The following is a 288,358-nucleotide window of genomic DNA, read 5'->3' on the forward strand; positions in this document are numbered from 1 at the left end:
AAATTTGTTCGCAAAGTAAGAATATGCTGATCAGCTAATCACCACACCCAATGTTCAGAATTTGCAAATATTCATGTTTGTTCATATTTTTATAAAACACATGATTGGCATGCTTCCCCCTCCCTGCAAAAAGGCAGAGCCAAAGTTACAGTATGCTGCTTTGTATGAACTGACATGATTATAGAAGCCATTACAGTTGTTCTTACAGAACTACTACATTGCAAAACATTCTTCTTCCTTCATTTTTTTCTTTCTCTTCTTTTTCTCCTTCTACTTCTTCTCAGGTGATACAGTTTTCAAAATTAAAATAGAATAGAATAGACTAGGACCATGTTCTCAGAATGGATCATTGTGAAAACATCTGCCATTGAAGCAGCTGCAGAAAGCCCTAGCTGAAAGCTGGTATTACTGCTCACGATGGCACTGATTCTGGTGATGATTTTGGGGACTGATGATGATTTGGAGCCCCTTAAAGATATCTTAGAGAATAATTTGTTAACTAAGGAATGGGAACCAAAATATTATTCAAGTAGTTCAAAAGAGGGTATTTAATGCAGACATGTTGAAAGCGTAAATGACCACTTTGAGGTTTGCTCAAGAGTAGTTCAAAAGTTCCTAATAACCAGGGTACTGGCTGTAGATCAGATTTGTCTTGAAATGCCGCAGGCTGTGGACACTGGTGGACCATTGTTGGGTGTCTTCAATGTCCCACAATGTTTGTATTGGTGCCCTTGAATTGCAGATGGGGTGCTGTCCCCCAATTTCAGTTAACAGTGTGGCAGATGTTATCTAACCTTCAAGGACTCACACTTCTCAGCATTCTTAAAAGACAAATAACAGGCTACTGGAAACAAGAATCAATTTTTGTTAGACTTGCCCTGGTTCCTGTTTTGACTAGCCTTTTCTAGTCAGACAGATAATAAATAAGTTATGGGCATATGCTAATCCTGTCTGTTTTAAAGTAGGGATTGCCACCTAGCTTTCCAGGATATTCTATTAGTTACTAAAGATGAAAGAATATAGAGTGAGGGATGTTTCTATTACAAAAAGAAACATCCCTCAAATATGTATTGTATTCTTTAAGTCAAGAGTACAAAGGACTTAGACAAGAGATCAGTCCCCAAAAAGGATGAACATTTTCCATTTTCCTGTTTGTGATATTAATGAGCAGGATATGAGGCTATTGCTGAGTTTTGGAGAGTTACTGGTCATGTTGAGGTGGCATATCTGCAGATAATGTTGGCAGTCTAATTTCAACAGACCGTGATCTCTGATGTAATAGTGACTGGTATCACCTTTTGTGAGGCTTCCGCAGTAATTATTTTCCGTTTTCCTCAGAGCTTCAACAACACAGTGCTATGATAAAGGCAGAGTAAAAAATATTGTAGTATTAATGAGAACCCAGGTTTTGTTACTTACTTATCTAGTAGAAAGAATGCCAACTGAATGTTTGGAATATCTCAAGTCGCAGAGCTCTCTCCATCGAGTGAATGCCCATCCAAGGTTCACTCTTGTTTTACTGATTTTTTAAAATAATTTTCCCTCTTCTCTTTCATAGCCTCTTCCGTCAACTGGACTCTTGCTCTGCCCAGTAGAGTTTCCATAGTTTTTATTTCAACTTCATTAACAACACAGTGTTTTTACATTACAAATTACTCCAGTTATTCCATCGTCCCCTGTTTCAGCTACCTGGGGATAGCTACCAAGAGCTACCGGGGAAGACAAAAGCACTATCCTCTTTGGATGGGCATTAGCCGATGCATTTCCTTTTTGCTGTAAATTAAGCCGAAATCGTACCTGGTGGCAGACAGAATTGTATGGTGTAACCAAGGCTTATAGGGAACCATTCTATTTGTAGATGGTGTCATTATTCTATAGTCATTACATTGTGCAATCAAAATTGACCTAATAATGATAAGTTGAAGCGAAAAGCACGCTATTGACACCACAAAAAAAGGGGGGAAAAAGGGAAAGGCTGTGAAAGGCAGTTAAGGGAAGATAGAAGCAGCCTGGGAGGGGGGATGCATGAGAAAAGACAATATCATACATCAGGTCTAACACTGTTCTCAGTCATCAGTGGGGATAGAAAAAAAATCACTCTGACATCACCGAGCTAATGTCCTGCAGTCTCTTCCATCAGTAGCACCCGAAATGTGCCTCTCCTGTCTGCTCTATAAACCTTTCATGAAGAGGGAGGGAGAGAATGTGGCTAAGAGAAAAGGGAGAGAGAGGAACTGCCAAAAAGATAGATAAATCAAATGTGGAGAGAACTGAGGGAGAGACAAAAGAGACTTTGAAAATAAAGATAAAGGAGAGGTGAAGGAGGGTGAAATAAAGAAAGGGCCTAAAGGGACTGAGGCATAAAAAAAAATTGGGATAGGACATGGAATGGATGCATTCCAAAGGATGTAAAGAAAATGAAAAGAGAAAATAAGTGTAAGAGCTAAAGACAGGTAGCAGGTGGGTCACTGTGTTGCATCTCTGTCTTAAACTATGTATCTTTCATATTATGGAGCTGGCTACATTGATCATATCATCTCTGAACCTCAACCAAACGAAGCTGAACCTTTACTTTGAAATCCAGTTGATTTTTTGGTTTGTTTGTTAATTTTGAATGCTATCACTCAAGTTATATCGGTAAGCAGTTGCTGTCGCGGTTGCAACCAGCAACATTGGTATTCTGTATTTTGAATTGCTGGCAGCACGGCAACTCCACCGCCGTGGCTCACATCATCCTCCAATCCTATCAGCCTGTATACCAAATGCTGCTGCTTTCAACTACAATCTCATCATGCAGCTAAGAAAGCAGATTGTAGTTTAAAATACAGGAAATGGATAGCCCGGATAGCCTTTTCCGATTATATAGTAAGTTTTTCTTACTTTGTCAGCAGTCCCAGACCAGCTAATCTGACTTTGGAGCTGATGTTGCTTCAATACTGTTTCTCTTAATTGTATGTTCTCTGCCTGCCTAAAATCAAACAGAATTATCAACTCATTAGACTCTGTTTCCATCTTATGTCTGACATTGCCTCCAGAGAATGAGTTAAAAGAGAAAATAAAAGAACAGAACTAACCCATGTTGTCGGGCGATATTGAGAAGTCATGCAGTTTAGGCAAAATTAATTTGTTAATCAAGGGGGTCATTTCAATTTCAAAACTATTATTCAGCAGCCCAAACACTCAAGAGAAGCCATCTAGTGAAGGATTCAGAGATGATGGGGTATTTATCCCATATAGTCCCAGCATCTATTCTGGAAGGATTTGTGTATGTTTTAGGTTGAAGACCATCTAATTTTGCACCCCACACCCCAAATCTCAGTATGTATTGCAGTGCTGTTGTACTGAATTAAAGTTAGATAAAGTTGTTCATGTTATTCTTTATGTAAATCAGAGTGCTTTGTAAAACGGGACAGATGAGTAAAAGGGTTGCTGAGGACTGCGCAGTCCACTTATAAATATGCAGAATAGTTTCCTTTGTAGCCAGCATGAAAATCATGATCCCTATTATGTATCAGCTAGTAGCTTACTCAGTTTTATCCAGTTCAAGTGTGATCTCACTAGGTGGCCCAGGCAGTCACAGATCAGTTTGCCCTATTTCTGCTGAGCTTGGCCACACTACACAATTTCCCCATCAACACCACCCTTTCCAAGGTTTTGCTTTTGTTTGTTCTGTTTGCCTTAGTAGGCTTGGTTTTGCAGAGGGGACATTATTAGCTGTACTGATAATAGCTTTGATTGAGGTAGTAATGTAAAATTCTTCATCTGAATGTGGATGGGTTATTTATAGGTTTTGTTTCCTCTGACAGCTGCCAGACCATTTTGTTACAGTTGGTCTCTTTTTAAGGGATTCATATGAAAGTGTTATTATTGCAGTTGTTCTGGTAAATGTTACGCCCCGTGAAAACACAGGAAAAAAACCTAACTCTATTATCTATCCACCGCAAGATAGGTGTAGAAAAACAGTCTTTACTTATCTGAACAGGTTTGGTACACAGGTAGGCAGTCAGTACAGGCAAACAAATCCGGCAGGGATGAGGCAAAAACGAGGTTGGGCAAAAAGTGGCAGAGATCACAAACACCAAGAACATGAAACATAAGGAAAACGCTTGAACGCTAGACATGGAGGTACTAAGATGAACTGGCACAGAGGCAGGGGAACCAGGGTTCAATACATTAGGGAGTTTTGGGTGATTAGACACATGTGGATTCAATCAGGGGATGGGCTAACACACAAAGGCAGGAAGTTAAGTGATCTGAAACAAGAGGAGAGGTAAGAAACATAAAATAAAACAGGAAAAACTGAAATTATAAAAATAAAGAAACTCAACAAGGGAACAGGACGAGACATGACAAATACAGACGCTGCACAGAAAAAGGAAGGGAAGACCACAAAGACAGGAAGTGAAACAAATATGGGACACAAGAGGAGGGCACTTCAAAATAAAACCAGAAACCAACTCTACCAAAACAGGGATCATGACAATAAATAGGCCTAACTTGTAATCATATTGTCATGCTCTGCTTTTCAAACGACTGTCCCTTGTATACATACAAAAGTGCATCATCAAATAGTTGGTTTTTTTACGTGGAAGACAGACACAAGTAGCAACAAAAGATGCACTGCTGCATTGTTTTGTTTACATTTTTCGCTTTCAAAATCAATAAAATATAAATGTATAGTTTAAGTGTGAGAATATTATGTTTCAGGATAGAAAAATTCAGTTCCTTCAAAATAATTTTTTTTGAGATGACATAAATATTTAATTTAGAACCCATATTAAGTTTTAGAAATACAAATATTGCCCATGACCCTGTTGCCTAGCAGAGGTATTTAGTTATTTTGGACAATCATTTTGTAAAGCAAAGGACGTTGTACTTCAACAGTTTAAATGGCAATCGTGAACTGTGAAACTGAATGACAGACCTGTTAAGTTAAAAGTTGCTTTTATTTGGGAGGGCCAACAGAGCGGTATTTTATTTTTGCTTTTGATAAATTGATTAGATTAGAAACCAGAGTTTTGGACAAATGAGACCACTGCTTCGGTAATACCGTGAAACAACACAAAGTCCATGCTGCACAGACTATAAATAAGAAGCATATCTCATCTGTTTCAAAATTGTACAAAGCCCCCTGGCACATACCTCCCCAATACCTTCCAGAGAGGCAGCAAAAAAAGATAAAAATGACACTCCTTTTAAATCCCCTATGGATAAATGCTTGGTTAAGTGTTCTTTCACCCAGTATATTGTTGCCTGGTAAAGAAGATTTGTTTGATATAGAAAACCATTTATACTGTATACTAGTGAGAATGGGTAGCCTACTTACAAGTATCAATTTATTTTGATCAAGTTACAGCCCCCGCCTGTTTTGTAGACAGAGGACAAAAAGGACATGACACAATTGTGTTGCGCTCTATTGAGCACCGCAGGCCTGCAGCATTTCTGTCACATATAATAACGTGATTTAGGCAATGCAGTTGCAAAAAGACGTGAAATAGTTCCTTTTCTTAGCATTTCTGGCCACATACCTATTTGTTTTATCCATGCACTTTTCCAATTCCACTGACTTGATGTGTTATTTTAGGTGGTATCTCAATAGACAGCTCATGATGTTGATAATTCAGTCAGTATGTAAACAATAAACCTTAAATTGAATTAAGTAAAATGTTTTAAAGAAATATGACCAATCCATTTGACTCAACAAGTATTTCACAACACAATAAATACAAAAATACAGTTATTTAAACTAGTCAGTTTTGACAGTATGCAGTATCATTTACGTTTTCTCAAGTGTTGTATTATGGTCTTTATTAACGTTGGGATTCTGCACACAGAGCTTTGAATGTTATATGAAAATACAACAGTCATATAAATATTATATTTTGATGATAAAAAAATGTTTTGTGACGGTTTGAGTGTTGTGACGTTAAAACTGTAACTAAATTAGCTGAAGTGGAAGATTTTGATATGTACTTGCAGGTGAATTATTATATTATACTGGATATGTTAACAGACCAGCAAGCAGACGGTATGTGCCAGGGGGCTTTGTACAATTTTGAAACAGATGAGATATGCTTCTTATTTATAGTCTGTGCAGCATGGACTTTGTGTTGTTTCACGGTATTACCGAAGCAGTGGTCTCATTTGTCCAAAACTCTGGTTTCTAATCAATTTATCAAAAGCAAAAATAAAATACCGCTCTGTTGGCCCTCCCAAATAAAAGCAACTTTTAACTTAACAGGTCTGTCATTCAGTTTCACAGTTCACGATTGCCATTTAAACTGTTGAAGTACAACGTCCTTTGCTTTACAAAATGATTGTCCAAAATAACTAAATACCTCTGCTAGGCAACAGGGTCATGGGCAATATTTGTATTTCTAAAACTTAATATGGGTTCTAAATTAAATATTTATGTCATCTCAAAAAATTTATTTTGAAGGAACTGAATTTTTCTATCCTGAAACATAATATTCTCACACTTAAACTATACATTTATATTTTTTTGCTACTTGTGTCTGTCTTCCACGTAAAAAAAACAACTATTTGATGATGCACTTTTGTATGTATACAAGGGACAGTCGTTTGAAAAGCAGAGCATGACAATATGATTACAAGTTAGGCCTATTTATTGTCATGATCCCTGTTTTGGTAGAGTTGGTTTCTGGTTTTATTTTGAAGTGCCCTCCTCTTGTGTCCCATATTTGTTTCACTTCCTGTCTTTGTGGTCTTCCCTTCCTTTTTCTGTGCAGCGTCTGTATTTGTCATGTCTCGTCCTGTTCCCTTGTTGAGTTTCTTTATTTTTATAATTTCAGTTTTTCCTGTTTTATTTTATGTTTCTTACCTCTCCTCTTGTTTCAGATCACTTAACTTCCTGCCTTTGTGTGTTAGCCCATCCCCTGATTGAATCCACATGTGTCTAATCACCCAAAACTCCCTAATGTATTGAACCCTGGTTCCCCTGCCTCTGTGCCAGTTCATCTTAGTACCTCCATGTCTAGCGTTCAAGCGTTTTCCTTATGTTTCATGTTCTTGGTGTTTGTGATCTCTGCCACTTTTTGCCCAACCTCGGTTTTGCCTCATCCCTGCCGGATTTGTTTGCCTGTACTGACTGCCTACCTGTGTACCAAACCTGTTCAGATAAGTAAAGACTGTTTTTCTACACCTATCTTGCGGTAGATAGATAATAGAGTTAGGTTTTTTTCCTGTGTTTTCACGGGGCGTAACATTTACCAGAACAACTGCAATAATAACACTTTCATATGAATCCCTTAAAAAGAGACCAGCTTTCAGCTAGGGCTTTCTGCAGCTGCTTCAATGGCAGATGTTTTCACAATGATCCATTCTGAGAACATGGTCCTAGTCTATTCTATTCTATTTTAATTTTGAAAACTGTATCACCTGAGAAGAAGTAGAAGGAGAAAAAGAAGAGAAAGAAAAAATGAAGGAAGAAGAATGTTTTGCAATGTAGTAGTTCTGTAAGAACAACTGTAATGGCTTCTATAATCATGTCAGTTCATACAAAGCAGCATACTGTAACTTTGGCTCTGCCTTTTTGCAGGGAGGGGGAAGCATGCCAATAAAGTGCCAATCATGTGTTTTATAAAAATATGAACAAACATGAATATTTGCAAATTCTGAACATTGGGTGTGGTGATTAGCTGATCAGTACTACTCTGATAAATGAATGGATGTGTGTGTGAGGAATATGTGTATGTTTAAATCATTTAAAAATCAAACCAAACCAATAATACAAGGTGTGGAGCCTAACAGAATGCGTACACTCAAATGGTTAAGGCCTGGTTGACCATATCAAACAAAAAAAAATAAAAAATCTTGGACCCCTGAGGCCCCTGTATTTTCCACAACATTCGTGTAGCCTGATCTTTATCTGCAGAATAGACATGCAAAAAAGAAACTGCACAGCATTCAAATGCTGATTTAGAATTAAAATGTCAAGGTGATGAATGAAGCTTTTGACAATTCAGAACAGCCCTAATACAATTATGAAACAAATTAGCTCTAAATGAAAGTCTGTTGGATGTCCTCACTGGATGTCCACACTCTAACCCTCATTTATTGGACATGTCCCACTTATGGATGTATGTCCAATAATAACGCACAGTGACAAAATTGGTTGGTGCACACATGTCTTGAATCTGACGGTAATTTTGCATGTGGACTTATTTTGAGCGCAAAGTAAGAAGATTTCTACTTATATATTAGTGAATGAGGCCAAATGATAGGATGACTGGCTTGGGTAAAGTCTGACGTTGGTTGAGGCCTTAACAGTTGCCACCGAATTAGGTTGACAAACCTCCCTGAATGCAGACTACCGTAAAAGAGGACAGGTTAGTCACTGCAGGCAGAAATGGAGTGTTTGCAATATTCTAGCTAACAAAGGGGAAGCTTATAGGGTTTTAAGAAAGATAGACTATTAAGCCTTAATGTACTCACCAGCAAGAGAGGATCGGAGCTGGAACAAATGTGCACTGGAACCACACCTTGGCTAATATAATCAAACCAATGACAATTCAGAACAGCCCTAATACAATTATGAAACAAATTAGCTCAAATTAAAGTCTGTTGGATGTCCTCACTGGATGTCCACACTCTAACCCTCATTTATTGGACATGTCCCACTTATGGATGTATGTCCAATAATAACGCACAGTGACAAAATTGGTTATACTAGACAGTATTTGTGGTAAAACATTAATATTCACAATGAATACTGGATGGATTCTTCGTAATACCCCAGACAGAGACATGTAGTGTGTTGATGGAGGATGTCTTTCTATTCTCAAATTTTGTAAATCCACAAAGATATGCTGCAACATATCACCACAGCAACATATTAAAAATATTTCAATAATATATTATTGCCCTTAAATTCTGCAGTGGGGGCTCAGCTCTGATCCTCATGTTAGTAAAAACATTTTTGTCATATAGTTAGAGGAGAAATTTTCACTTTTGACACATTTTTGCATTCAAAAGTGAGATTATATTCTTTGACCAGCTTCCCTCAATCACTTTCAGCAGTTACTCCTTGGTTAGGTGTATCAATAAAAACCTGTTTTGAACCTCTTATTATTCCCTATATCTTTGATTAACAGCTATGATAGCAATAGCCAGACAGGGTTAATTTAGAAAATCAACTAATTAATCAGCGGAATTCGTGGGTAGAGGGTGGGAGCTGTTGTCTATAGATGAGGCCTTTGCTGTACATTTGGCTGGAAAAGAAAATCCCTATGGCAGCACACTGGAGAATGGCATGATGGAGCAGATGGCTACCCCTTTACTCTCTTCACTGGTGCTTGCCAGACAGACGATGCTACAGGTGTGACAAGATGTCCAAGTTGGATTAAGGCCCAGTCCCAGGTGTTCCCCTCTCACTTTCCCCTCCGTCTTTCTCTGCTGTTCTCTCCTAATACAACCTCTTTCCCCCTTCACATCCTACCTCATATTGTGTTCCCTTCCTTGCTTTCAATTTTGTGTCCCCTTGCTTACCTACCTCAAGCCAAAGATCAGTTGGCTACAATCACAAGCCAGGTGAGGGAAAGTCAACTGCAGCCAAAGAGAAAGCTAACATGTCTGTTAGCTTCAGGGGCCTGTCCAGGTGGCTGCTCCAGCGGGCAACAGCCAGTTGCTGAAAGGAAGCTTGGCAAATAACAAGGATATGATGTGTCTGTGATGCTTTTCCAAGCCAAGCCGAAAAGCTGCTCAAAAGCAAGGGTGTTGTGCCAGTAAAACACTAGAAGTGAAAATATTTAGTGGATAAATCTATTTCTTATTTGTATTTCCTGTCAAAACTACACCTACAAATCGATGTGCCAAAGGAACTTTGTCTCAGTTATAAGTGTAATGATACAACACTTTAAACCCCTAAACAACCCAAAATTGTTATATTTTATATTTTGTAACAAAATACAGGGAACATACAGACTCAAGATTAAAGGAAATGTAATTCAATTGCAGTGACATCTTGAAGGTTTTCAGGCTATATTGTGTGCAGAACACTGTCCCATAAAATATCAAGGGGCCCATTTTCATGCTGGTGCAAATCAACCGCAGTGACCTTGCACCGGGAAGTATCAATTTCATTGGCTGAAAGCAGATTTTTCTTGAGCCAGCACCCACTTGGTGATTTTACGATACTGCTCATATCAACACAAGCAAAGGATAGTTGAACATTGCTTTTTAGGGGAATTAATGCAGCTGATTTGATGTCGATGATTGATGCCAGCTAGTTCATCTGACAAATATCATTCTCACCAAACATGTGGTGCTTACACTTAATTCAGCCTCCACTATGATCCTTTTGCCATTGTTAGCGCATGTGATTTCACTGGCATAAAAAAGGCCCTTAGGTGAAGAGGTTTTACAGGTTTTGCAGTCCTAATAGATAAATACACAAAGAATACTCCACACTCATTCCTGACAAATTTTAGTTCAGCCATATATCTCAGACGAAGCAAGGGATTACCTACTCCACATTAGTTTTAGGGTCAAGAGAAGCTGGCAGGAAGGAACCAAAATGTTTGTAAATCCACTTTTCATTTGGGATCCTCAGGGAACTTCAAGTGTTTGAAAATTATATTTGTTTATGGTATTAACACTTTTGAGGTAATGGTGCGAAAAAGCTCTCTGCATATTCCTTCAAGTGAAAAATATGGAACACTCTCTTTTCAGGCTAAGAGTTTTCTTAGCAGTGTAATATTAGACTTAATACCATAAATAAAGACCAGATAATTTATACAGAAAACAGTCTTGCCCCTTCTCTGAGTAGTAACAAACTCAAGTGATTTTAAATATAAGTCGACTGACCACTTATACAGCCAGCAAAGCCTGAAATATGTGAATTAACACCATGGTCACTCTTAACACACAGCAGGGGTTGAAACCCTGCTAGCTCTTTAAAGGTACTGACTAGTAGAGCTGCAGATAACCCCAGGGCAGCTAGAGCTAATAAGGTTGGACAACATAACAGTAGTTGGTCCTTAATGAAGCCCAGAGCCTAAGCAGGGATTTATGTTGGAACATAAGCAGCTATGGTTGTGCACTAAAAGGGTTTTTCTGGTAGCTGTCAACACATTTAAAGTACTGGCAGTATTTATTTGGTTTAAATTGACTGGTGAATTGAGACTGGTGTTTGACTGGTGTTCATGTTCTAAAGTGGTGCAGTATGCAGAAAGTACAGTATCATTATTTCCAAAAAATTCTCTGACATCTCATTGATTTTCTTGAACCACTGAGAGAATAACTTTTAGTTAGCGTATACTTTTGGGTTTAGAGTGCCTTGATGGTGTTGGCCAATGACATGGTCACAACAGGCTAAGAGGAGTAGGAGGAGTCCGGCCCTAGGGGTCCAAAAGTATAGCTACAAATGATTGGGTACAGATGCCATACTAAGCTGGCTGTATCCAGCTACATTAGGGTCCCCAAGAGGGTGGTTTTTTGTGGACTGTAAAGGCTGTGTTTTTGTTGCTCACCTCCTAAAAGTGATATTATAATTGGTGAGTGTCATCTACATACTGTGGAAAGAGCAGCTTTTAACAACCAATTGTTTGTTTATGTACCATGAAAAAGTATTTACTGACTGAGCATATGGATGCGTTTGCTGTAGTTTCCTTTAGCACCAATAACCATATGGTAGGTATGTCATGCTTCTTGGTGAATACATGGGCTGCTGTCTAGGTAAATTCGGAACAGCAAGACCTTGAACAGATCTTAACACATAAAAGCAAAGTAGAGCAACCACTTGTGGTGTGGGGCAATGTGTAAGCAGCCAATAGGCCCGCACACAAACAATTCCCCTCAAGCTTTGATAATACTCGTGCTTGGTGCCGTAGCGCAAGCCTCTGCAGATGGTGTGCGAGATCTGAGGTTGAACGAAAGCATTAATATTCTATGCGCAGCATTATTCTCCAAAACGCCGGACGGCTTACAAACTAAATGAGCTGTGAGGAATCAAAAAGACAACGATTGTAACTCTTGGATATGCCAGTAGGTGTAAAGGGCAAAACCCCATAAACTAACCTAACAAACAAAACAAATCAAGCTGCTATGTGGCTGGCGTAAATGGCTGTATTGATCAAATTCAAGCGTATCTGATCCATCAGATGCACGAGGGGGACAATTGAAAGATGAAGCTGAAATACATCCAGTCTATTTCATGCTTTGCATCAAGCAGGGCAAGACAATTAGCAAAACATGTTATGCCCATTTATGTGTATATATGTTTCATTTAATTACTACGCAACAAAAGTAATTTCATCACACAGATGGCATTATAATGGATATCAGTAAAATGACAATACATCTTATCAACAACTGTGAATTTAATCAACCTGAGTTGGAAAAAAAACAGAAGTCCAAGAATGACACAAAGTTCAACAACTGTGAAGCAAAGAAAAACTCAGCTCTCCGCACTGGCTGGTCATCTCTGGTACAAGACATGACCTCTATACAGTATATATATAAATAATGCTCCCTACGTAGATAAAAAATATATTTTTCTAAGCCAACGGAAACACTAGCATTCTTGGTTTGATTATAAACTGATTAAAACATAGTTATCAATATTGTATTTCATTGCTGCCAATTAATCTCCCTAAATGTTACACACTCTTCCTTTAAGGCACAAACAACTTTCTAAAATAACGGCAAAAAAGTATTTTCACATTGTTGTGTTAAAAGATAAAGCATGTTCTTTTTTTTAACTTTGTTTAAATAATAAAAAAAAATCATGTTTTTATAATCGAACCCCTTGTGTAACTCTGTGTGTACTAGGCTCCATCAAAAGCTCTATTTCCACATCTCCAATCATAACAAATGAGAATTGAGCATAGCTACAACACAGGTAGGAGGTGACGGGGCTCTCAACCGAACACCTTGCTGCTGACTGTTAGCAGATAGCAGTAAAAGTGTACAGATCTGAGGGCCCTAACTTTAAATGAAAGGTTACACAATTTAATGAGGAGCACCCAGCTATGCTAGAAAGAACTGGAACACCTTGGATCCAGAATACGCTGTGACACAGTATGTTAAAAGGTTAAGGCAAGTGTGAAAGGAGCAAAGTGCTGCAATACTGTAACTACATCTGGGACCTTTATCTCATCATCTCCCTTTATATCTCACCCGGCAAGTATCAAATACACTACTCAACTCAATATATATATATGTGTGTGTGTGTGTGTGTAGTCCCTAATGAAAACCTATACTATATGAAGTCAACTCTACCTTTTAATTAATGCTAGATGGAATGCATGGTATATGTATTTCAAAGTCTGCAGGCATCTCTTAATACAGGAGTGGACTACAGGGAATGCATCCTCAAACAAGAGGGACCCTTTAGTATTTGTCAGTTTGTTGAGGAAATGATCAGGAAAATCTGCAAATTATGAATAAGAAAATATTGGAATGATTTATGCAACATTAAAGTGTCTTCACAAATGTGTTTTAGCTAAAGATTATATTTTTCATAATTCACAATATCAAAGTTTTATGAATTACATTTTATTACTATTGCAACTAAGCAGTATTGCGAGATAGAGACTCATGTAGTTCCAGGTCCTTAAGGTTTTGACCATTCGATGTTTGACATTAGTGCATACATGCCGCAATCTGAATTTGAAAAGTACAGTATACAAAACAGTTAAAACAAGTAGCAAGCTTTATTGTTTGCACTCAAGTAATATTTTGTAAAGGCTTGGATTTAAAAAAAAATAAAAAAATCTCAAGGTCCATTGCTGGTTCTTTGTGAAGGGTTTTGCAGCTTGCCATAAAGGCATATTCATAGACCTGACATCAGTGTGTGTATTCTTGGGCAATCAATCCTGTACTCGTCATATGGACGTATGACTTTTATTTATTTTTTACACACATACATAGACACAGATATAAGATGCTGATAACAAACCAGGTATATACTATATATATATATATATATATAATCTTTTTTTTTGCAAATGGACACAATAACTCCTACAATTACAGGACCTCCTGAAAATGAAGAAATCTACCAATGTTTTGTCTTGTCTGTTCTTCAGAAATGTCACACAGCGTGATTTCAAGATTTATTTCTCACAGCTCTTCACTTCAATTTGGGCAGATTGGATGCAATGGTTCCACTGAGCAAACAGCAGATAGTATTTGACATTTATTCAGGGGCATTGCAGTGTGAAGGTTATCGGTGGAATTTTTTAGGCTTGTGCCATATCTGATGTCTTTCTCTCTAGTAAGCCTTGCATTTGAGTTGAAAGGGATGATTTCTCTTGTAGTTAGATATCAGCTTCTTTCTGTTTCACTGGACTGGCAAATGGCTTCTCAGTGACATTACAGTCATGTGATGATTTACATTTACAAGCTTCAGCTTGGTTAGGTGTGGATTAACGTTACCTTGATTTCTGTAGATGAGTAAAACCATCACAGCTCATGCATAATGCATTTCTTTCGTAGCATTGATGTCAAAATTGTAATTTAATTGATATTTAAACTTGATTCTTTTTTGCCATTTGTGGACAGCAGAAACAAGTTTAAAACATAAGAATTAGAACATAACATAAAAGGATATCTTCATAATGAACATCCGTCACTGCTGGCAGAAAAATTAGGCTTGGGTTATTTTGGGAGAGGCTGTGATGAATGCATGTGCAGTAGTATAATTGGAGCTTAATTCAGGGAAAAAGGACATGTGGATGGCTGAGGTGTGTCTTTAAATCAATATCTAGGAGCATTCTTCCAGACCTTATGCCACTCATAACTAAGTGTAGTAAGGGGAGCATTGGCTAACAAAAGATTAAGACAGTGAAAAACAGAGATTACATGATATAGACAGAATATTAATATATATATATATTATAATTATAATATTATAATTATTGGAGAAGTTTCATGGGAAACAATGTTGTCAGAGATTGGATTCTTCATCATGAACGACACCTTAAATTGCTAATTATGCGTTAAATAATTAAAAAATATGGAAAAGGGGATGCTGCACACATAATAATATGTCAATTAAGAAAAACTGGCATGGAGTTGTGGTCAAAACAACAGCAAGAAAATCAAGTCAGCATGCAGTTATCAGCCTCTCTTTTCTATTTTTCTCTTTGTGCTGTCTTGACCCAGAAATATAACCCCCATATTTATATGCACATGTAGTCACATAAGCACAAGCATTATAGAGAAACCCCACATCAAGTTTCCTTGAAAGTGTTTGATGAGCACAGCAGCATATCAGCCGTGCATAAAGGCTTTCATCAGTAATGAATGCAACACAGCAGCAGATCCAGGTCTCCTACCACTTCCTCACATCTTTTACACTGTATTTCGTCCATCCTCTCCCCACCACTGACTCCTACTGAACTGAGGATTATTAGGCTGATCTTTTTTTTCATCTTTGTGTTCATGCTTGGTGACCTCCAGCCACAATCAGAAGCTGACTTAATGTCATTTATTTGTCAAGCTTTTGTGTCAGTCTGCTGAATTTTCTTTCAACGTTTTCTGTTTCCAAGATGTAAAATTAAGAGTTTATGAATAGCAAACAGAATATCACAATGACTTGTACGATAATACAGTAAACAGGTAAATATCATTATAAGTATAGCCAGAAATGCTTTGGTATAAAGACTTAAAGTCTGACTACACATATGAGCCCTATAAAGTGATCTACGCTTCACAGTCAGTTGGAATCAGAGTGGACATTAGAGTTCAAATAAAGTAATTTGAACTAAGAGCATTCGTGGATAAAGTTTGTACCGAAAACATCTTAATTATGGAACAGTTGGGGTTATTGCATGAATGAAGCTTATACAGCAATTATTACTGTCAGTCTGACAAGCATTAGTTAAACTTTTTTATTCTAAGGTTAAACTGTAATTGACACCCCAGAGTAATGCTACACTGTTGGCGCTACACTATTAGCAGGGGAGCAAAACTCCACCCAGTGTTATGCCATGCTCATTAACCCATGGTAACACTGTAAAACCACCACTCCCAATACGGGCATGGAAATTAACTCACTCATTAGAGCTTACTCATTAGTAGTGGCAAGACCAAAGGACTATGATGTCAAACAAAACACCCACATAAAGTTGAAATGTAGCTCAATGTTAAATAAAGGAATGTTTTAGTGCATGTATGTATTAAAGTTGAAGAAATTGAAAACAAATTCTGCAAGGTATGGTTCATCACCTTTCAGCCCTTAAATATTTGTGAAACAGAAGAGAGGTCCTTTATTCCTCCAGTTGTTCTATGGCTTACTGTGCTTTAGAAGAATGTTCTAATGTGGAAAAGTGTGAAAGAAAATGGCTAATTACAGTGTGTTCTTAACTTAATCTGTATTGGAGATGTGCTTTATGTTAGCTACAGTACAAAATAAGTCATCTAGCAGACACACATCACTGTCACTAGATCTGGTGCTCCTACTTTTTAAAAGATTAAAATATGTTACCCTGATAAAATATTCATTATTTACAAAAACAAACATCTAATCACATTGTAAGATACTTTTTTTCAATATATTGAAATATAACCTTCAAAACTGATACTGGAATTTGACAAAGTTTCTTTGACTCTATGATATGATAGTTGCCTCAGGGCAGAGGTCAATTTTCATTTGGTAGAGCAACGTTTTGATTTTCCTTGGGGCCAAGTTTCTCCTGGGGTTGAATCAAGGGACAGTAAACGTAAAACTGACACAAAATATCTCCTACAATGTATCTTTTGACAGTAAAATATCAGTTAACAGTCTGAAGAAACTCTGATGAAATATATCCTTTCCATTTTCTTTCTTTTGAAAGAAAGAAATACTTTTTGCTATCACCATATGACAACCAGCTGGTTTAGACAATGCCAAGGCTATCGCTTTTCCCTTACATTGCTTGCCACTTTAACGTCAAGTGCGAATTAGACAATAAAAACCAGGTGGTTGAAGTAACCGCCAAGGATAATTTTTTTTCAAAAAGGTGCAGTTTGATGCAACCTGGCCATGATTTTTATACCTGGAAAAGTCACCCTTTTTTGCATTAATAATATAAAATAAAACAACTTTCAACAAAGTATGCTACAAGGGATGAAGGAGTCCTATTTCTCTCCCAACTGAACAAAAATCTTAATTTAACCTTTTTAAACAAATAATTTACTCTTGAAGGAATTTTTTGTAGATGGACTATGTGTACCCATAGGACACGTGCTTCAGTGAACTTAATTCTTAAAATCCTTTAATACCAGAACTTTCACTTTACGCACCACTTTCACTTTACGCACCACTTTCCCCTTACATGTTCATGTTACACATTACATTATTTTAAATGTGTGTTTATGTAGACATAATTTACCATTGCTGTTGTAACATTGCATCGCTTACCATCACAGGTTTGTTTAAGTTAGCAATAAGTTATAGTTCACATTAAAGAGCATGAGTAGGTTGAAGCAAAAGCACAACCATGAGCTAATTTCAGTTAACAGTTATGTTGGAGGTTTGAACATTGTTTAATTGTTGGTCCCTCTGTATTTACTTACCATTTGAGGGCTCTGTCCGTGCTTATAGAACTAGGGTTACAATAATGTAACATTAGTTCTTCCTTTAAATATTACCATGGATTTCCGAACATTAAGGGTAATACATTATCAAGAATTTTACTCATTGATGTTTCAGCTCTATTAAAACTATTGTGCAGAGTGATAATGACATGAAATAAACGCTCATCTTTAGAGCTGACAAGGAAAAGTGGCAAAAGGGGACAAAGAGAAGGCAAACCTTCCTATCATCAGTTACCATGGTGAGCTGAGAACCCAGCTTTTTGTGCCTCAAAGCAGCCCATTAGTATGGCAGAAGAGAGTGCGGCATTGCTTTTGTCCACACTCCATTTTCAACCCTTTACACTGACATGACATTTCAAAAAGTCTTGCATGGTCTGTTTGCCTGTAGGTCAGATTAAGGTACAGAGTTACTCAGATTCTGAACAAGGTGAATTTGAGTATTAAACGAAGAGTGAATATAAATGCATGTTCCCGTGTGTTTTTGTGTGTGTGTGGGGGGGGATGCGCTGACAAAATCTGTCGGCATTCAGATGGACAAACAGACATATAAACACCAGGCAGAATACACAAAGACGTTTCTGTGGTATTTCCCACTACAGTAGGTGTCTCCAGGACCACATTTTGCCTTAAATATACACACACACGGACTCACAAGGTGAAAACAATACAAGCGTCGTTTCAGGTTTAAATACACTTGATCATATGAATCATAATGCTTATTCTGCTATATTATTATTTATTATTATGCACATGCTTTTAAGGTGTCCTGTGCATGAACATGCACTAATTATTTCCTGTGCGCATGATTCCAATGCAAAATATCCTCATATAACAGTTTGTTTATGTTATGTGAAGTTGTTTTGTTATTTGTTTTGTGCAATAAGTGCTCCGCGCAATACCCTATGGTGATTAGGCAACAAAGGCACTTGGTTAGGTTTAGGAAGAGATTGTGATTTGACTCAAAATAAATGCATTTGAAATATTTGGTTAAGTTTAGGAAAAAAAACCCATCTTGGTTAGTTTTAGGAAAAGATTGTGGTTTGGGTTAAAATAACTAAGGAAGTTGCGTTACTGAAGTACAGAAGATACGTACCAAATAATTAAACTTTTGGGTTAAAATAACCATGGAAGTTGCATTTCTTAAGTACGGAGGTCATGTGACAAAAAGGTTTCATAGTAGACAGGAACAGCAGACTCCTGGGTGAAAGCCTGTTGATTTTTAGGCCCATCCATCCTCCCCAATTCCCTTTGTACGCCGACTTGGCCCCTCTTTACACACCGTCAACTCTCTTGGCTCATGACTATGTGGATTACATATGAATTGATTACGGTGGTTAAAACATTTTATAGTGCATTACTTTTCATAGGCATAGCTACAAATACTAGTGTATAAGAACAGCCTGTCCAATGGAGTGTAATGTACTGCATGGGTCAACCAGAACAAATTTACCTTCAAATTTACCACCTGAAGGTGCATGTATGGAGGTGGGCCCTATTATTAAGAGACTCACATAGACCAGTTTTTTGGCTATTTTAGGGGGTGACAGTGAATATTTAGAGGGAGATAGCGTGTCAACTTTATATGACACAAATAAGTTGGGTACCTCATCTGAAAGCTGGGAACATGAAGATTTGAGATGCAGCTCAGCAGTGTGTGTCAAGTGTTTCTAGTCGTAAATAAGAAGTAAATAATAATTAATTAAATAATGATTAATTCATTATTTCAAAACATTGTGAAAGTGTAAAAGGGCTAAGAACACTATGTTGTATTTATATGATAGCCATTATTCATAAAAAAATGTATCAGCTACTCTATATAATATCAGGGTACCTTTCCCCAATGCTTTGTGAAATGGAAAAATTTGCTAATTAGTTAGGAAAAGTTAAAACAAAGCATTTCAAAAAGCTCCCTGGTAATAGAGTATTTCTCAACTTCCCTACACAGTCAAAGCACGCCTAGTATTTCTCCATCTCCTCTTAATCCCCTTGTCCACCTTAAAATGGAACATGTCTTTTGCTCCACTGTTTGTGTCAAGTACCATTCTGGCATTTCTGAAACGGGCTGCATTTTTCTTGTGTCTAACACCATCATGATGGTGTACTTAAAGATTCTCATCTCCAACCGGCAAAACTTGCAGTGAGCTGTTGTCATCTCTAAGAATGGATTCAATCCTCTTCTTTACACTTTTCTCATCCTCCCAATTCTAATAATATTTTCTGTCAGGTCTACATCATTTTCTGCTTATTTTGCATCAAGATATCTAGGAAGCTATTGTCTGTCCTCTTATCTTTCAAACCTGCATACTTATTGTGATTCCTTGTCTCTTGATCCTTTGACTACATTTCTGCTTCACTGACACTTTATCTTTTCCTTTTGTTTTGCGCTGCTCTTCTTATACAAGTTTACTCTGCTCCTGTCTCGTCTTAAATAACCTCTGAGCTGAGTGCTTGTGCTTTTGCTCACTCTCACAATTCTCTGTATGTGTTTGCCCAAGCTTTGCCCTGTGCTGTCACTGTGTGTATGACTTACACCACCATTACGCTGCCAATCTCGCGTACTGAGACTTTAAATACATAATACTCCCAAACCAATGCTTTCCACAACAACAAGTTGTTCTGAAAGTAGGCCTCAAAATTAAACCTGCATTATCATTTTTAACTGCATTAACAGATTTTGATTTATTGTTACCAAATCAGCAGCGGTGGGTATGCAAACCCCGCTGAATTGAAAAGGCACTACATACAATGGATTTTTTTTTTTTTCCTACAGAAATGCGTCTTTAAGGACCTCTAATATTGATTTGTAGTATTTTTGGCCTAGATATAGATTTATATTATGGATTATTTCTCACTATTGTCGTGTTTCCAGTTTGTACTGGTTCATTTCTTGATTATGTGGATGTGTTTGTCTCAGACCTCCTCAGACTTTTGTATCACCTGTCCCAGTCTGTATAAACACCAGTGGCAGATGACTGGGGCTGTATTTCATCCTTTTTGTCATGCCTGGCATCTTTGCGATCTTCACTAGAATGTAAATGTTCAGTGGGTCTGAACAATGTCTGGTTGCACAGCATGAATTTGTGATGACTAGCCCACCGGCTGGTCAGTGAGATTCAAGTGGTTACTGAAAAATTATAAAGAACGAAGTTAGGTTTGTGGGGAATGTGAACCTTGTAAACAAGAGATAAGCAGGCTAACATGATAACTTGTGAAATCAGTGGACAATATTTCCAGACATCCCCCTATATTGGCTCAGCTCAACTCTACCGTCTGGGTTGATTTAAGATTAATTTATAGCCCTGGGCAGTATGTCTATGCAGGGAAAAGCATAATATAGTTTCTGTTTTTGTTGATTGTTTCTCCTGCAATGACTTTTCAAACTATCCATCCATTCATTCACTGAACCACGTATCCTGTTCAGGGTCATGGGGGTTTAAGCCTTTCTAGTATGCAATGGGTGAAATGCGGGTTACACACTGCATATGTCAAAAGTCTTGCACAAGGGTAACACAGAGACAAATGCACTCGTACCTGCAGACAATTTAAACTAACTTACATGTCTCTGGGCTGCAGGGGGAAACCCATGCAGACACTTGGAGAACATGCAAACTCATGTGAAAAAAAAAAATTAAATACAGGTCCTGAGCTACCATGCCACCCAGAACTGTATTGCATTAATAGGGATGATATTTGTAGGAAATGTTATTCCAAACAATGAGATATCATTAAATGGTCAGGGTTTCTGGAATTTATTATGTGCAGTTTCTTTACAATAAAGTCCATGTGCAGTGGCATAACAATAATGCATAGGCTTCTGGTGAAAACATTAGGACATATACAGAAAAACTGTGTGCACACCTTAGATTATAAAAAATATATATTTGTCTCAACAGTACTGCTGGCTTCAGTTAAACAGCCTTTATCACATCTGTGGTCTATTGAATGCCTACTCGTCAGTGAATCCACTTAATTACATGTTAATAGTTAACCTAATTTGGTTATTTTTCATGCACAAGTTTCCGGCCTCTGAAATTATGTTATATATCCAGTCAACAATCTGATAATGCTTTTGTATTACATTTACACATAGGTCCGTTAGGTTGCCTGTAGGCCCTGAACAGTGAAGCTAGTTAACAGGGCAAATAGGTTCAACTGAATGCAGCTGCGTTAACCTTGGTGTGGCTCTTTCACTGGCTTTTTTTGAAAGGCTTCAAAAAGCCAGTCAGAGTCGTCCTTGAGAAGAGACATAGCCTTAAGATCCTCTTTAAAAAATTGTGCTGTTAAAAATAAAGCTAAAAAAAAACATGGTGCATAAAGTGGCTATGCATTTAACCACAGGAAATAATGCCTTTGCTCAGCTTCTTGCATTTTCTAAGCCAAACACTTCTGCCAGTTTCACAGGTATCAAATAGCAGGCCTAGGAAGAAACAAGCAGATTAAAATAAAGACACAGTAAAGTGTAATAAAGTAAAACTTTATTTCTGTACCTTAAGTCACCCTTATACACCTTCCCTCCACAGTAACTGTAATACAGCTTTACAACATTAAATATAGCAGCACTGTGAAAAAATATTGACCTTACAAATTTGCATTTAGCAAATTGATGAAATTGAATAAGGTTAGATTGCTTTGGAATATGTAGTGGTAATCAAAATAAAAATATGACATATGAAATGTCTTCTTTCATTAGTTTGATATGCAAGCTGGCAACAAAGTAATCATCAAATGTGAAAAGGTTTATCTTGTCTGTTACAAATTCACATGCAACTAAGCTTTGCCACCTAACTTTGTACCGACATTCATTGTCTCCAGAAGATGAATCTTTGGTGATCCCCTTAAAAATTTCAGTGTACCACAATAAGGTAGACCTTTTGGATTTTAAGTGAAATATCAACCATTGTTGGACTGACTGCAAATACAATTTTGCACAGATAGTTGATGTCCCCAGAGAACGAAATACGTTTTGTGTTTCAAAAGATTTTTGAAGGCACGGAGTAAATAATGTTGTCCTGGTGAATGGAGCACAGAATCAGGATATGCTCATGAGAGTTGTTGTATTTATTTAAGGTAATGACATTAGATATTTTGTTTTATAATTTTGTGGTTATTTTGCTCTAAAGTCCAATTTGAAGCATTCATTTATTCACATGTATTTTCATCGCCCACAGGCATTTTTCTCAGATTTGTTTTGTTGTTGTTTTCTTTTTTACATTCCTTTTGTTGCTTGTTTTATACCATTTATCATTATTATTTAGTGAACAGAATACTGCAAGGACATGAAGGGCACCAGGTACAGTGTTTTGTCAAGGCTGTATCAATTAATACCAGGATGAATAGTCTGCATGGATACAAATTTTCACAGTATCAGAGTCATAACTGAGTTATACACACACCTCCATCGTGTCTGTATAGCAATCTATTGTGTGCTCTTTTGTCAATGTCCACAGCAAATCACTATACAGCATAATTCTCTACTGGAGAATAAGAAATACAAATATATCCATTCACCTACTGCTTATTCACAAAAATGATAACATGTCACATCATAACCATATGACAGGGATACATAGATAAAAAGAAGCATTAACTGTGTTGAGGGAGGAAAGAAAAAACTATGGAGAATAGGAAGTTGTCACAGTATGGCTCTATGCCCTCTGACTTTTTGGGAATACTGGACTGTGTTGCATCTTTATAAGATGATCAGTTCTCAAGGGAATTTTGTGTTTTGGGTATTTTATTATGTGTTTTCTTGTTACATGTTATTCATTCATGTTTAGTGTTTGTTTTATTTTGATACTCACCCCCTCTTTTGTTGCAGACAACTTCACTTCCTGTCTGTTGGGGATTCGCCCTAGTTGTTTTCACCTATCCCTCATTAGCCCTACTGTCACCTGTCTCTTGTTATCACCCACCTTTCCATGTGTATTGCTCCCTTTTCCTCGTACCAGTTTGCCATTGTTCTTTGTTATCAAGGATTCCAGCCCTTGTTTTCGGTTCCAATTTTTCCAGTGTGTTGCGCTCCTGGTTTATTTACCTGTTTATTTTACCTTGATTTTTCCCTTAAACAGCGAAAATCCATGGAAGCCTGCAAGGCAAAAAAGCACAGAGTCTCCAGGGAAGAAGCAAAGTTAGTAACATACATTAATGGGACATGACTGCAAACTTTATTAACTTATTTGGACTGAAAGTTTATTTCTAGAAGAAATCATTGAACTCTTCTTGCTGCCTTAATCAGTTCATCAGCGTTTGGGTCCAATCCTGAAACTCCTGCCTTGTGACAAGAGTTTGATGGAAGAAAAGAAAGGAGAGATCATAAATAAGACACTCTTAATCTTAATACAGTACATTTTAATTGGTTAAAATTTTAGAAAGGTAAAACGCATAGGAGGAAAATGAGCTCTAAGTACATCACTAAGGAAATGCTTGGTCATTATTACATATGACTGCATTCACGGAGTGGAGGTGCAATTATAAAAATAAAAGGCATATTATAACTCATACTCTGAAACCCATAACAGCTCAAGCAATAAGACATTTGGAAACAATTTCAATTCATTTATCCAGAAAAGCTAATTAGACTCTACCAGCACATTGGTGGTATGAATATAAATGCACTAATCTGGAATAAATAGAAAAATAATAAGTTCAAAAGCAGCTCCACCTCACTAAATGTTCAATAATGCACAATGATATGAATTGCTATTCTTTTCAGATAATTTCTTTTCATTTTATCCAAGAAAGTACGACAAATATATGTGGAAGGTAGGCAGGAAAAGGCTAGTTTGACTTCATAAATAATGCACAAGTATCTTAATGTTTCACTCTTTTAAATATTCAATCATACTTTTTAGATGCTTGTTCAGTGTGCATGTGCACATGATTGTTGACTTGTTTATGCAGTTTTGGAAACCAAAACTGGCGAGGGAGTTCAAGTATCTCGGGATCTTATTCACGAGTGAGGGTAAAATGGAACGGGAGATGGACAGGCGGTTTGGTGCAGCGTCAGCAGTGATGCGGGCGTTGTACCGGACCGTTGTGGTGAAGAAGGAGCTGAGCCGTAAGGCAAAACTCTCGATTTACCAGTCCATCTACGTTCCAACCCTCACCTATGGTCATGAGCTTTGGGTAGTGACCGAAAGAATGAGATCGCGAATACAAACGGCCAAAATGAGCTTCCTTCGTAGGGTGGCTGGGCTCAGCCTTAGAGATAGGGTGAGGAGCTCAGACATCCGGAGGGAGCTCGGAGTAGAGCTGCTGCTCCTTCGCGTCGAAAGGGGCCAGCTGAGGTGGTTCGGGCATCTGATCAGGATGCCTCCTCGATGCCTCCCTTTAGAGGTTTTCCAGGCACGTCCAACTGGTAAGAGACCCAGAACACGCTGGAGAGATTATATATCTCGTATGGCCTGGGAACGCCTCGGGGTTCCCCAGGAGGAGCTGGAAAGTGTTGCTGGGGAGAAGGACGTCTGGAGGACCCTCCTTAGCTTGCTGCCCCCGCGACCCGGCCCCGGATAAGCGGAAGGAAATGGATGGATGGTTAAAATGGACAGTGAAATCTAAATGCCTAATCATAGACCTGAGTCTCTATTCTCTAACTCTATTAATCTCTATAAATTATGAATACTATTTTATGCAATTACCATCTTTTAAATAAGCAGAAGGCCTGGCGTTATAGCGTTATTTTGTTCGTTGTGAGCGCGATGAGAAAAACATGATTCCTTCATGATCTCATCTTTACCTTTTAATTTACTCACTGTCATTCAGCGTTTTGAAAGACCTCCTCCATACTCCTAATAGTTTCCCCTTGGGGCTAAGATGCTTTGTGAATAACTTTTATCTCTATCAGGATCTTGTCTCCACTCTAATGGGAAATTCTTAGAAAGTGTCACAATTCTAAGATCAACTTGCAAGCACAATCTGGATAAGGTTTGAGCCAGGTTGAATACAGTGATTAAGAAAAATACTGCATCCATGGGTGAAGTTTGGACAGGCTTCAAAAATGGTCATCATCTCCTCAATCTTTTTTTAAGGCAGTATACACTTTCCTTACTGAGGGACTAATGAGGTGGGAGGAGACTGCAGCCAGTCGAGTCTTTTGACTAAGCTGTTTCTATCCCTGAGGTCAAGAAACACAGCATGTCTAGATAGTACAGTAATATAATAGTAATTTACAGAGCTCCATAATTGCATGTGAGAGCATGACAGTCTGTGGTCCAGAGAGATTCATGTACATTTATTTAGAAATTCTTGCTCCTCAGAGGATGATTCATGCCAATTTAAGTAGTACCTTGAATAGTTCCTCTTGCATCACCATGTGGTTGACATGTGTGCAGACATGCATGCCCCCCTCAGGATGAGGGATGATGAAATAACTTTGGTGGTTCATTTATTTTGTTTTCTAGCATATTTACCAGGTCCACAATTCAGAACAACTGTTTTTTTAAGTTACATTTTTCTCCAATTAGCACTTCCCATACTACCCATAGCACATTTAATTGTTTGCTATATATAACAAAAAAAAAGATCAAAGTTATTATCTATGAAAATAATGTATGTGACTTTGGGAAATTGCCAAAAGTGAATATAGTGAAAAACTCAGAAAGCAAATGAGTACCTCAGTCAGACATTTAGCACTGTGATCTTATGACTTCTCTCACAGGCTGTGCAGAGGCTGAGCTTTAGAACGGTTTCTATATAAGCCCTGTTGGCATCTTTACAGCCTTTATCCTGATTTGGACGGACACTTTTCCCTGTGACAGTTTCATTGAAATAATGACTATGGCCAGTAATTTCATCGTCTCCTTGAATTTTTCCAACAATTGGGCATTTGTGAAGACAGGGTTTGAATAAGGACATAAAGATAAATGGGATTGATGGTGGGCAAGAAAATGGACAGCGAAAAAATGTCATTTATCATGAAAACTCAACAAAAACACTATTTGCTGCTTGAAAGCAGTGAAGCACCAGAGTAATCAACCCAGTCTCCCGTCATTTTCATCCCATGCTGGGTGACCTTAAAACTTTTAGAGATGTGTAGTGAAATAATGAGACATGCAGTTGAGTGCATAGGGTGAAGGCGCAACAGACAAGTCAGTGAAGCAGTTACGAGTAGTAACAAGGAGAGTGCTGAATGAGGGGAAAAAAGAAGAAAAATCTAAATGACCACTGGCACATGACTGAGCACAATCAAACAACAAAGTATAGTATGTATAGATGCTGGACTGTACAATAGTCAGCCAGTGATAACTAAGGTATAAAGAGTCAGAGGAGCTGTCCCAAACTATTTTACATGACAGTTTTTGTCATTTATAATCATAGACTGAGGTAAGATGAAATGGTCAAGTAAAGGTTGACACTATTTTTGAGTATTTTTAATGAAACAACCAACATAATTTCTGTCTCATATCGTTCCAACATCAATTGTTTTTCGCATTAAGAATTAATTGAAAGAGGTGTGATTGCTTGATCCAAAAAAAAGAGAAATAGGTATTCTTATTTGTAATGGGCCTTAAATGGACAGTGAAATCTAAAGGCCTAATCATAGACTTGAGTCTCTATTCCTACCTGCTGAAATTATGAATACTATTTTATGCAATTACCATCTTTTAAATAAGCTGAAGGCCTTCTTTTAAAAATAGCCTACAAAAAGTTTTAAAACACAGGCCTTCTTGAGCAGTAGCCTATTTACATGCTGAAAGTTGTTATATATATTTGCTTACGTTTATTTAGCATGCTGGTTATTTTAGTACTCTATTTAAACATTTCTGGGATCAGTTTCATCAGTTTCTGTTATCGCTGGCCAGTCTATATAAGTAGCTTTGATGGTCGGTATGTAAATCTATATATACTATATACCAGTGATTTCGACACTCTAAGACACACTCTTGATTGTGACAGTTTCGTTGCTTTAACGATTATGGCCAGTAATTGACTTGTTTCCTTGAATTTTTCCAACAATTGGGCATTTGTGAAGTCAATGGAAGAATGACTATGTCAAGATAAATGGGATTGATGGTGGACAATCAAATGGATAGCGAGATCGAATAAAATGTCAGTTATCAAGAAAACGTAACAGATTTGCAGCTTGAAAGCAGGGAAGCACCAGAGTAATCAACCCAGTCTGGATTCATTTTTTTGCTGAATGATCTTAAAACTTCAATTTTTAGAGACGTGTCGTGAAATATGAGACATGCATTTGATTGCATAGGATGAAGGGGCAACAAACAAGTAAGTGAAGCAGTTTCAAGTAGTAAGAAGAAGAGCGCTGAATTGCGGAAAACAAGTTATGGAAGGAAAAATCTAAATGACCACTGACACATTACATTGCACAACCAAACAACAAAGTATAGTATGTATTAAAGCTGGGCTAAACAACAGTCAGCCAGGGATAACTAAAGTATACAGAGAGGAAAGCTGCCACAAACTATATATATATATATATATATATATATATATATATATATATATATATATATATAGTTTGTGGCAGTTTGTGGCATATATATATAAGCATGATGGGGGCCTTGAGTTGAACATAACATGGCATCGCATGAGCTAGGCAAAGCAGATGCAACTTTTCCTCCTTTTCCCTCGCATTGTGATGAATACAAAAAGCAGCCAGCTATAATCCTCAACCTGAATAAAGGAGGAATTTGGTCGGAGGGTACACCCACTGTGGTCACCACAATGCAGCAAGCAACTAGGGTGCACTAACAGGGCCTGCTGAGACTGCTGAGGTAAATGCAAGCACCAAAGTTCAATGATCAACAATGCCTGCAGAGAAGATTGCTCCAGAGGTTCAAAGGGACCCTTCACCAAAACCTTGACACTATCTGTAGTTCCCACTACTGGGACTATGCATGCATCAATGGGTGCCGCCTCCTGACGCCCTTCAAATAAAGCTTTAGGCTTGTAGTTGGTAATCTGTTTGATACCTCTCCAGACACAAGCAGTCACTTGCTGAGAGCCTGCGTTTGACTCCCTATACCTGTTCTTGTCCCCACTCCTAAATGCCTGTTTCTTTTGCAACCTTAGCTGTCTGAGTTTAGCTGTGAACCAGGTTTGTCGTTTTAAACTGTTTTAAACTGAAGCTGATGTATGATGTCACAGCCCCTGTGTACTCATCAAGACTGTTGGTAGCATTCCTGAAATCATCCCAGTCTGTGAAGTCTAAGAACGCCCGAAGATCCTCCATAACTTCACTGCCATTGCTTTGATTTTCTCATAGCAGGCTTACAGGCCATTTATTTCTGGCTGTGTGCAGGAATCAGGTGGACCACAAAGTAGTCAGAGTGTCTCTGTCGACTGTGAGGGACAGTGTGATTGGCCAGGCTTAGTGTGCTTTAACAGTGTTTTCGTCGCTGGTTGAGCATTTAATAAGCTGTCTGTATTTGGGGAGTTCATGGTTGAGGTTACCTTTGTTAAAGTGGCCAAGGACAATAATTAAAGAGTCTGGGTTGAGTAGAAGAGTTAGTAGTTGATGATAAAATATTCCAGATATGCAGAACAGTGCTTCAGAATTTCTGTAAAGTCATTACACCAGCCCCTGTTGGAATAAAAACAGATTCCTCCACCTTTCGATTTGCCGGGGAGCTCCATGACTGGATCTGTTCTGAACAGCTGGAAGTCAGCCAGCTGGAGCTGGTGTTGGTTGGGTTTAGGAGTCTAAAAGCTTGAGGAAGGTGCTCTGAAGTCTGTCTGGTGGCTGATACCCTTATATAGTTTGCCAGTAGGCAGCAGGGTGAACAGACCATGGCTGGGTTGGGTATTGTCCCTTAATATCCTTTGAGCTCTAAGCAGGCACCTTTTCTCACCAATATCACTGGATGGTGGGGACCTCAATGGAGTCGCTCTTGATCTCTGTCTCGCTCTCATCACTGCGAAGCATCACATTGAAACAGCGGAAGTGATTCCACCACTGCTGTCTTGGGCAGTGCTTGGCAGGCATTGCAGGCTGGTAGGCTGAACACTGCACTCTGCATGGTCTTGCTGAGGCATTCAAAGCAGGCTCTGTGAAGATTTGTCCCGGCGATGAGGCGAGGATAAGACGAGCATTGTCAAAACCCTAGAAGAGGTGACTCCTTCAGGAGGCCGGCAGTGAGTTGGCAAATCACTGAAGAGTAAGGATTTTCGGGCAGCAATTTGTACTGCCTAATTTCTGTGCAGTCTGCACTCACTTTTTTTTTTTTTTTTAACAAATGCATGCTTGAGATTTGTGGAGAGTATTACTCATAGAGATAAGTAGAGAGCACAGCCTTTATCTTGATCTGCAGATTTCTTTCCTCTGATTGGAAATGGCTCTACAACTTACCTCTTATGGCAGCCATGTTTTAAAATGACGTTTTTACAGATGGAGGGCACTCCAAGCAAAGATAGAAAAAAATGTTTTCCTCCTTCTACACCAGTCTGCAGGTAGACATCAAATGAATGAGCTCCCTTAAAATATTGCCTTCAGTCTCAATCTCTCCTTTTCTATTGGAGGTGCATGTCATTAGGGACAAATTAAATCTTGATTTTCAAAATGTATGAATTTAATATTCAGAAAGTCCAGAATAATTATGCTGCCGCAGTCAACGAAAGGAAATTATTTCATACTGTTTGCATAGTGTCAAGGTTGCTGCTTCATAAACTCTAGATTGGACACCCAGAGCATCTGTTGGAAAAGTGGTTTGGTTACTGCAATCACCACCCTAAAAGGATATGTGTGAAAATCTGTGTCTTCCTTGCTTTAACATTATTTTTATTTTTAAGGAAAGGAAACTTTTTTGGGGTTCAGTGATCCCTAAAAATGTCATTCATCTTCATATTTTGTCAGACTGAAATTTAAATGGCTCAATTCTGTGTGTATATGCTATGACAACAAATATAGGATGAAACTTATTTTTGATGTTCACTTTTCAGGTTTGCATGTTGTATGGTATATGTAAATATCTCTGTTCAAACTGCCAGAATATAAACTTATACATAAAAAAATGTGTTTGTTGAATATAAGTCATTGCATATTACTTTTCCCATAAAATGTCATAGCATAGTATGCCAAAAGAATATTAGAAAGCATAATTGTGTATTACATCATAAAGAATCATTTTATAGTATGTCCCAAAATATGTCACAGTTTAGTATGCCATAAAAGTATTAATATAGTATGTCCTAAAAATCTGGAAGTACAGAATTTAATTAAAAAAGTTGTGGAACATGATTAAGTTCATTATAATAAGTCACATAAATGCCATGAATCGTCTAAATTAAACTTGTTTGAACTATGTTTGAAAGCTGAGAAATGTCATAGCATATTATGCAAAAAGTCATGGAAAAGCCATAGTATAGTACATCGAAAGAAGTCATGGTTAAGGTTTGTGAATTGTTTTTTAAATCATTGTTTAGTTCCTCAAAAAAGTCTTAAACATCATAGTATAGCATGTGAAAGAAAGTCATAAAATAATTCATAGTATAGTTTGACAAAAAACCTCATAAAAACAGTTATATCATAGGAATAATCTTATACATTGTCAAAAATGTAAGAAAAATAAAAAAAGTAAAAATAGCATAAAAAATATCATAGTATAATATGTCATAAAAATATAGTAGATGATGTCATAAGAAAGTTCACAGTATAGTAAAAAAAAGCAATTAAAATGTATTGTAAGGGTGTGAGTCAAAAAATTTCATAATAAGTCACATGATAATTTGTCTGAAAAAGTCACAAGGAAGTCTTAGCATAATATGTTGAAAAAAGTCATAAAAGTAATGGTAAAGTATGTCATAGAAATTCATGAAAAATGTAAAATCCAAAAAGTCATGCTAGAGTATGTCACAACGTTTTGCATGAGAATCAAACTATAAAACGTAGAAAAAATGATATTGTTGTATTTGAAAAAGTGTACAATACATCATAGTAAGGAATGTTTTAAAAAGTATATACAAATTCTTAGTATGGGTTATCAACTACAGTACATCAAAAATAATCATAGTAAAATTTGTTGAAAAACCTATTAAAAAATCTTAGCTTAATATATCAAGAGACCCTCAATAAGTCATAGTACGGTTTGTCAAAAAAAGTCATTATATTATGTTGAATAAAATCATAGAAACAAGCATGGTATAATTTGTAGAAAAAAATCATGAAGAAGTCATAGTATAGTATGTCCAAAAAGTCTAAAAGAAATCATAATAACCACATGGTATGGTTTGTCATAAAAAAAATAATAATAAAAAAAGTCTAAGAAGTCATATCATGGTTGGTTGATTAAATAATGTAATTGTATAGTTTGACAAAAAAGAAAAAGTATAGTATGTCCAAAAAAGTATTGAATAAGTCAAAGTATAGTACGATGAAAAAAGTCTGCAAAAAAATCATAGTATAGTAGGTCAAAAAATCATAAATACAGTAAGTCATAGTTTTTTTTGTTGGAAAACGTAATAAAAAAAGTTGTAGTATAGTATGTTGTAAAAAGTCATAAACAAGTAATTGTATAATTGTTAGTATAGGATACAAGAAAGTTAAATGAATCAACAGTGCTAATTATTTTCCCGCCCTTTTATTGGATGTTTCTATTTATCGGTTGTCTCAGTAACCCTCCCTTCACCCACACCTCACCCCTCATCAACCTTTCTTACAATTTTAAATATGAATTTATGGGAGTGTCATTTACCACAGATAATGGAAACATATTTACCAGATACTACTCCAATCTCCTGCAGATCAAACAAAAGTAATGTGCATTGCTGGTGTCCCCCGGATATACAGAGTTAGTTAAAGATATCCCAGGACAAACCCACTATCTATACTCTTAAGATATTTTGAGTAATGGTAGATCCATTCATACCAATCTAATAGAATAGTGGAAATACTTTCTGCCTTTCACAATATAAAGCAACATTAGACAAACTGATAAACCAACTGGTACTCTTTTCCATCTCTATCTCTGTCGATCCATCAGCTTCTTTTCCTGATAAACATACAGATAAGCATCAGTTTAGCTAGCGCAGCAGGCATGATTATTATAAAAATAATAATAATAATAATACTAATAATAATTAGTATTATTATTGTTATTAAGTAATAAGTCCTCACATCTCATGCCAGGAGTCAAAACTGTGAAAATGAAGCCTACTCTGCCCAGAACTTGAGTTTTACCCTCTGCCCCAAAGTGTTTTACTTTGTTCTGGGTCCTTGGAAACTAGTTTGCCTGCAGGGGATGCTCTTTATAGTGGCAATAGATCAATCATCCCTCCATTAGATGTTAAAACCGTTAAAACCGTTAAAACCCAGCACCCCACCCATAATGCGGTCTCAGTGCAGGATTTTACTTATAACATGAGATTGCAAACAAAAAACCTTTTAAATCTTCATTCAGTCAGTATGGGAAGCCCAGCAGCATGGCTCTAAGTGACAGGTTCTGTACCAGGATAGTACAGATAAAGGAAAGTAATCAGGAGATAGAATAGTAGCAAAAATAGTGCAAAAAAAAAGAAACATCATTACGGAAGACATATTCTACAGGAGTGTGGAATTACCTAAGATCTTGTAAGTGTTGATGCCTGACCTTTGGGAATACAGTTTCAGACCAACAAAAACAGGAAAAGCCGTATTTATTGTCCCAATCTAGCTGGGATGTAAAGGCGAATGTCAAAAATTGTGAGTCAACCCAATAACCATAAGCTTACAGCATTTTTTTTAATTATCAACAGAAAGGTGTACTGCCTTAAAGGGAAACTTTGACAATTTTCAATTGCCTTTGTGTTGTTGCCATGTGGATGGTGTGTGCAAATGAACACTAGTGCTCGGGGTACCTTCGAGCACCAGTTACACAGAGCGAATCTGGACATTTTTCATTTGAACATACTATCTGCATTGCAACAATACAAAGCGGGTTGAAAATCGTCAAATTCAAGTTTAAGTGTGTACATTACTTCTAAAAATGGGTGGGGATATTTCCCTTAAACAAAGCATCAGGTGAGGTTTCACAGACTCTTACACAAGCAGTTCTGTCTTGATGGAGTGTACCAGATTTCTTTCTCTCACATTAAGGTTTCTATTTTCTTTCAAAGCAACCTGTGAAAAATGACAGTTTAGTCCACTGAACTAACTAACTATGGATGTGTGTGAATGCTCGTGTAGTGCTGATTGGTCAGTGTGTTTGTTTCGTAATTTATTGTTTTTGCTTTGTTTTAGATAATACTAGAAACTCATACCTGTTTCTGCGTTTTAACTGGATATTGTCTATAGGGCCACTATCTTGTAATGTAAGTTCTCTTGCTCTTTAGGCCAGGTTTCTCTTGATAAAGAGACTTTAGTAACAACAGGGCTCTTATTCGTTATATAAAAGAAATGTTCTGTTGATCTGGGATGTTCAGAGAGTTGGGGGTAAGAAGATGTAGAACATGACTGAAGGAGAGGGAAAGAAAAAATTGAGAGACACAGGTTAAGTACAACTTATATAATACAAAAAAATCTTTACAAAAATAGTATAAATATCATATAAAAAAATCGATTTTCTCAACTGAGAGTGCTGTGACTCAAAATACTCCAGGTGTGAAGTCATAAGGAACGTTTGTGAAAAAAAATTTTAATTGCGCAATACCAACACTATGAAGTGAAAAAAAAATATATATATATATATTAATACATATTGTGGCATATAGTGTTGCCAGATTGAGAGCAGTGTTAAACTGGTATGTCTCGGAATGACCTCTCTCCTTTGGGCCGCCTTGTGTGTGTGTGTGTGTGTGTGTGTGTGTGTGTGTGTGTGTGTGTGTGTGTGTGTGTGTGTGTGTGTGTGTGTGTGTGTGTGTGTGTGTGTGTGTGTGTGTGTGTGTGTGCGTACATGCATGAGTGCGTGTGGGATGGAGACTCTGAAGCCGTGGTAAAGAATGTTCCGGTCAGTTAATTGATGCTGTGACAGGGAACATGTCAGAATAGTGTCATCTGTCTGAGACAGCTAATTAGATCACACTGTAGGGCTTTTTCCTCCCCCCCTCTCTCTCTCTCACAATTCTCAGGGTAATTTTCCTCTTGCCTGCTTTATAGCAACACCAGCCATGAAACAGATAAGACAGCAAAACAATTATGAATATATTTGCATTCTGCTTTTAATTAGAACTTTTGTAATTGCGGGAGCTAACCTATTTTGTAGTGACAATTTCAAAAGTTAAATCAGTTTGAACAAGCATGAAAGTGGAAGGGGAGAAACAGCCGTGCCTGAATAAATAAATTAAATATAGCCACTTGAGTTTTAATTATAAAAGGCATCACCATGTGTCGTTGCTTGAAATGAAGGTTGTTGAGAGATTGTTGCGATAACAAGCCAGTACCACATTCAGGCAGTTTTGCTCTCCCCTGACAGTTCTTGACAGTCTTAAAGGACCACTGTGTAATATATGCATGTGTGGGTCTGTGCCTGTGTGTCTATGTGTAGATGGTTGTCTGCTGGTCCGTGTTTCAGTCCCTTCTTAGGAAGGGATGTCACATGTTGTCAGTTGTGCAGGAACACTTAAAGCTCTAGAGAGTCAAAGATCATAACAATAGCACTATGTTCATGGATAGAGATCACCAATATGCTGAAATACACACACATCTGTGGTCATATAAAGGAAACGTCACATCAAGACAGGCATCAGACACACAAGAGGTTTGGCAGAGTTGTGCTGTACCAGAATACCATGCATAATTCACTAACCTATCGATCGGAGGCATTTGGTTCTGCAAGCTGTTTGGCATAGCATGCCCCTTGGCTATTTAGGGCATGGACAATGTTCCCAAAAATAACTGCATAGATTTTTGATTGGTGTAACATACAATGATCAACCCAAAAGCTGTGCTGAGGTCTAAAAGAAGTAAGAAGGCACATTTACCACGGTCGAAATACAACAGAAGGTCATCTGAGGCTTTGAGGAGAGCAGATTCTGTCCTGTGAGGAGCAATGAAGCCTGATTGGAATTTCTCCATGTTGCTGCTATTGTCAAGATAAGACAGAAGCTGTGTGTAGACTTATGTCTCCAGTGCTTTGGACAAGACTAGGATATTGAAGATGGAATGGGAACATTTTACTCCTGATATGTCAAGGTTAGGCTAAGAGGTTGCACTAATGCATGTTCAAAACAGGACAGATCAGTTCAATTTGCAAAACTGCTATTCATAATAAGGGAAATTGTTAGCCCTAAAGTGTCCAATACTTCATTTAAAAGGATGTAGGAACAATGTCCAAGGGGCAGGTGGTGGACTTTGTGTGAAAAATGATGTCCAAAATGTACGTAAACTTAGGTTTAGGCAAGAAAATGGACAATGGGCGGCTGTGGCACATGAGGTAGAGCGCTTGTCCCATAACCACAAGGTTGGTGGTTCAAACCTCTCTACCGGCAACATGCCGAGGTGTCCTTGAGCAAGACACCTAACCCCAAGTTGCTCCCCGGGCGCTTCATTGCAGCCCACTGCTCCTCCGGGATGGGTTAAATGCAGAGAAATAATTTCCCCATTGTGGGACTAATAAAGGCTTAATTATTATTATTATTATTAGGTTAAGGCAACAAAACCACTTAGTTGAACGCAGCACTTAACAACAACACTTTTAGACATGTGGTCTAGAACACCGGTCTTGTGGCTTAACATACTGTATTTCTTTGACTCATTCACCTCCCCAAACACCCACCATAAGTAGTCTTTCTAAATATTTAATACCACAGTACTAGCTCTGAACGTTGCATAGTCACTTGGATGCATTTTATTCTTGAATTCACCATGAAATAGGATCCTAATAGACTTTCCATTGGCATTGTTTTTATGTTGAGCAGCATGAAATCTGAGGTCAGAGGGGCAGGAGAGTCCAAGAGGTTTCTAATAATTGATTTTAACAAATCATCAAAAATGCCAAATTAAACATTCCCACCAAAAGAGACAAATTACATAACAATAACAGTTTTATAATTAAGAATACTTAACAAAATCTGAAAGCAAATCAAATTACACATAAAAGCACCCAAAAATGTGTGTTCTTATAACACCCTTGAGAGTATCAATGATTTGAATCTGGTAGTAAGAGGGCAGACTTTTACTTCTATCAAATGGTAAGACATATTGATCTTAACACAAGTGCACTTAAGGAAAATTGGGGGATGGAGTTTGGCGAAGAGATTGATAATGAGACTTTGGAGGAAAGAATTGAAAGTGTGCATAGATGTACAACTAACTCCAGACACATCCATCCATCCATCTTTCGTAACCGCTTATCCAGTTAAGGGTCGCGGGGGTGCTGGAGCCGATCCCAGCTGTCAATGGGCGAAGGCAGGGTACACCCTCGACAGGTCGCCAGCCTATCACAGGGCAGACATATATAGACAGACAACCACTCACGCTCACATTCACATTCACACCTACGGGCAATTTCAGAGATCAATCAACCTAAGGTACATGTCTTTGGACTGTGGGAGGAAGCCGGAGAACCCGGAGAGAACCCACGCTGACACGGGGAGAACATGTAAACTCCACACAGAAGGTTGTCCAGCCCGGGAATTGAACCCGGCTGTGAGGCGACAGTGCTAACCACTACACCACCGTGCAGCCCACTCCAGACACAATCTTACACTATTCAAAACATCGGATATACTGCTCCAAAGAGAGATTACACAAGATTTTTCCGATTGTGTCCCCCCTCTGTAATAGCAGTATAGAGATAGAAGGGACAATGACACATTCTCTTTGGAGTTGTTTACTTATTGGAAGAGTGTATTTGAATGTTTCTGTAAAGACTTTGAGAAAGACTGTGGAATCCAAACACACTATCCACTTCCTTAGATACCATGAGTGTGTAACTTATAGGAAACAAATATCATCAGGCCACTTCATGTAATTTGAGTAGCTATAGAAATCATAAAAGATAACAGCCTCAAAATTATTAAGGTATTTACAAATTTGAGACTATGTAAGGAAAAATATGACTAATGTTTAAAATGTGTGTTCCCACTACACCCCTGAGAGTATCAGTGACTTTAATCCACATAGTAAGTGGGCAGTCTCTTACTTCTATCAAATTGTTAGACATATTGATGTTAGCACAAGTGCACTTAAGCAGAATTGGGAGGCCCAGTCGGACGAAGAGCTTGATAATGAGAGTGTAACCTGTAAAAAAAAAAATCTCCTCAGGCCATTTCATTTTGTATGGTTGTTGCAAGAAAATTTGTTTTACTTATGTGGAAGTCAGACAGTGTACCAACATAAGATATATGGAGAACAAGACTATTTGTCAGAATTTGGAACCCTGTACTTGAGTTCTTCAAGGGTAATGGACTGAAGTGGACTGACGGTGTGAATGTTTACCTGCTTTTGTGTGTGTCTTTTATTTTACTAGTATTGTTGATTTTTGGGTGTTTGTTTCTCTGTATTTTTTAAGATAATCATGTCTGAGGTGCTCAAATATTACACTGTGTTTTTTATTACATTAAAAATGAAGGTTTAAAAAAATGTACACTTACATTTTAGTTTGTCTCTGGATGATGCATCTCCTCAACACCCAAGTAAACAACCCTTTGTCAAGACCTTGGTTCGGACGTTCAGGTGGGAAAACGCCCTTATGAGAGGGACCTTATGTGAAGTCACGTGAAGAAGTCTGCACCGCATGCTGGCTAGAATTCATGAGCCCAGTTTGTTTGGGTAAGCTCTACAGGCGGACTGAGCCCAAGTGACATGTCTTGTCCATTGATGTCAATGTTGACGCACGCAAGAGCAAAAGTGACGGCAACACAATGAAATAAGTGTTCCCAAGCCCCCATTTGGGTGTGACGGCTGCACCCCTGACATAGTTGAACTTTTGGTATGCTGCAGGGCATACCCCATGTCATGTGAGGAGTAACCTTTTTTGTAAATATCAGTCTATTGGAAATATTTGGAGAAGTTAATCTTTTTAGTGCAGGACTACCCAGAGCTTTACCCTATGTCCCATGGACTGTTTTACTTGCTTCACCCTTGCGTCACAACATCCGGTTCAAAGGTCTGCTAAATTGACACAGACAAATTGAACAGTATATCTACTGTGCTGGGAATCCTTTTGTCTTTGTTTTAACATGGTTTATTTTGGTCAGTTAGGCTTAGTGCTACTATTACTACTATAAACTCAACTTCATCATCATCGTCATCGAAGCGCAACACCCCCACACACTTTTGAATAAAAAGGTGAAAGCAGCACAGCTTTCGGCCCCTATATGGTCTGCGGACACGACCAGACCTGTGGCTTACAGTGGGAATGGGACAAGAGTCAAAATCAGAATTTCCACAATTGAATAGATGGTTCAAATCAGATCTGGTCAACTTGGCCTGATGATGAACTGTGTCATTTGTTCCCACTTTGATTATTATTCTTCTGATGGAGGACGGGAGTGATCTCAGTAAACCCTGGATCTTTTTTTGAATGTCAGGTGGCACTGGGGAAATGCATATTTCTAGTTATAAAATCACAGATAATCAGTGTTGAGGGGGAGAAAAAAGGCCAATGGGAATGTGGACTGGGCTCTATCATGACAAAACAGAGCATGCCCAGTATCCACAGTCACCGGCCAAGGGTGGCTCTATAAAAGTTGTTTTCTATAACTCGCTGTTTTCTATTGATTGTCACAGTTAATGTTGTCCTGTGGTATTAAAAATACAGTTGAAAGAACATGAATATAACCTGGTTACTCTTTGTGTGTTCTTGTATAAGTCTGTTTCCCTCATACCACACACATACTCCTGTCATTAAAATGATAAAGGATAAAACTTCTATATGTTTTCAAATAAAAACACCTACAGTTAATCTCACCTACAAAGACGATTCGCTAAACCATCTGAATTGAAATTATTCAACATTCAGTCTCTCCATCGATCCCTTTTAAACTAAAATGTGACTTTCCACACAAGTTGGTGATCCTCTTTAATCTCTTATGGATGCTTCAGCAATCCCTTCTTTAGTGTGAGGCCACTGAGGAGGGAATCAGCCTGAGCAACGGGAGGAGTTGCTTAGGCTACCCCGGAGAGTGACGCCAGGGGGGAGGCACGTGTAGACATCAATATGTGGGGGAAGGGGAATGAAAGGAAGTGATTATGTTTAGTGTCTAATGGATCTTGAATGGATTGTAATCAAAGACTGATCCCTTTTCATCAAACTACCTCCACTCTCTCAGGGGCAATTTGAAAAAGGGATGTTCTTCACACTTTCATGCAAATGAGAGATTGAATTGCTCTGGATTGTTTCTTTGGGTTTAATCATCTTGGGTTCATGTTACTTGATGGGTGCCGTACATGTAAAGAAGTGGCTGGGCTTGCTCAAGTAATTCAAATGGAAGAACATTGTAAGCACCATATGACGCAGGTGCTCAGAGGCAATGTTGATTTCTTGTTGTTTTTTTATGAATGAAGGGCTACATTTATATACCGCATTAAAATCGTCGTGACATTTTTTTCGTCTTACCAGATACTTAAATGAACATTTCCTCATTATGTTAAAAGAAAATGTAATCCATCCTGCATTACATTTAAAACTTATTTGCTGTTGCAAAGTAACAGAATCTTCAGAAAATAGGGTTGCATTGTAAAGTACCTTGGTCTGTCAGACACATTTTTTACTGGATTAGCACAAAAAAGAAACTGTGATTTTCTTTTTTTGGTAATGTATTTTATCTCATTATATATTAAAATGACATAGGGTATACTGTGTAGGGAGATATTACCTTACTGATGATGGTTGCACAGCTGGAACTCTTTTGTTGCCTTAGATTTTGCACATACAATGTGATTTACTGTCCAAACTGTTTGGGTGCCCACTTTCCACTGTCACTGCTTCCTCCCGCAATGAAGTGGGATTCATGAAAGTGGGGATGTTCAAAAGAGGAATACATTGAACCTTATTATTTTTTGCATCACAAATGACAAATTTACTGTTTGAAAACACATGCATGATAAACCTGCAATCATAGTCTGTACAGAGAAAGCTCAATATTACAGCTTGCAGTGAAAATTAAAAAAATTAAAAAAAAAAATTTGTTTCATCTATGTTATCTTTCTTTCTATATGAATAAAACTAAGGGAATATATTACTTTCCTCTTCTCCTTGACAATGAGCCAAGTAGCACTTTGAAGTATCAAATGAGAGATGAAGAAAGAAGAATCTCTCTGGCGAAAAAGGAAACACTAGAAGATTGTGAAGGTTGATTTCATGGTTATATAATGGCTCCTACATTCAACATATTTACTAAGTTCAACTAGAAAAAACAAATAAAACTTGGCATTACACTCCATATAGCAGCTTCGTCTGATAACCAAGGTGGGCATAACAGCATTGTTGTGGCGATGCAGTTTCAGTGCAGTCTGCTTTATCAGATAATTTACTCTATGCAATCATGACTACATTTCCAATATGTCCATCTGATTAAGGTTTCCACTAATGATCCTTTTTCTCTACTCAAGCCTCTGCTCTCCTCGCTACTCCGAGCAGAATTAAGGGACTTAAGATGTCATTTATGATGCCAGACCCAATCAATTTCTAAGGGTCATGTAGGACGGGACATGAAATGAGATGCCCCTGCATTAAGTAGTAACAGGGTCCGATGTCTTCAAGAGTCACAGGAGCATGCACACACACACACACAGGGGAACGGTTTACCTACACTGGTGAATTTATTAAATATAAACAACACAACCAAGGCTTTTGCCACTCTGCTAACAGCTCAGGACTTGAGGCTCAGAGAGCATATATACTGTAATCACTAGGACAGAGACTCCAGCCTCACTGCAGGGGAGATAAATAGACAAGATTACTAATTAGCAATTTACCTGCAGCTGTGACTGCAGCACTCTGCCTCCACTGATGTCTTCCATCCAGACAGATACAAAAACCACACCCGGCTGCCACAGTATTATCTCTCAATGAGTAAAACCATTAGTGGCAGACAGTCTATTTCAAGTCTGTTTGTTGGGGAGGAAGGGAGAGGCAGAGGTGTCCATGCATAAAGGGTGGCCATTATGTGACTATAATTATGGACTAATATGAGTACAGATTGAGGCTCAAAACATTATCTTTTGGATTTCTACAAAAAAATAAGAATAGATGGCTACACTGAAATTGGGGATGCAGTAGATTGCTGAGTGGAGTGTCCATCATGTTGTTGGGATGAGAATCAATACTGAGATGAGATGAATTCTCAGAATAACCTTTTTTCCCGGTTTTACCATATGTGATGAGTTAAACAAAGTGTGTTTACCATAAAACATCATAGATATAATTTTGAATGCAGATGCTGAATCAGAGAAGATAACATCTTCAAGCCAAAGAAGGATCACTTCAGTAGCACAGTAGGCCATGTGGGAGGAGATGGTATATTCTATTCCCCTCAAACTACATCCTTGAAGTGCGTCTTAGATTGCCTTCTGATATTGTTACATTAGATCAGAGTATCAAACCTCAAGACTTTCTTTTTATCCAGGCTCTTGCCAGTTACTGTGAAACGCCCTTTTGATGCCTTAGAGCCACTGAAGATGCTTTATACTGTACGTTTGTGCACATGTGGCAGGGCAGCAGGTGGTGAAGTGTGGAGGGAAATCTTCCTTCAACCAGAGGGCCTGGGTTTTAGCCTAAGCAATGACATGCGTTCATGCTGCTGAAGTGCCCTTGAACACTGAATCTCTAGCAGCCTCCCCAGTGCACACCTCTAGCTGACCAAGCAGCCTGACCTGCCTGTAGACAAGGGCAAGCAAAAAGAGAATTTCCATAAGGGGATCAATAGAGTATTGTCTAATTATTACACACCAAGATCTTTGCCCTGCTACTTGTTACCATGGGGACAAGGAAAATATCTAGTCTGACAGCATTTTCTGTTCAAACAGGGTTGTGCAGCAAAGGAAATTCCTCAGTGCATTATTTACTGTACATCTGGGCACTTGACCACACTCAAGCTAATATACTGTATTTGGCAGCAAGACTACAAAAACTCTGAAAAGGCTACACAGACAGATACACAAATGAAAACAAGGAAAAGCATGTTTTGTTGATCTCCAAGAGACATAAATAGACCATGTTTATCTTTTTTATCTTGAGGGGAGATAGCCAAGAAGTTCTCATCCCAACTTGTCACATACTTATGTTTTGTCAGGAGCCCTTGCAGTTATTGTCTAATGTATTGGGTAGCTCAACTATGACTCTATTCAAATTTTGAAAGTTTAGGGTATATAATGGATGCAAAATAGTATCCTAGTATATGATGTTATTCCCATTTTCAGTGATGTCTCATAAATTGTTGCAGACATTTTTGGGATTGTATCATTTGGTATACAGATTTGATGCCAAAGTCTGTAATTTTGACCACTTGAGAATTAATAAAAATGGTCAAAAATCCCTCCAAAATACCACATTAGAACACAAAGACCTTTAAGAACAATATATAAAAAAACAAGCTGTGACTTGGTATCAAAACTTTAAATGTATTCTTTGGTGATTGGCCATAAATCCTCTTTTATACAGTGACGTCAAGTTTAAAATAATGGTATCACTATGTGACATGGCTACAATTGGGACTAACATCAACACATGAACACAGCTGGACCCAATTGGGCTCACTTGATCCACAGGAGTCACCACTCATACCCAATTTATGCAAATCCAAATTCCAAAACATAGCATGATTTAGCCTCCTTCCCAACAAACTAGCATAACAGGGTTGGTACCAATGGATGGACAATCCTGCAGGTCTCAGAGGGTGAAACCATTTTCAATGCATGTGGTAAAATGTACGACACATATATATGCTCTATGATCTTAAACCTTTACAATCATAATTGGGTTTGTACATTTTTGACAGCAGAAACAAGATGTAAACACAAATGAACATAATCAACATTGATCATGTTTCTGGCCACCTTGTTTGTGTAAGTTCAATATTCAATCTCTTTTTAGCAGAGTTTTTGGTCTCGACCCAATTCTGAGAAAGAAATATCTGACTTAAGGTACACTATGTTCAACAGCTAGCTGCTTACTTTGTCTGTCTGCCATTTGATTCAGGGCTGATACTATACAGTGGGTATATCAGTTGTTGTTTTTGTTGTTGTTTTGTTGAAAACACCTGTCTGCTGTGGCTCAATTCAGTGTTTTTTAAACTATTAACTATAGCTTTTGTTGCCCTACTTTTTTTTTTGTCATTGTTCCCAAGATATATCAAAGCATTCTTGACAGTAACATGGAGTGGAATACAATTCTAATTGTTATAATTGGAGAATACTACACTGACCCATCAACATTCCCTGCACTATATGTATCTGGCTCTTGAGGAAGCAGACCAGTGGCAAACGCCTCTGGCGATAGGAGTTATTGATGCAAGATTAACTGTAGCTTCGGCGTGTAAAGTGAGTTTCTAATGGGTAACTCAACTGCATCACCTGAGGCCATGTTGAAAATATCAAGGGAATGTCAGGGGGTGAAGATGAGAGTGAGAAAGAGTGACACTTATTGTTATATCTGAATATATCCAAACTGTCCTCATGCCCTTAGGCTCACAGTTTCTCATGAGAGGACAACGAAACGACACTGATGAGGGCAGTGCATGCATGCCTGTTCCTTTGTCTAATTGTCTTCCTACAGTAAATACATCCCTGAAGGGTTGTCTTGATTTTGATACATCTAGGGTTGTCTCAGTCACTGATGCTCTGACTGGCAATCACAAAACTCTTGCTGGAAGAAAAAATTAGTACTTTGGGAAATGGTACACATTTGGAGATTTGTTTCATTTTTACAAGCCTCTTACACTCTTACTTAGTTTTATTTTCTTCTCCTCACCATGCACCTCTCTGCCGCCACCTTATCTTGCTTACAGTCTTTCTTTCCTTTCTACCTTCCTTCCAAATGCAGGCTCTTTTCTCAAGATGATCCAAAACGTTTCTAATTATGATCCTCTCCCACAGGAATAACTGGTTGCCAGGGGCTGGTAGAGTTCACTGAACCTACAAAGTGTACAGCTGTTATTTTTGACTTGTGTCCAAAAACAAAATTGGAGCTACAGTAGAAGGTGGGTGTGAATTCTTTCTGCAGAGGCTACTTCTTTGGTTTCTGCCTTTAAGATGTTTAATCTGATGACAGGCAGAAACAATAATCAACAAGATCATTTTAATTAGGTTTTAAGTGAGACATATTCAGATTAATGCAAAGAAACAGAAGGAGAGCATATACACACTAACACTAATACACACACGTACACACAAAAACACCTACACAAACACACACACACACACTCCAGAAATAATTAATACCAGAAATATTGTAAAAGTATTTCCAGTTGTGGTAAATCCAGGTACAATATTACAATATGTTTCAGAAAAACAACACAAACGCAAGATGAGATGCAAAAAAAAGGGTCCTGGAAATTTTGCTTGCAATATCACATTTAACAACCCGTTTTGAGTTTTAGAAGCAGCAGTTGTTAGTCATAAAAAGACTGGGAATTATCCAGCATTATTACATTCCAGCAAAATTCTTTTGAAAATTTGTTTTTAACTCTTCTGTTGGACAAATCCAGAACATGGAGGCTGTTATTTGCATACTTTACACACTGGGGTAATTTACAAACCACTAAGAACACACTTAGAAAACTGGATCTGCTCTGTTTCTTAACTGTGTTGTTTTCCAGCTTCAGGTGTTAGTGTTGTCCCAACATTGTTTCACAGTAAAACAACTGTTTCTGTCAATAGCCCCTTGTAAGAAAGACAGGGGGTATGTTTGTACAAAATATTTAATCCAGGTCACTTTATTTTTGTGCAGCTTGCAACATAAAATCCCTGTCATGTGGAGTAAAATGATCAACAATCGATAATCAAAATAATCAGGTTCAGAGAAGAGTAGACTACAGACACAATATTAGACTTTGGTGGGATACAACAGCATGGCTGAGGTGATATCATAAGTCTATTTCTGACTGTGCCAAAAGCTTAACGGGAAACGAGACGATTGCTCCTGCAATCTGGGTGCCATATCAATTTTATATCCCAAAATTGAAAGGGTTTCCACAGGGTAAGAAGTGACGGTTGCAGCTCTACGGTAGTCTTGTCACATCAGGTGATGGATTTATTCACCATCCAGGGCTTAAAGCACACATGTAACAGAGCAGTAACAATCACACGTAGTCTTAATGTATTTCGCTTTTTATGTTATTCATGTGTGAGCCATTCATCTACCTGAAAGTTTTTTTTGTTAATGATTATAAGTCGTCCCTCCTATTCAATTTTTCATTTCAGTTAGTGGCTTCAATCAGGGAAACTGACCTCCTGGCACAATAAAATGGTACCTTAATGCATTATTTTATAGCCACAGAGCATAGAAGCCAGATAATCTAAACTGATGTGCAACCTAAGCCAGAGGACCAAAATGCATGTGAAAAAGAGCCAAATATTCTTTATTTCTGATGGAACTGTCAAAATATTATATTTTTAAATATCCAGGATCCAAGTGGGTTTTAAAATAGAATCAGGATGACAAAACTATGAAATGTAAAAGATCATACATGGCACATGTCCAGTTACCACAACACATCTGCACCCACTGGACACAGAAAACAACAATTTTAATTTTGTTTTGTTTCATTTACAAAATGAAGTGTCTACTCCAGGGCACACATGCTTTAAAAGCAGATCAAAAGTTGTCTTGTGGAGGTTTTCCCTAAGGCAAACTTATTTACTCCTCTAATACTGATGGCTATGGTGTTGTATGTCCGAGTATATCAATACCTAAGCAATCAATATTTAAGGAGTGTTTCAGTCTTCTCTTGGCTTTAACTACAGCAGAAGCAACATTGACCCAACTGCTAAGGTGACAAACCCAACGTTGTCCTGTAGAAACCACTATTATTGACTGGCTTAAACTGACAATATATCAAAATATGAAAAGAAAACATACTAAGGCAACATTATTTCAGCAGGGGGATGACATGTTAATAATTTATTAAATGCCCTGTATTGCTGAGATACTTATCTTCAATTCATTTGAGGATAGAAATGGTATGAAAACCCTATTTCATTTTTCGAAGCTGCACACCTGACAGCTATGACCTCTTCACAAAGCTCACATTGCTCATGTTGCAATATAACCTTTATGAGATGCCACTTTTCTTCTTCGTATTATCACTATGACTGATGTTGACTGCTCACATCCATTCACTGTCATTCATTTCATGCAACCCTAAGATCCTTGATGCTGCCAGTGAAAACACCTTTTCCATGTGTTTGTGCAAACTTGGTAGTTCTGCACTGCTGTGTCCTCAGCCACCTCTCTTTGGAAGTGTTTTAGGCATGTCTGTATGAGAGGAGAACTCGGGGTAAAGCAAGGGCACGCTAAAGGGATTACACCTCCCAACTGGCAAGAAAGCACCTTGGGATCCCCAAGTGTAGTTGCAGAGAAGTTGCTTGTGAAAGGCAAGTAAAGGTTACCTGGCCGCCACCAGAAACCTGACCTGATGTGGCTGATACATGAATGGATAGATGGACCAATGTGACCACCTAGTAAGTATAACTATTTAAACGTTCTCTCTTTGGGCTGTGGCTCAGTAGGGAGCAGGGTCGTCCTCCAATCAGAGGATCGGCGGTTCGATCCCTGGCTCCAGCGGTCCATGTCGATGTGTCCTTGGGAAAGACACTTAACCCTGAGTTGCTCCCGAAGGCTGTGCCATCGGTGTATGAATGGGTGTGAATGATTAGAGAGATCCTGATGGGCAGGTGGCACCTTGCATGGTAGCCCCTGTCATCAGTGTATGAATGGGTGTGAATGGGTGAATGATTAGTAATGTAAAAGGGCTTTGAGTGGTCGGAAGACTAGAAAAGCGCTATACAAGTACAGTCCATTTACCATTTACCATCTTACAGTATTATCAGTGCCTTATTACAATACCAGCTGTATTGTTGAAGGTACAATATCTAATCCAAATGTAAGCAACATTATTCCACTCCGAACATTAAAAACCTGAGAATTATAAACTAAATGCAGAGAAATACATGATTGAATTTGATTTTGCGCTGCTGGTTTCAGACACCAAACTGTTCCAGTTATTCTAACATGAATGCAGGATAAGTTACACCTACATGTTACAAACAGGGTATTAAAGAAAAGGTGATTCTGTGTTCAATACTTTTAGTTTCAGTCAGTACAGAATGTTCACCTGATATAATTGAACCAGTCTTAGGCAAATCACATAATTGCTGCACCAGAAATTTGAAATATCTTTCTCTGTTGTTTGCTGTAGGCAATGACACACAGTCATTTCAGTGATATTGCCACACTTTTCTCTAATGCTCGTGGGATTGTGCTAAAATATTCATTCCACTGAACAATCAGCTTAAAAATAGATACATTATACAACAGATGATGCTGTTTGGATGAACTTTGAAAGATAAGTAACAGGGGAATTGGTATCTTCTTCAAAGTTTTCAGTGATCGATCATTTGACAGTTCACGTGATAAATATATATAAAAAGAAGCATATTTAGAAGCAAGTGATTAATACTTAATGTTAGTGCATATATTAAGGTGAGAAACACTAGTCTGATGGTTGCTTTAAGGAGGATTCAGCGATTATGTGTTGTTGTTCAAAGAAATAATCTTAAAATAATGATTCTCTCAATGACTGATGCTTGAACCCGATTAATGGATGACAAAACTTGCAGTACCATACCCTTTTTTAGCACTCTCTTCAAAGAATGTAAAGGGTTGGTAGACCAACAGTAGTTGGAGAGCGAGAGGAGCATGAAAGACATAAGGAGAGATGTTTTTTCTACCTTCACTGTACATAGAAGAGATAAAGAGTGATACAGAATCCAGAAAGCTCAAGTATGCATTATGGAAATACATAGTTTTCTCAGGATAGCAAAGTGTTTTTTTTTCAACTATGCAGGCTGTTCTCATACAGCGTTGGTAGCTTTACCTATGAAATTAATTCTTAATTCTGTTATTCGTAGATATCCCACAAAAATTAACTGGTATGTAATCCACCTAAACAATAACCAGGAAGTAAAGAGACTGGAAAAACCCACACAGGGCTGGGGGACGGGAAGGACAGGCGGTGGATGAGTCCAACAACATCTGGTCTCTCACTTAGGAGAACGCTATTTGTGCAACGAGTGAAATGAAAAGTCAACTTTAAATATGTCACGTAATTTGTGTACTTAAGTAACGCCATCTCCGTAGTTAATTTAACCCAAACCACAATCTTTTCCTAAAGCTTACTAAGTAGTAAGTAGTAATAAAGTAGTAGTAATAGTAAACAATGCGACTGTATTTCATGTTTCTTCTTTGTTTGATTTGTTTTTGAATATTCCATTTCAATTAAGCTACAGTGCATACTGTCATTACTAGCAGCACGTCCTGATAAAACACATCAGGGTCTCATAGAGCAAAAGAACAAGATATTTCGTCTGGAATGACCAAGTGAAATACAACGTTTAAACTCAAGTATCAGATACTCATCTCTATGATGGGGATTTAGAAATCCTATTCTTCTAACATAAACCCTGATTCTATACAAGTCCTGGGTCATGTATGTGTTGGCCCAGTTGCATTGAGATGAACACCAGTTTATTCCAGTTCTTCTATTTTGTCTGAAATATGTATTTAACTGCATATGATTACCTACATACATAAAGATGCCGACATCATTTCACCTTGTTCAAGGGCAAGACCTTATTTCACAGGGTACCGTTGAAAAATGTGTTGGATACTGAACACACACACCACCTGAGCTTTTGGTTTTTTTCTGCATCCTACATCCTTTTTTTTTGTCAGGGGGTGGGTGGAGGTATGGGTATGAGAGGGTCTGTGCTGACCCTGACAGCAAAAAAAACAGCCTTTAATAACAGACATCTAACTCTGCGGGGAGTTTCTGTTTGATTTCATTGCTTGAGGCAAAGCTGTCTGAATATTACCCAAACTCCCCCTGTGCCATGACGGGAAGCTCCATCTCACTGTCTTCATTCTTCATATTTTTATTGGCAGCAGGAGAACTGGGGTTGTGACGAAGTATGGGTGTGTACGCCTGTGTGCTCGTGTTGCGTGACTTGAAAGAGATAAGGCAGAGAAAGATGATGCACTGCTGGTAAGGGTGTGTGTGTGTGTGTGTGTGTGTGTGTGTGTGTGTGTGTGTGTGTGTGTGTGTGTGTGTGTGTGTGTGTGTGTGTGTGTGTGTGTGTGTGTGTATTGTGAGTCCCCATGTGTGTGCAACTGGTAGGAAGCCTTTCTCACTACGAAACTGGCTGAGTGGTCAGAATATTAACATCTCTTTAGCTGTCCTTTGACCGCAAAGGTCAGGCTGTGAAAACTCTGTCCCTGGCCAGAACAGTAGAAACATCGTAGAGATCTGAGCATAGCAGGATGGCCAGCCAACCTTTGTAACAACACTGCTAATTTGTAGCAAACTCCCCAGCTTCAATCCCCTCATCAATCAAGGCTGCAGCCCTGCAGATAGAAACACAAGCACTCAGAGATCCTATGCCCTCTCGTTCAATACTCATGGCATTATTTCACTGGTATTTTATTTACGCCCACTAAAAGCTGTACGTCCCAGACCCTAGGGGATCACAATGTCCATGTAGCTATAATTCTACCATCTTGAAGGAGTCTCTAGCATGGTGTTTTGCCAGAGAACCATTCAGAAACTCTGGCACAATTAAACATATTTTAATGGCTGTGTATGTGTGTGTGTGTGTGTGTGTGTGTGTGTGTGTGTGTGTGTGTGTGTGTGTGTGTGTGTGTGTGTGTGTGTGTGTGTGTGTGTGTGTGTGTGTGTAGGAGAGTTGTTAAGGGGCCCTTTATGATAGATCAATAGCACTATGATGTACAGAAATGCAGGACTGCATTTGTGTTAGTGTAAATGTGTGTGTGTGTGTGTGTGTGTGTGTGTGTGTGTGTGTGTGTGTGTGTGTGTGTGTGTGTGTGTGTGTGTGTGTGTGTGTGTGTGTGTGTGTGTGTGTTGTGTGTGTGTGTGTGTGTGTGTGTGTGTGTATGCAATCATCTTCCTTTCACATAGAAAACTTTGGCGTCATCACACATTCACCAACAGGGGACTCCTTAGCCAACAGGGGACATTTTGACCAACAGTCCCCTTTTGGTCATGCTTTAAATCATGATAAACACTCTGGTGAATAATTAAAATAAGCAAAGGGGGGGGAATTGCAAGTGTGTGAGTGTTTAAGTCCAGCTCAGTACTGCTCCTGCTGGCTGGAGCAGTGACTTCATCTACACAGTGTGTATTGTCGAGAGCATTTATATTACACGCAATTTAGATTTGACTAGAAGGTCCCCTCTACTGTAAAGACTGACAGAACCAACATTAACATGCAAATATGGATGAAAATGGAACAAATTAGCAAAGCAAATTAACTTTTAAAAAAGAAAAAAACAATAAATCTGTTTCTTGCATCTGACCTCACTATATTCATGAATGAGTTTAAGTTAATTCCCTGAACATGCCAGAATAGCCACAAAGTGTAGTGGACGCATGATTACAAACCTGCCTGAGATTGGGAAATGTTTTTTTTCTCCTGACTCCAATAAAGTAATTAACAGCAAATACAAAATGTGATATAATCCACAGGATGAAGGGAGCCAACTTTAAAATGTATACTTCGCAATTTCAGTCTTAAAAGATAAAATAAATTCCATAAGAATTAAATTAATGCACTATTGTGATCAATCTTTAAAATCTAACTTAAAGAATATGTTTTATAAAATTAAAGAATAGATAAAGTAAATGTGGCTAATAATGCAGTCCCTGATCTCAGTGCAATCAGCCAAGTTACTTCTGACTTGCATTATTTATTTCAATTTAAGTGGCCACGATTAGTTTCGTACAATTTGTAGTACATTTTTTGTTTTGTTTTGTTTTTTTCAGAATAAACAGAAAGAGAAGCCACACTTAGTTTGAGTAGCATGATAGTCCACTGCTGGTAATGTAGGAATGTTTGTGTGTGAATGATTGTGTTGAGTGTAGTTTAAGTGTTTCCCTCTCTACTAGTGATTGATGAACTGGTATTTTTCAAGACAAAATAATTACCAGTAATTACTAATGACCGCATACTGTAGCAGTTACACAGCATACTGTAAAAAAGAGGTGCTAGCAAGATTTTAAACAGAGCACATTAAATAGTTGTGTAAAACAGCTGGAAGGCGTAATCATCTCCATGTCTCTGTGATGACTCGGTGCTAGTCTTATACGACAGGATAAACATGATGCTGCAGGATGTTGTTTAGAGGCTGCTTTCCCAGGCACTTTCCCATGAATACCAACTGGTTGGAGTGATTCCCTGAAGACCTCTGGATGTGTCTGATGTAGTTGTTTAATAATCTAAGAGCATTATACAACAGAAGAACGTTAAGGAGATAAAGCACCTGCGTTTGTTATCACTACAAGACAGAACATCACTTAGCCAGGGGAATACCAATGAAGTGGAGGCACTGAAAGCTACATTCATCTTTTTTCTTGTGGTGATACCAAGACCTTATACATATTGAGACTGTGAAAAGTCTGCTCCCTTCGTTCTCTTTCTTTTTCATCAGCTTCTGTTCTCCCAATATTATCAGGGGGTTTTTCAGTGTTAAAAAATTTAATTTCAGGCCAGTAAATGTTAAATCAGTAATGTTATTGTACTGTGTTGCTCAACCCCTTAATGTGGTGATTGTCTGTATGATAGTTTTTTGCAGTAACATTTGTGGTGTTGATGCAGATTGTTACACTAGTTCTATAAGCCCAGGTGGAGCCTTCTACTAGACTCTATAGGTAATACTCTCCTCCAAATACAAGCATGCATAGCATAGCTGACCAATCAGGAGGTATCTCCCTTAATACGAGCTGATGTCCTGCACATCATCTACAGACGAAGCCGGAGTTTCAGCAAGGATGACCAGAGGCAGGAGGGGGGAATTCAACGGTGTCAATCTCGAGATCCCGCTCACTCTCATTGCAGCGGTGAATCGCATTTAAGAATCCCATCGAAGCATCACATCACATGATCCCACTGCTGTTTGCGTTGAGCCGGGCTGGCTGGTGGCTGGCGTACAACGCTATCTGTGTGGTTTAAAGCAGCAGTTTTTGCTGATTTTCAAACACTGCTGTCTACCCAAATTTGTATTTGGGAAGGCACGACCTGATTGGCCAGCTAATCTTGTTCAAAATATACAGATAAGCAGCTTATATAACATAATTAAAATTACTAATTACATGATATTTTTATCAGTAAAATTTGAATTGTGTGTTTTTATGTAAATAACCACTAGATGACTATATCAAAGTAAAATGATAACATTTCGAGTTTGCATTGACTTCAGGCTGTTGAAATGATTTTTCAGTGTCTCGAACCTTGTATACCAGCTGCTAACAAAACCAAACAACGAAATTATCTATAGGCTAATATGGCTAAGCGACGATCGACACTTGGTATTGCCGTAAAAAAAAGGGTATGGTCATCTCTAAAAGTTATATTGCCGCTTTCTTTCTGCTGATCCAATCTGTGACTCTAAACCGTGAAAGGATCTGAACAGTGAGTTTCTTGATCCATTGTACCTCTAGTATGATCATAGCCTGTGATTGAGCTCTCACAAGTGGCTGCAGGGCAAAGCTGTTCAGTAGTAGATGACATTCAATTTAGTTTGATGTCTTCATCTGTGTGCTCGAGTGTATTCAAAATGCCACTGGTGAGTAGAGGGGGAGAAGGTGGCAGTTTGCTGTGAGAGAATGGGTTATCCCTTGGTTTATCTCGTTTTTTTACTCTTTATAAGTAGCTTGCCCCAACTGCAAAAGGAACATGCCAGCACATAGCATATAATGCTCTACATTAGCAACCTAGTGCAGTTGTGTTTCTCGTCAACCGATAAATGTGTGCAAAATATTCTGCTACTTTTACTAGCGCTGATTTGGTCAACTAAGTCCTTAGAAAATAACACAGGACTTTAAACTGGTTGCTTGAACGTTTAGGTATTTATTCCAAGTCTCTGCTATGCTGGGCAGTTAAAAGACACTTAATGTAATTTGCCTTTGGCTGTTTCCTAAAAAAGGCTCCCTTTGGCTAGAGGGGTTGGTGTGACTCAAACAGTATAATTATAATGAGAGTTAAAGCAATACATTTAAACAAGCTAAAAGCTACATATGAGTGATAGAGCAGCTCTTGAGTATGTTTATGCATCTGGAATTATGTTACACAGACCTATTATATTCAATGTTCCTATGGAATTGTTTTTGTAAAGCTGCTAATTGTTGCTTTACAAATGCCTTAAAAATGTAATTTGATACATTAATTAAAAAAAGCAAAGCAATACTGCATATTGTATTTTGTCCCCAGTCCACAATTAAATGCTTCTTTTGGTTTTTGTGTTTTGTTTTTGACCAACTATCAGCTACTATAAATACATTTAATTCTAGGTTCTGTTCAAAGATCCTTCTTGTCCTTTTTACAATAAAAGTTTGAACCACGTACATTTCTACCAAACTTACTTAACTACTAGTCCAATTTACAGTTGAAACAATCCTCTCTCTCTACAGTAAACTGGATTCCCTTTTGTTACAACTGTTCTGACCCTAGTTTATGTATGCGGGGCTCAACCACAAATAATGCCTTCATTCATTTTTCTCTCCCTACTTTTCTGAACTGCTCATGATCAGACCCACTGTTGGTTGTCTGTCTGAGGTTGTCTGCTCTAATGAGAGCCTAGAATCAAGCTGCACACATACAAGGTATCAAAAGCCATTTGGTACTGCAAGATGGTTAACCCGAAGTTAGCGATCAGTTTCCAACCAGCAAAGCAATGATGGTTTCAGTTAGCTGCATGATACTGATGTCAAATGCCAGTACAAAAGAGGCTCGCACTGAAATATTAAAATGCATGCGCCAAAGTGTATGAGTGTAAGAAAAAAAGCGTGAATTTTACAGAGAGCACTAAGCCATATGGGTAATAAATACATGATATATAATACACAAAAACATACTATTAAAGATAAATCCCTTTGTTCCCTTTGACTTGATCTATTAAGAATAACTGAATAAAATGGGACATCTTTTGTACTTTTATGCAACAAAGTTTTTGCTTTTCACATTCACAACACACGATCATACATGAACTGTAGTTGAGCATAATCTCAGATAAATTGATTCTGCCGGGAGCAAAAAATCCCTCTCCCTGTCTGTCTGACAAAGCAGACCATTTTACCTCAACATTTAGAACATTTTTTTTATAAATAGCCAGTTTTATTAAAGGTGGACTACAAAAGACACAAAAGCAGGAGCCATGTCAATGCAAGATGCATACAAAGAAAACAAAATAATTGTTACCGGTCCTCATTAAATTAAATAGACCAAGCTTTGTTTTTAAACTTTGACCAAGTTTAGAGGTTCTAATTGACAGTCTATTATAAGAAACAAAATAACAGAAAGAAATTGGGTTTTGTTCTCTTTCTTTTTCATCAGCTTCTGTTCTCCCAATATTATCAGGGTTTCTTTTCAGTGTTAAAAAATGTAATTTCAGGCCAGTAAATGTTAAATCAGTAATGTTATTGTACTGTGTTGCTCAACCCCTTAATGTGGTGATTGTCTGTATGATAGTTTTTTGCAGTAACATTTGTGGTGTTGATGCAGATTGTTACACTAGTTCTATAAGCCCAGGTGGAGCCTTCTACTAGACTCTATAGGTAATACTCTCCTCCAAATGCAAGCATGCATAGCATAGCTGACCAATCAGGAGGTATCTCCCTTAATACAAGCTGATGTCACTGAACAAATTGTGTCACCATCACAATGATGAAGCCATGACAGCACATACACTGAATGATTTAATCCATACAATATAGACCTAGGTCTGGAAACAGAAACAGAAATGTCCATCTTCCTCTAAATGCATTCTCCCTCCCACACATCATTCAACACATGCATTCCTTTCTGTTTAAGCACTGGGTCTTCCTTTTTAATTGAAAAGGAAATGAGTGAGTGTGCCATTGAAATGAGAATAATTGACATACTTGTGAAGAGCAGGCATAAACCTTTAATTCAATAACATGGCAGATTATTGAGGGCTTAAATTCCACCTTGGCTTGGAGTGCTCCCAGTGGGGAATGGATCCACTTGACCTGGAAACATGTTGATGAGAGAAAAGAGCAGTGGCTAATAATGCCAAAGTAAGCCCCATGAGTAGTTAAAAAGGCACGCCAAATCATAAGTATCAGATTTTATACATACAATTTCCTGTGCAAGAATAAAACTCTCTACGGAACACTTTACTATCTCACAGGAGGGCTCATGCCATCTTGATCGTGTCAGTGATTATTTTTGGCCTGTGCTGATGATTGATACTCAAATCCAAACCAAGGTAAACAAGTGCGTTGCCTTCCATTCAGGGCTAGTGGTGCAAGTGGCATTTGGATCGGGACATGCATGATTATTGAGAATAATAGAACAATGTGTGATCACCATGAAATCAGAATTTAATAAATGTAAAGGAAATATTTGTTTTTAGCTTTGTTCATGCAGACATTTTTAGTCTTAGTTTTATGTTTCTGAGATCGATGTCTGGTTTCTCTTGCTGTATCTGACAAACTCACTTGGCATCATCATTACTAGGGCAAATAAGCAGCAGCAACATCACTCTTTACTATGAAACAGATTCATCGGAAAAGTTTCCTGATAAAACTTTGATGAATGTTTTCAGTGCATAAAAGCTCATGTCAAAGGAAGTGAGTTTTCCTATACTGTGTGGATCATCTTTTATGGTCTGTCCCTTTTATTACTGTTCCCCGAGTGAATTTTTTTCCTATCCATAGTTACTGACTGAAATTACTGATGAACATTGGCAGAATCAAATAAATGACCTTTACAAGTAACACCAATCACATCTGGAGAGGGCTTAACACAAAACCTTTCACATAGCAATTATCTCCGAGGCCCTCCAACACCATTCCTAGGTCACACACACTGCAGATGTGGAATTAGGGTGCAGATGACCTCCATGTTTTTTGTGTGTAATGACTGTACACTGAAGTCAATTTTGTCTAGGCCAGTGAGCAATTTTACATTCTCCTCTGTCAAAATATATATATATTTTTTTCACCACAAACACACAGGAATAATAAGGGTTTTAACTGTAAGTCACTTATACGACAAAGTTTAACAACTGTTATGTGCCACGGTTTTAAAGCCAAAACATGCCAAAATCCCTTCTTCCAGCTTCTCATTCCTTGTCTGCCACACTGACAGTTTTCATATACCATTTCAGAAAGTCACACAAAGACCCCACTGTCACAATAAGATAAGTGTGTGTGTGAGTGTGTGTTTTTGTGATTGTGACAGCGAGAGAGGCATTTGTCCTTGCGTCTGTCGTCTATAGGGGCCTGAGCAAACACAGATAAAGTCACATGTGAAGGGTTCTCAAAAGCATCACCTTCCTGCCACACTGTAAAAAGAAGTGGACAGGTGTAAATGTTAACAGTAATGTGGCATGTTCACACCTAATTACATTGACTTTAGCTCCCATAAAGTGTTTCTTATTATACTAAATAATTCATACCACTTTTTCAGTGTGATCTGTATTGTAAAAAATAATCAAACAAGACTCTAGAAAAGCTTGACACACAACAAAATGTCAGGAGCTAGAAAATGTTGAAAGAGTTTATCAGGCTTCCACAATGACCCACTCAAGGCTCCATCTGGCCAACTGCTCGCACACATGATTGATACAACTTAATACATTGATGCTTCTTGATAATTGATCATTTCATCTTGATGATTTTCATATAAATAAATGTCTGTTAAGTCCCTATCTATTGACGAAGGTGGTAACACATTTGTGATGAAGCCTATGGCCCACTGATTAAAGTATTGCAGTACTAAAATTCCAGAGGGACGAGTTCCATTATATTTAGTAACCATTATGTCAGATATCCACTGATAATACACACTCTCGCCAAATAAAAGAACAGCAAGTAATTTTAAATGATGGGGTTTAAGATTCAGTGCAGAATGTAATTCAAGAATGCAAGACAGAGGTATAAGATCCAGATTAGTAACAACAAATTCAAGAAATGTCCTTTTCTGTTTTTAGTAAAGGGTCAATCAAATAAAGAATACATTATAAATGTGCATAATGGTCAGGTTGTGGTCTGAGTTTTAAAGCATTTTTATTTTGTATTAATAATGGTTAAGTGTTTTTTGGGCCAGACTGTCATGAATCTCAGCTCTGGCTTTGTCTAGTTTGCCAAAATCACCACACAGCCTAGAGCTGTTCCTAGGGGCTTGGCTAGAGCCCAGTGCAGACTGTCATGCAACACAATGTAGGCAGTGTTTTTTAGGGTGAGGGCAGCAGGGCAGCCATGTTTCTTTTTTTCCTCTGGATGGTGAGGGCAATGGGGTGCTTGTTTTTCTCAGCAGTGTGTGAGGGGAGAGATGTGGAGAATCAGCACAGTGACAGATAAGAAAATGAAGAAATATGATTGAAACTGATACATTAAAGCTAAATATCTTTAAAAAGGGATACTATAGGGTATCAACTAACAATCATTTCCATTATCAATTAATCCTTTGATCATTTATGATCACATAAGACAAAGAACCAATTCTTTACAACTGATCAGCTCAAACCTCTGTGTTTGGATGTTTGTCTGAAAATGGATTTAAAGGTCTAGTGAGTAGGATTGAATCTAGCTGTGAGATTGCAGATTACAACCAACTGAAACTTTCCCCCTATGCCAAAACGTGTAGGAGGTGGTCAACGTAAAAACACAAACACGCAAATGGCCCTTTGTAGAGCCAGTGTGTGGTTTGTAGAAACATGAAGAGGACCTGCTCTGTATGCAGATAAATATATAAGAGTAGATAAAGGTCTCATTCTAAGATAACTCAAACACAACAGTTCTTATTTTCAGGTGAATATACATGAAAGAAAAGTAACTTAATAACATCATATTTTATTTCTGCCAATAGATCCCCCTAAATGCTACATGCGTTTCCTTAAAACGCTGACTCAATAATTTAATAAATTGCATATTATTGTTCTGTAAATCCACATATAAAATAAAAAGACTTACTGTTTTGGCTCTACGGACACCAAAAACCAACTGAACAGTGAATTGAAACTCAGAAATAGTGGTAGAGGACAGCTCCCCCTCAAAGGAAAGCTCAGGGGATTCTTTAACCAGACTCCTGTGCTGAAGATGCCGAGCCCCTAAAAAAAACATGTACGGTAATTCTCTGGCCCTCGCTTTAAACTACACTTGGGATGCTCTGAACATAGCCGGGGCTCTCACAGACAGGATGCAGCCACCATTGGGAGAGGTTGATTCACTGTGGAAGGAGACAGATGTTTGTGCTATTAAAGATTCAAAAGGTATTTGTGTATGAGTGGATGGGTCAGGGAAATGCAGAAATATGTGTAAAGTTACCAGTAGCTCTATGTGTCTATATGTACATCTATGATTAGTGTCTGTGTGGTGGCGGTGGCTTTTGTTATCTCGTACACAAATATACAAAGGGAGAAAAAGAGATTTCATACTCTCTCTACTGGAGAACCTGCTGCCTATTGAGAAGCAGAAGGTGATGATTCAAAAACTGCAGAAGGACACAAGGTCAGAAGAGTGTCTTACGATAATAAGGCTTTACAGACATCCAAGGCTTTACTGAAAGCTTTTGTAGGTGACCTGTGCAGAAAGATAAAAGATCCTTTGATAAAAGTGCACCTAAAGATCTTTCTTGTCAATGGTGATGTGCACAACCCTTGTGGATGGAGTGTTTAAAACAAACTGCTTTGGAAAAAGTACTTCAAGCCTCCTTTCCTTAACTGGAGGATACAGAAGCCCTGCGAAAGCATTCTCTATCCTGTCCCTACAAAAACTGTGGCCATATCAGCATTGAGGTGAGGGATGCTTGGTTGAGCATAGATTCCAGTTAGGATAAGGCCCCCTGTCCATATCTGAAGCCCCTCTTGTCATTTCCTCTTGACACTTGTTATCTGACGCCGCACCGCAGTCCAACAACTCTCAACTCCCAGTGCTCGCACCTTGCACAGCAGTCAAGACAGAATTCATCGCAGGTTTAATGGCAGGCTGGTTATTCACGCAAAGAATATGGTAGACATTTGAACAAAACTGTGAAATACCTCCTGATGTTTCTCCTCTCAATTGCTCCATTCTCAAATTGAATATTACATATGTATATTTAATGCAATGCTATAGAAAGAGCCTCTGGCATAAATGTGAAATGATTTGAATCCAGAAGAGACTCGATTTACGCTTATTGTTTCATGAAAAATAAATATTGTGTACAGGCTAATGCAAAGCAGAATTTAATTAAAAGTCAAAGATTACATATGTACATCGCTATATTCAGGTGGACAACTGTCAGCTATAGAAACAGGCAGATTTAATCACTAAGATGAACGGCTTTGTTTGTTGTGTGATATGTATAACTTTTTTCTTCTTTCATCATTTTGTTGTTGATAATATACTAAACGTGTCGGTAAAATATCCTTCATTTCTGGTGAGCTGGACGATCATAAACAAACCTGAGTTGTGTTTAATGAAAGGACAGTTGTTTTTTTGTGACAGCCTGGGACATGATACAAAGTTACTTATTTGCATTACTATGTTAAATCGAAGAGGTTGTGCTTTTGACCGACAAACTCCACTGCTACAGTATTTTCTGGTGTTTTACAATCCCATGTGGGCTGGGCAGTTGTATGTGGGCATCTTACAATGAATATCATATTTCATTTACAAAAAAAAACTAGAGACATGCATAGTTAATAAGAATCAAGTTTTGAATCTCAGCAAAGTGATACAATTTTTTTTAATCACCAAATATCATTGGAAATGAAGAGGCTGATGTGGTCTGTGTGTATATATCTTATTTACTGTATGTTACCCAGCAGTAAACGGGCCTTAACACTAAATGACACCAGCTATTTACCGCAGCAGACGGAGTTCTGAAGATCCCTGTAGGGGGAAAAAAAAGGGGATTGAAGCCTTCAAGAAGACATGTGACCTACTTGGTGTAACCTTCCTTTGTTCAAGTTTGGTCTCAGAGCCAGCTGTGACATGTCTGCTGCTGTCAGCTGGAATCATGGGATGTAGGGCAGACGGGCAAAGAGGAGACAGTCTGCATATACGTGTGTGCTTCTCCAGCTTGTCTGAGTGGGTGAAGATGGCAGCTTTAAGTGCTGCATGTTTGTGCGCAGCCTGGCCTTCTGGGAACACACTGACCATATGCACAGTAATGTTGGCAGACGAGCGGTGTTAACGGCAGGAGAAAGGCCATTCAACTCTGGTCACTTGGTCTGGCGAGGCTCCTCTGGTCTGACAGCACCTGGAGACAGTAAGTACAGCACACACGTCAACCACGGAGTGTACAGTAATGAGAATACATGGTGTTATACTAACTCTCATTTCCTCCACCGGAATGTTTTTGTTCACATGGGATTTGATTAAAGTTGAACTCCTCTACATTTTCTCTTACACTTGTAGTGTCAATTAGAACCACACAGAGACAGATCCCTCTCGTGTGATTTTACTATCTAACATACAGTAGTATTTGCTCATATGCATGGTTGATGGTTTGAAAAAATAAATCCAGTCCTCCAAAGCATCAAAAACCAATGTAAACACAGAACATTTAAATCCCCATATGACTAAGAAAATAGAGCCTTTAGGGACTTAGCACAGAAATGCACTGTAAGCTAAGAGCATTATGTTATATCAGTCCTCTGTAAATTGCTTTTGTGCATTGAAAATATTCATCAATTCTATGTCAGGACGTGTTTTTTGCCGCCCCACGAGTCTCTCTCCAATCACTGGCGGAGTGTTCTACAGTAATACTATGTTCCTTATCTGTCATGACTTTTCAAGATACTAGAAGTGGTACAGTAAATGAGCCTGGTTTCTTCTCTCTAGCAAGACAAAGCTTTGTGCTTTAATTGGAGTTCCATTTATGAGGAATAAAGCAACTGGCAGTCACTATGCCTTTATTCATTTCAGGCAATGTATGTGGATTTTATTTCACAAAGAGCTTAATTTTCCCTGCTCTGGCCGTCAGTTCTAAATAATACTTAAATGGGGATTTGACAAGACTGCAGTGAAGCTAGATGACAGAATGGCTGGCTTAAAAAGTAATTTGAAACAATAACTCTGGAAGCAAGCGAAACCAGAAAGCAAGTTTGATGAAGAACAATGAAAATCAATGTGCACTTAAAACTCTGACAAAGTCTATATTATGAATGATTTTAATTTACTCTGAAAGGACTGGTTGCTATATAAAACAACCAAACATTGTTCATGTTTAGACAAGACCTAAGCAATAATTTGAAAGTTGTTTGAAATGTTACATAAATAACTGAAAATAGCTGTTCCTCAGCCAACGTTATCTATTATTCATGAATATTTTTAGAAAAAGACCATTTATTATGAAAAAGATGATAAAGTATGTCCTTGTTGGATTACCATCCATTTTAAATTGTGTTGCTGTAACAAATATGTTACATTCATAATGAAAATGATTACATGTAGTGTAAAAGTGGACATTTGTTGTGACAAACCCATAGAGAGTTTCAACTTGACCACCATTTCCCCTTAGTACGGAGCTCTCAACATCCCTGTTTTCAGCAAAGAGGTCCTACAAATTAAATGACAAAATATGTTGTTCTTTCTGTGTAGAACAGTTGTTCAACTGTGTTGCCCTATAAGCAGGACAACACGTTGTCTGTACCTCTGTACCAAGTCATTGTTATAAATAATTTCATTTTTATGATTTGACAACACCATGGTAGTTCTAACCTTAATCCTGATTAAGGTTAGAATTACTAGGGAATCTGTTGTTTATGGGAAGTTGCTGAGACAACTGATGCTGTTGTTATTCCTGGGACAGTGTCTTTATAGCAGCTGGCAGATGTTTCCAGTAAAATAGATCTGATAAACAAACGGTTTGTGATATGCCCAGCACCTAGCGGCAAACAGAGCTAGCACCTTGCTGAACATAGTGGCGTGGGCACAAACAAAGCTAGAGTTAAAAGGAGAATGAATATTAGACTTACAACCATCAGCTCGCCTGAAATTTTGACTTCTTTTGAGTCTGCTGGATGTGCACAAATGTGCTACATCAGCTTTGATACAGTAAGTGATGATATGCCAGTGTTGTGTCTACAGCTTTCTGCCCTGCCCACAAGTAGCAAATAAAGAGATCAAATAAATCAATGGTGAGTATGTTGCTTACTATATTCCATGTTCTTTACTGCAGAGGTCAAAAGTCCAGCAACACTTTTAGTCTATAGAACAACACTTGTAGTATATAGAATAACAAACTATTGTAAGAGCAACGCGCTTTGGCTTGAGGCCTGAAGCTGTTGCTAGAGCTTTGACCTCCTAAGACTTTTTCCCCTCTATGCACCTCGAAAGTAGATGAAGTTGGGCCAGACACCCCCATTTTGCCTCCATGTTATTTACAGCAGTCAGTGGGCTCAGCTATCAGTAACCATGGCATACATTTACTTGACCCCCACATGTTACCCACTCTCCCCCTACATAACATATACTTGGGAGTCTTAACATCTAGTCAATATTTATGTTATTTGTATACACAATTTGATATTGATTGGACATAAACTTCATCTTTAATCGTCTTCTATTAGAATTCATACATGTTTGTAGCTTTCCACCTGCCTTCTATACTTCTCTTTGCCAAATATGTGCAAAATAATATATATATATATTCATAACGTCAACACACTGAGTCATCCTTAATGACATAATACACCTGGGAAACAATTGAAAAATAAATATATCTTATTTTCTGACTTTTTTAAAATGGCTACAAAGTGAACATTTATCGTATTGATTCTCGAAATGAAACGCACCCGCCAATCTCTGCATCTTGGTGCTGCAGATAAGGTCTCAGGGGTCACGGTGGTCGGAGATGCCCGTAGTAGTTTGAGTCTTGAGATGAACTGTAAGTTACTGCGCTTTCAAACGAGGGGGAGACTGGCTGTTCCCAGAGCAAAGCCAGAGCTGACTCAGACACTCTAACCCCTCTGCCCCAAATCACACAGCAGTGTTATCTGCCAGAGGATACATCATCACGGAAACACATCAAAGAGTGATGTGAGCCGGTCTGCTCACATGCATGCCGACAACGTGGGCCTTGTACGCACACAAACACATTCAGCGAATCACTCCTAATTGCACATGAATACTCTGCAGGATGACTAATAATGAAAGAGTAATTAGGCCTCTCTATCAGTGGCTTTGAACCAGACGTAGCTCTGACTTTAATGCAGCAACGCCGCTTTCAGGCATCTGCAGGCTAACCACGTGTTGGTTTGTTTGACCTGACTGTTGGACCTCAGGGAGGATCAGTGGGCTTCCTGCCCACCTGATGTCAGTACCTTCCCTCCCTCCTTTTGGTCTTGTTTTTCAACTCCCCATTTACATCACAACCTTCCTGCTCCTATTAGTGGTGTAGCCATGTGTAACATTGGTTGGGATATATTCCCATGCCTGGGCTGGAGTCCAGAACCGACCTGCACTCCTGAATGGGGCTTTGTTTGTGTATATATGTGTGTGTGTGTGTGTGTGTGTGTGTGTGTGTGTGTGTGTGTGTGTGGCTATTACTTGCTCAGCTTGATGCCATACTCGTGTTGAGTGTAATCCCTGGTAATAATGCTGTTGTGGGAATTTAAACACGTGTTGCGACAACCCCCCCCCTCTCAGTCTGTCTATCCAAAATGAGAGTCCAGTTTGTTCCACATCTTGTTGACATCAAACTGCAGGCGAGCTTGACATGCACATACATATTAATGCAGTCATGAAGTCATTTATTCACTAGCTGATTTACATTGCAGAGCAGAGAGGTCCTAAATCAAAGGGATTTCAAAACACTTTACCAGATTTGCAAATTTGATGAGACAAGCTGTTTATTTCTCTCGCGTGTTGTAGCTTTTGGCCCTAAACTTCATTTTACTCTTAATTCCTTCATTAGGCAAATATGACAGTGGCTCCTTCTACACTAATGCAATTTGCTAAACATGTCTATAAGAAATTAAACCTTGTATGTTTGCATGTGAGCGCATGCATTAAGTATAGCCTCTCTAGGCAGCAACAAATTTCATAAGTATGTCAGCAGGCAGACACAAAAGCGATATTTAGCTCTCCATATTAATCTTTTTCTTGGCCCTGACTCACTAAAACGTTATCTCCTTGTCTGGTTGTCTCTCGAGGGAGGACTGCGCATGTGGCAGAGCCCGACGGAGCAGAGTCGCTGGGACAGATTCAGGATTTGTATGCGACGGTAGGCACCTTTAGGAGGAGTGTGTCTGGTCTGTCTGACGCTCAGTGATTCTCGACGGGGAATGGAGCAGAAGCTCGCCCAGTTGGAGGAAAAGACTTATGAGCTTTATTGATCAAAGGCTCATATAGAGAGATGGGGGGGGGTGTCTCCCTCTGCATAGAACAGAGATGTTATTGACATTGGGACTGCAACACGTGAGGTAACTGAAGAATTGATTCAAAAGCAAAGCTCAGTGGAGTTTTTTGTTAATATTTAATAAAAATGTAATGTGTTTGGTTTTTAAAAGTCTGGACATCAGAGACACATCTCTAGCTCCTCCAAATCCTCTGAAGGCAGATTAAGGCATCGATACCAGCTGTTGTCAGGGCTGCTAGGTGATCATTTCACTTCCACATCACTGGAAAAGATGCATGCTCCGGTGCACACTACACGTAAAGATCATATGATCTTCTTCTATGTTTATTAGATATATGGAAGTAAAACAGTAGGCTACTTTATATAAAACAAAATAATAAAAAAAAAAAATATATATATATATATATATAAAAGTATTTTCTTAAATTGTTTGCAAGTGTGTTTGGAAATTGTGTACAATAGTTCAAACTGTGTCACAGGGGGATTATATCAGATCATTGTGTTACCGAGGCAACATTAAGTGATTTGTGTGGAACCAAACATAAACAGAAAGTAGCCTCGTATTGAACTCAGCTGGAAGGTTTTATAAACGGAACTGTGAATTGGAATCTTGAAAAATACCATTGGGGAAAGCACTGAACTCCGGGGCCAGTAGGTGACAACTGTTATTTTCTTTTTTTGTTGTGTCCTTTTTTTTATTAAATAGATCTAGTCTGCAAATGCTGTGACCCGGAAAACAGATGTACGTGATTGGGCAGACAAGGTTTGAAGTCATGGAGGTGACTGTAGCTGCTGTTTAGCCGGAGAGGCTGCTCCAGAGAAGCACCGTGTTCCCATTTCTCTGCCAACATCCTGTGCGAGTGTGCTCCAGGTGATTTGTTCAGCCTGTGGCTTGCCTAGCTACATGCTCATCAAGCCTGTGACAAAGTTCAATAAGCCAAACTCCCCGCACCATTTACTTGTCTACTGGAGCTTCACCACACAACAGTTACTGCCCCTGCTGTCAGACATTAATCTCGCCATTCCTGTTAAAAACGGACTCGACACACATCAAGTGCATGAGTGAGCACAGATGTTAATGCCAGAGCTCTATTATGAAGATACTCAGTTGTCTTATCTTATTTGGGAGCTTGCTGCTGTGGGTTGGGGAAAGTAAACTGGGGTTGATTGGTTGTTGGCAGTTAACCACAGAACCCGGTCTGGCAGCAGTCAGCACATGCCGGTTGACTCCCCCGTGATGTATCCACACATGGAGAGCTGCTTGTTTTGTTAAGCTGTGGACTGTGGAGTTATGTTAACACAAATGTGTGTGAGGATGGAGTTAATCCTCATCAACAGGTAGATTTTTCACGAAATGTCTCAGATGACGCAGGTCAGATAAATATTTTTGCATGATCAATGAACTCAGACATGATGCCCTGACTGAGATGGTGAAATGCAGTGTCAAGGCTGTGGCCAAAAAAAAGAAAAAGGAAAAAAATTGTTCTAGACAAGTCAGACTTGGATGTCAGGTAACAAGGACTTCTTTCAGTACAAAAAGATTCAATAGCATACAACAAAAATGTTGTTTTTACACAGCAGCACAAGTTCTTTTTTTATTTTTTATTTCAGGAGCATGTCGATTTCTTTATGACATGTTCCCGAGGTGTTTATGCCATTATATACTCGTTAAATACAGTGCTTATTATTATTAATGGTAAAGACTAAAATAATACACATCGTTTTTAAGTGGCCAGCAATTGCGTCTGTGGAGCCAAATACTGAAGTGTTTCATTTGGGTCAGATAATGTCTTATTTAAATAATATTTATATATTATTTTTATGTAATTTAGTTGAATTCATATTGTACTCATTCTCAAAAGTTCTTGTATGGCTACCTGTTTCAAGAAAGCATTAAACACTGGTGATGAAAAGGACTTCCAGCCCCATGTTGATGGATGATAATGAGAGATTAGATTTATATGTGATGTTCAGGTTGTCCCGACGTTGCCAGATACCTGTACAATCCTGATGAATGTGTTTGTGACAGCAGCGTTGACTTCCCTCCCTGAAGCCATCACTGTTCCTTGGCACACTTGTAACCAGAGACTGTGCTGTTTGAGGCTGAATCTTCGGTGTTGTCGCACGCAAGGACCGACGCCAAGCTGGCACAGGAACCACAGAAAAACAACAACAACATAGGAGTCATCTCCTCTTCCAGCCTGCATGCCCCCTTTCCAAAGTATGCAAGTGGGTGACTACATTTGAAGTTTTGATTGTCCATCTAGTTTTCCTCACACACACTAGTTTGTCTGCATTTAAGAACTATTGTACCACTAGTTGTACTATCTTTCTGCTACGTCTTTCAAATTTGTTTAGAAATCCCTGCCAGTGGTATCATCTTTTGATTTGAAATAAAGTTTTTTTAGCCTTCAATGGGTCAGAAATGTACTAAAAACTGTCCTATGTTTTTGGTGAATGAGTCACACAATTGTAGTTTTACCAATGTTACAATCTCTGACCACTCTTTTGAATAAAACTCAAGATGCTTAAGTCCAGTATTTGACTCAGGTGGGTTTTACAGCCTCTAATAGAACACCATTGTTTTATTTTTTTCCCCCACTCCCCCACAGTTTAACTTGTTCTTTTTGTAGAGAGAATGAATCAAGTATTCACCTATGGGATTGTTGTGATACATTTTTTAAATGACAAACAACTTTGGTATTTAATAGCAGACTTCATTTAAGAGCACATTTTAACACCCCCTGGTGATGTGTTGCAAGTGTTAACAGTGCATTAATAACTGTCGCAGCCCTCAATAAATTATGTGTGTGTGTGTTTTAGCATTGGCTTATTTGCATCTACGGTACACAATGTGCCTGTTTTTCCTTCCGTCTTGCATAAGCCGATGTGTATTTGGTAGCACGCTCCTGTGTTTGAAACAAGGACAGCAGTTAGCGGAGGTGCAACGCCTTCTCTCTCATTAGACTTACTAAACAGGATAATGATTCCCCTGAGAATCTGTCTCCATCGCTCTGCTTGCCCTGCCACTCTCTGCACTATCATCACCATGGTGATCAAAGCCAGATGTGCTCACTTCTGTTGCCGCCAACAAAATACAACTGTACCGCTTTTACAGTTGTCACTCTGCTCGGTGCCACAGCCCTCAGGGAATTTACTATGCACCGCAACAGCCCTAAAAAGACATCACAGTTCCTCTCTTGGACTGTCACGCATATTCTCTCACTGAAATAAGCTAAATCTGACCGATGAAAGTCAGCTATAAATGTTTTTTTTAATTTTTTTTTTATACACAGCTATAATCACCGAACACAAACAGCGTTCTATTTTTATTTGAGATCATTTTACAATTAAAGAACCAGCTTCAGGATTGATTTTTTCAAAACATATTTCTCTTCCCCTTCTCTCGTCATTTTTAAACATTCCCCACTGGTGTTATTTCAACATGTAGCCTATCTATATTCTACTTATTGGGACTGACAGGATGTGTTTTTTATTGGAAACCTCTTCAGTAATGTTCAACATGTTTGCTCCCTCCACTGGGCTGATGTTGTTAACCTCATCTAGATTACTTCTGACTTTAGTTGTTCAACTCCTTTCCTAATCTTAGTCCTCTTTTGAGCTCATGCTGGGTGGAAGTTTGTCTCCACTGCAATCCAAACTTCTTAAACTATCAAGAAACCATCCAATAAAGATTAGTTGCCGCTGACAAAAACAAAAGCCAACCAATCTTTACAAATTTGAAGTGAATGAACATGCAGAAAGTTAATACAGCAGGATACCACTCAGTTGTTTGAAGAGAGAACAAATCTGTGCACTGGGACTGATAGCAAGATATTCAATATCTGTTGTGATATTTTGCATGATTGCCAAATATGTGCAATTTGTTTGAAAAGCGGCAAGGGATGAGTATTCTGTCTTCAATGCTTTTAACAACAAAAAAACATCAACAAAACATCTCTGTGAGACAGAACAAAGACAAAGAACTGAAAGAGGGCCAAAATGTACAACAGTGTAATGCAAGAGTGATCAAAGAAATACAGACGAGACAAACAAAAAGAAAACACCTGCAGGGAAAGATGGAGGGAGCCCCGGTGAATAACAGAGGGCTGCACACGGCTGCATGATAAACCTGTAGAATAATAAAGAAGGTGGGATAAATCCATAGATTTAAGTGATGATTTAAGTGTTCGACCACAAACACTGCATTAGCACTTTGCACAGACATGGACATTTCGTCAGTCAGGCTTGATCTATTAACAGGAAAGAACAATGAGAGCCCGATTTGTCCCTGGGTGACCCTATTAGGGTGTCGGTTTACCACCATAACCGTCTCATCCTGGATCTGAGCCCAGCAACAAGGTGACTCTGCTTGAGCTGTGCAATGATTAGTCAGGTTCTGCCTCGGAGTCATGCTCTGTGATTCAGCTTCACAGTTAAGACGAGGAAAAGATAAATAAAAATACAGCCGTTTGATTGTGAGAGACAGAAAAGAGACAGCACACGCTAAAGACACAAACTCTATTTCTGAGCACTTCAATTTATTTGAAGTGGGGAGCAAAAAGTTTCGGGAACAGCTGAAAGATTTCTGCATTGATGAACAGAGCAATTAGGAACATTTTTCACTTAGAGCCAAAACGTACAGACAGTGGGGTTTGGAAATATGGAAAATGAGGCTCACGTGCTAGACTATTTCTTTACAGGGAGCGGTTGCCAGGCAAAGAACAGATATTCCAGGAAGAAACAGAGAGACACATGACCTCTCTTAAAATTGTAGTTTTTTTAGTTGTCTGTCTCAGGCGTGTCTGATGGAACAGACGGCTCACGTTTCACTCGCTTAACCGCAAGAATCCTTTTAGGTCTGAAGCGAGGGCCAAATACCCGGTGGCAATCGGGGCATTAGTTAGCTTTTAAAAGATCTTTTAGTGTCTATAGCGAGTGACTGATAATTGTCTTATGATTTTAGAGATTCCCCAAGATTTTGCTACCAAGGTTCAAGGGGGTCTGAAGTGTCAATCAAAGGGTCTTGAACCCCCTGAGACCCTTCACATTTTAAACACTGGCCTTAAGTCTATGTGCTATCAACAATGTAAGAACATCATACTTTCTGGAATTGCAAAGACCTGTTTCCAGTGACCGTGATCCAGGCAGCGCTTACGCTTCCACCAAATTGTATTTGACAAGGTAAATTAGAAGCGTTCAACATCTTAAGTAGGAAACAGGGATGGGTGCTACATTGCTCCTAATCACCCGCTATAACTGTGACTGACACCATCAGCAGTATATTACACTATGATTCTGCCAGACAACGGAAAGTGATTTTTGCACCATAAAATTCACCAGCATGATGTGTACAGAGTTCACTCTTTGAAAAGATAGTGACAAATCTGTTGAACTGATTTGTACTTTCCTCCTTTCTCGACAAACCCTCACACACATTTTTAACTTCTCCTCCAATCAAAGAAGCCCAGATTGCAATCTGCCACACAATATGTTTTGCTCCTCTTTATTAGGCCCATAGATAAACCTCATGGCTGGAACACAGGCCTGTGAGTAATGAAGGCTCCCTCACCATAACAAGATCCTACCCTCCTTATGTTCTCCTTCTCCTCTCAATTTGTAGTGTCTATGAGTTTAGCTGGTCATTTCCCTGCTCTCCTTCCAAAGAAACAGGCCTGCACAGATGCTGTGACAACATTTAATCATTTTTTAGCTCTTGAAAGCATGGAGGCAATTAAAGAGAATGTATTGCCAATATGCATGCAGCTCCAGGCTCCTACTCCTGATGTGAACAAAATGTACTTCTGTCTATTTAACATTAGATATTCTTAACTGACACAGACACACACATGACTCCTTATGTAGTTGAACATTATTGTAAATGACAGTACAGTGCGCATTTCTGCAAAAAGGTGAGATGGATTAAATGCTTAATCATTCATTCTGAATTCTGGTGTGTTGTTAATGTACTTGGTAAGCAGAAGCATGTTTACAGCACATTAATTAACATGGCACATCCTCAGAAACGATATGTCAGGCAAAGGAGAACACACATAAAATCCAAGATCAAAATTTACATTCAGGAAACTGAAAAAAACAAAAAAGAACTTCAGCGACACAGAGGCTGGTAAGGTAATCCTCCGTGGCATTGGAAAGAAAAAGAAAAAAACAAATGAACTGTCTTCTGAAGCAGAGGCAGCAGCTTTTACAAAAAGCTGACGTATCGAAGCTGGTGACTGTCCTCGCAGAGAACCATGAAAACCCTTAAAAGAAAGTAGTTTGATTGTAATACTGTTCAACAAAAAGCACACTGCGGCCAGCTGGAGCTGAATGAAGGCCACTGGAGGAGCAACAACAACTCCATCGCTGAGTGCACCACCGGGCAGGTGTTTCTCTCTGGCTCCGTTCCAGATGGGGCCAGTTGTGTCTCTCCCAGTGGTGAAGATATTCAACCATCTGACAGGCTACAGCAAGCGAACCTTGACAGATAGTGGGTTAACTGGTGGGCAGATCTCTCTGTCTCTCTCCCCCTGTAACTCTCAATTCTGTCTACAGCATACCCTCATTATATGGGGCCTTTTGGACTACAGCATATCCACCGTTGATTAATGTGCACTGATTGGTGTTTTAGAGGAACATATGTTCAGCACAATGTCTTTTTTATGATTTGGTTTGTTCATAAACGCGAGGGATAAAAGTTCACACATTCTCTTTACAAGCTTTGAGTCAGGTGGGACTTTTATCTAGACAATGTACAGATGCGGAGAAAATACGATTATATTATGTGAACAACAACGCTCTCTAATCACGAGAAAACTGAGCTCATTATCTAGCAAACTTTGCACTGAGTAACAACAACAAAATAACTTCTACAGGGACACTGCACACGTCATTTCACACTGTATGTTGTTCAAGGAAGGTGCTGTATGTTAGAAGAGCGCAATTATCTAAATATAGAAAAATCAGAAAATAGGTAGAAGAGAGACAGAGATAAAAAAAAAAAAGGTCATTCACAGGCTGTTACTAGCAACCACATCTTTTAAAAAGAGACGTGTAGTAACACGTACAGTTCTCTCTCTGCAGCATATCCTCCTATGATGATGAAATGATGAAATCTAAATGAAACTGACCCTCACAGCTAAGTAGATGCAAAAAGAAGGGGTAAAGAAAATATTTGCTGTGTTCCAGATCGCATACTTTTTCTTTTTTTAGTTACAATACGTACTTGCAGCTGCCCATACAAAGTACGTATTTGGACATTCTACTTTGTCATAACATTGCACCTTGAACTTTGACTCTCACACATATATCCTCTGCGAGCATCGTGAGTCAGAGTAGCCAGAAAAGCATGCTGGCTTGCACACTGTAAAATGTGACCAGATGCAGAAGGGCATCCCTGGACTTTTCTTATTCTGAATTTAACATACTATGTGTTGGGAAATACTAAATCTTTATCTGGCACACTAAGTAGTGTGGTGGTATGGGTGTTGGAAAGCAGAGAACAAGTGAAAAAAAGCAATTCATTCTTTGGGAGAATTTGTGGAATGGTGATCTGAGCCCCTTGGGCCTCCATCATCCATATGTGGGTCTTCAGCCCTTCTAACCTGTCAAGGGCTGCCAACTAATTCCCAAAGTAATCATAAGCATCTACAACTGAAGGCTGAATATTGAAGTCCCATTGGTCACTAATTAAGCAGAATACTTTATCAATGCAAATTTTTCAGAATAGCCATAGTGAGGATGTGATGTGTTTCTGCTCACTAACTTAGTAAATGTTACTATAAGCAATACTGGGGACAAAAAACCCACAAAAACCTTGGCATATGTTTGAAACTTTTGTGATCGATGAAAAAGACAACAAACCCTTTTTTATTTATTTTATTGTAAATGGTTCTATAAAAGTGGAAGAATACAACAAATATGCTGGGGATATGAGTAATCTTGGGGAGATAGGAGACGAAAAGCAGCATCAATTCTGGTATTCTTCAGGCTGGATGAACTTTTGTGCCACATTTTTTGAACAATAATACTCTCAGATGGTGTTCCCATTCTGCAGACTTGTTCTCAACGTGTACAAATGTTCTCACTGCCAGTGACAGAGATACAAATCAGTCTAGTGCAACCAAAAATCAACTTGTCAATGACATCTAATTGCTGTTAGAACCTGAAAGTACAATCCTATGACATAACTTGTATATATTGGTCCTTCGTGTATTCTAATTTCTAGTTTTATAGAATGCAGATAACTTTATTTTCTTTTTCTTAAATACAAATAAGATCAATGCTTTGATTATAAAAGACACCCCATCACAATAATGAAAAAGACTCAAAGAAGAAAAAAGAAGGAAAAACAGACACAAAATAATTAAATACAGAGAGTAATAAATGCAGATATAAGCTTAAGCTCTTTTAATTGTAACATTTATATGAAAATAAAAGATGAGTAATTGAAAACTAAAATGTAGGTAGGACAAGATAATATGATAAAGGTGTAAAATAAATGACAGTGGAGGTAATGATAGGAAGAGCAACTGCAGAAATAAATGTGATATATTTTTTATATAATATTGCATACTTCTGGATTTCAAAGAACGTGCTCAACTACATTGCATCTTACAATATCAGAGAAAAACTGATATATTCCAATTCTTTGGAATATATAAATGATTTGAATGATTTACTGGACGACACTTTTCAGGATCAGGTAGAGACTGCTAAATCTATTTTAGGCAGCATCTTCTCTTTTGACCTCTAATGTCTGACACTAATATGCTAAAGTGTAACCATTAACTCACACATTTGTAAATATATTATCTATTATCTATCCTCTGAGGACATTATGTAAGCCAAAGTGTGACCAGCAGTGCTCTACCTACCTGAATTGTCTTTTAGGTTTTAAGATTGATCTGTATCATTGAGTGTTAAAAGCATAGTCCTCAAATTAATTTGGTAGTTTTATTCAAATCATTTTATTATTGAGCTAATTTAAAACTCCTTGTTTGGTTAATTAGCATTAAGACTTGTAATTGAATTGCCCTTCATGCCTCACAAGTCCTTCAAAACGTCTTACTAACTACATTTTCTGCTTGTTTCCATACAGAGAAGCAAAATCTTTTTGGTCACATTCAGAGTGTGTTGATGTGTATGGGTGCAAACATTCTGTATACTGTGTGTCATTTCAGAGATAATGTAAGACAAACCTCACAAGGCCCTGAGTCTGGCCAGCAGAGCCTCTAGATCGGACTCCCCGTTGGTGCTACAACCACTGCCGGGAGTACCAGCGGAGGACGACTGGAAGGCTGGAGGCTCTGCTTCAACCTCCGTCTCTTTCTCCGGCGGCTTCACTGTCTCTCTCTCCACCACCCTCTCTCTGCCCAGCCAGTGACTGTGACTCTGGGTGTTCTTGTACCTGCGGCCCGCCTCCGAACCTGCAGCAGCCTTGGCCCGGGCTGCAGATGGATGGCCCTCAGACTCGTTATGGGCCTCCTTGGCAGGGGCGGCTTTCACCACCGCTGAACCTAAATTTATATTCTGCCGAGAGCGAGACCTTTGTAAAGGTGCCTTGTTGTTTTCTGTGAGTAAAAAAAAAAACAAAAAAAAACAGTGACACAAAAGCAGTGAGAACAACTGTGAGTATCAGGGAGGAGAGGGAGAAGAAGTGACTCCTTAAAGTCACTTAAAGCAAGGGGTTAATGAGATTACAGAATCAATTAGTAAAAAGCAAGGTTAGAAAAACAAGCAAGGTAAAACAAAATTAATCGGCAGTCATTCTGCAGCAAATAAAAAAATGTCATTACAATCAGCATGCACATACAGGTACAAACATTAAATATGACCTCTGCACTTAACCCATCCTATGACTTTTTAGGATCAGTCCATCAACCTTGTAGATACACTCTAGCAAACACATGCATAACAAAGCAAAGGTACACATATCCACCCGAGCTCACTGTGCACACCGTTAGTGGGAATGAATGCACACACACACACACACACACACACACACACACACACACACACACACACACAGACACACACACACAGACACACACGCTTTGGAAGTGAATACCTTGTATACAAACACTGATGAGGACACGTTTCCTGCGGCAGAACTGTGGCAAGCAGCAAGCTCAATATGATGAAATGGATATGTCTGATCAACCGTAACAGAAGCTCAATAACATGGCGCGTCCCCCTTTTCCAATCTCCCAGTCTCTTTCCCTTTTCTCTTACATGACACCCTCCCACCTCCACCCACCTCCCCTTATTCCCCCATTATCATCCATTCTCCTTCCTCCGCTCTTCATCTCAGCTCTGTGCTCCTACAGTAGTCCTCTTCATCTTTCTTATTTCTCTCACCCCTCCCCTCCCCTCTCCTCTCCTCCGGTTTCCGACTTAAAGCACACCCCCAGACAGACAGTGGAGCACAGTGACGGCCAGATCAGACCTACGTTCTGAATTATAATCCCTCTGAGTAGATCTTAGACTTCATCATCAGTATGTGCGCGCTGGAAGGAGAGGGTAAATCCATATTCATGTGACCTTGAGCGGCAGGCTGAGAGGAGTGACGCTGAGAGGAAAGACACCAGTGCATTTAAAATTTCCTGTGCCTGAAATGTCTGGCAAACAGGAGTCAAACACAGCAGAGCAGAACAGAGCGACCCGCTCTGTCAGCCAATCGGTAATGAGTTTGGAGCGTGGCCAGTCAGTCATGACAGTGTGTTTTATGGGCCGCGCTGACGAATGACAAGGAACGTCCCTGAACACAACCTCTGACAAATAAATAAGGATAAAGGGAGGAAAGAGAGCAGACAAGAAGGAACCGACTGCAAAATTAAGCAAAGAAATCCAAAGATCACACACAAACACACACACAAACTTGTTAAGCAAACAAGAGGCAGTTGGGGATTTTAAAAGGATGAAATGAGTAGAGTGTGTTGCCTTCATGCTGTGACTGAACAGTTACCACAGCTGAAAATGCAAGTCTCCTCTCATTATCTCACCCCTTTTGCTCTCTCTTCCTGTTGTTACAGTCTCAATCTTTAAAAGATGACAATTATTCCCCGCAGTGGATCCTCTCGCTCCCCGATCCCATCCGGTTCCTCTCACTCCTCCCTCTTAAAACCTGTCATCTAGCCCTCCCCCGTGTGTCTTTGTATTCCATCGGGCCAGTATCTCACCAACACACATTTCCTTTACAAATAACACACTCTCAGGTTGTGATGTTGAGAAAAATTATCCAAATGGTATCAGCGATTTACATTTTAATATCTTGTTTACACTTCTGTCGAAATGTTTCACTGATGCCACCTCCGTCTTCTTGGAGAGAAAGAAAGAGAACATGCTAGCGGGTGTTATCAGACATCAGTTTGTGTCAATATTCCAACATCAGCATCTTATTTATTTTAGCATTTATTACCATGATTTAAAATGTAACTATTTTCTACTCGGCATGAACATATAAATTCAAACTTCAGAAAGAGATTAAAAAAACGCCCCACTTCAATATAAGCTTCTGTCCAAAGGTTCAATTATTTTCCTAACAGGGCCCTGGCCCTTTAGTGGGGAACATGATCAAAGAGCCGGCAGCTTCAGTTTCTTGCCCGCCTGTGACACCTAGCTGTCCATTCCTTTGAAGCCTCGCTAGCTTCTCAACGTATGACTTCATTGCAGCTGTAAAACATGTCTGAGAGATGTAAAACATGTCTCATCTCAAAGGTTTTACTCCTTTAACCAACAACTGACACGGGTTCTTTAGGAGAAGGAGTCAAGTGGAACATGAAGACAATTCCGACGCCTTTTATTGAACTAGTGCCGTGATGGTGGGGTGGAACATTTATCCCTCTGAGACAGTTTGACACCCGATAAGCAATCCCATACAAAAATCTTTGCAATAAGAGTTAGTGCATTTCAGTTCTGCTTAAACTTGGCTTTCAATTGTAAATAAGTGAAAGTGTTGAAATTTAAACTGGCATTAACTTAATAAGAAAAATAAAGTACAAAAAAAAGCCCTAAAAATAATATCAACTGCCACACTATCAGTAGTTCAAAGTGTACTCCACCTACTGTATGTTGTTAAACTCACAATGGGAAGTCAAAAAGGAATTGAAATTAATGCAGCAGAACCAGAGAAAATGTCTCTCTTATTACAAGCATTCCTTTTCCTTGGTTATATTTTGGCGCCTACATTACCCACAATTCTACTCCACCACAGGCTGTTTGGTCGGAGAAATGGCGAGAGGGCTACAGAGGTCTGGAGTGCTAGCTTCTTTCTTAGTCCACAGACCACAGATTCTTTTCATTTTAAAACTTGTCCTCAGCCCCAACAGACTCCGACTCAGTTGACATCACTTGAGGCGATTTATTAGATTCCGAACAGCCACTAAAACTTTTTTCACAAAGCAGTATTACTCTCAGGGACCTGTAAACAAACCTTGATGTACGACATTGGTTCTCCGTTAACAATAAGCAGTGACAAAAAAGGGCAACATTTTGGACAGTCCCCAAAGGGATGCATTTTTCACTTAAATGTTGACATCTGGGTATTGTTTACCTCCATTTCAGGGTCATATTCATCCATTTAAATCTGGCACTTTAACAACACCAAATGTGTGCATGTCCTTGTGAATAAAAAAAGCTTATTGCATCAGTTATTGCCTTTGACCAGGAGGAGTTAGGGGCAAGTAGGGTTAGCTGGCAATGCAAGCTTTGTTGTAACCTTGGGTTGACTGCTCCTTGCAGGTTGTGTTTCAGACAGCACTTTATAGTTCTTGCATGCTGTTTTCCTAAAAGAGTAAGTTGGTGAAGGCTTTGTTTTGTTACATGTTTTGCATGCTGCATTTCCTTTGTCAACATTTTGGCAGTCTAGCACATGGTGGATTCTTTGCACCACCCCTGATAATACCCGATCAATTTTGAAATTTTTGATCTGTGCATTGATGTAGTAACATCTTGCACTGTTATATTGATTTTCCAAAACGTAGCAGTTGATCTTCACACCTCTCTGCAATGCTCTATTGGAAAACCTTCCCTGTCCAATATTAGAACAGAGTGAGAAGCTTTATTCCATCTGCAAATAGCAGCAAAAAGGAGTTCACATTTCCTCATGTAAGACCGTTTGATCCATTTATATTTGCTGCTTCAAATGATGCAGATGAGCTTTTCACTCATCTCTCTTCTTCTCCTCCTCCTCTTCTGCTCTCTTGAAGTCGGGAGAAGTTAGCAGGCAGTCAGGCTTAGGCAGGGAGCCTCAGCAGAGAGACGGAAAGTGAAGTCTATACTGCAGCAGAGCTTGCCTGTCTTTGTCTTTCCTGACTGTTAAAGCTAAACCACCTGCCACCGATGAAGTGACAATGAACTCATCTACATGAGGAGCTGTTAAGAGACTGGAGAGAAACAGTCAACACATGAAAAACGCCTGGAGATTGGTTTTTTCTGTGTGTCTGTAAAACATGAACGCAATGCGATTCTGCTAAACTGCAGTCTATCACAGTGCTCAGTCGGCCGCCATCCTTAACTTGCTGGAAGGCAGAATGGACAAACACTTGAAAAAACATTGATAAAAGAGCTGGCAGGCTGGGTTTGTTGTGTCTCTGCTTTGCTCTTATAGTTTTGCTGTAAAATGTAAAAAAAAAAAAAAAAAAAAAAAAAAAAAGCCTTTTAACCAGCCACTGACACTGGTTCTGTTGCAGCATGAGACAAGTAAAATCTCAAACAAAGAAGAGTAATCGCCGCTCTGACTGGTTCGAGAATATCATCAGGAATTTCAAGATTGAACCATGGTGGTTTATTAAATGTCTGATAGGGTGGCATTTTGAAGGAATGTAAAAGGCCCTGTCCAATACTGAGTGTTTCTGTTTTTTTCCTATCTGCAAATAGCTGCAGAGAGGAATTCACATTTTCTTCTTGTCAGATCATTTGGTCCATTTGCATTTGCCTCTGCTAATACAGATGCAGATGAGCCTTTCCTCTCATCTCTCACTCCCTCCCCGTCTCTCCGTTCTTATGAAGTTTGCAGTATTTGATCACTTTAAGAAGAGAGTAGTCATGCAGACTCAGAAAAATACAGAGAGTGAAGTGCCTTTTTTTCTCTCTCTGCATAGTGATTGACACAACAAGTTGAAGTTAGCAAGATCAAACAAACACTTCCACGGCCGCCATGAAATCACAACACAGCTAGCTGGCATGGCAGTTTCCTGCATGTTCCGTCTAATGATTGACTATTTGCACTGTTTAAGTGGAACATCTGGAGTTTACTGCACAAGGATCAGGTCAAATACATTGAACAAAAAAAAATGTTGTACCAAAATGTTAAACTAGGAATATAATTAATATTTACTTTAATAATTTACTAATCCATTACTTATTTGCTCAGATAATTCTTTTTGTCAGGAGAATGTCAGAAAATAGAGAGCAATCCTTTGCACACTTTTCCAAGGCTAAACCTTACATATTCAAATTGCTTTTTTCTTTGTGCAATTTAATAAAAAAATATAAAACACAGTGAGCAAATCCTCAGATTTAAGAAGCTATTCAGCCATTAGTGCCAAGCATGATTGTTTTAAGAGTCTGACCTACAGTCTATTTTTCCATGCAAGGCTGGATCTCACAACTTCCTCTCCTCTAATAGACGGCTGTACATCGCCACCGAGGCCAGACAACGGATGCAAAACATCCTCATCATTTTTTTTTCTTTTCACGTGAGCGTTAAAACTGTGTATATACTGTGCAGTGAACTGCTATTATTTAATGTGTTTGTACATGCAGAAAGGAGACGTGCGGAGGACAGCTACATTTAAGAGTTGGAGAAGTATGGTGTCAGAAATGAGCGTGATGCTCCAATGTCCCCCAGTGAGCCTTTTAAAAGGAAAAAACAAGCAGACAGCTTGTTAGCCTGCCCGTGTGCATTAGGCTGGCTGTAATTAAAGATCATTACCTGGCAACAAACCAGTCATTGAAGGTTTGTCCCTTGCTTGTTCGTCATAGTTAACTGTGTGTGTGCAGAGCGCTCTGCCTAGCTTCTCCGTCGCATGGAAAAAAAACAACAACACGCAAGATTAACAAAAAAGGATGAGAGGCAACCAGCAATGAAAGGAGAGTGGAGGGAGGGCAACAGTGGGAGAAATGGGATGATGATGATGATGAGGGAGAATGATGACAAGATGGGCAGAATAAAAAGCCTCAGGACAGTGATTTGGAGGCAATGATTGTGATTTGGACTAGACTGAAATAGAGTATGAAAAAAGGGCGGGAGCAATAAGGAGCCGGAGGAAGAGAAAATAAAGGAGGTGTGGGGAATGGATTGTTGAAAGAGCACTAGAACAATCCCTGTGGGTAATGTGAAAACCAGCACTGTTACAGGTAAGTGAAGCCTGTCCTGCTCTAATGCATATCAAAGTGTTTTTTGCTTTGTTGAGCTGTGATTTGACCCCCCCACCCGTCCTCCTCTGTCTCTCCTCTCCCATATTTAACAACCCCAAATATCTTTGTACGAACAGAAGAATGGATCATGGTTTGAGCGGAAAAACAACTTCATTTGGAACCCTTTTAGGTGCAGTGTGTATTCATGACGCGGTTAGTTTCTTTCTGTCCTCTATTGTATGAATTTATTCCACCACAACAATATCTGGCTCCACATGGCATTTCATTTTTGGGGGGTTTTGGTTAAGCTAATTGATCAGTGGATCAACAAAACATTAAGCAACGTCTGTTTTCATAATCAATAAAGTCCTCATTTAAAAGGAGCCAAACATTTTTTTCTAGTTTATATTGTTCCGAATTTTAATAGATTTGGATTTAGGCCTGTTGGAAATAAATAAACAATTTGATGTTAACACAATGGGCTCTGGGAATGATTATTAGATTAATAATAACTGACAGATTAATTGATAATGAAAATAATCATAAACTGCAGCCCTAGGGGCACTACATCTGATCAAGCCTGCCAGAAGCGCATATTTTGATTTAGTGACAGTGATGATCCGTCCAAAAAGAGAACAGTGTTGGCCCTTCACAATCACCACTTTGGTATAGTTCAATAGTGAAGGCTCATTTTTAGAAAATGATGCTGCTGACGTGTGATTGAGCACAGCTTACACATGCGGAGATACTTTTATTTGTTTTATAATGTTGGGAGTTAAAAGTTCAGGCTGTTATTTCAAGTGTAAAAATTGTAACAAATATAACGGTGATACACATCCTTGGAGGTAATCTACTAACACAGTGCATGTAGCCTGGATAAGAAATCGGACTGGTTCAGAAGAGAGTGGGGGCAGTGTCTTGACATTTATAGGTCAACCTCTATGACTCACCTCCGAACAAATCCATAGTGATCATAAACATTACTTAACTGGACATGGCAACGACCTGTGCACAGGGACAAATGTGTACACAAGGGACACGCTCGTAAAGACATGTCAACACATATTCCCCCGACATGCTTTAGCAGACATGATTGAGTCATATTAAAATCAAGTGTACATGACAAAGTGAGCAGGGAGTGGGCAGGGGTGTTGGGGGTGCTTTACTGCTTAAAACCAAAAAAGGCCAACGTGGAGGATATGAAAGGGCTGAGCTGGATGTCCCTCAAGTCTTCTGCCCCTCAGTGTGAACCCCAGCCACTGTGGGAGCAGCCAAGCGTGACATTACGTTAACACGCCTTGGTGCTTCCAACAATGCCTCAAAAGTGAGCCTGGTTCAACTGCCACTAGGACTGCTACACACACACACACACACACACACACACACACACACACACACACACACACACACACACACACACACACACACACACACACACACACACACACACACACACACACACACACACACACACACACACACACACACACACACACACACACACACACACACACACACACACACACACACACACACACACACACACACACACACTCTCTACTGGCTCACACTGCAGAGGATGCTCTATTGAGAAGATAATTAAAATAAACAATACCAAGCTTCTGTTTTTATGGACCTCCATACTTCACTTCTCCACTGTCAAAGGCTAGCGATGTGATGTTTTTTTCCCCGAGACATCACACGTCAATAACATAGTTGTCAAATTCACTCGAGTGGCCTTTTTCCTTTTTTAGGAGGCAACTTGTTTGACAGACAGCCATCTTCAATGAACTTAATATACTGTGGACACAAATAGTGAGTACGAAACACAGACAACTCCAGTGTCACAGCAAACTAGCATTATCATTAGTGTAGTGTAAGGGCTACTATATGTTTACCATGCATAAACCAGAGATAATGACACTACCACACTGTGTTTTTGGAGGAAGATAAATACATGTTAAATTAATAGTTTTTAACTGCTTAGAAAAAGCAACTCCCAGAAAAAATGACTTTCCCTGCTTTTAACTGCACTGCCACATGATAACATAACTCTAGGGGGGGGAGAGAGGAGGAGGAGCAACACCATGTATAGTTTTATAAATTATCCATCTCAAGCAAGTTTTACATCTCGGCAAGTTGTTAAAATGTATTTATATATTTATGAACCTGCTGTACCAGGCCACGGTCAGCGATTATACAAATATGCTATCTGTAATAAATGGGGTAAAAGATGAAAAAAATGCATGATCTTTTACAATATAAACAAATCTGTCCACTTGTATTACAAAGAGGAAATACACCTGGCAGATGGTTGTAGCAGCCCGGGCTCTTAGTCCTGCTTTACCCTAATTATACCTACATGCAGGGTAATGGACTGAGAATGTTTCCTCGTACAGGGACAGCATCACTTCCTGGGTCTCTTTTCTCTTTGCCTCTGTCTCTCACTCACACACACACACACACACACACACACACACACACACACACACACACACACACACACACACACACACACACACACACACACACACACACACACACACACACACACACACACACACACACACACACACACACACACACACACACACACACACACATATGTATAAAAAAGCAGACATCAGACAAACACAGCGAGACAGTCTGACAGGCAAACATCACTGTGTGAAAAAAAAAACAAAAAACACATGCACGCTCACGCACACACATACACAAGCCTATTCTAATAAGCATTGGCTATTTCACTGATACAGGTACACAGCCAGTGTACTCTGCTGCCTGTGGCATGAATTAAACATGTCTTGGTTTCAGGCTTTGCTACCTGTTGTTGTTTGTGTGGTTACTGCTGGTAAATATCCCCAGCAGCCGTGGTCTAATGCATATGTATTTCCCCTCGGTGGCTTCACACTAACTAAGGGTTTCTATCAGCCGCTCTCTCCAGCAGTGTACACCTGTCACACTGGGAGAGTAAAATATTGATCCTTCACACGCCTCCAGACACGAAGCTGCCACGCACTCGCAAATGCGTCCGCAGATAGACTAACACAGAGAAGCACACACTTTTCGGTTAGCTTCCAATCAGTCTGTAACATGGATTAATGAACTGCTGGACTGAAGAGAAGTTTATATGATGGATGAGGAGTACAACCGATAGACTCCTGTGTGCTGTACACACACAGGGACTGCAGTGGATGGTGGAGAGACTGCATAAGTCATCCGTATCCATAACACATGTTCAGCCCCCCATGAGTTTTCTGATAAGTTCCTTTGAGATCATAAAGAGATGTGCTTAATTTTGAAAACAAAACTCGGTTAAAATTCCACATGAAAACTTATACCTCCTACCTGTAACAACATACAGGTAGGAGGTATAACCAGTACATTTGATTTTTAAGTTTATACAAATAGGGATTGGTATTGAACCTCTATTCTGTACTATTTATTCTATACTATTCTGGTAAAGACTTTAATGTGTCCAAGTATGATTTAAAAAAATTCTCCACTTTGGTAAAAAAAATGTAAACTCGGAAATCCATGAATGATCTCTGTAGGAGCTGTTGTTTACAACACCAGTGTATTGAGGCAATGTCTTCACACTTAGAATGCAAAACAAGATTGAATCATTCACCACTGTCCTGACATCAAAAGGTGATTAAATATTTCAAACTCCAATGGAAGACTTCCACTCTTTGTCTCTTTTGTAGTCCCTCTGAGGTGTTTCTTTTTTGCCATTGTTTCTGCTGCCAGCTGAGGGCTTGTGTTTAACACTCAGGCCGACTCTGACAGCTCTCAATATGCAGGGCCAGTTCTGCCAAACAGACTTATGAATTCCAAACAGCCCGGAGTCATGCTCCATATTTCATTGAAGTTGAATATTTAAAAAGATCAACCCACTCAAAACCCTATAAAACCTATCGTTCTGGGGCCTTGTGTCCTAAAAATAAAATCGCATCTGCCATATCGCATTACAGACAGCCACATCAGCCTCCATCTCTTAACCATTTCCCTCTCTCTGTTCCCTTCTCTCTCTGACAAAACCCATCTGGTAACCAGCCTGTCTCCATCAACACAGGTTTTGCTTTCTCTCGTTCAAACAACTGCAAACTTCTTCCTGCCTCCTTTATCTCATTCGCTTCCCTTTCCTACCTTACTGTCTGGAACTCACAATTTCTTGACTTTATTGGTAAAGTAACTCTCACCCCTGAGCTGTCCATCAAACTCATCTCTTCTTAGGGAATCACACAGACCACCAGGTAGAAGAGATGGTACTGCGTTTCCTTTCTGCAGCACAATGGACATGGTTTTTTATTTCAAAAAGTGAGCAAAAATAATTGACCAGATGTGGCGGAATTAGTTGAGACAGACTGCAATGCAGCCTGCTTCTGACAGTCAGATCAACGCGATCTGCACTCCAATTAAACAAAAAATCCACATTGACTGGTCAAAATGTGAGAAATGGACAGGAGGCAGTGTGTGTGGTAACAATATTTCACCCTCATTGTGAGGGCATAGCAGCCCTTTGTTAGGCTGGGTTTGGGCATTAAAGAACAATAGCGTAATTAAGCACTAAGCATTAATTTACCTAGATATTTATTATGTCATTAGCTGCATTTAAGCGTATCCATGACATTCATTTTCCTCCCAGTGTGTTAAGTGAAGAGAAAACAGTGAAATTTAATCAGAGCGCATAGCAAACCATGTCACCAGCGACTGATAAACCCTGGGCGAACTACACCAAAGTTAAGGAGCACAAGCAAAACTTGTGGGGACTGATATACAGTTCATAATGATTTACAGTCAATGGCCTTAATAGATTTCCTCATTCAAATGAATGATTCCTCTTTGATGGATTACAGAAGTGTCCAAAGAGGTGGGACGTGTCATCCAGCTCTTAGGTCCCGTCAGATATTTGAACAGACTAACAAACAATAAATTTGCCAAAGCATATCCGGGACTATTTTTTAACATTTAGTTCTAAACTGTAAAACTGATATTTAGGAAATTGCTGAAAGATTGGTGGAGTTTTACATTTTTTTAAACAATTCACAAAAAACACTTATTCTGTCCAGATACTGACTTTTGAACGGAAAGAGGTTAAATCTAAAAAAAAGAAAAATCTCTGGAATGTGCCATAGCAGCCTCCACTTACTGCGGGCTACTCTGTCACTCTTACAAAAGAAGTTGAATGCAACACTTCATCAAAAATCTATTTAAGACATTGTATTTAATTACAATAACTGATACTCAATAACTAATCTCTATAAATTAATTTTGCATTGACGTGCCGAATCTGTAGGCAACTGGACAAGATTTTGGCAATGGCAGCTTTTTGGTTTCTGTTTGTAGTCCGAGTAGTATTGACCAATCACGTTTGAGCGGTCATGGTTAACCAGTTTGTGTGGAGGGCAAAAAAATTGAATGTATCGGCCGGAATGCAATATTGGAACCCACAGGTTATAGTCCGACCATTACTGAGCTGTTAATTATTTTAAAATTGGCTTGTAAACTGGCTTCTTGCAAATCCAGTCTCACATTTTTAAATTACTAATCTGACTGTTAACAACAAGCAGCGATGGGAAAGGAAACCGACTGGATATCCACTGGCTATGGAACCCCAGAAATGTAGCCCCTCGCCTCAAGTGACCTATCTGTGGTCAGACTGATAGCTGATGGGTTCAGAGTTTGCTCAATTACATGCATGAGTATTGTTCTTAAGATACTATTCACCCATGTTAAAAGGAAGATTAAGAAATAGAATTGATATTACAATTAAATAATAACGATGACTTTGATAGAAATACTAATGTAAATATTTCATACAGAAAATGTTACAAATCACTGATAAACAAAGAAAATAAACAAAATAAATACTCTACTGTAGTATTTCATAAGAACAAATGCACTTTTTTTTATACACTGTGCATTACTATCTAAATAGTGTCAGTGTTTTACCCAATTTAAGCCACATTATTTTAAAAGTATGTATTGCATGGTGATGGAATTCATTATTAAATGAATCAAACATGTAGGTTCACATGCAAATAATTATGACGACTCAAGCCTGATACAGACAACACAACAAGGGCTTTATATTTTATCTACCGACTGAAATTTACAATATGCTAATTTTATGCTTCCACTTGATTTAAGATATAATCTTCAATGAATAAACATGACACACACACACACACACACACACACACACACACACACACACACACACACACACACACACACACACACACACACACACACACACACACACACACACACACACACACACACACAGAAGCCTGTGGGCAGGAGCGTGTGCATACCACCCACCAGTTGGCAGGAAAAAAATTAGATCAAATCAACCCGTACGAGAATTAAAATTGAGAGACAGGCAACGCATCGGGCCAAGATTGTGTAATACGGGCTGATGGTGACATTAAATACATAAAAAAACATTTACATAAAGTTCTAAAGCTTCACATTGGGTGCTGCTCAGGGTGGCAAGGCGGAGAAATGGTCTACAGTCTGACCAGATAACTTAAACTAAAGTGGGCTGCATAGATGTCTTTTGTCCAAGAGTCTTATTTCTGACGACAAATAAACAAACTCATATCTCTGCTGTAGTCATGATAAATCAAGGGAGAAAACACAGCAAGTGTACAAAGAGCAGCAGAGAATAGAGAGCATGCACGAGCAGAGATTAGCATGTTTTCCATGTTTTCATGCTGTTTATGCAAACCTAACACTTCATGCAGCTGCTTTAAAGTAAACGCTTCCACAGACTTGACTGTGGCGTTTGCTGTGAAACACAAGTGAACTAGTTAAATTGACACAAATTTAGATTTTCCGGCTTCACCTACTAGAAAAAGACAGCAGCAAAGCGGTGAGTCCACATCCAGGCTTTTGAACAACCCATTAGAAACTTTCTGGGTCACGTGACAGGCACTACATGCTTTCCCCCCCAAAAAAACTACTGCATGGCCTAAGGGCTTCAAGTGCGCCCACGCTAACAAAGTAAGGGACTGCCAGCATCACATTGACATCACCCTCTCCTCCTTCTCAGCAGCTCTACTCTGTAAGTCATCAGTGAAAAATAGAAAGCAAAATTCATATGGCACCACCACAGTGCTTTTGGGAGGTAGTATTGCTACGCTCTCCTGCAACCATTGGCGCTCACTGACATATCAATGCAATTAGAATCATGGCTTTGTCCCAATGAAGGTCAGCTAGCAACACTCAGAGGAAAAAAACAGAAAGACAGTGAGAGGGAGAGAGAGAGAGAGAGAGAGAGAGAGAGAGAGAGAGAGAGAGAGAGAGAGAGAGAGTCGGAGAGGAAACAAATTAAGTGACAGTGCAGGCTGAGTTCAGCTCAGCCTCTGTCCAGGGGCCTCTTCCTCTTATTCTCATACAGGCCTGGCAATTAAAAATACATGCACCAATGGGCTACGCAACTCTCTGAAGTACACACAATGATACATTTACACCTCCCAAATACATGTTAATGGACATAGCCATTCAGCACAGCGTGTGTGGCCAAATGCGAGCCTGTTTCATGTCCTTATGCACTTAGAACTGATGGCTGGCCAGCCTCGTTCAATTCAATGAACCGCTAATCAATGAAGCAGACAAATCACGCGCTTGAATAGGAGGTTGTACACATCACGGCTCAGGGGAACACATTAACCCAATCACCTCGAAAAGGTATGGATCTTCCCAAAGAAAAGTTGTAGTTTATCACACAACGCGAGTCCTCTGCAAGACAGACATCAGAAAGCCAGGACGGTGGCGTTGATTAGATTGGAACATATTGATTTTAATCAATACGAGGCCGAACAGAGATGTGTGTCCTCTCCAGATGAGGAAACGTTTTTAAACAGCGGAGCTCCATTTTGTGGCCAGCTGTTAGCAAACACCCAGGGGAGGACTTTCAAGCTGAGTAGGACCTGTAGCAGTGACCTCAGTGTGTGTGTGTGTGTGTGTGTGTGTGTGTGTGTGTGTGTGTGTGTGTGTGTGTGTGTGTGTGTGTGTGTGTGTAAGGGTTCAAGGTAGCTGTGTAAATGTAGCAATAAATGATTATTATAGTGAACTTCCAAGTGTGTCCAAATATCTCATCAGCGGTATAGTACATGTATGTAATATCTGTTTATGTATTGATGGTTTAGCACTAAAGCATCCCTAACAGATCTGGCCTAAGGGAGAGTGCAGTGCTTTACTGTAAGTGTGTCATCCATCTATTTCCTTCTGAGAGCTCCCATGGGGCTCATAGAAATCCATGCTCCCCTCAGATGTTCTATGTCTCGCCTATGGAGTCAATGGCTGTGTGGACAATGGAATGGGTTATTGTAAATGGCTGGCAGAGGATGTCAGCCAAAAGGGCCGCAACACATTCAAAGCCTTGACTATGAGAAAGAGAGGCTTGAAGTAAAATGTGCACCCATCTAGCCACGACTGCATCAACAATCAGAGAATCACAAAAAAAGTCCTGCTGACGAGGCACTTTCCCCTTACACAGAAATAAATAGTTTTGCTAGTTCAGTGCTCGTGTTAGCATTGACCTACAGAAATACGCAAAGCAGATGTGGAACAGAAGGTGTGGGGGTAAATTACTTATTTGTACATGCATGCTTAAAATTATTTTTCACAGATACAAAACCTTGAGAGAAATCAAAGTGAATACACGCGTGTGTCCGTCACACACACACACACACACACACACACACACACACACACACACACACACACACACACACACACACACACACACACACACACACACACACACACACACACACACACACACACACACACACACACACACACACACACACACACACACACACACACACACACACACACACACACACACACACACACAGGGTGTCACGATTCACCAACTGGAATCGATGTGCTGGGCTTAATGTCTAAGATACAGCTGCATCGATTCGAACAGCTTGAATCAGGGCAAAGCTGGGAGGGAATCAATGCAGGCATTTCTGTATCAGAAAAGCCTGATATGACAGGCATTTCTTTAATAAAAAAAAAAAGCAGCTAATAATGTCTTTTACTTTGTGTTTCCCTTTCTTGTATCTGCCAGTCTTGTCAGCTCAGTGAAAGTTCAGATCATATGTCGACCACTACTTGCTTTTAAGAGACGGAGGGGAAAAAACTACTTTGCACTCCGGTGACACACATGCCATTTATTTTGTCCAAACAGAATTCCAAGAAAGACAAACATTGACCGTTTATGATTAAGTTTCAAATCCTGATTAAACTGAGTACTCGTTAACTACCCAGGGAACATTAGATGAAGCATTAACATAACCCCATAACAGATTCCATGAGAATCTGTAGGAGACAGAATTCCTTTACCTGCAAAAGATTTTAAACTGTTGCTCTGTGCTCCAATATAAAAACAGCTCTGTATGTTATTGTATAAATACAGGTTTAAATCAAATTGTGTTAAATCATTGCCTATTATGAAATAGTCCACTCTTTGTCTAGTTGTGAATTGAATATACTGTGAGAACAAGAGTAACACACCTGCATTATCAACTTGCACCGGTGATTCTGTGTGTTCAGCACAATCGGATCTACAAAACAGTGTTTGTTTTCTTTAATCAGCCAATGAAAAGAACAATGGCTCAGTGTGAGACATCAGAGCATACAGGAGCGCCCGCGGCACAATCCTACTTGTAATTATCACAACAGCAATCAGCAAACACACGCAAGACAAACACGGGAACAAAGAAGAAATCGAGGGAGGAAACAAACAAGTAAATAACTTCAGAAGACAAGACAATGCACCATGACAGTATGTAACACCCTCTGTCTGCGAACAATCACAGAGGCTTTGGTGCTGTTGCAGTTGCTATCATTGATCAGAGAGGAGATATGAAAAAGGGGGGGGCGGGCGACAGGACGGCTGTGCAGGAACGTGTGGTGTGTGTGTGTGTGTGTGTGTGTGTGTGTGTGTGTGTGTGTGTGTGTGTGTGTTTGTCTTCTGACTGCTTTGGAAAGTTAGCTAAGTAACACTTTTACTTTTGGCTATAGCTACCTCATTATGATTTAGCAAAGTAGTCCAGCCAGAAAGTGCACTTAAATGTTCACCCCCCAAAAAAATACATATCATATAGCAACATCACCACCAACAAAAATCAGAAAAACATAACCCTTTATACACCCACTGAGAATTTTTTGGAGTTGTTTTTCTCTTTATGTGAGAAATGCGTTTTGCATAAGTAAAGGCACAAACAAATAATGACTAGTGCAACTTCTGTCTGAGGGCACAGGATAGGGGTGTGAAGCAAAGTATTTATTACTGAAACACCAGCCCAGCCTTGGCTTGGTAAAAACAACATGTCACATTGTAAAGCGGAACAACAGACCCCTGCAGAAGCAATTATGCAAAAAACACAGAGGGATTCACCTGGTTGCACTTCTGCTTCCAGATGGAGAGAGAGCGAATATTCCATAAGTTCTAACAAGCAACAGGTCCTTAATGAAATAAAGCAAAACAAAAAAAAAATCAAACTGGGGCAAATGTGATTGATCCTAAAGGTTTTTCAAAATAAATGACACCCCTTTTGTGTGTACCTAGATGTAGGTTATCAAAAGCTAGTCAGGTTTACTTATATTCTACAGTTTTTCACCACGCTGTGACAGAAATGATCACGCCGTGCTAATCAACTCATTTAATTGTAGGGTAGATAACATGTTCATTCAGTTGAGACAATTACTTCATCAAGACTTTGCTATTCCCTACCCTGCAAACTAGATGAGCCGTTAGTCATGTTTCCATTCAACTGTCAAGTGAATTTTAAGCAAACTTTTGAAATGTCGCACAACAGGGATGCTAATTAGGCACATTTCCATCAGTTGGTTTGGAGCGGGCGTCGTTTCGTCACAATGTTTCCGTTAGTATAGGATGAGATTTATGCATGGCTGTAATCTGCCAGACAGACAAAATAGTAGAGGTAGGGGTTGGGAACCGGAAACAAAACAAGTTGCATTGGCTATAAGTCACTATGAGAGAAAAATGAATATAGGTATTCCGGAATTGGTTTCAATTGTTAAACTTGTAAAGGTATAATTGTTCAAAGACATTTCCATATTGTATTTAGCACCTCAAGTGGGTGAAAAAAAAACTTTTATGCGCCAATGAGAATTTTATAAAAATGTTGCCGTTTCCATACAGCTTCTACACCAACAATATAACAAATAAAATATACAGGATTCTTCCGAAGAGTCTCTTTTTCTGTAGGTTAATTTAAATCAATCCATTCTCTGACACCAGCAGATACCATTAATCATAATGTGTTACGGAAAGCCAATTTGCTGACAGCAAGATCTTTGCAAACAAATATCCCACCCACACTTGTGAATGCAGTAAACATAAGATATGGAACACAGCAAAAGCTAAAGTAATGTAGAGACAGCATGGGGGTAGAGAGAGAGGACACACTATACTGTAATTGCAAGATACAGCATAGGCACAACTTGGCCTGAAACATGGCTCGTAATACGTCCATGACTGCAATTACAGTAGTCACTTCAGTGTTGCTATAGGCTTTAGCTCTGGGCATGCACAAATCAGATTTTGTTTGCACTGATTTCATATCTGCCAAACCACTTGGCGAGGAGGCCCAGGCTTACATTGTTATTGGAATTGCTCGAGTCTGGACATAATCAGACATCTCTAAACCCAGAAGGAAGATAACAGGAGGAGAACCAGCTTACACATCCGGTAAGAACCTATGGTGTTATCCTGGTGTACAGCATACACACACATTTAGCACTGGTCTGGAACAATAATCTTGTTCAGCTGCGGCAGATGGATGATGATTAAAAGACATTAGAGACTGTTTTAGTTTGGCTAATACAGGTCTTTATAATCATGATTTTAATGCCAGATTCATCAAAATGGCAAGGTGTTTGATATAGAAAGCTTTAATTTTCTGAGGCCGATTCAGCCAATAAGTATATTTAATGCTTTTTGGGGGGCTGGACCAGGTTTTCCAAGTGATACAGTCTTTAAAAAACACAACAACGAGAAAGGCCGGGACTGGAGAGATGTGCATAGTTGAAAGTGCAGTTACTTACCAACACTTTTTTGTGGTAAACCATTGTTCATTATACAGAATGTTCTAATTAAGGAGAACTAATTAAGGGGAACTCGTGCAAAAATAATCACCAAATTCATTACATACAATTCCTATAGTAATTCTTATATTCTAATAAACAAGACCATTAATCACCATTGTCAGGCATGTATCCCTTTTTCTACTGGAATGACATAGTGCATGCCATACATTTTAAATGTGCAATGTAATGCTATCTATTAGAGAAAAGATTCGCAGGTTAGCTTGCCATTGGCTTCACTTGTATGCCTCAGACCCAGCAGTATGGTGCGTGCAAATAGTACATTATTTCCCGTGAGATTTTGTGTGAAAAATGAAAAGAGACAAGCATTTATAGACCACAAACAATGTACATTGAATGGCTTTTGCTATACAGAGATGCCACTGAGGGAAATTTGTATTGAACAAAGCTTTTATATGGATCATATTTGATATAGTGAGTGGGACACTGCCAATGAGGTTGCAGGCTTACTGCTAATTTACAAACTTCACTGTGAATCAATGACTTAAGTCCCCCAAAAATGACAGGAGAAGATTATGAAATGATTCAATCCCTGATCCTGTTTTTGAACACAGACCATGTCTTGAATGAATATGATGTTGGATGCTGTACAAATGACATCTGTCTCTTTCTCCCTCTGTCTCTAATTAAAGGATTAGCCACAAATGTCTGTTTCTGAATGGAACTGGGAAGAAATCACCAAGGGTCTGACAGAATGCTCGGCTGAGGTATACATACACAGGCCCACGCTGCCTGACAAACAGGTAGAGGAACACAACTGGTGCAATCAACACAGACACCCACTGGAACCGGCTGCTGTGTGGTGCTGGATGGCGACTACTAATGGTTCATTGCCGTAGATGGGTGGAGGAGAAAAGAGAGAGAGAGAGAGAGAGAGAGAGAGAGAAAGGGATGATCTTTGTAGAGCTGGTGTTTTCCACTCAGCATGTACACAGCCACTGCTGTGTGTAACACACAGAGGATTCAGAGAAAAGAGAAAACAAAGCCAAAGGAAAAAAGAGAGCGCTATAGGAAGCCTTACTTCTCTTCCATCGCCAACACCAACCTCCTGACATGAGGTTACAGGAGGGTGCAGCATGTCTAATGCCACTTGATCACACACACGCGGGTCTACATATGAACGTAAAGATGCGATCATTTTTGCATGCATTCATTCACACACATGCTTTCCTACTAGATAGGAACCAGACGCATAGTGCCTAGCACACAGCTGTAGCTTATGAATCCTTTATACCGGGCTACCTGGATCTCATTATAACCTGATTAGATGGCCTGTTGGAAAACAGCTGTACACATGCAGTATTAGTAAAATGGCCCCAAGGCACAGACAGGCATATACTCTGACACGAATCGTGCTAATGTCTCCTCCTCTGTGGCACTCGTTTCAAAATACCGGTGGCATTTCAAACAGGAGGACTGTGACAAATCCCGACAACATCTCCCTTGTTACTACTCCTCCTTTCTCCTCTCCTCACCTACTTTCTGTCAGGCAGAAGGCATTTCAGTGGCAAACGGACAAAGCACCTTTGTGGCAGGGGCTATGGCATTGTCTGTTTGGCTTTTGTATATACTGAACAAGGAGCAGAACAATGAGTCTTCATCTTGTGTCTGCTCGACTGTGGATGGAAGTAAGGAACTGGTTATACAATTATTTGTTTTATTTAAAAATGTACGAATCTTAAAGTCCCAAGAGTTTCGATTTTGAGTGCGCCTTAACGACTGATAACAATGAGGACGTCAATGTTTTAGCCAGGAAGTGCTGATTCTTCCCGCTCAAGTGACGACTGTACCCAGCAAATTGAATTGGGTTTATCACCATCTCTTAATGGCAATATTGGTGAGGGTGTACAAGAAGGCATACAGCATGTACAAAAAGGAAACCATGACATTTTGGGGCGTAGAAAGAGAGAAAAAGAAGCGGAAATTAGGATAAAATGAACAAGCAGAAAGGGAAAACAGGGTTTTATGAATGATGAAACCGATGACTGGAAGAGGAAAGGGGAAGGAAAGGGTGCGCAGCCAAAAAAAGGCGCAGGGAAGGAGAAAAGCAGAGTGGGATTTATTCTCACCTGTCAACAGCACTTAAGGCCATAAACACATACAAAGCTTGAGCCTCTGGGGCATTGGGACAATATTGGTCTGTGAGTGTGTGTTTGTGTGTGATGGATGATTCTTCACATTTATGTAGTTTGTCATCAGAGTGTTGACCATGTCAGGACCCAAGCTGAATGTAATCCTCCTTGAGAAATCACAAACTTGTGGCTACCAGTACACTGCTGCTGTCACTGTAACATTGGTGCAAAGGCAACGGTTTCTGGTGGCAGAGTGAGCACCCTTCCACAAACACGGGATCAACACTTAACCTTGCTTTTTAATGCAGTATCATAGCCTTGATTTCCAACTGATCTTTGAACAACCTCTCCACATTTCAATATCTGTCAGGGAATATCCTGTGAATTACAGCACCATTTCTACACTTGCAAGCGTGTTGGCTCTTGATATTCTCACGAAGATATCATGAGGATATTTCCTAAAAATAAACAGCTCTTATCACGCTGTTGCAACATCGGAACGGAGGGTAAAATATAGAAGATGATGCAAACCTCATAGAGAACTAATGACAAAGACGGCTGACTGAAAGGTAAAAGGCATCCTTTCTTCCACCCTGGATCAAAGGATGCAGAGGACATGGCAAAATGACTTAATTCATCAGCTTTTGTGAAAGCCTTTCCATTACGGCGTTTTGTCCAAACTGTGCCTAGGCTTATTACGTACCAACATGCAAATATATACTCTGAATGGTGTCTGTGAGGATAGGGCTCAGACAGAAAAAAGGGAGGTGATGACTTTACGTGGTGTCTGAGCCTCCTGGGTCTCTTGTTATTCTCTCGTACTCTCTACTGAACACTACACAGAAATGGCCACTAACATTTGAAAACTGCAACGTTGTCTTCAATTCATAATGCTGCCAATTAAGAGTAGCGGGGAAACATGAGATTTTATACCAAGAAAGGTGTTACCGTGCATGTCTGTGCGTGTGTGAGTGAGAGAGAGTGAGAATTTGACGATTACAAACACACTTGAGAAAATGAAACTGAAACCGCAGGTGTTTTCTGTCATTTGTCATCTGCTGTTGCAAGTAAAACATGCATTTGTGCTGTGTGTGATGAACAATATGCAAATCCAGTTTGGAGTTACTCTCTCTGATTGGAATGAAAGCTGCTGTTAAGCCCTAATAAATGAAGACATCAAATCTACCTCAGAAAAGAATCATTTTCAGCCACATGACTACTTCACCAGTAAAAAAAGAAAATCCAAAGATATGAAAAGGGTGTGTATTGCACCAAAAACACATGGGCTGTTCATGGAAGAGGTATAACAGACCTGCAACCAACTGTTTTTTTTCATTACAGATTAATTAGCCAATTTGATTTTTGATTAATTTGCCTATAAAAAGTCAGAAAAGAGAGAAAAATGTCCAATATGATATATATTAATTGCTTGTTTTTCTGACCAACAGTCCAAAACTTAGATATCCAATTTATAATGAACTAAAAGAGGGAGAAAGGCATGAAGCTATTAATGAAGCTGGATACACAGATATTCTGGCATCAGCCTGACATAAAAAGTGCAATTTCTTATGTTGGTCACCCTGCTGATGAAATGTTGGTTGACTATTGTGATGCAAATTGTTTACTGTATGTACTGTATATGCATTGGTAATTCTTGTATTCCAGTGAGCCTGTGTGTGGGCAGCTGGCTGCATGTCAGACTGATCAACTGAGTGACCAAAACAGAGGGAGAAAAAACTGCAAAAGGGAAAGAGAGAGAGAGAGAGAGAGAGAGAGAGAGAGAGAGAGAGAGAGAGAGAGAGAGAGAGAGAGAGAGAGAGCACAATGCCTCAGATGCATGTACGTATATAGCCTGCCAGTTTGGCTCAGGCGGACAGTGACCTTGTTTGCATGATTAGTAGAGCCACTGGGGCGTGATTGGCCCTGTTACAGTATTCTCCCTCTCTCCTCCTTCCTTCCTGTCATCTCTTATTTATCAATCTAACTTTCCTTCACTACCCTTTTTTCCTCCTTTTGCCTTTATGTTTCAAAGCAGTTTGGCCAATTGTTCAATCTATTTAGCATCATATGAAAACATGTTTCACATTTGTTTTAGCAAAATGTTTCCATTACTCCGTAATCCAATGCAGCAAGGGGTCTTGATAGTATTATAGACGTTCAGGGCATCATGAATGAAAAAACAAACAAATAGTGTTCAGAAAGGCAAAGCTCCCGATTATATAACGTGTCTTTTCCCAAGTGGTGAAATAAATATCGCCTATGGAAAGCATGGAAACCAAAACAAGGTGATAGCAAGGTGGTGACAAAATGGAATAATATACAGAAAAGCAAAGGGAATTGTTCTTAAAGCAGGACAATTTTTAAAAATGTATAGAAGGTATTTAGGAGATTCTGGCTGACTGTGTTGATTTTTTTTTATGAAAGGATTCCATTTTTTGTTTGTTTATGATGACAGTATTGGCTATGTTGTTTACATAAGCTGGTTGAATTGTATTTACTTATCCATGTTGGCCTTTTGAGGGAACCTTATGTAGGCTATTTGGTTTTTACCATCCTATCTATGTCTAGCTGCAAAAGCTAATTGCCTTTCCGGGACAAATAAAAGTTGAATAGATAAAAACAAATAGCAGATGCCTGACTGGTATGTTTTAGAGCCGACGTGTGGGGGCTGAGCGTGGACTTGTTTCCACCAGAAAGCTGTGCCAACAAGTGCGGAGCCAACAAAACACAAGTAAATGGTGTAAGAAAGGGGTCAAAGCCCCCCTGCTCAACGGCACAGAGGCGAGGGAGGGAGACAGCTGTGAACTGACTCCTCCGTCTCTAAACAAATTGATTCTTAATGCAGAAATTAATTGCTTTTTTTTGGGTGAAATGACACTCAGAATTTTACTGATACTGAGTGTCATACTTTCTTATTCTACTTTTCTTGAAATAACATAAATTCTTATACTTTTGTCTCAAAATATTATGCCTTTATTGTGAAGGTTTCTTTGTATCGTTGTGTTTTCCAACAGTGGCCTCTAATATTCAATAATATCTTTCACTATGCGAGGGCTAATAATTTGATTGAGGCAATTTTTCTGTTCGAAGGGAAACCGATTTGTGTAAATAGAACATCTCCTTTCCTTTTTTTCTCGGCCATTGTATATCGACCGTTTTAATGTTCTGAAAAGCGCTCAGGCATCCTGGAATTGAAATGGAACAGCTGTGACCCTGCGGTAATGATTTGAGATGGGTTGACATAGACAGAGTCAGGTGAAGACATTTGAATGACAGGGGCAAAATGGTGCTTGACGGCCAACCAGTTAGGGAGTGGTCTCAACTGTCATCTCTGTCAACATGGGAATAACAGCAGGTTGGAGGGAAAACCGTGTGTGTGTGTGTGTGTGTGTGTGTGTGTGTGTGTGTGTGTGTGTGTGTGTGTGTGAGAGAGAGAGGCGGTACAGAGGGTGAGTGATGGAGAGAGAGAGAGACTGCTGATGCATTCATGAAAAAAATGAAACGCATCAGAACTGCAGTGAACAAGAACAACGTGGAGGCTCGTGTTGCTGATACTACACTGTACCTCATTAGAATTTGGCGGATTTGGAGAAAGCTGTGAAATGTATCATGCTTTGAGATAACAAGAGGATATGGGCAATGGAGTTCTGTGGAAGTGTTAAGAAACAACTGTTTGTTTATTGCCCTTGTGGATGTGGTGTGAGGAGGCACGTGTGTTGTGCTGTCCGGTTTGGCCTTGGCCCCACTCTCCTCTTCCCTCAATCATGAGGTAGACCGTTTTTCTTTACTGTATACAGTGTCAAACAACCAACACCCACATATAGGGACATTGAACACTGGCATTTCACTGCTTTGGTATAATCAACCTAGGAGCAAAAAAATGAGGTGTGATGTTTTTTCTTCCTTCTGCAACACAGAATCACAAACAGCAGTCTCATTTAATGATGCAGTAAGAGATGTTAGTCACGGAGTGGGCTAAGTGGAGCAGGGTGAAAAAGACACAATAAGGTGTCAGACTTTAAAGCCAAAATTGGACAGGGCTAATAAACATAGCTGAGGGTGTCTTATTCATTTGGTGATATTTATGGTAGGACTGAGTGCACAGTGTGATGCATTAACATTAAAATTGAGAAAAAGCCACAGTGAAGCTTCAGGGATGGAAATTAACTGTCAAAACAATAGTTGCGAATGTAACTACGGTTCTATGAATTCTGGATGACCGCCAGATGGTGGTGCTTTAGCACTGGATATCTCCATCTCTTCAATGTTGATGCACATCTACCATCATCCAACAATGACTGAAGGAAACGCAGGATGATGGCCACCGAGCAGCTCGCCGGTACCTCACCATGAGTCATGCACCATTGGGAAAAAAGCTTCCACCGGTTAGCGTAGAGGGACCTAGTGGAGGGAGCCCTCGAACTTAGCACCGTATGGATCACTGACTGGTCACAGGATGCCAGGAGTGAGTCCTGGCTTCCAATGGCCAAACGCATAGCTGAAGGCGATCTGGATTCGGATGCCATATTCGTCCCTCCAGCTGAGAGAGAAGGTCTGGTCTCTTTGGGAGGAGCCATGGATCCCCCCTGAGAAGTTTCAGAAGGACTGGAAACCATGGCCTCCCCGGCCAGTTTGGGGCGACTAGCAGTAGTTTGTGGCCCCCCTGCTGGATTCTGTCCAGCGTCACCCGAATTAGTGGAATTGGAGGGAAGGCATACAGAGGGCGGGCTGGCCAAGCGTGAGCTAAGGCATCCTGCCCTAGAGAACTGGTTCTCTCCATTAGGGAGAACCAGAGGGGGCAATGCGTTGATGTCTCTGAGGCAAAGACGTCCACCTCCGCTCTCCCATACCGGCTCCAAATCATTCCAACCACATCTGGATGGAGCCTCCAGTCTCCCTGTGGCGGCCCTCGGCGGGACAGCACATCCGCTGCAATGTTCTGCGCCCCTGGAAGATGAATGGCTTTGAGGCTCAGAAAGTGGGGAAATGCCCATGTAAGGAGCTGTTGTGACACTGTCAGACATTGCCTGGACCTGGTGCCACCCTGATGATTGATATGGTACACCGCTGAGGTGTTGTCTGTCCGGATGAGAACATGCCGGCCCTTCAGAGCTGGGAGAAAATGTTGCAGAGCCAGATATATTGCTCTGAGCTCGAGCACGTTTATGTGATCTAACCTCTGCTTGGCGCTCCATCGGCCCCTGATGGTCCTGCGCTGCCAGACTGCGCCCCAGCCTAATAGGGAGGCATCTGTCTCCACCACCTCTCGGCGGGAGGGGATTACTCCCAAGGGAACCCCCTCGGTCACATATAATGTTCTTCTCCAAGGCTTCATCGTCTGGCAACAAAGGCTGGAAACTCTGACGTTCCTGCCCCGGTGCCACTTGGAATCCAAGTGCAGCCCGTTGACCCAGATTTGAAGGGGTCGTAAAAAAAGAAGACCCAGAGGGACGACCATGGTTGCTGCTGTCAGCATGCCCAGCAGGCTGAGAAAGAGGCCGTATTTCAAAACCCTGCCCCTCTGGAAGCAACCTATAAGTTGCTGAATAGCCTTCACTCTCTTCTGCGAAAGGACGGCTTTCATCGACTGTGAGTCGAGTGTAATACCCAGGTAATCTACCCTCTGACTGGGTGCAAGATTGCTCTTTGAGTAGTTCACTGTAAGGCCCAGTTGGCTCACATGACCAAGTAGCATCTCTGCATCTCTGACTGCCTGCTGTGCAGCTGGAGAGACGAGTAGCCAATCGTCCAGGTATGGTAAAATTGTCAAACCTCTGGCTTGCATGGGAGAAAGGGCGGCTGCCACGCACCTTGTAAATACGCGAGGGGCCAGTGAGCGACCGAATGGCATCACTTTGAACTGGTAAACCTGTCCTTGGAAGGCAAACCTCAGGAACTGCCTGTGGTGAGGTGCAATAGGCACGTGGAAATAGGCATCCTTGAGGTCTATTGACACAAACCAGGCCCCCCGCACAACTGACTGGAGAACATCTGCCAGTCGTAACATTCGAAATGACAGAACCTTTAAAAACTTGTTCAATTTTCTCAAGTCTAGGATTGAGCGGAACCCACCATCCTTCTTCGGAATTAAAAAATACACTGAGTAGAACCCACCGAGCCGTGTATGCCACTCTACAGGCTCGATTGCGTCTCTGTCTAACAGTGCGACAATTTCCTGCCTGAGGGCAAGGTGCTCTGACCACAGTCATTCTGACCCCGCAGAAAGTGGGTGGCCGGCATCGGAACTGTAGTGTGTATCCCTTGGAGAGTGTGGACACCACCCACGGGTCTGTGGTCTCCCTCTCCCAGTAGCTGAGGTGCTGCTGAGAGAAGCGTCCGACGCCGACTCCTCGCACATCAGGTCTGACCCCCCCGGACCCTAAGGCCTTTGGGGGGGGGACCCCGAGGGGCTGGTGCTCTTGGCATCTGAAAGGCCGGCCGGGAAGAAGCCCGGCTGCGCTGCTCATTGTGCCCAGAGTAGGCCTGAAACACGACCCTAATGTAGTGATTATGTTGCTCTATAACTGTTGGACCAACTGTTTTCTAATAAGTTCGGCCATTTAAACTTTAAATGAGATGATATGTCGATGTTGTGTTAACAGCTTGTTTCTGCTGCCCCCAAGTGGCAAAACTATCAGGTATTGTGAGTTGTTTTGTGTCTCTTTTTGTGATATAATATGTCTCTGTACTTTCTATTTCGCTGCCCATCCTAGCAAGGACTCCCTGGCAGAACAGATGTTACGTCTCATTTGGACTTTGCTTGTTAAATATATATATATATATATTTTTTTTTAAAGAACAGCAAATTAGGATATGACAATCCTATCATGATGCTAGGTTGTCCAACTGGGCGAGCAGTTGGATAAGACTGGCTGGGATGAGGTGGCAAAAGATCCCTTTGCCTCGGACTTGGAACCGTGCTCCGTCGCAGGCCCGCGAACCGCTGCCTGGCTTGTTCATCAGTCAGTCGACACTGAGAGCGGGGGCAGCGCGCATCAGGTCTGAGAGCCTCATCTGGTGAAACTATCAGAGAAGCAATGGTAGTTTTGATTGGGGCCATACGGTCTAAGCCATAGCTTCCTGGGTCCTGCATAGCAGCCAGGTTCCTGTAATCACTAGTGTGATGGGAGAACAATTTGGGGTCTAACCAGCACTTCTGGAGCTCTTCAATATAGGGCTTAGAAGGAGGTACTGAAAAGGCAGAGGGTTGATGCATCTGCCTGAAAAAAGCACTGGAAGGAGCCGCTGCTACAGGAGCTTCATCCAGTCCCAGGCGTGCTAAAGCCATTCGAATAGCTGGCTTCATTGTGGCATGGCCAGCCTCTGATCCATGTAAGGAGCCCCCATCAGACCCCTGAGAAAAAACCTCAGATGCCCTGGAGGTTGTAGCTCTATCATCGTTCTGCCCTTCATCTGTAAACAAACTGCAGGAGGCTGCAGTTGATAATACATCGTCCTCCTGACAAGACAAGTCCCTTGTGGCGGAGTCACCACTGGGAGCTAGCCCCCTATTATCAGGCTGGAGATTGAGCAGAAGCTCTTTAATCTGAGCAAACTCTGATGAAAGACTGTCTACCTTGCAAGCCAAAGCATCGACCTTTCTTACTTTTCCTGGTGGCCCATGTGAGACTGCCCTGAGCCTTTTTGATGTTGTTGGGTCTGCAGCCATACTAGCAGATGCAAGCCCAGTATTACCGCCTATCTCTGCAAGTCTAGCCATTCTCACTGACAGTGGCATAAAACTACAGCTCAAACAAGGGTCGTCGGATAAGCCCGCCCTGAGGTGTTCGATACCCAGACAGGCCGGGCACTGATCGTGGCCATCCTCGGTGTGGAGGGGGACCAAACAGTTGTTACAGACATGCAAGTTCAACATGTCTAGGTGAGTAACGCAAAAACAGTACACAGCCAAAAATAAGCTGTTTCTTTATTGAAATCAAGTTTGAAATCAAACACAAATTCACGAATTCAAGACGGCCACTGAGAAAGCACAGTGCCGCTGTCCTGTAAACAAATTAGGCTAAACTACCGCGCCGCACCGGATAGTTCCTCAAACGTTTCTAAACAGAAGCTATGATATTGCAGCTTTACATTAAATGACTGCTTATCTTAACAAGTGTGGCCAGGTTACATCAATAACCTACCAACTAACGATGTACTCACCGCCGTAGCTGTGTCTCTCCGAGAGCAGAGAGCAAACAGCACAGCAGAGGCAAAATACACCCGTTTAATTCGGCAATGAGCTTGGCGAGCCCGGTGAGCCGCCGGCTACTTACCTGTTTAGCAGGCGCTCAGTACGAACCGTAATAGCGGGATCACCGCTGTCCGTCCGGAAAAAAGTGGATAATAAAGCGTGAAGTCCTTCGCTGCTTGCCGCAGCCTCTGGTGGACGAATAAACGAAGCACCAACCCTCGGGTTACGAAGCTACAAGCGACAAGCCAAGTTGACCTGCTTTTAGTTTCTTCAACCGCGAGAAGATAGAATGAACAGATTGCGTGATGACGTGAGGGTTTTATACTGGGGCGTGCGCCCTACGTCATCGCATGGTCACAGGTGACTTTGTTGGTATAATTACTCGACCTGCGCATATGCGAGATGGAGATATCCAGTGCTAAAGCACCGCCATCTGGCGGTCAGGAAGAATGAAATAGAACATTTTTGAGTACTGGCCAAAATGTGTCCCTAGTACAGACCAAGAAACTCTCAGGCATCTGAAGGTGGCAATGAATGCGAGGTCAGATTCTTAGTCTTGTTTGCCAAATTTGTATTTATTGTCTCACTTTAATACCGATGCCTCTTCATAATATGACCTACATAAGTAAAATTAAGTATCACTGAGACGATGGAAATTTTTGTATAGTTGTTCTTAATACTAGTCATTGGTACCATGCACATATGATGCCAAATAAAATTATTAAAAGCAGCTTTAATGAATATTTTGAAATTATAATTTATCAAACGACAATGTTAAAACAAAGTGACTATGTGAAAGGAATCACTCTGACTATGAATCCACAATTATCACCTGAATCTGCAGCTCCACTCGGCTTTACAGAGCTCAGTGTTTAGCTAACCTGGCCGCAACTTTACGGTTTTGGCTGACTCATTGTTCACATAGCGATGTTCTCAGCAGCAAAAAGCGGTTGTTTTCACTGCAAAAGCTTTAAAAATAATCACTGTACACTTCCTGCTTGGCACCAAACAGCAAACTGATACAGTTAGGAACTAGCTGGTGAGCATAGTGTTGCATTAAGTAAGTTATTTTCCATCTCAGGAGTTGGTGGAGACCATACACAGAGCTAAAAGACACTCAATAATGGTATTACATTTGCCAGGAGGCCTGAAACACGACCCTAATGTAGTGATTATGTTGCTCTATAACTGTTGGACCAACTGTTTTCTAATAAGTTCGGCCATTTAAACTTTAAATGAGATGATATGTCGATGTTGTGTTAACAGCTTGTTTCTGCTGCCCCCAAGTGGCAAAACTATCAGGTATTGTGAGTTGTTTTGTGTCTCTTTTTGTGATATAATATGTCTCTGTACTTTCTATTTCGCTGCCCATCCTAGCAAGGACTCCCTGGCAGAACAGATGTTACGTCTCATTTGGACTTTGCTTGTTAAATATATATATATATATTTTTTTTTAAAGAACAGCAAATTAGGATATGACAATCCTATCATGATGCATAATGATCTGATTGAATAATCACCTACGTTTGGTAATCCGCTGGATGCCACCTAAATGACATTCACGCTTGTCTCTACCATTTGATAGATGGAGATAGAGGATGAATTATCATTCGACTTTAATCCCTGGCTATTCTCTGTAATGCAAGTACAGATTTCTCACTCCCTCTATCACCCCCCCCCCCACACACACACACAACCACACGTCCACCACAGGCTACTAATAATCACGAACAAACCTTTGGACGCTTTCCATATGGGAGGGGTGTGCTGCATAGGCGGATGATTTCATGACGTGAAATGGACATGTGCTGTCCACCACGTCTCTCTATTTTCCCTCTCTGTCACTGCCAGACACCCGCCCGGTCTCCACCCCATTGAGCTTAATGGGTCACGGACTTCTTTCACAAGATCTTTGACAACCAAGCAGCCTCGGACTCTCTGCTCTTCGGTGTCCAATGATTGTATTTAGCCGACTACTACTCAGTACTAGTCAACAACTATGTGTTCTCTCATGCACACAGAAATGTATATAGACAGTACAGCCAGCAAGAGAGAGAGAAAAGGGGAGAGAGAGACACACACACTGGCATGGGTAGCCTTGTGTCCAGACAGCCCGTCCTGTGCCAAATGTTTAATGAACATCAGCTGGCAGACTATCATGAGCAAACTCTGGCCCACACCACTGTTTGATGATTAGCTACAACCCACGGGAATACACACACACACAAACACGCACTTTGAATCAATGGCTGTATAGAAACTAGACAGCCTTTCAGTATATGCAGAGCTAATAATGGCTGTATTCCCAAAACACATGGGTGAATAAAAGACATTTGTCCATTGGTCTGTCTATCTTATTTTCTCTGTAGAAGTAACCTTGTTCCAAGTCTTTCTTTACTTCTTAACATATGTTTATTTCTGCTTTCTCGTTATTGCTGTCTTTCATTTTTTTTCTCCTGACCCTGACATTTTCATATTTCTTTTCATGATATTTCCTTTCTTCCTGAGACTATGCCTGCCGTGTCCCACCACCGTCATTATTTTTCTTGAGACAGGCAGCTACTAGTCAACTGTGACAGCCAAACAAAGAGGCTTTATTTTTCAGCAAAGAGAAACTAATCTATTCTGCAGTAAGCAATAATAACAGGAAAAGGGGAATCTCAGATACTAATAGGGCTGAGTTGCACAAGCGTCCATTTAAGTCCTTTAAATGCTCTGATTTGTTCTTCATATAGGGACTACGTCAACTTCATTGGACATATGCAATTATGTGATAACATTAATTCAGGCTAACTGTTGTTTAAACAAGGCTGAGAGTCCACAGCCCTGCTAGGAGAATTGTGATGCTGTACTTGATAATGTCAGCATGCTAACACTAATTAAGGCCATCACATGCTGATGCTAAGCATAAAATATATGCTCATCATCTTAGTTGAGCATGTTAGGATATTTGTTTATTAGCACTAGGGAACAAAACGTAGCTAATAATGATGTGAATGCCATCAGTTTTGGTCATAAACCAAAGTATTGGACAAAGTGTTTTACAATTTTTGCTGGGGGAGACATGCATATAAACTAGAAATGGCATCCATCTACAGTCCCTGACAAAAGTCTTGTCGCTTGGGTACAAGTTGACTTTAAGTGCCCCTCAAATATATTTGTAATCAATTTTTATTTTTTTTTACAAGAAATGGCTAATTTCAATCCCAACAGCTTTTGAAATAATGTTTTGGTGCCAAACGAAACTGCTGAAAAGCATTCTAACATTCACAGCTTGGTAAAGCCCACTGAGTCAGTTTTTGCAAAGACAAAAGTCTTGTCGCCTTGTCATATGATGCACCCAATCCTAGATTACAGCCTCACCTGTGATCAATAATTGATCAATCAATTAGTGGGTGTGTATAAAAAGAACCCCAGCACACCAGACCTTCACATCAACTGCAACTTGACCTCTGACAACATGCCTAAGATTCACCCTGAGACCAAAGCGTTGATTATCAAGAGGCTGAAGACCAGATCCACTGCTGAGGTGGCTGACACCTTCAATGTGTCTCAGCGTCAAGTACAAAGAATAAGAAAAAGATTTGAAGAGACTGGAGATGTTTTTGACAAGCCCAGGTCCGGCAGACCCCGCAAGACAACTGCTCGGGAGGACCGTTTGTTGGCTCGAAAATCCAAGGCCAGCCCCTTTTCCACTGCAGCAGAGCTCCACCAGGCCTGGTCACCTCAAGTCCCCGTGTCAACCAGGACAGTTTGTAGAATTCTGTCTCGAAATGGCCTCCATGGTCGAATCAGTGCCCAGAAACCAGCACTAAACAAAAGGCAATTAAAAAAAACGTGTGGCATTTGCCAAGGCCCATAGCCTGCTAAAAGGATGGACGCTGGAAAAGTGGCAGAAGGTGGATTTCTCAGATGAATCTTCGGTTGAATTACATCACAGCCGCCGCAAATATTGCAGGAGACCTACTGGAGCCCGCATGGATCCGAGATTCACCCAGAAAACAGTTAAGTTTGGTGGCGGAAAAATCATGGTCTGGGGTTACATCCAGTATGGGGGTGTGCGAGAGATTTGCAGGGTGGAAGGCAATATCAATAGCCTAAAATATCAAGAAGTATTAGCTACCTCTTACATTCCCAACCATACAAGGGGTCAAATTTTGCAGCAGGATGGTGCTCCATCTCATACTTCCATCTCTACATCAAAGTTCCTCAAGGCGAAGAAGGTGCTCCAGGACTGGCCAGCCCAGTCACCAGACATGAACATCATTGAGCATGTCTGGGGTAGAATGAAAGAGGAAGCATGGAAGACGAAACCAAAGAATCTTGATGAACTCTGGGAGGCATGTAAGACTGCTTTCTTTGCTATTCCTGATGACTTCATCAATAAATTGTATGAATCATTGTCGAACCGCATGGATGCAGTCCTTCAAGCTCATGGAAGTCATACAAGATATTAAATATGGATCTCACAGCACCACTACTTAATTCACTGATGTTATGCAACATATTTTTGTATTTGAAGTAAATTATTTGTTCAATTTTCACATTACTCTCTGTAGGCGACAAAACTTTTGTCTTGCCAAAATCTGACCTTTCTGTGTTCATTAAATGATCAATCTTTCTTCAGTGAAGCAAATTTATTTTAGTATATTAAACATAATTTGGGAGGGTTTTAGCTTTCATATGAGCCATTTCTAAAACCAATGGATAAATTAAAAGTCAGGTTATAAGCTGTTGTTTCTACAAAATGGATAAGTGACAAGACTTTTGTCAGGGACTGTAGTGTTGGATCCGATCAGCAGAACCACAAATTACGACCTCATGATCACCAAAGTCATAAGGACTCATACTCTGGTCATCATGGATATGTGTGCCAAATGTAAAGAGACACACCAACTAGCAGTCATTGCCATCTCTGGAGCCATCCTGCTAGCATCTTTAACACAAACTACATGTAACCATTCAAAGTGTGCGACAAAAGCACCTCAGATGAATAAAAATGTGTTTATTTTAGGAAAAAGAAGCCAAAAGAAGCTTTATTTATAATGCAATGGTTAGGATTGTGTATGTACCTGTGGAAATCGGCTGCCAATGCCAAGCCTCGGCCCAATAGCTAACAAAATGATTCTGTCTATAAGTTAAAAGCCTGAATCCAGTGCTAAAATCAAAACAGACTGAGAGTTACAACAATAACAGTTCAGCTCACACCTATTCTAGAACACAAATGTGGATGAATCATGTTTATGAGCGAGACAAAAATGTTCTTCACAGCTTCACAGGCTCTCAATCACAAGGCTCCCTCACCGAGCAGATCAATGGCGTCTCACCCACATTGATCATTCAGTGATTGTCCCATAACAGAGGCTATGTTATACTGTAACTCTCACAACACACACACACACACACACACACACACACACACACACACACACACACACACACACACACACACACACACACACACACACACACACACACACACACACACACACACACTTCATTTTCTTTAAACACTTGTCACGCTGATGAAGCTCAAAAGACCCGGGGAGACTTAAACATAAATAAACATACCAGGTGACTCCCTGGTGTAAGCAGGTAGGCCTGTAGTAGAAGAGATGTTCTTGATGTTGCATCAGTTTTCACAGGATAAAAATGAAAGCAAGACGTGTGTGAAAAATTCAGATGAAATGAAAACCTGTGCCATGTGGAAGTAGTTCCCATTGCTACTGCACGGTTTTAATTTATTCATTTTCCCTCATACATCAGAGTAGTCTATTGGAGACACTAATGAGAATTTTTGAACAGTGTGCTGTGTGAATTATTTCACCCTGGTTTCAAAATAAAATGAAATTAATAATACAAAAAAAAAGATCTGTAGGGCACTACAAATGTGTTGCATATACAGATAAGTAAATGATGAAACACACTGCAAAAATATATCGAATGCAGGCTTGACTGCGATGTATGTATCTAAAACTGTGCGAAACCTCCCTGGTATTATTATAGCACAAGAGTCTTGGGAGGAAATGTGGTTAACAAATGGAGAAAGAAAGACTTGAGCAGGCTGCCAGCTGGGAAGAACAGATATTGCATTAGATAGAATGACGAGGTGGTTCGAGACTCTGCCTGTGTTAGGTAAGTACACCGTAGCAGCTGGATGCCCTGAGTTATTCAGCTTAAGCAGAGCTCAGCACAGCTCCTTGTGTTTCTGATTAGCATTGTAATAGATTTATATTAACCAGTGTTTTCATTAGCAACCAAAAAAACAGGACAGCAGTAAAGCTTTAACTTCATTTGGGCTTTCTACTGCCTCTATTACTGACTGTCATTTTCATCTTCCCTCTTTAGATCTTTTACATTTCTCTTTTTTTCCTTTATATAGATTCAGTACTCCTTCTAGCTCCCTCTTGTTTCATCTCTGTCACTGCATACTGTACATGTGCGCGTACACACACACACTAACACACACACAAAAAAACCTATTATCTGAAAAATTCAGCTGAGCTTCTGTGCTTTAAAAAAAAAAAAAAAAAAAAAATCTATACTAGCGAGAGAAAAATATCTGGGCTCAGCATTAGGGATCAACCAGTCTTGAGAGTGAAACACCAATGGCCACTGAATGACAGAGAAAAAGCCACATCTTCTTGACATCATCCTCACTCCTTGAAGGTGAGCCTCTGATGAAAACACATTTAGTTAGAAATCTATTTAACTGTTTGTTTTATGTTGGCTTCTATTGGTTTGAGGTGTATTTATTCCCCCCACTGAGTTTGAGATCTTCCCACTGTTAAAACAGAGTAAAATAATGTTAATGTAAGAGAACACAAATCTCAGTTTGAGCTTTAAAATCTCCAGTTTCCCTTTCCTAGTGAATGTGGATGACTCTATGAAGAACAAACAATGGCTAGCTGAAATTAGATAATGTAAAAAAACAATCAGAGTCAAATGTAACACAAATAGATGGAAATCTGATACTTAAAGCCACACAGATGTGCACATCAGGAGACAGAGTTAAGTTTAAATCTTAGGAAGTAAAGGCAAATATTTGTATTTATATACAAGTAAATCTTTCTTGCAGTAGAGATGAAAGGTACAATGTTTTGGATCATTATATTCTCTAAAATGTGGTGGTAGTTAGGGACTGATCTCATAGACACCCTCCACTATGGCTGCAGTCTTTTTAGTGACACAGATCATATGGAACAGGGATTCTCAGATACCTGCCATATTAATCACTTTGCTCTCTAGTGCTAAGCATTTGAGGCTGACTGTGAACTAATCAGTGGTGTGATCAAGCAGTTAAATAAGGTCGGTTTCTATCTTAAAGTCTTAAAAGCACTGGAACTGCATGTTTACCTCGCAACAATTTCCTCCTCGATAAACAAGATTAAACTAAACCACTTGTCTTGTGCACTTTTCTGGAACTGACGCTAAGACCTGACCGGCATATAATCCTGATATTTAAATCTGTTTTTCTTAGTGGCATATAAAAGAGATGTTCCTCTTTCATGTATGATAGATGCTATGGTATGCCAGATATTTTTCTCCGACACTCTCAGTCTCTTTCTATTTAATGAGCCCTCATGAGAGGCGCCAGGCCCACACATTGTTACTTCGACCATGTATACGGATGTGCACGTACAGACGTGTGACATATAGCAGGTTCTAGAAAACACAGACAGAAATAAGAAATTAATAAAAATAGCATGTAGGTGCATGTACTACCATATTATATATATATATATATATATATATATATATATAAGCATAACGGCATACATACCGTTATGCTGAAGTATAAATGATCCGTCTGATGTCTTTGCTTGACACAGTAGTCGAAAACACATGAGATTCTATTCTTGAATACAAAATTAAAATGAATCAGCAAATAATGAAAATGATTGTTTACATAACGAATGTGTTCATCCAAATATCAAATACAAATCAAATGAGCAGCGACAATGCAAGAGATAGAGTGCATCTGCTGAGGTCAAATGCAAGAAACAAGAAAAACCAGGGACCACAGCACAATTAGAGGTGTCGCTTCAAGTAGACTTAAAAAAAGTTCAAAACGCTAAATTGAGGCTACTACTAAGGCACAGTATTCTCTTTACGAGGTGCGGCAACATGGACAATCAACCTCGACAGCACCAGTAATTGTTGACGGCAAGCAAGAAGAGTACCAGGAAAAAGGAAGCCATTATCCAATTAATCTGCTCAGAGAGGACATTCTCTATCGCTGCCTGGGAAGGGAAGGGGCTGAGCAGATTTGCAAAGTTGTAACGTACTGTCAAAAGGTATTTTCTGTGTTAATATTCCTGCACATTAAGTAAGTGCCTTTTATGTCTTGGCTGTTTACTCCGGAATTGAGAATATATTATGAACAGGTAAACAGCACTTACACAAGACATTCACTCCAAGAATATGGAGGAGTTATAAGCACTTTGTACGGGTTCAGGCCACAACGTAGTAGTGTAGTGTTGTGTAGTTCCGAACATACATACAGTATTTTATTTCACCAATTTTGTCATTATAATAAAATTTAAAAAAAAAATCAAATAAGCTCTGACCTTTTCAAACCCGGTAGAATCCTGGATCTAACCAAATACTGATGTTTTGTCGCCATAGATACTGCACAATCAGCACATTTAAGACGGCTGTAAATTTATTTTGGATATTTACTGTAAAGACTCCTGCAACTACCATTAGCTCACCATCATTTTTGACATAAAGGAACAAGAGACAGATAATCATCTATACACCATAGAAGCAATGTTTCCATTTCTTCCTCAAAACCCCAGTTGACAGCCTTTCACGGTTCACGGCCTTTCATTCCTCAGGTTACTTTCTGCTGTTTTCCTGTGCAAGCTGTACTGAGAGCAAATGACACCGACCTCACCCTGATGTTTTCTATCTGACAAAGCAGCCTAACAAATTAGCGCTTGCCAGGCAAAAGACCTTTCAAACGCGTCTGTAATCAAGCAGCAAGACCTCATCATAAACTAACAGTGGGGTGTGAATTAGGAAGGAAGAAAAGCAAATCGTTGCCTGCGAATGCGACGCAGAAAGGTTTGTAAATGATAGATAATTAAGGGCGGCTCGTACTCGCAAATCCTTAGATAATAAACACAGTTCAGGTGCTTTGAATCAGTGGCTGTAGGATTATGGGAGAAAAAGGCAAGGCTGTGTGTATGTCATAGTATGAGTGGAGACATTGATCACCTGTGAATGCTACCTATCACTAGATTTGAGACCAGTGGATGTGGTTTGGGAGGAGGCGAAGATGTTCAGCTGTGGGGTTGTTGGGTTCTGTAACAAGAGCAGCCATGCGTGCGGGAACAAGGCACTGTTCTCACATAACAATCTGTATGTGAAACAGAGGGCTTCTATCAACAGGGTGATACCTTGAAGGTTCTGTGTCACTTCCTGTTTGCTTCAGCTTCTGCGCCACCATACGCTGCTATCTCCATGACAACCACGATGGCCCTGGGTTTTGGGGAGCTGGTGATCCAGTAAGCTTTGCACTGACAGTGGTGGTGGAAGAGAAGCTTTGATTGATAAGCAAAGCTGCCTACCTCAGGCTCTACTTGGCTCTGACAGGGACAAAACAGCAGTCTGCTGCGCCTGCCACTGACATTTGTTATAAATCATCGGCAATTTCATCAGTCGAGAGTGAGAGACAGAGAGAGCCACAGAGAGAGAGGGGGGAAGACAGTGACCAAAAAAGAGAAATGGACACCTGTCTCCTAACATTGTTTATTCCATTTGTTTTTACTTTGAGCTCCCATCCCTGTCCCTTCCCTTCGCCTTTTCAATTTCCGTCTTGGCCTTCCCTCATGCCTTTCCCAGAAACACCCTGGAGCTATGCAGCACAGAAGCGTATCGAAACGTATAAGGTTAGGACAGCTTTACTCAAAATAATTGTGCTGTAGCTCACCTTGAAGGGTCAGTTCAGACAAATTACAAAAAGACACATTTTTCCACTTACGCCTTGTGATATCTAGCCATGCACACAGTCTCAGTTTTATCTGCCTTTTTTTCTATATCTGAGATTTGACATATCTGTCTCTGACATTTCTGCTGCAACACCAATAAAATGAGCGAAAAGTGAATTTCATGGGGATTGGGCAAGCTAACCCTGTGACCTTCAGATGTAAGATTAGGGGGGGGGGAGTGTATTTCTGTTGAATGAAAAGCTTGTTGTTGGAACAACAAGGCACATTAGTTGATGTTTGTGCTTGTTAAATTAGTCGAGGCTCTAAAACAACCTTTCCCTCAAGCTCTCCTGGCCAGCCACGGTTTATCAATACATGACAAATCGGTGGGATCATTTTCCCATCCCGCACTTTCAGCCAATTTACAGTAGAGGTGTGCAGGTCAGATACAAGTGATCCTCTCCTTGATCCTGATATTTTCAAATAGGTTTTGCGCTATAGAAATGGAATGGGAGTAGAATGGACAGCTGTTTCGCCGTGGTGATTTGACTAGTACAAAAGAAAATTGGCAATTGTTGTTTGTTGTTATGGTGACAACACACGTGAGTGGGGCTGCAAAGTGTGTCAAACATTGTTGCTCCACATTGTTGCTGAGCCCGCAGCGAAGGTAGTCACACAGTCAAATCAGCCACAGCCAATGTCTGTGCAAAAGGATCATCTAGATGTGCTGCACATCACATCATTATGAATGAGTCCCGGTGAGTTTAGGTTCATTAAGATCCCCATTAGCTACATTGCAGCAGCTCCACAGTCCACAGTGAGTCAGCAACCTGCCGCAAGTCGGATTATACAGAAGTAGCCCGCTACATTCTTTGCAACAGCGCACGTAGAAATGGCTGCCGCTCTGACCACCCTGCTAGTTGATCTGAATGGGAATGTCCATTTTACTCCTATTCTACTTCTATGGTTTGCGTGTGCAGGCAAAAGACCTGCAGCCGTCTTGTAGTATGATATACATGCTACTAGCTCTGGGAGCTGGGGCCAATGAGAGATCCTGAAAGACACAGGTGGAACAGCTGATCTAGAAATTGGTATAATGTATATATAAACTAAAACGCAAAGCAAGATGGTAAACAAACATTAACCTACTTCTAACACTCTCTTCCAAACAAACTATCCATAATGCTCCTGAGCCATTTTTTCCCCTTTCAAATCTTCTTTTAATTTCTGCACAAATTAGCTCAGAGGTAAAAAAATAATAAATCCCTGCTAACTGAACCTTAATGTTAGGCTTTACTCTGCAACTTTGTGTCACCTAAAAATATGATGCTGCTATGTTGCAAACCGTATATTTTGAGACAACCCTTGGATCTGCATTGTACAGTGTGATAACTATATGTTGTTGAGAGCAATATATACATTTTTGAGGATTAAACAATAGTAAAGTATTTGCTACGCTAAAAGGTATGCCTGGAGCTGGAGGGGTAAAAGATCAAATCTATAATGCTGTTCCCCCTCCATTTGACAAACTAGTCAAAACAGCTAGGGCGTTGTTGAAAGGTTCTATAGGGAAATACACTACATACACAAACAGTCTCCAGGCAGATACACCTCCGCTTGTTTTCTTCATCTCAACACCCTTCTCTCACGCTCTCTGTCTCTGTATCTAAGGCGTCTATCAACTCACCTCTGAAGCTGCATCAGAGGTGAGTTGGTCTGTATTCATTGTTTGCTGATATTTATTTATCTCTGTTTGAATCTTCAAAGTGGATCATTTAAGCCTACTAAAGTGGATGTCAACTCCTTTACCCCCTTTCATCAAAGAATAAATGCTTCAAAATCTCAAGAGCTGGGACAAAACAAGAGATAATCACTTCCATCTAATAAAAAAAAATAATAAGACATAAGATCCAAACCAGTCATCTGCAGAGCCGCTGAGAACTGTCAATGTGTGAAGTTGAATTTGCACATGAAAAACTCAGTGGTTTGGCATTAAGTGTTTCATTATTTGAATCCACCACACTTCCAGGAGGAGATCAGAGGCTTTTCTGTTTTACTGATCTATTTTGGTGCCCATCATTTTCCCCTTTCTAACACCTGAGACAGATAATTATCCAAGGCTACATTTAGTCATGTCTCTTCAAGCAAGATGCTTTTTATATGTGACACAACAGAGTGACAGGCTGGGGGGACCATAGCAATTAGTAGGAAAATGTTATCAAGCCATCAAGAATAGTTTGAGTTCTCACAGGCTATTTATTTAATAAAAAAAAAAAAAAAAGCAGCTCCTTTTTGAAGTCGAAGCCTTTACAATGTTTCCCGTTCCAACTGAAACTCACCCACGGTTCATTTATCCACAGTGTCTCCACGTGGCTATTTTTCACAGGCACCCCATTGCCTATTCTTTGCATGTTTCATGACACGATATGGGATCATCTTTTAGTTCTGGCCATCTCTCTCACGTACAGAGGCATCGCGTAATCACTCACCTCCCTGATAAATCATGTCCCCTCCTCTGTAGCCCAAACACCTTACATTGTCAGAGCTCAGGCTCGGCTCGCTGGAGAGCCTGATGGATGATTTACAGGCAGCCAGCCTTCTTCCCTCTAAAACCTTACTTGGTGGATAAGCCTTGTTCATTAACCCTCTCACACGTCTGATCCCATGCAGGCTGGACATTCTTACACTTTGTCTATGTAGTAAGAAGAGAACAATACGGAAAGATGTTATCCAGGTGGCCACTTCTATCTTCTTAAAGCTTTCCGCTGTAGTCGGTCTAAGTCGCCGAGCTGGGAAGCCAAGGCCTACTCCCGAGGGCTTCATGTAAGAGCCTCCTGCTCTGTCCTTCTCCACTTTGAAAATAAATACATATATAAAACACAGAGAGGGGCTCTTTTTTTTTTTTTTTTTTTTTTTAATAAAAGTGCAGTTGTTATCTTAGAATTATTGATTCTTAAAATGTTTTAAGGTTGGTGTAAAGCAGAAAAGACAAATTTCTACATAGGAATTCTGTCATAGAAATGGAGCCTGTATTGGTATCAGTCATTGCTATGCTATAGAGTCGACTACACTTCAGGGCTACACTGATTATAGAGCTATCACACGGACACTGCAAAACTGGCCAGCTTGGATTGCCGATATTTTCTCCTGTATGGCAGAGATTGTTGATTGTAAAAACACAGAGGCTCAGTTATATTCTATTCAATAACACTTGATTATACTTTTGTTCTGTATAAAATGTGTACATAATAACTTTGCTATTAATAATTGCAAAGCAGTAATCTCTTAAACTTAACATCAATTTATCCATTGGACCACTGTTCACGCACGCACGCACGCACGCACGCACGCACACACACACACACACACACACACACACACACACACACACACACACACACACACACACACACACGCACGCACACACACACACACACGCACACGCACACGCTCGGCTGAAGTGGTGTCAAGTGTTCAACTGCTCAAATCAGCAACCCCGAGCACTTACTGCAGGTATGGTGACTTCACTCCTCCTCTGTTCAGAGAGCACTTAAACATGCTAAATGTGCCAGTGCATGTGCCCTGACCTCTCCATGCACGAGAAATGTCTGCATCTATTTCAGCATACTTATTTGCTGTCCTCCAACCTTTGGGCCTCAATGGGAAGAATTTTCAAAGTAAGAAATCCTTAAAAAAGTGTGAAAAAACCACAGAAATGAATCCATATGTAAATATTTACATATATTAATTCTGTAGCATGTAAACATGTTTTATTTCTGATCGATTCTCCCTTCAGTATAGGAGTTATGGACAACTTCTATACTAAACGTTACCTCGCACTGCTGCTGGATTCTCGCATTGACACAAGCTGACGCTAGAATGGCAGACGTATTCTGTTGTGCAGACAGAAGGTCAACAGTCCTCAATGCTTTCAATTTCTTATTTTTTCTTCATGTGTCACTGTCATGAAAAGAGGTTACGTCTCAACAATCTCGCCATCTAATAGGGAAACTTTGTTTGAGCAATATTGCTTGCAAATTTAAAAACAGAGTATCTTAGACTTTCGTCCATTAAGGCCTCTAGCCATGCTGTGTAAATAATTCATGTTGGGGATGTGCTTTAAGAAGAACAGCATACAGTATCTAATGTATTCAATTATCATCCAAACCAAAGGATACATTAAAAAGAAGCAAATGACATAAGGCAATGTCTAAGTGGGAAACCGGCCACGTATGCACGATGTCTTTATTTGTGCTTTTGAAGAAAATTAAATGACTTAGTTCTGGCAGCATTTAGAAGCTCCCATCTTTTTGTGTAACAACGGCAGAAATGGCATTATGAGCGGAACTCAAAAGTGAGAGTAATGAGGTACATAAAACAATAAAGCCAATTCAACCGGCTACATCCCAACATCCCTGCTCAGCCCACTCTGTGTTTTCTGCCAGTATCAGAAAATGTTATACTGGAGAAGCAAATAAGCAATTTTCTATTATTTCAGCTTGCAAAAGTGAAACACGTTGTATGAAAACAAATGTGTCTATAAATGTGTTTGGCTGGAGATGTTACTGCATGCTGAACAGAATCTGAGTGTATAGCCGAGTGTGCGTATGTGTGTGTGGCTGACTGTGTGGACAAACAGAACTATCTGTGAAATACATTTAGACATCCTCTTGCCTCTTTGTCTGACTTTGTAATTACCATTCAAACCAGCCAGGCTAATTACCTCCCTGTTTAGAAAAATAATCAGGTCTGTACACAAATCAAGACTAGCCATAGAAGCCCGGGCCTGGCAACCAAAAACAACAATAAAGTCTACTGGGCATGGTTATTATATTTTCCATTTAATCAAAACTTACATTAAGATTTAAAGTGATCAATTATTCTATCATTTAGTTCCCCAAAGATTATTGTTTAAATCCCTAAATTATTCATTCTATTCTGTCAATCAATTTTTCTGTTGAATTTGTTACAAATTCTAACCCTTACCCCCACTGGGCTCTAATGCGATTCATTAATTAAGGATAATTAATATGGCTTGTTTACTAAATGTGTTTTTACTGTCCCCAACAAATTTGACTTCATTAGTTACAGCGGATGAAAATTATTTGTGAAAAGATGAAGTCCTGTGAAGCTTGGAGCCAGACATTATTGACACAGAAGCTGTGGAATCAAAATAATGATTTAAAGAGGAGCCAGGCCATGTAAGTCTTGATTCAACAACAGGCACGACAAAGACCCGATCAAACCAAATACAAAATGTGTGAGCTGTAATTTGCTTATATTTGTTGATGTGCAGCAAGTTGAAAAGCGACTATAAGATCTCATTTTCAACTATCAAGTCAACATATGCCACTCCACTTTGGGTCTAGGGTTCTTCAAGAACTGAAATTCTGCATTCTTTGTCATAAATAAAATGCTAAATGCCCTGCGGAGGGGCAGAAATACGGATCTGTTTTTAGCAAGCATTACAGCAGTTGGCCGATCTAACTGTAACAATGATACAACTGTTAAAACAAGAATAAGCAGTTTACAACCTCGGGGTCAGCCATCCAACATGGAAGTCGACAGTATGGCAAAAGAGTTGATCAAATATGAAGAAAACACCAAGAGAAAAACAACAGATCCACTAAGTCAAAAATAGCTGCTTTAGAAAATAAAATGTTTGCCTGCATTCCATTGGTTCTATCGAAGGTCGAAGGGAAGTCAACACTCTGACCAGATTTACAGTGCAGTAACTTGACGTTTCAAGAAACAGAAACGCAGAGGAAGACAAATGAAGAAATGGCCTCGTAAACAGCACCGCATGAGCAAAGGCAAGTTTTTAAAAATAATCCTTTTTTTGTCCGTGCCCTTTGCCAGCCAGCAGCCATTTCCTTGCCTTTTACTTCTCTGCCCCGTATCTGCTTTATTGTGATGCTAAACACTGAGTTTTGACATTCAGGATAGCCCTGCCAAAGGACAGGCTAGTGGATGCAGTAGAAAAGAGAAGGCCTTAATGGGTTCAACTGGAATGGAAAGCATCTGCTAGTCTCCACAGGCTGGAGGAGAGGGAAATGTCAAGTATGGTTATTACAGAGCAGGCAGCAGCTCAAGGAATTTTCACCTGAATAAAAAAAAAAACAGTCTCGGACAACGCGCATGCACAAGCTACATCTCCACACGTTAACGCCCCGAAAGAACCCATTCACACCCAGCTGCACATGCTGGAGGCATGTGGCAGAAATGTTTACAAGCACACATACAAATAAAAATACACACATGCAGTCAATGCAAAGATGTTATTTAAGTACTAATGCCCCTAGTTTTCAACTAGGAAAGTATCCTCAATAAAAAGGCGTAATTTAAGGTAGAACTACCCTCTCCTGAATGGCAGGGCTAATCATATGCTTCTGAAGTGTTCATACATCTGCAGAAAGTCTTGGAGGGAGATTTTCTTCTCAACAAGATCACTTGAGTTTGTTTGCTAATTTACACCCCCAAGGATTCTAATCAAAGCTTGTGCCAGGCTAATGAAGCTCTTAAGCCCAGAGGCCAGAGACGCATACATGGCCTTGTGACTCAAGGCTGAAGTGAATGCATGTGGCTATATACAGTCAAACCTGCGAATGAGCGAGTGCACGGGCATACGGAGGCGGTACTGTATAATAGCAGATCAGCAAAGCCCAAATCCCACTCTCTAAGGGGAATCCAGCATCAAACAACCCTTGCTGCCTGAGGGCTGGCCTTCCCTCTCTGTCAGCGTGGAAACTTCTTTCGCTGCACTCGGAGCTTCTGGATCAGCGGGGAGACACGTAGCAGGTAGAGCGGCGGCAGACATGACAGCCAGAGAGAGACAGAGAGATTTGGCAGTTTGGAAGAATGAGATCATTTTATCACCGCAGACTAAAGTGGCCCTGGGAATAATCATCAAACAGGAGCCTTGGTGTTTGCTGCTCTCTCTGCATGGGTATGGGCGCTCTGGAGAATGAGACCTGGATATGGGGCTGTTTACAGATTGGTTATTGCAGGAAGGTGAGTGGAATTTTAAAGCACAAATCATCCCCCCTTTCAACACTCCTACCTAAAGTCTCCGCTTTTCCTTTTGAGTCAAGGCGGCTTAGTTGGCAACCATAGCAACACACGCTAACGGAGATGTGTCTCTTTATACCAAGGCCCCTGGTGTGACCAGTCGAAAATGTTAGCCTGAAGCAAAAAAAAAAAAAAAAAACAGACAAAATAAAGGAACACAAATGTCTGTACGGAAGCACGACTGTGAGATGAGTGGGGAGAAATGAGCCCTTGTAATGCTCTTTCAGCAAAGGTATTACCACGGAGACAGAGCTCAAGCGCCTCCCTTTGCGGAGGGCATAGATATAAAGGGGAGATACTGCTCATTTCACTCCCGTAACAACAGAAGTTCATATAATCATCTCCCCAGCTCTTTCTCTCCCTGACGGCTACGTGATATGGCTGCTGGCGTTGGTAAATGTGGGAGGACCAGGAATGTGTGTGGCTGGGTGATAAGGCTGCTGTAAAATTTAATTAGCACAAAGCCATGGTGAGAATGACTTCATTTCTCACTGCATTATTAACTAGAGTACTATGTAAGAGCCAAGTCTCAAACAATGTACATAACCTGTTCATGAGAAAAAAAGGGCTGGAAGGAGGGAGAGACAAAGAAAGACAGCGGGCGAAGATGGGGAGAAAACATTGACACATAAGACCTCTAAAAACTGAGGTGTGTATCTAAACTAAAACCCTGATTACATTACATTACATTACAGTCATTTAGCAGACGCTTTTATCCAAAGCGACTTACAGGAAGTGTATTCAACATAGGTATTCTTCAAACTTTTTACTTTACCCATCGGCTTTTTCTGCCTCTGTTCCCTGCACATAAGGTGTGTATTGAGGCAGGCAGAAGGCGAGACGGTATGCATGTGGAAAAGAAAAGACGAGGAGGATCTCAGACGCCGGCTGAATAGCAATCCCACATTAGCGGCTTCACTTACTGTTTGGGGCCTGAGCCGGTGTGAATGGGCTGATTAGGGTCCTTGGCTCAACATGCTGAACACCAGTTTCCATTTCACGATCCACAGCCTTTATTACAGCCCAGCTTCCTCATAATCCAGCTAAAAGTGGATATCTGAGGAGCCTGATCGGCTTAGGACTTGGCTAAATACGTGGGATGTACGGCGGAGCGACATTGAGCCGAGTGCAGAGGTGTTCGTTATCATCTGTTTTCTATTAGGACTGAGTGGGCACAGTCGAGCTTGGGTGTCTGCGTGTGTGAGTTTGTGCGTGCCGCCCTCATCCATCACGCTGACCCCCGCAACCAGTCAAGTGAATATACGGCACACCGTTTTACTTTCTCATCTTCTTACATTTTGGACAGGGCATGGATAACAGAGATTAGTACAGTTTTAAGAATAAGGCTATGTTTGCTCGAGGTGCGTTAAGCTTGCCCTCTTAGCATTCGCTAATACAGTCATTATTAGTTTCAACACAACCTGATATGGGTGTGCATCACAATTCAACACGTTTCAGTGGAAATAGGCCCTCGGAATCGGGAGGCAGGACATCCGTAACCGCACAAGTGGGAGCCATTAAAAGACGTCTTTCATTATCTACATCCGTGCCTCCAAGCTAACAGAACAAGTAAACAGGGTCAGAATCACATTGAGTGACATACCGCATGGAAAACCGCATTCTATAACCAAACAGTTTTAGTGAGGAACATATTTAATGCTAATTACTGCCTGTATTACACAAAGGTCACATGGTGGGGTTATCCTAAAAAAAAGACCTATTCCATGAAGAGAGAACATTGTTCTCAGCAAACCTTGAATAAAAGGTAAAAAAAACCTGTTTTCTGCATCCCTCAATTACTAGTCTCACCGCACATGTTGGACCTAATTACACTAGCCACTTTGTTAAGGTGACCTCTTGTTCCATCTGTTCAATGCATGTGTGCCCAGACTCTCTCTCACACTCACACACACACACACACACACACACACACACACACACACACACACACACACACACACACACACACACACACACACACACACACACACACACACACACACACACACACACACACACAGACAGCCAGACAAAGGCAGGTCAAGGTACACTTTCCCATCTGGATATGCCTTTGTCTACAAGAGCAGTTAAACATCTAAACCACCAGTCAAGTGAAGTGTGGCGATAAGAGAGACACTGACTCCAAGTGGCCAGATGATTGTGGACATGAATACAGAGCGCAGTACACCTGTCCAAGTCCTCGACACAGCTAATGCCCCAACCCAGGAGAGGCCTTTGACCTTCAACCTGCACATCATTAAAAACAGAGGGTTTAAGCTGACAATTTCGATGCATGTATGCATGAGCCGGTATGTGCCAAAGTGGGAGAGTGAGCACTTGGTGTTCAGGAACAGAAGCTCTTTGGCAATAATCTGTCACTTTAATGAAAAACGCACGCACCATATGTGATGTGTGGATGATGTATTGTGAACAAACGCAGATAAATCAGCAACTTCTACAGTTACGTTTTTGAAACGATGACGTGTAGCATCAATTCAAATAGATCTTGGGTGGAGAGCGTCTGTGCTCTCCTTTCTGTCTTGGGTTCACTGAAATGATTTAATAACCCCTCCTTTTTTTTTTTTTTTTGCTTATGTCATGTCTGGGGGGAAAGCAGTAAGGCAAGGGGGAGCGATAGAGATAAAGCAGAGACAAAACAAAGTCAAAAAGTAAAGAGTCGACTGAGCGAACTTTGGAAGACTGGGGATGGGGGGGGGACTTTCTCCCATAATTGACATTGATACGAACAGACAGGAATGTGAAAAAGGAATGGGAAAGCACACACGCAATCTGCAGGATATGGTTGCCTGCAGTGGAATCCACATAGCACAGTCTATAAGAGGCCCAATCAAAAAAGGCAAGCATCTAACATCAGACTCCACGAGAGTATCCCAGCCCCGGGAAGTGAAAGTGACTGACTCTCAGTGATAGTCTTTCACAAACGTCTCACATGTGAGCACACACAGATAGGAGGCAACAAACTTCCTTTTTCATCTACTTTTTTTTTGACTTTCATTTCAACTTCACACTCTCCCCCCCGGTTTCGTCATAATGGTTTTGTGCAGCACGAATTCTGAAAGAGATCGTGGGTTGAGCCTCAAATTAAGCCTTTTATTCGTCTCCTGCTACCACTCGCACATCTACCCGAGCCATTTAAAGTCTGCATTGAATAGCTGTCTGTATGAACCGAAGATCCAACATTATAAAGAAACATATATTGAGCAAAAACAGGTCATGAAGTTGACTTGGCAAAAACCTAGCAGACACAACATCTCGGATAGCTAGAGGCAGAGCTTTTATGGTCAAAAACCTTAATGCTTTCAAGTGCAAGTAAGGACACATAACTCCTGTTTCCACTTGGCAAAGGGGTTCACCGACTTTGTGCAGTGACCTTTATATCAATTTCAAGCTCTAGTTCAGAGCTTTATCACACATGATAATTGTTAGGTCGAGTTTCACTAAAGACATTCTGAAGTAATTGCTCCTAAAGACAGAGACATTTACTCCCTCATAGATCTTGTTCCTCCCCACACATAATGGATCATCACTCCAAGAGAAAGGCCGTATAGCATTCGCGCCCGCACTAAAATATCTGGCTTTTGCTGTGTTACACACTCGTCTGTGAAACTCAACCATATAAAAAAAAAAGAAAAAAAAAAAGAAAAAAAAAAAGTGAAGTCATGCGATTCCCCTCCACATGTGATGAGGGCTTGCTTAGAAGGTTGAAATGACCAGACAGTGCCTGGAGAGATGTTTTCAGAAGGACACAGTTAAAAAGCTACGGCTGCCTTATAGATTCAATTTGCAGATTCAAGTCTCTTACACCTGTGTGGCTAACCACCATCGATCCATCATTCTGTGGAGCGCAATCCAATTTAGAGTGTCGAGGAGCCCCAGAGCCCTGCAGCCTTATCCTAACCCAAGCCACAGCCGCCGCAAAGCCTGCTTACCTCCATCCCCTGAAGTCCGCGGGCGTGTCTGTGTATTTCTATGTGTACGCGTGTGTGTGTGTGTGCTGAGCGAGACTGCAGACCGAGCTAAACACCATAGCTGCTGGCTCATGTTCAAGTGTGCTGAGCGAATTTAGAGGTGAGGGAGGAGAGGAGATGAGAGACAGAGGAAGTGTGGACGAATGCTGGGAACACAGGCCAGGACCCTTACTTGTATCATTTATTACTGAGTACAACAGAAAGGAAACAGGAAGGAAGAAGAAGGACAAAAAGGAGGGAGGGGACGATGTGCGCCCCCTTGTGCTGCAGCAAACATTGGAGTAGGCCGCAAGGAATCTTTTAATAGGATTCTCTATAGTGTGGCAATAACACTCATCATAACTACGGAGCACTACAGACATAATCGAACTACTTGTGATGGAGACTACAATCTACCGGCCCATCTGATTTGTTTCTGCAGGCCCCACTGTAGAAAAAAACCCCGGTGCACTTGAGTCTCCCTTGGTGTGAGAGCTTTATGGCACCATGCGCGTTAGGACTGACCATGCCAATCTCCTCCCTATCGTCACTAATTACAGTATCTTCTGGCACAGATGTTTCTGTTTTAATTCTCTTTGCTGCTCCGCTGAAGTGTAGCAACACCCCTGAGATCAATTATTAAAGGGTATTTAGAACTGTGGGAAAAGGAGGCGGTTTTTGTGGTGTGAAAGTGAAAGCAGCTGTTTAAGTGCTTGTGCCGCCGACCAAACTTCATCACCTCCCAACCAAACAGGGAGCATCTTGTGGGTTTCACTCACTCCGGCGACTAAACCCGGGGGCAATTAAGGCCCCGGATCTCCGTAGGAGAGAAGGAGATGGGAGAGAGAGGGGGGGGGGGTGGAGAAGCTGAGAGACTCCATACCAATAACAGGCAATTATGTTTGGGGAGGGCCATTGTCAGGCCATGAGAGTATAGAGGGAGACAGCGGGGATATGGGATGGTAGGGAAATGAGGAGGAGTGTTATTTAGGAGGCAGATGGCAGAGAGGGGGAAATTAAGATGAATGGGCACTGAGAGGGCTGAGCTGGTGCTGGGGCTGGGCAGAGAAAAGTAATTAGCTGTGTTTGCTCTGGGAGGCTGGCAGTGAGTATGATGCCTGCAGTGACAGGCTCAAGCCTTGAGCTTTATTAGTCAACAAGGCCATGTCTGAAGCTGCCAGCAGGGGGCAGCCGGCCCAGACCCCTCGTACCTGTACAGCACAGCATGGGGTCTTTTTTCCCCTGACGTGGACACTGAGCAGCACTTCTTTTTATAATAATCCCCTGTTAATATAACATCCCTTATATTTACAGACTCCCTTTTTTGAACACACAGTCAAACAACCCCCGAGTCCAATTCCACCCGCTCACATTATTCCTCGGTTTCACCCTAACCAACTGGCTCTTTCTTACCTCCCCGCACCATTTCTCTCCATTTCTTATGTTACAGCCACCTCTATCTGTCTCTTTCCTCCCACCCTGTATATCTCCCTCCCCCTCGTCCCTTTCCAATCTAATTTCAGATAAGTCGTAGCAGAACAACAGCGCAGAGCCCTTTATCATTGCCATCAATGATGTGGGTGGACTGAGCGTGAATAATATTATTCATGTGTGCCTGTGCCCAGCCCACTGGGATTCCAATTACAAGCAATAAGTGGTAATAGGGTTATGGCGTAATTTTTTAAGTACCTCAGTGATGATTGTAGAAAAACCTTTTGACAAGAGAAGAAAAGTTGTTGTATGTTTTTGCAACAGCCAAAGCACAATATCTGTTCACAGCTATGAATGATATGGGGCGATTTGAGCCGGTATAGTTAGTATCCCATCCAATCACCACTCCCAGGAAGTCATACGGTCAGGCACATATTGCCCTCGTTGTTTTACATTATGAACATGGAGTTTCTAAGTTATAACCCTGAATGTTTAAAGTTACAAATGGCTTGCATCCAATTTGTAGTCTGTAAGTATGTTTAAACATGGTGCAGATGTCTCAGCGCCCTTAAAAAATCTGCAGTACATAGGTCAGATGTGAGAAACTCAAGAAGAAAAAATGTACAGTTGTGAATAGACATCTGTAGCTTCCTTTATAAAAAAGTTTTTAAAAATTAGATAGATTTGCATTCAAAATCTTAGAGTTGAACTTAAAGTGCCGCAGTTACTGAACAATTTAGGAACCTTATCAAACTGAGAGCAGCCCACTCACTGCTTTCAAAGACTTTCCGCCGTGCTTCTCTCACAGTCTGCACATTGCACTGACTCAAACTGTATTGGAAAAGGCCTTTCACACTTTCAGAAGGCACACAAGGTCACAAAAATGAAAAAGAAGCAGACAACTGAAATGGTCACTGGACACGCACACAAAAGCAGGACTTATGGACTGTAGAGGCAAAAGTTGAAATACATGCAAGAGTTGTTTAAACCGGCCTTCTGAAAGCAGACACAAGACAGAGCTGAGCATGCTTGAGGCTTTAGCTTTGTGGGCTTTTTAAATGATTTGCTTTACCATGGTTAACAGGCCTGAGAACCTGTCGGAAGGAGCTGGGGCTGATGGTCTTCTGCTGGTAATCTGTGGAAGGCAGGGGACATTTAACGCCAACATATCTTTCTGTACTAAGAGGGATCAAAAAGATCATGAGGAGGCATTCGCAGGCTGAAGAATAGCTGTGAAGAGAAGGCCATTAACAGAAAATACTGTGTTTAAGGGCAACGCTGTCAATTACCCCTAAAGTCTAATGGACTGTCTGTTCCAAACATGTACAGAGCCCGACTTGGATTCAAGAGCATTTTGGGATTTAAGACTGCCAGAAAATAAATAACTGGCTGTTGATATACTGAGATCCAAACATCAGACAGTAGTAATGTTGTCAGGCTGAAGATTCTCTGGCATTGTGCTGCTAGCAAGCATGTGTACAAACAACAAACTGGTGTATTCAGAAAGGGACTGAGAATGTGTGGAGCCAAGGCATGAGAACACAAGGATGCATTCAATTGACTCAGCTTTTAAAAAAACATAACCAGAAAAATATGCATCCAGTCGGCAGGTTAGGACCTAAATATACTTAGATTTTTGAAAATCTGATTGGAATCACAACATTGCCCCCCCAAGTTCAATATGGGTAGCAGGTTTTATGTGAGCTTTGTTTGTGGACAGGTGTAGGTAAAGACTCACCTCTGGGTCTTGGCGCTCTCTTCCTACGGTCTCTGAATGCAGCTCCTGACTGTAGGGCTTCCAGCAAACTATCCATCACACCTGTCTCATCATTCTCTGAAAAAAAAAAAAAAAAACAAGAAGAAAAAGAATGAGGGGGTGTTGGAAGACAGAGACACAAATAAATAAATAAATAGAAGTGCTGCCTCGCTGCTGTATGCCAGTCGCGTTGCAGTTAACATCAATGTCTGTCCAAAATGTCAACACTTTATCATTTTATCCTGTGACCTTGACCCTCCAAATTCTAATTAGTTAATCCTTGAGGTCAGGTGGCCTAAAAATAAATGACCTGGCTTATTGAACCTGTCGGTCTGTCTATCAATCTCTTCTGCTGCGTTTCAGCACCCGGGACAGCACCCACACATCAGGGCCATCCATCTGATATTATTATATAATGTTGATGCATATTGAAAGATGTTGAATTACTATTATTTATTTTGTGTGCTATTTGAGATTTAAAAAAAAAAAATGGCATGGCAATAGTTGGTACTACAAGCATTCAGGGTAAACTACTGCAGCATAGGAGTCACATATACGGGGACGTAGGGTTCCCTCTCAAGCTGGAATGAAACACTCAAACCTGTCAACATGTTATATTTACTTTAGAATACTAGAATACTCAAGTCCTTGCTTTGTTGCAGCGGGGGAGCCACCAGACTGCAGATATATTGTAGAAAGGCAACAGCTTTGAAGATATGACATGTAAATCATGGCCTGTGTAGGTGCGGCTGAAAGCCTGGGCCTGACACCTGAGGCATAATGATGGACCTGGCTAGTGATTTGTAGTAAAAACAGCCTTCAGTGGAAGGGAAGGAAAAAAAGGGTAGCAGGTACATGGGAATGCTGAGAGAGAACACACACTGTCAATAAAAAATGATGCTGCGGTTGTCATGCAAATTTGAGTGTGTGTGTGGGTGATTTCTTTTCAACACTGCTTCAGTGTTGCCAATAACATTTGGTCTTTGTCAACCTCCATGCTCATGTGAAGGGCTGTTTGCCACTAAATTTGACATTTCCACTAATGATGCACTGACATTAAGAGCTCACATGCTGTCCATCAGTCTCATTGTGTTTAGTTAAGTGTCCTTTGTACTAGTTTGACTAAAATAATACAATAAAAAACACCTGTAGTGTAAGATGTTAAAAAAAAGAAAGAAATATAACTTTAAAAAAATGCTACGTGATGTTAACCCAAACCATTTTTTTTATTTTTTATTATTTAAACAAATGTACACATTTTTGATGAAAAATGTTCTATTCATGAGTGTAATTATGGCCAGTGCAGCCATTTCACATGCTTGTGAAAGTCTGATCCCTTGGACCACATTTCAGCAAGAAGACACAGTCTCCTGTACACCACAGCTGGTCTGGTCTTATCGTTTTCAGTACGTATGGTTCTTACGGACATTCAACCACATTTAAATCACATTTACTGCAGTTCTAATGTATTCATTTTATAAACAAATTACACTGAAATTATTCAAATTTAAAAAAAAAAAGACAATATGCCAAATGTTTTTCCTGAGTGAAACAGTCAAAACACTCAACCAGTTTTATAATCGCCTTTAACAAATGTTGTATTAATATTATTGTAACTGTTTGTACTGAAAAGAAATAAACTGTAACTGGACTGAACCAACACCTGCAAAAGAGAAGCAGATCAACCTTGAACTATACATACAATTTCAGCAATATTCTGACACTACTTGAAACCTTGTTAATGTCTGATACCTCCAAAGTGAATTTTCTTCAGCACCAGGCCCTGACTCTCCTGCAGCAACAAAATCGAAAAGAAAAAAGCTCTGCTCTGGATTTCTAGTTTGCTGTCTAGTTTGCTGCCAACTGAGCTTTATGTCTAGTGCTGCTCTACAGAACAAAGGCTCCTGCCAACTTCAGGCAGTCATTTAACTGTGACCTGTAATCTTTGGCCAGTATTCACAATCACAATTTTTAGTAAAACGGAAATATCAATTAAGATATGTTAAATGCTCACATGCAATTAAACACAGTGTGATGTATTAGGCATGCTGAAGACCGATTCATCAGAGTATGATGTGCTAGTAAAGTTGATACAAATTCATTAGCTGTGACTGCGAGGTCCCACCAGTGATTTAGTGAAGGGAAGGAGGACATAGCTCTGATTAAGCTTGTGTGTGTTTTTGTCACTCATCCATTTCATCTGACGATTCCCTTTGGAACATTAATACACACTGGAGCAAAATGGGGGGTGAAGGGGTATGCAGTGGGATAGCTATAAAAAAGCTTCTAATATAATCATACCAACTATGACAATGCTAGTAGAACACATTTATGCATAAGGCCCTTTATCTATTAGTTCATTTTTACTTTACACCAAGCTCCGTCCATAGTATGACCTATTGGATATGGTTAGCATTAGTTTGCTGGTCACATGACAGTGTTATGCTTAATGTATCCTTCTAATTCATATTTAGATTGTAAATTATATATACAGTGACATCTTAACGGTGCCAACTTTTTTGGCATGTAGCCCACAACAGGGAATATTTCAAATGTAAATTGGGGGACAAATATTTTTGGTGGAGGGCGAAAGCCAAGGATCCTCTAGCCCCTTTATGCTGACCCCTAATCTATAGACAAATGAGGACATTTCATCCCAAAACATTTTTTTTAATGAAATCATAAGCCCCTCATTTGAGAACATGTTTGAGTGCAAATCAGTTTTTAAATATTAACAGACGCAGATAGCGTCTTTCCATTTCAAAAGGTATTAATGAGGGCTGGGATCGCAGGCAGCGATCAACCTCTGAAGCTCGTCACCTCCGTCAGAAACCTACAAGCCCCTTCTCCTCATCTCTTTCAGACTCTTTCACGAGTCGTTAACTACAAACACCACAGTCACACTGTACCATGGGGCCTCGGAAACCGAAATGTTCCTCATCTTTCATGCGCACAGTACCATGCGGCACCATGGTGGGATTTCTGCAGACCCACAAAAACTGTCAATCAGCTCCACAGTACACGGTCCCTTTGCAGCAAACCCACTGAAGCTCCTGTATTGAGGGCAGAGGGTCCCTGGGGCGGTGGGCTGTGGTTGTGCCCAAACCCCACGCCGAGCTGTGACTACAAACGCGCACATTTGGTGGATGTATCATGGCCCACTTCCTCGCCTGCCTGCTTCTACTGTATGTGTGAGGTTCTTTTTGGTGCTTTTCATTCGCAACAGTTGCATTCCTCCTCTGGCTGGTGTGCGCCCAGTTCTTCATCATTACACAGAGCAGAGAGGCAGCACGAATCTCTGCGCGACACCAACACTCCTCTACGTCCAAATTTGTCTCCACTGCCGCGGCAATTCATCACAAGCGGCAAGCTTTACACTCCCGACGACACACACAGAGACATATGCAAAAAAACCCCCCAAAAAACGCAGATGGCACACAGAAAGCCACGCAAAGAAGGAACAGATCAATATATTGCAACCTACAGTGTGCGCCTTCACGTGTAGTACTCCGTTTGACTCCAACCCACAAGTACATGAAACACTTTGTGTGCCTCGGAAGGCAAGGAAAAAGAAACCCACTCAGATCTCTCGCCTCAGGAATATACAGCAGCAAAAACAGTCCAATTTTACACATCAATCAGGAGCATCTCCGACAGGCCGAGACAGAAAACCGCTTTCTAGAATGTAGACAAGAGGTGCTTTCAGACAGCCAAACATATTTATATACTCACGCCCACACGCTCACAAACTTAGAGGGAGATCACAGACATGTCACATGGATACTAATGGAGGAGGAACACATGGCAGAGGGATATTAGTCAGGCTAGTAGCTGTGAAATGGGTTTGAAACAGTCATTCAGCTTGTGAAAGGTGGTGCTGAGGAGGATGTGGCACGAGAACAAAGACCAGTGAGAGGAACGGGACAGTGAAGAGTGGTATCCCGGCTTTGGCAGTAGAGCTACTGATTGGTGCTTTGATGTGCACAATTCTCCCTGCCTATTTCTATTCTGCTGCATCTGGGTTCAGAGCTCTCATGACAGGCATGCAGTGTGCACAGAGGCTTTTTGCTTTAACTTTCGCAAAAAAAGAAAAAGAGAAAAAAACATGAAGACTCTCTTGCAAACCTGTCCAGGCCTTACTGATGTCTATTTAAAGAATAGTAAGCGTGTCTACATTACCTAGTTCTAAGTCCAACCTATTTAGGAGTGAGAGATAGCAGGAAGGGAGCCAAATGAGCTCTAATGTGTTGAGTCTAGCTTCACTGGCCTCTTCGTTGGGGGGGGAAAAAAAGAAAATAAATGTGTGGTAATATGTGGTTAGGTGTTCAAATGCAGGTTTACTTGTGAGATCAACAGGAAAAAAAAGAAAGCAGAAAGTGTTTACTCTACAACAAAACAAAAGAGTAAACTCTGTGGGAAGAACCAAGACAAAGCTTAACCTCTACCTCTGGGAAAAGGCTATAGTTATCCTCCTGTCTGTAGTGAAACTTCAGCTATCTATTTAATCAGAGCCTGCTCAGACTGGGGTTTTCCATTGTCTGGACATGCAGCCTGTGAGTGTGTGTGTGTGTGTGTGTGTGTGTGTGTGTGTGTGTGTGTGTGTGTGTGTGTGTGTGTGTGTGTGTGTGTGTGTGTGTGTGTGTGTGTGTGTGTGTGTGTGTGTGTGTGTGTGTGTGTGTGTCGGTCAATGTCTACGCTCGATTCAGACCCGGGCCGATGCTTCCCGCCACTTAACTCAACAGTGGGCCGCACTTATCATCAGGACAATGACCCGGTTGTGGCAGTGTGCAGCAGAGGTGGGCCGGAGCAAGCCGAGAAACAGGGTCAATTGGGCTGGGATGGAAAAGCTTACGCGGGAAAATGACATGCCCGAGTACAACGAATGCAGGCCGACCACTGTGTTCCCGTGGACACTTAGAAGACAAATAAGGCCAGTCAGCCCCCCCCCCTCACTCTCTCTATGTTGACTACCCTGTTTTTCACTTCACTGACCCTTTGAGCAGCAAGTAGGCAAGCCATTCACTGGATGATGAATATAGATGTATGAATGACAACCACGCATCATAACCAGCCAATACATATTGTAATAGCTTACTGCTGGTCATCCACGCAACTGATGGATAGAAAAAAATCAGTTTGCTGCAATTAGAAGCCTCCATGTGTTTGTAGTGGCACAGAATAACTTAATCACCTGTGATAAATCTATAAATTCATAGATATACCATCCATCCATCCATCCATCCATTTTCCGTAACCTGCTTATCCAGTTAAGGGTCGCAGGGGTGCTGGAGCCGATCTCAGCTGTCAATGGGCGAAGGCAGGGTACACCTTGGACCGGTCGCCAGTCTGTCGCAGGGCTGACATATATAGACAGACAACCATTCACACTCACATTCACACCTACAGGCAATTTAGAGTCTTCAATGCACCTCAGCTGCATGTCTTTGGACTGTGGGAGGAAGCCGGAGAACCCGGAGAGAACCCACGCTGACACAGGGAGAACATGCAAACCGGGGCCCGGGAATTGAACCCGGGCCCCTCTTGCTGTGAGGCAACAGTGCTAACCACTACACCCCTGTGCAGCCCTAGATATACCACATAGAATTATTATTCTCGAATGTTTGCTTTTTTCTATGTGGTATATAGTGTATAGTTTTACAACAAAAAAATTATTTGATTTTATTTCTAAAGTTTTACAGCTTCAGGCCTCCAGAAAATGAAAAAGTCAGTCAGTCTGTGAAAATCACAATTTATGTGAATGCACTCTACGGCATGATGGGGGGTCGCACAGAGATATTGCTTCGTATTGAGATGTCACAAGCAGAAAATGTTGGAAACACAGCATTTCAGCAATCTGTTTGAAGGCAGTCATACTGAAATTTTTACCATTTTGTAGTTTCTATGCTCTGTTGCAGGATGTTATGTCTGTACAAGGTCTGGAAAAAATGGATTTCAAATAGGAATCAGAATAATGATGGGCAAATGACATGGTATAGAAAAAGGGGGGGAAAGATCTGTAATCTGAGTCAGTCCAAGAAAGATTAGTCCACCATAACTGATGAATAAGGCAAGAGATGTCTTTTATACATCCCAAAAAAATACCAAAAAATCTTTCCATTTAATATATGAGATACACAATTTGGATTCAGTTTAGTTTAACAGAATCTTTGTTTGAACTGCGTCTTGAATAATGGATATATAAAAAAAAAAAAAAAGATTAATTTCTTAGGTTTAAGAGGACACAAGCAGGTCAGGCTCCAGACACAACAAATACAGCAGAGCAAATTACATCAAACCCTCACACAAGCAACAGTTTGAAGAATAACTGCATCCGCTCTGCACCAACAATCTGGCTTGCACCACCAACTAGTGGTGACAGCTGGCTTTTTCCCCGCACCCTGTGCATCACTGTGGCTCTATAGTAACAGGACACAACACAGTTGGGTTCAACAGAATTATTTATACCTTTCAAACCATAAAAAAAAACAAAAAACAGTGCAGACATGTTGTTGATTCCTCCAAGTTCACACATTCACACCTGAACTGTCCAACAATAGGACATCTTTAGCCTCGTTGCCCACAGCAGCACAGGGGACCAGCACACTGTCCAGTGTGTTAAGCAGACACAGCTACAATCCCAATCAAACTGTGAGTTGATTGTCACAGAAAGGGTATCAGGAATAGTATAGTATCAAATGCAAACCAATTAAGTGAGCGCCACTATAATACTAAGACATGGTACAAGAACTATCTCATGAGATCATGGAATGCAACCCTGTTGTGTTTTCTTTCTCCATCTCCCTCTCTTTCTTATGCCCCTCCTATGCTTTTAGCATCTTTGCATGCAGGGTTGCATTTCTAGCTGTTCTTCTATTTGACGTCTTAATAGTTCATCGCTTGTAGCCATGTAGGGAATGTTAAATAAAGCTCTGATGTGTAATTTGTCGCTCCACAAACATTCCCGCTCCCGGCCTACCCTGGGAGTTAATGCAACAGATTTGTCATACACAAGCCAGGCACAGCTCGAGGAGGAGGGAGAGAAAGAAAAAAAAAAAAAAAAAAACACCTATTCAATCTGAATTTCAATCTCCATAGGGCCCTATGCAAATGCATGCAAGCTGATGCTCTCACTCTCCCAGACTGCCAGAACACACAGTGCAGGCGATGAAGCCAGGCTGCCTATTATTGTGTATGTAGGTGCCTAGTTTGTGTGGCAGGTAAATGAGGCCGAGGCAAATGAGAAGCAAACTGGGAGTAGCTCACATTTCGGGAATACATAAGTAGGCAAAGCTGAAACCAAACGAAATGCAGATACCTGTGGCAAGTAAAGAAGCTCAAATCCATTTTGATCATTTCCTCCAGGAAACCCTCCCCACTTTCCTTCCCCTGTCTCTCATTGCCGTGCCCTTCAGCATAATGTGGATGTGCAGCCTCTCTGGGGCTTTTTAGGGAATTGATGGATAATCAGATGATTACACAGAAAATCTCCATTGAGGACAATCCTCCCTGACAAACAAAGAGAAAGCTCTTTAGTTAATAAATAGGCTGAGAGACAGACAGAGTGAGAGAGTGTGAGGGAGAGAGCATGAGTAAATCCTGTCCTGGGTTGGCAGCACAATACCAAATCTCTATCACATATTAATTTCATCCCAACAATCTGTGTGTACGTGCGTGTGTGTGTGTACGTGCATGTGCGCGTGTGTCGTACATTGCCAGAAACATCACTTCTTGAGGACGTCACCGAGTTTGCCTTTAGCTTCGTCTAAATTTGAGCGTATCTAAATACATTTCAAGCTCCAGGCATATTTGTATAAGCCTTTCTGACAAAATTTGGCTGAAGTTTATTCTCATGATTTTTCTTATTCCTGAACTTCTTTTCTGAATTAGAAAAGTTTGAAGTGAAACAACTCGACACACAAGCACAGTGGGGAAAGAAGTTTTAAACAAACTGAACACACAAGAGGTTTACGACACTGAAACAAAACATGTAACGTAATGTTTTATCTCTGACCATGATAAACTGAAAAAGATTTTACTGCCAAGTTGAAAACAAACAGATATAAATTAAGCTCAAATATGAAATCTAAAGTCCTGATTAAATAAGTAATCATCTGCTTTAATCCAATTTTTTAAGAGGCAACAATTACTGCCTTGAGTATATGTGGTTAGGTTATTGTCATCTGGACACTGCAATTATACCTCATTCTTCCTTACAAAACTGCTAAGGCTCTCTTTAGTTTCATGGCGCCTGAATTCTTGATTTAATTGCTGTCTGGATTTTTGATTCGGCCACTCTGGGGCTTTAACATTGTTATTTTTTTTTAAGCCAGTCTTGCTGGAAATTAAATCCCTTCCCAAGTCACAGTTCTCTTAAAGATTGCGCCAAGGTTTTGTTATGAGGATTTTTCTCTAGATTCTGCTGCGCTCATTTTTCCCCAAGCCTTTCTCCAGGGGCCTTCTGCGGGGGAAGCATCCCCACAGCACGATGCTGCCCCCAACATGCCTCCTGCTGGGGAAAAGGTTCTCTGTGCTGATGTTACAGCAAATACTGCATAAATGATAGCAGACCATGGGGTAAGCATGTATTGAAAGGCACTGCACATCGCTCTCCCTCTCTCTGGCACACACAGCATTGTCATTTTATTCTATTTTAGGAAAATATAAAAATGCAAAAAAAAAGCGGATTGAAAAGGAACAAAACAAACTGACTAGAAACTTGGATATTTTGTCATATATTTCAAATGTGTCATTTCAGCAGGAGATAATGATACGGGTAGCAGCCCCTTCTCTAGCTAACGTACCTGCCAATAACTGCAGACACAGAGCCAAGCCTCCAGCCTACATTGAAAGACCATTCACAATGATCCATGCACATCCCCAAGCCTTCCTAATATAAACACAACCCATACAACACTGGCCTACCGGGAGCTGTTTTTTTTTTTTTTTTTGGCTTTAACCCTGTTGCTGTTATTTTGTGATAACCATAGCATGACCGAGGGTGAGATACAGCACATGCTACTGGGCTAGCAAACCGTACATAACCCATCCACCCTTCATTACATTTAAACTGGACATGACCCTTCATTTTGGAGGAGCCCAGCACTGTGAAACTTCAGGCGCTCGGTGGCAAACGGTAGCAATTGAGGGATGTCCAGATGAGCGTGAATGGAAAATGGAGTGGTTTGTATTCTGTTTGAGCCAAGAGAGGGCTTGGTTTTGGCCTGGTAGTACGGCCACAGCCGCACTTTGGCGTGGACGGAGCGCGGTGGTTCTCTGCTTGCACTCTAACGTCTCCAGGAGTCCTGTGGTGGCTGGCATAGTCATGTTAGCTCTAGATGGTGGTGCAGGGCTGGGACTGCCAAGCTCACTTGCTCTGCCAGCCTTAGCTTTGGCATTGGAATTGGGTCTGGAGGCTGCACTGTTGAACAAGTTCATGGCATCAGCGGTGCTCCAAAGGGGAAGGGGAAACAAACTAAAGAACATCCGGCAGTTGGAACCAGATGCTCTGGCATCAGGTAAACATTGCCTTCTTCATAGCTATGTCTGAACCTGTTTGGTAAATAAAGTTATCACTGTAGCTACATCATCCCTGAGGGCCACAGCAGTGGGCAGAGTTCAGAAAATAACTTTTTTTACATATACTGCCTAAACATCTACTGACAGCAGGAAAGCATGCTTAACAAACACCAGTCCAACCCTGAAACTCTTCACAACCCGTCAAACTCTTATCAGCAAGCAACATATTGATCACAAAGGCAGACGGCTTCTACTCAGGAGCAGGTGATAAACAGTAACATGTAGTAATAGAGTGAGTGCGTTAGATTGAAAGTGTGTAAAAACAATGCATGGTGCTGAACTGCTACCATTGGACACCACAGCGTCTTGCTGGATGACTTCCCATTGAAGTCCACAAAAAATGAGCCAGTTTCAAAATTTCTGCCGGACGACCCCGTGGTTTTACTGGGGACCTGAATTAATGTTTTTGGGTTTTTTTAAACGCAGCTAATTTTGGTTAGAACATGGCTTGAAACATTTCTGAGACTAATTATTTCTTGGTACAGTCTTAAAATGTCCTATCTTGTTATAATAATGCACCTCTCCACAAATTCTGACTAGCATATTTATAAAGTGAATGGATCAGAGGAAAAAAGGGATAATTAGGGTACAGTTGTTAAGCCAAACTATTTGCAGAAGCCAGTATAATTTCTCTTTAGGCGGATGATTCTCCACGCAGCATTTGGCTGCATTCTTATGACAATCTAGCAGCTGAACACCAAACCTTTTGCTTGTGGTTTAGTTCAGGATGTGTGCTTGTCAACATGCAGTGTTAAAACTTAATGTGAGGGTATGAACAGCAGTTGTGATCGTGGACTTCATATCAATTCTTTTGCGATATTCAACCACCTCCCCTATTAGACTGTGGCATAAAGCTCTGCTCACTCAAGAAGAGTAACTCACTTGAATTGATTGTGGTTACAGAGGGTGTCCTTCAACCAATTGACCTCGGGTTAAAGGTCATCTAAGCACTCATCTATCCAAGCCAAGTGTCCTGTAATAAAACATTGCGACCCTTCAAATGCTGACGACTGCTGTCCTGGGCCAGCCCCGTCCTGTGACCTCACAAGGAAGGGTCAAGTAAGAGGTGAACATCTGTACTTTGATCAATCGCCAAACAATAATTATTTTAAATTCCAAGGTTGAAATCGCTACACATCAATAACCTCGCTATGTGAATCCACAAATCAAGGGAAAGCAACACAATGTCTATGTTGCCTTAATATGACACTATAACACGACCCAGTGTGAGTTACACTGTAGTGCATGTCTGGTTTAATAACCAATGCTTGTCATGACTGGGGAACTATATTTGAGAGATTAATTGGTAAAAACTAATAAAAGTGAAGAATGTAATTTTGACATGGACTGCGATATATATATATATATAAAAAAAGCTCTTTCAATATCACACATTTGGCAATATTGTGTTTATTTCCAGCATTACTTAAAAACTTGTCAAATCAATCAAAATAAGCAAAAAAGCTTTATGTTTGGATGAGGGATTTCATTTGTCTAGATATGAATTCTGAATTGTGAGAAAATAGGTGTCTCCTCTATTCCATTAAAATGAGACTTCGTTTTCTTTGATAAATGAGAGTTTTTGTCTTTGAATGATTTCTCACACCACTTGACACCGGATTGATTGCGCACACAGCCCCTTGTAAAGGCGACGATGCAAGTGTTGACGGGGGGAGGCGGTTTGAACGGTCTCTACCTGCATTGACCTCCAGCAACCTCCTCTTCTTCTGCTGTCTCTCCTGCTTTTCACGCTCAGCCTTCTCCTTGGCCGCCCGTGCTCTCCTCTGTTTCTCCTCGGTCTCCCTCCGCCTCAGGTTTTCCTTCAGTGCTTGCTGTTGGGGAGAAAAAAAAGACAGAAAGAAAGTGACAACCAGGCAGATTGCTAAATGGGGTTAATTAGAGCAGTGCAAAGTCTGTCAAAGGCAGAGGCAGCTGTCAAACACCACAGACATCTTCATCATACAACATTAAAGTCAGATGAGGCTTTCTAAGGTGGATATCTGGCATGGTCTTGCCAGCAAAACACAAAAAAAAACACTTGACACCAGAGATCCATAGAGATTGAGTGATGGAACAATGACGTTAAGGCGTTAGTAGAGGCTGCTGCAGGTCTATTATTTTCTGTTCTAATTTTGACTCTTTCCTAACCTGACCCGCCAGATGGTGTGTTACACAGAACCATCTGAGAAGCAGTCAATGGGAAATGTCTTTGGAAAAAGGCAGGCACTTTTAAATTGCTTGGAAGTTGATTGGATAAACCATCTGTCAATCAAGCTCTTACTGAGCCAGTTGGGAGAAGAGCAAAAAAGAAAAAGCCTTCAGCACGTTTCTCCGTCTTCTTTCAATAAAGAAATACTCGCCAGTTCTGCTATATAACTGATGCTACTGCAGCATCTTAGCTAACCACTTCAGGAGCCGCCATTGTAGTTTTGAATGAACAATCGCCACTCCGTGTCGTCTCACACACACCCAAACCTCGCCTGTTGCTGCTAGCAGCTCCTCACAGGACGCTGATTGGTCGGTGTTCTGGCTTGCTGGTCAAAAATGCAATACTTGAAGCCTGACTAGACGGATATCGTGTGATGTGATCCCAGGGTTCTCGCATGATCTAATAACAATGTGAGAATCTAGCTACCAGGAAGGTAAACTCTTTACTGGATAAAAATATAAATATATATTTAATCATATTTATAGAGATTATGAAAGTTCGGTTGGATATTTTGTTGCTCTCTTCAGTCTTTATCTCTGGTAGCATCACCTTAGAAGACAACAAACAATTGTGGGAGAAACATTTCCATGTGTTTAAAAAAGGACACTTAAAACCACCTGATTTTACAGAATGTGACATTTGTGTAAATTACAAGAAAAATGTGTTTCGTGTTACACAGGTACTGTTTTCAAAAACGTTAGGATCATTGATTCCTAGTAATGTCATGCACTCTACATATGCACAGTACTATTCATAAATCATATTTCTTAATGCTGATGGAGGTTTAGCATTATATTCTTCTGATTTGAATGACTAAATATTGAGAAAATAATATCCTAGTGTTGCAATATAGTAAATATAATATCCTATATGCATATAAAATTCCATTTCCCTTTTTATTGGGAAATTTAGTTTGACTCAAATTATGTTACATGAAGGAAGAGGAACTCCTACTGTATATCTTTTCAGACTCAACTCTAATCAGAGTAACTATCAATCGTTCATTTTATTTTTTTGTCAGGCCTCTCTGTTCATAAAGCACAACAATAAAATGTGGAGAAATTGAATACACGTGTGCAGAAATTTCTATTAAAAAGAAGTTGACAAGAAACAGAAATTAACAATGTGCAAACTCTATGATTAAACCTTTAACATGACTGCATTTAGTGACCAGATACTCAGATAGTTTACCTGCATTTCAACCACAGGCACAACATTTCTAGTTTCTTATTATACACTCATGGCTCATAATGGAGTTGATCCATAATAGAGTTGATATGGATTGAGCTTGTGGCATTGTATGTCATTAGCAGTTAAAATACAAGTCTTCAGACTGGAAGAGCTTGCACAGCATTCATTGAGACTTCAAGTAAAGCACCGGTGGATGCTATTTGGTCTTGAGACAGCAATGTCTCTTCAAATTATTGACGATTTGTACGAACTGAAGTAGCCAACATCTAAACGTGTCAAAAAATGTCATTAATTCCATTCTGAATACATATATACATATACTATCTACAGTACAGTACATCAACCACTGTGGGTACAGGCTCTATAATCCCTGTGCCAAAGGGTTGTTAAACTCATGATAGTGTCGATAGCTTAATAATGCCACAGCCCAGAGACAGACTGCATATGATTTAATAGAGTGCTAGCACGATTGCCATCCTGATCAATAGCCAGTCACTTAAAGAAAGGGAGTCTGGGCTTTCATCAAACACCCAACTCCTCCTCCTCCTCCGTCTCCCCTCCCCTTGTGTTATTCACACAGCCAGGCTTGACAGGCACGTCAGTGGTAGAATAGTAATGCCGGACCAACATTAATAGATGCACAAAAAAATAGAACACACACCTTGAAAAATGTGTAGTACATGGAAAACTAGACAATAAAGAGGGGCAGTCACTTATTGAGGCCCACTGACTGCCTCTTATTAAGTCTGCCTACAAGCGACCATTGCTGGAAATGATATAGTCAACTTGAATTCAAAACAAATCAGTGTAGTTTAATCAGCATCAACAAGCCACTTGAAATATAGAGGATCAACAACTTAAATAAACTCTGATGCTAAAATGTATTATAGTATGCATGTTTTTTTCTTTTTATTAATACACCGACCACGGAGGGATTGGAGCTCGTTGGAGGCCTAACAGACATATCATTTAAAGAACAATTATTCTAACTTAAATAAAAGTAAAAACTAAAAAGAAAATAGCCGTTAACGACACTGATGAGCACCACTCAGCAGGTTCATAGAAATTCAGGAGAAGAGAGTGCTGAAGAGAAGTAGAAGGGGAAGCTGAATACCAAATGACTGATACACGGGGAAGCTGTTCAGAGCTGTTTCTAAATGAAACCAACTCCTCCACAAAATTAACTTTGATTTAATGTAATGAAACTGTCAGTTGCCTGTGGCAACCACTGATTCACAAATGACTATATTCTTAATGGGCATCCAATCTGGTAAATTACAGCTGGAGAGAATGAGGGAAAAGAAAAGGGAAGGACAAGAGTACCGACACATAATACATTCCAATAAGGAACAATTGAGTGATCCAAGGTTAGTATGCAGCTGAGATGGATGCCTAATGTGAACTTAGTCAAAACTCTGACACTCCTTCTCCTCTTTACTATCTAGCAGCTCTATCATTGAGCAGTCCAGTTCAATGAATAATAAAGAATAAAAACATTCTTACATGAGAACAACAACAAAAGAAACAACAAATGATTTAATATAGACAGTGAGCTAGTCAGTGGTGAAATCAGTGTTGTTTACAACAGCCTCACAGATTGGACTGTTGATTACTAAAATGTAATTTAACAAGATGCCCTGCAAACCTATGATGCAAATGACCAAGGTGCTATGACATTAACAATTGTAAGCCAACAATAATTCAGACCATCTTATTGAGATGGTTAAGTTTCACGTAATTCCATTCAACAGGACTCTACAGCCATGTTAGCAGTTTTGTTAAGCTATACTTTGACACAGTGGTGCTTTGAGTTGAATGATAAAGCACGCTTACAATGCTCAGAATGACACATTTAACATGCTGAAGTTTACCGGAGCAGGTATAATGTTGACCATGTTCACAACCTTAGTTTAGTGTGTTAGCATGCTAACAAAGGTAAGGAAATCGAACATTTTACATTTCATCCTAGGAGGACCATGAAAGCCTGAACAGAATGTCATGACAATCCATGCCAAAGTTTATGAGTTAATTCAGTCTGGTCTCAAGTGACAGACTGACTGATCAACCGAATAAACAAGAGAGCCATTCCTAATGCCATGGCTGGAAATAGTTGGCAGGTGGTTTCAGTAATATGGCTATGCAGATCTCCAGAGGTCTGTAGAGATAAAGTCTACTTTAAACCTGGACACCTTGCTGCTGCCGACAGCCGGGAAAACAATGATTAGTCAATAACGGGTCAATACAACAAGTGGGCCTGCTTAAGAGGATCACTTTTAAAACTGTGGATCACTCCTAAACTGCACAAAGACAATAGAACAGGAACGAGAACAGCTAAAGAACATTACAAAACATCCTTGTTAAAACAAAAAAATTGATATGCTCACACAAAAGGGTCTGCTGTCCTCTTAAATCACAGAACCAATTAGCGATCTTAGAACAACAGAAGTAGAAAAGAGTCTGTGTGGACATTAACGGACTACAGTGACATGAAAAAAGTGTATTTAGAGCACATGCAAGGCAGGTTTCATTTGTTTGTAAAAATCTGAATTCAATATCGAAGGCAAGAATGATCTAGCTAATGAAAAATAATAAGAACTGAAGGGACATTGATTTTTTTTTGAGACATAGTGCAGACCATGAAAGTACAAAATGATGAAGAGTCATGTGATATTTTGCCTTCTGACAAAGCATTCATTGTTACTGTAATGTAGAGCTGAGAGGGAGAGAGGGGGTAGAGAGAGAGCGAGGGAGAGAAAGAGAGAGAGAACCCGGCTCTCTGAGGAAATTGCCCTCCACTCTCCTTCATCACTGCAGGTCTGCTTCCCCCTCCTCCTCTCCTGGATGTCCGCCATTAGACACGCTCAATTGGATTCCTGTCAGATGTGCGGCCTCGCCCTGGGTCTCCTTCCTACGGGTGACTGAGCATGTTGTATGTGTGTGTGTGTGTGTGTGTGCGTGTCTGTCTTTGTGTGTGAAAAAAGCTAAGCAGCTTTCCCTATAAAAAGAAGAAAAAAAGAAACGCAGACACAAAATGACAGACGCGGACAAACAAACATGCGCGGACGCACATACACAAACATTTTTGCAGGCAACGTGCCCACAGTTCAAGGCTCAGATGGCTTCAGGCAGTGGTCTGGAGACAGCGTGCACCTATTAGCACCGGCCTTGGCACAGCAGGGTAATGGCTGACACAGATTTGACCGAGAGGTTACGGTGCGGAGATTTACTGTATGCCTGCGTTCATTGACCCAGCCTTGGCTTCTCACAAGTTATGTCCGTGTGATGTTTCCATCTGAACAAATTGCTGAGCTAACGCAGGGAAATAAATAGCTACCTTGGGAGTTTTGACCATATAATGCTAGTCTTTATAACACTTGGCTTGTTCACCTTTTCACTGGCACAGTCATTAACCGGTATCAGAACATAAACGCTACAGCAGAGCTCGAGCCTGAACCATGGAGCTTTTTTCGTGCCAATAGCGCGTGTTATGTAATTGGCATTAAACATATTGAGGTTTGTATCATCTCCCCTGGGTCTGATTCGTATGTGAACACAGCCAGAGATGAACCGGGTTGTGGCTATTAAAGTGAGAAAAAGAATCACACCAAAAAGAAGTCCTGGTGTCCAAAGCAAACATAAAAAAAAAAAAAAAAAAAAAAAAAAAAAAAAAAAAAAAAAGAAACAAAGGAAAAGCAATCTGGGAACTTTTTGTTTGATGTTTGTCCGAGTTTCTTCGAGCATGTGAAGACTGTGTAGATACTGAGGTACTTTAGTCCCAGTTTAGATCTGACATACAGAAGCCAGCATAGCAGGATAAGTAGCAACTAGAAGAGCTAGGATATGAATTTGATCATAAAAGAAGGGACGAGGGCAGTGCTCACTAAATATGTTGTGCCTCATCATTAAAAAAGCAGTTTATTGCAAACGTAACTGTAAGTGAGGGCGCTCATGGGAGAGCTTGACACTTTTCATGTGGTGTGAAATTGTTAGCAGTTGGCTTAAACATGGATCAGTAGATCAGACAGGGCTATTATTCAAGATGTAAAAAAAAAAATGTATACTCCATCTACTGTACTTGTACTTGCTTCACAGCTAAACTTTTTTATCAAGTTTCTACGAATAACACATATGTGGAAAGCCTAAAAAGTACTGATCTTCTCAGGAGTGATGGTCGTACGTTTATTGGTTGGGCATCTAAAAGGTTTACAAAAACACAGTTGCTGTGTTTCTCAAAAATGATGTAGACTGCAGACCTATTTAAAACTGTCAGACTTGAACATTGTGTAGGGTATACTGGAAATGTCTAAATCAGATGCAAAAATTACACAAATGCATGGACAAAGCATTCGAGTACAATAAAGTCGAAGGCATATCTAATGATGTGCAGAAAAAAAAAGTCAAAGAGGCATGAAATTCATCCGTCTGTGTGAGGTAGATGTTAAGTTGGGGGTAGGGCAGGAACTTTAGTAGGCTAATTAGCTACTATTATCTGTCACACCCAGTGGCTTGTGCCACTAATCCTGCTGATTAAACACAGTGGGTCTCCACAGCTCCACAGCTCGCACCAGCGCCAGACTGATAAGGCCACAGAGCTCAGTGATGACATAAATGTCGGGGTGAGTCTGGACTACACAGGACTGGCACTGTTCTGCCTTGCTTTATACCACAGGACGCTGATGTGAGACTCACAAAAAAAAAAAAAAGAGAAGTTGAGAAGTTCTGCCTTGATGCAGCCCAAAAAAATAAAAAAGAGTAAAAGTTTAAAATCCAACTTGTTATTGGCATTTAAGGTTTAAGTCAGTGCTGTTCATAAATACGGATTTATTAAAGCAGGCCTATATTTTCAAATATCGTTAGTTGAGAAAATACACAAAATGAAAATACTGCCGAAACTCCAAATTATTGTTAATGATGTCTTTAAAGGATCTTAACAGCTTTTGCATTTATCACTTTTTTATGTCACAATGAAATCAAACACCTCTTATAATGCAAAACATATCAAGGCGCTGCCCAATTGAAAATCTACTCAAACAACCCTTAGCCACCTCAATGTTGATCAAAGTTCAACATTTACAGCAATAAGTACTTTTTTCCCTTCTACACGACCTCTCAGGAAACACAGCGTCCATGCTTCCACTACGGGTCAGTCTACGGTACAGCATACTCACACTGAACATGGCACGGAAGTTGCTGAGATCGGTGAACAGCTCCTCCACAGAGGTCTTCTTGGGATCAACGGCAAAGTACTCCAGCATGTTCTGATACAGCGTCTCCATATTGCTGTGCATTATCACCAGCTTGCCGTACTGCTCCCTGGCAACCTTGCTGAAGCTGTGAAGGTATTTGTCAAGGTCGCCAACACATCCGTCACATGTCAAGTGTTAATTACATGCTGCAGCAAATTAAACTGCTCCCTCTATTTGACAGCAATATAGGAAGCGTGGCGAAAAAAAATAAAAAAAAGTAAATGCATTCACATTTGTGGCCGTAAGGATTTAAAGCCGGAAAACAGATTGTCGGTGGTAAACTGCGATGTTGGCCTTAGGAGCTCTGAGACTGTCAGTCAGGTTACAACTACAGCGAGTTCACTGCTCTGACCTCTGTGCAGCCTGCAGCATCTGTGACTCATGTCTGGCTGCTGGCAATGTGTGTGGGTTTGTTTGACATGCACAAAATGAAATGCAAATATATTAACAGACATCAAAAAAGAAATGAAAAACATTCTACTCTGAAAAAAAGAGACCAACATTTTTACTGCACTCAAAGTTCAAACTGTTTAAAACTTCAATCTTCTCTGCCACTGCCATTTCAACTTATCAAATAAAATAACAATTTAATGAAAAGGTTTCAGCTTTTCTTTTCTTTTTTTGCACTTATTTCACAGGCAATGTAAACACGGCAGAAATTAATTAATTGCGCTCTGTGCACTGGTTTTGTGCCATGTTTTTGCTTTTCAGGCAGACTAACCCGGAGAATTAGCTTTTTTTCCCCCTACTGTGAGCACAGGAGCAATTACATGTCCTTGCACCTTAAAATGTCCCTAGAACAGTGTCAAGACCTGGTCCCCACAGACACGGATATATTCTACAACACACAGAAATCTACTGTAGCAAAAAATAACTAATTTTTTGAGATTGCCTGCACAGTAGAACGACTAGCACGGAAGGGCATCAAAAGGTCCTCCTGGTTAAACCTAGGAAAGCAAAGGGCAGCTCTGCTATGTTGGTACGTTTGTGGATGGTGTGTGGACAAGGACACACAGGTTACGGTTGTGTCAACATACGCTGCAGAGGTCACAGTGTCCGAGCAAAGTGGGTGGGAAAGGGAGAGCACTAATACACATCCTGCCTACAACCAGGGCATGATGTTAAGACAGTCTACTGTAAGTCACCACACACACACAATCATTGCTCTATGGAGAAGTAGAAAGCATGAAATTGCACGTCAAAAAATAACTTCACACATACATTTGAGATATTATTGGTTCTTTTAGGTTTGATTTTCTATTTCTATTTCTAAAAGCCTATCCTGAGCTATTTATTTGTACATGATGACCCTGTTTAATATAAATCAAAGCACTTGATGCATGACAAAATAAAATCTGGGCTAGAATCAGTTTGAACTCATCTGCTTCTTCTAAAAAGTCAGGGTAGCTTTCTGTGCAAATCAATAAAAAAAGAAAGAAAGTGTCCTTCACCAACAGTCTTACTAATGACCCCAACAACCTGGTCTCATGGCAGATAAGAAGCAAACTTGTCTGTCTGTCTGTCTGTGTGTGTGTGTGTGTGTGTGTGTGTGTGTGTGTGTGTGTGTGTGTGTGTGTGTGTGTGGTAGCACAATTATGTGGGCAGCCTCTCTGGCTCCTGTCGTGCCCCTCCATTACAGCTCAATTGATGGACCTATTTGACGCCTGGCCTCAGTTGAGTCTGGCTGTGGATGGGACTACCTATTCACAGCTGGGTAAATGCTGTTCAATAGGCACTGCTCCCAGATTGACTTGTCAGTAATATCCTTCCAAGCCAGAAGCTGCTGGAAAGAGGCACGAGGAAAGCCTGAGCAGGTGATGGAAGGCCAGAGAGGGAGAAAAAAGAATAAATAGCCGTGAGCCGGGGGTTGATAAGTATCATGGGGTGCAAAATATTTCTCCTCCTCCTGTTCCCCGCTCACCTAAAGTCGTCCCCTATTCCAGAGAAATCAGTGGTCCACTGCAGCTCGTTCTCGAGAATGTTCTGCTCACTCCTGCTACCTTACTGATCCTTTACTCTTTTTCTCTCCTTCATAAATCTTTTCTTCCATTCTTCATTTTGCTCATTCTACTTTCTTTCCTTCTCCTGTTCTCATATGCCATCTCAACAAGCTTAGTTTAACACTTGACCAATACCACTCACTGTATACTCAAGTGGCGCATTAAGTGATAATGGAATTTTCAATGTCACCGTTTGGCTGCTGACTGTAGGTTTTGTTCGGCGGAATAATGAGTGTCGCCGGCACGCTTCAGCTGCGGCTGAAGTCGTATCATCTTTAAAAGATGCTTCTTCAGGATGAGCAGTGGAACTTCAAGAATAAAAAGAGCTAATCTCTTTTGCCTTTGATCTAGTACTTTTAGATATCTTATGACCTGCACGACTGGTAAATCTTCAAAGGTTCAACTGAGTAATGTTCAGTAATGGATGGTGTTCTCTAATGTGGGATAATGGGAAAATGGTTCACTGTAAAGAGCTTGATTATCCAAACACGGCTTGCCAACATTGATTAGGAGACACATTTGTAGTATAGGTTAATAAAGTAATCGGGTTCATAATGAGAGTTAGAAACCTTCTTTTTTTTTTTTAACATTCTGCGCAATTAATTCCAATTACTTAGTGAAGTTAATTCAAGGGTGCACACAAGTCACCCACCTATGTTGCTTTAAGGAGATTCCAGGTTGTAGGTACAGAAAGAGACTATTCATAAGGCTACCAATAAAACTGTATTGGTTCTGCTGTCAACAAAAGTTGATTACAGGTTTCCGTTAAATGCGTGGGGGGACTAAAGTTCTAAAAATATGAGCACAGCATGGAGTGTGACGTTCTCATATGGATGGCCTCAGTGTAAATACGACATCTGAGCAGCCTAAGCGTCTACATTTGGATCATAAGACCTGATGAGCGTGTGCATGAAGCAGACTTTTGCTCTCTGTGGCTTAAAATTAGAGCCTTGACGCTCAGTGTTTTCATTTTTATTCGAGGCTTACAGTAAGATTCCAGATTTCATTTTCACATTTGATGGAGTTTTTAATCAGAGTTGCTTAAATGAGAAAAAAAAAAAAAAAAGAGATTCATGCCACCTGGAATTGCAAAGCAAGGTCGTGAAAGACAGAGCTGTCAAATCCATTCTCAGTGAACCTTTCCATGTTGCACTCAAGTTCTCTCCTAACTACTGTGGCACAAGCCATCAGTGCCTGAGCCCCAAGGCTATCGATCAAAACTACATGAAGGAGGCAAGGTACAGGGTGTATTATTGAACACACACTTACACACCTGGTCCGAGACACGCCTGTCAACCTGATCCACTGGAGCTGCCTCAACGTACAGTGAATAATTAACACCGCTGCCAGACAAGATATGGACAGCTGTCAACAAGTGGCGCTGAAGAGGGCAGAGAATTAATAAAGTAAAAAATTACATAAGTATGTGTTTGTGAATTGGTGCTTTTGTTTAATTATCATGAACTGACAATTGGACCCAACAAATTAAACTTGTTCTGTCTCCAGGAACAAACAACACTGACGTTTGTGACAGAAAGGCTGTGGAAGCTGTCCAGATTTCTCCCTCTCCCTTTCATTTTGAAGTTGCCCTCAGTTTGAAGTACCCTTAAAAAAAGAGAGCCGAGAGGAGTACTGGTACTAAAACTTGATTATGGAATGGGACGCCACTCATGACTTGTCCACATCATGGACTTGCATATATATATAGGACTGAGGGTGGGAGGACTCTTCTTGTCACCCATTCCTTTTGCATTTTAACAGGATATCAAACCTCTAGCGTTTTCTTATTGAGCAGATCGCAATGAGTTATAAAAAAGTGATGAACATTTTCATTTGGGGGGGGAGAGTCACTTTTAAAAAAGTTTTCATTTCAAAATGGCTTGGAGGGAGTCCAGTTTGAAGGGGACGGGACTTAAGTATTTAGCCAGTGTTTCATTATGTAAAGGTAAAGGTAATGGGTTTAATCAGCCAAAACTTCACAGTTCGTTCCTTCATACAATTCCTGTAGTTTTGAACTGTGGATGTTTTTTTTTTTAATTATTCATATACATTGGTGTTGACCTTTAACATATAAAAACTTGCTATTCAGTGTCAAATAAAAACACACATTTTTGGAATAATGCTCCAGAGTGGCGAGCGAACGCACGTGTGTGCAAAGGATATAGCCATTTTAGCGAAGAACATGTCGTTGGGGTCATCAGGGGAGGAGAAAGTCTCCAGATCTCTCTCCAGCTGCAGCAGCTGCCTCTCCATCTGCCTGAGGCTCTTTTCCAGATTCTCTGCAGACACTGACGCACGCCCACATAAATCAACACACACACACACACACACACACACACACACGCATTCGTAACAGCACGCACAAACACAACCACGTGCCGAGGAAATGTGAGGAAAGAAGCAGAGAGAGGACAACTTAATAACAGGTACAATCAAATGCATTATTATTTTGAGGGTCACAAAGAAACAGAGAATGAACAACACACACAAAACAAAAGAACATAACAAGGTAAAAAAAGAGAGAGAGAGAAGCACCAGCTCAGCTGCATAGAACGGTTACTGTGAGTTCACACTGTGCCAGGATCACCGTGGGAATAAACAATGACGGAGGAAAAAATAAACATCAAGTGAAGGCAAGTTCAATACACTGCTTTTATTATTCTTTTAGCCTTTTCTATGCTCGTGTGTATGTCGTGAACAATTAAATTCATACCAGAATACAATGCTCTTACTTAAACACTTATTGTAGTGAAAGAAAATGACCGTTATTTCCAGTAACACAAACAGAGTAACGGGTAGAACGCCCCTCATCCTTTGTCTTTGGTCTTGTATACAGGTACATGGATGGTGCAGGTGGCAGAGCGGGGAACACTGAGCCTAACTTTCTGTTAAGTTGGTCATGGCTGACACTTTAAGCTAGTCCCTGAATATAGCATATGGCTTAAATTACCCTGATTAGGCCCTGCTTGACAAAAAGCCATAAGCTGCTTATTTTTAAGTAGTTTCAAATGTCCCTTGATCCTAATACATTCTTTACGAGAAGGAGAAAAAAAAAAAATAGAGTGAACTTCAATGTAGCTAAGCTTCTCGTTGAATTCATAGCATAAAAGCCATTTGCTGATGGGAACAAACTGTCTTGCACTGACAAACACACAAATATTTTAATAAATGAGTCTGCAGCCGCAGAGATTTTGCACAGTTTCTCTTTAAAAAAGAAATGAGTGGCGTGTGAGTGCTGTCTTGTAATAGCAGGTGAGTGTGGGCATGTGAAAGTGCACACAGAACCACACAGTCATTCCAACGGCTGAGAGGAAAAGGCAGGCAGCACTTTTCATTCACCCGTCACTCATGATCGAGAGAGAAGACCAAACACGCATTAACAAAGACTTGCTCAGCTAACAATCACGACAGTACATCTGCTCTGTCTGTACCTGACAAATAATCACATCAGTTCTGTCTTACTCATTGCATGCTTACTTTATTCTCAAGACCTTTGTTTTTTTTTTTATGTTTTTCTGCCTTTTCCATTTCTCTGTCCCTCAGCCCCGGCAGTAATAGTAAAAAGTCAGTTATAGGCACTGGAAATGTCACAGCACACCATTCCTGTAAAAAATCTTGCCACAGAGTACATTGTGAGTGACCAATGGTGTCTCAATCAGGGCAGTATTCAGAGACTGGTTACGTGTGTTTGTTAAGAAATCACTCTGCCAATCTGGACGGGGAACAGAAACCTGTTTAAGCAGGCTTAAAGGAAAGGAGGATTTCAGCAGAAAGATTCCTCTTTTATTCTTTGTATTTTTGGAACAACTAGAGCAATTTGGAAGAGATACATCAGGGTCATACAGTTAAAGGTGCAATGTGTAACGTCAAGCCAAGACTTGGAGGATGCATTTCACTTCTACTGGGTCCATACAATCTTATCTAAGCTCATATTTATATTTTTAAAAAAGCAGACAACTAATTAACAGAAATCCAAAAACAGTCCAAATTCACCCAAACTGCTAAAACTCAGAGAGCTGGTCAAATAGATACTGCTGTCTAATAATCCATATGTGTAGCATCGGCCTTCAGTTTAGGTTAGCCATATGTGTTTGAGCCATTAACTGTGAGCTATACAGTTTGTGTATGTTTTATAATTAGTTAATTGGCAGAGAAACAAGAAACGATCCGCACCTCTGCTACATTCATAAAAGACGATAAATCTTTGACTGCATAATCAATGATAGCCAAACATCTGACCAATGCCCAATATGATTAGAATGAAAATGTCCAAAAGAGACATTTAAGTGAGCAATCAGAAACAGACAATTCCTTTCCGTTTCAATATTTCTCTCCTTTTTTTTTTTTTTTTTTTTTAATAGCCTTCTGCATAACCAAGCAACAGAAATCTGCTGAATGAGGTGTGGGCAGCGTGCAGAAGTGGAAGGAGGCCAGACAGGCAGTCTGTTAATAGAAACGATTAAAGCTCGGTGTTGCGCTGACTGAGAAAAGAGCAAGTGAAGGCGAGACAGAAAGCAAAACAGAGAGGGGTCTCCTCTTCTCTTGGCTTCCCAATCCAAAGTTGCAAGCTCTTGTTAATGAGGCTCCCCCAGGCAGCGAGGCATGCGACCAAGAAAAGACATGCAGGTGTTTCCAAAAAACCGATGGACATTAAAAACACATTCTTTTATTCCCCTTTTCATATCGGTGCATCATGCATGGTCCAAGCCCACAGCCAATCAGCTGCTAGAAAAGGCTCATATTCGAGGAGGAGAGAGCGTAGGGATTGTGTGGATACGGCGGTGTACGGAGCCTCTGCTGCTGACCAGTGAAGTAAAACGTCTTCAGGCTGCTTCATGAGTGGACAGTCAGGTTTGTTACAATCACTCTGAACTGTGCTTGGTGTTCTCTGTGTTTCGGTCTTTTTTATTTTATTTTTGATTTATTTAGGGTTTGCTGTGCCCAAGTGCTAGGAACGTATTCAATTCTGTTACGTGATATTGCAAAAGAAGTAGAAGATTATATGTATCTCACTGGTGAGAAAGTGAGACTGAGAGAGGCAATCATTTTATTTCATTTTTATTCTCCCTTTGCATTGAATATGGTTCACTGAGAAAGGCTTATATGCTACTGTTAATCATAGTTATGTTTTTATTCATTTATATAGTTTCATTAGGCTAATAGAATACGTATTTTACTGGCTTCGTTTCACCTAAGAGCAGTTGTTCATGATTTGATTGCGATGATTCTCCAGAGAAGGGGCTATATATTCCTAAAACTGTTGGGTTAGGGATTAAGGGGAGTGCTAAAATGTCACACAAATTATTGAATCTTGCTGGGGGAGCCGGGGACCAGATCCTTTGGTCCTCCTGCCGTCTGGAGACAGTAACAGTGGTCCCCTCCCACACAGGTACAGCTCTACCTGTTACACAGGTGACAACATGCTTCAGGTGAAAATCCGCCTGGGACTGATCAGGAGGGTGAGTGTAACAGCTGGAATGTTTTGTTTTACACACAGAAATGTGTTTGAAAAACAGATGATGCTGATGCTCTGTACGAACACACATCTGTCACAGACCACTTAGGAATTGCGAAATAATTGCTCTGTGGTACGGTGACAAGCAGATCCGGAAACAAAACACAAAAGGGTGTTTCCATGTCTTCTTTGTTCTGTCTGGCCACCCTGCTCCTACCTTCTGTGTGTGTGTGTGTGTGTGTGTGTGTGTGTGTGTGTGTGTGTGTGTGTGTGTGTGTGTGTGTGTGTGTGTGTGTGTGTGTGTGTGTTAAAGCATGAGTGATTTTATTAGCGGTGGGGCCTGAATGCCTCTGTGGTCCAGAGGGGTCGCAGACAGATATAGGATGTTTTAGAAGAATAATAACTGGAATATTTGTAGAGGTCAAATCCCCCCCATTGACATCATTTTATTACCCTGCCAAACCTGCTGTGCTATAAAGGAGACTGAGTGGAGCTCTCAAGCAGTCCCACTGCACACGGAGCTCCACTATGCATCATCCCTGTGATGTATGGAAATGAAGACTGGGGGGGAAAAAAAATGCAGATCCGCCTCTTGAGGCCAAAGCCTGACAAGTGTGACTAGACTGATGGTGCCAGAGGCTGGGAGCTGGGGACCCGTAATGCAAGAAATCCCCGTGCTCACACTCAACATGCTGAGCGTCGCCTACTGTACATAGTGAAATAGCATGAAGGTCACCGTATTGTGAGTCGCGGTGTGCTTTCAACCCGAGGCTCATCACTCAGGCCACATGTGGGAAAACAAAGCTTGAACCGCATATCATAGCAACACCTCAATATAGTTGAATCCTCCTTGATGACTCCTCGGGGCCACCAGCCTGGAAACAGAAACTAAACCTAAATAGCTTTTACCGTCTTTGGGAAACAAAATGTATGCAGACAGGTCTGTTTAGCTTTGCGCGTAGGATTCCAAGTACCGTATTTTCCGCACTATAAGGCGCACTTAAAAGCCTTTAATTTTCTCAAAAAACGACAGTGCGCCTTATAATCCGGAGCGCTTTATATATGGATTAATTCTGGTTGTGCTTACTGACCTCGAATCGGTGTTGTGTGGTACACGGCGCTCTGTCAACATGTTTTAGTAGACTTAGTAAACTACAAAGCCGCACCGCAGCAGCATCACGGCCACCGTAGTCAGGAGCGTCGCGGAGTAATACATACTGTGCTTCACCATAATATTACAGTGTGTGTGGATAAGGACCCCAACATGGCTCCTGTCAAGAGACACGCTTACGACACGGACTTCAAACTCAAGGCTGTCAGTCACGCAGTAGAACATGGGAATAGAGCAGCTGCGAGAGAATTCAACGTTAATGAATCAATGGTAGGAAGTGGAGGAAGTTTGACTGACTGACTGTTTTGTTTCGCTTAATGCGCCTTATAGTCCGGTGCGCCTTATATATGAAAAAAGATCGAAAATAGACCATTCATTGACAGTGCGCCTTATAATCCAGTGCGCCCTATAGTGCGGAAAATACGGTAAGTAGTAATTCTGTAATATTTGAAGATCTACGAACATTAACATGTCTCTGTGTTTGTCTGATCTCAGCATCAAGCTCAGCACCAAGCACCGCACCGCACAAACTGCCCTAATTTGCCCCCGAACATGACTGCTGTGTGCTCTGCATGTGCTTCAACAAAGGAAATAGGAACAGGAGAGAAAAGGGACAGCGAACAAGATTGAAAAAAAAAAACAGACTGACACATTGACAAGAAATACAGACAGATGGATGGACAGACACAGAGAGAGATATTGACAGACATAAACAGATACATGGAACATGAGAGAGAGACAGAGAAGCAGCACACAAGGGCTGCGTCTCCATGACAGGGGAAATAATGACTGTAGTGCTGAAAAGAAGAGAGCGGGGCAGAAAGAAGCAGACAGACACAAAGGAGCCCTGAACTAAGCTGCAGTTTTGCTTCCATGTGAGACGTGACTTGCAATGGGGGGGAACGAAGGCTGCGTCAGAAGACGGCGGCTTTTGCAAACTAGAAGCTCAAATCATTACCGCTACCTCTATTCAACCTTGTTTCATGCTCAAGTAAGCTCTTTGGTTGGTGTCTGTGAATGTAACACAGCCTTTAAGTGCGTCTTCAGGTCCTCCCGAACGGCTGTCAGGCCTGATGAAAAAAAAGCCACTCAAGAGAATCTATTTCAAAGACGAAAAAAAATTAAAAAATGCAATTTGTGTGTCTGAATACTAGATATGGGGAGATGAGACACTTAGCGCAAGAATCTCATAATGGTACGGACAAGCGGAGAGAAAGACAGTGACGGAGAAAGAACATTGCATCTTTATGGATGCAAATATACTCAGCTGGAGGCCCACGTGGTGAGGAGGTGGACAAAGCTTGAAGAGAGATCCAAGGAATGTGCTTCCCATTGATCTTGCCCTTGTACTTATGAGTCTCGGCCAAGAGCTTGTGGCCATGCAGCAAAGTTGAGAAAAAAAAAAATAGGAAAAAAAAGGAAACACTCAACAGGAGCATCATTATCCGCAGATTACTAAAGCCCCGGCGAAACCTGGAGGGGTGCTTACGAGGAAGAGTCCGAACAATAAAGTCACACATTTCATCCTGACTCTGTTTTCTCCTCCTCGCCCTTTCCTTCATTGCCCCCCGCTGGGAGTGGAGCAGTGGGTAAAAATCGCCTTTGGAGCAACAGGACACATGCTGTGACAGTATGGCCGCACGTATAGTTACAAACACAGACACACAAACACACACATAATGTCCACAGACTAGCGGTCGCTACTTCCTCCTGAGAGTTGCCAATGGCAATATGAACAAAGAGCATGACCGGGACTCCTCCGAGCACTCAGTTTGTTCCTGCTCGCCTGTGACCTTTACCATAGTCTGGATACACCGGCCAAAACTCACCTGTGTGTGTGTGTACGTTCGCGTGCGTGCTTACGCGTCAAATCAAAAAGATAAATTTGTATCAAAGCAACACGGGATCTTAAAAATTCATTCAAACAGGCCATCGCTCTTCATCTGAGCAGTCGCAGAGACCTGAAGTATTCTCTTGAAAAATGAAGCCTTAGCTCTTGTAAACGTGCTACAGCAAAAGATTAATGCGAGTATCAAACGGAGGTGCAGACATGCAGAGTGTAGCGTAGATCAAACACTAAACTGGTGAAGTACAATGCATGTTTACAGAATCAACAAGCATCTAATCCTAGAATAATCCCCAGGGAGCTCCAACAGTAGAAAGGTAAGAGTAAAGCTCAGAGTAAAACAAAGGGATAGAGGAGAGGAACGCTCCATTTCTGTCTAGGTAAGAACACCGACTGTAGGCCATTGTGTTTATGTATTAAGCTCTGTACACAACAACTTTGATAACTGCTCAAATACAGCCAAAACAAGTAAAAATGAAAAATGAAATCTAATATAAATTGGTTAGTGTTTGTGTTAATAGAATAAAATGTTTTCACTGAATCTCATTACCACTGTGCAGGGATCTTGAGCCCAGATTATGTCGCAGGAGCTCAGGTTAACTTACTTTGCTTTGCTTGATGGATCTGAATTTTCACTGATTTGATATGACGCAATGATAACATGTGATAAGGCTAATTATATCAGTAGTTTATATAACTGGACCGCCAACACAGCTCGTTATTTTCTCATTAGGCTCACTTTTCCCATCCTTATACACTGAAATTGTCCATACCATCACTATTGTTTATGTCAGGCGATAACCCTTGTAATGGCCACCGTGAAACGAGGAAGCAAAAGCCTCCTTTTAAAAAAAATATCTAAAATATGATTCAGTTTTGAGTTTGAACTATATGCTGTCAGTTGCCTAAACAACATGTTGAACAGAAGACAACATAACAGACAGACTTTTCTCATTTAATTTAATAAGTCTGGCTTCTTTGAGTTCCAGACAAACAGACATAACAGATCGGGAAAAAGTGTCTTTTGTTTGCTCAAAGAATCATCCGACTACTTTATTATTAATTTAGCCTTTGTAAGAACAGTTGGCAAAGCTTTGTGGGCAAACAACACCGGGGATGGTGATTTGACAGGGTGTGGAATTAACACCAGCATTAACTAACATAAAAGCATTAATCACACCGGGTTTCACCCCAGGAAAAGTAGGAGGTAGATGCTGTGTTAGAATTAACAAGAAGCAACGCGGATGTTGGCGGGTAATTAGAGCAGTGATCCTTGCATGCTTTAAAAGAGTCGCAATAAAAGTACCTTGTTGCAGCAAATCAGTCTGTTTTTATACAAGACCTAGTCTGTTATTTTTTTTTGTTTACAAGACTTAGGAAATATACCAAAACCGTTCAGTGAGTGCATGTGTGTGGATGTTTGTGCATAAGGGTAATAATCAACTTTACCTCTGCTGGATCGGTCCACGTGCTCCAGGTCTTCAACAAACTTGATCACATCTGGGAATTCCTCCTCGCATACTTGCGCTAGGAAATGGAGTAACGTGGTCTTTTGGTCCGCTGACTTCGTGTCCTTTAGCTGTAGTAAAACATATACACAAAGTTACACACAAAGACTTATGGTAGATAAAAGATGCATTTAATTTCAGTTCCTTTCGTCTCACGTCGTTTGCCAAAAGATTCGAATGACTTGGCAATAAAAAAAATAAGCTCTGATTGGGGAGAGGCTGATTGCATATTTGGCACTATGTAGTACCTTGGAGTCCCCTTGTCCCTTAAAATGTCCCAGGCCATCCCTAACTCTATGAGTAGAGGAGGGGTGTGTCGGGTCTGTGTTTGATGGACAGCAGCTGGCGGGAACAAGAGACAAACTAAACAAAACTTGTGCCGTAGCCTGCAGACGGCGGGTTGATGTTGGTATTTGAAGAGTAAGGAGCGTACCAGCATCTACCTGGACCGAAGTGACATTTGGAGGTACGTTTTGATCGGGTATAATGTGCTGCAGCTGAGCGGTCAAATGGATATTATAGATATACAGTAGATAAATTAGAAAAGGTAGAATACTTAAAAAGGAAAGATAATGTGGACTGCTTTTCAAGGTTTGGGGCTCAGATGTCAAGCTCAGTGTACCCGTCCGCTCTGGCCATGATAGAACACTGGTGTTACTGCTTTACACAAGATTTGATTTGCTGTGACTTTGTAAATGACCTTGTAAATTGATGGACCTTGTATGGTCACCTTGTTTTAATAATGTTTTCTGAAATATGCTGCTGTTAAGCACTTTGTGACTTATGTTTGTGAAAAGTGATTTATAAAAAATACTGAATTTACTGAATTACTTACTTTACTCTGACGAATTACGGCCTCTACGTGACCTGAACGGTACTCCGTCAAATGAATGGAAAAATTGGGATGCAATCATAAAACCCAAAAGTATATTTGATTTCAGAGTTATTTTTATTTTAGTAGAGAAGTTACAAGATGTTTTGTGTTCTATAACCGTATCTACAGGATGTTACGAGCGCTTTATTCGGCTTCCGTAGGTCCCTTCGGTAGCTGTTTGTTGACAGTGCTACAGATGATTTCATATCTTGTACTCATGCAGCAGCATCATATTCAATGCGTGATGACCTCTTCCGCGCTTTGTGCCTCTCTCTCATGCTCTCTCTCTCTCCACCACACGCCACAATTTTTCACTTTCCCTGATAAATTTCCATCATCACTCTTTTACAGTCTAATTCAAAGATGTCTCTCAGTATCCGCGCCAAACATCCCTCCCGTGGAGTGCGTTGCTGTATATCTCTCTAGGTGATCTATTGGTAGACAGCAGCGTACTCAGCCCTGCTGGGTTTAATCATGTTTGTATTATCTCCTCTCATCAAACATTCTCATCTCTCTTTTCATTTCTGTTGTGCCAATTTTTTTATTTTCTTTTTTCAAAAGCTTCAAGTGCTTGCTCACAAAAGGCCCCTCTCTGAATTTAGATGGATGGTAATCATAGTTGACAATGTAAACATTTAGCTTTTTCCAGTTGGGGCTGGGTGCAATTTTCCTGTGCTGTGGAGTGTGCTGTGGAATTAAGTTGTCAAACTCGGGGGGGGCTCTGACATCCACGCACACCTTGGTCGCGCAACATGCCAGCAGGAGGGTAGGCAAATAAGACACGCCAGGAAAACAGCGGCGTTGCAAATGTGATGAACACAAAACACATTGCTTCATAGACTTAAAATGAATTGACAAATGATGACGCTAATAAAAACCAATCCATCATGATTTCAATGAGGTACGAAAACCCATGTTTGTGAACGCACATGCACTGGTGTTTATGTGTTTATACGAGCATAAGTTCCCAAGTCGTACAGGGCAGAGAGGTGGCAGTGATGAATGGCTGCGGTGGGTTGTTACTGGGGAAACTGCAGCGAGTGTGCCAACAGCTGTAAAGGCAACCACTGGGGGAGCCTCTATACTTCAGGATTACACTCTGTTCACACCATCACTATCATACAGGGAATTCTGTCCTCATGCCATTTAAAACCAAAAGGTGTAGCTTTCTGCTATGTTCGCTGCCCCCACAAAGCATGGGTAGTCCTGCCGGGCGCAAAGACTTTCAAAGGGATACTGGCCGCTGCCTCGGTTATCTATTCAGAGCAGGAGAATGAGAATGAAGTACCCCCTGGGTTCGGCTGCTTTGATAGATGCCAGCAGATAGAGAGAGAGAAAAAAAAAATGTCTTGTGGAGTTGATGGTGTTCATTTAAATGAGAGAGTGTCAAAGTAATGTCTAATCAAAGCCACGGTGACATAAAAAGAGGAGAGGAGAAAAAGCATTAACATGTATATACATAGAGGCCGAAGGACTCTGTGAAACATGCGGCGACACAAGAATATATACGTACAGGAATGTTGACACAAAATACAAAAGAACAGAATGAGAAGATTTTAGTCTTTCTAGCTCCATCGTTTTTTTATAATAACTTTATATTGCTGCCACTATAGCGCAACTACAAACAAGGCTGCGTAAAATCTATAGAAAAAGTTATTATTTTATTTCCTTGAACATGCATCCCTCATGTTGGACCCCTACCACTGGAGGGATTAGGGGTTCCTACTGCATGTGGACAGATGACTGTATGGTCAGCATTTCAAACCCCCTCACCTTGCAGAGGGAACTGAGGTCGAAGCCGTACGACTGGGCGTTTCGAGAGCCTGCGTTCATGTAATTCCCCAGCAGCAGCACCAGCTCCAGCAAGCGGCCGAAGGAACGGCTCTTCCTGACCTCATCGCATGCGGCGTTTACCGCCAGGATATCCGGACGCAGGTTGTTCACCTGCTCCTCAAACTGCAGCCGGAAGAGGAGGTGGTTGAGGCGAGGACGCAGCCGCTTCACACTGCTCATCTGGGAGAAAGGGGGAACGGAGATGGGGGAATTGTAGAAAAGACAATAAAACAGGAGTACAGAAAATGGTGTCCAAAATGAGTTAAAAAAAACTGACAGAACATAGTTAAACTTAAAATAACTACAATCACACTTTTGACCGGTCTTATGTTCAGCCGATCTAATTTAAAACACATTTATGCAAGCGGCATGCTGGAAAGTGTTGCTAGGCAGTAGTAATAGATGCTGGCACTGATTTGATTTGGGACCCAGGTCTGGTAAGTTAATTGTGGAGTTAGTGTCCATATAGGGCAGGCAGCGGAGGGGGTGGAATATACAATAGGCTGCCTTGGATTACCACTCTCACACAATTAGAGAAAATTGGAAAATATTGCATTGGGCCCAGGGCCTGGCCACAGCAGTGATTGTGTGTGTGCGTGCGGGGCAGTGGGGAGGGGCACAGGTTCCAATTGTCTGTTTCGCACAACAGCTGGCTATGCGGTTTGATGTCCTCCATCAAGGGTTTAATTATAGCTACTGTAATGTTATCAAATGACTATTTCAGGCAGTGAGTGAGAGAGCATGCGTGTGTGTGTTTGTATGGGAGGAAAGTAAAGAGAGGAAGCGGGGCAGGAGAAGAATATGACAAAATTGAGAAGTAGCGAAGGTTTTAAGGAACCAAACATGGTGCTGAAAATGGAGCCCAGAGATGGGATAAATTATGTGATATGGACGTTGTAATAGAGAGAGAAAATAATCAGAGGAAGATGGAAAAATGCAAGAGAGGGCCTTCAGAGTAAATGTGTTCAGCTGTTGTGTCGATAATACGGCTTTCAGCGGTCCAATTGAAAGAGGGGCTCTAACATAACAAGATTAACTTTAAAGAAGAGGTTATAGAATATATAGAATGTCTGGTGTATTGCAGAGTCATAACAAAATGAGGTGTTAGGACGGTGAGGGGGAAAAGACAGTTTTGTTTATAATATGTAGATTTATCTCATGCTATCAAGAGAAATTATGCATCGTATGGACAAAAAAAAAAAAAATTAATGTGAGTAAATATTTGGAAAACATTTCTCTGTGGCATGTCAAAACAATTTAAATCCCAGAAGAAAGACTTTATTTCAAAGTCCTGCCACTCATAAGGTCTGTGACTGCATTTGAACCAGCAGGATGCTCGTGCTGTTAAACAGTGTGAATCCTTAGATCTCAGGGATTGAAATTAAGTTTGTAAGTCATCAACCATCACTGACATGCAGCAATAACAGCTACTGTGATGCATAAAGTTGACTAGTAGAAAGGACATGTGCTTTAATCACGTGGGGAAGCATGGCTATGAAAAGGTTGAGTGCATTTATTTTTTTTTCAACAATGCAATCAGATCTATTCACTGCTAAACACTACTGTACTCAAGGTAAAGTTCAAATGAAGCATGACGGTGGTGGACATGAAAGGAAAAAAAAGATAAAATGCATGTGTTTGCACAATGGCAAATTAAAAATTCCCTTTGAACCTGAGCTTTTCTGATAGGTGAAAGCACACAGGCCTCCTTGGGCCCACGCAGGCACAGAAGCAAAACACTGTTATATAAACAGGCTCTTCTTTGTTCTATGTCTCCCTGATGAACCATACACAACAGCTGAGCATGCTCTTTTTTTTTTTAACCCCCCCCCCTTATCCTCCCTCCCAATCAACCACTCAGTCCCTGCATTTTCATTCAGTCATACGATTCCCTTTCATGGGTTTTTACAAAACAGGTGGGTGCGCTGGCCGTAAAGAAGGAGTTTATTCCACATTTTGTCGGTAATTTGGTCGCTAGGCAGAAACACAAAATACACAAAAAGCTCAACACTGCTCATGCATAAATCTGAATAAACCTCCTTTGAAAAGTCTTTAAGAAAACGATGCAGACATAATTAGACAGCAGTGCTGCTCTTTAATGTGCATAAATTAGTGCTGAAGTCTACAGGTGTCCCGTCTTTCCTCTTAAGGCTTAAAAAGATAGAATTTTAAAAAGCCCAGGATTAAGGATATTCATATGAAAGTGCTCCATTTGTGTGTGAGTGTGTGTGTGTGTGTGTGTGTGTGTGTGTGTGTGTGTGTGTGTGTGTGTGTGTGTGTGTGTGTGTGCATGTTCGTAGGAAAGGGAAAGATTGGATGCAAACACAAGACAATTTACATTTCTATGATGTTAATACAATAATAAACCAGTTTTATAAAACTGTGGACACATAATTATGATCTGTTAAACCACTTAATTCATAGTACACTGTATTTCAACTTAATTGACAGCTAGAATATTTACTATCAGAGGTCCCGGAACAACAGAAAAACTACAACATAAAGATAATTATCTTTTTATGACATACATTTACATATTGTTAGTGCTATGACCAGCTGGTTGAGAGTTGACACGTTCATGTTTGTGTGTGTGCGAGTGTGTACTCACCACAATCCCGAACTGCTCAGGCTCTGACAAATTTGTGTAGTCATTTTTATACTTGGCCAAGGCGTTCAGCTGCTCCTGCTCCGGTAGGTGCTTCACAAGGTTCTACAAAGAAGAGAGAGGAAGAAAAGGAGTGAGAAGCAACATGGAGGGAAGCGGAGCAGATAAAAGCTACATGCATTCATTTCTTAAAATATAGCATTGTGATAGGGATGTCTGACACACTTTCTTACAGTAATTATAGGTGGTATGGAGTTATATCTTCCTCATTTTCATGTTTCAATTTCTTTATCATGTACCAAAATGTAATGATTTAAAGTGACCAAAAATGTTTGCCTTGGGGGGGATCGGCTATATCTGGCTCTCAACAGCAATGTGGTGTTTTTCCTTGAATTTAATTTAGAAAGAGTCTCAGGACTACAACTCTTTGTACTGGGCTGGTTTGGAAACCTAACCTACTGGTTTTCTATTGGCTGTGTGTTTCGGAGACTGTCAGCCCTGTTGATGAGTTTCAGTTAAGATGAAGTTTTGAAACTGCAATAAAATGGATTTTATTATCAAAGAGAAGACTTGAGGCGATTTATACTTATAGAGACAATTGAAAGTGATTGGTTTTATAGACAGCCAAAAGGAATAAATGTTAAATTATTTAAGCCATGTTGATTGCATCGCCTTCTCCTCTGAATTTAACAGCCATCTCAACAAATGCTGCTACCATGAGATAAATATGTCGGTCTGATGCATTCAAATCGGAATGAAAATCTGTTCCCGATGCCTGGAGTCAAAACAAATATTGCCACTTTTATTACTCGCGTTTAATGGAATTTGCCTTAACGACTATTAATTATTTGCGTGTTGTAATGAACAATTATTGATCAAATTAATTCTTTAGAGTCTAAATCAGTAAATCAGGTTTTCTTCTGGTGTATTTGTTTCAATTCAGCTTACCCACGCCTACCCTGACCGTTAACAGTTAATTCATCTTGAAGCCCGAAATGCATTAATCGATTTCCTCAACATCTGGGGCAATCATTTAAAGCCATTAACTTTGTACATTTTTGGGGACATCTGCAGATAGATCTAAACTTGGCTTGACAAATGTGGACCTTATGCGTATACTTATTCCAGCCACTTAGACTACTGTAAGTCCTTATTTGCTTGACTACCGAGAAGGTCAACGGACAGCCTTCCGGTTGTACTAGTACTGACACAAACTAAAAAACACCTTTCCTTTCTCTAGCCTCCCCCGCAGCGGCTACCTGTATCCCTCTGGAAGTTTCAACGCTTGTTCGACCCGTCCTACACTGTTCACCTTCTCTGTCCTTACACTCCTCTTAGTAGCCTAAGGTCTGCCGACAAGTTGGGTGAAGCTGGAGACAGTGGGTTGTGAGGGCATTTGCTTCCACGGCTGTAACAGCCTTCCATTCGAAACCAGGCAAGCAATGTCAGTGTCATCTAGTAAAAACTCTATCTCAAACCTGTTTCCACAAATTGGCTTTTAAGTGGTTTTATGTACTTTTTCCATTCTTTTTCTTCTTCTATTTATTTTTTTATAACATATTTTCTCAGGTGGGCAGTCCAAAAAGAAAAAAGTCAGAAAAAGTGACTGAAGCTCAACATTTTACAACTGTATGCAGAACTTGGCTTTTAAGCCCTACCTGGATCATTGGTTCAGTGAGTTGCTCCTCATCCACCTCCACTATCATCCGACGGATTTCCTGATAAGGCATACGGAAGGAACCCAGGAAGATGGCTGAAAAGACAACAGACAACAGATGCAGCAAATGCCGTGGTAAATTTTTAAAAAAACATGATTCATCAGCTAACTAACAATAGGAAACAAAATAACAATATAATTAAATATGAATAAATAACAAAAAAACAAAAACAATGAATGGGATGAAATAAATAAAAAAGACACATGAAGGCCATGAAGTAGGAACCAAAAGAGAAATTAATTTAGATAAATATCCGTACATAAGTCAGCCAGACATAAAACTGTTTTATAAAAAGTGGTTCAGCAGGCATGAGATCATCAAGCACGTGGTTCCACTGGGGACCGAATAGCAAATGAGTTGTCAGGATAAGTCATTAGTCTAGCCAGTAGTACCATCATCAAATACCCAGACAGTTGCTGTGTGACGAGGCTAGGAGCCATATGATGCAGAGCTTTGAAGGTTATTGGGAATATCTTAAGGTAAATACTGTGTTGATAAGAGTATAATATAATATCCAAGCTTGTAGCTTTAGAGTTTTGTATTTGAGCGAGTCTGGTGTGAAGAGAGTTACAGGCATCTTATTGACATGATATAGAGGAGAACCTTGAATAACGCCAAAATAAATGATGAAAATGGGCTTCTTTGGAATATCATATAGAAGGTTTAACATACATTTGAATTTCTAAGATCTAACAGACCAATAAAGTGCATTGTTACAAACAATTACTGGTGTGTCTTTTGGCAAACTTTGGTTAGCCAGTCATCAAACTGTTCAAGATAAAAACAACTGACTGCATTTATTCAATGGAGGTGTGAGTGACTAACTAGCCTTTCTTCTTCTGTTAACATATGTCTAAATGTGAAATAAATGAGCCCTGTACCTTTAGTGAGAAACTTAACGCTAACTCGTTACATAAAATACATTATATACAGAAGTCATTCACAGCCTCAAATCATAGCTTTTAGACTCTTTTACCTCCTATGGTGTAACGCATAAAGCGCCTACTCTCCTTTTTTCTTTTCTCCCCTCGCCTCGTTCCTGCTCTATAATTTCCGCTGTGTGATTTATCACTGTTACTGGGCTGATTAGTCTCATTTTCTTTTAATACATGAAACAAAGGTCACAGCTCCCCTTGATATAAGCCAATGAGGTGCTAAAATCTAGGAGTGCTTAAGAGATCAGCTGGATCCCCTTTAATGCTTTTAAAACGGTCATTTTAAGGCAGAGTGTGTGTGAGAGAGGGAGTCTTTTTCCTCCTCCTGCTTCTTCTTCTTCTTTTCTCAATGGGTGCTTGACATTAATAATTAGCTAGGTCTGTTTTAGAAAACATTAGTCACAGGTAGCAATGGCCAGGTGGTGTCTTGTTATAATTGCTATAGCAACAAGCAAGGGTTAAACTCATTCCCTGCCAAAATACTCCATTGGGGGTCACTTTATAACATGATAAGGAACATTTGAGATACGGGAGTGGACTTAATTGAAGAAAAGTATAGTATAGAAAAGTGTAGGGAGAACAAAAGACATGGCTAGTACACTAACATCAAGACACATGGACGTGTTTGGGCGGAGGAATGGGCAGAAAGGATATAAATACTTACAAAGATTCTGTGCAATCTTGGGATCGAGCACCTTGAGCTCTTTAATTCTCTTCTTTATGGATTTCTTATCCTCGTGATCCTCCTCTTCCTTTTTGGCTGATGAAGACAGAAACCCTGGATTATTATCAACGCATGGAAGTAAAATGTACACAAATGTATGCACTTACTGTAATGCTGACATATGTATGACACACACAGATTTGGATACAGCAAGATTATGAGATTTACATATATTTTTACAGGGTTCAGGTACAACATAAGGAAAGGGGAGACAGGGACTGGAATGTAGAAATTGTCCGGTTGCTTTTTATTTATTTATCGAGTTAAATAATGTACTAATTCTAAAGATGATCAAATGTTAAAATTCAACCACAAACATGATCTTTTTTTTATGTATTTTTTAATCTCTTTGCATGTGTGTTTACACATTTCTCCAAATGACTAATGGCAGACAGGATGCCTTGCCCCTAGAGAAGCATGGAGAAAGGGATCATGGGAAAGTGCTGTGATCACACCACTGACAGAATAAGGTATGGTTGAGCCATGGCTCTTCCATAAACAGAATGTTGCACATAAAATAACCAGGTTATAGGTGAAGGTAAATCTGTTCTGGGTCACATGGAGCCAGGTGGGTGGGTTTGTTTGTGCTATCGGTAGATAGGAGAGGTCTGGATTATAAGCAACAAACAAAAAAACAATGAGACACACAGATATGCACAAACACAACTCTCTTGAGCCACGGAGTTCATGGTTGGTTTTAATTATTTAAGACACCAGATTAAGAGAACAAAATGTGCATCCCAGGAGTATGCTGGGTAATTGTCTGGTGCTGTAATTATGGTGTGTATGGTGAGAGGAGAGGAGAGGAGAGGAGAAGAGGCGAGGCGAGGCGAGGCGAGGCGAGGCGAGGCGAGGGTTTAATCCACAGGAAAGGTATTTCTACTGTTCCACATGGGCTTGGTGTTCTTTCAGGGATCCTGTATCTAATTAAAAAGTGAAGAGGTATGCTGGGAGCTCCCGCAGAAAAAGAATGTTAGCATGTCCACAAGCATGCACACCCACTGCACAGACCACCACACGCAAGAAATGCGCACACACAGCCACACACTGAGCTGTCCTTGAACTTACGTGGCTCCTCCGTTGGTACACTCTCCTCACAGTCTTTCAGTGTGTGTGAGAGAGAGGAGAGGGAAACGCAAAAAGACACAGACAAGGAGGACAAAGGGAAATGTGAACCATGGTAAAAAGGGAAGAGAAGAGAGAATTAGGAGATGAGAATACAATTTTCACAAGACTGCACCATGCCCACTGCAGCGTGAAACACACAGAGACTGGAGTGAAGCAAGAGCAAATACGCTGTAAAAACTAAAATGAAAAATGGTTTATGATACAAATGACAAGTAGACAACAAGTCAACATGATTAACTATGTCTAAAAGTAGGAAACAACTAGATCAAATAGAAACTAGAGGAAAAAAAGACCAATTACTTGAACATATAACAACTATTTTTACTTGAAATCTACCTGTCTTGGTCCTGAATTAGATGCACATAACTCACACACATGCATGGCATACTTTTAATATTGGTCATGATCTGGAATGATAAGTTGATAAATTAGTCAGGCTATAGCAATTATTTTGATATTTCAATTATCAATTTTACTTAAAAAAATATCAATGTCATCAATAATGGAAAAAGTAATACTTTAGGGTTTTGGACGGTTGGTTGGTTATAACAAGAAAATTGAGTATGTCACCTCTGGGAAATTGTGACAGGCAGTTTCAAACTATTCAACTATTAATCTTGAAAGCAATTGTAAGATTCATCAATAATAACGTTTGTTGTTGTTGTTGTTGTTGTTGTTGTTGCAACCCAAGTCCGAATATAAATGTTTTGCAAAGATGTCAGGCAGAATTTTGGGCAAAAGATTTAGTCTGTGAAAGCGTTATAGTCTCCAGCTTCACTTCAGTTCTGAAACAAAAGAGAGTGTAATGTATGTACCATACAAGGTCATTTTCAACCCTTAATGGTTCTTAACAGAAAAATTGAGGTTTCAATTCTAAAAATGACGGGTACAAAAAACATACAGACTGCCAGCAGAAAAAAACAAAATTGGTCTAGACAGGCATGAAGGACGGCAGTCACATTCCATCATCTGCCAATACAATATTAGACCTTCTATTTTCTACTTCGGTAAAGATGTTCAACAAGTGATGCTGCAAGACAGTTTACTTTAAAATGTCTTTACGAATATTGAGTGCAGATCAGCATATGCTTAAGAATGCAAAAGAATAAAAGGAAACATGGGCAGAAATGAAATCACAAAATAATGTAAAGGTGTCACTATTCACCTATCTGCATAAATAACTCAAGGATGTATTCTTACGGGAATGTAATCTTGGATTGGATGTTATTAGGTATTAGGATGCAATATAAGGAGCCGGCCCTCGAAAAGCCTACTGCTTACTGCATTAAGATGTCGTATTGATCTACTCATCATAACTTATAGCTTCACAGAATCTCATTTATTCCGCCAACAAACGCAGACTCTCTACTCAAACACACAGCGCACACAAGAAAACACACGGCGGCCGAGCATTAAGCACCTTGTTGCAGCGCATATAAACATACTTGGCTGGGTCGTATATACCATGAATCATTTTCACATAATACTGCGAGGGTTGCATCCATCTCTATCCTACAGGAGATAGCGGTAAGATAGAATCTCTCTCTCTCTCTCTCACACACACACTCACACGCACACACACAGACACACACACAGCTGCCTCAGGTGTTATCAGTTAAATCAGCTAATTAGATCCCCCCCCTTGCAGCATCACCCCCAATCTCTCTGGCCTTAAAACAGTTCTTCTTCAGGGAAGCCTGCTCATTATACATCAGCCAATTAAAATGTCCCACAGGGGGTCAGAGGTCACTGGTTAATCAATCAGACGGCGCGGGGACCGTTGTAGTTATCAGATTGCGCTATCACCCAGGAAGTGGGGAAGATAAGAATATACTTGTGAGAGCAGCGCAGTGGGGAGTCCGCGTCGCTTCGCACAGGTCAAGCAAAAGTACATCAGAAGCCAGCGACACGGCGTCGGTGTGCGATAATGGTTTTCAACATTAATTTGTGTGACAAGATGACACACTGTTGGGAAGAAAAACAAAAAAGTTTAGGGAGACAAAGCAGCGGTAAAGAATCAGAAAAAAAAGATGTACTTTACAAAACAGACTAATGCCACAGTTAACGTCAGACGTTGCGATCAGATAGTCAGGAAGGGAAAAGGCAGGACTCCATCACAAGACAGGAGAGAGCGGTGCATCAGAGACAGACACCGACAGAGTCAATAGTCTCAGTTGAAAGGCCGTGTCTGCTCTGCCACGGCAAACACAGTGCTAGCCGTCTACCATGTGAGCGCTTTGGAGTTAAGGAGGACGTAAACAAAGAGCAAAGATAGACGGCCTCAGTTGTCTGTCTACACTGGGGGGTACCGGGGAAAACGTATTATGCATTATGCAAAATAAATATGTCAATTTGGGATTGTGTCTTTTGTTGAATGAAAAAATAAAACAAGGAGTCCTGGGTGTTAAAGAAAGGAAACGCCTTATTCTTTTATTTTCTTTGAGAAAAGATTGAGGATGTTTGGTTGAGGAGTGAGATGAGGACCCAAAGCTGGAAACTTTTAAAGACTTATCCCCTCACTCGTAATAATCCTACTGACTGGATTTTGATACGATCTCTGCCGCTTGAAAAAAATTGCGACAACGTGTAACATTGAGCGCACACATGCCTGCCTGCCCCCCCGCCCCCCAAAACAGCAGCACTTCCCACAAGGCAGTATCAGTGAATTGTGCCTTCAAAGCACTAAAGGGAATGGTGGATGAAATAAAACTGCTGTGAAAGAGCATGACTGATGCTGTACATGACAGGCAGGCCTCAGAGACAAGCAAGTAACACCTCGACCCCCCCCCCCCCAAAAAAACACACGCATGCACACACACCAAAATCTCCCCCTACTGCTCCCCAGCCTCTCTACGCTCACACCAGCACTTCGTCTTATCAGGATGGATTTCTAATCAGTGAAAACGCCTTACTGGAACTGCCTTTTTTTTTTTTTTTTTTTTTTTTTTTTTTTCACACACACACACACACACACACACACACACACACACACACACACACACACACACACACACACACACACACACACACACACACACACACACACACACACAAACACACACACACACACACACACACACACACACAACACACACACACACAACACACAATCCTAAAGCTGATATCAAATGGAAAAAGAAAAAAAAACCCATATATAACCAATTAATACTGCAATCTAAGAAGTTATCAAGTGAGTAAGGACTAGACAGCCAGTGTGTGTGTGTGTGTGTGTGTGTGTGTGTGAATGCTTATTCGGCCCGTCACTTTATCCAATATTTAGTCCAACGGTCTGACTTCCTGAGGAGATATCACGCTCTGCTGAATTTTCTATTGATGAGACTATATTATTTATGGCATATTGTAGTGATCCGATCATCTTGTCCCCCGCTAAAAAAAAAGCAGATACACAAGCACATGATGAGGGGGTAAAGTTGAGAGGGCAGCAGTCTTCAAAGGCTAATTAAATCACTGTGGTGTTTCCAATAGCCAATCAAGGCAGTCATGCAGGTAAAGTTTAAATCACTGCTATTAGGGGAGTTTCTGTAGCAGGGATAATATGGGGGGGCCTCACAATCCAATCTGCACACACACACACACACACACACACACACACACACACCGTTGCCTCAAGCTAAATCCACTACGAGACAGCTGATGCACAGGAGGAGGGCTGTCTGCAGCAAGTGAACAAATCCACCGTTCCGACACATCTGTCAACTCTACAGTAAACAGAGGGGAGACGAAACCGTCAAAGCAGCAGCGGCGCCGCTCGCCTGTTGACTGACTCGCTGTACGGTTCTGATCCGGCTCAGACCTGAACTTCAGTCGGCCCAGACATAAAAGCACGAGAGACACTGCACAACGTCCAGGAGCTGCTTGGAACGGTACGCCCCTGCTCTCACCTCTCCCCTCCCTGCCTCATCGTCGCACCAACTATTGACCAACACCGACATGGCGGCTCGACCGGACTGTTTGCACACGGACCCCCTGCCATGCTGGGCTGCGGGTGTGTGGGTACCAGTGAGTGTGAGACAGAGCGGGGAGATCAGAGTAATGAAGTGAGGGGCCTGCGAAGTGAGTGAGCTAATCAAAGTGAACCATGCAGGGCCACCTCTCCCTGTGATCCAGACTAGATGACCCAGGGCCATAATTAGTCTGAGACTTTCATTCTGATAGCAGCAAATTAACAGACTTCATTAAGGCTTTTTCTCTCCTCTCTCCTCCTCTCCCTCGTTCCTGCTATACCGAGAGCCTTTCTTAATCTCACACGCCGAATTGCTCCTGCGTGAGCATCAGCGGCTACAACACACCAGTCAATCGCTCTTCACAAAGAAGCCGACGTACCCTACGGAGAGAACATGGGAGCTCACACATTCAAAAATAAAGAAATTCTGGAATTATTGACGCCAAATCAAAAGATTCATTAGGAGCTTCTGTTAATCAGTATGAACTGGCCTGTGGGGATGCATTTTGCTGGTGCTCTATTCTCAGTGGAGTAGTGCCCTCTAAAGGCCTCTTGAAGAGCTACCCATGGCCTCCAAATGTGTATGTGTGAGTGTGAGTGTGAGTGTGAGTGTGTGTGTGTGTGTGTGTGTGTGTGTGTGTGTGTGAGTGTGTGTGTGTGTGTGTGTGTGTGTGTGTGTGTTAAAATGTGTATTTTCTGACTACTCTGTCATATCAGGTATAAGGCATTATTATCTCCATTTCATTTCACTATGTGACAACATCAGTCCGATCTGAACAGTTGTTAAGCCCACCCTAACATTTCCCAAGTCGTTCAATGGATTGATGGCAGCTTTAATCATCCATGTCTGAAGTCATTTGGCATTTTCTTGTTTTTCTCCCAGTGCTGTTGAAAACATATCTGCGCCCGTCCCTTCAACACCCACCCACCCACCATACACAAACCTACATGTGTGGATGAAAAATCACCACAGAAGAATAAAGTCTCGAAAGCAAATACGTTTTTAACGAGCCAGCCCATTACTTTGTTGATACGAGAACATAAAAACACAAATTGGGAATAAAGTGAGGTGCTGATGCTTGAGAAACTGTGGCAGAAGAGAGAAAGACGAAGAACAATGGAGGAGGAAAGGAAAGCTCAAAAACTGAGGAAGGTTAACAACACAAAAAAAAGAGATGGGAGGCAAAGACAGTATATATGTGTGTGTGTATGTGTGTTTGCATTTTGTAATAGGTGTGTCAGTGACTGCTCAAAGAAAATGGTATGGTAAGCAGGAGCTAGTGTTCCTAAAACATTAGCCATTTCTAACCATGATGTGTTTGAATTGCGAGCAAATTTGAAAAAAACAAAATATAAAAAATATATAAATATAAAAATAGTAGGCTAGACTTTGTAAGAAAGAAAATAAAAGCCATCCGTTTGCTGTGTGACCAGACCTTCCCTTTCAACAACAATGAAAAGAGCCTTACATGATTATGCATTTGATGAGATCCCTCATAATGGCACAAATTTTCTGCTGCCCCATGAAAAGTCATTACAGAACTAATGATGTTCTTCAAAATGTCACAGAAAAAGCCTAAAAAGAGAGGGAACAGGAGGAGGGGAGACAGACTGTGAAGTCCATTTGATGTGAACAGATATGAACGAGGGAGAAGCAATACTAACTAGACGAGCGTGTGAGATGGACACCCTGCTGCTCTCCTCAGATACTCCTTGGTTGGTCCTACTTTATAACGGAGTCCTTTCAGCAGCTAATTATATCTGCTAACCTCAGCGAACAGCCAACTGGACACATCTAACCTATACATCACATTACATCTTTACGAAAGTGCTGCTGAGAGGTGTATTTTTATTTTTTATTTTATCCTTTCAGCCGCCCTTCCTCTAGTCTTAGATCTCTTCATAATTCCCCATTGGTGTCTACAAACCTCCTCAGCTGCTTTTTTTTTTTGCCTCATTGTGATTCAAAAGCCCACCAAGATCTCTGCACAGCAGACCACAAAAGCTATTGCTGTTCCAAGAAATACACCCACCTTGAATTCAAGAGACCTATTAACCGCCGCCCCATGGCTGTGTTAAGTGGCTCCAATTTAGAGGTAGTCTGAGGGGTTATTGTAGCAGAGACGGACCGGCGAGAAGCATGGGTTTGAATGATCATGACTCTATTATGTGCCTGAGTTTGACAAATCACGACAAGCCTGTCAGCTCTGACCGTGGTCTTTACCTCCACATGGGAGCCATCCCTTGATCATGTGCGCTCTTGAACCACTCAAAACACCCACATGAGCTCGACCCCTTCCCACACGCAAATGCTGCCTCCGTCAAGTAATCTCCGTAAATACGCTCGTGGAAGCTGACAAAACCGACACAAACATGCTTCCAGCCAAGGCCAATACAATCACATGGAAATGGGCTGTCTAATTATCTTTTACAGCATGGGAGCGGTGGGAAGAGAACTCGTCGTTCCTCAACTTTCTCTTTGACGGGCTACATTGATCTGGAGAGCCACTGAGTGCTCAGCCTTGTTGCTACGGCAAAGGACTTAAAAAGGGGGACACTTGTAAAGCATCCTGTTCAAGTTTTGAATACCCCATGCCCTCCCGTCTCACAATTTATTCATTAAAAATCGACTTGTGTTGAGGCTTTCATGCTGAACTACACTGTATACTTTTACAAGCTTTATCGTGATTGTATTAAAAAAATAATACAAAGGGCCAATGAGGACATGACCATTAGTGATCAGTTCAAGGCAAAGTAAGGTTAACAACGTTACAACATAACATTGATCAAACGGATCCAATTATTCTTTGTACCCGGTACATGAATGCATTTAATAACTGGTCTTGAGATTTAAAGCAAACAATGTAGGAACCACATTCACTACTTTCGTATCACTCGCCACGCAAATGTCATGTGCCATAATTGCTTTTTACTTAATGCCCAAGCACTATATTTTCAGCCAGGTAGTGCACAGCTGGAGCAGAGAGATTCCATTACTCACGTATGTTAACTGCTGTGCTGCGTTCTGCACACACAGTGTCTTGGCCACAAAAGTGTGTTCTTATCAAAAAAATTCTTGTTGGGTGATTATTTTTGGAAAAAAATATATATAAATTGTTATCGGCCTGCAAAATCCAGCATTGGTCTGGCAGTAATTTAAAATGAGTTAGGCAATATTTGAAAATGTCTTTTTTTTTTGGGGGGGGGGGGGGATTATTAATATTCATTATTGGGATATTACAGACCTGGAAATGATAACTACAGCACTACAGTAGAAAGTTTAGTACCCAGCAGTTGCAAATGCAGTACTAACAATAGTCACAGTGTTTCCCAGCAGCCTTTAAGACACAATCTGAAGAGGCAGAGGTTATTTTAAGCCCATTTTACTTGTTTCTGTAAAATATTTCCCACACTGTTACTGATCTATGTGTTAATTTGGATTCCTTTAACGTCCTGGTGGACAAAATAAAAATAAAAATATATTGGCTCCAGGTTATTATTGTAGATAGTAAAACTTAGTTTTAGGTATAGTCATCAGGGGTGCAAACTCATCAGGGATGAAAAAGGTGACAAGGATCCAAACCCCCTAGGGGGTCCGGGGCATGCTCCCGGGGAATATATATTTTTAAATATATATATATATTCATATGCTTCAATGTTATTCCAGTAAAACACAAATAAGCTGCGGCTATTCAGCTTGGATGGTTTTCAACTTTCACAACCCCTTTAACTTGTCTTTGATCCTTTTCCGAACATTCATATCAGCATGTTAACGTTATATGTAACTTATTAGCAGCTAAACTCCTGACCAAACTCTGCTGACGGCCGTGTCTTTTATGTAAATGTACATTTTTCGGCGTTTTTCGCTTAGATTTTTCAAAAGTTACCGAGAAATAGACACTGTACTATCCGATAACACCGTTGTTGTAACCAGCAATAATGGTTGATGTGATTTGCGAGGCGTCTGTCAGCCAACTGTCTAACAATAGCACGTTAGCCTACGTTAGATAGCCTAACGTTCTTGCAGCGTACCAACGTCACACGTTACCGTCAATGCTATCTTAAAAAGGCCGCTCGAAACCAACGGTTTTTGAAAATGCCTTCACCCGAAAGACATGTCTTGTAATACACCTGTCTATTACGGCATCGAGGCAGCTACCTTCCATTTCGAACAGACCCGAAAAAAAAGCTTGCGTGTCATGATGACATGGGTTGGCCAAACGAACAAGCTTGAAAAAAATATTCGATTCATGACAGCTTGCGTTCGCAGATTACTTGGAGGACCCCCCCCAAATCTTTTTTATTGCAGATCTACACGAATCACACAAATGACCTATTTTGGATCAAAAACGGCGAATTTCGGCGAAAGGTGACGAGTTTGCACCTATGAGTCATTCACTCTATTTCTAATAAGAGGTTTTTGCATACATTTTTTAAAAATAATAAATATACATTTTGTGAAAACCAAGAGACAAAAACAAAGCCTTAACTAGACTCAGTTTAGACTTTAGCTTGAAATTCAATTGCGCTCATAATCCAAATCAGAAAGGCCTTTGTATGTTTGCATTAACACATTGAAGCCTCTTTCAATCACAAAAATCACAAAAATAAAGCAGACAGGCTATTAAGAAGAAGCAAATAAAGCTTTTGACATAATTACTTCTCCCCTTTTAACACTTGCATTCGGGAACACCCATTCAGTTTCTACGAATTTCTGTCTCTCATCTTGCAGTGCTGTGACTTCGGAGAAGAGGTAGGTTATTAGCAGATGCCTGTATCCTGGAGAGAAATGGCAAACTGATTTTGTGATCTTTGAGAGTCTCCTCTAATTGGATGTTATTTATTAGCCGAAAAGAAGCCCCGGGAAAGGGCAGCTCTCTTTATGTTGTTGCTCATTTTCCCAGCACTATGGCGATGAATCTATCTCTATGCCCTCTCTTGATAAACACAGAGATGGAAAGAAATAGATGGGGGGTTTGTTTTTTTCATATGTAAATTAAGATACCTCTACTGAGACCATGAATACTAGTAGGCAAAAATATATCTATTTAGTAAAATGTGAGTTTGACAAACACATTTATCTCTAAATATTAAAAAATATATATTTGAGAGGTAAGAAAAAAATTGGATCCTCACACCTGCAAAGCCCTTAAAAAGCTAAATTATAGCCTAGCCCTATGTGATATGTTTAATTCTTACAGAGACTGAATAAGGTTTCATGGATGCAAGGCAGGGCATTCAACTAGGCTATACACGCTTTGCACACACATCAGAAAAGTTAATATTGTTAACAATAAGGCCACTTGCACAACTTCACAACCACACAACAACTACACCCTGCAAGAGAATCCACACAGCACACCCCCTCTCACTCCCCCCCCTCTCTCTCTCTAACCTGACATGCACATGGTGCGTCACTGTACAACTTTTCAATTGATGCACAGCAGTCTGGCACAATTCAGTCACAGTAAACGCAGGCTGGAGGTTGAAACATATTATATCTTTACTTTAAAAAGAATGGACCACAGAGGCCTTGAGTTGAAGTAGAAGAAACATCCACTTCTTTTCAGGTTGTATGGGGTAACGTAACGTTTTCTGAGCTACACAACATTTGCACTGCGTACAATTTGAAGAAAGAGGTATCTAACATTTCTTTCAGACATTAACCAAAACTCTCCATCAACACTGTAATAATCGTGTATATACACGGTTTCACAGTATATGATACTATTACATTATGATGCTTGTTAGATGGGAAACATAGCTCATCTGAAATTGTGGGAAAGAAACTGTAACCATTAAATGATGCAATATACAGTCATAACAATCCAAACAAGGTCAACTTTTAAAAAAAATATAATAAAAATATATATATATATATATATATATATGCTTAAGAAGCAAAAATACAAAAACAAGATCTTTTTATAAATGATAAAAATTTGAAATGTTTGAAACAAATATTCTAAATATTGGCCTGATAAAAAAAAAAAAAAACAAGAAGTACAATGTTCATTAAAGGACAAGGCTGATCATTTAAAGTTTTTACTATGAGCAAGTCCAAACAATTAATCAAAATCACAAATGAATTTGTCCTTACATAAATTGTGTGTGTAGCCAAAGCCTGATATTGCTTATCTTGTAAGCAGCTCAACTTATCGGCTCCATACCATTTTATTTATTTTGGTTTTATACTCCTGAACAAAAACTGCACAAATGCAAGCAGAATGGAAGAGAGGCGACACTCTACTGGTTTGTTTCCAGTGGTGCGACTTCATGTAAACCTTAAGAGAGAGTAAATTCATGGCTGGTAGAAATGCAAAAGACATGACGTGTAGTAGCCTACAATACAAACGGTTCCACATATTGCTCAATTCCCACCTGCCAGTGTCTCTAAAACATTCTGTGATTTACACCCTCTTTAGCAAACACCCAGAGGAGAGCCCTGCTATATATGTTTTATCTCCATCTATTGACACTGAAAGACACATAGAGCTTCTCCGGAGGCTAACAGTGAAATCACAGTCACTGCTGAAAGTTGTGAGAGCTGTCAGCATTCTCTCCGGGCGTCCACTCACTATATTTGTTTCTCCCTTTTTGTCTTCTTTTCCATTACAACATGAGGAAAACGCTAGGTATAACAAATAAGTGGGGTTTCTTTTCTCGCCATTGCGTCTTCAAATGTTAGTGATTAAAATTGTATTGATTCCAAAGAAGTAATCAGTCCTATCGATATTGCAAATTAGTGTTAATTACTGTGACACTACAGCCCTTCCAAAAGGAGAATCACTTTTGGCTGGGAAGCTCTGTGTACATCACAATTTAAAATAATTCTCAAGATGCCTCCTTTTTTGTTTTATTTCAATACTCTTCTTTTTCTTACTGGTTTATTTTAAAGACTGTGGTCGACCAAATAGAGTGAACTTGTACTCTTTGTTAAAATCCCAAAAGGGTATATTTGGATTCATGGCAATTTTGTCTAATCAAGAAATGTATCTTATTAATCAATGATTTTTCAATTTGAACTAACTATAGTTTTTTATCCGACTCATATGTCCACATGGCAGGATTGTAAGAGCATTTCAATGCAAATAATTGGCACAACCAAGTAAATACTTCAAACACCATCAAAAGGGTCACACAATGACTCTACATGGTTGAGGTCCTATGGTGAAACTTTAGCCACAACATTTGCAGGTGAACAGGAGGCAAAATGAGTCTTATAGCCATAAACTGTATGTTTGAGCAGATGAGCTTCAAGAAAATGAAGTTAAAATACTCCAGAGCAGCCTCTCCATGTCCAACCCAACATGTTACCAGCTGTAAAGTTTTGTCTGAGTATCAACCCACCATAGAAATGAGTACTAATCTAGGTTACATTAACGTATTAATAAACATGGCGAGGCCATTGCATAAACCTTAGGCAATGAGATGATAAAGACAATAAAAAAAATAAAAGAAACAGAAATGTCAATACCTATTCATTTGCTTCACTGCTAAGAGCTTACAGCAAGGCCACCAACACAATCGCCTATTCAGTAGTTTCCAGTCAAAATGTGAACACGGACCACACACTCATCATTAAAGGATGTGAAGGAACTAAAGCTTTGAACTACTTTGTGAAATGCAGTCTATCAATGTGCCGCACAATCACATATGAACCTCTATTACTCTCTAATAGAGCCAACAGGATGAATCGCTCCTGCTGGTTTGAAACAGTCCAAGCAGTAGAAGTTATCACATTGATTGCACTACAAATAACAAACAAAGACCAAGGTGATTTAAATCAATGTTGGACTTTTTCATGCTGCACTTAGCCCCAGGCTAAGAAAGCTTTCACACTGGCACACTCCAAAGTGGGCTAACCCTGACAAGCCTAGGGCTCCTTGGCCATCAATCTAGAGTGTAAACATCAGTCACATTTTCCAACGGACATTTAACCCACGGCTAGTAGGAGAGCAGCGTGAACCCTGGGTTAACAATGTGTGTGAAAGGGGGTTTAGTCATCCCAAGGTCAACTCTAAGCCCAGGGCTAGTGATAGTCCTGGGAATGAAGAATATGCAACGTGAACAGCCTAAGTGTTAAGACATCCAGAGCTGTACCCAGAGCTGTTCACATTTCCCCCTGCATAGTTTAAAAACACAAATAATATAACTGCAACCATCGTCCATTAATGAGGAGTATTTTCTATGTGTCCTATCCCAATACTGCACACAAATATCATTAGGCCCAGTCATGTAGTTATGGAAAGTATTTCAGCACAAATACCAGAAGGGGTTAAGTTTCTTTATTGCTAAATAAAAAAACTGATATGTTGGATTAATCTGTAGGTTACAATTTCACTATATCTGAAATTGAAATCTGGATTAAAGGGGAAATGTTCCACCTTTTATGTGGATGTCCAATCAGCGTTGATGGTTAATGTAGTATATTGAAGCAATTCATTCCTCAGGATGTGCTATATTGAGCAGGTTTAATATCTGGACCGGACGCAGAGCCACAGCCAATGAGAGCGACAGACATGGATTAAGAGCTAACATGGGGGAGGAGTCGCCTGTACTGAAGAATGAGACACTAAACAGCTACATTTAGATCAGTTTATATTTCCAAAAGGGTGGAAGCTTTGTTTTATGTTATTGTTTAATTGTTCTCTTATATGTTATCTTTTACTGTATTGAAGCTCTTTCTTTAATTAAAAATGTGCAATTTGTGTTACATTGAATTATTTTTTTTGTTAAATAAATTGTTGACATTTTATTCATCAACCCGACTTTTTGTGATGATAAAATGTGCCTGGGTTGTAAGAATAGAACTCGGAAATACATGTAAAAAGAAGAAGGCCCTACTTTAAGTATGGAAACAACTAAAACCGGCACTTTAAACAAGGAAGAAAAGCAACTAATGGGTGAAAGCATAAAAAAAATACTAACCTTTGGTTTCTGTTCCAGAGCAAACATGAAGGCAGATCATGCAGCCAAGCAGAAGTTGCAAGCATAGAATTAAGAAAAAGCAAGAGGAGAAAGGGAGAGAAACAGAGACAGAGCAGAAAGAGACAGGTTAGTTATGTTTGAAGTAAGCATTATTTCAGACATTTCAGCAGAAAGACAACAGAAAGCATTACAACAGATATAAAGCAATGTTAGTGTTCATACAGAGTTTTTGTCTGTGTTTTCAGAAAAAGTCTTACAGTTTCTTGCACATAGAATTACAGAATCTCAAGACGTGTCAGTTCATGGAAATAGTCTTAATGTTCTAGCAGTGATAAGTGATTTGAGTCACCAATGGCATTAATAGTCAATGATAACTGTCTCATATTCACACTGGACATCACAGGTCAGAGCCTCAGCTCGCTCACTTAAATTGAACATCATTTTACAGATTCGTTGCCTTCATTGCATGTATTAACATACTGACTTGCCCATGTACAGATCCTGTCTTTCACATTTTTTTATAAATGTGTAAATGTGCTTTGATCCACATTCACAGCAGTGGCTGCAGCATAATCTTGTGCATATTTCACTTGTGATGTGTAGAAAATTATTTGAAAGACTGGAGAAAGCAGATTCAAATTTGAAATGCATGAATCCATTTTCTCAGTGACTTTAAATTCTTTGATGCGTGTGGATATTTTCTACCAAAAAATAAATTCTACTGTCCAAGTCTTAAATGGTTTTTTTTAAATAAATACATCCATAAAAGTACCACTTGTTGAGACACCACCATTAAAATACAGATTTCTACAGTCACTTCACTGTTTCTCACTACACGGGTCAGCAGACAACCTGTTACAATGAATCACAATAGTGCTGTAGCTCATGTTTTGTTCTGGTCTCTCTCTTTTGAAGTTCCTTGGTGAGGCTGTAAGAGGAAGGACTCTTCTCTACCCTTACGAGCTCCGCCCTCAGTATATGAGACAGTTACCACAAAGACTGCAATTAAAGCCCTCAGATGTCAAGGGAACATATTAAAGCTTAGAGTTCAAAGGCAGTCATTGAAGCATCATTAGCTATGCTTAATTTATAATCTGTGATTATTAATCACAATGAAACAAGCCTCACTCATGGATCTAACGCTTAACTTTAGCTAACCCCTAACTATTCATACTCAACCTAAAAGCTCCATCAATGACTTTAATCATACAGAACCTGCTTTTTCTCCACTATGTGATCAACGGTCAAAGAACAAGGCACAAAAATGATAAACAGCCTTATCGAGCCAAGGAACCAGATGCGTGAGCAGCACCTACTGTAAGAGTTTATTTGTTTCACTGGATATTTAGCAAAGAACAAAAAAGAAATGTTTAAGAAAAATTTCACATATTGAACAAGCAAACATTTTTCTTTCTGAAATGTAATAATCATTACTTAAAAAATACGTGTATCTGTTATTAGGAAAAACATCTCATAATCCAATATTCATCCAACACATGCGTTATGAAGATACCCTGTATGTTTCAATGTTTAACAGTGTTGTTAGCTGTTGCACATCTCTTAAGGTCATTTGAATAAACTCAGCTGTAGTAGAAGTTTGAAATATTACAACACTGCATCCGCAGCATCCCCCACTAAAATGGTCCTTCTTACGGAGCCTAATTGTTTTTTTATTGAATCACAGCTGAAAAGTGAGCTGCATATAAATGTCCTTTCATTGTAACCTGGGAGAAAAGTGATTGGAATTTTAATAGTTGAAAAAAAATCCAACTTGGCTGTGTTACATGGAACATGGCTGTGTTAACTACATTTCCCCCATTTGTCTGCTATCTGAAAAGTGAGAATGATGAACTGATGTATTGGAGGCATCAAGCTTTCAGTATAGGTGGCCTTCACCCATAGACTAGTGAAGCCGTTTCCTTGAATGGAAGTAGAGGTATCTGATACTAATCCTTAAGGTTGAAATGTATACGGAAGCCCTCAGAGGAGACAAAAAAAAATCAATTTAGAACATGTGGTGGTGGTGGTGCACTTGAGCCTCCTGTGGCCAAAATGGGTATTACAAAGAAAACACTTGTTGGCACATGGCAAAAAATACATAATACTTTTTTTTTTTTAATTCTATTACAGATGCAAAAAAGAAGTATGGATTTTAGGAAGATTATTCTGGAAAAAAATCTCTTACCTTTTCTTCTGTCATATACACAAGAGAGAAAACAATTTAGATCAGACTTGTAAAAAGGATCACCAGATTTATTTACTCACATGCTTCTCAGGGCTTCCCTACCTACCTAAATATTTCAATACTGATACTGAAACGATACCACAGCAATAATCCAAAATGTCAGAAAAAATTCTGGAATAATACATTAGAAAACACTGAATATTTATTTTCTTTTAATTAGAAATGTTAAAATGTGGTAATTAAAAAACATACATGGTATGCAGTAATCTGATGACCCCTATATTTGAATTTATTTGATTTATAAACAGTGTTCAGTAAGGTTGTTTTTCTTTTTTTGTTGGGGGGGGGTGCTAATTGTTGAATGCCTGGCAGTAGTAGAATAAATATCTAGTCTTTTACATATCTGATGGACAAAAATTACCAGAATTTTAGTGAGACAATTTTTTATCTGACTGTTTCTGATGGACTTCAATTGTAATTTACGGACAAAATCGATTAACCTGTGCTTCTCTTGGCGGGCCCAGTAATTAAGGGCTATTTTGGCTGAGTCAATAACACGAACTGATCTTGGCCCGATTTGCCCAAAACTTTTACGAGACAACCTTGCAAAAGAGTTTGAAAAAGAAAAGATTACCTGTATGGATATGTGATATTGTGAATTTTAAAAAAAGAATGAGAGGAAACTTCTACCTTGGCTTAAGAAACTCAATGGAATGCAATTTTGCTTCTTTTCCCCCCGCTGTTGCTCCTCCTCTGTTTACAGCCACTCTGTGATTGCTCTATTAGACTAAATCCTTAAAATCATTGCAGAGGACCATCCTTTCACTGTTTCGCCTCTAATTGAAAGGTTCCATTGGTGATTAGGATTGGCCATTTGTATCAAAGGTTAGCAGCCAATGAGCAGAGATTTGAGAGACGAGCACAGGAATCTACTCATGTTATTCAGTATGGTCTTATTTAATTTAGTTAGCTCTGACCTGCTTGCTCAAAAGTAAAAACTTTTACCGCAATCTCTAACAGAGAGGAGATGTGTTAAAGTGGCTCTGACCCTTTGCCAAAAAACAACTACCCACTCTGAATAGATAAACAGAGGAGCCAAAGGGTATTGCTGCTGTGCCTATAATGTCTACTTAGTCAAAGAAATATGCGTTTCACTCCTCAAACACTTTTAGTAAGAATAAAAAAATAAATCACTGGATTTTTAATTACACTTGATTAAGTCGAGGTCTGCCAGAAACACAACAGTGATGGTTCCAAGTCCCCAATCCAAACTCAGCAGTTTGTGTACAGGATGGCAGTGATTCTCTTACAAAACAACAGCGAGACTCGCAAACATTGTGAAAGAATAATGAAGCGTCAAGGGATATAAATGAATACTTAATAAGAAAAAGCTGAGCGAATGCCATTTCATGCTGTGTACTTTTTTAAATGTTTAATGCTGATCCAGATGCCACTGCTCTTAAGTGAGACGGAACATGATACTACATGGCTGAGTTAATAAGACGACAAGCTCACGTGCGCTCGCATGCATACAAGTACGCTCACCGAGACGCACAACGGAAGCAGCTGGGTTCAATAGCTCAACCCATGCTGCTGCACACCCTCCACTGGGACGGGAGGAACCAAGGAGGAACACAACTATGAGAAAGGACTCAAAACCCCGAAAAAGGTTTTATTTAGTCAAGTGTTTCATGGCGTTCTTGGCAAATCTAAAATGCATTACCCATGAGCAGTAAGAAACCAGGCGGTCGGCATACCGCAGAGCAGCAGTTCTTTTCTGTGCCCTAACATATGATGAGAGGTGTTTCATGATTACTGTAAAATAAAGGCGGTGTGAGAACGTGTGCCGGCTCTGGGACATTACCCTAACCGAACTATCTGCAGGTGGACATCCTTCCTTTGTACTCTCCAGAGGAACACCTGCATGACTGTCTGTCTACCTGTTTGCCATTTAGATTGCCTCCATTATTCAACACCTTGACGGTAGGGAACAAGGGGGGTGTACTGGTGTGTAGGGCGGAGGCGGCATAGAGTTGTGACAGGTAGATAACACCCGGATGAATAATTCAAATTGGCATAAGCTAGCTGAGTCAGTGACAGGACAAGAGAGAAAACACAAGACATGTGAATAAATCATCAGAGAAGGGACTAATAGACCACACACAGGAGAGGACAAGACTGATAACATCTCATGCTACCTCCTGCTCCGGCTTTAATCATTCCAACAACCTTGTACATGAATATTCCACATCTTGCCAGCCATACTAATGTGTGACGATGTAACTGTATGGTGTCTTATCATGCAGCATTACCACCGGGAAAAAATGGCCCACCAAAATTTAACTCAGCATGGCAACCTTTGGGGACTGCTAGATGATGCATAATTGAGTTCGGCATTTTGGCCCGGCCCTCCAAAATATTTTCAGTTGCTCATTTGGCCCCCTGGGAAAAATAATTGCCCACCCCTGCTTTAAACAGAAGAGGAAAATTGGACCAAATCAAACTAACAAATAAGTGATGACTTCTGATATGCATACATAACATTTCTTTCTACAATCAACACTTGAAAAGATGAACCATAAAGAGGGAACCATAAAGTGCTTCTTTGGATGGATGGGAAAAACAACACTGAATGGAAATGCTTTTGACTCTTTCAGTCCATAAAGAATCCATAAACAGTTACTGATTGGTTCGGGATACACTCAAACAAACTGCTCCCAAATTTAAGCTGTTGGCAAACAAACTTGCTTTTTTTACGGTTGCTTTTCTTTCAGTGAATGGATAGTGAGATATATATATATATATATATATATATATATATATATATATATATATATATATATAAAAAAAGCAAGTTTGTTTGCCAACAGCTACATTGAGGGTTGGATCGATCACGCACGCACTTATGTCAGTGTTTGGTCATGCAAATATTCTTCAACGAAGACACATTGCCAGTTACTCTCTAGCAGAGATGCATGCGCGCACACGTGCACCACAAAAAAACTGAAACACATCCACATTATTATTCCTTGTTTTACCCCTCCGGCTCAACCAAGAAACTTTGCCATTTTTTCCCCTAGCACCACGTTTGAAAATGTAAGCCAATGCGCGACAGTCAGGAGACAGAAAGTTGGGACAGGGAGACGGACGGCAGAATATCAGAATAAAAGTGTAATTGATAAGTAAATTACATAAAAAATGAAGTGGGAGTCTAACCTGTTCTCTGTGAACCAAAAGTGAGAGCGACTCTGCCGAGTAAATCTGGTTTTGCGTATTGGTTCTCATCAGCCCGGACCCAGAAACAGCCCTCTGACATCTCCTGGGGACGAATCTGAAAACAAACATCCAGAGTTAAAGAATCACATCATTTGAAGCAGATATGAGTCACATAGCAGAGTCAAAGAAGAGCAAGCCAATGATTTGCTGCACTTTTGTCCTGCCATTCTTCAATTATGACCTGTTTAACTTGTGCAATAAACCTTTGACTTGTAAAGAGCTTGATACTGTTTTTTGTGTGTAAGTAACATTACAGTCACTGTTTACAAGTCAAGAGCTCAGTAGAAACCTCCAGAAAGGAATCATTTTTCCCTTTTCGAAAAAGGGTGGTACCCCGAGGGGAATTTAATGAGAGTTAAATTCTGTTATTGAAAATAGGCTATATACTGATTATTTTTAATAGCTGAAGTGGAGTGCAATCACTTAACTTCACTTCATCTACCAATTAATGTATTTAACAATGCATATTTTTGGAACCTTTTGAGGCTTATTAATAAACATTCCATATTTTGGTATCATTAATGCATTAATGCTACAACTTGGTGGACCCGAGTCAGGCTGAAATGCTTGTGGATATTGAACTAAAGGTCCCAGTGGAGTCAGGTGCAACTGGGCACTAATGGAGGCCCATGTGGCCTTGTTTCTGCTATATGTGTAAGCTGACTACTATTTGCTAACACATTGCTCATATGAAAGTGAAAAGCAAACAGCTGGTCAAGGCCTTGCTGGTGCTAGATGGATTGGTGGGTCTTCCTGTCTGTGTTGTCACAGAACTCTCTAATCATTAGAATGTTCGGTCACTCTCTCACACTGGCTGAGCCACCCAACAAGAGTGAGAAGGTTGAAGTCTTATTACTGAAGAAGTTTTACGAACAGCTTTGTCCCAAACATAACCACATGTGGGGGCTCCATACAGCTGTGTCAAAAGACAGGTCCTCCTCATGCCACTTTGAAATTGCAAGCATATGGTTTGGTTTGCCGAACACCTGTACCGATGTACATCTGAGATTCAATTATTAATCAAACCCCAAACTAACATCACTTGTGGTGTGAACCAATATTGCTCTGCCGAGAACAACATCTGTGTAGGGGCCACTAAGGCTGCTCTGGCAACAGCATCTGATCATCTGTTATTTTCAATTATTATTACTTACTTGGCACAGACTTAGGAAGTTGTTGTTTAATTCTAAGAAAAACATCTGTACTGTTCAGGTTTTTGCCAATGAACATCAGGAACAAAGGAAGAAGGAGCTAAGAAAAGGGCTACTATAAATATCTGGCCTAAATATTTCAGTTTCTTGTCCAAAACTTTTTGTTAACCATGATCCAGCACGATGGGGAAACATCTCCAATCTCTGTGTTTATACTGTAGATCGCTCAGTTGTGTTCACTTTGTCAGTGAGTTCAAGATTTGTTTTTAGTTAGTGGCATATTAGACTGCATGATATAAAAATGGGGACTGTTTAAAGATTAGAAACACCTCGCAGTGTTTTACCTTGGACCAGTTGAGGCGCTTCATGGCGGTCTCAGGCTTGAAATCCTTCTTAGGCCTGAGGCCATAAGGCAGCACGTGTTGAGGCGGGGAGCCTAGACAACCCCCAAACCCTAGAGGGGGTGGAGGGGGAGCACCAAATGGAGGAGGCATTCCGGGTGGGGGAGGTGGGGCATGACAACCAGGTAAAGGAGGTGGAGGAGGCGGAGGAGGGGGAGCCGGCATGCCAGGTGCGGGAGGTGGTGGAGGCCCAGACGGGAGCGCTGAGGAAGATGATGCTTGTCCGACATGGGCAGAGGACTGAACCACAGGTACTGCTCCAAACTGGAAGGTAGGGAGAAAAAATAATGTTTGTTGGGACCAAAAATTCTCTCCTGACTCCAGCAAATATAACATCCAAAATGCCTAAAATGAAAGAAACGGTCTAGTATTGCCATTTAAGTGCTCAAAACAAATAAGCGCTATTGAGTTACCCTGCAGCTAGGCATTTAATACTTATTTTTTACTATCATCACCAAATCTCAATTACCAAATCCAAGATTATTATACTTAAAATATGTCGCCTAAGCATTATATGCTGGAGATCAAGAGAACTCCAATGACATCCAAAAATCAATTTAAATAACATTATTGAGTCATACTGTTGCGATGGTGATGATACTGGTTGCCGAGATAAAAAAAGAAAAATAGATTTTGGTCTCTTCGTGGGGATTCATTCAGAATAAAAAAACAACACAATGTCAGCTGTTAAGCTGGCTGCTGGTGTTGAGCAGTGCTCAAGAAACCCTTCCTGAATAAAATAAAAAAAATGGTGCATTCACATTTAAAAAAAAAATTTGAATGGAAAAATGTCTGAAAGTGAAGAGAAAAAAAATAGAAACAGACTAAATTCAGCATCTGCCAAGTGTGAAGCCCAATATGCTTTCCTCTCTAATACCACTGTGCTGCAGATAACGGAGGCGTGGTCTCTCAACCGTCATGAAGGGGCCAAGTGCTCATAAACAATCAAGATTCTGTCCAGAGCCTTCCAACAATGATTCGTTTTTCTTGTTTTTGATTTTTTTTTCATCGGAAAGCTAAAACTCAAATGTTATAACTGAGGCTACAAAGTTCCGTAAATGGTATCATACAGAGCAAATGGCTTATTGATCCATGCACTGGTTTTAGATTAAAGACGCAGACTAAAGGTCAGCCCTGGGCCTTTTTCTCTGCCACTGCCTCTAGAGGGAAGAACTCCTTTGCTGATTAAACAAAGTGTAGGAGTGTGTGTGTGTGTGTGTGTGTGTGTGTGTGTGTGTGTGTGTGTGTGTGTGTGTGTGTGTGTGTGTGTGTGTGTGTGTGTGTGTGTGCGTGTGTGCGTGTCGGTGAGTTAGACTGACACAGACGGACGAAGAGTGGGTATGTATGTGCCGGCGTTTGATAAATGTACCGCCGCCATTTGAAACAAGGTACTATTGAGTATTCATTCTGTGTTTGCTCACTCAAATTGAAAAATTATCAGGAAAAATAAGAAGGAAGTTCTCCTCTCCTCTCAGAGCGCGTAGTTATCTTGCAGTGCCAGAGCATGGGAGCATCTCTGTGGAGTGTTGAGGAGGGAGGGGTTTAAAGTAAGGCCCAGAAGTGAAGTTGAAGGGGGTTGTCAGAATAAATTGCTTTCAGAACAATTTCCTCTCATAGGATAAAGATCAGAGATTCAGAAATGGCCAATATAGGGACTGGTCAATGTTCTCATTAGACTTAGTGTCAGCTGGCCAGTAGAGCCTCCGTGTCAACCCAAGCTGCAGGCTCCAACGGATATATAAAAATGACAGCCCCAAAAATAACGAAAACATCTCACGAGAAAGTTGAATTGCAGTATATTTCACATTTAAATGGGGTTGGTTGAGTGATCCAATCCAGCGTTTTCTCACATCTCACACCCCTTTAAAGAATTAACACATTTCACAAAAGAGGACACTGAAAACAGCACAGGTCGTTCACCTGGGATCTGAAGGCCTGCAGCTCTGCTTGGAGTTCAGCTATTTTTTCATCACACTTGACCAGCTGAGCTTGTGCCTCCTGTCTGCTCAGAAACTCCTCGTCAAACTGGAGAGAGAAACACACATCCCAAATAACACACTAGCAAAACGCTATTAATAAATTAACGTAAGTAGGAATTAATAGAAGCAGTATTCATTATAATTGTTTAAATCTAATGGTGTAATTATTTTATAGAATCAACATTTACCTTGATTATCTTTGTTTCCTGATTAAATTTCAACCTTTTTTAAAAACTCCTATTCGTTAATTAAATATTTTAATTACCAAACACACATGCCAATCAGTGAGCCCATCCTTCTAATCAGGATCTACAACCTGCTGCGACCCTGACTTAAATTAATCCTAGCAGCCAATCCATTTGACCTCACACATTTCACGAGCATGTGTGTGTCTGTGTGTGTGTGTGTGTGTGTGTGTGTGTGTGTGTGTGTGTGTGTGTGTGTGTGTGTGTGTGTGTGTGTGTGTGTGTGTGTGTGTGTGTGTGTGTGTGTGAAATACTGGTTTTGCATTGTATTGAGATGTATTTACCAACTTTCAAAGATGAACCCTAATATAGTAGCTCCAGGTGTAGCTCACATTAAAACGCACACAAGGAACTTTGCATTTAACTACAGTTATATGGGAGGAACAAGTTTTCACTGTTCTGAAACTGATAAATCAACAGTATATGTACAAGCGTTATTGACAACAAATACTCTTTAATTTGATTTTTAAAAAAACTGTTTGGTTTCCTTGATTCTACTATTTTAAAGCAATCAGTCTGATTATTATTTTATATCCAGTAATGCTCACTTTCAAAAAAATAAATTTCTGGGGGTTTTGGGAGGAAAAAAATCAAAGAGCATTTTAAAGCCATTTTCTGCTAAGTGTTGACTGCAAATGTGCAGTAAGTTTGGCTCTCAAGCTACTGCTATGATCTCATTATTATTGCTCATTGTTATTTTCTAACACAAGCCCCCAGGAATTGTTGGTGCCATGTTTACTTCACAGTGTTAATGTTTTGTTATCTAAAAAGATATTATTTTATAGAACAAATTAGAATAAATGCCTTAGCGGGCTCTGTTTTGGCCCGGTGTAGTGGATGTGTAGGGGGATGATAATCTAAGTTGTTTCTTTGTCAATACTTGCCTTCTGTGCCAGTTCTGAAGCTCTTTGTTCGTACTCATCGGTTCGAGCTTTATCAACGCACACCTCTAAAAAACAAAAGGACGAATTAAAATCATTTGTGTTATATTTGAAATCCCTGTAATGTACATAAAGAAGTGTGGGACTTGCCGAAGAGGTGGCTGAAGTCCACATCGAGGCGCTTGCGGTAACTGAAGTCTGGGTCGGTGCCGCTACGGTGGAGCACAATTTGTGACACACACTCCTCAATGATCTTAAAGTACTGGGGCCTGAGAGGCAAAGACAAGTGAGACAAGAGAGTCAACAGAGACAGTGAGAAAGGACAATGTTTTTAAATTTGATTTAATTTCATTATTATAGTCTGTCTTGTGTATGCATTTGTACAAGAGCTGTTATCTAGAAAGATTGAGGCATGAGAGAAAATGAGCTTCTTGCCGGAGAATCAAGGTTAGTGAGGGAAATGTGGCACATCCAAACAACATCTACAGTCATTGCATATTAGATATGAGAGATTCTAAACATAACAGGGACGCCGCAAGCCGGGGCGCATTAGCGAGTCAAATCAAAGCCTGATGTTCAAACAACAGGTGCAATTTAAAAGCAGCTGACACAGAGCATCACAATACATGTTACCTGCCTCAAACTACATAATTAACCACGTAGAGATGAGAATCAGGTCGACCCAGAATTCTTATACATCTTTCTCTAACACCAAAGGCCAACTCCCACCACACAATGATGGCAGGGAAGGGAAATATTTTTCAAAGAAATAAAGAATAAGAATGATGATGAGACAGGACAGATGAAAAGAGACCTTGTTCTCTGTAAACAGATATAAAGCATGTATTCCATAAATAAATATGGGGGATGAAACATTTCTAGTTTATGTTTTTTTTCAGTTATTTTCCAGAATCTAGACTTTCATTGATGATAAATGAAAAAGGCTAACTGTCTTGATTAAATTAAAGGTTCTTTTGGTTTCTATAAAGCTACTAAAACTTTCATTTATACACCAATTACACTTTAATATAGGAACTGTGTTGATGGTACTGAACAATGGGGAATACACACCAACCTATTACCAGGTGCTGAGTAATTGCGGGTACATTTTTTCAAATGACTCTGTGAAAGGCAAAGATCACAGAACAACCAAGGGAATGCCACAATAGCAGAGAGGAGATATAATTATTTAACGACAAATGACATGGAAGGCTGGGAGACACAGTGCTATTGCAAGTTAAAGGGATATTGTCTGTTTGATCTGCTCATTATTGTATTATAACAATGCCACCGAGAGTCCAAATCCCTTCTACACCAAATGATTAACTCGTACTTTGAGACTTACAAATATCGATAAATCAGGAACAGTGCCTTCCACCTCCTCATAAAATATGAGACTCGATCTGATAGCATTAATACCATGTCTATGATTGAGAAAAAATACTGACAATCAAATGGAATAAGGCATGTTGTCAGTCAAACTGCTGGTGTTCCTTTCATTACTCTGTGACTTTGAGAGCCCTGTGTAAAAGGGGATTTTATATATTCTTGACATCAAAGATGCCAAGAATTAAATAACTAAAGTTCACTACACCAGTCAGTCAGGAGAAATGCAGTGCATTAAGGAGGATCATGTGAATTATGAAGCTTTACATGCCAATGGTAAAAATGAATCATATCAAGGGTACGTAAATGCCTGAGGAAAACTTTCTAAAGAAATACTTGAAGGCAATTAAAGGAGTCTGACGAGCTACAACGTGGTATGAGATTGAGGGTGGAAATATGCAATCATCCATGGCATTAAACGACGCCTTTTACAATCATCACATTATCAATAATAACTTACTATATATATACGGTGTGTACAAGAATGTGTTTGCCTTTTAGGATAACAGTCATCACATGCTTAAAAACTGAAAAGTTTTTTGCCAACCTCAGTCCCAATACAACCAATAAACAAATGGAAAATATGTTGTGAATGCATGTATTCTAAATGTATCTATAAAGCCATGTCCGCACTAAAGCATTGAATGCTATCGGCATCTTCATCCAAAAGACCAAAAGAAATCTTGCTTTCATGACAATTGTAGCAATTATTTTTAATGATATGATCTTTTTATTTACCCAATAGTCGCTAAGGCCATGAAATGTGGCCATCACAGAGTGGCCATCACAATTACCAATGCCCAGAGACTTCAATTTGATTGTGATATAACCCCATTCAGGTGCTTAGGTCACATACTTGGACAAGCACAAGAGGGTTGAGATTTATGCTTTCAAGAGAAAAGGCTTTTGGATGAGGACCTGCACATGTATTTAACACCCGTTACGCTATCTTGGTTAACGAGTTTCGGCGGTGTTTCTGGAATGTTAACCTCCACAAACCCAAATAAGAGCAAGACATAGAAGTTAATGTAACCCTAAACTCTGATAGCATTCTGGACCGGCTTCCACACAGTGAGAAAATACTGACAAACGGTTACAGGGTGGATGTGCTATCATAAACAGTGTTTTTTTTTGTTCCCACTTTTTCTTTTTGAGACTTAACCTATAATCCCGCAAAGTATAAAAAACGTTCTCGAACCTGGAAGTGTCTCTGGGTTAGTTTGACTAGGTTAGGTAAGTAAGTGGTTCACTGGCTGGACATGCCAACGTTAGTAGCTTATGTTAGAGCAGACAGTCACACAGTTTAATTAATCTCTTAACCTTTTTTTGCTCATGTTGCTTTGGTTTTGAAAAGGCAAAAAAAAAAAGCACTCTCTGAAGTCTTCATACTGTACATGGAGTATCGTTCTTAATGGAGCAGATGGAGGAATCTCAAAACTGACAGAACTGCTGTGCCTAGTTACAGTTGCCAGGCTATATTGGACATTTGATTAGATTTTGAGTGGAGGGATGAATGGTCTATTGACTAATTGTTTAAGCTGTTGATTCTAATGACAAATTATACGATTGAATTGTTGCCCAATAATGCATAAATGATATCAAGTATAGCTGTTTCTGTAACAGGTGTGGTTCAGCTGGTTATCTACCAGACGGTTAAGAAACAAAGGCTGTGTAGTCTAGAACTGAACATGGGGAGGGCAGTGTGTTTTTGTGTGTATGGTAATATTCTTATTTGGTTAGTGATGCATGCAAAATAGATGGCAGCAGTGATGGCAGCCCCAACACCAATGTTAACATTTTGTAATAATTTCAGAAGAAGAAAACTAAATCAGCCCACAGCCGGAGCAGAGTGCCAGACAGCTCAGGTGTTGATTTTGTGTGGGAGAAAAACTGCAGGTGATGCATTTCATATTCTTCAGATTAGAGCTCCATCTTTTGATCAAGCCAAGGTTTAACCCACACCCTGCTGTGCGAGAACCGACATTAAATAAGCCTTTGAGAAGCACCATTAATAGGAGATGAGAAATACTCTGGAGCCATGGCTGCTTTAGATTGACTGGAGATGAAAGAGACACCATTCTCTTTGTTAGCCAATGTCATTGAGAGGGTTTAAGGCGAGGGACCGCCACAAAACATAAGCTCTTCACCAGTGTACATCATTACCAGTGTTCAAAAGCTGCTCGGAACCTTAGCTTGTGTGTGCAATCGGCTAAAATGAGAGATTAAAACTGTATGTCAGTCATCATTATTATTATCGCACGGACCATAAGTTATATCACTGTACACTTCAGAGCAGAGCATAAAAATGATAACAGAGCTAATAAATAGCGCAGATTAAAAACAAATGAAGAAAGTCCAAAACACTGAGGGTAATTGAGGGATGACGATGAGAAGTGAATAAAATAAATGCATGCTTCATTACACTTCAGACAATTAATGTTCTGTGAGTAACGTGTGTGCTGCTGATCTTTACCTGACCAAGTAGTCATTGCGTATAAGCATCAGGTGCTGAAGTATGGAGAGGAAATAGGGCTCTGCACTGCTGTCCTTCACCATGCTCTGCACAATACTGAACACATCCCCCACATCAGTGCAGAGAGTCAAGGACTTTTTGAGCAAATCTAAACACAGCATTTCACATTCTAAAAAAGAAGAAGCTACTGAAATTAGAAAAAATAGAGATGAAACAATATATTTTTAGGGACATCTGACCTTAGCTGGATGCCTGAACGTTTCACATGTTAGCCACATTTACAAGAAAAACAGACGCTGAATTAGAACTTAGTGTTACATGTGTCCGTTTGCAATAATGACAAGGATATTCCAGCTCGCTCCTGATGTCCTCCAGCCTGTGAGAGAACTCCATCATGTCCTCTTCTTTGTGCTCCTCGAACACCTTGAGCTGAATGTCAAGGGCCTCATTCCTGATGGTTGTCAGTTGCTTTGGATGGATTAAAGGTAGAAAAAGACGAAAAAGGGTAAAAGCGATTAGAATAAAGCAAAATAAATCAGAGAGAAAGGGCTTGAGACCCTTTCTGACAATGGCACCAAAAGGGAAGCATCAAGCTCAAGTGAAGGCAAGGAGCTCGTTCTAAACACTATTACTCATCATGATAAACAGGTGTGGGGACCAGCACCCCGCTTTAATTTATTGTTTTCTTGGCAGCTCCTGCAATAATGTTTACAACAGATAAACATGTTAGCTAGATGGCATAACAGCCAGTAGGAAGATTATTAGCCAAGGCACTAGAAACCTTATTGGATTGTGGGTGCTGGCACAGGCAGAGGACGTGCAAACTCTCCTCTGTGTTTCATAAATTATTTGCTGGAGCAAATCTCCAATATTCCACTGAAGTGGACACCTCATTTAAATATTAATACAAGGTGAGTGTGAATTTATATTGTGTGTGTGAGTGCGTGCGTGTGTGTGCTTACCGGCAATATCTCTTTCAGGCCACAGCGCATAAATTCGTTTCTGATGTGCAGCCTGAAGTCCAGCTCATCAGGGGATGTTACCAGTGCATTGATGAGTTGCATGCATGCCACCTGCAGCATGAAGGGTACACAGAACAAAAAGAGAGAGAGGGAGAGAGAGAGAGAAAGAGAGAGAGAGTAGGGTGAGAGAGGGAGAACCAAAGAAAGAGATGACAGACTTCTTCTTCCAGAAGTTGATGAAAAGCATGCAGGCATGCATTCTAAATGAGTTATGTCCCTTGGAAGCAGAGGACCATAACTAATGCATGTCTATTTTCTCCAGTCACCAACGAGGGGGGCTGATTTTAATATTAATGCAACAACTGCAGACCCATACACACCAAACTAACTAACAGTCAATTTAAGGGCAAACTCGCTCTCTTGGAAGTTGTTTTTTTTTTTTTCGTTTTTTTTTTGCTCCTCCATGAGTTTGGTTTACTGCTCAGGGACCGCCGCATCCTGTGACTCTTCAACTAGCCGGGCAGACACAGACAGAAAAATAAATTATTGATCAGTAAAGCAATCCACTCATGTGTGAAAAGAGGGTATGGCAATGCTGGAGCCGGGGAAGGGTATTCAGATGTTTTCTAGTTCATTGTCGATTCCATGGCGCACTCTCATTTTTGGTCATGGCACTCAACCTTAGTTATTAACAGTCTTCAAAGTAAAATGTTGATGTTATAATACAGATAGGTAGCATTAAAAAGTGTCACAAAACCTTTTCCTTGACATGTCACTGGGGTGCAATGGCCGTCAACAAAACAATGCCGTTGTTAAATTTAAAGATGGTATCAATTATTTGAATGATTGCCTAAAATCCAAATATCCTCTGGTTTCAGTGTACACACATTCATTCAGAGTAAAATCAATTTCGCACAGAGTTGACACTTGCTGGAAACACTTAATCAATAACGCGAGACAAAGGGGGAGCAAGAAAGATCACTGCAATGCTTTCCATCATTTTAAATGAGTAAACTATATATGCTACAGTGTGAGAGTATTTGAAGTCGGTAATTTGATTCCAGCTCATCATTTTCAATCTATCATATCAGTATATTGAGTCATCCCCTCTCATCACAAATATGTAAAAGACACTCAGACTTGAAGAGAGAATTCAGGCTTCTTTCACTCTTGGTGGTCTGTTTACACTTATGGTATAAATGAATGCTTTCCCTGAGCCAAAGGCTGGCAGCCAGGGGAGACTGTGTATAAATGGAGTCCAGTCGGACAGAGAGCCTTTGGCCACCCAGTATCATGGTCAGGGTAACAGTAGCTATGCTTTAATAATGCATGGGGCTAAAAGGAAACTGTGCTGTGTATTAGGAAGTGGAAAGTATTAACAAATCATCAAATCCTTCCCTCACTGTTTTCCTCCGCCGCTGCTTCTACCCTCTTAGCGTGTCCCTACGGTTTTGCACCTGTCAAAGGTAGTTACAGCAAACTGAAAGCAAGTGCTGGAGAGATTTGCTACAGCGGGCAAAAAAGGTATCAGCATTTATTCGAGTTTACCTATGGTCATTGCACAAGTATACGAAACAACCAACGGAGCAAATGGTAATGTATTCTAGAGTTTTATGCTCATCTCGGAGTGTGTGTGTGTGTGTGTGTGTGTGTGTGTGTGTGTGTGTGTGTGTGTGTGTGTGTGTGTGTGTGTGTGTGTGTGTGTGTGTGTGTGGTTTTGGATGAATGATCACTCCTTTTACATCCCTCAGATACCAATTAAAAATGCAGACACCATACTTTAATCATGAATTACATTTTTGTGACACAAACCGATGCCGTCCCCCGTTTAAAGCAGCCCATGTGCAGTATCTCAAGCGTATGTATCAGCAGGGAGATGATACGTCTGAACAATTATGTCCACAGAGAGGTTTTACATGTAAAGGGAGTGCATCAGATGATTGAATGGACAATGTACATGGACAGATAAAAAAATGGTCAAACCATAAAGTGGATTAAGAGGGGACTCTGAGTTACAATATATTAACGTATGAGCTTGACAGAAGGCTTTTTTAAAGTATAGATTAGAGAAAGCTTTTGTTTTTGTTTGTTTCATTGTGCACTCTTGTTATAGTTTTTTTTACTGCACAATGTAATACAAATATAATACCTAGTTCTACAATACGTAATGTAGTTTGTTCCACAGCTTATAACTAGATAAACTGCTAACAGAATCACTAGTAGAGGTTTTTACTTATTGCAAATGCAAATCATCTTTATCTCATTTGAGCAACTAACACCATTATACAATGATTATGCTCATTACAGCAACTAGAAAAATCAGATGACAGGTTCTAGACAAGTAACCTCAACTAGGACACTTAAACAGTATTTTTACATTAACCAATTCGTTCCAAGAACAATATATATGTGCTTCAATGTTGCCTTTGTGGCTGGAACACTAACATTTGGCTTAAAACAAGACTTTAACTAAAGACGTCTTGGAAAGAAGACTTTATTAGACCAAAGATTGTGTGACTAAGAGACCCTTGAGCACAGGGCGATTATGATACGTTAAAATATTCAACTTCCTACAGCCATTCCATATTTAATTTCAGAGAAATCTGTGGGAAACGACAAGGGGTCAGTGGCTGTACAGTACATGTACTTTGCACTTACTTGTAACTGAACCGAACGATCTCGTAGTCCCTGGACAATGGGACTGAACCTCTCCATGGCTCGCCACTCCCCTGCTGTGGTGATTGCTTCAAGGACCTTTTCCAAACTAAATGAAAACATGAAATGCATGAGCGCACAGTTGGGGAAAAAAAACCGGAAGACATACATTCATTTAAAGGGGATTTTGACGGTGAGCTCCGTCCTTTTCCACTTCGCCCAAGGTCCCTTTATTGTAAATTTGAGGCGAGTGGATGGGCTTTTCCACGAGATTTCATCACCTTCACGGTAAAACGTGACCTATGACTAGAGTAGGATTGTGATGAAAATTTTAATGGATAAAACTTATAATTAATTCAATTATTTCCTTATTTCAGTAATGAAATCAACTTCTGTTCAACTGGACATAATACTTTCTTTTACTTGTAAATGCATACTGTACTATATTTTTCTTAATGTAGCGTCTCATACTGTCGAACATGACATGGCAGCCACTTTAAATCTCTCAACCTATATTCAAATATTTTCTGCGTTTTAATCAGGCACGACTCTTACAATACATTGCTAATATACAGTACTGTATAGTTGCACCAGTGTTGTGAAATGTTATTTTGAGAGTAACAATGGCCGTCACAAAATCACAGGTTTTCAATTCAGACATTTTGTCAGTTAAGCCTTTTGCTAATTGTTGGCTGTTTTGTGCTTCACCTCTTATATTGTAGGCCCTGCAAAGTCCTTTGATTTTAATTTATTGTGACTAATACAAGGTAGTTATCAACCCAGTCTCTCTTTTGCAATTTTTTTTTAAAAATATCGTCCTTCAACATTACAAAAGACATGGATATGTTGACAGAATGAATGAAGGAAGAGCATACGTGTTCTCTTCGCCCACAATGCAGATGGCTGACAGCAGCTTTACCACGTCAGTCATCATGGCAGACTGGGTGGGATCAATGGCTCTTGCCAGTAACGCAAGACTTTTCTCCTCTCCCAGGATTCGATCCAAGCCGTACTGAAGTGAACACAGACACAAAACATGATTACCCAGATATGCTGTGATTCTCCCCATTTGCAACAACAAGAACACAATGTGCTTTGAAACAGTAAAACAAAATCGTATTAGCATAAGAGCAAAAGATTCATTCAAATTCAATGTATTAACCTTCACTCCAAATTAAGTTTGAATGATCAAATATTTGACCAGAGTATGACTCAAGGTTAACTCTGAGTTTTAGCTCCATTTTTAATGCAATGCCATTTAGAGGTCTGGCACAGCACAGAACTTGGCCAACAGAAAATGTGATTAAATGGCAGGGTAATTATTAACCAGATTTAGATTAATTCTGCTTTGAGAGTTTTACCATATGTTGTATGCCAAAGCCAAAAAAAAGAAGAAAAAACAATCCTGTAAGAACACCATTATTAAAAACTACCGTTATTGTATGTGTACTTGTCAATACAGTAGTAGGATGTGATAACAGCACTGTAAAATGAAGAACAGTTTCAGCAACAGTCAGAGCTCTAATGACTGCTAAACAAATACAACACAGTTTCATTACTTGCTTGTGGTTAATAAATTCACCAATGTGAGATTTTTTTGATTTTTATTAAAAATGTCCAGGTTAAATAATGCATTACACTTAATTCACTCTTTGTATAGCAATGAATTATTCTTTTAACAAGGAAGGCATCAAAAAGTGAGTTTTTTTCTCTCTTTTGAAAAACTATTATAAAGTGCTTCTGTTGACCTGGCACTAACGCCAAGCATTGCACGGAACCAAAATCAAATTGTCTGTTTGCCTGTTTGATGTGGGCTTTAAACATTTAAAGAGGCAGTCAGCTAAACAAGTTATGTACTATTAAGATTTGTCCTTGTCTTTGAAGAGTTATGTGCAAGTAGATAAATTGTTTGTTTACTTTGATAGAAATATAATTACTTTTCTGTCACATTTCTGTGATGTCTGTCATGGTAAATTCCCTATCTTTAGCTTTGCTTCACGCATTAAACTGTTCAAATAATTGATGGCTTCACAAAACGTACTTCATGACAAGAGCACAGTAATTAAACGGTGTACTCGTGTACTTTTGTGCTGAAGAAGCCAGTGGTTGCTGAATCTCCAGAAACAAAAGATAGATGAACTGTGACAGCCCTCTGTCACTGTTAAAAAAAAAAAGGGAAGTTGACATAGCCGAAGAAGGATTGTCTATTCAAACACACGCCTGATGTGCACACTATCTTTTTTTGAATTGTTTTGATATACTTTGTAAAACCTAGGAGATCTTCCCAAAACCACTGCTTACATACAGTTTAAAGTAAAGAATACAGCCGATAAACAGTGTCAATACTTAGCAAAAATTGTATTCTGTGGGTCTCAACAAAATCACGAGCATAAAATTGAAGAAAAAGCTGTCAGTTGTATACTTTATACTAATCTATAATGGAGAAATTGGTGCTCTTGATACTGTTAAGTTGTTCAATGGATACTGTCACAGGGTGGTAACTTTTAGTATTACATCATTACGCCATTGGTGACAGACAATATGCAACTGTTTGACTTGACGCAGGAAGGCAGAAGAAGAAAAAAAAAAGGTTGCACTGACAGCTGGCAGAGAACACCTGTCTTCTTGGCATTGTGGGTACATCCCATCCCAAGATGCCTCTCTAGCCAGGGAAGGTCTGGACTGACAGAGAGGCCTACGGGTAAATGCTGGCGTCTGGCGCCTGTTGAGACGCAGGATTACATGAGACCTTACAGCACACTCCGTGCCAAAGCGCCTGTATATCGGTCTCCGTTGGGTTTTAGCTCCATGTGGCAAGATTCTATTTTTATTTTTTTTTCACAGCGTCTGTGGACTAACAGCATAGAAGGAGGAAGTATTGTGAAATAAAGCTACTTTAACAGAACATATTTTTAAGCACATGTGCTCAAGCCTGGGCGGTAGTTCAATATAATTGTCTATTGATCTTGAGTGGAAACATTTAATCACAATATGATCAAATTGTTTTATTGCTTTGGTCATCACTTTGGTCGTTACTTATCTTAGCAAACTCTAACTAAATAATAACAAAATGAGCTATGAAAGTTTTTGAAAAAAAAAAAAAAAAAAATCCACAACTTCACTGACAGTGATACATTGAAATCAAAGGTAAATGAAGGGGTAGGCTACAAATGGCAGCTTGTCTGAGGAAAAGTCATCTACCACACAATGACATGACTTGCCCCGTCGCTCAGAGGTCCCTGCGGCCGATCCACCCGGTCACAGCTTTTTTCTGTCCTGGCCCCTCAGTGGTGGAATGAACTCCCCACTGACGTCAGGACAGCAGAGTCGCTGCCCATCTTTCGGCGCAGGCTGAAAACTCACCTCTTCAAGAAGTACTACCCTGAGCCTTCCTCGTAGCACTGATTGCATTCGTATTAGCTTGTTGCACTTGTTGCACTTATTGTATTCGTATTAGTTTGTTGCAATTATTGTTTTCGTAGTAATTTGCTTCTGCACTATACTTTTGCTCTGGTTTATGCTTTTAGATGCTTGTTTAAGAAAGGAGATGCACTTATGACTTCTGGTGACTAGTAGTTCTCTAGAATACCTATGTTGAATACACTCATTGTAAGTCGCTTTGGATAAAAGCGTCTGCTAAATGACTGTAATGTAATGTAATGTAATGACTTAAATCAGGTCGGTGAGAGATGCAAGAAGTTAGTTTCAGTACATTTCAGGTTAATTGCCCTGCGCTCCTTTTCATGTATTTTCCAAATGCCATTTTGTTTATTTTCCTTCTAAAAGGTAAATTGTTCTGTGTAACACAACAACTGTCTGTGTCCATTTCTGTCCACTGACCAAACTCTGCTGCAGAGTGACTGTAAGGAGTCCCAGGAACTAAATCCATAACCAGAAGTCTATTTTGCAGGATCCTGTTGCATTTCCAATGAATCTAAAGAGCCATAAAGAAAATAGACTGCTTTGTTTGTGATGCGATATTCACACACAACAAAACAGCACTGAGATATAGAGACATAGACACACTTTTAAGTGATCTATGCTTATTCATTTGTTGTGTAATACATTACCATAATGAAATAATCTGCAAATAAAGTTGTTTCTCTCGCTCTTTCTCTCAATGGCTTCTCTTTCCTTCACTGACACTCTTTCAGTCACACATTCTCTCTGTTAAGTACTAACTCCAGAATGGGGACTTTTTACACGCCAGGAACCTTAGATCTGTGCAAATGTGTCACACAGCATCCTCCAGATTGCATCAGGACATTAGTAAAATTCCCCCCAAATTGGCTCCATATTGTTGTGTAGCTGCTCTTCTTCTCCACTGGTCATAAACCCTTTGTAATTGAAGTCCCAGGTGCCTAATTTGGTAATTGCATGAAAACAACAGATGTTGACGTGGATGGGATTAAAATTACCCTTGGAGATCAGACTTGACTCTAAATACAAAAAAGTTATTTTAGATAGATTTTTTTCCTGAAGGGTAAAAGGACAAAACTGAATAACATGAATGTAGGAATGGGAAAATTCTGACTTTGGTGGTAGAACAGCCGCCACCACAGCTGCACCTTTAATGAGTCTATGAGAGTTCATTAAATGGCAGACACTCCCAAATAAAGTTAATGTAAGTTATCATGCCCACAGACACAAATAACCATTGAAAAACATAAACACACAATCTTTTAATTAACAGAAAACATTTCTGCTTGTACTTGTTTTCTTTCAACTAAAACAAAATGCTAGTAAAGAATGAAACCCTAGTGTTAGGCGAATAAAAGCATTAATCTAAGGTTATACAAACAACTTTCTGTACTACCAAAATTAAGAAACATAATCAATTGGGTCAGTACACAAAAAATCTATTGTCATTACCTTATTGTTCATGATGGCTTTGAGACACTGGACAACTTTGTGTTGATTCTTTTTGTCAAGTTTCTCTTGCCTGGGGACACAAGAGAGTAATGAGAAGCAGCTGGTCTCTAAAGTACAGCACGGAGACTCCAAACAGTATGCAGGGTGTTTGAAAATGAGTTTTCATTGTCATAAACAGATACAGGACTCTGAATAAAGAATAGGAGTGAGATGGGTAAGAGTCTGCACAAGAATACATGAGTGAGGGTGTAAACTTACGGTTTCTTGAACAGCAACCTTTCCAAAACGTCCAGCAGCAGTCCAAGACCCTCATGCCCGAAGCTCTGCACCCAACTGAAATAACAAACATCGAATCGATATCATAACAGTGTAAGACTGACAACTGACAGCAACACTTGCATACTCATCCGCCACTGTGTAAATCTTTAAGAGGAAACTACAAGTAGAATTCAGAACTTTAGGACATAGGATTGCATGCCCAGTAAGAAAATATGCACTAATTTACTATAGACATAGTGAAAAACATTTAGACATAGTGAAAGCTATAATTATCTATATAGGTTGTGTAGTCTGACAAAATACTGCATTTTTGAGGATGATAATCATATCATTATTTGAGAGTTTACAGATCTATTAATGGCCATTAAACACAAGATAAAAACAAATATACTTGAAAAGGATCCCATAAATTTGACCAAGATCAATAGTGAGCAAGACATTTTACAGTTTAAAAATAAACATGTATCCAGTGTCATTGTACAAAGATAGAAAAACAGTATAACAACTAAATGTTAAAGGCCTTGATACTGTGATATTGATCTTCCGAGTGAAAAACGACAAATGGCAAAAACAAAGAATCATAATGCAGAGTAAGGAGCTTGGGGCCAGAGTGAAATGGAGGTTGAACTAATATGAAGCAATGACATTTGTGAGACGTATTACTCTGTAGCAGGTTAAGCAAGTGCACACTGCTCCATCAAATATGCTATAGGAGGATTGAATTTTCCTGCTGCTCTGTGTGTGAAAGTTGATTTAAGACACATCTTATGGAGAAAGTGCCTTTGATGGATCCAAGGGACTGCTGCCTGTGTATAAAGAAGTAATATCTAAAAGTTGGGACAAACAATTTATAAAGGTTTATTTTCCTTGAAAAGGGCACATTTATTTCCAGTGAAGGAGCCATAGATTTCAAAAAGGCAATTCCGGGTTTGTCTACAAAGAGAATCAAACTAATTCCTCTTTTACATTAGTGCTGGCTGAAATATAAGTCATTAAAGGGAGAGTTTGGGTGTTTTGAAGTGGGCTTGCATGAAGTACATATCCATTAGTATAGTATCAATGCAGAATCAAGGTAATATACAGCTGTGGACATGGGCAAGAGCAACATGTATAGTAGCCACCTGAAAGAAAGCCCCGCCCCAAACTGTCAGAGCTACCATGGAGCCCACACTGTCACTAACGGCACTTCCTGCTTGAATATTATCTATCAATTCTTAAGAAAAGGTGATTGAATGGTTAAAAGACATTGTTCCTCCATGAAGCTGCTCTCAACAAGGTCTGTGGATTATTATTTACAGTACCCGGGTCTTTTGGTAAGAGACATTGCTGTTGAGTTAAAAAAAAAAATTGCCGCTTTGATCAACCCAAGCCGAATGCCATTTAGGACCATTATATTTAAAGAAGGCAGCAATCCTCACGACCAGTTCTTCAAAACAAGGCAGCTCACACCTAAGCAATCTAGATTGATAAATAGCACTATAGGTAAGAGGAAAAATATACATTTTTAATTTTGGACTGGACTCTCCCTATCTTTAGGAAGCTTCCTCCCTAACAATTGAGTCAAGTTAAACTAATTGTAAGGAGGTAATCAACTCTGGCCTTGGCTACTAAGATCTCTCTGGATCCACATGTTGTGTGAGAACTGTTAGAAGTTAATAATGCTGAAAATAGGGCACTCCCTTACATAAACCTAACAATTCCTTCAGTCTTTCCAGGTCCAGTTTACAATGGTTTCTAAACCTGTACTGTAAGCAGATGAAGGACCAAGGGTGTGTTTGATAGTGGTGCATAGCATTACAGAAGCAATACACTTTTGCCTTATGAAAACTATTCAATTTTTTTGCAAATTCCTAGATACAATCAAAACAGAATGGCAATCAAGACAAAAAAAAACTGCTTTTCTATTTCTTGTCACTTAGAAATCAAATGCTGGAGATCCAAAGTTTTCACCCAAAAGTGAGGGTCAGGCAATGGGACAAAGAGCAGCGACAACTTCAAAAGAACAGAGAAGTTTTAACTTTGATGCAAATAAGGAGCACAAACAGGAACAAACAAATTGTTTAGGCAAAACCCTTTAGGGTATGCAAAAAAAAAACAGGGATCACGACAGCATGGGCGAGATTGTGAGCGACTGCACCTCCCTCCTGATTGAAACTGAATAACCTCTCTGAACATTAGCATTCAGTGTTTGTACCGTCCTAATCAACAAGCTGCATGCCTCCCAGCATCAAATCTACAGAAACTCTCAAGGTGATAGCATTAAATGGGAAGCAGTTATCTGAATGGAAAGAGAGTACGAGGTTGGATGTTGATCATGTGTTCATGCTTATTTTGTTTCACGTTACATGTTATCCCCACCTCGAATGAACGCAGCTGATGGCTGATTCCCATTAACTTTCCACCAAATACAGGGAAAAGCCTCACTAGTGATGATTAAGGTGTGTTTGATTTGAATTCAGTTACTCAACATACAAGTATAGTAGTTAAATCAAAGAGGTATCACAGCACATTTGACTGCAAATGGCATAAGGGAAAGTTTGTTCATTCATTTCGACTGAAAAACAGAAAGTTGGATTACTGCATACAGGCAACACCCCGACTGGCACTGCAGCAGGTAAATTAAGCTCAAGTAATCTAATTTAGCTCGCCAACTTTGCTGTTTTAAATTCTGTAACTTCATAAGGATCGCTACAGTAAATGGTGAGGGGATTTATACAGATTTATTTCTGCTTGTGATCTATTCGAGCGTCCATGTTTGGCTTAACCAGGATGTATTGAGTCGTAAAATGGTCAAGGGCATTCATTGCACAAAGAAATAGCAACAACTGATCTTGAAAAGCTCCTAACACATTGATTCCGGCATATTTATTAATAAAAGTGAATGGTTAGCCCTGTATTAAAATCTCCAAGGCTTCAATTCCACCTGACCTCGGCTGTTATAGGAACCTTATTCTAAACTGCCTTCTGCAGCGAGGGAGCAGAGTAGGCCACTGCATCATCAAGGTGTATGACTATGTATGTGACAGGGTCAAGAAAAAAACGGGAGGCTGACAAACACTGTCATTCTGATGAAGACAGGGACGGCTGCTGCAAAGGTAGCGAAGTATTGAGGCTCTCGTGTTTGAGAAAGAAAAAAAAGAAAATAATCACTTGTCACTGGGCCGTGGCCCTGGCCATTCTGGTTATAGAGTAGGCAAGGCGTGGGTCTTGACATGAGGTTCATTGGAATGCATAACTCCGTGGCCACTGCATGCTAGCTTTTCATCATCAGTAGATGAGGCAGAGAGCAAAGGAAAATAACCAGTTGATCTATAGCAGGAATTATTGCACAGGAAACCAACAAGCCTGTACTGTCAGGGTCTGCTGCAACAAATTTGGACGGCATCTGCCTTGAAACACATGAGTGTTTTCAAAGGCTTTCAAAAGGCTCCTGGTAAGAGGCCTGGCAAATTTAGTATATCTCAGAGCCCAGAAAGGGGCAATTTAATAGCTGTCCACAACACCTGGAGAAAAGTCTCATCTTCGAAGGCGAGAACAATCAGGCTGAGGCAATAATGTGTCCAAGGAATGTGTCTTTGTGTCATAGCTGAAGGTCAGGGAGTAGAGCTGGGATGGGGAGGATAAAGCAGTGCAGACAGACACTGTGCAATTCTATTGATCTTGTACATTGTGTTAACTCACATAACCTGCTAACTTTTATGCTGACAATGAACAGCTCAATTAACTGACAATGACGCCGGGGCTCACACTGAACTGAACAGAGCCCTTTGGTCGGTTTTGTCCGGTGACAATGCCAATCAAGTTTATTCTAACAAGAGGGCTACTAGAAAGACGGAGAGGCTATTAAATGAGGGACAAATTCATTACTTTGTGCAATTCTAATTCGAACAGAAAGTAAGACTACAAAAAGAAAAAGTTGAAGCCCTAGATGTCTGGAAGACACAGACAATATGGTTTGTCGATACTCCAGCCAGTTCAGTTTCATATCCCAGCAGACTAAAGACTACAGTTTTTGCCACAACATCAAAATAATTCATTTCTTGAGCGGTCATGGGGGCCACTGACACACTGCAAGACACATACATGGTCTAAGAAGCAGACCGTTTATCAATCAGATAAAAACTAATCAGGCATTTTGGCCTCCCTCCACCTGCACGTCAAACGACAAAATTACGCTTTGTTCGAAAATGATTTGGGGTCCAGCTTTAAGCCACCAATGAAGGCACTCATCGCATTGGGGCTTGTGCGTTTAATAATGTCCCCTGTCATCTCACTGTTAACAGTTTATTCTTAATGATTACAAGGGTTATTATTATACTGCAACCATCATGTGTCCATACACTAATCTAAAGCTAAAATGAAAGAGTGATACGAATAATACTGCAATGTGCCTAATACAGTGGTTCATAAAATAGTCAAATTGTGGTATCCACTTTGATATCAATACAAAAGTTGATGATAATAACTTTCTAAGACAGTAGTTATATCCATTTAATCACAAGTGCTTTGTAGTTGACACGCTGTCTGTCTAGACTCTAAAGTAATTAGTATTTAAAATTCTGTTTGCTAATCTAGCATGCTTTGGCAGCCCTTGGGTTTCATTAGTTCCTAACATCTGGCACCCCTCCCACATCCCAAATGACAAACTTTAATCACATTCTCTGCCTGGATGTCCTCAGTGTTTGGAGCTGCGTTGTGTAAAATGAGCTGAAAACACTTTCCTCAGCTTTTCTTCGCTAGAGGAACTGCAGCACCGGTTTGTGTCTGACTGCTACCCGTTAACATTGTCATTGTCTTTAGCATCACACAGACAGGGGACACACACACACACACACACACACACACACACACACACACACACACACACACACACACACACACACACACACACACACACACACACACACACACACACACACACACACACACACACACACACACACACACACACACACACACACACACACACACACACACACACACACACACACAGGTCCCTTCCATGTTTACGGCGCAGATCTACACATGCTGCTTTCAGAGCCACAGACAAAATGTTTTTTTGGTAAACTATTTCCCCCACTAGCCATTTGAGTCCAGTGATGCACTTTAGCTACAAGGCTAACCGTGGCGCATTTGAGTCGTGTTGTAAATATCAGTGTTCATTAAGGTGCACTGCTCCCAGTAAATATTGTCTATTAAGATAAGATAAGATAAGATAAGATAATCCTTTATTAGTCCCGCAGCGGGGATATTTGCAATTACTCTATTTATCCATTCAGTAGTAATTGGTGTCTGTGTCCTGTCAATGTCATTTTCATTTACGACCTTAAAGTTTCGAGTGGTTGCTAGGAGCAGTAAATGTTTGTCATGTCAATCAAAGAATTGTTACTAATTAAATGTGCTCTGTAGATCTAACCGATTCTGAAATCAGGTTGCATCACCCACATAAGGGGAATCTTCACAGATGTACTTCTCTCTAATCTCAAACAAGCACACACTACAAGCTCTGAAAATAATGCCACATCACACACTATGGTATGTTATTAATGTTATCGTGCTAGAGGGAGCAAACCACCATCGTATGGGATCTTTCTCGTGGGATCTCATGGGGGAGCAGATGTAAACGAAACGGAGGCTGACGTGGAGCTACAACTCGCCGTAGTAATAATTGTAGTAAAAGTGAGAAAAACAACAGCAGAAGGCTAAACAAGTCAGTATGAGGACTATACTCCTCTAGGTGTTGTGAGAGATGGAGTTAAATTGTCCCAAAACTCCTGTAGTCTGAGCACGGCTTTGCATCAATCTGGATATCTGTGTTGATCTCATCCACCATTCTTAATCCTGCCTACAAAGCTTTGATTGGCTCTGTTGTTCATTTTACCAAGGAAACCACCATCAATAAGCACAATAACAAAAAATTGGAGTTCTGAAACCAGGATCATTTTTCTGTCACTATTAAGACGCTGATGTATAGAAACATGATTTTGGTAGCGGGTATTCATCTGCAATTTACACACAGAAATCATACTACTTAAAATCTTCCATGTCTCTTGCGAACACTGCCTCAAATGTCAACATTACTTCTTGGAAAATAATCCAATGTTATTGGTCAGTCTTCCAACATGCAGATGAGATACATAGAATGACATAAACAGTTATTAATGCTCACTCTGGGATAGCAGGTATACTGTAATTACACCTGCCCATCAACCGATTCAAAAGAAGCCCAGCAGCATTCGACTGAGGGCTATCTTCTCGGAAAGACACCAAGAAACAGAGCCAGGGAGAGAGCAGTAAAAAATAAGAAAAACAAATTCATCATCCCATTCCCTGGGAAACAAAAACAGTCATAAATCAAAGAGAAAAATGAGGCGTCTTATCTGGCTAACTTCACAGCTAAGGTAGCTTGACTTCTAACGGAGTCTCAGGAGATTGCCTCCAAGGTTCCCAGGCAGTGCAGCACGACGTTGCACTCAGCTAAAGCGATTATGAACGAGAAATAAAAAAAGAATGAACTTTAAAATGTTGTCCCGAGTATAGCAAGTTAACTGACTACGCGAGGGTTCTCCAGGGACAGAGGGAAGGAGGAGGCTGAAGTCACAGTAATGCAGAACATCTGAAATAAGAATAGAGGTCACGTCATTTAGTGAGGACTGATTGATACTGCTGGAGCAGATTAGTGCTAACAATAAAAGTGCTTGTAAAGTCAAAACAAGTTTCTAAAATGGTATTAAAACAAAGAAAAAAATATTCTGTCTTCTTTATAAAGTTTTTTCTCAAATGGTTTGAAATATTTTTTATTTAATAAAAGTAATATTAATCAAATCCGATACTGACCATTTTAAGTTATCACTTGGCATAAAAAAATAATTTTAAAAATCCAAACTTTGCACAGTTCATGGTAATACAATAACCTAGAAATATTCACAGACATTTCAAAAAATTTCACAGCACATTCCTATCACTTTAGTTGGTCAATTTGAAAAAGCAGCCCTACATCTTTGTCAAATGCTGCTTATACTGATGATAAAAACAAATTACAGCTTTATATAAAACTACCACTTAACACGAACAGGAAATATATAAATAATAAAAACATGTGGTTTGTTCTTTGAAGCCTGGTGTTTGCACTACATGGGTGGCGGGTGTATGAGAGAAAAGAATCCAAGGTTTATCAAAAACGAAAAAAGAGGGATGCTAAACTGAAAATAAATAAATAAATCTGGAACCTTAAACCTGAAGGTCAGCTTTAATATAAAATCAAAAACCAATTTCCACTTGTTTGTCAGATCCATTTATCAAATCCATTTAATTCAATTACATCCTGTAGCCTTGCTGGTCCTGTGGGCTAGCACTGCGGCCTCGCTTCACAAAAAAAAAAGGGAGAGAGAGCTAGAATAGCGGAGGTGGGTAAGGCAAACAGGGGTCAGAGGCAAGCTTCACAGGAGCTGCAGGAAGTACCAAATTACCTCTAAGTCTGCCTGCTCCGCCAGAAGGAACCTGATGAGGGAGCACATATGTCTGTCAGCCTATATCTGACAACACCTGATATTGGATGGAGGCAGTGAGTGAGAGATGATTGCTGCCACGCTGCCGAGAAAGTGACAGTGACCAGCATCCAAAAACAGTGGCAGACAAAATACCTTAACTGCCAAATCAATCCCACAACTCAGGATTGTAATGGTGCTATTAGATAGCAAGGGGCTCCTGCTGTCTGCCCGCTGATTTATGATCAAGCCAGACTATGTCATTATACATAAGCCTGACTGTCCATTCCATTAGTGGTGACTTAATCAAAAGTGGGTGCCTTCAGGCCACGTTTTCCACCAGGATCACACAGGTGAGGGTCCCATGAACAGCAGTGGGTACGCATAGACTGTTGTGATTTACATCACAGTTTCATGGTAGCTCATGTGGACAGCTATCACATATATTAATACAGTATATACAGTATCATATACACGTTTGATTTGTTCATGATGTAATAACACAAAATCTAGAATGTAGACATGTTTATATGGTGCTGTTCTAACTGCTGCATTTATATCAAGCAACAGCAGCCTTCATATAGCATTTATCATAAATGCCCTCAGTCAACAAAATAAAAGCACCACAAAATTGATGCACTTCAATAGGATCATGATAAATCTGTTTCCTTCTTTTTTTTGCCTTACACCAAATGGCAAGAGGTAACATAGCCTCTGCTTAGTAACATATTACCCCACGGTGAGGCAGAGCAACCACAATGGTCAGTACGAATACTAGCAGTAACTAGTGTTTTCTTAACCATCAAGAACCAGTTCTTGCCAGTTTCAGTTCTATCTGCAATCCTCTCATTCCCCAAAATCTGAAAACTGTTTGTAGACCAGGCAGCAATCTACGGTTCCGCCGAGTGAAGCCGATGGGGACGTGTCTTAAAACGTGCATTCTCTCTCCTGACCAGCAGGGGGCAACTCCTGTAGTGGCAAAATAAGTCAGATTGTCTCAGACTTCCTATGAGAAAATGACCATACTTCTTCGTTGATTTATTATCTCAGTAAACATTGTAAGTTACAGAAGTTTAGGGTCTCAATCGCTAGTATCAAGCCTTCTTCAATACAGCATGATGTTCATTTGGTACAACATGGTCAAGTTTAGAGTAAAATAGATCATAAAGCAGAGTATGCTTTAGGGCAGGCTTACTGTGATTGACAGGTCGCTTTTGCTGCCAGAGCCATATCCGGCATCTCTACGTCAACCCTCCACATTCTAAATATGCTAACTTTAGTTCATCAGTTGCAAAAAAAAATCGTGACAGCCAAATGGTAGTCCACAAACCAATGGGTGCGTCACAATGACTCCGTCCTCTTCTTATACACAGTCTAAGAGCGTGGAGGATGCAGGCACAGAGCAAATCATTGAAAGTTTCTTTTGACTCCATTTCTGTCTTTCTTTTTTAACAATATATTGTGAAAACTTCCCGTCATAGTTCATCACTACAAATTAATTCAGTCACTGATATAACATAAGTTATTATGGCAACTATTACAATTTTAATCCAAACAATGTGTCTTCAAAAAAGGCAACTGACAAACATATATTACCTCATATTTACTGTTAACAAATTAACACTTGAGTGTGTTTGCCTAATTAAAGTTCTGAAGCATATCTGTCCTTGAGAGTGTTTAAGCATTTTTTTTGCTATTGCCAAAAAAAGTGGATTCATCATCATTAAAGGCTCTTAAAACTAATTTTCTCTTGGACGTCTTGAAAGAGAAGCCGTGCTCGACAGGTTCTAGTAAACATAAAGAAGTATATTTAAATCCATGTGTTGCCTCTCATACACTCCTGTGTAGAGCAGCTGTGACTGGGAGTGCTTTTCAAATGTGACCTCAAGAAGATGAGCCTGGCAGTAGGAAGGCTTCATAAGCCATGATAAGGATAACGATGTGTTCACTACAAACACGGAGCAAAACAAGTCAATGACACAACACAAACAACACTAATAGGGAGACTTAAAACTATAATTAAACTGGAGCGAGAAATTTGCGTGACGCTGTGTAACGGAAGTCTACCAGTGTTGAGATTCTCCTCCTGTCCTCACCAACCGCCCTTGGTTGTTAAATCAGAAATGGAGGACAAAATATTCGGCACCAAGAGTTTTAGGATAATACCTCATATTTGTACAGAGATTAAACAAAACTCTATGAGTATGAATGTATGTGTATAAAGCATGGAGTGTCTATGGTATGAACAATATAAACGCTGCCGTATTTAAGCCTTGATGACAGGATTTTAAGTGGTGATGAAGTAGCTACAAACTTATCGATCCAAACTCCGTCAAGAAAACTTGCATTTGTTGCTTGTTGTCTTGCGAACAGATATAAAAAAGCATTGGTCAGGATGTTTTACAAATCGGTGACATTATGTGGTTATTTCATCGGTTTATTGCTATTAAATCCCAGCAAAATCGGTTCATTTTGGTTCATACTGCTGAACCAAACCAGCCCACGTGTCAATTGCTAGATATAGTGAATACAGCACAGAGAAAGTCCCTGAGCAACTCCGGATCATGTTATGAGCAACTCAGACAAGACGACATTCGGTTTTCCGACGTAACTGGAACTACCTCGTATGTAAGACTTCCACAACATGTGTGAAGCAGCAATAGCTGGAGGCGGGAGTACCTAAGATGATGCAAGACCACAGTCATCCTCGATCAGCTGTTAACAGCATGACAAAACTTTTTTTTTTTTTTTTTTTTACAAGAAAGGCATTGTGTGAAGTGTATCAGGGTTCATACATATTTTACCAATACATTTCCATGACTTTGAGGCAAAATGTCCATGACCACACATACTGTGAAATGTCTGTGTATACATGAAAAATGTGAATAAAACGTTTTGTCAAGATGAATCCCAGGAAATATACAGTAAACCTAGATACAATGAATGTATATATATGGTTAGATAAAAAAAAAAAAAAGCATTTCTCTTAGTAACACTGACACCTCATTAAGACATTTATGAAGTAAAATGTATCATACCCCAATTAATCCACTGTGTAGCTTTAAATAATGTATATTAGTCGGAGGCAATAATGTTTGGAAAAAAAGCAATAAATAGGGAAAGTAACTTTTGACCCAGTAACACTGCCACATATTAGCAGAACGTTATAAGGCAGCAGTGTCAGGTAAGAACTAACTGTCTTTTCCTATACAAACTTTGTCAGTTTAACTTATTGGAACATTAGAAGAAGAAAGCTTTTTACATGTTTGAACCAACCAAATAAAATCTCACAGTCCACTTTTTCGTTTTTGCTAGCTTCTCATCAATCTGCTTTTCAATCTCTACCAGAGAGGCTTTCTTTTCTTTTGCAGTTTGGGAGAACGAGTTGGATTTGGTGATCAAGGTCAGATTGCTTGCTGCTTCTGCTTTCTCAGTGTATTCATCCTCTGATTTCTCAAGGGTGCAACTGTATCCCTCCTAGCCTTCTTCTTTTTTCAAATCATCCAGCTCCTCTGTGAGGGCCTTTCTTTTCAGGTCAACATCTTGCTGCTCTCTCCTTCTCATCTTTTCATACAGGTACCCACAGTACTTCTGCCTGGCTCCTGGAGCTAAAAGTAGCAGCTTATCTGGGAACTCTACTTTGGTTATGCCCCCCAACAGATCTGACATGGTCAAAGGTGAGCCTCTGAGCCACAGGAGACTTATCCTTCTGTCAATTCTTAGTTGAGTCCTAGTTGATGAGGTGTAATCAAGAGTCCAGTCAAATCTTGATCTCAGAGCTAGCACTGCCTCACCCATGTTCTAAATATAAATATATATTTTTTGAACCATCCCTTATACTTGTTCACTTGAAGCCAAACATTATTCAAATGTGCTATGCCAGGAAAAGTGCCTGGCATAGCACAAATTTAAATTTCTCTGCCATACAAGCTGCAACTCAAGTTGGCCCAGAAAGGGGGTTACCTCATTAAGAAATTAGTTGTAATGATCCGCTGCAATGTTAAATTGGTCAACTAAAACTATAAAAAGATTTTCTCCACCAATCTTATTCTATTTATTAATTATATTTATCCAATGCTTTTCCAGGCCTGGAAATAACTATTTTAAAATTCCATACAAACCCTGTATTGATCAGAAAAAGTATCCTTGGAATTTGTTGTGAAAAATGGCTTACTGGGATCAAACAAATCATACACTGTATCTGTGTGTATACTGATAGGTGTCAGCAAAGTGTTACAAAGTCAGTGAAGGCTAAATACTGAGCTCAGATTGACCGCCTTTAAAGTGGCTCTGGCAGAGTAAATGATAATGCGAATCAAACTTGCAAATCCCCGACCTCAGACTCAGAGAGCCCAAAGCAACAATCTAGAGCTAAGAGAGGGTGACAACCAAGACAAGGCTGCCAGGGATCTGCTCGTCAATGTGGCTTAGAAAGCACCAAAAAGAACACCATCTCCCGCTAGTCACAGTCAGATTAGATTTGTACTGGCAACAAATGTACCTTTACCAAACTAGCCATCCTACCACAAACAATATTGTATTGAAGATGTGCATCAGTGCATAACCTCTTATCCCTGGAATTTTTGCAAAAATAATAATTGATGAAATGTTATCAAACAAAAGCTTAAATTGAAGGAGTCTAAAATTTGTATAAAATACCATGCTTAAAAACGGCTTTAAAAATGTGTAGATATTTGACAAAGACACAAATGTTAGTAATTAAAATGGAATTGAAAACGCAATACTGTGGAAACACACCCTTTTAATATCTTAGAACAACTTTAAAAAGGTAGTTTTCATTGCTGGGTTATCGGATTGGATTTAATAACTTGGCATAGAAGTTGATCATAATGTGCCCACCCTGATTCTGCACCATATTGAACTACTAGCCTGTACAAAGAAAATTGAGAAGTGATGTGAGCTTGTTTCTTCTTGCAGAAAAGTAGCTTATAGCTGGAGCACTTCTAAGGCTTGAATGTACACTACACTCATCTAGTTGAATGATCAACAAAAACAATGAGAATTTATTTTGGAGAAAAGGAGGTGTTTTTTTACAAAAAAAAGTCTATAAAAAGTCTCAACTGGTCGACTATAAAAGGGATTATAAAAGAGACAATAGTGAGGGCACCAATCGATGCTAGTTATCAGTTAAACAGTTCAAAGAAAAGCTCATTGTCATAATCTTGGACCGTACCTGACAGGGTTGCTGGTCAGCGACACTCGCAGTGAGTCCAGACAGGCAAACAGACGTTCGTCTATCACCCCTGACTTCAGCTCTCCCAGAAATTCCTGGGGAGTTATCTGATGGCTGCTTCTCAAGCCGCCCTGGAAAAATGATGGGGAGAAGAAATCTCTTTAGTGCAGCCAGAGAAAATGTGATCAGAACAGCAGGAGGCCAAAAAGTCTGAATAGTCGGTACATTGACAGCCAGTACAAATGTTCAAAACTGCCCAAGGATTCCTTTTCAGTACCACATACGCATCTGTTTATAAAAATGAAAATCAATTTAAGTCTAGCCTACTTGAACAAACTTCATCCTCATAATCCGTGTTTGAGGGTGTATACACGACATTTTTTCAAAATATTTTTTTCTCTTCATTGGAAATGCAGCATTCATGTTTTAACAAAATGCCACTCTAAAGAGCATATCACTTTGTCAGCACGATGTAATGTTTACAAAAGACCAGGAAAAAAGCCAGCTGTGTCTAGAATAACTCCATAACCGTTGTCCCTTCCCATCCTAAAAGTGGCACAGTGATGTCGTTTGTCCAGTTTGAATCTTTTGTTCTTCAAAATATGAAACCATTTTGAATAAGCTGGATATAAAAACTGAGGCATCACTTTGGGCCGTGATAACTTGTGTTGTGCATTTAGAGTGAAAGATGAATTGAAACATAAAATGTATAAATTAAATGACAATAAAACAAGTGATTGGATGTGAAGCTGTTCTTTTTTTCTACCTAAGTCAAAAGTCAACACATCTGTTGGAAAAGGGTTGAAAAATGCTTTATTATTAGGCAGAGAAAATCTAAATGAAGGGTTCAAATAAATATTGTATCAGTAATGCAAGTAGAAACTAGTTTCACTTATCATGGAAAATCATCTGCACAAGCCATACAATTAGATGTGTATATCTACTACTGTTGCTTTACCATTAAATAGCATATGGAGGTGTATTCACTATTTCTAAAACACAATGCTAATCAACCATTAGTAGCTCTAGTATACTGCAATAGTGCAGGTAGGTATCAATAAAACATGGCATCTGGATGGACATGTAAAAGTGAGTTAAGTGATTTTTCTACAGTAAGTAGAATCTGGCCTGTAGTTTGAAGGCAGTACAATGGTAACCACTGAAACAATGGCAGCCATACTTTTATTCCCACTATTTTGTTCATACCAGCATTTGTAAAATATGTTCTTAATTAACATGTTCAAAATGATAAAAAAAAAACACCATAAGCAGTGGAATATTAAATGAGTTTTGAAGTAGAACTGACGTTTAGTCAAACGAATGCCTTTGCCCATCTCATTTTTCAAGGCTTTTGGATCAAAGCCTAAAGCCTTGGTTATACCTTCCTGTATTTTCTTCAATTAAGATCTTTTCATATTGGTTCAAAATGTTGTAATGAACAGAAATCCCAGCAATTAACTGAGGTTTACATCTCTCACACGACAATGTTATATAATATCTGACCCCATGCACGAAAACACCACTATTTATTTGTTTAGCTGTACTTGCATGACTAAAAAGGTCACCAAATCCCCATGTACCCATAAGACATGTCCTTCATAAATGTACAACTTTCCAATCAAATGTATCCGACCATAGATTTGAAGAAAAAAAACAAAAAACAAAAAAACAGAGAATGTACCTTTTCCTGTCTAATAACAACCTACGTGCATCTCGCCAAACTAGTTAATATACCGGTACATGTTATAGTCTAGGAAGACAGGAGCAAGACAGTTAAAGCTGAAGCTTTACACTTATTAGGTTTATCAAGACAACTGCACTAATGCCAAAACATCCCATATCGTTGGGTACATATTTTTCATTCATCAAAGGCCTCAGAAATCAGCCTGAATCATTACCAGCAGGACTAAATAATCCCTGACGTGCCAAAGCTGCCAAAACAATGGAACTATGCCCAGTCTGGCTCTCCCCTGACACCTGAAGCCCAAATCTATGATTTCCTCCTCAATACATGATAAATATAAAATTAGATGTCAAGAGAGATCTCCACCTCCAAAAAAACATTTATCTTCAAGCATCAAAGAATGTGTGTTATACTAATCATAAGCACCTCTATAGCTTTAGAAGGGGAAACTGATCAGGTGCATGTTGAATAAAAGCCAAGTGATGGGGAAAAAAACCCATTATCCTGGCTTCAGCTCCAAGTCTCTGGTGATAGTAAAGTACTATGGAATAGCTTGGTCTCCAGTTTGACCCTCTGGAAAAAGAAAAAAAGAACTTTGACATTGGTTTACCCCGACGAGTTTCTGCCTCAGCACAGCCAGTCGTATAAATGCAGCCTCCTTCCAATCAGCTAGTGGTCTGATGAATCTAGCACTCCTCAGCGACAACGACGCCACCCTCCAGTGTCAGCAGCAGCAGCAGCAATTTCACCAATTCTACCCACTACCTGCCTGCATACCAGCCCATCAACAATACAGTGACTGTCTGCCTCCCTTTCCCTTTTCCTCTTCTGGCCGAGTGGTCAAAAGCCTCTCCTGTCCTGTGAAGACATGATGATGACCAGCCTGTTTGTTTGTTTCTCCGGATCTCTAAGGCCTTCAGCGGTCAAACCAGGAGGAAACCAGGAGTGGTGCTAGTGGCAGCAACAGAGCTGTCTGGCTTAAGCCTTTCTCTCTAAAGGAGCATTAGTGACAGCCTGTTAGCCCACTGCTTGAATCAGAGGAGGTGTGGACCCACCTACACCTCAGCCCCATCAATAGCTACATCATTTAATGCAGGGGCATCCCAGGAAGTGTTCATTTGAGCTTTCTACTTCTTTATTTCCAAAAGAAGATATTTTTTCAACGAGATAAGAGCTCCCATTTGCTTCTCGGAGTATTTTTTTATTATTTCGATATTACTGTTTAACTGATTATTAGCATTAATTGGTCAAAATGATTACTGCCGGTTAATAGGTTAATAATCAACATTTTGTTTTTTCAAAAAGGTACTCAGTGATCAGCATACTCTGTTTACATGCTATAATGTATATTTACCTATACCTAAAACTATTTATTAGTTTCTCTTTCAATGATCAGCTCCTTCAACAATCAAACCACACATTTTAAACCAAATCTACTTCATTGAAACTGCATTAGGAGGGAATCGCTTCACAGGTGTTCTGGAAAACAATTATAGCAACCAATAGGTAGAGGCATTTCTGGAAATAGTTTCCAGGTGTTTTAAAAGGCACCTCTAAGTAAAACACAATCTCCTACACAGCAGGGGAACTACAGATAAGTCAACACAGCGGGTTCTCCAAGAAGTAGAATCCTTTTGGTTAGTTCAGGACAACAACTGCCACACAACAGAAATGATTTGGTGTTTCTCTACAACGCAATCTACGGAAATCTAAAAGCTAGAAGCACACTTGACTATGCCAACAAGGAAGACACATCCATTTGGATGCAGTATTAAAGGGTTGAGGCAAAGCTGTCTAGTAGTTAAGGAGGGTATGTCAGGAAATCGTTGTTTTTTTGTCTCAAGAAAAATGTAACAGTCAATTTAGCTAACGTTGACTCCTTTCCTGACCTAAGCATCAGGGGAAGTTCTTTAAATGTATAAGATTTTTTTTTCATTCGAAAAGACATTCGAAAGAGTGACCTCTGGAATAACTCACTGTGTAGGTTATGTGCATAACATTAGCTAGTGTGCAGTTGAGAGAGAGAGAGCGAGAGAGAGAAAGAGAGAACAGTGTTTGACCGTGAGAATGAACATATTAATAATGTTATAGCTGCGAACGTAGCAGTTTGTTGTGTAGAGTTTAGGCTATATGTCGCTGAATTAATGTTGCAACTCCTCAAGACCCAAGTCAAGTTCCGATATGTTGCTTGCTGCCTGCAAACTAAAGTGTAGGGGTTTGGCCCTGACCTTTAAGGCTGGACCAGTTATTCTCAGTCCGGCAGTCCCTACTTCCCGCGTTCCGGCAGTCTTGCTCGGACCACTTATGCACTGTCTTGCTGGCTGGTCTGTCAAAGCACTTTGTAAACCTTGTTTTTAAAAGGTGCTATATAAATAAAGTTATTATTATTATTATTATTATTGTTATTATTATCTTTGAAGTTTACCTTTATTTGGATGTCAACACATTTGTAAAGTTTCTTGACGGCATTTTGGCCGGTTGCAACACCATCGCAATCATGCTGAATTACTTATTCAAAAGAAACGTATGGGCACATCTCTGGTAACCAGAAGTTATAAAGTGGTGTTTTTATGTTCTGAGCTGTCAATATTAATCAACTAATCGATTAGTCCCCAAAAACGTATCAGAAGAATTTCTTTGGTTGAGGACAGCCCTAGTAATCAGTGAGGAGTTGGATTAATCCAGCCCCAGTCTTGAAGGGTTGCTTTAAGTTTCACAAGCCATCAGTGCTCGCTACTGTACATGTTGCGCTTGAAGGTCCGAATCTCTACCATCTTGTTTCGTCACCCAAAAAAACAAAAGAACTTTCTTGTAAACAAACACAATGTGCACCTCATCCCCGTCTCCCATCTCTTCTGAAATGTAATCTCCATACTACCGGCCTCAGTTTAGCAGTAAAGTACACAAGTCCTGCCAGACACTAGTGGCTCTGTTAGTATGTTTATAAACAAAATACAAAATGATGTTAATCACGGTTTAATATTGCTTATTACTAACGCAATACAAGCACTTTAGCGCTGTAATGACATTGGCACAGCGCTTTTTGCCAGGACATATCAAAATGACTGATGCAACAGGACCGGAATGGCAAAACAGGAAATCTTCATAACTTTACTATATATATTAAACTTACTTTCACAATATATTAACTCAGTAATTACTGATACACAAACATGTCATTTACCACAATTTGTGTATATGTTGCATTTCATAAAACTGATGTTTTGAGGGATTTTAATTTGTTGCCTTTCGGCCAGTGGCAATCATTTTCTTACCATGCAGGTAAACAAATGCAGGCTATACAAATAGGCTGGTCCCCATGGTAACTAGAGATGGACAGCCTCAGGCTACTTTGGAGGGATGTCTGATTACAGCAAATAAAATAAATGCAGCCCTTCTTTGCTAGACACTGTGCCAACTTCTTAACCAGAAAACATTTTAAAATACAAACATGTAAAAGGATAATCTCAGCTGTCTGCAAACAGTATGTGTTAAGATATGTGACATTTATGAACAACAGTTGATTTAAGTCAGTATGTGCCACCAGAAAGAGGTTATTCTAAAGATTCTGTTAAATAAAATTTAACAGGTCGGCTTTTTTTCATTATTATTCAAACTCAGTATGACTGAACTCATATTAGCTATGAACACACTGTTGGGTAGATATTTAATGGAGTATCATTTTAGTCTTCCGATAGGATTCTAGTCTTAAGGCTAAGAGGAATCACTGTAAAGCATGGCCTTATTTTGGTGTCAAGCAGAAAGAAAGGTCCATAGGTCCTAATTCTTTGGAGATCAAATCGTTTTCCTCTGAACACTAAAAGTTTTATCACTCTTTATCAAGATCCCTCCGTCTGCTTTGAGGGATAGTACAAGAATAGCCTCGGGCTAAATGCTGAAACTTTGAAGGAAACTCACAAAATCTAATCAATTATCTTCGAACATTCAAAAATGTTACAAGAATTTATATCAAACCTAATCCGTTTGTGTATTACTCAAAAGCATCAACAATTTACTTTGTGATGAGCTATCACACAAAAGCATCAGAAATAATCAAAGATGAAAATCTCTGTTAAATATTCCTATTCTCAATAGACATCTGTGTATTTTGTTTGGAGATAACAAAAGCATGGCAAAACTAATGAGATTGCACATTTTTATATTGAATGATCAAATGTGAGAAATTCTTTTTCATTTAAAAATGGAATGATATATATACGGCCAGAGTGCAAGCAAAATAATGTCTTAAAAACACAACATTTGAAGACATTTAACCATGTTACTATATCATTTTAGACAGCAAAAAAAATATATAATATTAAGTTAAAACACTTACAGTTTTAGAGGCAGTAAATATATACTGGATGACCATTTCTCTCTTTGTGTTGAGGTCCTTCTCTCTCAAAGGAGTCTTTTTTTCCTCATTCAAGTTCATGTCCTCCTGGAAGAGAGGAAAGAGAGAGAAAAAAAGGCAGAAAGAGGGATTAACTATTGTTGGAATTTGAATCTATTTTAAGAAAAATGGAACATTATTGGGGTTTTTTTACATTTTAACAACAACTCTGACAACAAGACCTGCTTTGGTTTTTCCGTTGAGTGTAGACAGAATATTTTTTTTATACCAAATGTATTCTGTTCTGATTTAGGTAATATGTTTCCATATTGGCCAAAACACAAGGCAGTGTTTCATTTCTGGAAAATATATTTGAAAAACTGGGCTCATATCATAGAAGCGGATTAGACATTATCATATTTTACACCAGTAGAAGTCTTTTTAAAAGTAGTAACAACAATTTCTTGTTTTCCAAGATACCATAACCTCTAACCATAACAGTGCTAAATTAATGGTTGTAGCTTTAGTGCCGTTACTTGTGTCTATCTGCTGTACTATCCTCAGACATACTGTTGTAGACTATGTCTGGAGATCGTCAGCACTAAAATTCTCAAGTAATTTAATTTCCACAAGTTATCTAGTAGCTCATGTTGAAGGTTTTCTTTCCATAAAGGATGTACTTAGTAAAAATAAGTCATTGAAGTCATCTCCCAACATCTTTACAGCAGCAAAATGTTGTTATGGAATGTCCATTTAAGAAAATAGAAAGGCCAAAATGTCTTCAGGAAAAAAAGAAAATAAATCAGAAACAGAAAAATCTGTGGGAGGAATGTGCGACAAATTGACTGTAAAACAGGATAAAAGAGTGTCTATTATTATGATTATTATTATTATTATAATAGCCGTTACTCAGCCGAAAGCTATTTCTTGATGTATTCTATTTCACCAAAAGAAATAACTACATTTTTAAAGTGTTGCTTGTTCATTGATTTTCTGTATTTCATTCAAATATGACAAGACATTCAAAATATATTCAAAACATGGTACTCTCCCATTATACACACATTTCTTTGCTCTAAACATTTTATCCAAAACTTTTCCACTGAATCACTTTGGCTGCCTTTGAACCTGCCCTTAGGTTTTACATGGCAAGCTACCATATTGATTTTCTATAAAAACTTTCATAATACAGTATATAGTTGAAAGCAACAAACCATCATCTTTTCAAACAGAGCCAAGATCTCTTTTTCTGAGGTGATCTTTGATGAAAGTTCCTCTAACTGATGTGAGGTGGATGAAGAAGGAGTGGACCAGTCATTAGTATTGTGTTTAGAGACCGATAATGGTGGCCGCTCCTTCTTACTGCCCGGGATCCGAATGCTGGCGAATCTGTCCAGCTGTATAGACAACAGAGAAAACACAGTTTAAACAGGGAAATGTACACAAAGATGTTCAGTGGCAAATTGAAATACATTAAATCATTTTTGCATACTTAAACTTACAAAAAATATACTTCAACACAAAAAAAAAAGAATAGACAAAATAATGAGTCTATTAATGAGTTAGAAAAACAATGCGATTAGTGTGAACAAAGCACAAACGGTACACAGAACATCTGTTAAACACATGTTGATGAAAGCACTATCTAGATAACATGTAGAGTTAACAGAGGCATTAGTAAGTTAGAAGAGCAGCCTGTGCTCTGTGATGTGAATGAATCCAACGAAGAGCAAATTTCATTGCCACTCAAAATAAGCAGATTAGATGACTTTTAGTAGAGTGATGTTAGATGTCGCAGAGCCTGACAACCAAGAGAAGAGAAAGCACATCAGTTCCTCGAATCTTACCACATCATCTGTGATATTCTTAAATGGTAAGTGCTACAGAGGGGGGGAACAGAAGAAAAACAAATCAGGAGACATTAAGTAAAATACTGTTTCAACCGTGGTATTATTTATGAACAGATATCTTTGATTGCTAACGTAGAGAACACTGATTGCAAATGTGTGAAGTTTGTTTCTTGTAGGAGAGAAAAACAGTGCTGTCTGAAAGGACAACAGTGAAACGTTGCTGTTGTTTTGCCTCTACTTTGTAACGCTCATCTTGAAATTCAATCAGCTTCTGGTCATTTATGTAAGAGGCAGTCAATAGGACTGATATCTGAGAATTGTAGTGGCTAGTTCATTAACTTCACCAGTGATCCTTTAGAGTGCGATGTATATGTGAACGTGCTTTGATATTAAGGTCACTACCTAGTGGGCAGCGGCTATCAAGGATGTGATTCACAGGTTTTAAATGGACTCAATGTATGCCAGCTGAAAAAAGCCCAAACTGACACACATTCCCCAGGAGCCTGCACAACCACCACCAAGCACGATGGGTTGGTGCCAAAGTTTCACTAAAAGAAGAAAATCCTTTTTGCGGCACCCAGCAGGGCAGTTTAGCAGATTATAAAACATATGTGCAAATGTCTAAACCCAAGTGGTGTGTTAATCAACATCAAGGACCCGAGTCATATAAGCATGAATTGCTTCAAGTGCTCTAACGAGCCCTGTCGGAAGATTCTAAAGTGCATTTGTGACGTAGGAGAGGAGAGCCAGGCAGTTGGCCTGCTGATATATGTGCACGCCAGCTACCTCAGTGTCTGCCGAGCAAAGTTTTGTCTGCTGCTTTTTCTGCTCTAGCTGCTTTTTTTGTTTGTTGGTTTGTTTGCTTTTTTCCGTAGACTTCTTGGGAAAGTTGCCATCTGCTTTTTGAACAGGTGTAACAGAGTCAAAAAAAAAAGCCAAAGGAGTAATCCTAATAAGGAAGGGGAAGTCAATACAGAAAATATTAAATTTCAAAAGGCTGTCATGTTGAAATGCTGAATGAAAAACTGACACGGAAAGGTTAGGTTTCCTTCAAGCACAACAGCAGACCGCACAGAACCTCAGAGATATAAATCAATACACAGCCGTGTATAATTAAAGAAAATCGCCCGGAATAAAAAGCGTCAACCTGTCAATGAGCCGTCCCCCTAATGAGTGCTCCCAGATTAACATCCTACATTTTGGTCCGAAATGTGCGAGAAAAGAAACAGACTGAAATATGACATGAGAGAATGTTAATAATATGTTGGAGGCCGATGTGTCGGAAATCGAGTTGAATTGAATTAATAAAAATGAGCCACCATATGCTGAATATAGGAATTATTTTGTCTCCACTGATCAGCTTGACAATTGGTCAAACTAATTGGACACAGCTGTCAAACTTTTACCTCACATGCCCACAGCTTGAATGACTAAGAGTTGGAGTCGCAGGAACTACAGTAAGAAGAACCCCAACAATAAAACAGGGACTATTCTAAAGGATTGTATTCATGGCTGAGATGTTAAAAAGGGATCAAATGCACCTTAGAAAATTGTAAAAAATGAATTAAGTTAGATATAACGAGGTTAATTACAAGTGATTAAAAAACAGTAGGAAAGTATAAATTGATTAAATTGTAAAATAATTACCCAAATCCAACTCAACTCTAAACACCTTCCCCTACATTTCCACTGTTGTTTTATCATTAAGTTGATTGATACTGTAATGATCACCAGGGTTGTGACTCAGAAATGACAGGGGGACTTTAACAAACTCCGTCATTATTTAGCTCCTCAACAATGAGGAAAAGGCGAAGCTCAAAGCCAACCTAAATGGATTTGAATGCCGATCTCTTTCCAGAGTAAACTGACTCTCTGAACACAATAGGAAAAAAAAAAAAAAACTGCACTTAAAGCTTGGGGGGGGGAAACAGAAGCTAACAGCATGAGGAAAAACCTCTCACAACAGCATCCCCCAACAATTTAACTTCTAATTGTTACCCAAGTACTTGTTATTCAGTTCTGCTCAGGCAAATTCTTGGGGAGGGATGTCCTGAATAGTAAGTTAAAATGCAGCATTAACTTAGTCCTCCTGTTCTGTCCCTGCGGGATTAATGGTATTCAACATAGAAATGGCAAATATGAAATGAATGGATAGACATTATGCAATTCAAAAATAAGTGTTGCTGCTTCTTTTATACAGACCAATAATGAATAAAGCAAGTCTTTGCACCAACACAATCACCATCGGACAAAGGAATCCAGAGGTGGCTTATCCAGGGCTCTTGCAATGCAAAAATGAAAGCCTATCATCTATAGGAATTATTTGGTTTTTCTTTCTAAACTTGAAGATTTGCTGATTTTCTCTGACTGAAAAAACTTTGAGTTTGGGAAAGTGGTTCAAACAAAACAAGTAATCTGAAGACATCGCCGAGGCTTATGGGAAACTGTGACGGGCCTTGTTGACTGTTGTTTACTGGCATTATTTTAATAAAATAACTAATAGATTCATCAAGAAAATAATTAGCATATTAAGCCATAATGAAAAATATGCATTGTCAGCAGCCCCACCCAGGTGTTTGTTGGTACTTGGGTCCTGAAAATATAACTAAACAACAAATAAAGTTGTGGGAACAGTCCTTTGTAAATATCAGCGAATTCATTTTACTTTCCGCTATCACCCTGTTCATTTAATTAAACTTGAATAAGATCTTTATCAATTAACTGAAACGACCACTCGTAGAGAAAACGCTGATGTAGAAAAACACAGAAAAGAGATTGCTTCGTGGAGCAAAAATGTAGGAACCCAACCCAAAACAGTATGCATAGACGTTAGATTTTGAAAACTAAATTCTCTAGAGCCTTCATCAACTGCTAACTGTTAATTTTTTGTTACTCAAATAAATTTTTACTTTTAATAACTTTGAGGAATTTCACAAGCCAGAGGATAGCAAATTCTCATGACAAGGCAAAATGTACTTCTAAGAAGGGCTCTCCCCAATGAATGAAACAATAGTGTGCCACCATCTCAGTTACCAGTATTAAAGAAACAACTATGGCCCTTTCAAGTCAATATTTAAATGAACTTGTCCTGCAGAAACCCCCTTATTAATGACATTAGTTAAATATTCACAAGTAAGCAGGTCGCATTTGTTTAGGTCCAAGTCTGTTGTAGCCTATTTCACTCATAAGCTCAGTGCCACAAGGCTTCTCTCCAAACAAGATCTAGTGAGTGAGTGTTTCTTTTTTTTTTTAAATATATTTTCTATCAATTGATTTATTGATAAATCTTCCACCAGAATCTCTACCATTCCAGCACTATCTCACAGGCAGATATTGAATGAAAAGCCAGCAAAGTAACTTTTTTAATAAATAAGTCATAGAAGGAATTTGCATTGGAGGAAAAAAAAATGTCACCCACAATAAATGCTGATAATATACTATTCATTAATGACTGACGCTGCTCCTTTTACCCCTAGAACCATGTTTTTTGTATATCTCATCAGTTTCCACTTAAACTTCCATCTCTAAAATGATGGATATCTTCCAAGACTAATGTTTCTTACCCATCTCCTTTTTTAGTTTTTCAAGCTTTTATGGAGATGAAACGTGTCCCTTTTTTCTTACTTGCTCTGTAAATGGTTAAATGCAGTGTTCCAATTATGTTGAATCCATTCCCGATTACTTATTTGAGCACCAACATCCAGTCATATAGCCTGTTGACATTAAAAATAATTCTCAGAAATTGAGTGACACAGAAAATAAATTATTAAATATATGTTATGTTAAAGGGAACACAAAATCAGTTCGGCGCTTAAACTGAAAACCAACCGATTTTTTTGACAATGAAAAAAGACCTTTTCATCCTTTATACCCTGTTCTTAAGAAGGCCAGAAACAGCATCAATGATAATAATAATGCACCGTTTGAAAATAGCCAGTGAACATGAACTGGCCTTCAATGGAAAATCCACTTTCTCCTACTTACAGTATATATTGTGGTATTGCAGTGCCACCTATTGAGATGACTTAAAACATGAATGTTCCTCTTAACTGTGAAAATGATTCACAATGTTTTTCAGTTCTTTGTTTTAATAATGTTTTAAATTATAAATGTTGCAAGTTAGACCAATCTGATGAGAGAGAGAGGGGGGGACTAAAGGTGTCAAGACTAAGATGTTCCATCACAAATACATGTATGCATCTTGTATTGAGAATAAGGAACAAGATGTTCTCTGGTTGTGCATTTCTGAAAGAACAAAACCATAAGGAGACCATCTTTAGGAACCCAAGGCTCTCGGGGAAGCAACGTGGGCTCAGTGTGAGGATTTTTGTTTAGTACATTAAAAGAACCAGAACCAGAACAATAACTAACACCTCTGTCAGCCTGAGTGAAAATGTGTATTTCAGCTCACATGAGGATGCTTTGCTTTTCACTCTTGTTGACAACAGTGGAAGTGCGTTGCCAAGAGTACAGGGTACAAAAGTAATCTCGGTATAGTTTCTGCTTGTACTGTTTCTATTTTAAAGTAGCCACACAAAGTCTTGAGAGTTTAGTGTTTTAGCATAGATTCATTTGGTTTTAAATAGGTTAAAATTTTGATAAAATAATCTAAATTTAAGGTCTATTTACTAATCGTTTCCAGGGCTACAACTACATCACACGGTCATAATGAACAGGTGGAGTTTACTCAGTTGTCTTATCATTATAGTCAAGTGATAATCATATATGGGATGTTATATTTCGATGGGGATGGTCTGGCAACTAATGTGAATAGCCTCCATCCATCCAAAATACCATCCTTGAACAGACACAGGTATTATTATCTCCCCGGATATGCAGCCACCTTTTATAAAATTCCACGAACTACCCAGCTGAACCATCGCCATGACAAACGGCGCAAACTCTAACTGATCGAAACCATGCACTGCTGTTGAAGGCTCCAGACGTAGCTAGTAAGAGGTCCTATTTTGTCAAATAATATTTCCACGGCTAAGAATTAAGAATGAACTTTTATGCTTGAGGACTGGTAACAAGGGACCTGTTTAGGTGAAACACTGCTTGTGCTTATTGACATTTTCACAACAAGACCTCAAGGAATTTAAATGTTTGATCAGCTCTAATGTCTAACTGGCCAAAGTGATTCCTTCATATTGCTTAATTTGTCCGTTAAAAACCCAAAGTTCTTACTGTTCATACACTGCGCATATGTCGGCAGGCAGACACAGTGCAATGATGTCTGTTAAATGCCCATTGGCAGTCAATCGGAATCAACCAACCTGACTTTGCAACCCTACCTTCAACCTGCACTGAACGCTCGTCTCAGTCACCAAACAGGTGCTTCTTTAAGTGATCACAAGTGTCAGACATTTAGCCAACAGCCAATCAGAGGGAGCGGATAATAACAGGATTGAAGACCCTTTCCTGCGCAGACTTTTAATACGATTGCAGACTAGAATCTCTGAACGGCAGCGACAAGGAATTAACTTGTGTTAGCACGCTCATAAGAACGGGGTCAAATGCAGGTTGAGCATGCATTAAGTAGATCTGTGTCATACAATAGTCTCCTGTCTGAAAGAGGGGTGTGTGTGTGTGTGTGTGTGTGTGGTGTGTGTGTGTGTGTGTGTGTGTGTGTGTGTGTGTGTGTGTGTGTGTGTGTGTGTGTTGTCAACAGAAGCTTGACTGCTTTGAAAATGAGTCCCCCTACCTGAAGACCCCTAATATTGGTAATTCTTTGTCCAAATAGCAACACCTCCCTATACCTCCCAGAGGAATACAGCAGACATTTACCAGGCAGCCAAAATGATGGTTGGTTTGTATGCAATAGTAGGAAGGACATGGATTAGAGTAAAGGCTAAACCCCGTGCTAATTTTAACCTTTTGATTTCCTACATGCAAAGCATGTCAAGGTCACTGTTTCGCAAAGACATTTTTACATTCAAAGTTGTGTATGGGCTTTCTTAACTTTGAGAAAGATTCTGTGAAGGCAAATCTCTCTCTGCAAGGTGGAAAATATAATGTGTCCAGTAAGAACACTGCACAGGCATAACACATCTCCACTCCTACTGTGCTGCTCCAGCTCTGTCCCACCTACGTTTCCTAAGGCACAGATCAGTACAGTTTTTTAAACTTTTTTAGATGACAGGAAATATAATAAGTTAATAAAAAGCGTCCTTGTCACATATCTTTCTAAATAGAGTATTTCATCTATTCACTACCATATCGAGAAAAAAAGTGAAAATTAATATTTTTTCCTTAGTTGAATGTGCACCTACCTGTGTGGGTGTAGGTGTGTGACAGTATGTGTGGGTGTAGGTGTGTGACAGTATGTGTGGGTGTAGGTGTGTGACAGTATATGTGGGTGTAGGTGTGTGACAGTATATGTGGGTGTAGGTGTGTGACAGTATATGTGGGTGTAGGTGTGTGACAGTATATGTGGGTGTAGGTGTGTGACAGTATATGTGGGTGTAGGTGTGTGACAGTATATGTGGGTGTAGGTGTGTGACAGTATGTGTGGGTGTAGGTGTGTGACAGTATGTGTGGGTGTAGGTGTGTGACAGTATGTGTGGGTGTAGGTGTGTGACAGTGACATATGTGGGTGTAGGTGTGTGACAGTATGTGGGTGTAGGGTGTGGGTGTAGGTATGTGACAGTATATGTGGGTGTAGGTGTGTGACAGTATGTGTGGGTGTAGGTGTGTGACAGTATATGTGGGTGTAGGTGTGTGACAGTATATGTGGGTGTAGGTGTGTGACAGTATATGTGGAAGTAGGGGTGTGACAGTATGTGTGGGTGTAGGTGTGTGACAGTATGTTCGGGTGTAGGTGTGTGACAGTATATGTGGGTGTAGGGGTGTATGTGGGTGTGTGTGACAGTATGTTTGGGTGTAGGTATGTGACAGTATGTGTGGGTGTAGGTGTGTGACAGTATATGTGGGTGTAGGTGTGTGACAGTATGTGTGGGTGAGGTGTGTGACAGCAGTATGTGTGGGTGTAGGTGTGTGACAGTATATGTGGGTGTAGGTATGTGACATAGGTTTGACCGGGTGTAGTAACAGGTGTCCTCAGGTGGTATCAGAGACAGCAGAGATAAGGTAGACATTTTGACCAGTAACACTGAGAGGACATCATTTAGAGGAATGTAAAAGACCACCCTGTCTGTAGCTAGTGTGTGTGTGTGTGTGTGTGTGTGTGTGTGTGTGTGTGTGTGTGTGTGTGTGTGTGTGTGTGTGTGTGTGTGTGTGTGTGTGTGTGTGTAAAGATAAAGCAAACCATGAATTCATACTTACAAACTTTGGTCTGCGGTCTCCCTCGTCGTGACATGTGTTGTGGTTGGAGGAACCCTTCTTCTTCTGTGGTTTACTGTCTCTTGCGGCAGAGGACTCAAACCTCTGACTATACCCATCCATGTTGTGGCTCTTAATGACCTCTAAAGACGGCCACCTTCCAGCCTGCACTCCCTGCAGCCCCTTTAGCTAGCCTCCACGTTACCCGGGTTAGCTAACACGAGCCCCGGTCTGCTACACTATCATTCACTGGTGGCTGTATTTAGCGCTAATCCAATTTATGGGCTGTCACTTAACGCTCCCTTAACGCTCCCGCTAGCAGAGGGACCGCTGCGTGCAACACACCGGCTTCCTCCAGTGACACATGTTACCCGTCCATTAACCGTAAGCTTATATAATCATTTAACTCAGGAGCTGAACCGTTGGCTGTATACATTTATGTTGGCGGATATTTTTTGACAGACCCGCGCAATGGGGACGTCAGCTGCGCTGGTTCAATCTAACCAATAGCATCAGCCGAGCTAGGGACACGCCCCCTCTGTTTACGGTGGAAGAGGCATTTGATTGGCCGCGGTGAGCTGTCAATCAGCGTCACCTCGCGTTGGTTCGTTTTAGTGACCCGGGTCTCCCGTAGGGGCGATGGTTTGTGTAGCCTGGGTCTGCCTTGGGTGCAGAAGTTGTTACAGTTGGTTTTCAGTCTTCCTGTTGTTTCAAGGGCGTGGCAGTATAATAATGTAGATTAAACCACAGGGCACATTTTCTTGAATCGAATTAGCAACCTTGCAAGTTGCTGAAATCAAACGCAACATTTACTTTAATGTACAGTACTTATAGTAATAGCCTACAGTTACTGAGGAGTATCCTGAAGATAGTTTAAAACAAAACGCAACGTTTTGAAGGACAACCCGAACCAAAAAAACTATTAAAATAATGAAAATAATTTCATTTAACCGTTACACAGTTATTAAGACAAAACAAACACTTCCCTGGTAGCTTTAATCAGTTTTATGTGAGTCATAACAGGGTTCATATTATGCACGGTTGATAAGTTTGAAATGCAATTACTGCTGTCTTTTAAAATTGCACAACAGATCTTGGATAAGGAAAACATCTGTGTTTAAATATCTTTGCCACATTAGTATTGCTCACTTGTCAGATAGATGATGTCAGGCGATTTTCTGTATGGTTTATAATATGTTTTTTGCCCTTCTCCCCATCCTGTTTCCAGGATTCAACTAACCCTTAACTTCTCATGGGAAGATTTGGGCTGGAACACAATTGATGTTTTTTGTTTTTTTGATTCCTTTTTTTCCAATCAGGTTGTTATACTGAAAATGCTTTACGCTGTTGGTTTTCAGCTTTGTTTGGTCATTTTAAAGTCAGCCCAAAGCTACAGTAAAATCCCAAATAGCCTAGCTTGTCTGATGCAAACAGCAATGAGGTGATGTGATGCAACAAAGAGAAACGTTTGTGAGATCCGTCTTATGTGCTCTACTCAAACAATGATCTGCTCACCCAAGAAACGCAGTATCGGAGAGAGTTCTTTCTATGTAAATACGGAACATTTGTGCCCCTGTTAGTGAAATATTGTATTACTTGTGTACGATAATGAACCACACATGACAGTGAACATCATGGCTCTTCCCCGGTTGATGTGTTCATTCAGCAGTTATGCTTGATCAGGTGGAACTTTCTTCTTAATGACAAACGTAACCTAATGATTGTAATGGGATAAAAAGCCACAAGTAGCATTAACCTTTCACCTGCCTTTGTGCTTCCAGACAGCTGGGGCCATCCCAATCCGACTTAAGACCTCAGCTCTGGCTTCAAATGACCCTGACCATTACAACTTTCACAACATTTGCTTGATTTGCAGTTTAGAAAAGAAGGAAAATAACATATCTTTGCCACCCGCAAGAACAAGAAATATATTTAACAAACAGGTCACAGATTTCAGCTTTCTCTGAGCTCATCTAATTTGCAGCTGTTATATTACCAGCATCAATCTTTACAAGTGGAGCAGTAATTCAGTATAATTATGCTTCCACTGTTACCATGTCAATCTGGACTGGGAAAAATTCTCACCAATATGTAAACTGTCATGCGAATGGAGATTTACACAGGCATGGTTTGTATGTGAATGGCTGGAAACAGATTTAGCATGCACATTTTGAATAAAAAAAAAAAAAAAAAAAAGGCAAAACTTAAAGTCAAATGTCCGTATTGAATGAAGCATTTAGCTATGAAATCAAATTTGACCCGCTTTGAATTCGACCTCCTGAAATCTTGTTATCTTTAAAGACCTTTCTTCTTTGAGTCCCTGAAAGGCTGTCGGCATGGCTGCCAGCAGTGTGTTAACGCTCTTCCTCTATTCTAGCTGAACACAAGCCTCGTGGCATTGTGCCTTGCTAATCCTATCAGAAAATGAGAGATCTACCCTTCCAAATCGGTCAAAGAATTACCACAGGGATATAGAATCCCCAAAACCCCAGAGGCCAAATTATAGAAATTCAAATGTTGCTGTATTGATAATGAGATTGATCTCTGCCATTTAAACTGAAAGTCCAACTTCAGAAAATTGATCTACGTCAGCTTGGATGCAATTTTTTTCTTATTGAATTATTTGTCCTCTATTGGCATTAGTATTCCAAGGCAACATAGTCATATCATAAACAAATACAAAAAGATTCAATATATAAAAATGAATCAGTTGTTAAAAAAAAGCCTCAAGGATAATCAAAAATGTTTTCCTTTATACAGTATTGTGTCTTCAAGTTGCTCAATTCATAAACAACAACAGAGTAAATGTTTTTTTTCTTTTTTACACATTTTTTTGAAGAATTGACTTGGGCAGGCATGATTTATGTATTGTGCTAATCTTCTGTGTGCAAAAAAATGTAATTTTACATCAGTGGTTGTGCCAGTGACAACACAATCCAGCCTTGTATCAAAGTCTCAAGTTGTATGCAATGAATGCTATGAAAAAATGTTGAATGTCGTCTTCTTTGTATAGAACATGTATTAATCATTAGCTCGGAGAATCAGACTGAAACTCAAAGGTTTGGACTCAATAAGGGAAATGTTATCCTCACAATTCATTGTGAGGAGCTTGGTGGACTGGTCCATTCTATTGCTGGGGTTTCTTTAAATCTTGTGAAACACGTCAGTGTGTATATACTGCCATCTTGTGGTTACAATTAAAATGGTATCACTATATTAGTATCCAGGGTTTTGTATTACTTATACCAGGGCAGGTATTTTTCTTTTTTGTATACAGTACAAAGTGCCATTTTTCCATAACAAATCATATACAGTAATGCTTTAAAAAGGCATGACTTTTCTAAAATGAATGCACGAGTATGCTTTCCAATAATACAAATGCTGTACAGATGGAGTTTAAAAAAAATTGATTTGACACATTCTATCCTTTTCCTCCCTAGAACCATCACAGAACATTCCTTAAAACATAAATCACATTGGTTCAGTGTTTGTTCATGAAGTGCCAATTCCGACAAATCTTGCTCCGGCACCTTCTAACCTGACTTAAGAATTAAATAACTATGTCATATTGGGCTGTGAGAGTTTTTACCAAGCTGAATTTTTCAGCATCCCAGCAAAAATGTGCAGTCTGTGATGGCCTCTGAATTCATTTGTAATTGGGATCCATATGCTCCTGTGTGTCTGAGGGCAGTGATCATTATTACTATTACTATTATTATAATTATTGTTATTATCAGTTTTCAAGACTGGTTGCATGTGGCTTTAACTTGGTTGTGATGGCTTCATACGCACATACATATCAAAAAAGGGATTATTGAACACAACAGAAGGTAGAAACATTTGAGAAATAACGATGTACCGATTCTATGCCCAAGTTATCATTTTTTCCTTCTCAAAAGTGTCTCCTTTGTTCCATAGTATTAGTTTAGCTTCATTGTTGAATCAAGACCACAATTTAAAGAAGACTACCATTTATCAAATTCAGCTAGGTCCAACATGCACTTTCCAATTCTGTTTTGTTCATTTTTATGTATAAAATGTACCCATGGACATAATATAATGGCATATCAATATACAGTGGACATTAGTTTTAATTTCTGAAACACTGATAAACATTTGTATGTAGTGAATTTGGACTGTGACTGGCTTGTCCCAATGTAGCCCAAAAAGTAGGGGTGAACACCATGAAGAATCTGGGATCTAAAATATATACTTTATCATACATGCATGATAAAGGACAGTTCACTCATTCACTGAATTAAGATAAAATAAAATAATCCTTTACTAGTCCCGCAGCGGGGAGATGTACAGGATTACAGCAGCATAGAGGATAGTGCAAACAAGAGACAAAGTAAAAAATCATCAAAAATAAATATTATAAATAAGCAAATGAGCAAAAAAAAACAACAGTAAAGAATCCACAGTAACTGAAATATTATATAAACAGACAATTCGCCATTAAGATATGATTCCGGTGAGATAAATGTTGTCCTTTACAGATGGATGCCAGACATCTTTCCCCACTGAAAAAACCAAACTACCCATAAAGGGAAGAAAAGCGATTAAGGAATGAAAATGCGTTTGACCCTCTCGGCACGCCGTAGACGCGTCTCGGCTGGTGACGCATGTTACGTAGTACGAGTGGCTCAACACTCACATTAGCAAGCGTTATCATTCTCAATAGAACATGCATTACCAAAACAGATAGTCGTTGTTCAAGCGTACTGCATTCAAACGTATTGGTGTGGTTATTTACACACCTACAGTGTGGATGAAAATGACCGATTTGGCAGACTCTTTGACCAGAGAGGGCTGGTAGGTACCCTGCTAGCTAACGTCAGTGAGCTAACCAGTCAACTCACCGAGGGGCCAGATTACCGGAGGCTTACAGCCCTGATCATTAGCCCTAACGTGCTGTTCCTGTAGTGTTGTTCCAGCTGTAGGGTGTGCGGACCGTGGTGACGTTACTAACTAGCTAACTAGCTAACCAGGAGCTAGCCACATGCACAACGTTAACCTAGCACCTACTGCTACAGCTAGTACACAGTTAGCATGCCATTAACATGGTCAGACACCAGCAGCTACATTCAGACCCCTTCTCTAGTTTGTAGTCTTATTAATGTAGTGGTCCCACTCCCTACTGGGCTGTTAAGGGTGTTTATGCGAGCTTATACAATTAAACCAAGTTATGTGCAATGTTATATACACATATGCCTTTCCTCATTTAGAGATGATGCGTTTGAGGTTGTGGTTTTTTGGCACATTATGCAAGCTGACTGAAAAAAAAAATGCTATTAAACAAATAAATAATAATCACATAGTTGAGTCAAATGCTTCATGTTCCACTTGAATTATTGTTCTCGCATAAGAATTCTACATTGCTTATTTTCATTTACCTTACATATTTATTGTGATTTAAAATCGTGGGTAGATGATCTCTAGAATTTTTGAATCCTAAAACATAATTGTCGTTAAGCATGCACACCTTCTACTTTATAACCTCTAACAAACTTCACCTTCTTTCCTCTCCACCTTGTCTGTCGTCTAACAGGTACCTCAGTGATGAAGGCGTAGCAGAACTGAAAGGATCTGCTGAGAAAATAACACACAATGACATTATTCGTATTGCACTTGACGTAAGTTTTTACTTTGTATGTGTTTGTGAATAAATTTAGTCTGCTCTGAATTGACGTTGCAGTACCCAGATACTGTTCAACAAGGGGTTTGCACTGTAAGCAGTCTTGGGAAACGGCTATTCATTGTTGTGGTACTTCATTGGGTCATCGTTTTTTTTGTGCTTTTCAGGGTTACACTTACTTACACAGACACTGTACATCTACACTGACAAAGCTATGGACACACAATTTAAACTGGGTGTTGAATTATTTTCTCTGTGAAACTTTCAGTATGATCTATTTAGTGGTGTCCAGAGATTTGTGTGAAAAGCATATTGTGCCTATTGTTAATTAAGTATGTCCTACTATTGGCAGACCAAGCATCTTAAGCTAATCTTGCACCTTCACATCACACTATGTACTTTTTCCTTTTTGATCAGCCAATTAATTTAAGTCAATTGCCTACATCTTAACATGAAATAAGAAGCCAAAAATCTATTTGAGTTTCATAGCATTGAGAAACAACAACAACATAATAATAATCATGATAATGATAATGCTGATAATAATAATAATAATACTAATCATAAAAATAAGTGCCAATATAGAATATAGCCAACCAAGTAGACAACACATAAACACAAACGTGTTAATATGTGAATAAGAACCACAGGCAGTTGTATAACTGAAAATGCTTCCGTGTAAGAGAGGCAGTGACACTACTTGATTGATCTGCAGTAGCAGACAAGTCCAGAACACACAGCAGTAGAATTTACTGCAAAAGCCTTGACCTTTAAGTTTTGGCCAGGAGGGCTGCCAAAACATCTCAGACTGCACTTTGACTTATTACTGCATCCCTGGTTTAACCAACATTTAGGACCTTTGAGCTGGAGCTTGTAGGGTAGTGAAATCTTTCAACGAGGATTAATTGGGGAGCAGTTGCTTTACTATCAAAACAGAGACAGTCCTAAGTTAGAAGCCAAGATGCAGCCATTTAAAATAATTGTATCGTAATTGTGTTTCGAGAAATTTGTTGAGACATAGATATAAAGAAGCAATTACTTTTTTAGGTTACCTGGGGAAATAAAAGACCTGCATTTAGAGATAATGTCAGCTGCAGTAAAACAGGATTGTAAAAAGGGATGGCTGACAGACCCACTCTGAATAGGTACCTTGGTGCAGACAACAGATATCTGACAGATGTTTGCAGCGTGGAGAAAAAATTGTTGGTTGGTTACAAATAAATAACACCATTTGATTTGTACTGCATTAACTGCTTGTGTGCTTCGAATTGGCTCTATGATATAAATTTCTGGGACTGAGGGTATAATGTAATAACTATGTAACTAATATGCAGATTAATTTACTTGGGCAGATTATTTTTACTATGAGGCACAAAACAATGTAGGTAAACACATTTTTTGGGAACTGTATTGCATTATTTCTTGTCATTATTTGTTATTTATTTTTAATTGAGCCATATCTTTTATTGCAGAGCGACCTCAGGCCTATTGGGAGAAGGTTTCTACCGTCTGATATCAATAGTGGAAGAACTGACAAGGTGAGTTGCACAGAAATTATCAAACCGCCATTTCAATGCTATATTTGTGTACTCAGTGGGAAATTCTGCGCTTATTTAGGGCTGAAAGTCAGTGCAGGCTTAAAGTGTTGAGCTGAAATGCAGTTTTCATGAGTGCCACTAGATGGCCCCAAAACACTTTCAAACGAGGATCAGAGAACCGCCTTTTCACCTGTGAAACTGGAGAAAAGATGTTCCAAATATTGCCAGAGGATTAAAATATGTTTTTCTAGGTGAGCTCAACCTCCGCTGCGATCAGAGCTGCTTTGTACAGTCTACATGATGTCTAACAGAATGAAAGACATCTGAAAATCTTTACTTTCATTAAACTACAGATTGTAGTATAACTTGTAGAGTGCATTTACAGAGGTTACACTATATTTTCCGTAGAGCTAGAAATCCTTATTTGAGAGGATAGATCTGATAAATGGTTGTAAATAAAATGTTTACTGTAAATCTTAAGGTTAGTCATGAAGCAGTTCTCAGAAATACTTAAACCTCTGCTGACACAGGTGTGCTGAATGGAACAAGTCATTATTTTTATGCCTTTAGAAATAAATTATTGAACAGCTAAATGCTAAATAGTTAGTTTTTGGCTCATATTTTGCTGTTGCGATCCGCCCCCACATGCTGCTGATTTCCCTTTTTAAGCCATACGTCTGTTGTTGTCGTCTCTTGTACTTGGCCAGTTGGAAGGTCCATGTGTTCTTCAGGTGCAGAAGGTGAGGAACGTCTCGGCTCCTAAAGACCATGAGGAGTCCCAGGGCGCGCCGCGGATGCTGCGCCTTCAAATGACAGATGGGCATACCACCTGTGTTGGATTGGAGTTTCAACACCTGTCTAAGATCAGGTACCCATATAACAGTGTTCTATTTAGGAATATTGTAGAATATTGTAATTGCCTGGGAAGTTAATATTGCTGTTTAATACAGATACAAAAATAACATCAGTTTATGTGTTTAAAAAAAATAGATGACTGTAAAAATGTATTTCAAGTATTAACATAGATGTAAAGCAGAGTGTCGTTAAGCCACTTCCTCGTATATTCAAAGCAAATGTGTAAGATTCTACACACACCCTCCACCTCCGTGTCAACAACACCACCACCCCACCATATGCCTCAGTTTTCCCGTTATCTGCAATTTCCACGTGGTTGCAGCTATCTAACACTTCCCCGGCCTTAATTACATCTCCATCCCAGCAACGGTGGCCTTGGTGACGGCTGCCATGGTGACTAGCCAGTCTGTACAGGTGGAGTGGCCAGAATGTGGGCCTTGACTTCCTGATGGGAAGAGAGGAGCGTACAGAACAAATCCCCTCTTTATGAGCGTCTGGCAACGGCGCCTGTTAGTGTCGCTTATGAAAGTGTCCGCTTTAGTGTGCGTGAGGCCAAAAAGTGAGTGACAAAGCAGGATGGGATGGATCACAGGACTGTTCAGTGTGTGAGACAGTCATATAGAGCGATAACAGTTAACCAATGAGTACCAACATTGATTAGAATGCAAATACCGCGTGTACATGTGCTTGTATTTGATTGAATCGAGGCGAGTGAGAGCCTCACTTCTGCACTGGCTGCTATCATGAGAACAGCATCCATCCCAGAGGTTTGGAGTGAAATCCCTAATTGTTGCTTTGGCATCCGGCATCAGTAGCTGGAAATCCCTCTAAGTCCTTGTGCTTCCTTAATGAGAGAGGCAGAGGCCTTATCAGGCCTGATGAGATAGAGGGGCTTTTAATTTACCATGAGGATGGGTGAGCAGCTGGGATTATTAATAGTCTCTGCTAGCCTCGCCACCCATCCCCTGGCCGCACTGCTCCATGTCATCTACAAAGTAGTATGGGTAAAGTCAATAGGGTGCTGGGCCTGGTATACTCAGTTCTCATATCTTAAACCCTTGTATGAGTTATACATTTAACAGGTTAAACAATTTATATTTGAAGCATCCTCTCATACCTACTGTTCATTTCTTATTGTTGCTTTTTTCGTTTGTTTTTCAGTCTAAATACCCCCCCTGGAACAAAGGTAAAGCTCCTTGGTACAGTCCAGGTTAAAAATGGTCTTTTGCTGCTCGATGACTCAAAAATCTCCGTCCTCGGAGGAGAGGTTGATCACATGGTGGAGAAATGGGAACTGCAAAGGGTGAGAGTGGATTTTGTGATGACGGCTCAGATGCTTTTGCTAAAATCGAATGAATTCATATGTTGGTAATCATTTTAAATCTACATTAAAGGCCACCTCCAGTCAGTAATTTCTCTTGCAAGTATTAAGAGTTATTAATCTCCCTTTACGGTTCAATCTGCAGAGTCTGGCCAAACACAGCAGGAGTAACATTGGAGCAGAAGGTGGACCTCCTCCCTTTGTGCCATTTGGTCAGGTAAGGGTAATATTAATTATGAAAAGTGCTTCTCTGTCATAAACACCAGATGAAAACAATAAACTAGAAGCGTGATTATAAAATAGCAAACTAACAAAAATTAATCAGTCGGGTAAATGCAAGTTTATGGAGATGAGATTTCAGCAGCGACTTAATAGAAGTCAGAGGTACTGTGGAATAACAATAACCTCACAATTGTATTTGAGGGTCCAGACACAGGCCTGGCTCCAGGAGTGGGCCTTGATGTCCCTTTTCTTGTAATCGGTCTCTCTGATCAAACTAATTGTGTCGTCTTCATGAATCTTTAAAATGCATCACTGAATTTTAATTCTGCTTTGTTGTCTTACGCACACATATTGCAAACTTTGCAATGACCGCGTTCCCCTTCCAAAAAATATAAGTGGTGTTGAGTGTTGCCTTTGTACAGCGTTCAAATAAAATTGTAAAGGCAGGCCTCTAAAGCGCACCATCAGAAATATACTTGCATCACATCGTCAAACATATTTACACACAGTTTTTGATTTGAAAAGAATAACCATGCTCAATTCCCAGTGCAGCCAGAAGCTATTGAACCACCCTTAATTCTTCCACATTTTGTGGTTTTGCACATCATCGCATCATTTCTCATTTTGAAAACTACTGAGCCGGAGTCGATGCTCCCTTGGCAAGAATCCCCGCTTCAGCGCTGGATTCATCCGCATCAGCTTGACACTTGGATTTTGGGATTTCCACCCACTCTTCACTCCAGATTTGCTGAAGCTTTGTAAAGTTGGATGAGGAGCATTTGGGAATTATCATTTAGCATTCTCTAGATTTTCCAGTGTAAATGTATTACTAATGCCGGGTCACTCCACGGCTTAAGTGTTGATTGGATGTAAGCTTAGGGTTATAAATCATATCCTATCTCAAGGTAATTGGCTCTCTGAAGCAGATTCTCTTCAAATATGTGCTTGCATTTTCTTTTACGTTCTGTTTCACTGGACATTTTGTTTGATACGTTAAATTTAATTGACATCTCATCCGACAAAATAATTGTTTCCCTCATGCTCCGAGTCCATAACAATTTGAATCAGTGATACGTTGGGTACACTTCAGAACATTGAAAGAAAGTAGCATGGGAGTTTTAGTCTTCATGTTTACATCAATCACCACTTAGATATCCAGCCATGCGGATAGGTTGCTGTTTTATCTGCCTTGCCCCTCCAGAATCCATTTGCCCTGTGCCAGTGCCTTGGTTAGCCTGGCTTATCTACAGAGCTCACAGACATTCATCTTTGGGGAACTGTTTTCTACTGAATATAAAGAAAAAAGGTAAACCGTCCACAGGAAGGTCTGTGAATTATCCAGACTAACAGGGACATTGTCTTTGGAAAGAGATATTTACTGTTATGATTTTCAAAGGTTTTATTATCACAAATAAAATTCCAGTCCTCCTCAACGAAGGAGAAATAGGGGCCGAAATATCAGTGGTGGAGATCTCGAAGCGAGGAACCACCAGGAGTCATTAGGATAATGAGCCCTGTATTAATCGCGCAAACGCAACAGCACGTGCCAGGTGGTAGGACTGGTTTCACGTCTCCAAGCACACCTGCTGTCTTGGTTCATGTAGGTGCAGCAGTGCAATGTTGAACTTTTAACAGCTGGGCCACTCCCGGTGACGCATGACGACGACATCTCATCAAACAAACAAATGAAGAAATAAATCGTTTTGAGTGGTGCAGACTATTTCAGTCTCCGTTCTGCTGCGTCTCATGTTGTAAATTGTCATCTCTTGGATTGGGATACAGCACCTTAATGCATTTCCATGATGAAACAATAATGACCAAATTATTTTAAAAGTTTGAATGCAGGCTGTGACGCACAGGAGTAATGAGCTCCGGTAATATGATGGCTCTCATGTAAACAGGCAGAATATGGAGTCATAACGCACCTGTCTGACATATCTGTCCTCCTGCCTTCAGATGGCTGCAGGGATTTACCGCCGGTCAACCAGGCAGTCTGCTTTATCCACAATATATTCATCTACTGGCTGGGGAGTGTTTAAATAAATTAGACCATTTACGTTTTAGGCATTATTCCGTTATTGCCGCACATTTGTGGCAAGTATTTAGTTTTTTCTGTTGGAAAAAAATCATCAGATTTGCAAGCAGATTGATGGATGTGGTCCTGAGACGTCTATTCTCAGTGCAAAGACCCACCAAAATACCAACAACTCACCTTATTGGAATGAACCTCTCACCAGTCGGAGCGCTGCTTGTGCTGATTGTTGCACAAACCACAAAAATGTCATAGTAGCTGGCTTCTCTTCCCCCTATTTTCAGATAAGTCACCTCTGCCTCTCTCAGCGTGCCGCCTATCACTTACCATGCTTGGATTGCTAATGCAACAGAAAGAGGGTGAACCCACCGAGCAAAGGTCATTGCTCCAATCAGTAGCTCACTTCTCCTACTGACTCATCACTTCCTACAGTCGCCAAAACAGCTGTAGGAAGTGTTGAGTTTCCCATCTAATTTTTTCCAAGTAACTTATTAGTAATATAATACAGTTGAGGGTTTAAAACATTAAACTGTGAGCTGGGAGGCAGCTTTGCTATTTGCGTTGCTTTTGGTTGCTACAACAAATTCTTGAGTGTAGCTTAAACAATGCAGGCGACTTTGTTTATTGTCCCAATGTAATCGGACAAAATGTGGAAATTCATTGATAACATGTTCTCACTCTCTCTAATTGCTCCCTGTAGAAGTGTGCAAGGACGGAAGAAGTAGACACCAGGGATCTGGACCAGAGGAAGACCCTCCAGTCTCAGAATGCGGCCAAAAGTCCAGATGAGAATGATGAGTTTGAAAAGCAGCGGACAGCAGCTATTGCTGAGGTGGCAAAGACCAAAGAGGTACGTAAACCCATATCATAAGTCTTTACTTATGTCCCTTAAAGGATTTATTATTTTACAGAGCTACTGCAATACGTTATACCTCACATTTGTTAGCTTTTCCTCACAAAATATTGCCTATTAATAGACTCTTCAGGACCACATTAACTAATTGCCGTTTCTTTTATTGATTGTAATTTTTGCACATGCCATTTCATTTGGTCTCCATTTAAAATAATACATGCCCCTTATCGGCATTCATCTTAACCTTGATTGCTTTTGAGAATTCGAGCAACTCTTCCAATGAAGAATCCTAATTACATTGTCAACTACAAAGTTGAGCTTCTAATGTCAGCTTTTTATTGTTTTGCCGAGCCCTGCAGCTGTATTGATCGTCTTGTTCTGTTACTTGTTAGGCTCCGAGGACGTTCGGTGGTGGAGGAAATGCAGGCAGTAATTTATCCAGTGGCGCTTCCTCCTTTCGGGGCCGAGACTCATACCAGCAGAGGAGACGTGAAGACAGGGTCGAAAGACCCGAAAGCAGACAAGATGGGAACTACCGAGAGCTGGTGAGGAGACAGACTTTCCCCAAACCTTTATAACAAGTCTGTTTTGAGCTAGTTATGAAAGCCACTTGTGTTTAAATTCTGATTTCGCCATTACATTAATGAAGCCTCCATTCACTGGAACAAAGCAATTGAAAAGTTGGAATTTGTCTTGTGTTCCTCTTTGGTTTCTTTCGTCTGGATTGAAGTCTTTTATTTCATGGCTCATGGACTAGGTGAGGCATTGATTATGATATTGTAGAAATCTAAATGAACTGAAGGCTTGGCCGGGTTTTCCAATCAAGTGGCAGTCCATTTGTCTGGCTTTGTGTTGTGACCTGCCAGTTTCTAGGCAGAACTCAGCCAGCAATTAGGCTGAACACATAAATAGGATGGAAGAGGATATTATAGTATTTGGCTTGGTAATGTGGTAATGATGGTTTGTAACCTGGATGCAATAATCCAACCTAATACAAAGTGATATCTATGCTGGGCCAACTTAAAAAGGAGGTTCTTTGTGGATGGGGTTTTCATTCTCCACTGTCTTTCCAGTCCTTTTTTCCCAGTCAAAGTGAACCTTATATCTGAGTTTACTATAACTAAACAACCATTATCCATCCATATGTATTTTACCCTTCTCCCTGTACATTTTATACCCTTGCCATACAAGCTTTTTCTTTTTATCCTTTGGTTGTATCTCTTTTTTATGTTATCCACCTTTTTGTTTAGGTGGATGAGCGTGCTCTGAGGGACATCATGGAGATGGGCTTTAACAGGGAGGCTGCTCGGCTGGCTCTAATGGATAATAACAACAACCTCGAAGTGGCACTAAACAGCCTTCTGACTGGATCTTCTGGTAGCGGACCCGATCCTGTGGTAGCTGAACCTATCAGGCCCCCACCCAGAGGTTCATATAAATACACACACACACACACACACACACACACATAAAGCTGCCCCGCTTTGGTTTCAGAAAATGTTCCATAGCCTGAAACCTTTTGTTTTCTACAGAGTAAGAGAGAAATTGGGGGGGAGGGATGTGGCGGTCCCTTTTAAAATGCAGTGAAAGTGACATACAGCCCAGTTAAAGGTCCACATTGGCAGTTAGACTTGTTTTAGTCCATTTAACACAAATTGCATACACACTTTGCTGCGGACTATTTTCCCAAGCACACGTAAGGTTTCAGATGGATGTCCTACTTTCCCTACGGTTATTTTTTTATATTTGTTTCACCACCGAAAATCAACTTGCAGCAACTTGAAACTTATTCCGTCACGTTGCCTTTTGTGTTATAACAAGTGTGAGCAGGGACTGTTTTGATTGTTGCTGCATACATCGATCCTCTGAGTCTGCTGCAGAACTTTCCAAATTCATGTCATCTTTAAGGAATTGATGTGTTCTTGTTGTGTTTCTTCAGTTAGGTTCAAGTTTAAAACACAGACACACACGTATGCACACAACCAGACGTATATGTCACATGAACCTTAGATGTAGACACTTCTTTATTGGGTCTACATAATCTTGTTTCTGGGTTCTTCTCAGCCAGAGGAAGGGGAAGAGGCCGGTCCAGAAATGAAGATGAGGAGGAGGGAGCAGGTGGAAGGCCGTCCGGACCAAGCACTCTCTTCGACTTTCTTGAATCAAAGATGGGAGTTTTCTCCATTGATGGTGGGTGAAGTTTTTGCTATTTCATTCTAAACTACCTTGGTACCTCTCTTGGTCCATAAACATCACACTTTAACCCTTTACCTAGATTCATTCAGGAAAGAATACATAATATGATTTGAAGTATTGGGGATGTTCTTATACTTTTTCAAGCCAATCTTTAGTAAGTACAAATTAATAACATGACGCCACCATAGACAGAGTCACTATGGGATCAGACGGATCGTGCTGTGGTGGTCTGGCCGTTCTCTTACTGTCCAAAATCAGTGCTGGTGTGGAAGAACGATGCTTTTGGGCTGTGATTGAAAGTTGGCATTGACAAACTTTTGTATATGGTTAATAATGGTTTAATTGATTGTGTTTGGCCAAGGATGCTATGATTTGGTGATTCCATTAATGATATTTTGGTCATGATATTAAGTGTTTTAGCTATTGTTAATCTTCATGAATAACACATTGTAATGTGGTCTTTTTTTATTATTTACCACCTATTGTTTTGCCATAGTTTTTGATTACACTGCTTTTTTTTTTTATTGGTTTGTTTTCTCAGAGCCAAAGAGCCACGGACCTCAGAGACACCACGAGAGTAAACCGAATTTCTCCAACTCAGACTATTACTCCAAAGACACATCTCAGAACAAGTTCTCCTCGCACAATGACCATAGGCAACAAAGGAACGACCGACCACCTCGCTTCCACAGGGACTTTGACTTTCCCAAACCGGGCCAGGAGCCTCACTCTGACTGTACGACCTCCCAAACATCAGCTCAAGCCCCGCAGTGGAAGGGCCAGGAGAGATGGTCACGAGGCCCATCAGACCGATCGCAAAACGACAGGAGGGAGCCGAGAGATGAGCCCATTTTCCCTTCACCTTTCTCGACTACTTTCTCACATCCAAAAGAACCTCAGCAGCAGATGGAGTTTAGCGCATCTCACCACCAACGATCCAGAAATGGAGACGGAGGTGGTAGGAACATGCCTGGGCCGTCCAACAGGAGAGGGGTTAGAGACAACGTACCCACATCTAAACTGACTGATGGTGCAGGCAGTGAGCCCGATGGCAGAGGGAACAGTAAGCGTACGGACAGAATCGAAGAACCCAACAACAGCAGCAGGAGGAAGGGGAAGCCTGACCGGCCAAACTCAGACAACTTTGACCGACAAAGGGATAGCGGGCCGCCAAACTTTAACCAGAGGGGAGGAAGCTCAGGGACGCCTCAAGAAGTGGGGCTATCGCGGGATTTTCGAATCGCAACAGGGGATCCCTCGCATTTCCAAAATGGAGATATGGAGCATAAAAGAACTGGGCCGATCAAGCCAACAAATTCAGCGTGTGTCCCTCAAAGGGAGCCGCCCCCCAAGAAAAACGTCTCCAATAACCCAGGACCCAAAAGAAGGGCGGGACCAGGCAAAGGTCAATATCCTCGAGGTCCAGAGAAAAGCAATTTTGTGGAACAGGCTTGGAAACCTGGAGACCAGTGCCTGGCACTGTACTGGGAAGACGGCAAGGTATGTAATTCCTGGATTTGAAACATTGCCATAGCTGATAATTGTTGAAACATTCAATCTACTGTATGTCAAGTCAGAGAATGTACAATGACATTAATGACAATTAAAGACAATAAACACATACACAGATGAGTTCATAATGTGACACATTAGCTGCCTACAGTCACTACTACAAAGGGACAACTGAGGCCCAAATTTGTGACAATATAATTAACAACTCAATCTGTTAAAGTGACTACTCACTCATGTGTTTTTTTGTTGTTTGACAATCTTCATGTCAAGTGACATCAAGAAAAAAACCCATTTTGTGCGGTTGTGACTCATTTTATCTCATTCGCTGTGTTGAATTTGGTTGTCATGTGTAATTGACATTGATTTGTCTCGCCTTGACGTGTGGAAATGTTTGTATTAAAATAAGTTTCTCTTTTGTGTCCGTCTGCCGTGGTGTGTGCGTGCGCTCCTGAAGTTCTACAATGCCAGAATAGATGCTGTGCACCCATCAGGCTCCACGGCTGTGGTTGTATTCAGTGATTATGGAAACTGCGAGGAGGTCCTGCTGCATAACATCAAACCTGTTTCTGCTGATGTTTTGGTAAGGAGAATAAACAGATATTAATAAAATAATTCAGTATTCATCATCATTATTAAGATCAGAATGTGTCACTAAGTGGAAGCAACTAATTAAACTGTATTCAAGTGCGTTGAGAAAGGAGGGAAATGACATCTTAATCTGATTACCCACAGTAACATCACAACCATATCAAATGTCCAATGGCAGGAGGAAGATGATGGTTACTACGACAGTTCATTAGAGTTTCGCCGTGGGGGAGATGGACAGCCTAGACGCACCAGACCCACACAGCAGTATTACCAGCCTCCTAGGGCACGAGATTGATGTGTCTGCGTTTACACTGGCAGGTAAAGAAATATGAAATTGTGTTTTTCAGTTAATAAGTTAACATCAAACATTGTGTGAAGAATCTTCCTATTTTTATACGGCAGCTTTTTATTCACAACATTACTCTTCATGGTAGTGGGAGTCTTGAATTGTATAATAAAAAAAAAGGAACGTTCATGCTCTCATCACTATGTTAAAATTGATTATATAGAATTGTATAATTTCCACTTTGATGCTTCTGCTGGTACAACGCATTGTGTAAAAATTATTTCTCAAGGTCTGCAGCAGTTGTGATCTCAAAAGAGTCCAAAATGCAAACCTGGTTCATTTTTGTAATTGTATGTATTGGTTTTCTTTTTTTTCTTTTTTTCACCCATCTGTGTGCTAGTCCCACATCCTCTCATGACAGAGCTTTTGTCAATTTCTGCAACAATCCAGAATGCTTCCTGAATTTGTAATTGTCCACATCGCCACGACATACAGAACTTTTTAAAGGGCTTGGACAAAATGCAAATATAAAATGAAAAAACTGACATGAACACTTGTTGATTTTGTTAAGGACATATCTACTGTACATGTTGTGAAGCTTTGTTAAATGGATGCATTCAAATAAAAAAATGATTATAGTATGTAGCCGATAAATTGTTTAAATGTGTTTTTATTTTCTTAATTTGATACGCTGAAACTAAACCAGAGCAAAAATAGAAACATCTCAGGGGTTCTAGTATTTATTTATTTTTGTATCTCATGACTGTAGTCATGATTGTCATATAGTTTTACTCTATAAAGAAATTGATTGGAGTCCCATAGTTTACCTCTTTCAATTTCCCCCTGTGGACAGGCATAGGCACTATGAGTCTACAGCAAGCAGCTCAAACTCATTTGTTGTGTTCTGTGAAGCAAATCCAAAGGGTAAGACAATCTCGTCCCCCTGTAATAGAGACGGTTACACTGCAGAGATATCATTTTGCACAATACAAAAGGGAACGTACCTAGCTCCTCCAGCATCGCTCGCACACACACCACTGAGCTGGCTGTTTATGGAGTTGTGCTTCGCGAGAGACAAAGTTTTACACATCAGGAAGTAATCTCCACCCGGGCTCCAATTTCACTCACACCAGCAGTGGGAGACAAATGGACAATGCACGTGGGTTCAGCAGAGAGGTCGCAGCGCTATTCTGTATCATCGGTCCAAAGGATTTGCTTTATTTTCCAACTGAGACGCCAAACGAGCATAGATGAATAATTAAGGGCCAGTAATATGGAAACCGTTCTGTTGGGGAGGAACTGAAAGTGAAGCTCTTGGATGTGTTCTTGAGGTCGGACCATGACACGCTGGCCAGATAATCATTAAGGATTGATTTTTCAATCAGATAAGCAGCAATAATTTTGAGAGAGGAGTTAAGCCCCTTTCATATTGAATATTTTTCTCTTGGCCCCTGTGAAATGTCAGGATAGACATATTAGGCGGAAGCTCTGTGGTCCCTGAAGTCATTAAGCTCAATAAATGTTATTATGTGCGCAAATCTTGATTCTGTGGATTGTAGGGTCAGTTTATTTCCACAATCATTACTACAGTATAAACCGATTATTATTAAATAGAAAATCCTCATTGGACTGTTATATGTAGAGAAACAGAAACTGAGGTAATGCAAATATACAAGTATTCATATATTAGCTTTGTTTTAACATTATTTAAGTGGGTTTCTGAGGAAAACCAATCTCAGTTTTCAAGATGTGAGATAATACTCACTATGTGGCTCATGATATTTTAGAGCCACAAATAAAGCTGAGTAAGGGATCCAATTTTAGTGTAATGTCAGTGTGATCTCCTGTTTTTCTCCCTATAAAGAAAGTGACAGACTGAAAGCTGGCAGGACAGGTTAGATTACATGTTTATGTAAGCGCACAGTCGATGCAATCTTGTTGATGCTGTGATCAGAGTAAATCTAAAGCTTCAAACACAGTGCATGTTTTCTGTTACTTACCCTCTTTGGTTGGATATGATCTCATTTGATGAGTATTCTACAGACATTCTCAGATTATATTTGCATTGTACGTGAAAGGATTTACAGTGAGAGTAGAATGTACTGGGACAGCGACTCACTTGTTAATGTTTAGGCTTTAACACTCAATTTTGGATTCATGGTAATTCCATTTACATCAGATTATGAGAGGGTGGCAGGATTGGTCAATGGTTAGCACTGTCACCTCACAGCAAGAACGTCATAGATTAAAATCTGACAAGGATGTGGTTTCCACAGTACAAAGGGATCTGCTGACTAGAATTGCCTGTTAGTATAAGTATGGGCGTGTGCCATTTTGCCCGTTGATTATAATAATTACTTACAAAGCTAGTTACATCCATTGTGTTCATCCAGGTTTACTGAAATACCAGACTGTCCAGTTGTGCTGTGTGCATGTAGAGTGTAGAGATGAAAAGTCTGGATCATCTACGGGAAAACAATTCATTTTTGTGAGGGTCATTAGGAATAATCCTCTGGGGAATATGAATGTACTAAATTCATGGCAATCAATCGAAAAGTTGTTGCAGTTTTGGACTCAGTTGGACACCTCATTGTGGCACTAAATGAAAAGTTAAAGGATCAGCAGGGTCATTAGGATTCATCCTCTGGGGAACATGAACGTCTCTACAAAATGTACCAAAAAGGGTGAACCGACTGGAGGAAATCCATAGAGTCAAGCCTCTAGCATGGTTAGAAACTATTGTTCTTGGAGCATTGCCTTTTTCCAGGCCTCTTTCTACTGCAATCTGATCACCTCCAGCAGCAGGAGGAATGCTTTTCTCTCCTCGTGAGGGAACAACCCTTTTTCCCACATTAACATTGCCTTTGCTCTGCCCCTTCGTTTCCCACCTGCTTGCCTCTCCTCATATACCCATTCACAGCTGTTGGCCATTATCTTTCTGCTTACCTGACCCCTTACCCTCCAACCCTCCACCATGGTACCTTTGTGGGAGTGACATCTGAACCCTGTGATCCTGTTAAATGTGTCCTTTCTAACATCATTTCTACAGCGGCCTCAACAACAAAATCCTTTCTCTTCTTCTCGTGGATGGGGAAAAATGAGACCTGAAAGGCGGTTACAAGAAACTTGGCTGGCTCAGAGAGCGAATTTCCTTGCTAGCATACTTAGAGCCTGGTCATAAAGAGGGATGGGGGCGTCAGGAATGAAATTTAGTGTGCTGCCTTCATGAGAAAGGCCTTTTGTTTTGAATGGATCAACTCCACATCAAACATCATTTAAGAAGGTTAAATTACAGGTCAATTCAAAGACTCTGTATTCTTTTTTTGGTTTACTGTTACACTTACATTACACATCGCACCACACAAAGAATCACAAGGTAAAAACAACACAAGCGTCACTATCTTGGCTGGTAAATATGCATTGAGCAAAGAGAAAATCATCCTTGAAATAGATTTCTGCATATGTACATTTTAGCATTGTAGTAAAATCCAACCATTTCTCCCTAAAGTCAGACTTGAGATCGAAATTGTGTTGTTTCCAGTGCTTTGTTGCCTCTTACAAAGAAGACACAAAAGTAGGAAATCGCAGCTTTAACTACTCTTAGAAAGATTAAAATCCCAGGAAATTGTCAATGCAGGATATTGAAGGGGTTCAAGTCTCTAGAATGGTCTGCTTGCACGGTGATGGGTTTTTCTCTTATTTTCTTAGTTGCGGAAGGCTCTGGGTCTTAGTTTGCATGTGAATCAAAGCATTTACAGTCAAACCAGCATTTGGCATATGGATAGACCACTAACATGCAAAACAAGTGCTGTCGTGTTTATGCTTTGTTGGGATCTCTAGGCAAATGTAATTTGTATTGCAAAGCGTAGCACCCACTCACATGGGTGAAATTATAACAGCATGGGTGTCGGAGAAGACACTTCCACCCTTTGCACACAATCTACCTCCCTGTTGCTGAACACAGAGTGGGGTAGTATATTTGACGTACATTCAGTTTGATAAGCTTTGTGTTGAAAAAAAGCAATGGCAAACAGGATTTTGTAGTTTCACTTTCCTATGACACATGGTTGTTGTTTGCCCGTAACAGTTCTGCTAAAAAATGCCGTTAAGTCACGGTTGGATGCCGATGAATGATGAGTAAGCCATCTGGAATTCTGGTTGTTTTTCTTAAACCGGTGGTACCATCTCCTGGGTGTGTTTGTGTGTGTCTATATATATCATGCAACAATACTTGCACAGCAAAAGAAAAATATGTCCAACTTTAAAACTTTTGTGTTATTACTTGAACTGCAGTTGAGAGGCTCAACTCTTAATGAGCAAGATAGGTGCTGCTTGTCAGTGATAATGGCTGTTTTCAGTGTGCAGCAGACCGCGGCATACATGGGTCATTCCTCAAACATCCTGCCAACATTTGTTGCCCAGCACCCCTCGTCTTACTCATAACACATGACAATATAATGGTCAAATGGGGCCAGTTAGCTGGACCGAAGACAGTATGGACTAAGGGTGAATGATGAGTCAGCAGCTCAGTATTGATCTTTACCATTACCGCATCCTGGGTCTACGCAGCAGAGCAAACATGGAGTAAAGCACCTCTCAGTCACTTTTATGGACCCTGTCCAGTTGCACCTAATGGCTAAACGCCACATGAAGAAGAAGAAGAGCTACTGAGTCCAGCTGGTGTGGCTGCCGTTGTTTTCCTCTTACATATAAGACCTGCAGTGTCATATTTTCATTATGTCATCTCTATGTCACCGAACAATTCAAAACAAAACTAATCCTATTGTGGTCATCCAGGTTTTGTAGGTGTTTTCTCTTTTTAACTGAAGTGGCCTGGGAAGCCAGTTATAACAAAACGACTGCAGTGATGATCATCTGTCCACATGTGTGGTTTCTTTCGCACATCTTGGGGTCACACTGGGCCAAGCTTCTGCTCACTTCATCAGTGGGTAATATAGCAGGTTAGGCTGTCCTTATTCTCTCCCCACCACCAACATTACCACCAAAAGGACATTAACACTCTTTGAAGAGTAGAGCCGTGACTGACCGGTTGGTAACTGAATTTGAGATCAAAGGCATCTGAGAATCTGGAGCAACATTCTTTTCAAAGCGAAGAGAGGAGTTTTTCTGTCTGATAGCAGATAATGTTTTTTCCATTGGAATTGGTTGGTGCAGCGGGGAAAGTTGTTGGGAGCTGTGGATCTCGATATGTTACCTGTCTGTTCTCAAAATGAGGTATTTAAGAGTACATTGTAAATGTAGGTAATCAAGAACATTCCTTAATTATATTTGTTACATTGTAGCAAAAGTGGATGCATATAAAGATCAATATGTGTAAGCACTGAAACTAAACAAAATGTTACTTTATTGTTTCTCCTTCTAATAGTTAGGATATATATATATATATATATATATATATATATATATATATATATATATATATATATATATATATATATATATATATATATATAGTATATGGTATATAAGAGGGAAAGATCTCTTAACAACACACAGTCATCACTGCAAATTGATTTTAAAAATCCTTATCCAGAAGAACTGTTGTTTTTATGGCAATTTTGTTTTATTTCAATCAAAGCATGGCCACAAGCGTAATCATCAAGAGTTGCAAAGATTTATGAGTCTAACTATTTTTTCTACAAATATCAAAGTTAGGTCGGTGTATTCCTTTACAGTGACGACTCCCCATTAACATTGTGATCAATACAAAGAAAAAACATGTACAATCAGAAATCCTCTACAAAGTTGTGTAATTTAGTCAGCAGCAGTGCAACTGAATGAGAAATAAAAGGAGGTCTTGCCACACACCATGAAAAGCACTGGACCAGCTCAAAACATCAAGGAAATAATGAAAAAAAACAACCTTATTTATTGCGTAACAGTAAAAGTTATTTGAAAAACTGTCCAGTATGTCAGATGACCAAAAACAGCCACTTGGCCCTGGGTCATGTCTTCAGCCTCCGGTTCCATGGCTTTACTAATTAGACGTCACTGTATGTTTTGGAGGAAGTGAATTGTGAAGCACGGATCTCCTTTTGACCCAGAGGGCAAGAGGACTGTTTGGGTTGTCGGCTTTTCTTAGAAACAGAAAAGAGGTTTCACAGATTCACACTAAGGAGTTTTAAAAACAAACACAAAATAAGCCTGATTTCTATAAACTTTCTGCCTGCGTAGTGATTTAACGCCCCTTCTTAGTTAATTTACAACGCGTCTTTGCCCCATAATTCTTTGAAAAATCCCAGGAGAATAATCAATCAATCAAGATTTATCTGTGTTGTTGATCTTGTTACATCTAACTGCCCCACCACATGCTCCCTTGACCCGATCCCCTCCCCTCTTCTTCAGTCTATTGCCACTGAACCCCTTCCTTTCCTCACCCACCTCATCAACACATCTCTTTTTTCAAGACTGCCAGAGTCACCCCCCTTCTGAAGAAACCATCACTTGACCCCTCTGATGTCAAGAACTTCAGACCAGTTTCTCTTCTACCCTTTCTATCCAAAACACTTGAACGTGCTGTCTTTAAACAACTGTCTTCCTACCTCCACCAGAACAACCTCTTGGACCCCCACCAGTCCGGGTTCAAGGTGGGTCACTCGACAGAGACAGCCCTCCTTGCAGTGACAGAGTCGCTTCACGCCGCGAGAATGAACTCTCTCTCCTCTGTCCTGATTCTCCATGCTGACTACGGGGGTTCCACAAGGTTCAGTTCTGGGCCCCCTTCTCTTCTCGCTCTACACAACATCTCTGGGTTCTGTTATTCGCTCGCATGACTTCTCCTACCATTGTTATGCCGATGACACCCAGCTGGTCTTGTCATTTCCCCCCGGTGACACCCAAGTGGAGGCACGCATTGCTGCGTGCTTGGCTGACATCTCGAAGTGGATGGCGACACACCACCTGAAGCTCAACCTGGACAAAACCGAGCTACTGTTCCTCCCGGGGAAGGGTTGCCCGCACCAAGACCTGTCCATCACCATTGATGATGCCGTGGTGAGCCCAACTCGGACTGTGAGGAATCTGGGTGTGACCCTGGACGACCAACTGTCGCTCTCAGCAAACATTGCATCGGTCACACGCTCCTGCAGATTCCTCCTCTACAACATCAGGAGGATTCGCCCCTTCCTCACTGACGAGACGGCGCAGGTGCTCATCCAGGCTCTTGTCATCTCCCGCCTGGACTACTGCAACTCACTACTTGCCGGAGCCCCGGCGTCGGCCATCAGACCTCTGGAGCTTGTCCAGAAAGCTGCAGCTCGTCTGGTGTTCAATCGCCCCAAGTTCTCCCACAAAAAATTTCCCTTCTCCGTTCTCTACACTGGCTCCCTGTAAGAGCTCGCATCCAGTTTAAGACTCTGGTGCTAGCCTACAGGGCAGTGAAAGGAACAGCTCCTTCCTATCTCCAGGCCATGGTCAAGCCCTACACCCCGCCCGACCACTTCGCTCTGCTGCCTCGGGGCGATTGGTTGCCCCGTCGCTCAGAGGTCCCTGCGGCCGATCCACCCGGTCACAGCTTTTTTCTGTCCTGGCCCCTCAGTGGAGGAATGAACTCCCCACTGACGTCAGGACAGCAGAGTCGCTGCCCATCTTTAGGTGCAGGCTGAAAACTTACCTCTTCAAGAAGTACTACCCTGAGCATTCCTCGTAGCACTGATTGCATTCGTATTAGTTTGTTGCACTTATTGTATTCGTATCAGTCGTTGCACTTATTGTATTTGTATTAGTTTGTTGCACTTATTGTTTTCGTAGTAATTTGCTTCTGCACTATACTTTTGCTCTGGTTTATGCTTTTAGAGGCTTGTTTAAGAAAGGAGATGCACTTATGACTTCTGGTGACTAGTAGTTCTCTTGAATACCTATTTTGAATACACTTATTGTAAGTCGCTTTGGATAAAAGCGTCTGCTAAATGACTGTAATGTAATGTAATGTAATTGTAACTTTTATGGAGTGCTTCACAAGTCACAAATGACACAGACACACTTCAATCAATACAGAGACGCCGAGGCATCAATAATTCCTGTCTTTACAAATAGGATTTGAGACACTTTCAAACAGTCCAGATTCTGGAGGTCGAACTGCAAATGCTTTGCTACTGTTGCAGCCAATGAGCTTTGGTCAGATGGCTCTGTCCTACTTGTACAGAATAGGGTTTGGAGATCATGAAACTAAGTCGGGGCTTGATTACAAACAACTTTATAATTGGTCAGCAGAATAATGAAACTGATCCTGTAAGCAGTGAGAACAGCGGGGATGTGATACTTTAGTTGACAGGAAAGATACCGTCAGGCAATCTAATGTGACAGTCCTGCAGTAAATATGAATTGTTGTTGACATTGTGTCACAGAGGTGCTGATTCAACGCTATTGTACTTTTAGGCTCTATTCTGTGGTGTTTAGGTGTATCAATGCGTAATGTTTGTAATATGTTATCCAAAATGTTTGCTTCTTCTTACAGTTACACAAAATATGAGAAATACACAGTTTATAGTGCATACAATTTTGGGGAAAAACAAAAAAACAATACAAAGTCTAAAAATGTCAACACTTTAAGGAGAGTAGTACATAGTACATTTGTATGACATTTAATAGTACACTGAAAAGTATTTATGTTTTCTGGTCGCCAATATATATCAAAATGAAACTGACAAGCATAACATGCATTGAAGTGGCTTTTATGCTGTTTTGAAGTCTATTTGTGAGAGACCTGACTCACAAAATGAAAATAGCACAGAACAGAGCTGCACTTTGGGCACTTTATGTAATCCCAGCAGGTGGATGGTGCAGGCAAGTTTTTGTCTTTGACATCTCAAAAGTACATTCTGCCCCTAACTCCTCTTCCTTTGGTGATGTTATGTATGGTTGCAGGTATAAAAAAGAAGTCTGTGCACCTCAAGAAAAATACTTTACCCACCTCACCAGCGTAGAGGCTCTGCCAAGCGCAATCACCAAATTAGGGTCCAATGTGTCATCTGTGTTCATCGCAGCTAAATTTGTCCGATGAAGTACCTTAAATCCTTCAAATCCCAGGATTACCCTGCGGACAATAGAGATTTGCATTGCCGCCTCAAACCCATGATGAACAGAGATGATAAGTGCCATATGGCTTCTCTTCTCCTAAGAGGCTTATATATTATGGAAGGTTATTTATTGTCTGGATATATGGGTTTTACAGTACAGTTGAGAAGCATGTGGCAAAGGCCAAAGGTTTCTTATCTGGAGGGCAAATATAGGAGAATTGCAATATTTATAATGAAATATAAAGCATTTATTAAGGCTTACAATCACATACTGTAGATGAAAATTGGATCAGATTGGAAACATTTTTTTCTGGCACTATCCTACACACTATAACTGAGAGGCCTTAAAACATTTTGAAGTATTTCAATCTTAAAGAGACATTTCCTTTGTGACAAAATATGTACATGTGAATGGAAGTAGCTGACATATCAAACATCTTATCTAAAGCAATATCTAACGATTTAAAATACATAATGGTAATTTCTTTTATCAAATGGCTCGATAAGCTACTGATATACATTTCTTGTTCTTTCGTTTTTTTCAACCACAGTATCTCATCTAATCTGGCAGAGCATCAAATCGTGAAAACAACACAAAACTGTTTGGTGTCCTTCAGACCTCTTGCATGTGACCATACTCATGTGTAGTCAAGAGTAAATTGGCACTCTTTGCTAATCAGAGATGTGTAAAATTGCCAAAACAGAGACACAAGGTAAAAATCACTCACATAATCAGTTATGGCCCTTGATTACCAGTAAAAAAAAAAAAACTCAAAAATGTGATCCTTTGCACTAAAAGTTGATGGGATTTATTTATGGATGAAGGAACAAACCAGTGCTTCATTTTCAACATTACAGCTTGTAATTAAACTGCAAATGAAACCATGAAACCACCACCAACTCAATGAAATTTACCACCCCATGAATAAAATTGTATTCAACGTCAAGGCATCTGCAAGAGCAAGCTGTATCCAACAATAATAATGCTGATTTGTGTTATGTTGTGTTACATATAGGTTGAGGTAAGTATTCATTCAGTTTACCGCTCCTAGATTTAAGTTGTCAGCTCTAGGATTCCAAACAGTAAGTAATTGCCCCAGTTTTGTGCATGCATGCCCACAAACCACTCAATCAAAGAGCTTGTAAATGTGCAGAGAAGAACAGACTCTAAAGTCAGAATTGACGAGGAACAACTCCAAGAAACCCCCAAATCTGTTTGATATGAAACAGTAAATCGTGTTTGACTTGAGTGGCAAAGATGAAGCAAACCCTTATGTACAGCACTTAAGGTTCTCTGACGCCCTTCTTGCAGGCTGTCCTGGCCAACCTCAGCAGGCATCTGGCTGACAAGGAGGGTTGTCAGCTTGATTAAGCCCACCTGGGCCTTCAGTGCTTAAAAAGCTGCCCTATGTGTTAACTCTGTCTCCTTCTACAGCGGACATCCAACCTGCGGCCCCTGCTTTTGGTTTTGCACTTCCAACACCTACATAGCACACAAGCACTTTTCAGTTGCTGACACTGCTGATCTTCAGACTCCATTGTTCATTTGAGTTTGTGACGGCTCCATGAGTGAAAAAGAATTGGCTGAACCAGTGCCATGTGGCAGATAAGCACTCGGCCTCAACAGTAGAGAAACCTGAGACCAAACAAGTTACGTCATGAGCACTTATCTCTCTGCCCACCTGTTTTTATCTGTGGCTCTATGTCCTTTAATCAACCCTCCATCTATACTTCCTTGCCTGTCTTTCCGTCTCTATCTGTGTTTTTGTGTGGTTTTTCCTCAGATTCTTTGCCTGCGGCTGTCAGGTTAGAAGCCAAAGGCAAGGTTCTCAGGGATTAATGGGTTCCCTTTTTTTCCAAAAAATGTTCATTTCCATATTCTGTACACATAGTACATAGTCTGTAACATCTTACCAAAAACTCGTATTGCCCTTGTACTTTCCGAAATGCTGGAAAATTACCATGACATTTTAAATATTTGAACGTAGCTCAGTGGCTAGAGTGCATAGCGTATAGAGAATGTGTCTGTGCGATGTGTGAATGTGTAATTCTGCCTCTGCTCTACCCATTTCCAAACATTGTATGGCTTTTCAATTACAATGTAGCAGATCAGTGATCAGTATCAATCACAGGGGGCAAATGAGAGAAATTATGATAGCGTCCTTTTTTTTCTCTCCTGAAAAAATCTTGCACATTTTCTTAACCAAATTAGGTTAGCAGATTTAGTTCCCCTTGACAGAAGAAACGGCTTCCTGAAATGCATGAGTGGCTGATATTAACAAGGACCACTCATCTGGCACTTCATTAACTCAGTCTGATGCTGGCTCGGTCAGACAGCCAGGCAGTCGGACCATATAGGGCATCTCCCTTTAAAGCCTTAATACTACTTAGGAGTGAAAGGATGAACACTTCATATTACATTCACATTCAACACTCATTCCCTCCTACTGTGAATGGAGAAAAGGCATCATCTCTTCATCTTTAAAACTTGTTTTTCTCATATTTGGTGTGTGTCCTGCTCACTTCCACAATATGAAGAAAACTGTGAGTAATATGTAGGAGAAATGTTCAAATTTATGATACAGGAATATGAAGTACACTGACAGGTATATAACTACATTCACAGACATTACGGGTTCGACAGAGACAGTTTCTACAGGATGTTTTAACCTTTTCATTATATGAAGTATCTTAAAGCTGGTGACAGACTACCCATATTTACAGTCAGACAGGAAAAGATAATGAATAACTGAGTAAATAGGAAAACAAACAGATGACAGGTAGGATTAGAGTCACGTTGATAGTGACACCCAGTGAAATCCCATGGGAGTTTCTGTACACAGTGGAGCTGCCACTTGTTTTCTGTACACTGGTAATTCGGAACATGTATTGGAGGTGTTTATGAAAAATAGCCCAAATCACAGTAATGTTTGATATTTTAAATTAAGGTCAGTTGTGCCCGCGCACTGTTGGATAAAGAACATCTGAGGATCTCTAAATAGGGAAAGAAAAATGATAAGATAAAAGGTAGAATTTGTTAACTTTATGTATCAGTTTGAAATTCAAAACATGGCATTGAAACCTTTCCACCACCTTTCCGTCTGTGACTGAAAATGATCATTAGGGCTCCCCTTAACCAGTTCTGTTGATGTTTCTTTGAGGGTCCGTGTGGCTTTGTTCTTTATAAGCCTGGAGAGAGTCAACGGAGAAATAAAGTCGGTTGAGTTAGGAAGAGCAATTGGGGGGAGTCAGATCCAGGGCACTCTTTAAAAACACAAATCCTAAAAGATTCTCTACTTTTTTGCTTGTTAGCTTTTATAAAATTGTTTCCAACTCCAATTAAACACAAGCATCCAAAAGAAAGGATAAAGTACAAACCAGTTAAACGGTTGGTGTGACTGAACATCATTGCTCCAAGGAATGGCTTGTTGACTCACATAAATCTAGAAACATGTAAACTTTCTATTGTAGTTTACGTAGAATTATGCAAAATAAACGGAGGGTTGCATTGGAAGTTTTTCTTTCTAACCAGAAGGTGATGGTAAAACCTTCTGTGACTTTGGGCTGAGGAATATTTAAAGAGCAGGAAGGGAGTAAGGTTGTCTAAACAAAATAGACAAAGGTTAATTTATAACGCATAATAAAGAAAGTTTCCTGACTTACTGCTGATTAAGGCACATTTCTCTGTGTCTTAGATTTATATATATATAGTTAGATTTTTTTGTTTTTTGATTTTCTTGCTGAAATATATTTCAACAAGACACAGAAAGGTCTTCTCTTACCACTAGCTGCCAAATGTGTGGAAATATAGCTGGATGCATTACGAAATAAAGCATCACCTTATGCAGATGATGCAGTTGTGGTACTCACAATATCACAAAACATCCCCACTTATGCTTAAGTAAGATATACAAAAAAGGTTCAATTTCAAAAGACCAATGATTTAACCCAAATAAAGACACAAATACGAACATTGCAAAATACAGACTAAACAGGAATTGATAAGATTTTGGAAAACCAATATGAGAGTAATGGCCTTTAAAACCTCTCTAAACTTAAAGGACATGTTCAGATCTTTTCAAGTTTGTGTTAATACAGATCTTCTATAATATTTGTATGTTGCAAGTTATTGTTTGCTGTAATGTTTCCACCCTCCATACTGGTTGTGAAGTAATCCCTCGGTAAAAAGTCTCCACTGCATGAAAAAAAGGTACCAATCCAGTTCTATGCAAAAATGTTAGTTGAAGCTAATATGAGCCTCCAGCTGTTTTCATAAGCCAAATCAAGTGGGTTTAAGCAACACCTTAAACATGGAGTACATCAGTGAAGGTAACAGAGGACTCTCAAAGCCATAGACTGTGTTTTGAGTTTCCCAACAAAAGAAACAGAGCTATTGTGGCTTGTTTATGCTTGATATTAACTCTGTCACGCGCCATACTGATTCAACACAACAATCCCATGAATGACAGCACAAGGTCTTTATTTGATTGTGTGAGTGTTTTAGGCCTAAAGTGAAAGAAACGTGTTAATTCAAGCGATGCCAACAATCAGTTTAATGTTGCAGATTTTTCTTTCCAAAGCTTGAGCTGTAAAATGTGTGTATGTAACATTGTATGACTGATAATTACCTCCACCAAGGAGGTTATGTTTTCAGTTTGATTTATTTGTTTGTCAACAGGATTTCAGAAAAACTAGTGTCGTGATTTTCATAAAAGTTGGTGGAAGGGTGAAGTATGGGCCAAGGAAGAACCCATAAAATGTTGTCCGTGTCTGCTCTGAATAGAGGGGATCTGAATCACAGAGGAGATACACAAATTATTTTTCACTTTCATCACCATTGCTCACCCAACTCAATCTCACAGCAGTTTGTGAAATAGTTGTACAATTGAAAACTATTGATTTTTATACATGGACACAATTTTTCCCTTTTGAATTGAAATTGAACCCATCCATGTGACTATATAATGGTCAGAGCTAGCATCTTAGTATTAAGGCCCAAACCCCCTATACACCCCTTTCCCTTACCATTTTGCCCCACCCTTCCGTTTTGCTCGTTCACAGGTAGGGGCAGGGTGTCGTAATTCTTGTTGTGATGAAAGGGTAGGGAAAAGTGGTAGGGCTAAATGATTCTCCAAATTGAGGTTTTTCAGAAACACACTCTAAAGCAAGTGTGCCTCTGAAAAGTGAAAGTAAATGACTTTTTCCTTTACAAATAGAGGTTATAAAATGAAAGTAACATTGTATTATCTTAGTTCCATGTTGTTTAATGTATTATAAACCTTTTCTTTATAACAAGCATAACAAAAAAAGCTAGTATAGCTAGCTCATGAAGTTGCTCATCACGTCTGATTACATCAACACCGTTGACGATTACTGATGAAGTATCAAGGTCTCTAAGGGTTGTCCCATTTCATACGGGAAGATTTCAACCAGTACTCCTTGTAACTTTGTTACACGTTACATGTTAAGTGTTGTTTAGAAGTTTTACCATGAACATTTCAGTTGAAACAGGTTTGTCCTGGAATAGCTCTTCTATTGCTCACACAGAGGTCATCCAATTGCTTTTCTTAACTTTGTCTAGCTAATAAGGTCAATGACCTTTAAATTACACAATAAAAGTGATGGCACGGGAAGAGCAGCGCTCCATATCTGTAGCATTCTATGTCTGCGGAAAAAAAACATTTCAACACTGTTCAACAAGGAACTGTTCAACAGTAACTGATGACCTCTTTTCTACAGCTCTGAAATAATATAGGAACTCTGTTTCATCAAAGGTAGTTTAATTACATTATAATTATTCAAATGTATGAATATATTTTCTTTTGTATTGTTTCGTTAAGTATTTTCAACTGTTGAAAATATTTTCCAAAAGACCATTGACCTTGAAAACAGACCATTGTATTTTGTTGGTGAAATGAACACAAAGAATTTAGTCACAGAAATGAACACTTTGTAAAACCTGATAGAGAACGTGGTGTGCTTCCAATGCAGTCTAATGCAGTCATTGAATACTTAACACTCCCTCTGATTCTTTCTTTCTCTCTTGATCACACAATTGCTCAAACACGCACCCACCCTTTCGCGCACTGGTCAAGTTTTGAAAATGAAAGACGATCTATTCGCAAATTTGCAACCATTCCTCTTGAGTCCTGAGTTACACCCTGTATAACTGGTTAAAATCGTCCTGGTGAATTTCTCATAGTACAGTACAGTGGAAGCTTTCATTGTATTTGGTGAATAGCATACAAATCTAAAATCTAAATTTTGAATGGAAGAAAAGCTTTTGATATACTACAACTGATCTACATACATTACGCTTGTATTGCTTCATAGAATATACTAAATGAGACAGAAAGCACATTACCAACATTGGGTAACAGTGTGTCACTGGCTCCACTATACATGGATAAAAGTAATTTTAGCAGTGCTATATTGGAATTGAGGGGTCATGCTTATTGTCACGGTAAGAAAAGACTTCCTGAAGATGATAATGATGGCTCTTGAAGGAATTGTCTGTTTACCATTAAGCTGCTGTATATCACTACATGATTTGCAGTTAGAAAACATCTGTCCAACCCCTAAAAGTTTTTGCCTGGCTATCATTATATTGTCAATGTAAGTACTGTGCTGCAACCATATGATTAACACAAAATCTATGTATACGTAGTCACAGTTTAATTTAGTGACTTTAGAATTCTGTCTGGAAATTGTCTGAAATGTCCACAGATGACATAGTTAATTGCAACGTAAAATATTGTCAGACTAAACACTAATCCTGAAGCATAATTATTATGGGAACAAAGGTTGTTGAAACAATATTGTCAAAATGTGCTGCACTAGTGTTGGGAACGGGGGATAAATACAGTGGTAGGACTGGTAATAAATTGTTGGCAGTTGTGGAAAAAAACATATTCTCAGAAATACATTGGTGCAGCTAATTCCCTGGAAGCCCCTCTGTGTTTTGCTGAGATGAAACTGGATTTAGAGAGAAATAGGGATGGAGGAAAAAAAGAAATTAGTAACATAATCCACCGCAGGATCAAAAGAGTGCGATTGGATTAAATTTTGTTGCATCACAGCAAATGAAAGATGTTTTAGATCAAAGGCAGAGATTTTCAGAGGGAGAGTGTAGAGAAGCATTATTGAAGATTGCGAACAAAGTGTGAGGGGGGTGTGGGTTATAGGGTGGAGGTGTGTTTGGCAGTTGGTGGTGGTGGTGGTGGTGGTGGGGGGGGGGTCGTATTTGATGTCATAACTTGGGAAATGTAGCCTCTCTCCATTCAGCAGACCTGTGTAACCCAACCTGGGCCTCTCATTGTGTCTTTATTTGTTTGATTTCAAGGCAGGGACACTACAATAAAGCCAATCTGGAAATGGGATCAGGCTGTGACTGATGGTAATTACTTGCTGTCTACACCATTAAGAATTTAATGTAATTTCAGATAGACTTTCCTGGAGGCAGAAAGAGAGAGAGAGAGAGAGAGAGAGAGAGAGAGAGAGAGAGAGAGAGAGAGAGAGAGAGAGGCTGCAGGGGCAACGGTTGAGTCTGTAGGCTATTTGTATCACTACGGGCAGAAAAAATCAGAAAGACAAAAGAAAAGACATATTTGGAAGCCAGTTTGAGTCACCGAGACATCTGTGCAGCCCTCTATGTACGATATCTTACAGTCTTAACACCCCCACTTCCTGAGAATTATGTCTTTTTAATAACCTGCATATTGTAAGAAGTACAGAACACTAATCCTTGGGGTCACAAAGAGTTCAAGAACCTGATTTAAGCCAAATCACCGCTCCACTGTCCATTCTGCCCTGTACCGAAGAGGCCCGGCTGGCTGTCAGCAGGATTACTGCAACAGGAGGTGATCAGCCATGTAGAAAAGCTGTGGAGAGTCGCGGTCTGGATGACCCCCTTATCCAGCTGCTGTTAGCTATGGGAAACTTATAGCAGAATCCATATAACCAGACAGATTACTAAATGACGCTCTGGAAGGTAAAAAACAATTACCGTTGGGTTAAAGGTGATTTGGAGGATCATGTTGGAGAGAGCAATGTGAGGAGCAAATTGCTCTTAGAAACTGTTCAGTAGGATCTTGATTTACTGACTGCAGAACACATTGCTAGGGTTGCTCACACAAGCAGCTGATTTGTATTTCAGCAGTCAGTCCAATCTGTAATTCACAGCTTTGCAGCAAGCATAGATATAGTTGTACTAACAGATATAACAAGGTATGTTCATTTTCATGATAAGTGTGCAAAACTTTGGAACCTGTCTGAAATATCACAGCTATTGGCTGGATTGTGATTGAATGTGGTGCAGTCCCCTTCAAGTAGACTTTGAGCAATTTTGGTGATCACCTGTCTTTTAGAATAGCATGATGCTAACATGCAAAACTCAGATGGTCAACATGTTCCACATAACATAACCGATATGATTTTCAACCAGGAGACCCGTGTTCGGGAACAGCATTCGTGTCCCAAAAGAGTTGTCAAGTTATTTTGAGGTTTTGTGTCAAAAAGAAGTAACTTATGTCAAGTGATTTTGTTCCCTAAAAAGTGTTATTGTTTGAATTCACAACGTAAACTATGTGTTTACTGCAAATGTAGTGGTGCGTTACAGTTTGCCAAGCTTGGCTACCCTATTGAGTTAGAAACTGACGCCAGGGGGTCTCACCAAATGTGAAAAAATTGGGTTGAGAACGTGTTGTGTTGTGTTTATTTATTTTTCTGTCAGAGCATTTGATTTATTGATTGCTGTCAGAATGTAAAGAGAATTTAAAAAAATATAACAAAAAATGTTTTTGAGTAGCATTACCAGTCCTAGTTTTAATGCATAGTTAATGAAAAAGTATGTGCACCCTGCGCAGAAAAAAATTAAACCTGTGCATTTATTAACCAGGGACATTCTTTGTTATTGCAAACAGAAGCATACTCTATCATCATAACAGCTGTGTTTAAGACATAATAGGCCTAAAGGGCTTGTGTGACTGTTGTGTGTTTCCTGTGTCAACATGCTGTTGGAAGATGATTAATTCAAAGAGTCGGAACGGGTGAAAGAGAAAGGTGATACAGTGAAATTAATCCTCCATTGTTATTACTGCAATTAATCATATGCTGTAATTGTTTGCTCAGTGCAAAAAAACTAATGTAAAATTGAGCCGAAACCTTCTTAAACTTTGTGTCATTTGGCTGGAAACAGCCATTGCCCAGACGGCTGACATATTCACAATAGGCAGATATGGAATGTACCAGCTATGTGTGCGGTCAGTATTGATTATTCTGCTTGATAAATGGGGAGGTTGGTTCATAACATAGCACCATGCGGGCTAAGGTTGTAGAATTTCAACCTGTTCCCAACAAAACAAAAAAAATACTGAATACTTGTTAGTGCCATATTGCTTGATACTTCCTTGTTGGATAACACTTGATCCAAAAAGATATAGATATTCACTATATGAGTGAATTGAGCTGCTACATTAGGGCATATCTTATTTTTCTGTCTTTTGACACATATAAATCAATTTTATACCACAACTTGTTAATGCTCACTGCCCTTGTTGTTAAAGGCATCCCTCTCCTTCTCTCTCTCTTGCAAAAACAAACAAACACACACATATCATGCTTACATGGTTTGTTCTATTGATCTCGAACAACTTGACAGAAAAGTAAGAGCCCTTCTGAACTTGTTCAGGATATAAACCATATTGCATAGCCAACTACTCCTCCAAGAAATTTGTGTTAACATTGTAAAACAACAAAACAAGTAAGTTAAACATGTAATTTTACATAGGACAGATGAAAGGCATTTCCTGTCATATTGTTACCCTCCTAGAAAGACATTACTGTGTGCATATATATATATATATATATATATATATATATATATATATATATATATATATATATATAGAGAGAGAGAGAGAGAGAGAGATGTATTAATGGCCTATTTGCGAAATGCACAGTTCAGCCAGAGGTGATTACTGTGAATTACACTAATGTGCTCTCTCTGCTTCCATGACGTGCTTCCTTCCTGAAACAATGATTATAACTTCAGAAGCTGCATGTTTGAATACATTCCCAGCACTGGTTTGTCTGCATAATACAAGTTTTGTAAGAATCAAACCTGAACAGGTTTAAAAGGACACATAATACAACTGAATTCCTCATTTGGGAGTGTTAGTGGTTAACAGGAATACTTAAGCCTTTCTGTCTACACAACTTTCATAGCAAACACGAACATAGCATAGGGCAAAGGATCATCAGCTTTGTAAAGCAGGAGGCACCATTGTTTCATCTGTGTTTTATCATGAACACCTTTACAATTTCATGGGTGATCTTTCACAAAGGTTGTGGTTGTACTGTGAGCACAGTGATTGCCTATACCACTCAAGAAAGGTGAGAAATGCTGCTTGGACTAAATTGATTTGATCCTCAAATGGTCTGGACAGAAGCAGCTGTAGCTACAAGTCATCACAGTGTTTTTTCCTTCTAAGTGTGGCTCTGGGCGTTACCTCACCACCTCTGACCTATACAGGTGATGACAACAACACAGATGCTGTCAGGCTTTTGATCTTTAAATGTCTCATCTCACTCGGATGTACATTGCAGTAGTTAATTTGTACACTGAATTTAATCTTGTCTGAAGAGGATGCAATCTAAACTGAGAACAGAGATTCTCATTGATTATTTTTTTTTTCATGTTATGTTACACATTCTGTATTTCTTTGACCATATACTGCACTGCACATCTGAGGTACATCCACATGCATAATTGTGGAGTTTGAATCACATGGATAAATTCCTGTTTTTTTGTGATTGTCAGTTTATTATAATCCAAAGTATAAACTTGATTTCCTGGTGGGCTTTCAATCGATATAAATAAAACTTGAACAGCACCAGAAGATGTGTAAATTATATTAAGCTGAATCAAAAAGAATAGATTGTACTTTTAAACCTTACTAAATATCACAAAGAGTTTGTTTACACACACATTTGAAAATATCTAGGTATATATCAGTGATATCAGTACAGAAGAAAATCCAGTGTATTATAAAAAAATATAGCATCTTTAATAGTTACTTTGATTTTTCTTTCACAAACACTAAGCATGTTTTCACAGACACATTGAGAATTGCATGGTTGTATAAAGAAAGGTGATGTATGCAACTTGAAGCAGGTTTATGACAAAGAAGTTTGGACACATTTCAAATTGTTGAGTGTGATGAAAATATGGGAGTCTTTGCTGTACCGAGATGGCATTTAAAGGTTTTACATGCGTGATCAGTAACTACTGTGAGCTTTCACAGAAAGTAGGGCATCTTGTTACTAACCGCTGCTCTCAGATGTCATGTAAATGGAAAATCCCAACTCATGGTCCACTTCAAAGCTTTTCCCCGGAGCTTTTAACCTCATCTAACAGTATATCACTCATACATCATTGTATATATCATGGAATGCACATCATTCCTTTACAATTAAGCTAAAGAAGGCAAGATGCAAATGAAAACTGTGAAACCCGTAAGTGGACATGGAGTAAAGATTTTCTTTTTTGGTCAGTCTGCTGTTTTTCAAAAGCATTTATGCGTATTGTGTTAGCATTTACTGTACACAACACAGCTATACTGTAGGGCTTGATGTATATTGACACATTGAGCTCTCCAAATATAACAGGAGTACAATGCCCTGAATAAAGGACTGCATTTTGATCTACCTTTTCTGTATCAATCAATTTTGAAATGTACTTTATGAATATAGTTGTAATGTCATTAAAGCAATAGATTGATGATTTAGATGCCAATTTCCAAGTGTAATTACTTTCCCTTGATAATTGTAATAGTGAGTTGTAATGTAAAATGAAGAAAGAAACATTTATTGTGCCTTGAACTGTCTTTTGTCCTTTTGTCCATGCAATGCAAAAGTTGTATATAAAGTTGTAAAATATTTTGTACAATATTTACATTGGACCTTAGATTAATCTTCACTGAGTTGCTCTATGACTTTGTTATAAAGCTGTTATTACATGTGAAGCCAATTCTGATACTACACATCTAGATCAGTGTTTTACTTTATAGCTTTTATAATAAGTAAAATGGAGCATGATACTGTGTGCCCTTTTTAATGGCAGAACCTTGTGGCATGATAGCCAAATCCCACTATGTTACAGTAATAACAATCATATGACAAAAGCAAAAAGAGCAACTTCATGTGAGAACTTCACTTCTCAGAGTGAGTTTTGTAAACATTCATGTAAACACTGGTGGTTTGGGATGTGTGGACGACTGAATATCAGATGTTTGAGATCTGCCTGAGCTTTCTGTTCACAACCTTTATTGAGTCATTCTTCATTTTTAAAGGTATCTCCACCTCTGATTTTTTCTTTCGCTGCTTTTTATATCTCCTACAGCATATGTACGATATCAGTGTGACAACTGAGAAGAACAGCCCCAGACATGTTACTGAAAGAGCAATGAGGAGAGGCTGACAGGGGAGCAACTCATACCTCTCAGGCCCCTCTGTCATCTGGCCTTTGTACCAGGGCCTCTCCTCTACCTCAATTTCAGCCTCTCTGGTCAGCAGGCTCTGGATGTAGCTCTCGTTGCTCACTGTTTCATTGACAAAGAAGTTAACCATCACTGTTGAGTAAAGCGGCTCAGGCTGACCATGGTCACTGACCTTCACCAGAAGGCTGTAGAGCCCCCGGTTGCTGAGTTCCCTCTTTAATGTGATATTCCCTGTTTCTGGGTCAATGGCAAAGGAACCTGGCTCGCCACCTTTCCTCTTAACAATACTGTAGGCGATCACAGCATTCATGCCTGTATCCTTATCCACAGCGTAGACCTCTGTTATTGATGTTCCTGTTGGTGTATTGGGTAGAACTAGCATGTAAGACTGATTGGACTGGGGGAAGAGGACAATAGGCGGGTTGTCATTTACATCCAACAACAGCACGGTCACCATAGTTACACAGGAAAGCGCAGGTTCCCCACCATCGACAGCCTCGATCCACAGCTGATATGTCCCTTGTTGCTCACGGTCAAGTGATGTCTTGGCCCTCAGCGCACCTCGGCCTGTGTCAATCAGGAAGATGTCGCTGCCGTTGAGGATGGAAAGGGCCACCCAACCATTTTCACCTGCATCAGCGTCCGTCACTGAGAGGACCCCAATTTCACCGTACCCCGGGAAGTTCTCTGGCACAAAGAACGTGAAGTCCTTATTGATGAAGCGTGGACTGTTGTCATTGCGATCTTGCACACTCACCACCACAGTTGCAATCGACTCCCTCCTGGGCGTACCCTGGTCCACCGCTCTCGCTATGAACCGGTACGTCTCTTTCTCCTCGCGGTCCAGCGATGTGGTCACAGTCAGGACGCCTGTCACACGATCCATAACAAAGACCCCTGGGGCGTCACCGCCAAGGAGGTAGATGACTTCCCCGCTGCTTTCGCTGTCCGGATCCGTGGCTTGGAGCTGGGTCAGAAAGGTGTTTGGTGGATTGTTCTCCTCCACAGATATTTCCACCCAAGACTGCTGAAACACTGGTGCGTTATCATTCTCATCCAATACCTGCACCTTGAGGAAAGTCTTGATGACGAGCTCTCGAGAATTCTTGGCAACCACAATAAGCTCATACTCCTGTGTCCTCTCAAAGTCCAAGGGCTCTGTAGTCTCCAGCAGGTATTCGTTCTTTAAAAGCTGATAGGGGACGAGCCTGAAAGGACCAGACCCTTCCAAATGACAATCCACCTTTTGGTTCTTATCAATGTTTTTGACTGTAAAAAAAGCAATTGGAGAAAACTCTGGCTCCGACTCCTTTATGCTCACCACCCCATCCTTTTCTGGTGCAATGTATCGGGGTATGACAGCAGGGGGTCCTGTAACAACTTTGATGATATGGACAGAAACAGCAGCTACTGCAGGGATACAACCAGCTCCATTGGCCAGAATGGTGAGTTTGTAAAACGTGGTTGTGCCAGTGTCTATTTTCCCAGCTAGCTTGATCACCCCTGAGATTCTGTCCAAATGGAACAAGCTCCTGGTGTCCCTTGGCACACGTTCACTGTAAGCATAGCTGATCTGAGCATTAGCACCAAGGTCAGGGTCAAAAGCATGCAGTCGTGCCAAATGAGCCCCTTTGGTGGCATTCCCATGCAGAGTGACATTAATTTGCGAATCTGTGAATTGGGGGCAGTTATCGTTCACATCTGTGATGACAATTTTCAAAGTAGCCGCCCCGAGCAGAGGAGGGGTCCCTCCGTCCTCTGCAATGATATCCGTAATGTATTCAGCCTGGGTCTCTCTGTCCAAAGCCTCCGTCACAATGAGGAAGGGTGTCAGCTCACCTCCCTCATTTTCCTCAACATCCAGTGTGAACATGCCAAAGTCATTAACAAGCCAGTAGGTCTGCACTCCGTGAATACCGAGGTCCGGGTCAACTGCTGACTGCTCCACTGCATAACGAGCATTGATTGGTGAGTTTTCTGGGACAGATATACAGATCTCATCCACAGGGAACTTTGGCCTGTTGTCATTCACATCCTCAATGAAGATCTTAACTTTGACCAGCTGAAAGTACTGCTGGGGCAACACAAACACATCCAGTGAGAGGACACATCCCCGTCCCCCTGAGTTATCAGAGCAAAAGGTCTCCCTGTCAATCTCCGTTGCAGATGTGTAAAGCTCCCCGGTGGTATTATTTAGGTTCACAAACTGTCCACTGACCTTCTTTTGCGGGAGACTGAACAAAAAGGGGGGCTCCACAGTGAAATCCAAATTTAAGTCTACTCCAATGGACCCTATGAAGGTCCCCCTGGGTAATCCCTCCTTTATCTTATAGATCAGCTCTTTTGCTTGGCTGAAATTTGCAAAACAGGAAAGAGGGCTGGTGTAAAGCAAGAGGATGCAAAATCCCTGTAAGACAAGATAATTAAAGACAGTTTAATAAAAGAGTTACATAATAAAATTATATTTGCAAAATGAGGTATTCGTGATATATCATTAAGTGTGAACATTAGCATTTAGTTATATTAACAGCTGCAGAGCTTTGTGGGCACATGCAACAATAATTTGAACAGTAATCATTACACATATCTTATATTATCATTTAAGTCAATCAATCCATTAAATTAGATTTGTATATATTTGTGGAAAGGAAGAGGGGCTAGTCATGGTCTGGCTTCCTAATATAAAACAGTATTTACAGTATCATAAATAGTTCTGTTAGTTGTGTGAGTGAATTCTGTCTGTAAAGTAATCATCATAAAACTTACCCATATCCCTCCTCTTTTGCTAAGGCTGGGGTGTCTGCTGTTGAACATGTTTATGTCCTAGTCCAGCACTTTATGGCAGGAAGAGTAACAACTTAAGTAACCTAGGCATTTTGTGAGCGGAGCAGCGCAGACCTCTGCTGAGTGCTATGCCTTATTGCTATCTGCCTTGAACAAGTCATTCATCCCAGTGCTGGCTCAGGACACTCCCACCCTATGCAAATCAGTCCCCTATGCTAACCAATGAGAGCTGATGGCCACTGGGAAATCTACTTGACTTCATAGATTCCTTTTTCATGCATGCTATCAGCACGCACATCAGCACGCACCTGCACGTTCTCTACACACCCATGTTGTCACAAGCAGCTGCATACCTTGTATTCCTGTGGCAGAGTGAAAGCACCAACTGAGCTTAATGACATGGGAGATTGAGCAAGATGAAGCCTGGAGATTACTTTAATCCAGCATTAGTTAAAATTCACCACGGATTGAAAAAAAAAACCCTGTATGAATTAAAGCAAGTGTATAATGATATAATGATGAAAATATTTCTTACAACCCCTGACATTTGCCTTTTGATTTAGATAGATAGATAGATAGATAGATAGAGAGAGAGAGAGAGAGAGAGAGAGAGAGACAGACAGACAGACAGACAGACAGACAGACGGATGGATGGATAGATAGATAGATAGATAGATAGATAGATAGATAGATAGATAGATAGATAGATAGATAGATAGACAGACAGACAGATAGATAGATAGATAGATAGATAGATAGATAGATAGATAGATAGATAGATAGATAGATAGATAGATAGATAGATAGATAGATAGATAGATAGATAGGATATTTTTTTCTGTGTGCCTTCAAAAAGAGGTAATTTCTCAGTTTGCGATTAATCATAACAACACTGTGAAAACAATTTCATGTTTAACTTCTATATACATGCTGTGTATATCCATGAAATTAATGCAAAAAGAATGAGAAATATCATAAACAAAGCCAGCAGAGAGGTGATCTTGGCATCATAAGTGGTGCTATGGTCTGGTTCTGGATTGAGCCTTTAACTAAATCAACCCCCTAATCCTCATGTGTTCTAAATGCCGGGCCAGCTGTTTGCTGGGATTGAAAGCATACTGCTCAGAGAAATAGAGTGATTGAAGTGCTCTGGAAAAGGGCAGATTGAGACAGTCACACACGCTTGCTTACTACATCAGGTCTTTGCTGTCATTCCTCATCGTAAAAGTCTGTTAGATGGACAATGCTGGGGCCTAAACTTTATGTATTTTGTTATTTAGTGAGATTGCAGAAATAGACCATATGCCTCGTATTGTAGGAAGCATTTTGTATGAGATACAGTATATAATTCGGACAGTAAATTAATATTGTACTTGTATCCAGCATCCAGAGTTGGGTTTTTTTTTGCGCTGAGCTCAGAAACATTTCCCAGACTGTAGGCACAGTGGGCCGGAAGGCGTTAGAGCGTAGCAAAGCAGCAGATCAGGGAAATGAGAATCATTTGAGAGCTGCATTGAGGTGCAGAGGGTCTGAGGTGGTCAGCTGTTTGTCATCAGTGAGGAGTCAGTCCGGAGCAATTACCTTAGATGACACAACAGGAATATTATGAGTAAGTATTTTGCTTTGTAAGATCAGTTTATTTGTTGATTGTACTCACCTTTTGTTTAAATACAACATATTGAAATACAGCATTAAAAGTACACATTTGAGATTGGTTTTTTTTTGCAGACTAAATGTGTTTGTGTAATCAAAAGTAAAACTGTATTTTTGCATTCAACTCAGGTGGCAACCTCCTGGTCTGACAGGAGGTTGCCACCTGACAGAATGCGGAAGTGCCTGACACTTGCATTCTCTCTAATGACCAGCAATCTTCTATACAATTAGAAGTCTTATTTTAAAGAAGTCTATGACAAAATGAGCCTACTACTCACTTTATGTATTACTGTAAACATTGTAAACATGAGCTTTAGCTCTCAATCACTTGTAACAAGTCTTCTTCAATACAGCATGATGTTCATTTAGTAAATTATGGTCCCATTTAGAGTAAAATAGACCATGAATAAGGGTATGTTTTAGGGTATGCCTACCTTCTGATTGACTGGTCACTACCACAGTGTTGGGACTGGGAGTTGTCCTTGTAGTGTTTGGTTTCACTTAGCTCCAGACCCTTATGTCACTTCTAGTCCAAAAAAAGAACAAGATGGCGAATGCCAAAAACCAGGATGGCGACTGCCAAAATACCAAATTCAGAACTTCAAAACAGCGTAATTCATCTCAATAATACATTATTTACAGTGCTTACATCACTACTGGTGGCAGTGTCACATTTCACAAATGACTGTTGCTCTCAAATTGCAGAAAATGTGTGAGTACTTCAAGGCCTGCAAGTGTTCCTGCATCAGTTGCATGGTGTTCATTTTGCTTCATTAAATGTGTTAAAATTAACAGAGGAGGAAATTATCTCATGTTGCAAATTTCAGCTTTAAGGGGCCCCTTGATCACAAAGAGCAGGTCTGAGTCAACATACAATTTCAAAGAAGTCATATGTTACAAGCGGGCTTTACGTTTATTACCCTTTAATTACATCACAAATGGCATTCCTTGTGGTGGGACAGAAAAAAGGTTCATACAATATGACTGCATTTCTTTGACACTCTCAGTTTATATTATAATAAGTCTTGAAGTAATCTAAAAATGATAAGATTTTTTGAAACAAGTTTTTTATCCTCTGCATTATATGCACTAACTATCTCGTAATGAAAGCTCTGCTACTTGTGAAGTGTACCATATAATTTGAACTTTGTATATATTAATTTTAATTAAGTGAATTCTAAAATGTGACAGTGTGTGTAAAATGTGGTGGCCCAACAAAAAAGTACTACAAAGGTTGAGTTAGGCCAAGAGGCGGTATTACTCGCATCATTTGCTGCTCTGAGTCTGTGTGGGATGAGGGTGGGTAATCTGTGCCCAGCTTTCCCAACAGATGTCCTGTTAACCTTGGTCTCCTCTTTTAATCAAAGTGCTGCAAAGCTATCTTGATAGCTACGAGACAGCTCCATGGCTGTTAAGTAAGATGGATATGATTGCAAAAGTATTGTGTCAGGAGACGCAGTAGCTTGTCATCACAAACAATCTACAGTCTTACCACAATGTCTCCCAATGGGATGATTTGTAGTTTTTCATTTTATTTATTTAATTCAAAATGCCATTTTCAAAATTGAGCAATATGTGTGTTTACATTTCCAATATATGCCAGGAGTAGCTTCCCAAAAATAACATCCTGCGTGCATCTGATTATTAAAAACATCAAAACAAATACCGTTTGTAATACAAATACTATTTAATGTTTCCTATAACATGACATACTGTAGGACAAATCCCCTCTGGGTCAGTCTCCGATCAGGCTGATCAGTGTAATTGTGTAAATGAAGAACAATGATGAGCTGCTGCACTAATCCCATCTAAAAAGTCTGATATGTGATATATTGTAAATTACATTCACACGGTGCAAATGAACCAAATGCTCAAACTGTAATTTTGAAAATGCTAAAAAAAAAAACAGAAGTCAGTAAATTCACCAGTCATTGAGCCAGCTGGACTCGCTGCTTGTACAGCATTGTCCAGTTCCAGAAATTTGCATCACAGCTGTGTTTTTAGTGATAATGAAAAGTCTCTTGAGTTTCCTCTTCGCCAATCAATAAACAACAGCCACAAATGCTTCGTTTATAACATCTAATTAATCAAACCCCCGTTTTCTGTGTTTATCACAAAACAATAATTGCTGCGATTAAACACAGATTGCCGTTTAATGGAGTACCACACATACACACTCTTCGGTGAGCCTATTCAACAGGGCAGGAGTCTCATTCAGTGATAATATATTATGTCAGTCAGAGCTGAGTGTGAGCTGTGGGAGATAATCCTCATGGTTCTGCTTTACTTTGCAATATCTGGATGCATAATGGGCGCTATTAGCATATAGATATTCTCTCTTGACAAAGTCCTAGTAATGACTTTTTTAGCACCAAGACGGGAAGATACGAGAGGATATAAGACAATAAATAACCTATCCTCTTTCTTTATTCCTCTCTTGGAACAACATTTTCCAGCCCGGTGCACTCTAGTGTGCATCAGCTACAGTGCAGCTGCATCCCCAAGTCTCAAGGGGACAGACTTCAGTGTTCACCAAGAAGGGGAAGAGAGGAGTAGTTTGATTAGTTCTGTCTTTTTGAAACTGTGAGGAACCAGGACACCAATTTTCTACATCTCCAGAGAGATACAATGCACTTTTCTTTGTGTAAAGCCTGTAGGCTACTGGCGTACTTTAATCAGTTAAGCCAGTATTGGGTGTTCTTGTTCTGTCACTGCCATCTACTGGTTGAAAAAAAAGAGGTATTGTTTCATTCTCACATATAAGTATCAGTGTGACATATTGTGGTCCAGACCCATACAGCTTTTCTTCTCTGTTTCTAGTTTTGTTTTCATTGGCCTTTTGTTCTACAGCAGGATTAGATGAGATTATTAGAGTTGAGTCCAGGGCTGAACAATTGTACTTATTCCTGATAAGTAGGATTTGTCATTTTTCTTGTGGAGACCCAATTTTCTCAAAGAGGGAAAGGTACAAAGGAAAAATGCTTAAAAACCTCTCTGTGGTTTGCCATCCTGGAAGCAATTTTGGTGTAAAATGGAGCTGTCCTAATGTAATATTATCCTACACGATTTCTGAACCCCATAGGTCTATTTCATACTAACTGAAAAAACACTCAACTGCTCTCCCCTTCTTTTTTCCTGCTAACACATACCCTGCTGCTCCTCTCCTCTGCTGTTTTCTCCCATCAGTTTTTTGCTTTACTGCACTTGTCAGCTGCTAAAGATGCATCCTTGCACGAATGTGAGAAATCTCATCTGTAAGGGGCGAGACAGAAACACGGAGAAATTAAAAATAAATAACACAGAAACCTTGCGAGCTTGTATTTCATAGGCAGACGGACGGAGAAGGAGACAGTACGATAGCAGGAGAGTGTTAAACCTCGTTGTGGTGTGAGTGTGCCTTTGTGCCTCTGCAGGTGCAGGCTGGATATATCATTGAGAACAGGTGCTGTGGTAGAATGTATGCCCCTCACAGCTGCAGCCAAGGAGATTACTAGCCAGGCTTCCCAGTAATGAAGTTTATATCGATTGGCCCACCACAGGTTCTTGTTTCTGCCTGCCAACAGTGTGACAATTTCTGAGCCTCAATTTGAGGTTTTTGAGTACATAAATTAAGGTATAAAATGGAGTTTCCAGGAGGGTACAATTCACTGATTGAAAATAATGGCTGAGCAGCTTCTCATACTTCCATAACTCAAAACTTAGTACATTTTTTCTTCATCAATGCTAGAGAAAATCCATTTCTTTAGTATTGCTAGTAAACACTTCGCATTCACTGTTGTTGATTTGAGTGAATAAGCCTCAGTGAGTATTTTCATATTGAATATCAATTTGCAAGGCAGTAATTATATTAATTTCCCCTATGATCATGCAGTGGGATTACTGAGGAGGTCTATTGAAAAAAAGAGGGTAATGGGGAACAGCAAAAGGAAATAGGAAAAAGGCTCAAATCTGTTTTGTTAAAATTATAATTTAAATTGAATGCATTCTGCTCCAGTGGCTGAAGTCTCAATCTATTATGATTTATACAGGAGGAAAGAGAAGATCTAATGGACAAAAATACATTGTATGGCTAGATTTGATTTAAATCTAAGATGTATGTAAGCAGTAGAGTCAGGTAAGGGAGAAGCAGACAAATCCCATGATACTCTGAATATTTGGAGAGCCTACAAATCAAAAGAAGCAGAAGGAGGTGTGAGGTCACAGTTGGCCGTATATGTCAAGGGAACTACTTTTGTCAGACAAATGTGAAATTTACATTTCAAAGTTACAGGACACATCTTCTTGGAACTGCAGAATTATGGTCTTTAATGGAGTATTCATACACACTATATGAAAAGTGTGGCCCTGAATATGACATGTGTATTGAGAAAGAGGCATAATAGCTGTAATGTCCACATGCACAGCGGCGGTGTAAAGAAAGCCATTTTGCCATTGATGATTGATTGAGCGTATAAATAAATATGGTGCTGATTGATGAACACGTTGCAGTGAAAGACTTCAGAGTCACACAAGTCATAAAACTCTCTTGGTTCTTCGATGCAAAACTTGCACTCAGTGGCCACTTTCTTGGGTACACAAGAACATCTCTACATTGTTAATGCAAACATAAACGTGTGTCAATATTGTGGCAGCACCTCAGTGGTTAAATGAACTCAGACATGGTCCAGTTGTTGTTCAGAGCAAACATCAGAATGGTGGAAAAAATGTGACTTTGACTGTGGAGTAATTGTTTGGGGCCAGATGGGATGGTTTGAGTATCTCTTAGAAACTGCTGAGCTCCTGGGATTTTCTTGGACAGCACACTCTGGAGTTTACAGAAAATGCTGTGGAAGAACAACATCCTGTGAGTGGCTGTTCTGTGGGCAGAAACACCTTGTTAATCAGAGAGGTCAGAGGAGAATGGCCAGACTGGTTCAAGCTGCAACAGTAAATGAAATAAACCCGCTTTACAACAGAGCATCTCTGAACGCACGACTCGTGGCGAGCTACAACAGCAGAAGATTCTAAAGCACACAATCATCAATGTTAAATCCCACAAATTTGACATTTTTGGTGTTCAAATACGGCCATTTATGTCAAGCAACCCCTTAAACAACATTTACGATGGTTGCAGACAAATTTGTTTCACTCAATCAGGCTAAAGCTGTGCTACAAGAGGCTCCCAGGTTGTTTAAGGTTAAAGGTGCTTAATACAAAATTCTGAACCTATGTAGAGCCCCCACACTACGGTGACCACACGTCCCAGCTTGTCCAGGACTGTCCCAGTTTCAAGCTGGGTGTCCCGAGTCCTGTCATATCTGCAAAACACTAAAATGTCTCGGTTTTCAACAATCATTACCAAATTGTCTCAATTTCACCACTATGACAATAATTATATATATATATATTTTACTTGTTTTCAGCACTGACATAGATCCCACTCATTATCACCTAACTCGTAATATAAAAACATAAACTCAGCACACGTCTTAAGTCAACACTGATTTGTCTGTGTGTCAATCAATCAATGTCTCGCTGTCTATGCTGTTGCTATGACGCTTGAGGCTCTTACTGACTTAACCCGTCAGTACAGTAACAGTTAGCTGTCATGCCACAGAAAAAGTCAGTCTTTCTTTAAGCCCCAGGAGGCTGACTCCTTCTGTCGGCACACACTCCAAGAAATCATTTTTTTGGTCGCACGTGGTGGAAATGTCATTATAAAAATTCATATCAAGATGAAAAAATAGCAATATACAACAGGATACCTATGGTGACTGCATTACGGCATACATATGCACTTGCATGAATGTTTGAAAATATTTTCACCCCCACTCCATAAGGGCCAAGCTGGTGGCGTGCAGCTAACAGTGCTAACAGCTCTAACAGTGCAAACAACGGTAACACTTCAGCTGTCACCCCTGTATGACAGCAGTGCAGAGCAGTGGCCATGACCTAACAAAGAGTGCATGTGAGTGGCCTCAGACACAGCATCGACAAAGCAAGGAGAAGCTCGTATAACAACACAGCGCCTTCATTCTCTGCTCAGGTAGACATTTCTCCACTATACCTCTACATATATAATCGTTGTTTGCTGCTACATTAAAGATCTGAATGTCTTACAGTGTACCTTCAAGGACCAAACCTTTAAAGGCACAAACTCTGATGGTGAGACTGAGAACACAGCTCTGTCAGCAACAATAGAGACTGGGTATTCATTAGACAGTGAACAATTTGCTTTGAAAATGTTGTACTACCTTCAATAGTTTCGGCATGACAGGAAATGTACATGTTTTGGTTAATCTAATTAACATAAGAGTTCATCATTAATGATTGCAGAATGATTTGAATGTCATTAACAGATCCCCTGGGTGTCAGTGATGCAGTTCTAGAAAAACATGATGAAATAGACACACAGCTGGCGAAGGTTGGAGATCAGTGTGAATATAAAAGACATTCATCCTAAAAGATTTTTTCTTCTTGTTCTCAAAATAAACAGAAGCGCCTATGACCTTGTGAAAGAGTTTTGATTTGAAAAGAAAATTGTTTCTTATAAAACTACTGGATTATTCTGCGTCTGAGGTGTACAGCAGCGACAGGTTACCACAGAGTTAGGAGTTTATTCCTTTGCATTGTCAGGAATGTCCATACATTCACAACCTGAGATCTGTATGTGGAGTCAGTGCAAGAGTGGCTGCAGGGATCACACACGATAAAATAAGATCAGTTTCTCATTTTTGCCAGTGTGAAATATGTCTGGCTAGAAATCGTGACTGTGTGCTCTTAGATTTTTATCTCTACAGATTAATTGAAGTGAACTTTCTGCAGCTTCCTCAGTCAGTCTGATGTTATTTCAGCTCTGGTCTTTTGAGTTCATCAGTGCTGAACATGGTCTCATAAGAACACTGAGCAGGAACATTTCAATGATAGATTCTGTCCCATACGAGCAATTGAAATGTAAGAACAGGTAGCTATAAAATACCATGTGGTTTGATTCAGGCAACAACTGAAAGCGGTGTCTGGTCAAAACAGACAAATACGAAATGAAACCAAAAGCTAAAACAAAAAATTGAAGATATGCACAATAACAAAAACATCACTCTTGGGTACGCAGATTAATTTACCTTTTAAATATACAGTAAATGAATGAATATAAACCTACTGTAAGTGTTATTTCATTCAGTTTGCTTTGTTTCACTGTATTGTGCAGATGTTTGTGTACAGTTTTTTTTGGATAGGTCTTGGTCAAGAAAATGCTTTTTTTGAAATTAAGATATGTTATATACAACCTATTTGACAAAACCTGTCTTGTCTACCACACAGGGCCTGCATCGGTAACTTTTGCTGGCTTCAGTGCAGGAATGCGTTTATTGCTTTTGATCTCCTCCTTGCATGAGAGGACGCTGGGTTAATGGCTGCTCTGTCAAAATATCCAAGGGAGGACAAACGTGAGATCCCAAGAGATAGAGTGTGAAAGAGTGCACTAACCCATGTAAACTATATGCATAAACGCCCTGGGGGATTTGCATAAACGCAATTTCAGATTTTCAAAGGTGGGTAAACAGAATTTATGTGCATTTACCCTTCACCTCACCCTGCATGGATTTCTGAACCAGCGTTTTAAAGCTTGGATCCAAGGTTACTGTTAGCCACCGCCAATTGGTCACTGGAACCAGAAAAGCTTTAATTATCGGCAACAAAACAAAATACATATTTTTTTTGCCCTGGCATTCATCAAACACATAGATCAGTCTCACATGTGGGCACCTCTGTTAATGTAACAACTCATGCATGGGTTCCAAGTGATCTTTTGGTCACTTCTTGCAACTGTAAAAGTACAAGACAGGGATTCAGAACAAGATCCCAAAACGGTGCTGTGCTGTACGATGACTTGGAGCAAGTAGGAGTTGAAGCTTGTGTGATACCTCAATGATAAAAAAAGGACTGTAAACAGCTGTGCCACCATGAATGACTTTTCCTGAGCGCTGCACACATTCAAAAACATTCTGGATTTATCACAATTTGAACAGTTTCACATCCGACAGAGCCTCTGCTCGCTCAAACCTGCAGTGAAGTGACTCACCACGAGTGAGTGACCAAAATACCAAAAGGGCAAAGAGGAGGACTAACTGCATGCCACTTAGCTGGAGCACAGTCCCGCCCAACTATGTGCTGTGGACAAAAATGCACTCGTGGAGTTGAAGTAATTCCCAGCACTAAATTTGACAGCTAAAAGCAACATACTGAACCTAACAAATCCATCACTTCAATTCCTCAAATATTTCGGGTGTCCAAAATACTAGATGTGCACAGAATACAGGCAGGTAGTGCATTTTGTTAAATATCTATTACATTTTGCAAATCAGGGCCCTTATCCTTTCCATTCTACCTTAAAATGAATGAATACAAAAAGCCTGTAAGCCACCATTCAATAATAAATGTGTAGGCATTCTTATTATCTAGCTTAGGATTGTCTCAAGGTTGGTTAAATGTATAAGTTGTTATAAATTGTAAAGTAAAACCACAATCAAGAACAATACAGGCTGAACCATAAAGATTTCACTGGGAAGACGTTGGAAGCCCCGATACTGTACCGCTCCAATAATTGGTAATGACAAACCTGCCCCAGCTGTTTGCTTATGCAGCTGATGTGCAGCGATACATCATTGGGATGCTGTTGTGTTGTTTTTTATTGAGAACGCTGAAGTGGTCTGATGCGACAGTGTGAGTGAAGATCCTGGGAGACAATGGACTCACTCAAGGTCATGTCTGACGAGCCATTATGTGCAGAGCCCATCTGACTCTCTGAGAAAGAGGTCGGATGAGGCACAGAGGGGAATAAATACAGTTTGTGCTTCCTGTACTCTCCTCCTGCGTCTTTTTCTTTCCTCTCCCTTGTGGTTAGCATGCTGAGTGGAGCCCTCTAAGATACATTTTGCTTTATATTTAAGATTACTTAATGGTCTGCACTTACTGGCAAGCGTATGCGCTGTGGTATGCGTGCTGCTGTATTTGCACAGTATGCTTCCCGTTCTTACTCTGTGCACATGGGTGTTAGGCATTTGGATCAGCATGGGAACAGCCTGCACTAAACAACATAATTCTATGCCAGCAGGCTCTGCAGGTGATGTATGTCCTTCTGCCCTCTGGAGAGTTACGAGCGGGATGGCGCGAAGGCAGAATGCGGATCCTCTGGTGTCCTTTTGATGGCATCTTTATTACCTATTTGTGGCATTGGATCGAGAGCTCAAGGAAACTGGCAGGGAAAAGCAGGGTGTGTGTCTGCTTTTGTAGCTGTATGTGTGTGTAGGGCGGAAAGACGGAGAGAGAACAAAGAGGGCAAAACAGTTGGTGGCACTGGAGACGGTATAGGGAAAAGCAAAGGTTAAGTAAAGACGAATTGGACATGACGAATAGAAAGCAGCTACAAAGGAAGTGGAGGAGAGTTTGAGAAGGAATGGGGCGTTTGGGAGGAGGGGCATCTGATTAAAAGGCTATCTTCTCTCCCAAGGGGTCAGGCTGTCAGAGCGACTCTGTGACATTTGTTGTCCCACCTTTCCACTGTGACCTTACATTAAGCCAAGGGGAAACAAGAGGCAAGCACACTGGCTTGTCATCAATATCACTTCTGACACCATCTCGCTCTCTCTCTCTCAAGCAGACACATGCCAACCCATCAGTCCCCCATCAGTCCATGCTGTGCACTCGCAAAAGCCAAATTGTTGAGAGCCACGTGGAGGCAGTGTGCTCTGAATGTCGAATTTAGCAACTTTAAGGGAAGAGTTTTGAAGGACAGACTTGTGACCTTTGCGTCTGGTTCCGGGAAATTAATTATGACCAAATAGTTTTATTTCATTTCATTGCATGTTTATCTCAGGTTTATGAAAAAGACAAGAAATTAGCCTTTCAGCACCTCCTCCTCCTCCTCCTCCTCCTCCTCCTCCTCCTCCTCCTCCTCCTCCTCCTCCTCCTCCTCCTCGTAAACAAATGAAGCTCAGTCAGGAAGAGTACTACTTTCTGAATTTATAAACATATGCCATACACTCATCATGCATGCTCACTCGTAATTTCTTTGCTGTCATTGTTTGGAGCTGTCAATCATGAAATCAGCTGTTCTGATTCTTCTATCCAATAGCACAACAACACAATTACAGCGTTAGCCTTTCCTCCTGCTGCCGTCTCTTTTTAAATATGATTGTCTCTCTACCTCCAGTATGTTCATGTTGCTGTTATGGGCCATCCACCTTACCATCTCCACCCAATCTTTTCAGATCCATCAGCTTCATCAACTCATCATTCTATCAGCCTCATCAGCCACCACCACCAGTGTCTTGACTCCCAAGGGTGAATTCATTTTGATGCTGCTCAGGGAAGCAGCCCCTCAATTACAAATCTCTGTGTGGAGTCCAAGCGCCAAAGACTCTGTCAAGACTTTATCATCACATATAATCTGTTAATAATAACCAATTATCTTTTCTTCATCTGACTTGTATCTGCTGATTGAACTACATTTTCAACTGTTTCTCACATTGGCCTATTCTGTCCAGTGACCTCATAGTTGGCCGAGAGTTTGTCAACCCTCCAATATTCTCAACTGCACGATCGAGTAATTTGAGGGACACTTATGATAGGCCCACACATTTTTTAAAGCTCTCTCTTCCTGAGAAATGTTCCTTGTTCAAACTATGTGAATTGTAATGCCATGATCTAAGGGGACCATTACTTTACATCCCCATGCAGGAAAAAAAAGAATGTAGGACACATGCACTCTACCTACTGAAATGTCCGTGTGGGTTTTGCCATGTTCGCAAGAAAAAAACAGAATTGAGAATTGAGGATTTATGTGCACAAGTGTTGCACCAGAAATAGGGATGAGAGGTCTCCTGTAGCCAGACACTTTAATTCTGCCTTGGAGTTTGTAGCCTGTGTTCATGGGTATTGAGGCTTTGAGGTCATTGTTAAGTGGGGGAGATAGGGAGAGGCCTATTAGATATGCCAATCAGACATACTTATCTGGTTGTTGCAAGAACAGAATATATGTATGTATATATATATATATATATTCTGTTTTATTATAACTTCATTTTCGTCTTGCTATTTTTCTTAATAGTATTTTTTTTATCATGTTATTTTGATGATCTGCATCAGCTGGGTGGTATCACCGGCAGTTTCTGGCTGCTGTTTAAGAGGGCTCCCACCCACAAATGTCTCAGAAAAGCTGAGGAAAGCCTCGGGCTGTAACACTACCGTTTCTTTTTGCTGGGGCACATCATTAGCAGTGAAACACACTTATTTGTGAGTGGGCTATTTCACAAACTTACTCCTAATTTTGTAAGCTCATCTGGGACAGATTTGACATTTCAGAAATAGCTGCCAAAAAAAAATCATTTGTGAGGGCCACTGACAGCCCAGTGAATGATGCATTTATATATTTATGTCTGAAAGAAGGGAACTGTCAATCATCTATTGTACAGCCTGCTTGAAATAATGTCCGTCTTACGCAAATGCACATAAGGAAATGCCTTCTGATGCCCGGGTTCGTAAAGATCAATCTGGATAACCTAAACATTTCTCACACCTGTTAAACACCTGTTGCCGTTTTTAGGGCGGTTGGCATCCAGCTTGGATGCATCAACGCCACAACACTATCATAGACTACATCAACAGAATAGATAAAACAGTGCGATTTCATTACAGTATCCATATTTATGAAGAAAATCTTTCCTGCACTGCAATTTCATTTGGGAACTTTTTATTTTTAATTTATTCGGTCAATGTAGAAAAATGTATCAATTCTTGCCAAAGAGTAATGAGATGGTTACCACCTCCATCCGCTTTCAAACATCTCTCTCTCTCTCACACACAACTCCCACATTGTCCATCCTTTATCACCCTTTGTTCACGTGAAACAAACAAAAAAGGACCTCCAAATGATGAATTCCCAAGTAACCGGCCTCAACTGTCCTCCCTCTGTGTGATTGTCACCATCGTTTACCCCTGCCATATTTTCTCACTTTGCTAATTTACCCGCAAGGTGAGAGGATGCTGGGAAGCTCCTATAGTCCTCTGGCTCCAGATGTCTGGACCAGATGTCCCATTATTTCTGCAGTCCTGTGATTTTAATTTTTTTATCTATTTCCAGCTCTTTGCACCTTAACTAACCCCTGCTCCCATACACACACAAACACACTTTGGACAAACACATATGTATGCAAATCCTTGACCAAACCATCCTTTGAGATTAGCCCCATGTTTAGGATTTCTCAAAACATCTCCTAATTAAAAGTTAACAAGTAGGAGCTCTATAAACAGTTTTGACCAACTTAATTCTACAATATGGTCTTTAACAAACTCCAGTGTTAGTCTTAAAGAATGTCAATGAGTCTACCACTGATACCCTGAACGCCCTGTTAGATTGATGACAACCTGACACAGTGTCCAAGGCATAGCTAGCTTTTGTTGTTGCTATGCAGCACACAGTAAATCAACCTGGGTCACCACAAAGGCTGGTGCAGAGAGTAAAACTTGTGGTCAAGGTTAATCAATAGTTAGAGTTACAATTTATATTCATATATATGATTTGCCGGTGCGTGAATGTCTGGTCCAAATCTGTTTTTTATTTCCAAAAACAGTTTTTGTCCATTGAATGCGAGTGTAATAGCAAGTCCATTCACATGTCCTACCTATCCTGTATTTCATTTTCTAATAAGCTGTATCATTAGCAATTCTGTTGTATATGGTCCACCCTTTGGTTGTGTCACAGGTCTCAATGCCTGAATCTGAGTTCCTGCATCAGAATCACGAATCACACAGCTGTCTGTCAACAATCTAAGCAATGCCTGTGGAAAACATCTTCTCGTCCCAAAATGAGTGGTGGACTTAAAATTTATGGCACAATAAATCACATACATTTACCTTTTATGATAATAAATGTAACAATAGCTCTTTTTAAAAAACATCAGTACATTGTAATTTATCTATGGTACTAGCTCCCTTTGCTGGCTCATTGGCTGTTTGACCTTCTGATTAGATGTAAATGTGTAATGGTCTTGTAGATACTTTCAGTCGGGTTGTATTGAATTCAGATGAGTAACTGAAGTATAAGTGCATGTTGGGTGGTAGGAAATTCATAATGTGAGCAATTCAATTAATCATTCTACAGCTTTATGCTTTCATAAAACATTTCGAAAAGCATGCAGAAGCATCAAACAGATTAAATATAGAGGTATATTTCAATCCTTTTTAATTTATTCATTTTAAAATAGTTTAAGGAACTCTGGTACAATGTGTGTCACGTAATCTTCTTCTTCAAGCTGCTTAAGAAACCTCAATTTGCATCACTCAGCTGCCAGTGTGCCAGAGTGTTTTTTCACACTTTGTAAGTATGGTAAAAAAACACACACACACACACAAATGTACTGCAGCAACATATCTCAACACCTTGAGTCTTTCATCACACCCATCTGTGAAACACCTTCTTAGATGTGCTTTTTGATCACACTGGAGAAACGCAACTACCTGTAACTAATGATAAGCCTCCTCTGATGGAGCTGCTGCCGAGCCACCCGCCACTAGATGGCAGTGAAGCACTGTGTCAAGCGGGTGCCTTGCCATTATGTGTTTGCTGTTGTCACTGTTGGTCGGTCCTATCTTATCTGTTTTCAGATCCTTCTTTCCCATTGTAGCACAGGAAGATAAAACCTTCCAGTGCAGACCGGTATCGTTTAGGGATCTGTTGCTGCTGACAGCACATGGATAGTTAGAGCAGAGATAGAGAAAGTGAGAGAGGGGGAGAGAGAGGAGGAAAGTGAGAGGTGAGGGCGAAGAGAGAAGGAGAGCCGAGGAGAGATAGAAGAGAGGGGGAGCAACAGAGTAATTGGCCTGAGACGTGCGGCTAATGCAGCCTCATCTTCATTGTATTCCTTCTCCAAGCTCTACTTCTCCTCCCCCTTTCTCCCGTCTGTTAACCCAATACTCCTCGATTTCAGCCACACTCTCCACTCTCCTCCCCCCTCACTCTCCCTTCCCCTCTCCTTGACTCTCTCCTCTACCACACTCATTCAAAGCACTTTCTGTCCTCTTTCACCTTCTCAAGTTCCTTGTCCCTTCCGTCCCACACTTTCCTCTCTCGCCTTTGCATATACAGCACCATTTGGTTTGTCTTCATGCGACACCTCTAGGGAATGAACATCAGGGATGAGCACCTAAAGGTCAAAGGGCAAGAGAGCTCCCACAGGGACTTCTGTTCAGTTTTGACCTCTCTGTGCTTTGTGGCTGTCTGGGGGCTGGAAGAGGAGAGCTGTGAAAGGGCTCAACATGGTCACAGCAAATGGTCTTTATCATTAAACGAAGATGTCCCATCAGCATGAGTTATTTTGTTATTAATTTAGTTAACAATCATCTCTGCATTCTAAAGCACAAAACTAAGAGTCTAAAAGCCCTGTTGTACTGCACTGATTCTGGGTCAGCCAGCCGAACATGGCACCAGAGCTTAGGCTACAGAGGATCAAATGGTTTACATCAAAACCCTGCAAACTAGCATCTAGATGAATGCAGTTGTGTCTTCTGTGATGCAAGAGCGACACTAAAAGCTCTGCAAATAAAGGAGGTGACACATTCAGTGATTACGCTTTATGGCACAAATTTATAGCTCCGAATATCTCATTCTCTCTTTCTCATCCACATCGCTATAAAGCTTGCGTTTACATGCAAGGTCCCCGAACATCAAACTGCAAGATACATTTGCACCATGAAATGACCATAATCTGGTATCATATGAATGTACTGTACATTAGGTTACTTTATGGTAACAATAACATACAGCCTTGACCCACACTAACACGCCACACGAGGACTTGGCTGCAAACAACCGTGTGATGCCGTGGGACAAGTGATTTGTGATCTGTATGTTCAATAATAACATTTGGTGGCACTGAGGGAAATATACCTGGTTCATTTATGTATCATTGTACAACACTGTATATAACTACATTATATAGTTGTAGTCAATTTGTGCTACTCACATCGCTCAGTCCTTCAAGAGA

The 288,358-nt window shown here is 40.0% G+C and overlaps 3 protein-coding genes across 4 annotated transcripts; 1 reads left to right on the plus strand and 2 right to left on the minus strand.

Annotated features, from left to right (window-relative positions):
* Positions 1-72,851: 72,851 nt before the first annotated feature.
* LOC129101429 (protein diaphanous homolog 3-like) lies at positions 72,852-230,786 on the minus strand. Its single transcript, XM_054611260.1, has 28 exons — positions 230,329-230,786; positions 223,042-223,074; positions 222,409-222,591; positions 221,198-221,302; positions 215,178-215,308; positions 202,476-202,550; positions 202,218-202,287; positions 198,221-198,357; positions 197,349-197,454; positions 194,691-194,801; positions 194,078-194,196; positions 193,729-193,845; positions 190,020-190,138; positions 189,873-189,937; positions 188,685-188,789; positions 186,708-187,028; positions 185,153-185,267; positions 165,669-165,764; positions 164,010-164,104; positions 162,355-162,456; positions 159,687-159,926; positions 156,981-157,110; positions 149,283-149,407; positions 145,042-145,206; positions 138,170-138,305; positions 126,880-126,975; positions 126,214-126,276; positions 72,852-74,529 (listed from the first exon to the last, which is right to left on the minus strand). Exons 1-28 carry the CDS (start codon positions 230,446-230,448, stop codon positions 74,159-74,161), a joined length of 3,651 nt encoding a protein of 1,216 aa, XP_054467235.1. The 5' UTR covers positions 230,449-230,786; the 3' UTR covers positions 72,852-74,158.
* A 4,135-nt stretch (positions 230,787-234,921) lies between these two features.
* Positions 234,922-248,010, plus strand: tdrd3 (tudor domain containing 3). 2 transcript variants are annotated; one of them, XM_054613029.1, is made up of 13 exons: positions 234,922-235,140; positions 235,877-235,961; positions 237,436-237,501; positions 238,209-238,369; positions 239,518-239,659; positions 239,823-239,894; positions 242,632-242,781; positions 243,177-243,329; positions 244,035-244,212; positions 244,849-244,974; positions 245,522-246,480; positions 246,947-247,072; positions 247,259-248,010. In XM_054613029.1, the coding sequence occupies exons 1-13, from the start codon at positions 235,097-235,099 to the stop codon at positions 247,373-247,375; spliced, it is 2,379 nt and encodes a 792-aa protein (XP_054469004.1). In that variant the 5' UTR covers positions 234,922-235,096; the 3' UTR covers positions 247,376-248,010. The 2 variants fall into 2 exon arrangements, with proteins under 2 accessions (XP_054469004.1, XP_054469011.1); XM_054613036.1 differs by having other exon boundaries at positions 247,225-247,349.
* Positions 248,011-268,686: 20,676 nt separating this feature from the next.
* Positions 268,687-271,715, minus strand: LOC129108607 (protocadherin-20). The gene is made up of 2 exons (XM_054620481.1): positions 271,668-271,715; positions 268,687-271,308 (listed from the first exon to the last, which is right to left on the minus strand). The coding sequence occupies exons 1-2, from the start codon at positions 271,713-271,715 to the stop codon at positions 268,687-268,689; spliced, it is 2,670 nt and encodes an 889-aa protein (XP_054476456.1).
* Between the last annotated feature and the right edge of the window lie 16,643 nt (positions 271,716-288,358).

This window comes from Anoplopoma fimbria, chromosome 2 (assembly GCF_027596085.1).
Source record: "Anoplopoma fimbria isolate UVic2021 breed Golden Eagle Sablefish chromosome 2, Afim_UVic_2022, whole genome shotgun sequence".
Classification (NCBI taxonomy): Eukaryota; Metazoa; Chordata; class Actinopteri; order Perciformes; family Anoplopomatidae; genus Anoplopoma; species Anoplopoma fimbria.

Bases quoted from the DNA above. Each gene is read 5' to 3' on its own strand.
- LOC129108607 (XM_054620481.1), bottom strand. From the start codon at position 271,715: ATGTTCAACAGCAGACACCCCAGCCTTAGCAAAAGAGGAGGGATATGG. The intron at 271,309-271,667 runs GTAAGTTTTATG...CTTGTCTTACAG, and splicing joins GCAAAAGAGGAGGGATATGG to GGATTTTGCATCCTCTTGCT.
- tdrd3 (XM_054613029.1), top strand. From the start codon at position 235,097: ATGAAAATGACCGATTTGGCAGACTCTTTGACCAGAGAGGGCTG. The intron at 239,660-239,822 runs GTGAGAGTGGAT...TTCAATCTGCAG, and splicing joins AGAAATGGGAACTGCAAAGG to AGTCTGGCCAAACACAGCAG. The intron at 246,481-246,946 runs GTATGTAATTCC...GCGCTCCTGAAG, and splicing joins TGTACTGGGAAGACGGCAAG to TTCTACAATGCCAGAATAGA.
- LOC129101429 (XM_054611260.1), bottom strand. From the start codon at position 230,448: ATGGATGGGTATAGTCAGAGGTTTGAGTCCTCTGCCGCAAGAGACAGT. The intron at 194,802-197,348 runs GTAAGTGCAAAG...TTCATGCTGCAG, and splicing joins ATCGTTCGGTTCAGTTACAA to GTGGCATGCATGCAACTCAT. The intron at 190,139-193,728 runs GTAAAGATCAGC...TTTGCCTCTCAG, and splicing joins CGCAATGACTACTTGGTCAG to GCCCCAGTACTTTAAGATCA.